Genomic DNA, 243,793 nt, shown 5'->3' on the forward strand with positions numbered 1-243,793 from the left:
ACAGATCCCTGTAAGCTGACTGACCTGTAAGAAAGCAATGACAGAAAACAATTCCTGAAGTGCAGTAATAAACACTGAGAGCACAGCCCTATAGGAACCTGCTTTAATTCTATTCTGTTTTGAGAAGTTTTTTTGCTAACATCTCTATTATAGAACAAAATTGTGGAAGGAAATATAAAGAGGTTTGATTTATTTGAGTTTTGGTAACTTTTAAATTGAACTGTATTATCTGATAGTTCTATTTTATCTGTGTCATGAGAGCCCATCTTCCTGTAGTACTTACTAAAGTAAAACTAGCAATAAAGCAAATGCTCCAGGAAGTTTTCAGTTTTTAACTTGTAGAACAAAGAGTCCACTGTGCATGCAAAGAATCTTGCTCTAGTTTATAGTAATGATTTTTATATACTTTCGTATTTCAAGACAAATGCCTTGTGATTTGCAAGTTGAGATTTCAGGTTTTTCTAGAGTCACACATCCTAAGGCAGGCAGCCCTGTGGCCAGGACATGACTAGGAAGGCGTCGGTGAATATATATACTTCGTATATATACTTCAGCTTCCATCATTCACAAGACTGCATTCTTTTTTTTTTTTATCTCTGTCTGACTGCTCCCAAGCATCCAGTCAGACAAATACCTTTGCAACATTATTGATCTGTCAAGTTCTGCAAAAGCAAAGCACATTTTCTGATCATGCTAGACCTTCTATGATAGGTATGTGATACAGATGTGGCAAGGGACAGACACATTTTGTCTCATTTCCCGGAAGGCTGCAGTGTTGCTGTCATTTAGGGCAAAAGTTAGGTTAATAAGCCATCTATCTCAAGGTTTTAATATACTTTAGCACAATTATAAACACATTCATATAAGCACAGGCTTTCCTATGACTTTTTAACATGCATATGATTCTATATATTTCTTTCCAGCATCATTCACACAAGTGGGTGGACTTGCTGCATGCACATGCATCTGTGTCAACCTTTGAAGGAAAAGGATTTCACTGTAAGTTACCTACTTTTGTAGCTATTTTAGATTTAATGCATTCTGGATTTTTTTAGTAATGACCACTCTATACTTTTTGCCAGCATAGAAATGTTTCCGTGGACTGGTCTGTCATTCTTAAATATGTTTGTGTTGGTTAAGCTCTCCTTTCTCTCTTTTGGCTACTCCATTTGGAGCCTGTAGTTATATGCAAAAAGCATACCATTAAACTAGAAGCTGTAACATTAGTGTAGCCCACCTACACTACTCCCTTGATTAATTAATTTTCACCGGTGTGGATCCAGTTCTTTATTTGAGATACTCTGAAATTGACATGAGAACAAAGGAACATGCAAAATCTTGGTGTTGATTTCAGTTACAGCCTCTCTCTTGTTTCTGTTGAGATTCTCTTTCAGGTATTGGGCTGGCATGGACAGATGTCTTTGAAATTAGGGTAGGAGGGGTGGGCTGCAGACTGATCCGTGGAACACACTGAGCTCATTGCTGGACCTAAGCTTGGGTCAGAACTAGGTCCAATTGATCTGATATGACTGGTATCTTTACAGTTATTCAGCTGGTGAGGTTGGCTTTTAAATGACAGTCAAAACAGTTGTTGTAGGCTCTGTGCTTGTTAGATTAAACTGTTTCCCTCCCACCCCTTGGGGTGAGAATGATGTGGAAGCATAAAGATCTGTTTGTGTGATAAGGAACTGTGAAAATGAGAATTGCTATTGAGCAACACAACCCATGATACTGCTAGCATTTTAATAAAAAGATAAGACAGGGCGATACTTGTAGTGTGGAACACAACAAAGCTGTAACAAGCATTATCTAGTGACTAATATTTTGTTGTAAATGACAGTGAGACTTAAAAACTAAATAATTAGAAATTAGTGTCTTTACTGTTGTCTCTGTATAATTTAAATGCTAATTTGGGCTTGATTCTCAACTGCTTGTGCATCACTCTTTTTTTCATCTCTATAGGACTAAAAACTGAATGTGGTTTTTAATCTGAGGGATTCTGTAAGCTCTGCTGAGCTGCAAGGCTGACCTCCCTGATGCTGGAGCACATCTCAGAGGGCTACAAAGCACTTGGGAGTCTGCACCATGCACAGACTCATCAGACTTTACAATTAAAGACTACTGAACTGTGTCCCTGGTACATCCTGCCTCTCCCAAGGTGCTAACCATAGACTGCTTCTGGACTGTGATGATAGTATTCTGTTTTGTAGTTTATATATAATACTGCCTACCTACTTCACAGCAAGCTTTCACTGATGGTATTTTGGTCTTTGGAAGGCTTTCACTCTAAACATTTGAAAAAGCATCTCAACATTGCACATGTCTGAAGCTAATTTAGGCGTTTTTTTAAAGGACATGTAGCACCAGGTAAGAACAACTTTTAAAATTAAGCTGCTGATTCTTTTCTTGCAGTGGTGTGTTCTCAGACTGAGACAGAAGATGCTCTCCACAACACTTTGAATACAGTAGTGTTTTTTAAAGTTAATGGGATGTTACAGCTTGAAGAAGTATCAGTTTGCTGATAAACAAAGAGACTGGGCAAACACTTCTCTGAAAGCATGATTTTAAAAAGATCATCTTGCCTTATAATAAAAATCTCATTTAGCTTGTCTTGGACACTTTTTCTGGCAGTTTCACTGGGTTCTATCACTGATGCTGGACAGTTCTCCAGAATTAAGCTTGCATTGACTGATGGTTTATTTTAGGAAAACTGCAGGCAGTGGATAAATTATCTGTTTTCTTACTCATGGAGTATGCAAGTAATGAAATAACGCCTTAAGCTGGTTTTTCTCATGGGTTATAGACTCTAGTTTAATGCATGCCTCTGATTTGCCATTTGAAATAGTTCCGAACAAAACAAATTAGGACGTCAAAGGAAGTAACTTCAGAGAATTTGAATAGCACCTAATATTTAAAAGAAAGCTAAATGTGTCAAAGAAGAATAGCAGAGACAAAGGGGTTAATTTGTTTCCTAGCCACCAGTAGAGTTATTTCTCAAATGCCAGCCAAGACCTAGTTGCAGCTGGCAAAAATCCACAGTTATCAGTGCAATGGAAAAGGGGTGAGGAAAAAAAAAGAGCAGTGTGGCCCTGCTGATAGTGAGGTGTGGGTTCCTGTGCTCTTATCCAGCATGTAGGGATGACAGAATAAATAGTTAACAAAGATAACTTTTATACAGTGATTCAGCTCAGTGGTATGTGTGATTATTTCCTAGGTCTCTGGAATCTATTTTGTGCTGTGGAGTGTATGAAGTTCATACAGGACCTGTGGAGCTCATATATGACATGGTTTCCCTGAGTATCATAGAAAGACCATTTTAATTGTAAGTGATTTTAAACAACGAGCTCTTCGGTTATTTTGGGTATGACACATTAGGAACACAGAGAGGCTGAGAGGAGTGCACAGATTAAATACTGCTAAAAAAACACAGAAATAATTAAAAATTGTGGTTATGCGGTGATCAGCCTGGAGAAAAGGAAGTTCAGGGGAGCCTTTATTGTTCTCTACAACTGTAATGTAATGAGGTTTTGGTGTCTTTTCCCGAGTAACAAGTGATAGGATGCAAGAAGAAATGGCCTCAGGTTGTACTGGGGAGGTTTAGATAAGATATTCTTCACTGAAAGGCATGTCAAACACTGGAACAGGCTGCCCAGGGAGCTGGTTAGTCACCATCCCTAGAGGTATTTAACAGATGCATAGATGTTGCACTTAGGGACATGATTTGGTGGTGGACTTGCAGTGTTAAGTTTACAGTTGGACTCGATGATCTTCAAGGTCTTTTCCAGTGTAAATATGGTTCTATAATGCTAGCAAACAGAAAATGAGTGGATCTAGCAGATCCCTAAAGTTCCCCAAACCTGTGCAACATAGAGTGAAAATAAGGGATATATCTAGTTCTGAAGTTAACACCTATAGATAAAATTAGATGTCCTAAAGCTCAGCATTTCTGTAACTCCTTATTCATTGTAGACCTCATTGTATAGGAAGTACTAATCAGATTCCTACAGACTGGAAAGAATACTGGGCTGCAGAAAAGAATCTTAAATATAGTCGAATCAGCCTTGGCTGAACACATATAGGAGAAAGTGAGCCATGGAAGATTTAAACTGGGGATGAATATTGCTTTTCAAAGAGCTAGGAGTACCAGATACGAAAAGCCATACTTCTGGCTGGTTAATCACCCCAGTTAGTTAATCTCTGTAGCTTGTACTAAGGAGTCCTGGAAAATCAGACCATTGAAATTGCAAAAAGCAAGCAGCATAAATGCATTCTGGTGCCATAACTGATGACTGTATAATACATTTGATGTCTCTCACTCACTGTGCAGTCTTTTGTGCACCACATACACATAATTACACATTAGCAAAATCAAAGTGTCTGCTTTTCAAGCAAACATGAGTTGTTTTTAGAATTGTGACTGGGTTCAACTTATACCAAACACATAAGGGCCACTGAAAAATAAGTCTGTGCCCAAAGTCTTGCATGTTTGAGTTGCCTAACTGTTGCCTGACTGATAAAGGCTGTAGAAGCACTTAATGCACCTAAGAAGCAGTAGGATCTGTGCCCCATTTAGGCTCCTAAATGCACGTATGTGTGTGTTTGTGTGTGCACACAGGCACATGTTCATCTGCTCTTTCTAATGTAAAAAAATTATTTGAACCTGCTGCTCTTTAAAGAAAAAATCCCACCAGGCTGTCAGAAACTGCATGTTACTGCTCTGAATCAGTGGTTGTAAGAAGTTAACTCTGATACTATCCAAAACTCGAGGATCTGAAATGTGAGTATGAGCTCGTGTTGGCACAGTCCTGATGCACTGAACGCTGCTAGGAAGGCGGGCGCCATCCAGGAGCGTCCTATGGAAATATCCCCATCTAGTGGGTGTAACTGGGCTGAGGACACTCCTCTGACATACAAGTACACTGCCTATCCACTGTTCTATAGCAGTTACACATCTGTTTTCCTGAAAGAAAACAGCAGAAGTAGGAACCTCCTCGTATCTGAAAAATTATCTCATGGGTATTCTAAACTCACGTACAATATTTAATATGTTCTTCCAATGAGAGACTGCTTTTCTCACTAAAGGTTATACTAAGTGGGCATAATAGCATGCCTAAATAAGCTAAAATATCTCTGATGGTTTGTCCAGAAACTTTCTGAATGAGTTTTAAATTAAATGGAAAGCACTGAAAATTTTCAGGATTAACATATCCTTCCCAGAGTTTAACATACTGCTTTTCTCAGAATATATTTTACATCAGAAGCTCATTGCGATTTGAGAGCTGGTGTGTTTGTAAGTATTCATTATTGTCTTCAAGACAAAACATGCAAGAACAATGTGAAAATACAGTATTATCTGGATGCGTGACATGGGTGCAAGATCCTCCATCTACTCTCTCCTCAACCTTTTTGAGGGAGTTGTTCTCAACTGATAAAAAAAGAAAGTTTGTTCCTAGATCCGCTAAAATTAGTAAGAGTTTTGACATTAACAGGGTTAGGGCTTAGTGAGGAATATTTTAGGAAGGAATGCAGCATAGCAAAACCTGAAGTACATTCAGTCCTAAAGCAAGTATAGTACTCATGTAATGGCCACTCAATTAATGTTTTCTTACTTGTCTTTCTCAGAAAGGATTAGTGGCTGAAATAGTGTAATAGTTATTTAAGGATGGTTGAATAATGTAATGGCATCTAACTAACCAGATGCTGGTTGCTGATGTTTGTAAGCAAGGCTTCAGATTCTCCAGCTTCCCATCCAGGCTAGAATTTCTGTCTTAAAATACAAGCTGCAGCACACTCTGGAATTTTACATAGAAGTTGAGAAGTGTTTCTGAGAAGAACTGTGCAGCATCTCAGGTGGCTGGGATTGTAAAGTCTTCATCGCTCTTGTTACACTTTTTAATCGTTACCCTATTATGAACACATAAAGAACATAATTTTACACACACACATACACATATACATATTCCTAAGAATAGATAAGATCCTTTCACCATGAATGCATTGATAGATACATATTACTTTCTTATTCAGCTGGCTTGTCCTAGGTATATATGTTTTTCCTTCTCAGCAAGATTTCCCTCAGAATAGTTTACATTACAGTCTGCAGGGTACTGTTTGAAAATGTAGGTATGAATCCTGCGGTTATGAAACCAGGAGGTTAATGTCATTAGCTCAAGACAGGCACTGTGGAGACAGGTGCTCTGCATGTTTCTCTGCTTTGCTCTGCCAGTGCATATGAATCTTGATCTGCAACATTCCTGCTGTTCAAGTCCTGGGCCCCTCTTGTGCCAAACTTTATTTGTTTATAGCTATAGCAATGTTTATGTTGAGGCAGTTCTTGTGAATAGCTTTTACTCATTTTCAACTTTTGCTTTTCACTCTGATGGTATAATCCATTTTGTCCATGGTTCCTGTTATGAAGGGAAGGGCCCAGACACGGGGCTGGCTGGCACTGAAGTAATCCATGATTCTACATGATCTGAATATCAAAAGCAAAGAACCCTGAAGTTAGTCATTGCTTACTGTGACTGACTCAGGCTCTCTAATCCTTTTCCATTCTCAGTCCTTGTCACTGTGCCACTTGACCTGCTTCCTCAGGGCTGGACTATGTACCTACACCATGTACTGCACAGGAAACCAGTCTGGAAGGGGAAAAGATTCTTGCAAAGCTTCAGGGGCCACCTCTGCTCATTCCAAAATTCATGGGGGAAAGGGATGATGTGTTTGAGCTCACTGGACATAAAATTTCTTATCTTAGGAAATTCCTAACCCTTCCATTCCTGTGCTTGCAACAGAGCAACTTTGTGTTTTAAGTAGAGAAGTGTATCCAGTTTCAGACAAAATGGACATACTTATGCAGGAGTTTTGTCTCCAGGACTGGGAGTCGAGATACAACCTCCTGCCACCACTACACCTATTCCAAATCTATAGGAGGTCATTGTTATTTCCTTTCATGCTATTCATAACCCTTGGCAAAGGGATAAGCACAGCAGAACCCTGCTGAGCAATTGATGTGTTTGTGCTGCTTTGTGTTAAGGAGTAATATTTTTGCATCACTTAGGTTATACACTTCTAGTATATTCTGTTACCCACAACTTAATCCTTTCAGGATTTTTCTGCCAGCAGGCAAAATGGAACGATACATTTTGCTCATACTTAGCTCATGTTTGTACTCCCCCTAAGTACTGATATATCCCCAGTACTTACGACAGTAACAAAGTGCAAATTTGTCATAGAATCCAACTGGACTAGGATGAGCTTTGCAAGAGAGTTCTGCGGGGTAGTATCTGGATTTCTAAAACGCTTCCCCTTACTTTCACAATGTCACTGTTGGCACCCAAGCAAAGTCTGCTTTGCCGGCAATGGTAATTGCTGAGTGATCTCTCTGTACTTACCTCAACCCAGGAGTCTTTCGTTGTATTTTCTCTCCCCTGTTCAGCTGAGGAGTAGAGTTACAGCATACAGTGCAGCTCCGGTGGGAACCCTGGTGTCCAGCCTAGGTCAACCCACCCCACTGCTATTAACATTCAGCAGGGTCATTCTCTTGTGCAGAAGGTACCAGATATTTACAACTGACATTTTATCAGCAAGACAAACCAGTGTGAAGGACCATAAGCCACAAGATCACTTTGCCTGTATTTCTAGTTTTAAGCAGTAGAAGTTTGTATCTTAGTTGCTTAGAGCATCCAGCTGGTGGTGCCAAATAGTAACTGCAAAGGACATTTTGTCTGTACTTTGAATGTTTGGAATGTTCACATAAAGGCATCTTTACAGTTGTTTCTTAGACTCTTTTACAGCACTGTCCTTCTCTCTGTCAGTGAACTTAGCAAGTCAGCTTCTGAAAGTCAACTGTTGTGTGTTTATGCCTCACACAAAAGGGATGTAACCCCCTTCCACCCTGATTTATTTGAAAACTCACTCTACATGGGGTATAGGACATATATATAGAGGTACATTGATGCAAAGCAGTGGAAGATTAAGCCCAGGAAATTTTGGCCAGGAGTAATGTGTTTACTTCATAAATCATAGTAAACATTAAGAACACATACACCTGTTCTCTTGGGTGGAGAGTATCTCTGTACCTAGCATTTATATAACTTACATGACCTGATGCCCTGTCCATGATCTTGAACATAAATATTATGGCTGCTGATGAGTCAGCTTGTGACCTCCTTTTTCTGTGAAGTCCAGTAGATAAAAATATTTAGCTTGGAAGAAGATAAATGTTTTTAAATTTAAAGGGGAGGGGGGGGGCGGGGGGGGGGGGGGGGGGGGGGAGGAGGAAGGGGGAGGCGCAAGGGAGAAATGGAAAGGAACACCGTGTTATGTTTCAGTAGCCAAACAGTGACCTATAAAATGTGCTGGTGAGAACAGAAAATGTAATGCACCAATGACTGCAGCCACAGTTTGTTTTCATTCTTTTTGATATTTGATTACAAAGGTTAAAGCAGGGGCAAGGGAGTGCTAACCTGAAGTGCTAGCTTTCCTATGGCTCCCAGACATGTAAGTTGGTGCTGATCTGAGAAGGTCAGGGTCTTTGCTGGCAGGCAGGAGGCAATGAGGAATAAACCCCAGGAAAGCCATTTTTTATAACAAGGTCACAGACAGGGCTATTTTAGGAAGTGTTTTGCCCTGTTCTAGAGCATGCCCACTGTTCCTATGGGGTTCCTGCTTCCCACTGAGAGATTGCAACAGACTGCTGCTTGCACAAGACATGGGTTTTGCTGAGATAGGCTGGGCAGATGGCAAAGTGCAAGTATGACCAGTCGGGGTGGGGAAAGTATTACAAGCGTGAGTCAGGCAGAGAGAAGCACATGGAAAACAGCACAACTAGCCATGTTTCCTTCACTTGGACTCCAGGACTTGTGGCTAATGCAAATCATCCAGGCACTGTGAGAGTTGTTCTCCAGAGTGTATTATTCATATCTTTGGTCACTAAAGGAAAGCACCTAGATGTTATAGACTGGGTGAACACTGATAAGGACCTGGCTCTAAAGGCAACTGCTTAAGATTAGCACTTTTCCACATTTCCACTTATCAGAATAATTCCTTAATTTGATTTCAGGGATGATGGCACTTCTATACGTGTGTTAATGGTAAAATCATGATATGAGAAGGAATATCAATGATATTGTCAAGAAAAAAAATGTGTTTAGTCCCTGGTGCAGTAAAATCAATCAGTGTGATCAGTTTATTCAGTACTTTTAATATTTATCAGATTCAAGTGTTAAAATTCCTCTAATATTTCAACTTCAGTGTGCAGTTGAAATATTAGAGGAACAGATCGCTCTCTTCTGAGATCTGCTGTCCAATAAGTGTGACTTTGTCCATCTTGTTTTACTCTAGTCAAGTATACCTCATGAAATCTCCTGAAGTATTCCCAGTGCGACTGTGGAGGCTAATGATTTACTGAGACTCATTAAGGAAATTAAATCCTCTTCAAAGAATTATAGCCAAAACATTCTGCAAATGTTTTGAAACATGACGGCTGCACTCTGTCCCCAGTTGCTCTTGTGAAATCCTGCTCTAGTGAATGGAGGCTATATGTGAAGAGCTGGCTGGACTATAGCCTGTTTGTGCTGGCTGAGCAGTTACAGCCTAGGTTTACAGCATTATGTCAGGGAAGTGGGGAGCACACTTAAAATCCCCATGCTATCAGTTGTTCTTGTCTCCACAGTAACTTGAATTTGTCTTACAAGAACAGCTTGAGAGGGAGCAGTTGAAGAAATACAGGACAAGTACTGCTATTTTTATATCCACATAAACAATGAACATGTTTGAACACAAGAGAGGTAAAAGAGCAACCACTGAATAAGCTTTAGTTGCTCATGCCTGGGTTGCATGGCTACAACTAAAAACAGAATGTAGCTGATTGTCCTTATGTGTGTGTACATTCATTTACCATTTGATAAAATCAAGAGAATAAATTGTACCATTGACAGAATTTCTCAAGCTCTGTAGATGCTGCCTTTTCTCCTGAGTATTTAGTTAAATGAGGTTTTCCCTTTACTTCAGGCAAGCAAATTGTTTTCTTTTTCCTTTTGATCTCTCAGGACTCTCTTTTCTAGCCTTCCAGTCTTACCTTAATTCCTTTTGATAATGGAGGCTTTTTATCATACATACTAAAATTGTTGGATAGGTCCATTTGACATGCCATGACAAAACTAAATAAGCAGCTGTTCAAATGTCATTTATCACTTCATTTTTCCACGTCTCATCACTAGATTTCACTGTATCATGAGTGTTATGATTTTTGGCGGATTTTGTTGAGCTCCAGCTTCTGGACTTTTGCCTTAAAATAAACATGAAAATAGCTTATATGTCAAGTTGTTGTGATTGCAGAAGAGCACTTAATAACCTGCTCAGTTGTATGTGAAAAGAATATTGAAGCATATTTATTGCGAAAAATCTTCTGACTGGGGGACCTGAGGCGTGATTTCAGAATGCTTGGGATTGGCCATATTTCATACACACTTGTTTGTTGTTTATTAGCAGATAAGCAACAGGAGAGGATTTCCATACTGGAAAATTTTGGGTTAGGAATCTAAGGACTATTTAGTCACACTGCCTGACTGTACTGTCTTAAGCACATGGTAGTTTTCAACATGTCTAGAAATGTGACTAATAATTTAGCCAACTACTGTAAAAATTAAATTATTTTTATGGGCTGGTAGGATGAATCCCTGAGCTACTTAATGGGTGTGTGGCCTTTAGTTCCTGGGAAACCTCAACACCGAACATTGTATTTTAAGGAATGACTAGAAAAAAATAGAATTGGTAAAATTTTTCTAAGATAAAACTGGTTATCAGATAGAGAGTTGTGAAAAAAGACCAGCTTTCAGGGTTTGGTTTGGATAGGGTTTTTTATTTCCAGGCTGTTGTGTGGCTTGAAAGCAGCAATCTATTTTTGTAACTTGCTACTTTTATTTTAAACAAGAAAATCAGCACTCAAATTTCCTGTCCTAATCTAATTAGCATAGTGTTTTTTGTAGTAAATAATGGTAGCATCTGCTTAGACTCTTCAGTCAGAAAGTATAGAAAGATACTTCAACTACTACCTTGATTTTTATTGTCTAAATTAAATTGTAGAAACTTGTTTAAAATATTGGGAAAAGACTACTGTTATAGGCCTTCAATCTGCAAGAATTTAGGTACATATGGGATCTTGATGAACTCTTAACAGGGTTATTTAGAAATAACAATTCTTTTTTATATGATGATATTTTCTGCCATCAGTGACTGCTACCGTATTTCAAGACCTAAAAAGCTTTTCAAGACCTCAAGATTTATACTTTTAATAAATTACTTTAAAACGTAGGTTTGTTCAAAACCTTGAATTTTGCAACAGGCAGCCCAGTGACAGAAGGGGACTTTAATTTGTTTATCAGGAGTGAAATCTATATATAAGCACAGGAGACATATTTAGCAGTGAATTTGCTGTGGAAGCTGCTTTCCTATAGCAGGGACATGCTGTTGTAAACCAGTTTGTGTTTCATAACCTCACTTTTACAGGCATCATATCACTGCAGCTTATAAAAAACAAGAATTGACCATTATGCAACTTTTAGAAATGAACCTAGGAAGGATAATAGAAAGTGATAATTTAATAAGAGGCTTTCATACCAAATGCTTCTAGTACCAGTGAAAGTATTTTTACATGTCATTTATAAAATACACAGATTAATTTTATAAATGAAGGTCAGATTCAGCATAAAAGTAGATTCTTGCTAAAGATTGTTCTTTTATACGTATAATACTTACACTCTTCAGTATTTGAACCCTTACACATAATTTTCAGGTAGGCAGATATTTCCGAATTTACCACTCATACTCTGGTCTTCCCCAGTTTTTCTTCCAATAGCATCTGTATCTTAACTGTACACTGATCTACTAAGCAGTAACTGCTCCTGGGTTTTTTCTGGTCTTACTTTCTTCATAATGAAAAAGTAAAAATTATGCTATAACTGGCATTTATTCAGTCTTTAAGTTGAGTAGACAAGAATCCATGTCCAAGCATTTGTTTTCTTCCTCTATTATTTTCCAAACACTTTCCATCTTTCTGAGTGTTTATTCCTAAAATATGATATGATTTTTATCTCTGCGGAAGAAGATGTGCAAGCAACAGGGCAGAGGCTTTCCAATTACAAATGCCAAGCTAAACACAGCAGAGCTGTAGCAGATCCCAGGGTATAAATGCTCATGAAAAACTAAAAGATCTTTGTTAATTATCCAGTATCAAACCTAGCAGTGACTGAGAAAATACCTCTCACCTGACACATCTATATTCTGCTTGATGGTTTTGAATATGTTTTGCTTGGATACATCTTTTACTTCACAGTTCCTTCTCCTCCCTGCAAAACCATACAAAGCTTCTTCAAGAAATGCAACTGTTTCCCCCCTCAAATTACATTTCCAGTGTTTTACACAGCAAGTAAGAGGCCAAAACCACAGCCAAAATTTTTGAGGTGGCAAGGGCAAGGTATCATCGCGCAGCTGAGGGCTATAGACACTCATTGGCTAGCTTTTAAATTAAAGAGTAGCTTCTCTGGTTTAGCTCTGTTATTTCTAATCTTATCTTGGTTGTTGTTACAGGTAAAACTTCACAGCAGTTGTGCTCTGAGGTATTCAGGTAGGTATTCTGTTCTGATGGCTTGGAGGGTGAAGGTTAAAAAAAGAAAAGAAAATAAAGAAGGCTTACAAACAGAGGGAGGGGGGAAACGCCAAAATAGATATTGGGTCACAGCGCAGTGCAGAGTATTTGTGTCAGAAGAAAGATTGCTGCAGCTCAGGTGCCTATCTCTTACAGATGCATTTAGCTTTGCATACTGACTTAAAAACCTTTGAAGCTGATAGGACCAAATAGCTGTGGGTGAATTTAAACTGATATGTAAGTCCTCAAATGCTGCATATTCCAAAGAAACAACCTCTATCAGAAACCACCCTAACTTTTTTCTTTTGTTGTGTCCTTAAAAGATATAACCAAAGCTTTGTTGAATGTTCCAGTGCTGGTTCTGGTCTTTCAACATCCCATTTAACTACTCACATGATAAAGTTATTTGTAAATGTTAAATCTTTGCAGGATTATGATCTAAAGGAGTCTTAGAGCCTGATCCAACTGCTTCAGAGGCCTGCCCTGGATTTTGGTGATCAGTGTATCAGAGCCATACTAAAAGGATTAAGATGCTGTCAGTGCTTAGTGAAGATACAGGTTTAGTACAAGCACAGTTCAATATTCTAGTACTGACACATTCAGAGCATGTGATATAATGGTGCACATTATATAGTGTATCTCACCATAGTTAGGCTAGCATAACTCTGATGGTTTACAGTGGCTCCAGTAGAGGTTGCTTTATTTATGCTTTCATAATTCAAATGCTTAGCAGTGTAAATATTTCCTCTGTGTGGCTATACACAGAGAGACATATTTACTTATATAATGTGTAAGGTCATGTAATGGAGAAACATGGAGTTTTTGCTACTGTCTGAAACAAGTGGGTTACCTGCTGCAGTGACAGAGAGGCATTAGGCAGACTGCCATGACCCTGTCCCAGTGACTCTACCATGCCTAGACTTCTCCATCAGACTATGCCTTTCTGCAGAGATGGCAGCATTGCCAAAGTAAAATTACATTTTATAGCACTTCTGCAGCTTGTATATATTAGGCTTTTGTAAAAAATAAAGGAAAAAACTGAACCCTTTTCACAGTGCTGCTACAGAAATATTCTGGGTTCTTCTTTTTTCCTTCAGCTACTTCTACCCTTTCATTTTCACTTACCCTTTCATGCCTTCCTTGTGTCAGGAGAAACTTCTTTTTATTGCACAGGTGTGGCAGACATGACTGCAGAAATAATACAGGGAGAGATGTGACTCTTATTTTTTTTTCTTTCACTAGCTGGCAGGAGGTACAGGATGACCTACAACAGGAGAGGGATGCCCTGAATGTCTGAGGAGTACTGCTGAAATGTGAACCAGGTGATTGAAGATGAGGCAAACAAAGTGTCATCTTTATGGTGAATCCCTTTTCTGAGAGTTGTAAATCTGCTAGTGAACCAGAAAGGCTGGAGGCCCAGCGAAAACAAGCAATATGCCAGACTAGAAGGCTTTATGTACATAAAAAGAAAGGTATTTCTTTTTCCCACACATGGTTTTAAATTTATTTTGGGACTACAGAAATTATGATGCCTTGTTTTGTATGGAGATAGTCCTGTTATCATATGATATATGGCCATTCTAACTAAGCAGCTTTGCACCCATCACAAACACTCATTAGTTCTACATAAGAACACTAGGAAAAAAAAGGGGAAGTATTATCATTTGTATTTTGTGATGAAGAAGGTGAGAGTCTGGGGATGCAGCTATGCCACGCGGATGTGGACATTTTTCTGCAGCTAGAGCTCAGTGTCTAGCTTAAGAATACTTCCTTTTTCATAACATGACATCATCATGCACAAACTGATACTAAATGGTGCAAAAAAATAATTTTTTTGCATGATACCTTTTATCTCAGGATTTCAAAGCACTTTACAATCATTAATCTGTACTTCCTGGCCCAGTAATCACATGAGTAAGGTCTTCTTCACAAAGAAGAAACGCTTCTAAATATACTCACATCCTGTTGCAGATGAGAGGAGAAGCCAAGTTTACTCAGACGGGAACTGGGATTAAAACTCAGTACATCTGCACTCCACAAGCATCTTTCTTCCTTTCCAATGCATCTACAGATCCAAAACTCCCAGTAAATATTGAGATATTTGTGGGTTTGATGCATATATGAAACCTGATGATGATTGGTTTAAATTTAGGATCTCCAGCTGACACAGGTCTGTTCTGTTGCTTTGTAGAGAAAAAATTCTGTCATGTCATGCATGTAATCACAGCTGTTCTGTTTGTTTAACAAGTGGCTTTCTTCACAAGCTGGATTTTGTTCAATATGCGTTACCAATTCTAGCATGTTGGTCAGCAGTGTATGGAACAAGAATACTTAAACAAATGAATAGTCATCTCCCACGTGAATAACTATAGTGAATTCTAATCCACTCAGTCATGCTGTATAGAGAAAGTAGAGAAGCAAAAATCTATCAAGAGGACAAGAACACAGCTTACCTCAAAAAAAGCTCTCAGAATATTAACTTTAAGCTACTGTATGATTTAAGTTCTTCAAAAAAGACAAAATTTTGCTGTGACTTTTAAAAGTCAAATATTATTAGTCATGCTCTGTGTTCTGATTTTGCCCTGAATTTTGTTTTAGGGTCATATTTGTTTGTCCTAGGGTGAATGGGCTTTGGGCCAGCATAAACTGGGACTGTTTGAGAGTCAAGGGTGTCCAGCCTGTGAATGAAATTGTTTCTTCTGGTTGATCTAACTCTACCATAGAAATCCACAACATCAGGTTTTGATCTCTTGCATAACTGTTACGTATGATCCAGTGCAGCCTTTTACCATCTTTTTCTGATAAGTCTTGGCTATCTTTGTGCTTGTTTCTCATGACCAAAAATCTGTCTGGTATTTATCTTTAGAAGGAGGAGGGTTGGCAACAATTCATTACCAGGAAAAAAGTTGTCACTAAGGCCTTCTAAATATAACCACTTACTGAATTTACTGATTTTCTGTTTTTCTTTATATGGAATTACTTTTCAGCTACTTTATCTGTTTGGATTCGGATTGTTGTGTTATTTTTGCATCTTCTCATTTGAGAATAGTATTTCAAGCATTTGAACATCTTACCCTTTGTAGAGGAGGCTAGGCTTTGACCCTGTCACCACCCAAGATGCTTTGAAATTTGCCCACACCTTTATTTACTGCAGACTGGATTATTGTGATTCCTGCCAAACTGCCTGTCCAGGCACTGCTATTAAAAGGTTTTGTTAGAGTCAATATACTGAGTAAGAATTTTATAAGCTTTTTAAGCTTTCAAGTCACATTACTGTATTATTGATTCTTTGCACTGTGTGATGATGTCTCAATTCATATTTTTAATTTGTTGTATATAGAAACATATGTTTACAGCTTTGCTTGTAGTCCAAGAATTCACAGGACCTATAGCTGGGATGGTTAAGGAATTGTTTGATCAAGTAGTATTTTTACCAAATTGTAGGATACAATGGACAAAAAATAGAGGGTGTACCAGTACTTAAACTTGGAAAAGATAGGGATCATGAACTTCAGAGTAGTTACCCTAAGACTGCTAGAAGCAAAATCAGATTAAATTGGAGATGGGTTGCAATAAGAAAGCAAATAATTGATGCTAATGTAGCTAATACCATTTGATGTAGCTTTGTGGGTGATAGACCTTGACTGTAGACATGCATTTGTAAGTGTGACTAGTAAACACATCTATATAGATCTAATAATCCTATGGACACTGGACATTCTGATTAAAATAAAAAAGAAATGCAGTATTAGATAGCTAGTTAATTGATAGGCTGAAAAAGTTTTTTATTTGAAGATTAGTTAGTCATAATTATTTCTGTTCCTTCCAAAAATTTATTCTTGCTCTGGTGAAATTACATGTTTTTCAGTCAATGTGGAAAGTGCTGATGACTCCAAGTCACTTATAAAACCTGACATAAATAATTTGCTAAGGCATGATCACTAGAGTGTTATGTGTTTCAGTATTAACAACCAGTGTTCAAGGAGGAAGAGGCTAATAGAGGCTAATTTACATGTTTAAACTAAGAGTTAGTGTTTATCACAGCCTACAAGGAAAGGTGACTGTCAGTTCTATAATCAAGCAGAAGAAACTAATTCCTAAATTTGGAAGCAAAAACTAGCTACATTCAAGCCACATATTTACTCTGAGGCAAGCCAGCTCTTGGTGCAATCATCTTTGGTTTGCAAAAGCTTCTTTAATACATGATACTTTTTAATAAAGACTAAATTCTAAAATTAGTACTATAATGCAGGCAGAAAGTATATGGTTGAAAAGGAACAGCCTCTCTTAAATAGAAAGTCAAGTTAAATGATAAATTTCCTCTGGTCTTAATCTACATATATATCTTCCTTTGAATCCTGTTTTCTTTCAGATTATTAACCTCTTTATCAAGGATATATTCATTATGTGTTGAAACAGTAGAAGACATGGCTCCTTTCCTGTTGTGTTCTATTTCCACATACAACAATTCACTCAGAAGTTTCTCAGAACCAGCAGAAGCAGCAGGAATGGTTTTAAAATAAGCCAATACTTTGAGTGCTTCAATGTTCAGTTGTGGTAAAAAGCATGATTAAAGATTACCCATTTACTTTGCATGACAATGGCAGTACTCTCAGATGAGGTGTGGCATCTGGGGGAGCAGTAACTCCTAGCCAACAGGACATGACTGAGTTTGAAATCACTTAACCTACGCTATCTATTGCTTTATTATATAAGCACTTCCTGAAATAGCATTGAAGAATATAGTTGTAGCTTATTGTTACAAATTCTGTTATTTTTTTATCACCCAGATGCAGATCCGATCCTGCACCACTGGAGTCAGTGGAAGTAGGATGAAGCTAAATGGCCGTTAGTCTTGAGAACTTTTTGTACATGCAGAAATGTGCTCATGCTGCATCCCTCTAGGTTAGGAGATGGAGTGCCCTCTGGGGCTCGTTAGACTTTTTTAGGGCCAAGTTAGGGAAGAAGCTTTAATCTGACTTGTCATTTTGAAAAGTCTCCTTTCCCTCCTGAGTAAATCAGCAGCTTATGGTGACAAGTTCCGAATTTATTACCTAAGTGAGAGTCTCTGAGTGTGTGGTATTGGTGCTTCTTTTGGAACTATTTCTGATACAACTGGTGGATTCTTGCTTCTTGAGCATTTCTTAACCAAAGGCCAACTGATATATAAATCCTTGGTGTTTGGTTTTATTGTTTTATCTAACAGGAGTTTTACATCAAGAAACTTGTTGTGTTTCTTTATCTGCCTTGTCTTGATGAAGTTTGCTTTTTTGACCTCCCTGGAAAGGCACACTGAATTACCTATGGATGTGACGTGCCCAAGCTGAACTCTAGCTGGTCTGCAATTTGCATCCACTTCTGAATTTACCATATCAGAGTAGAGAGGGAGGTGGAAAGGAGAAACTAAGCAAGTTTAGCCCCCCACAGGAGAGAGTGAAGGAACTGTTTAAGAACACAATACAAACAGGTATCTTGGAAATAATACTGGTGCCCAGTATTAGTTTACGTTTTGCTCTGTGCTGTATAAATCTCATTTTTCTCCATCTAATCTAAAAAATGTGCTTGCATAATGACTTTTTGTTAAATAACAGGTACCTTGTTGAACTGTTTAATTAAACTTTGGCTGACTTGTGTGTACTTTCAAATCCTTATTTCCTAATACCTTTAAAAGAGATGGAGTTTGCCAAGGTATCTGTTTAATTATTTCACCTACATTTATTTGGGTACTTTTCCTTTTAATCCAGTTTCCTCCCTCTTTTCCTCTTCTTTCCTTCTTCTTTCCCTCTTTCCTTTCTCTTGCAGGACACAGGAATTGAGAATTAGGCAGTTGTCCAAATCTATTTCAAAACAAAATGTTAAATCAAAACTTCTTGCAACTACAGGGCAAGGGTCATATGTACTTTCTCCAGGTCAGCAGCAAAACTTGCAGTGATGTTGCAGACCCGTCTCTCTTTCCTCTCCCAATAAATAAATGCATAATGTAGTGCTATAAAAATGCTATTTTACAGAACTTGAGGCTACCTTGTCCCACATAGGACCAGATGAAAGAACTCTGGCTCAGAAAAAAAGGCAGAAGGTAGGCATATCTTACCCAAGTTATTTTTCTTTTTCCTGATTAACAGCAAAGACTTAGCAAAGCATGTCTAGATTTCACAGTATTAACAAGCAGCTGTATTATTACTGTAATAATATCACTTGATATCAGAGGCAATGTGGAACCTGAAATAACATTCAGAGATGGGAGAAATCATGGCATTTTGCAGATACTAGCTATACAAAGCTTTTGTAAGTGCTCGTTCCATGTTCACACCATCCATCAGTTTTCCATACTGAAGCCACAGTAAGCCTATAGTGATATAGGAAGGTAGATACTTTGAACAAAACTTGAAGTAGCTATAGAAGTTAACACAGCCAAAGTTGCATTTGTAGCTGAAAACATTCTGGTATTTTGATTTTTCACTAATGTTTCTATGGTGGTTATCCTTGTATGGTTTTTAGGTGGTTTTGAGTCACTTTGCTGTACTGCTGGCTGTGAAAGTGAGAGAACAGCTTCTGCAGATGAAAGGCCAACAATGATAGCACTGGAATGTGACCTCGGACATTTATCAGAATGACATTGTCTGTCAGACGATATGGCATTCTTTTTTTTCCAACCACTTTTGGCATGGAATCAGGTTAGTTCAGGATGGGGGCATATATTACCATGCTATGCATATACCCATAAATGGCATATGAAGACTCTTAAGTATGAAGTTAGCTTAGTTAATATGAAATAAGTTTAATTTCAAAACCCTCTCTTGTGTGTAGGTATTTAACATGTTCCTCTATTGCTTCCAACCTGTATTAAAAGTCTACTTGAAGGAAACCAGTGGGATTAGAAAAGGACTGGCAATTATCATGGGAAAAAAAAATTAAGGATAATTTTCATGCTGTGGCTGATGGGTATTCTTCTGTGCTTAATAGACCAAGGTCTCATAAACTGTGATTATTCTGTCTTGCCTCAGTTTTGTGAAGTATCTGAAATAATAACAGAAAAAAAAGCTGTTACATAGAAGATGATAGATTTTGAGTAAATTATATTCCTTGGGTGTAATCTCCGTAGCTTCCTTCTCCTTGCCTGCCATTGAAAATAATGGTGGCAAGTACTTGTTTGATAGATTGTAAGGCTGAAACCTGGGACTATACATCAATTGCTATTTCCTTAAGCCACAACATCCACAACTATGAAACAGGATAAGGTTCAAAAGCCCTAAAAATAAAAACCTGTTCTTTGTAATGCAAATTCTATTATTGCTATGTTATTATTCCTAAGGTGTTATAGATCTGAGGTTTACTTGTAGATTGTGTCCCTTGGGAGATTCCAAAAGGTCAGGAATATTTTGGGGTTTTGTTGGTGCATACAGATAAGGACAATGCACACAGGTGGGGCTGTCTTTAAGCTAAAGGGTTGAAATGCCAAAAGTTTTGGTCTTTTTACATCTGGATAAAAGGAATTACTTCTATTGCTCTTTTACTGTGGAGTGTGGAAGAAATCCTGTGTTTGCTTCCATGATGAATCATGTAGAAGGCAGTTGTGCACATGTTCTAGGATGAAACTCCCTCCTTCATTTTTCATAATTCTTCTGCTCTTGAAAAGAGAATTGAGATTGCTTGTTCTCTGTCTTCCAGTTCCATCTCTAATTTTTTGCAAATGAATATGCTGGATGATGTTTATAAATGAATATTTAAACAGCATTAATTTTTGTGCATAGAAAATTTAACAAGTTCTCTGATATTCTAAAACTGAAAAAAAAAATAGTAGTGAGTTAGTAAATAAATTGAAAATTACAATTTTAGCCAGTTATGTCTTTATGTTTCTAAGATAGTTTCTTATGCAAGCTAAAAAGATCGAGCATTTCTTCATAACAATGCCCGCCCCATACCAGAAAAAGAGCAGCAGAAGAGTTATCCATGTTACAAATCTCAGATGTAAATCTATTTGTTTGCTATTAAAATATAATGTTATGGTAGAGTAATTACAAAAATAGAAAGCATCTAAGTGCTTCCAATGACAAGGTAAACATATTCCTGATCTAGAAAAATAGAATCAGTTTAAACAGTATTTTGAGTTCTCAGGTTTTGAGTCTGCTCAAAATTTTCTCACTAGTATTTAATCCTGTGTTAGGGAAGTGCCTGGACTGATTGGCTGAGTCATTTTCTGGAGATTAAGTGCTATGTCTGAGCAGGAAACATCCTGCAAAAGGCTTAAGGGGGTTTATAAATAGTAAAAGCTCGAGGGAAAATAGTTATTCAGAAAGCAAATTCTATTGCTACATGAGTGCATAGATTTCTATTGTATGAGACAAGTATTTTTTAATGGAAAAATTTATTTATAAAAACAAAATGAAACAAACTTTAATTACCTAGTAGTATTTCTTTACATCTTTATCTTACTCAGATGAATGTGTAGGGACAGTAATCACTGTCAAAACAAAGTGCCTCTATAGCTGTCCTTCTTTTATGTGGCCTATTCTGTTGATTCTAAGAACACATTACTTTAAACTTGTCCTTGTTAAACTGATAAAATCCTTTTATCAGTTTATTGTGCATTGCCTATGTGCTCTCTTCACATAATGTGAATAATGTCATACATTATCATCATAATGTCATACGTGCAGAAGGAGCAAGGAATGGGACACAGAAACTAGAAATTCCTGTGTTAATACTGTTTCTGCTGCTGATAAATTATTGTTAAATTAGTGAGTTACCTTAGACAAGTTTTTCTATCATTTCCCTAGGTTCCCTAGAACTGTGATTTGTCTTCACTTTGTTCTTCTGGGAAGGTAGGATGACAGCTACTCCTCCACTTCAGAATGGTATTTTATGACACGCTGATTATGAAGCATAAGAAGTTACTGCACAATTCCTTTGAAGTCAATGACTGTCCACACAGCTAGAAAGGGTGTCTTTTTTTGACCCTCTCCTCTTAGCAGCCATCTTAGGATCCATATCTCATCATATTACAGTGTAACTTACTAGCAAACTGATCATTTGAAAAGAGCAGTTCTGTCATGGTTTAAAGAGGAGCTAAGCTGTTAACACAGGAAAAAAAATATTGTGGACAAGAATGGAATTAAAATCAAACTTACCTAATTTATAGCTGGATCCAAAGCTAACCAAAGGCAGTGGGAGTCTTTCCATTGGCTTCATTAAACTTTGCATATTTGCCCAAAGAAGTGCTAGTAATACAGCCCAGCCAGGCCCTGGGAGATGTTCCAGCCCCTTGTTCTCAGCTGACCTTCTTTTGCTGGCGTACAGAGCTGCTAGGGTGATAATAGTGCTACATATAGTACCAAGAGCAGGCTAAACTAAAACCTGAAATGAAAAGAATATTGTAGGAAAACACTCACTAAAAAGGAAAAGCTAAATGTAAACAGTAAATGATAGCAGTATTATGGGTTCCTTTGCCTTTAGACAGGCACCTACACATTTATAAATAATGACAGGCAGACATTAATTTAGTTTAGGATGCTTATTGATGCTTTGTAGACTAAAGTTTTAAGCAAAACAGAAGGCAAGAGCAGGCAAGTTTCCAAAATCTGGATATATTGTAAAATAAAAAAGTACATTTAAGCTTTCTCTCCATGAGTGCACAGTGAAATATATGTGTGGCTAAAAATTCTACTACTGTACATTGAAAAAAATCCTACTCTATCACTGCCTGGAGTAAATGATGGGAGAAGTGGCAGGGCTCATGAATGAAACCAGCTGTGTAATTCAATTAAAGATGAAAGTCTACTTGAAATGTAGAACTTTTTAGTAAGGAAGTTTCATGTGTAAAGCTTCACAGTAAACCATAAACCAGTCTCTGAAACAGCCTGTTAGATAGAGACTGTACTTTATTGAAATGTAATATGAAATATCCGTGTATATTTAAACTTCTGTTTACTGCCTGACAACAGATATTTGTCTGTGTGGGTGAAAGTGAAAGGTGAGGGAGTGATCTGTAGCTCACCAGGAAGTACTGCACTACTATAAATAAACCATTTGCATCCTGTGAAGTTATTTCAAATTGACTTTTTTTTTAAATAGTGAAAATACCTTGTAGTCTTTAGCTTATACATTGTGATGACAGATGGATATCTTGAAAGAGCAGCAGTTATGCTGCTCATTAAGAAACTGCAAAGGTGCAACATAGTTAAAAGAAACATTTCATATGCAGAAAGAAGTGCCTTCAAATCAGAAAGACAATGGCAAAGGACAACTTTTGAGTTGTACTGAGTTCCACAGGTCAGCCTCGTCTATGAATTTTAAATAACCTTTGAAAGGCACTTGAAAGAAATGCCAGTTCTGTGAACACCATGGAGCAGTTGTACAACAAGCTGATGGACTAAGTTTCAGCTCAACAGGATTTTCCCTGGGAATGTGGCAGTTGTTAGATGTCTTAATTTCAGCTGTTGTGAAAACGTACTTGTGCCCAGGCTTTATTTTCTCCCCAAGTGCTGCTGTTACCATTCCAGAAAGTTCAAAGTGGTTTTGCATTCTGTGTGTTCAGGCTCCTCCTTCACCAGCTGAAATCTGATATTTCAGACTCTGAGTATATACGAGCAGGAAGGGTGAAGGGATGCCAACTGCCCTGTTGACAAATTAGCAGATGCACAGGACTTCATTTTTAATTAAAGAATACCTTTTTTTATGCTGGCACTGAGACTGGAAAGCTATTGGCAGAAGCTACAACTCAGAAGAGGTCTCTCTTTAAGTTATTATTTTCTTTTTTTAAATTGTTAACATGTTTAAATACTAAATTATGGGGTTCATAAAAATATTTTACAGGTTGTCAAGAACAGTACTGCTTGTGCTGTGATCCACTGGGATTGCATGAGCTAAGAAAACCCAACAGAAAGGGTTGAACAGCTAATGCTGTTCAACAAGCATTAGCATCACCCTCAGAGCCAATGGCAATTCATGAGGTGGCACCTCTCTGTCAAGTGCTATAGCAGAGTGGTGGTAGGAAGCAGTGGTGCTGCAGAGCCTGCCACCTCAGAGGGAGGCAGCAGTAGGGATGCAATTATCTACAACATCTTTGACATCTCCAAAGCTTATGGCAAAGAGAATGACCACGGCCTTATTCCCCATGTGGTCTCAACATGGCAAATGCTGGCTGAGAAGCTTCTTTTGCTCTGCCAGGTGGGCTATGGCACTTGCCTTCCCTCTCATAAGCAGTGTTGAAGAGGATTTTGTCCTCCTGAGGCACTGAATTTGGCAGATGGGTTTTGGCAGTGGTGATGTCTGCACATGGCCTGCATCTGTATGGCAGTGCAGAGCTCTTCTGGGAGTGGAGGCATTATGTAAGGGTGAGCTCTTCCCTATAGGTTTATGGAAAACTGACAGTGCTGGGAAGGGGGCCAATTTAACTGGGAAAACTGAAGTTGACTAAGCTTCAACAACTTAATTATCACATAAGGTAAAAGAGTTAAATGGCTTTAAGCCCCATTTAAGAAACCAGGGATGAAAGGAAACAGGAATAAACTGCTTTTTTCCTGTGATCAGATAAGAAAGAAAAATCTTTAGTGTTGATGTAGCTGGATATGAGATAAAAAATCTGAAGTTTCAGTAGGCAGTTAAAAAACAATTATACTTTCAAGAACATGTTCCTGAGTAGGAGTTTGGGAACACTTGCAGTTTTTACCCAGAAAGAAGTCCAAGCCTCTGAGGATATTTTTCCTCAGACTAAGGTAGTGCTTAGAGACTCATAACTTTATAACACCGGTTTAGGAACATTCTTTTTTTTGTGCCTGTACTGTGCGTAGCCCACCAATGCCATGAATAGCTTTAGCTTTTAGCAGTTATGTTACTGTGCTGCTATTTGGCCTCCAGTGAGGGCTGCAAAATACTTGCATTTAATAGATGTCTTGGTCCTTTTTGTTTGTTTTTGCAGCTGAGTGATGTCAGAAGAAAAGTTGGTTATTGGTTTAAATGAGCATAAGATTGACTCCAGTGAAAGGTAGGAGGCTGGATGAAATTTTCTTTCTTACTAGTAAGCACAGTAGTGAAAAATGGCACTATGCATATTTCATGAAGTGTAACCACTTACCTCCTGAACCATGACAACAACTGAGTATTTTTGAAACAAAGTTTACATATGCAAACATTTGTAACACACATAAATTGGACAGAAATGCAAATCTACAGGTAAATCAAATTTTTATATCCATCAACCTTTTCTTGCTGAACTATGTCTAACCATAATGTGCACAATTTCTGTGGAACCTGTAGGTCCTTAGTTATTCCACTCTTACCGACAGTATCATTTGGAAATCCATGTCAACATTATCTTGAAGAAAGAGTAAATATGAAAGTAAGAATGTCAGTGACATTAGTTGGCATTTCTTACAGAATCCAGAATATGGAAAGGAACTTCGTAGGGTGTGATTATACACTGGGCCAGAGCCCTGATTATGACAAGACAGTAAAATTCACATTTCTCCTTCTTTGCCCAGACCCCAGGTTTGCATTTTAGTTGCACTGTAAGAGTGTCCAAGTTCATCATGGCTACGTTTCATGTTTTTGTATAAATGTTGATAGTAAGTGGCATTAAACACACATAACTCTTGTTTCTTAGCAACCTTATTTTTTAAACAAAGGAGTTGAATACATATAATTCATTTATTTTATGCTGTCAAGACAGACAATAATGCATAACAGACAAAACTGATACCCAGCAGTTGCTGATTGTTTTCTATTATCTCCATAGAGCAAGTTAGAAACATTTGTTTTAGATAACTTTTTTTAAAGGCTACATGTTCTTCCTAGCCGTTCCTTCCTAGCAAAGCATGAGAAGCAAGGTCATCTCTTCTCTAATACAGCATAAGGCAGCACAGTAAATGGTCAGTCACTAGAATCTCCCAGAACAAACACTGGAATTGCCAAAGAAAGTACCTCCTTCTCTGGGAATAAAATAAAAAAGGAGAGATTTAGTATTAGACTTCTAACATGAGTTAGCTCATGCATATGGAGTCATGTTCACTAAAGAAACAATTATAATAGTGCAGACTTACTGTAAGTGTTTAACTTCAAAATGAAGAATGAGAATCTGTGAAACTGGAAGCATCACGATTAGAAGTGGTGTGGTTTTAACCTTGTTTTTTCATCCTGTGCTAGAAGTACATTTGAGTGTTCAGCTGTCTGAGAAACAATGATTTCCCTAAAATATCACCAGAGGCTATCTCTGCACTCAGTTATCATGATGGTTCTCACTAGTTCTGTCATTCTTCCATTAATGACACTCAGGGAAGACTTTGTTCAGCAACACCCACAAAATATAAATAACATTTAATTAAATACAGTCTCTGCTAAGGTTTAATATGCTAACATCAAAGCATCTGGGAAGTGATCTTTGTCTCTGACAGGAGGTTTCCCACAGACAAAAAATAATCTCAGGTTCTTGCCTACAACACATACAGAATGGTGCATTTGTATTAGGCATGTATTTACTTAATATAAATGTCTGTCCCCATTCACTGATAGACACATTCTACAAACTATTTTCATGCAAGTGTGTGCTAAATACTGTTTGGTTTGGGGTTTGTTTTGTTTCTCCCTCTTCCCTCAATTTCCCCAACATCTCTATTACAGATCACTATATTTTTCTCCTGATACAATCTGAAGCAGCCTAGCCAGCTATTTTGCAATGTGACATCCTTTAAGCAGCTGACAGTTACCGACTCATGCAGATGTTTTAGCACCCTAACAAAGCAGAATCTATTTACCAGCTGTACGCAGCCTGGAATCACTTGGCTTGAAAGACTGTGCATTAACTTTAATTTCTTTATCACTTTAGCTGACAATCAAGTTTCACTTTGCAATGTCTTAATCTGAAATCAAGTATGACCAAACTCGGAGTACATTTTCAGGGAAGGTGTTCACAAGGCGGCACAGGAAGGAAATCTTATCAGCTTTGTGAGCTTGGTTGGTTAGATTTACAGAGAGTCGCTTGTCAGCAGAATCCAAAGCAGCAAAGCTGCAAGTGCTAGCTAGGAAAATGAGGCCTGATAAAAAGCCTATCAGAATCTAGGCAAAACAATGTTTAATTACTTGATCTTTTTCTCTCTGAAGTCAATGAGATGCTGACATTTGTTTCAACAGGAGAAATAGTTCTATGCATTTTGTATTCTCTCATGTATTTCTTAGAACAGTGAGTTTGCAAATCAAAGCAAAATGAAAACTATCTGAGCACACAAACCCACATGTTAGAAATGAAAATATAAAATATCTGTGGAATAAAGACTTAGCGGCTGAGGACTTGGCATTAACAAAATGAAGACTTCTAGTGATATTCCTTAGGGGAAGACTATGGAAGGCTACATCTTTTAACAGTTGACAAAAAGATTTGCCACAACAAGAACAGAAAAAGAAGAAGAAAATGCAACTTTTTATAATAATGATTTATTCTACCCTTCATCATGTCCGTTATTTGATTATCTGTCAAGTCTTCTCAAAATGTAAATATGCCTTACAAAATGATGTATGCCCCAAGAGAAGTTTGGAACTTCTTATGGTTCTGGTTGTTTGGTTATTGCTTTTTAGAACCCAAAAAATGTTTCCATGATTTCTAGTTACATCACCAAAGCTGACATTATCAAGGGAAATGACACTGAGATGTGACTCTGTTGTAGGAATAAATACAAGATTATAATCCCATGCCTTACCAAAATGTTATCCCAGAGAGTGTGAAGCTCCTTTCTTTTGCCTTCAAAGAAGGAATTTTTTGGTTCATGAACTGAAGATTTTGAAGAGGCTGGTGCTGGGTAGCTGGATACCCTCTACATGAGATTGTACTTATCAAAATGCTTTAGGAAATGAGTCAGATACTGGGAGAAAGATCATCCTGTTCTCATATTTGGTGTAGCATTAGAAATTTCACATCAGTAAAATCCTGTTTAGGCTCAGGGAGATTTAGCCAGCAAAGACTCATGACCCAAAGAGGGAAGTTTCTTAGACTTGTGTCAGTAACCTGTATCAGACAAGCTCTATCTCCTTTTTGTGAAAATAACAGAGAAAATATTCACATACGGAAAAGCAAACCAAAACTCCTCAAAAGCCCCACCCCCACACACGCCCCAAACCCCAACAACAGAATGTTTGAGTTGAATAAAGGACTAATGCTCCCAACCTGGGGATGTGTTACTGGCTAGGTGTGCTGTGGGACTGTTTATTAGAGCTTGCCCCCTTACTCAGGACAATTAAAAATCCTGGCACTTCTGTACCAACATGGGAGTGCCCTACTACTGTTACTGCAGCAGAAGCACTGGGTTATTGCTAATATGAGGAAGGCAGGGTGATGAAGGACCCATCCCCAAACTTCCCTAACAAATGAACTTGTAATTGTCTGTGGGAAGAGGGCTAGAAAATTAGGGAAGTGTGTTTTGTTGGTACTTCTGTTTGGTTTTTTTAATTAAGAATCGAGGATCCTGTGGAACAGTTTAAATATTCATTATTTACCAATGAACCAAAGTGTTTTGAAGTGTTGCTCAGTAGATAGAAACTTGAACACAAATGCTGCTCAGAAGGTGTCTCACACTAGAATATTTCCATTACATGCTAAGAGTATTACCTGATACATTAAGGATTGGGTAGGAAGGGCTATTTCCTGCACATGTGGTAAGAAAATCCAGCCATTCCAGGCTCCAGGAAAATTAAATGCTCCCACATAAAGAATTCAGCTTCCTTTCCTTAGATCTATGTTGTTTTGCTCAATCTATACAGCAAAATTCCTTTAAAATAACCACTCTATGTTCATTTAGAACAAAAAGCATTATTGAAGGAAGAGAACATGAAAATCTATATTTAACTACTGATTCTCACTGGAGATTAATATGATGACAAACTTCAAACCAAGAGCAGGAATATACCTATGCTACCCATTACAGCCTTTCACATGATGCAGTAGAATGTCAAGGTTTCACCCTCATAGGCCCCTATAAGGTAAGGAAGTTTTATTGCCTTCACCCTGTAGATCACAAAATGATACACACCATGTATGTGTGAATGCTCAAAGTCATAAAGGAGATGACTGGTGGAGGAGGAGGGAGTTCAGTGTGCTGTCCTGAGACTCAGGCTGCAACATAACCAGGCTGTCTCTTGTATAGAAAAAAAAAAAAGTTCAGCTAACTGCAGAAATCCACAGTTAATCAGAAAAGATCAAACAAGTTGTTTAAATACCACAAAAAGAGCTTTCATTGTGTTGGATATGTAGATAGTGTTAAGTTCATATGAATTTGAACAGATAGGCTTGCACATGTCAGGAAAGGGAGTGCTTTACATAATCAGCCACAGTGAGGGGATGAACGTCCTGCAGTGGAGTTAGCAGGCACAGCTTTATACTAGCTGATAAGGCTGGATTATTTTTCATAAGGGCTAAGGGCTATTCTTACTCCTTTCTCCTATCCTTTCAATGGGGGAGAACAGCCTAGGACTGCACACAAAAAATGTACAAGGCAGCTGCACTGTTAAAAATAATGGGTTAGGAACTTGGGCTCACTGGAAGGGGAGGCCACACAGCACCCGAAGAGCTCACTCTTTCCCTCTGTCCCATGCTGCACATATGGGAGGGTGGGTGGGCATAACCAACAGAGGCACATATAATGCCAAACTTGTGGTTCTTGATTAGTGTTCTAAACTTTCCTGAACTGTGTTCATCTTAGCCCAGTGTGATTAGGCTGTATCTTAGATATATTTTCTTTTGGAGGCAGGTAGGTGTGACTGGGAATAAAGAATGTCTTAAGTCTGGTTAAGTAACATCTAATGAAACATAATTTTAAAAGATTGTTATGATAATAGTTAAGATGAGTGAGTGTGAACTATACTTTCATCTTCTGGCCATTTTCAAAACTCAAATATTTGTGGATGGTCAGTAAATATACTAATTATAGTTGTTAGAATAGCAATGCCCCTTTGTGCAACCCCTGACATGTCCCCTTAGGGAGCACATAAAGTATTTGGAAAGACTTTGGCAGGAGAGGGTTATCTTTTTATGCACTTATTAACTTTTTCGGAGAGGAGTGGAGGGAAGAGGACTGTTGGTACAGGTGAAGAGATACATGGGAGGCCAGTACTGTGAGCATCTTTCGTAACCCAGAAGGAACCTCTTTTTTAAAGAAGGAAGTTTTGGACTGTTTCCTAGGAGGGGTTAAATTCTTTTTGACTTTGGATTTTTTGGGTTCTATGTGGAGGAATCTTGTGTTCATGTGGCTCTCAATGCCTTGCTGAAACTAGGAAGACTTTGCACAGATCACATAGATATTATTTCTTTCTTATACACTAACTACAGATTTTGCTAACTACAGATCACTTGTGCTGGAAGTTTGCCGGGAGCATTTTCTCATTCCTTGCTCTTGCCTTCCTCAAGGCTGCTGAAGAAGATAGTCTTTCAGATAAGAGGGAAATGGTATGTGCCATTACTTCTATAGTCTTAACTTGTATCACTTTGAGGAAAAAGTACATTTAATCTCCCAAAGTTAAATAATAAACATACTGCAATTCAAAAGTTAATAATTGAGTAAAACTTGGGTTTGGCCAAGCATGATGCAAGAAGACAAATTTCAACCCATTTGAGAAGCATTTTCCACAACAAAATGCTTACCTTAAAGTCAACATTTTAGAGAGTCTGTTAAATGCTTGGCTCATTTGAGTGTCTTACACACAGCTGTGCATGGATAAATAGGGCCACATTCACACTTGTTTTTCCTTGTTAGTCAATTCAGCTTTAAATTTGGGTTATAGCAGTCAAGTGTAGAAAAAGACAGCTAGCTCATGTTGTGGCTTATTTGTTCTGCCACAGCCTTTCTTAACACCACTTCAGTTCCCTACGAAGTAGGCCTGCTGAGGTTTTTATCAAACCTTTAGGTTAGCAGGGATGAGCTTTACCTATGGAGCAAATTATCCTCCCTGTTGCAGAAGTTCAGGTGGATCCTAATTGGGTTTATTTTGTGCTTTTTCATAAAGCTTTATTTCTACCCTTAGCAAGTTGTTATTGTTGATTAAAGTCAAGGAGTTGTAGTGTAAGTGCTGCTAGTTCATTACCTATCTATCTTGAACTTTTCCAGTAGTTTTCCAAATTTGCTTGTGGACCTGAATCCTCTTCAATCTTCTGAATATATGACAATATTTAGGTTTCCTCAAATATAGAACCTAAACGGGAGAAGGAAGCCGTCTCCGAGTTCCTCATTTCATACTCTGCCGGACATCCTGACACAGACACCCAAACCCACTTCCCCCTTTATAGGCGGCATCTTCTCCAGTGCCCCCCTCAGGGAGGCTGCTCAGGGCAGGTTCCACAGGTAAGTCGCTAGTCGGGGCTGCGGGGGAGCGTGGTGATGCTCCCCCGCTGCACGTCCCGAAAACGCACAAGAAAAGTCCAAACACGCCGCGGTCGGGGCGCTGGGGCCAAGCACCTTACCGGCTGCTCAAGAGCGCCCGGCGGCGGCTTACTCAGGGCTGGGGCAGCCGACCCGCCTCTGCCCGCCCCGGCCCGCAGGCCCCGCCCCGGCCGGAGCCGTGCCGAGCCGCGCCGAGCCGTGGGCAGCATGTGGAGCGGCGCTGCCGCCGCCGCCGGTAGGTTCGCGGTGAAGGGGTCGGGCGCGTTGCCGCGAGTGCAGCAGGTGCGGCGGGACCGGCGCTTCCTGCTGGGTCCCTCCGCTGGTCAGGGCTCCCGGAGCCGGTTTCCCTCTTCGCGGGTGGCCGCGCTTGGGGCTGCGTCCTCCTTTCGCAGGGCTTCACGGGCGGGTGGTGCCCAGTGGCTGTGCGGTGGCTCGGTGTGGGTTTCTGCTGGCCACGGCACCTCGGCAGCTGAGGGCAGGACCTGCCCCGCGCGTCGGTGGCAGCGCTGGGTCTCTCCGCGAGCTCGCCCTCGTGTGTCGGAGCGCGCCGCAGAAAGGTGACAGTAATCGTTAGCTTCGTGAGTACCTTGCGATTAAGACGGCGAAATGCTTTCCGAATGGGTTACAACACTGAACCGGGCTATTACCTTGGACGCCTCTTAATGAGTGTGATAATCAGCACCCTATCCTTCTCTGCTCACCTTTTGGGCTAATGGAATATGGCATCTGCTGGGTTTTGCTTTGTGCTTTGAAGTCTATGTTAACTACGATAGTAATTGTCTTGTCATGTTCATTACATTTTTAATGTGTAAATTCAGCATGTGACTTGAATTCGGATAGTTAGCCGTGGGTTGGCTCTAAGACTGATGGGTGTAAATTTATTTGCCCCTAGGCTTATAGGGTTGAACCAGTATCAAAAAGTTTTCACTTCTCTCTCAACCTTATCAGGAAAGATCTGGAGGTCTCTTGTTGACTTTCAAAACCGTTTACAGTTGGCAACCCTGCTGGTACTTCCAGCCAAAATGCGATCTGAGCATGGAAACCAAACTGCATTCTTGTATCTAAAGATGGTCCCCGCGGGTCAAAGCTGAGGCATGTTGGCATGGCCAGGGAGCTTCACATGAGTCTGGACTACCACTTTTTTTTTCCCTTACAGGCTAAACCTTGTAGTGAGGCGCATTAGCACAGTCTGGTGCTGCCAGGCCCGGCTCGGTGTAGCTGGCCCCTCTCTGACTGCACTGTTGATTTTGAGGAAGTTCTTAATCTCTGTGTGACTCAGTGTCCTAATCTTTAGAATGGCTTAATAAGGCTTGTCAGGCTTGCCTCCCAGGGATATTCACATCTAATTGATGTTCATGAAGTGTCTTGATCTGGGAGAAAAGAGGGCATCTTGCTTCCCTCATTTCACCACTCTGAATTGGTTGCTAATTATATTACATGGGTGGGAAACAGATTATCCAAGACCAAACTTGAATTCATATGCTTTCATTTATACAAGCACTCCATGTAAGTGTAAGCTTAGTTTGAAGTATCTGGGGATTTCTTTAAGTACTGGGGGTTTTATCCTTTCTGGAGGATGCATCTGAAAAATGTACTTCTACAATAATATACTGAAGCATCAGTTAACTTTTGCTTCTGACTCTGGAGATATTACACAGCTTTACTCTGTGTATTATGAACTCAGTAAACGTTTTAAGAATTAAAATTACCTTGACTCACTTAACAGTTAACCCTCCTTGGTCTTATTCATACTCAGACTGAATCTTACGTTCAGTTTCAGTTTTTGACATGTTTCACTTCTTTAAGAACTGAAAAGTACAACAATTTTACAAATCCTCGCTAGAAAATACAAGCTGTCTTTAAAGTACAAGTACTGTATTTATCTTTGTAACCATTTTACTTGCTGCTGAAAGCAGTAATTAGCCAGTTTACTCCCCTGACTTGAATCTTGCCCCACCTCCTCCTTATCAGTGCTGCCTCCCATCTCCCCTGGGGCAGATAGCAGAGCCTGCAGTGGCAATAGCATAGGGCTAGGGTGGTGGAGTCACCAGTGATGTATGCCAGGAGACATCAGTATTCCATAGATCAGCTACTGTGAGTGGACACACCCACTTAAAGCAGGGGCATAATGGTCCTTGTCTAGGTAAAGCTTTGGGTTGGGAAATTCCCTGTCCTTTCCCTGTGCTTTGGTTTCTCCACACCACAAGGCTGGGTGCTAGGAGGCTGCTTTCTGATGGGGTAGGAAGCCAAGTACCAGCTCTTTCAACCCATGCATTTTATTCAGTTCTCCTTTTCAGGATTGTTGCTGCAAAATACATATTATCACCCATGTTAGGCCTATTAAGTTGATACCTGACAAAGAAAGGTTTTAAAATGCTGCTTGACATTAGTTAGTGCTGTTATTTTCATAGTACTAGAAAAATATATTGGAGATGCAGCTTATAATGTGTGGTGGAGGAATGAAGTTCTGATGGGAAACTGAAGGATACTGCATTCACATTTCTCTTGCCTGTGGTCTGCAGCAAGTGATGTGACTTCCTGCCGTGTCTGTAAAACTAGGTGAATTCTTAGCAAACCAGTATACCAAACTGTATAGAAAAATATACAGAAATGAGAAGTCATCTCTGTTCAGATTTCTAATTTTTTTTTGTTGCTTTAATGCTGCTGTAAAGATGTACTACAGTACAATATCCCTGGTATCAGGGTGGTTGTGCTGCTGTTTGTGAGGAGTTCAGATTTCATTCAGTTTTACCTAGAATCTAGGAGTAAGTGTCATCTGTAAAGACTTCATTTTTTCTAAGGTATTCCGAAGCAGAGTTTTCTTGTTTGGTATCCATGTCTCAGTCTTTGTGGAGATAAGACTGTCTGTTTTTTGGCTGCAGATGTTCTTTATGTGTAAGAACCCATCAAACAAGAGAGGTGATTGTTATCCCATTTCTCCATGAATATACTTTAAGCCTTTCACCTCTTTTAACACATACCTTGTATCTGCTCCAGCTGCCTCACTGCTCTGGTATTTTATAATTAGTATCTTGAAAACTCAAGGGAAAACTTTCAAAATGCCATGTATTTCCCACTGAGACTCTTCCACGTGGCTGTAACATTTGTTGTGAATCCTTGGTAACCTGTATCTGTTCCTCAGGAGTCCTCTAATTTTCCTGGTGTCAGCAGAACTGTTTTCAAGTGGAAGAGGCTTTGCTTCTTAGGGGCAGAGTATGTTTTCATTCCTTTAAAACAAAGACAAAATCAGATGAATGAAATTGAGGTCTTCTTCCCTGTACAGTCCTGTTTTCTCAGCTTGCTTGCTGTTGTATCTGGAGCCAATGAGCTACAGGGAGGCTGGGGGGTGCTTTGTGCGTATGTACGGGTAGCCCACATGCATGCATCTGTATAATGCACGTGTACCTGCATAATGCAGAATCAGTGTGTGCATTTTGCAAGTGAGCAAGTTGTTTCTTTGATGCGCCTTTTCTTTTCAAGCTCTTTTGTGTGAGAAGGCCATTAATTTGGAAAAGGCAGCCTCTGCTCTGTGCCTGTCAGCCTCCCTGCTAAAGGAAGGCACACCGCTTTGCTCATTGCTAGGACCAGTTTTAGAGGTGTTTATACTGCAAATTGTCTTCTTCAGAAGTGGTAATGGTATTCCAGCCTGGTATGTTAGGCTGTTTCCAGAAAATACAGAAGTTCTAAATTAAGGCTATTGAGTGTCCACTGATTCAGTGACCATGTAGATACATAGTTAATATTGTATTGTGACACATTCTAGAAATTGCTGGGTTTATTTTTGACACAGAGAAGATGACTAAGAATAACTCTTTCATCTATGCATAGCTACATTTACAAACAAGTAAAAACTTCCCCAAAGTGATCTTTAGTCATATTTGGACTCCTAGTTCCATGAAAGGAAAAAAATTCAGACTTGAGCTTAAATCTGAGCTGCATGTACTATCGTGCTCTCTTCCAGCTCTGAGCTCGTAATGCCCCGTTCAGTAAGGGGTTATGTCTGTGGGTTTTTGTTTAATTTTATTATCTGCTGTTATTGGGCAATTGCTCCCCTGAGACCTCACCTGGAGTACTGTGTACAGTTCTGGTGTCCCCAGCATAAGAAGGACATGGAACTGTTGGAACAAGTCCAGAGGAGGGCCACGAGGATGATCAGGGGACTGGAGCACCTCCCATATGAAGACAGGCTGAGAAAGTTGGTGCCACAGCATTCTCATAGATAAGCTAAGAAAGTGTGGGCTTGATGATCATGTAGTGAGGTGGATCAAGAACTGGTTAAAAGGAAGAAGGCAGAGAGTTGTGGTCAATGGCACAGAATCTAGCTGGAAGTCTGTGACTAGTGGAGTCCCTCAGGGGTCGGTGCTGGGACTAGTGGAGTCCCTCAGGGGTCGGTGCTGGGACCAGTGCTGTTTAATATCTTCATCAACGACGTGGATGAGGGAACTGAGTGTACCCTCAGCAAGTTCGTGGATGACCCTAAATTGGGAGGAGTGGCTGACACACCAGAAGGCTGTGTTGCCATTCAGCGAGACCTGGACAGGCTGGAGAGTTGGGCAGGGAGAAACTTGATGAAATTCAACAAGGGCAAGTGTAGAGTCTTGCATCTGGGGAAGAACAACCCCATGTACGAGTACAGGTTGGGGCTTGACCTGCTGGAAAGGAGTGAAGGGGAAAGGGACCTGGGGGTCCTGGTGGATAGGAGGATGACCATGAGCCAGCAATGTGCCCCTGTGGCCAAGAAGGCAAATGGCATCCTAGGATGCATTAGAAAGGGTGTGGTTAGTAGGGCAAGAGAGGTTCTCCCCCTCTACTCTGCCTTGGTGAGGCCGCATCTGTAATATTGCGTCCAGTTCTGGGCCCCTCAGTTCAAGAAGGACAGGGAATTGCTTGAAAGAGTCCAGCGCAGAGCCACAAAGATGATGAAGGGAGTGGAACACCTCCTTATGAGGAGAGGCTGAGGGAGCTGGGTCTCTTTAGCTTGGAGGAGAGTGAGGGGTGACCTCATCAGTGTTTACAAATATGTAAAGAGTGGGTGTCAGAATGATGGAGCTAGGCTTTTTTCAGTGATATCCAGTGGTAGGACAAGGGGCAATGGGTGTAAACTGGAACATAGGAGGTTCCATGTTAACATCAGGAAGAACTTCTTTACTGTAAGAGTGACAGAGCACTGGAACAGGTTGCCCAGGGAGGTTATGGAGTCTCCTACGTTGGAGATACTCAAGGCCCGCCTGCACAAGTTCCTGTGTGGTGTACTCTAGGTTACCCTGCTCTTGCAGGGGGTTGGACTAGATGATCTTTTGAGGTCCCTTCCAACCCTTGGGATTCTGTGATTCTGTTCAGCCTGAATAAGAGAAGCTGCATGGAGACCTCACTGCAGCCTTCCAGTGTCTGAACAGGGCCTACAAGGATGCCAATGAAAGGCTCTTCATCAGGGACTGTAGTGATAGCACAAGGGATAATGGGTTTAAACTTAAAAAGGGGAAGTTTAGACTGGATATAAGGGGGAAGTTCTTTCCTGTGAGGGTGGTGAGGCACTGGAATGGGTTGCCCAAAAAAGTGGTAAATGCTTCATTCCTGGAGGTGTTCAAGGCCAGGTGGGACAGAGCCTTTGGTGACATGGTTTAGTGTGAGATGTCTCTGCCCATGGCAGAGGGGTTGGAACTAGATGACCGTAAGGGCCTTTCCAACCCAAACCATTCTATGATTCTATGATTTACTGTGTGGGGAGGGGGGCAAGAGAAGCCCCATTCTGTGTTCAGAAATGTAGACCGTACCACAACACAAATTATAATAGATGTGACTGCCCTAGCTTATATGTAGTCCAAGTTCTGGTTATTTTTATTGTGATGTCCCACTAACACTGGTGTAACCAGGAGGAAACGGGTTTGTTTCTTCTTGCTTTTTCCCTTCAAGAGCTGAGATGGCAAGATAAGACCTGTTGAGGGGATAGTTGTGAAGACAACCTCTGGATTCAGAGATTACCTGCATGTCTGTTTCTGGACACTTTGCTACATTTTGTTAACTGGTCTCCAAAAGCTTCCTATTTGGGGCCTGACTCCTTCAGGCAAGTGGTTTAGATTGAATTGTGTAATGGGAGGGTGAGGATTAGATTTAAACTTTTGTTCTTGTCACTGGCGTCCTGTCTGTGTTGGTCTGGACAAATAGTGCCCCCAGTTTCCCCACTCCTGCATTCAGCCAAGTGGAGATTACCAATTTGCTTTTTTTAAATGTCTCTGCCTGGTATTGTGTGTTGTGGAGTTTTGGCTTCCTAAAAAGCAGGTTTGCTGGATCAGCCTAAATTTGTTAGTACATGATAAATCCTTCTCAGACCTTTTAAGCTTGCAGCTTATTGCCTGTGTAGACTGCAGTAATGCTCAAGGAGGTGTTACAGTTAATTCTTCTGTGTAACTACCATAACCAAGTATCAAAATAGAATTTCCAAAATTTTGTTTGGAATATGCAGGGATGTTTTATAATCAACATTAAATAGTCATGTGGTAATTCAGTTGCTCCTCTTAACTCTTTTGCATGTTTTATGGCAGGGTTTTTTATACAGTGTTGCTTTTTAAAGACTACTTGGTTCAGATAACTCATTTTGCCATTTTCATACCTGAATAGACAGCTCCAGTTCTCAATTGGAAGGTTTTTAAATCTTCCAGGGTATTATTTCCATGTTGTGTGCAAATCAGATGCAATGGAGTCCCGTAAAAAACTATTTAAGAGTTTTGAATGAAGCAAAGCAGAAAGCAGAGCAGGAGCAGGAGGCAGGTTTTCCTCTCTCTTTGAGAAGACTTGGGTTTGGCAGGTAGCAGAAGGGTTTTTTTTGCATGTAATCGGATAAGAGTGTATAGGAATGACTGTTACTGGCTGAGATGGGTCCCATCTGCTAGTGGTGTTAGGGATGTGCAATACCCTTGCTCTTTAAACTTGTGTAGCACAGGAGGATTTAGAGCAACAAATGCAGCCTCTAAAGGCATTTGCTAAAAGCAAGGGAGAAAGTCATGCAGTGTAATACTGCATGATGAAAAGAACCCCTCTCGTTAAGCCCTCTGGTTCTTAATGAACTTTGCAAGATGCTGGGTAGTTTTTTGTTTCTCCTTACTCATGAGGTCAGCTTACTTTTGTACAGATTGTTACCAAGCTGTTTGCTATGGATTTTCTTTATGCTGTGTCACCTTGTGCTGAGCTGGGGAATAATTTTAAGTAGCCATCTGAGCTGATTGGAAGATTCAGGGCTTGTGTTGCAGGAAATACTTGGGCTTGATGCCATCATAGTAAGTGTGTAGTAGGTACTGATATTTATTTATTAAAAAAAAATTCTTATCATCATTTTACCCCAGTTGTGGATCTGTCACAGTGTATACTTGTACACTTGAATCACCTTGGCTTTTCTCCTGTTAGGGGTTGTAAAGGAGTGAGCATCCTGAGAAGAGAACTTGCTTCCTCAGGTCTCATTTGGATCCTAGCTGGACTGAAGGAACTGCTGATGGAATGTAGTATTTGGGCTTGGATTATAGATGTGAGTGAGTCCTCTTTCAGATCCAAACTCCTACCCTTCTGCTTAGTATTCAGTTTTGCCTTTTCACTGAGTGCTGTGGGTTCCTATGTTGCCACCTGTGTACATGCCAACTGTATCTGTTGGTTCAGAAAATTGTTTAAATACTTACACAGCTGTGAGGACAGAAGAATATTGAAGTCTGGAGCCATTGTTCGTATTTCATAGTTTTGATTCCTAAGATGAATGCAGAATGTAGGTTACTCCTATTTCTATCTATGGGTTTTTAAAAGTAAGAGCTGACACTACATTATTTGTGTTCAAAACAGTAATGTTGTTGAAAGAATATCAGAGAGGTGTACATGTTTAAGCCTTGGAAGCAAGCTCCATAAGAATTAACTGTTGGTGCGTATTCAAAACTGAATTTAGTGGAAGTAACCAAATACCTCTTGCTGTAATAACTCTCTGAAACATTGCCCTTGCACCAAGTCAACATAGGTGTCCTAGCAAATGCATTAGGAAGAATAAGGTTTGCATAAAGAACTAAATGCAACCCAACAGTGAACCTGTTAAGACAAATAAAACTGTCTTTCTTTTGTTCTGATGGGGGGGGGAGGCAGGAGGAGGGTCTGAATATGAAAGGGAAAAGGATTACGGTGGTTGACTTTATTTCCTGGAAATGACTAGCATACATTTTGCAGAGCATAGAATGGATATTACTCAGTTTGTGACCTGCTTCCTTGTAAAAGTGTCTTGAAGCAGGGATTGGTTTAAATCTGTTTTCTGCATTCCTGACGTACGGTATTGTGTAATGCCATCTTATCACAAAGGCATGCAATGTGCCATGATGTATAAATAACCCTGTGTGTCAAAGGGAATTCGAGACAATGTGCCAAATATTTAATGAAGTGCAGAATCTTGTCCCGGGTACCTGGTATATTTTTGGGAGTAGGTATCTCGAGCTGACACTGTGTCAGAGAGGTGATAAGTAACGTAATACTCCCCAGCACATACTGCAGAGCTACTCTGCACAGTACAGTAAGACACAACCAGCTCTGCAGGTCAGCAGCATCTTATTTGTAACTTTGAGTCTTAGATATGCAGACAGGAAAATAGGTTAATATGCACTTAGCCAACCTGCTTTGTGCATGTTGTGGGGGAAGAAAAGTTGCTTTTAATATCCTCTGTGGAGTAATTTTAATGATTAGTTCACATATCAGTTTTCAAAATGACTATAGAATAGCATACAGAGGGGAATGGTTTTATTCCTTTGGGAGCACTGCTTCTTCCCTGGAGGTGGGCTTAGCCAGATACCAGCCTCGGACAGTGTGGCACCTTTTGTGCTTCCAACGCAGGGTTGAGGTATCCTGGAGCTGAGGGCAGCCCTGAGAGGGAGATAGCTTTGCGAGGTGCTGACAAGGGAAGGAGAAGCTGTGTCATGCTCCCAGAGCTTGGCGGAGGCCTGGGTGTGGGTGGCAGAGGTGGATGCTGGCCCCTTGCTCAGGGGAGAGGATTTCTGTCTGGATTTCCCTCTGATCTCCCACAATAGGGAGTTCCCCTCTGTGTATTTATGTGGGAAAGGAGATCCACAAAGTCTTTATCTTACACTTGCCTATGCAAAAATGCAAAGGGCAGAATTATTTTATCTCTCTCCATTTTCTTTTTTACTGAGGCAGAAGCTGTGATTGGTTTCTGAATGCATGCATGTAGAGGGCTCCAGCAATATTTCTAATGCTATTTTATGGTAAATGCTGGAATGTGATAATATCTCAAGGACTTCTTTTTAAAATATTTAAATATATATCACTGAACCTGTGTATAGCTACTTCTTCAGCTACTAACCAGCTTAATGAATGGATTGATATTATTAGTAATGTGTGTAGAAACATCTTCAAGCTCAGTTATGGAGTCAAAATTTTATCTCCCATTTATTTTTATCATACATTAATAGAGAACAGAAGGAATTATAGAGCAAGGTGAAACATTTTTGTGTGGTCACGCTTTCCTCCTACAAAGGTAAGTCCAAGGTTCAACCTGACATTCAATAAAATACACAGATGACTTCACATTGTGTTTGACAGACTTTCTTGATTCGGCTTTTTGTAACAGAGTATTTGTATGAATCCTTCAGGTGGTCGGGTAAAGCATGTAGTTATGCAAAGCAGTGCCAATATGAAGCTCTTTTGCCCTTTAAGGTAGAGCTTTGTGGGTTCTTTGACAAGTAAAATATTCAATAATTCAACAGGACATAAGTGACCCAGAACTTCATAGGATAAATGTTCATAAGGTGATCTGGCTCATTAGAAATCTTAAGCCAGTGTAACTACAAACACTGGCTTCCAGAAAACAGCTGTATAATTATTACAATGTTTCTCTTAGTTCACTTCTTTCTAAGATAAATGAATGGCATATGCAGTATAGCAGGTCTGTATTTACATACAAACATAATTCAGAAGTAAATATTGATGCAGATATATCATAGGATTTTACTCTAATAATTCTAGTACACAAAGGGAGTGTGAACCACTGTTTTTCCGTTTTATTTACTCTACTGAAGTTGCATACAGGCAAGAAAAGAAAGGCAAGACTTTCCTTGTCGTGCAGCCAATATACCAACCCACATGCAGAATTTATTGACAGTGTGTATGTGAGAGAATTACTGGTACTTCTACCAGGCAGAAAGCAAACTTGCTTCATTGCTTTGACTTTCCTGCTAGGTATCAGCAGACTGTAAGGTTGTGATCAGTGTGCTTCAGACGAGTTCAAGGAAGCCTTCGTTACCTTTATTTTTAATGACTGTTTCTCTAATGAGAAAAATACACCTTTGTCATACTGAGAAGCAGCTCATGTTTTGAATCCAAATTTTCTACTTTCCTCATGTTTTTTTTCTGTTGTCTAATATTTTTATTAGAAATTACTTCACATACAGGGTGGAAAAGAATGTGGTTTTCAATTTTGGAGGAGGAAGTGAAGCCAAGTAGTGTTTTGTTTTTTGAGGTTTTTTTTCTTTTTTTTTGTTTTTATCTTTGGCTGTTTTATTTATTTTTTAAGTGATTATTTAGTTATTCTGCTTTACTGGGGAAAAATCTCCAGAAGAGAGAGAGCTTTTTTCTACAAGGTCTGGGTAATTTAAGCTGAAAACTAATAGATTGTTCTGGACTTAATCATTAGAAACTAGTATTGATAACGTAAGTATTATCTTTCATAATTAGAACTAAAAAGGCAACATTTACTTACTTATTTACCCTACAGACGTATATTAACATGAAGTCTCTGTCAAGTGTATCTGCAGTCTCCTTTCTCGTTTTAGAGATAGGAGCCTAATTTCTAATATCCATATTTCTAATATTTCTTAATTGATACATTTAAATGTTTAAAATATTAACAGTGCAAATGGCTGTTTTGTATCTGGTGATGTGTCATTGTTTCTTGTTAAGGCCTCTTAAACTTCATTTGCAGTGTTCTGTCTTTTCCCATGTTTACAGATTGGTGAGAAAGGGGTCACAAGAAGGAATTACCTTTATTTTCAAATGGGTGGTTGAGTATTGACATACCTGAATACATGCTTAGTCATGTATTGTGCTGTGATGCTGATGAGTTTCGCTTGGCACACCCCAGCAGATGCAGTCCCTCCCCTGTTTTCAGCAGAGCCATCTTCTCTGTGGTGCAATTGTAGATGACTGGATTTGTTTTACAGCAGTGACACAGTGTAATGATAACCTTGCCAATGCTGCGAGGAGGTAGAAACAGCTGAGCTTTTTGCTTGTATAGCATGTATAAAAATTCTACTCAAGGAGCTGTGACTTGAAGGTTTTGATCAGTGTCACAAAACTGTCTTGTACTTCTGTAGGAAAGTGGCAGTGAGGTTCAGGCCAAAGGTTCTTTTTAATTCTACCAGAATTGTATTTTAATTGCTCATTCAGTTTTTTTTGCCTTTACCTGATTTTTCTCTCCTCTAAGCCTGTATTCTAGATGATGTTCCTAACACTTTTGATTAAAATTCTGGCAGTAAACTTTCAGCTTTAAAGCTGTTAGATGTGCTGATGTTCAACCTCATATGGAGGTAGGCAAGAATGTGGGTAAATCCATTTGAGAACTGCTGTCGTAATTGTGTTGGCAACTGGTTTTTCTGTCTGGGAAATACGAGCATGTTGGATTTATTGTACTACTTAAGACATTAAGTATCTGTGCCTATAAGATCATGGCAGTCTGTCAGAGCCTGGATAGACTCTTCTCTGAGGTAGCACCTGTGAACGTTGTGCACTTCCTCTGCCTGCTCAGGCATATTGTAGATCCAGGGACGTGGAGACCCATTAGCAGTGGCTGTGCTGAGCGTGTTTGGCTGACATCTTTGCCCCTGCCTACTGGGTGTATGCCTTAAGTAGATTTACTAGTCTTGACCTTTTAACCTGCTGATGACTAATAGACCTCTGCCAGAGCATTATTAGATGTGGTTACTCAGGAGCAGCCCTGCCAGTAAAGATGAGGTGAAAGGAGTGACCATGTAAGTGCAGCTGCCCCAGCTTCAAGAAGATGAGCTGTAAGGGGCCTGTACAAAGCTGTCAGTTTCTGTTTTTAGAGAGGAAGGGTGCTTTCTGCCTGATGTTGCACTGGCTGATTTCAGATATAGTCTGACCTGAAAATACCCAGGTGAACTGTTCATGCATTGCCATACAGTGTCTGCCAAGATGCCTTGGAGAAATAGGCTCTGCAAAAGTTGATTCATAATGAGTTGATACATTGAATATTAGGAATCCTGTGAGGTGCTGCCTTCTACACTTTTTTTCTAGTAATCTCCCTCAGACCCAATTTATATATTCAAAGTGGTTTCTCACAAGTGCATCTTACTGGCCACAATAGGAGAGATTATGGTGGCCACTCATGTAAGTCAACATTTGTAACTTGCATCTCTTTACATTTTTTGTTGTCTTTTTTTATGCAAACATATGATGTCTTTTGTTGCAGTGGAAAAAGAAAAAGCTAATAATTGAAGAATCCTATCACAGCAATCACAGAAAGCTAGGAATAAACTGTTCTGGATGTCACTGACTGGCTGCATTAGGTCATTTGGTAAGCAAGCACTTCATTACTAAAGCTGTTGAATTTTTCGTACTGTGCTGTTACCCCAGTGGCAGCATGCTGGCTGCCTTCACTGGCAGGACTGTTGGGCAGCAGTAGGCAGAGGTATAAGAACACCAGCAGTGTGTGGTGGGGTGAGGTGGATGTTGTATTGTGGAGCACAGATAAATCATCACATGAAATACAACAGAAGAGTTTTTCAGGAAAGGCTCCACATCATAGTGGCAGTAGGAGCTATGGGATATGTGTTTACAAGCCAAATCACTGTAATATGTGCTTGTGTGTATGTGCACGAGTGTGGTTTTAAATATGGCATTTAAAGACAGCAGATTAATCTGACTAGAAAGGAGCCTGTTTTTCCTGGTTGCAGAGAGGGGTATGTCTGATGGACCTTGTTTGAAGGAATTCCCTGAAGTCAATAGCACCAATGAAGAAGTCATGTTCAGTCTAGCTTTGGTAGACACATGAGGTCTGACAGCCCTCTCATGCTGCCTAGCTGTACCAGAAGCACCCTCAAAGAGACACTGATGTTGAAAGCTTTTGCTGTGGTAATCTACCCCACACACAGGGGAGGTTCTGGAGTATTTGAATTTAGTGTATTTCATAGTTACCTGTGCTTGGCAGGAATGAGGGCAGGGGTAAAAATGCTCATGTTGTACCTTGACGAAATGTACTGATTCTGTGACTACTGCAGTCATTTCCTGGCTCCCTCTCATAAGGATTTCCAATTTAGAAATGCATTAGGGAAATATCTTGAATAGTTTACAAGCTTTATTATTTTCATGCTGCTCTTGCTTCTTTTTTTTTTTTTTCTTCTTTAGGCTACTGGTTTGAGAGTTGTCTTTTAAGTAGTGTCTGGCTGTAATGTGACTTGATGCAAAAGGAAGCACTGTTCCCTGAAAACTTTGCTTCCAGAGCCAAATAAATATAATTTAAACTTGTCCCGTACTTCTTTCTCTCCAAATTATTTCATCTGAGGTTTAGTTTATATGTTAACTCACTCCTTTTCTTTTTTTTTTTTTTTTTTTTTTTTTCTGGCGGGGTGAGCTCATAGTATGAACGCTGTATTCACTTGGACATGGTGTGCTAACTGTCCAGAACTTGTGGTGTATGCCTTTTTTCATCTGTTCTTCTTTCCATACAGTAACTGCACAATACCTGAAACTCAATTGTGATCACAAGCCTGGGGATGCAGCATGCAGTAGAGAACCTGTTTTTAAATTCAGTTCAAAATTGAAAAGAGAAATACTGCAATTTTAGGTTCATCATAATTCAGCTTTTACTTCAGGAAATATAAATCCTTTGCTGTATGCAGTGTATCGCTTGCTCATTCTCTTTGGTAGTAGTTCTAATCAATTGTTTGAGAGGAGAAAAAATATTCATGTCACTTTAAGAAAAGAAAGAAGTCCCAGCTGGAAAGAAAGGCTGAGGAGCAAACCCCATCCAACAGTAACTTCAAAGTTCATGTTTCTTTTCTCTGCCTTCACCACAGTGCTTTACAAAGCTGAAAGGTATGACATGATCTTTAGGGGTGTTCCTGCCAATTTAGGTTTTCTTTGCTGCGGAGTAGTGAGTGGTGTTGCATGAGGGCCCTTGACTTGCTCATCCCAAACCAGCACCTACCACTATGCTGTGACAGAGGCAATGGCAGAATTTGATGTGGTCCAAATGCAGATTCACCCTCCTCTGCCTGCCACTAGCAACCTCCATGCTGGTGCCTCAGCCATATGTCAGGCTCAATACAGCAATGGCAAAGCCAGATGCCAAATGCAGTTTAGTAAGAAAGTGCAACACACGTTGCAACACAAGTACTGAGCTAGCCTTTATGAACACTCAAAGCCCTGTGCAGCAAGCCCCAAGCAAGTCCTACTTCTGAAAGATGCTGCAACAAAGCCTATGCTGTTTTGTACATGTAGCTCTTGGGGCACTGATTGCATTAGTTTTTAATCACAGTGGTAGTACAGCTACTGTATTAGGGCATTAGCTAGCTCTTGATTCTTAGTAATCTAAAGCTTGATAACTTGAGTGTAGATAAAGATCTGGTTGCATATTTCAGTGAAATGAAAGAAGTACTGTTCACCTGTATGCAGAAAAGAGGGAGAAATCTGTGCTAATGTAAAACCAGAGATAAGTCCAAATCACTGTAAGGTCTCAGGCTCAATAACAAAACTTTTTTTTATAAATCATATTTGTAAAGTGGAGAACTTAACAGTATTGTCTTTGTGAATAGCATGCGTCCAGAAATTTTTCTGTCCGTGCTTTCTCTGATGGTCAATTCTCTGTTTTTCTTCTTGGTCTCTGTAAGCTGGGGGGGTATTAAAAATGTTTGAACTATATATCCAGAGGAACTGCAATAACGGAATACATCATCATGTCTTCAGCTCGTTTGCTTTATGTAAGCATGTTGGATGAATGGAATTCAAGTTTTCTTCTGGTCAGAAGTTGAGTAAAAACTTACAATATTCTGACAGCTCCCATTCCTAAGTCCATGCTCTTTTCAGAGCAGGCTCAGTGAGTGAGGAGCACAGTGCCTGGGGGTCAAGCTGGGTGGGCTCAGCCTTGGGGATCATGCAAGGGGCCATGGGCAGCCCACAGCAGCTGGTGCAATGGCTCAGCCACCCCACACCTCCCTTGTGTAGTCCTGGGGACTGACAGTGCTGAGACACAGGCCAGCAGGCATTCAGCTGTCTGGCCGTGGCTAGGCTGTGCCAAAGCAAAACCATGTTGACCCAGAACATTTTTGTGAAGCACTACCCTTCTGAAATTGTTGTTTTCCCTAACAAAGCTGGCTCTATTCAGGACCTTGTGTACAAGGCACTCGGCAAACCCAGGACCAGTTAATCCTTTCTCTCTCTGCAAATTACAGGCTGTTTGAGAGTTGGGGCACCAAAGCAGCTTCAGCTCTGCCTTTGTGTAGCTGTAGGAAAGGGAAGATACGTGATGCCTTGAATCTACTCTGGTATTGCAAACATAATGCTCAAGTAAGCAGCATGCAGTAACCATGTGGTGTCATTTCAGGATTCCCAAACAGCTGTAACTCTTACATGTAACCTCATGGTAATATATGGGAATGAAATGGTAACTACCTTAAAACATTTTAGATACGTCTAACATACTGGTGATGTTTTTGCACAAGCTCAACTCTTTAAAAGCACATACTTTCAGATATGTATGTGTTGATACTGGCCATAGTCTCCTACAATTTTCAATCTTCTAAACATTAAAGCAAATGTTAGCAGAGTAACAAAAGTTAACCTTAGAAAAAACTAACATTGTTCTTTGCCTTGGCACCTGAGAAGTGCCTGCCTTCCCACAGTGTCTGCCTGCTTACATGCAGTGAAGTACAGCTACATTCCGAAAGAAGGAATGTCTAATGAAAAGCCAGGTAATAACATCTCCTACGTATGTAAATGTAAGTCCTTCCAATTGGTAGGTGATTGGAGGCAAATGGCCCATGTTGCATAGACTTTAATACTAGAAGGTGCCTTGCCTCTGATCTTCAACACTGTTGACAGGGCTAACACTGAGGATTTCAACCTTAGGCTTTTGGAACCATGCTCTGTGATGAACAGTTATTATTAAGAAGTGCTTTTTTGGTGTTTCACATATTCTAGTAAACTTTTCTGTCTATCTCAGCTTGCCTTGTGAAAACACTGATACATTTGTCATCTCTCCTATTACTGGCTAATGATTTTCTGCCTTCAGAGATTTTTGTTGAAGGGACTGCTTCCTAACATTTTATTCCCACTCACGGATTTCCCAAAACTAATGTTTTGGTATGTATTTTGTTGTATGACTCAGAGGATTTTCTGCAGCAGGAATGGGTGATGTTTTTGTAGCTCTCTTGGAATCTTTATTTGGGTATTTATACTTTGTTTTTCTTCATTTTTGGGGAAGTCAAGACTGAGAGAGAGTAGACATTGTCCTGCACATTTTCTTCCAAAAATACTGTTTCTACTTTCAGAAGCGATGTCTTTTCTAGTCTCTTCTGGTAACATTTGTCCAATTTACATGAACAAAAAAAGAAAACAGATAAAAGGCAATCCCAGCAGATTGCTTTCTTTGGTTTTTCTTCTTTTTTTTTTTTTGTCTTCTCATGTAAATGTTCTCTGGAGCAGAGTTTGGCATTTAGCCTAAATTTCATGGTTTTCTACCACCCTCTGCCTGACTTGACTGTGTGCAGCTTCACAATTCTTCACTGTCACTCAATGGCTATGTTTTGGTGGTGAATTGAGATTACTTTAATCAAGGAGTCTGTCATTCACAACCCAAAACCGCTTTTTTTTTTAATTGTTTTTCCTTAACTTATTGGTGGTTCCCGTGGATTTCAGTGTGACTGATAACATTAGTACCCCAATAAGCGGCAGAAAGTACTGTGTGCCAGCTTGCATTAAAAAATTGTAACAGCGGAATATGTTGATTCCTAAAAGCATGTGTGTATGCATATGAAATACTGCCCAGAATGTTTTATTTCTTTGACTGGCAATACAATAATGTCTGTGTTTTCAGTGGATTAATCCTGATTACTGATCTGGAAGTCTGATGTCTGCAGATGAGCTCTGCCAAATGAATTCTCATGGCCTGGAGCCCTTGGGGTCTTGCAGCAGTCATGCTGACTGTTTATTCCTCCTGTTCAGCTCTTGGGTAGCTGCTGCAGCCCAAATAGTGAGAGAGAAACATACTGGGGAGAAGATATATAACCAGCTAACCACATTTGGAAAGACAATCTGAAACGTACTCCAGAGAGCTTTTGGCATGTATCCTGTGAAAGCTAACATTGGTTCTCTTTCTTCCCCCAAGACATTTTGCTTCAGCACACCCATAATTTCATATTTTTGCTTAAAACGCACAAAACCAAAAAACATCAAGAAACCCACTTATTTTCTTTCTTACAGAAATCCTGAGGGGAAACAAAAGACAGTCTTATATTGGTCTCCACTGTTTTCTGATCCCTTACTGCGAGGTACTTCTGTTGTCTCCAGCTGATGTCTTTGGGCAGTTCTCAGTCGAGTAGCAGCAGTGCTGATCACCCCTCTTTGCTCTTGGGCAAGAGTAGCAGCAGTAAGGGAACAAGCTGAATATGGGGATAAGGTTGTTCCCAGCTGGAGAGAGCAGGAAGGCACCAAGACTGGTGGCCTTCTTTACCCCATGCTCACTTCTGGGGGCCACCAGCTGCCAAAAAAATGTGGTTGCATCTCCTTGGGCAGTGCTAGAGGCAGTCTCCTGTTGCTGCGTCAGTTCATAGCCTGTCTTGCTGCCCCATCTATCTGGATTATCCCTGTTCTCAAAGTATCAAAACCCAACATTATTTCCATGATTGCTGACTAAGGGTATCCTTTTTCCTCGTTTTATGCATTTGTTCTTTTTTCATGGTGTATTTACCTTCATAATTATGTCCCAGAGCATACAAAGGGAGGGCTGTACTAGAGGAACTGCTGCTGCCAGTGTGGCTCAGTTTTGTTGGTATATCTGCATCTATACCAGGGATTTTGCTGACATAGCTCTGTCAGCTACTGGGTGTGCATTTTTTGTGCCCCTCACAGACACAGATGTACCGTCTAAGATTTCCTTGTGACCTGAGATGAGGAACAGGGATGGCTGTGAGGTGGAGGGGGGTGTTGATGCACTGGCAGCTGGGCAGGAGTGGTGTCAGAGCTCCCTTTCCATCATCCTCTCATGTTGTCTGCCCAGCCTTATGTGCCTAGCCCTGCTGCCTCCCTGCTGGACATGGTTTCAGTGATTGTAAATAGGATATTTCTTCTCTGAAGTAATTCACTCTCTCAGTTAGTCCAGCCCAATGTCCTAACATCCTAATGAAAGCAGAAAATCTTGTGCTGATCGAAAAACAACCAGCCCACTGTCTGTTCTGTGATTAACTTTTGTATCTCCACTGTTCTAGTTTGTGAGCATGAAATTTTAAGTGTCAGTATAGGAAAAGGAAGGCAGGATCTTCAAAGAGCTTAAAGCTTGTTGTTTTAATTGTTTTCACTGGCAGTATCTTTGTAAGATCTTTCTAACTTAAATAACAGGTGCCGTTTCTTAAGAGGTGGCTGATATTATCCTTATGGTATACATTTTTCCCTTGCTTTTGTGATCCTAACCTACGAAAACATCAGCGTAAACTTTCTACTGTTGTTTATATTGTATTTCTAATCTACTTGACCAGAGCTGAAAAATGATCATTCTTGTAACCAGTCTAAACAAGACTCAGGTTTTAATATCTTGTTTATTCATAACATTAACCCCTAATGACTGTGGCTTAATCACCTACAATTAACTTTGAAGATGTAGACTGTATGGGAACTTGGGACCTTGTAATAAAGCTTTTAGCACCCCTGTTAAAATAATAATTTTTAAATATTCACTGTAACCTGCACAAAACAATAATTGGGGTAGAAACTTTTTTCCTCAAAACCATTGGGCTTAGAGGTTTAGAGTTACAATTTCCAGTGGTATAGGAGCAACAATGTTAATTAAAAAAAAAAAAAACAAAACAGCAAACTTGTTTATTTTACAGCTGGCTCCTCAGAAATGCATTGGTATTTCTGATCGGTGGTTTTGAGGAGTACATTAAATATATGCTGCATACAGATGCCTGGTAAATGATGCATTGTCGTTGGAAATACCCATGCCCGAGCATCCATGGGTTTTAATGATGCTCTGCAGGTGGTAGAGTGATGTGTCCCCTGTAATTGCCAGTCTTTTGTATTATCTGAAATCTGTGTTGCAAGAGTGGCTGCAAGGCAAAGGTAGTGCAGCCTGCCTTGGGCCCACCAGCAGCTGCAGCAGGGGCAGATGTTGGATCCTCCGTATCTAGGATTACACATAGACCCTTGGGCAGCATCCCATGCTTTACACATGCCAGCACTCTGCATTAGTGGAGACATATGCACTCTGCTTCCTTACGTGCTTGAGCTCATTTTACGTGTCAGTGTCTTAGTGTATTCCCACAGTAAAACTTGAAGGTTTAGACCAGTAACATCAAGAAACAAACTGGACTATTTTTAAAGCTTTCAACATTAAAATGTGTGGAATGTGACTTAGTCTGTGTAGCAGATAAAATACTACAGATAAGTCACTTTATTTTATGCTTCCTGTGAACATATTTAAAATACTTACACAAGAGTGTTAGTGTGCTTGTGCACATGCTTCCAGCTATGTTTTATTGAGGGGTGATTCCAGATGTAGCAGGTTAAATCGGCACAGCAGCACTTGTTGGAAAGCTTGTGTTTGAAATGTCTCATATAACTTTGGCAAAACAAGCTGATAGCGTGTACAGTAACCTTGTAAGTTCATAGGCACAGAATGTCTCAGTAGGAACTGTTTTGAATTCCATACTTGGCCTGCAAACTTATTTTGCAGGAGTTCTGTGGAAGTCAGCTTTTTACAAAAATAAAGAAAAGTAATCTGTCTGTTTATAGAGAGACTCTTTGCGGGGCTTTGTTCAGAAACATTGATGTTTCTGTTATGATTTGCATCTTCAGAAATGTGTTTCCTGTTTGTCACCAATAGAAAACAAGTATTTTAGACAAATTTACTTTTATTTTTTTTTAGCTAGTTTTATAAGCAAAGTAAGGGAGAGCTTCATTATTACCAGAATCACTTTTTTTTTTGTTCCCCCTTTTATGTCAGTTTGAGGAAAACATGCAAAGAAATGAAACCACCAAAAAGCTGTGTTTCCTCCAGATAGAAATATTTATATTTAAAATGGTCGCCATGAAAACAAAGTGCCTAATGTGAGTAGAAACTAAGTTGAAAAACCTAGAAGGTCCTGTAACACAGCCAGTCTCACTTGGAAATTTAACTTATTGTAATGGTATTGAAACTTGAGGCTGTTATGTCAGAGAAGAGGCAGCAAAAATACTGTATATTTTACTTGTGATAAGGAAAGGCCAAAGTAGATGATTAATACAGATGCTGCAGAAACCAGTCTTTTTTTTTTTCTCTTGATGTTTTTAACTTCAAGCAAGCAATAAATCTATTGTATCCTGCATGCCAAACTGAAGTCTTAATAAAAGAATTTATTCTTGGTAAACATGACAGAATTAGGGCTATATTGAAAATTAAATCAGGATTAGTGGTATTGAAATGCGAGGAATTTAATTCTTTTCCATTCTCCCTGAGGAACATGTTCTCAGATATTAGAAACAGCATTAGGGGACTAAGGGAGGACTTAAGTGCTGCAAGTTTGAATTAAAATTAGAGTTATATTCTCTTCTGTGGGACAGCTGAGCTGAGAAAGGTTTTTGATTTTTGAGTATCCTACCTCAAAACACTGCTGACAAGCAATTCACAGGGTACTGTTGTCAGAAATGTAAGTTATTTTCATTTAATGACTTCTATATGTCAACTTTATTGCTTGCTCTGTTATGCTGAAAGTCTTCATGTGCAGACGTAAACCAGCTCCCTACATTCATTTAGTTGGTGATGATGACAGGAATTACCCTGACAGTGGGACGTTTTTCCGCTCTTCTTGAAATCATCTGCAGTAAGAGTTTATCGACATGAAGTATCAGCCAAGACTTGAGGCATTTGTTTTCACATATTTACATATGTACATGTATCACAGCTTCAGTTTCTGCTTTCTTTCTGTCCCTTTTGCACTGCTTTCCTTTAAGTTGTAGTAAGATCTTCACTTTCTCCTTGGGTAACTACCAGGCATGAACAGCACTTCTCAGCTTTTCTTATCTGACATTCCCGTTTGCCTGGGAATGGAGGCAGAAAGAAGGTTGGGCTAACATTACAGTAGAAGGGATCATCAGAATGGGGGCCCATCTTGTTCTCAGTGTCTGCACTTTGTGTGAGGGAGCCTCCAGAGATGCTTGTAGTGCCATGGGGAAGCTGCATGGAAGGCCAGATTCTTGCATGTGCTTAATACATCATACATGGAACCTAAAGTGACAGTTCTTGTTAGCTGTGAATCTAACCCATGGATGCTTCAGTTCTGTCTTCAAAGAACTGTTTGTCCAGACCATTTCCTGCTTTCTAATTCTCTTCCTTTCTGAGACCCAAATTTTTATTGGGCTCTAGCACTTCAGTAAAGCTTCAGATAAGCTTCATTATATTTTTGGATTGTGCTTCCAGAGGAAGTTCAATGATTACTTTAAAAAGCATAGTTTGAAGTTTCAGCATCAATACTCACCTTGATGAGACTTCTGGATCTGTTTTTCATCCCTAGAGTGATCTACATGATGAAGGAAGAAAAAGAATAAATGATAATACTCTTAAGAACTCAAGTACTTCCCCAGACACTGTTTTTATTTTCCCCACTACAGGTAAGCAGTTTATGCATTGCCTCTTAAGTCTGTCTTAAGAGATAGTTAGAGAACAAGAAACTTTAATTACAGTTCAGAATTACTCTGTTCAACTTCTTGCCCTTTTTGCATTGTTTCTAGTGAGTACAATGCTGCATTGAAATATTTGTGACTCCTCAGAAAAAAAATGCATACTTTTCCAAGAGCTGCATATACTTAGGACACCATCTTCCTCTCTGTCATCTGTCAACACTGTGTTCATGTCCAAAAAAAGAGAAAAAAAGTGGTGTTTCCAGCAAGCCAGAAACCCAAGTTACCAGAGTCTCCTGCCTCATCCTGCCTTTTTGACCACAAAATGTGGCTGTTTTGGAGAATGTGACCTCTTACACAGTGAGGAGAAATGCTTTGCTGGTGAACACATGTCTCTGCTGAGATGCCACTCCACAGCTTTTCAGTGTGGACAGGATGGGAGTGGTTTGGATGTTTGTTGGAAGATTTTGTGCCCAGAAGAAATAGTCTCAGTCTTGGCTTTTTTTGGTGGAGGAGGGAATTTTAAAGTGTTCAGGCTGTCCTTCCTTCCTCCTGCTTTCACAGGCCTGCCACCTGTATTTGTGTGCAACACCAATGTCCACTGTTTTGCATCATGCTAAAAATGTTTTTCTCCCCTTCACTTTGCTTGCAGTGGCTCCTGCCAACCAGCTCTTCTGTCTCCTCTTCAGTGTTACCAGCCCTGGTACATACTACTTTTCTTCTTTGGTTGGCTCAGATATAGCTCTACTCTTTTAGCTTTTCTCTCCCTCCATTCCCCAGTTAAATTGAATGTGCTGAGGTTATAAAAATCTCCTCTCTGTGAGCAGAAAATATACTAAATTAAAGAGCTTGTGATCAGACTCACATATCAATTATGCCAGAGGTAACTTTCAAAGATATTTGTGTTGTACGAACATAACAGCCTTGTGGTGAGCTAATGAAAACAATGGAGAGGAAGTATTGTTTTATAGCTATTAAGTCAGTCAGAGTCTTTGGTGTAGCACTGAGGCAGTAGCAATGTGAGTTTATAGTGATTAATAAAACCTAATCTGGCTGCTGTTCCCTTAGCTCAGCTGTCCAAAGTGGAACTTTTCACTGACACTTTGCCACTCCCGAAGAGACAAGAAAAGTATGTTGGCTTTTCTGTTACAAAAAAAAATCTTAGGCAGGTAAGTATTTATCCTTGATTTGAGCTCTTTCTTTTTCAATGCATCTCAAATCCTGGAATTCCTATATATCAAGCTGTTTAAGCTGCATAGTGGCATCTTATGCCATGCTGTTGCTATCTTCAGGTACACTTGTGTGTAAAGCTGAAACCCATACACACACCAGCCTTTCCCAAGCTCAGTAGGGACATGGCAGTCCCTACTCTTCCCCTAGGAACTTCTGGATCTATTTGTCTGTTTTGCAGCAACCCAAAAACCCACTGTAGCTCTGAGTTCCCAAAGTCGTGTCTGGGGAGGTAATGCTGGGCCCCAGTCGTGTCTGTATAGGGATTGAGAAGGTGGCCAGGGTTCTTTCCATCACCATGCAATTGTTGGAGGTGTTTACTCATAAATCATTGGGAACTTGAACCTGGAAAGGTACTGGATGTCCTGAACTCATTTCGAGTCAATGGGAGTTCATAGCACTCAGTCTCTTGAAAAATTAGACCTTCTGGAAGTCTGGCATATTAAATACTTGTGCTTTTACCTCACAAAGCCACAAAGCTCTTCAGAATAGGGCATGGAGCATACTATAAATGAAGTATTCAGAGGGGAAAACAAAAATTTCCTGACTTTTTCTTGGCACTAAATATTTAATCATGACATTTGGTCTAAGAAAATGTACAAACTCTCAACGTTGCCAATTTGTTTTACCCACAAACCAACAACAGACAAAGTTGTGCACACAAAGGTTATTTATTTTGAGCACAGCCAGGGAATGTGAGTATTCCAAATGCTTCCTTATATCTCCCCATGGGATCTCTTTAATAAGTTGCATAATATTTTTCAGTATTACAGGATAGATAATATAAGATAATGTTAGATAGACATGGTAGGTCTGTACTTAACTACACTGGTTATGTTTTCTTTTTTTTCTTCTTTGAAGGAAGTACAAGCAGAGAATGAATAGTTTGTGAACAGTGTTAAATTAAAAAGCAAAAACTTCAAAGGCCTTTCTAACAATTTATTCTAAAACTATCAGCCAACAGATGATGTTCCAAGCAAAATAACTAATTATGTGGGAGGTTAGGCAAGCATTGATTTAGTTTTTGGGTTTTTGGAGGGGTAGATAATTCTTTAATAGCAACAGAAAGAACCCATGACTTAAATCTCTGGCCTTGCGTCCAGGTAGACCATCTTCTGAGGACAAGTTTATACATAACCTGTAACAATATTCTTGGAAAATGTGAAAGCTACTTGCATATTTTCTGTGGACCTTGGCTGACTCTAAAACGTTCCTCATTAGAGATTGAGGGCAAGGTTAAAGAAGGATAAGGGAGTGCCGCAATGAAAGTTTGTTAGTTCTTTCAAACCTACATTAATTTAGAATAGCATTGCTCTTAGAGAATGTAAGGGCATTTATTTGGAATATCAGGCAGTTTGACAGTGATCATGTTACTATGAAAAGCCAGTGGTGCTTAGTGGGCCAAGCATCACTATTTTATGTCATAGCACATGACAAGGTAAGACTCCAAACATAGAGCTTTAGCATTTAACATGGGGAGAAGTGGAGATAAAATTCCTTTCTGTGCATGAAAGCACCAAACTCTTTCTCATTTTGGCAAGAGTGTTTGAAAAATGGGAGTGCTCTTATTACTTGTTTGTTGTTTCTTCAGTTCCGGTGTAACTTGTGGTAATATTTCTGCTTAGACTGTTTTGACTGTTTTGTGCATTTGCTTGTGGCAAGTGATTGTGCAAATTCTAAGTTGCTCTAGCTAAGATGTGCTCTTGGCCCTAGCTTATGCAAGGTGTGGTGTTGACTTTTGGCTGCAGGTTTCTAAGAATTCTTAAGGCCAAAATGTTACCAGACAAGTACTTGCTGGGACATAAATTGTTCTTGGGGAAAAGTATCTGGACATTTGTTTTTTCTTCATCTATTATCTAGCAGTTATCACTGAACAAAAACTAAAGAAATCTTGAGACTCTTGGTGAAGCTGGTTGGTTTTGAAGCAGTAGACTTGTAGGGTTTCTGTATCAGCCTTTGTTAAGTATATCATGAGAGCGCAAATATATTATGTTTGTAACACTTATCTTAGATGCTACTACTAACTTTTTGTACCTGGTTGTCCACTTGCCATATGTTGTATTTTTATATTAATAGTGGATATGCAGTTTGTGGGTTTAATTTGGTTAGGCAGTACCTGCTTTAATATGACCTTTCTTCTTTTCTAGGAATAACATGCTTGAAAGTACTTGGTAGTGTTGATTACCTGTACTGCAGCACAAGAGCTCCAGCCCAATCCTTTTCAAACACTTTTCTCCGAACATGGGGGAAAACGATGATGAAAAATACAGTCAAGCTGGCCAGATATTTGAAAACTTTGTACAAGCATCAACATGCAAAGGCACCATTCAGGCCTTTAATATTCTCACTCGCCAACTTGAATTGGATCCTTTGGACAATAGAAACTTTTACACCAAACTGAAGTCAAGAGTGACCACGTGGAAGGCCAAAGCTTTGTGGAACAAGCTTGATAAAAGAGCGAGTCACAAAGAATATAAACGTGGAAAATCTTGTATGAACACTAAGGTAAGTAGAACTCAGTTTGGGATTTTGCAGCTTAGAGTCTTTCACACTTTTTTCCTGCAGAAGCAAAGTTTCTGTGATCACATGCAATGCATCTATTCATGTAAATCTCCCTTGAAGGTACTTTTTGAAATTACGGGTGATATCAACTGATTTTGACAATTTTTCAGGTATTTTTGTTCTGCAAGTTTTAGGAAAGCACACAGTTTGTAGGAGTGATCCTTAAAGCACCCTGCTTTACAATCTGCCTCAATCATGGCAAAAAACTTTTCTGCCCTCTTCGGACATCAGTGTCAATTGGACATAAGATGTGAACTAAAGAGGCAGTAGGTTTCATTCATTCCAGGATCACAAGAACTACTGGCTTTATTAAACAGTGTTTTGAAAGGTTCAGATCATAGCATATTCAGCAGGCTCCTCAGTTTCCTGCTTTGTGTAAACTGTAGGATATCAGAACTGGCCTGATGCTTTTCAGCAGCAGTTCCCAAACTGTTCTCTGGGAAGTGCAGCTTGGAGGCCTGGGTATTTGTCTTTGTCACCTAGAATTGGCTCTAGTTGCTAAACAACAGCAAAAGAAAATCCTGCACTATTTATGGATCCAAATACTTTCCTGTAACTGCTTTTTTGCAAGCAGAATGTGGATAATTGCTATGTGGTAGTTACTGAAGGATAAGGTTGGCTTGGTTGGTCGTGGAAAGTGCAGGAAATAATCTTCTCTTCAGTAGGGCATGCAATACCATATTTTGATACAGAGAGCCACAGAACATTGGTATAAATCTTGTTGACAGAGCTGTACAACATACTCTAGCTCATACCATTTATTTCATATAGTTATCACAGAATCTTTTTAATAGCTTTCTCTTGGAGCAATATACTGCCAAGTGACGGCTAAAAGTTGCCCCAAGAAGGGTAAGTTTAAAAAAAGGTACTTGACTGTATTGAGCAGAAAGGGAGGGTAACTAGATATAAAAACGCAGAGGACTTTTTAATTGAAACAGTCACTGAAGTTCCTGACAGCCTCTGGTTTTTCTCTTTTCCTTTAATTTCCTTTTTTTGACTCTTGCTTCCTTCCTCCCTTTTGTTCTTTTGAAAAGGCCTTGAGCATATGTCATTGAGCATCTTTTCCATAGTTAATTCGAGCTAATTTAATTAAATTCCAAATTTCCATAGTTAATTTGAGGAAATATTTGCAACAAAAAGAAGCAGTTTTAAGACATATGTGAAATATAAAAATGAAGTTCTCTCAAGTGTGACAGTAAAATACCAAGGCCTGGTTCTGCAAAGTTCCTGAGCAAAATGATTGATTTTTATATATGTGAGAAGGCTCATGGCAGTCAGTTGGTACATAAAATAAAGCCTGTTTAATGCTTTACAAGGCTGCCAAGCAGGAGGCTAATCAACACCTTCCACAGTGTTCAAAGTATGGTATTAGTGCTCTTTGCAAGTAAAGGTTTATTTTTAGTGGCATGGTGGAAGTATTTGCAGAAATTAATAGACGTATCTGATGCACATACGATCAAATTGCAATAGAGTTTAGAACGTCTGTATGTGAACCGTGTGTGTATAGATAATCTGTGAAATACTTGTACATGTTCATTATGAGCCTGCTCCATGCCCAGACCTGTACTTCACTGTGTCATCACTGATTTAACGAGAGAAACATGAATCTTCAGACTGCTGCAACAAAGCAGTAACCACAGTCTGTGAGCTCTGTGGGGATATCTACCAGGCATTCCTCACCAGTGAATCACAACCTGCTGTGAAAGCCTATCTATGCAACATGAATGAGAGGAGACATGCTGGGAGAAGGCTGTGGACTCCCTGATCATTGCAGTGGTGTGCTCTGACAGCACCACTTACAGATAAGGAATTCTCAGAAATGCTGGCAGTCAAACCAAAATACCAGTGTAGAGAGATTAGACTACAATATGTGTGCCATGATTTTCCTTGGGTGCAACTGGTGATTTTAAGTTCAACTGTCTTGTGTTATTCCAGCTACCATTTTTAGTAGTGAAGCAGGCAAACAGGAGTTAGCAGGCTAAATCCTGACAGCAGCTCACCTCAGTGGAGCTGCCTGGGGGCTTGTTGAAGTAGATCAGCCCAGAGTAAAAACTCTTTCTTGTTAAAGCAGGATCACAAAATGAGCTAAGTGGATTTTTGCAATTGCAGTTCTTTATACAGAGCCAAGGTTGCTAGTAAGGCATCATTCAAAAAAAACATGACTTGAAGGCTTTATATGAACTCATGGCCATGAGCTCTGTAGCTGAGTCTGCAGCTTCGGTTCTTAGATATGGCTTTGCAATCAGGCTTCTTGCAATCTCTCGTCTTTGGAGGAGATAAAGGAAATGAAACACAATTGCCATCTAAATTACTCATGGTTGTTTTTTTTTTGGTGTGTTGTTTTTTTAAAACTGACAATCTACTGCCTCACCAAAAAACTGTTCGTATTTTTTGCACTCTTATTTAAGAGGCTAATGTTGTACTTGTTGGTTTTTGCATTTATAAACTCCTTAGCCACACTTAAGTTACTCATTACAATATACACAAGTTTTGTACATACAAAACATTCCACTCCCACTAAATAACAATAATCTTGTGTTTTAACTGCTCTTGAAGAACATTGCCAAATACAGCTTTCCAGGCTTCTGCAATTACATGATTTTTAAGCTGGATAAATAAAACCAGTTGAACAATTTTCAAGAAGTTCAAACCCATTGCTATTGCAGAGTTGCCTTACTATGGACATTGTTTTCCCTTTTATTCTTTGAAGAAGAAAACAAAAAACCACCCCAAAATGAAACTGAAGTGCTGTAGAAAGACATGCACAAAATTATGGGAGAAATAAACATTTTCTGAAACTGTAGGAGTCCACCTGTATGTAGGCTAAGTCTATATGAAACATATACTTCCTTCCATCACCAACTTGTAAAATAAAAATGAATACTGTTCAGAATTGCTGTTTCTGGAGCTGGCATTTGTACAGTTCTCTACTATTAGAGAGAAACATAATCTGTCCTAAGTAGGCAAGACTCTAGAAATCTGTGATTTTTGCAAGTACGTCTAGAAAAAGGGCACAGATTTATTATCCTGGCAAAGCATCTCTCTTGTTTTCATCTTTTGCTAGCCAGTGCAGAGTAGTGTGCTCAGAATCTGTAATGATTGTTTCTTCAGGGAATGAAGCAGTTAGACAACTGAAGAAGATTAAAGGTTTAGAGTATGCTGTTCACCATGCTAGCAGTTTGAATGTCTCTAGTCTAAAGTTTGGAACATGCAAAACAAAGTACAGTGATGAACAAAATTCATCCAGCTAGTTGCAGTGTATATTCAGTAGCCTTTTTAAGACATGGGAGTATTCTTCAAATGTTTATTTGAACCTCTGTATATGGAGTAGAATCTTTACTTGCACTTGATTTACTGGCAGTTTACCTGTGCAAATTATACACATATATGCATGCTTATATAAATGAGGCTCCTGCTGATGTTTGAGATGTGTTTGTATATGTATCGGAGGACCTGGCTCATGCTGTCCACCTGAAATTCTGACTTTCCTCATGCTTGAGAAGAGGAGAGGCCACTGCACATGAAGCCGTCCCAGACTTAATCTGAAGAGAAGTGTTGATTCTCTAAAGCAAATGTGGTGTTTTCTTCCCCTTCAAACGTGTCTGCTGATTTTTCAAACACGTGCTTACATGAAGGAAACTCTAAAGTGCTACTATGTAGTTACCAGCTGCCATGGTAGGCTGGTTTCAAGGCCTAACTGGACAAAATTAACATGAAGCAAGTAAATAAAATTGAGCTAAGAAGTTTTGAGTGCTGTGTATATAAATACACACATACATCCTCATTAGTAAATATATAGAAATATATAAATTCCTGAAAAACAAGTTAAATGATCTCGAGCTCTGTCTCGTGTTGACCTCTCTAATTTTCCTTGTTCCTGGAGCTGGCCTTTCAAAGCTTGTTTCTCAGTAGATCAGGTTCCCTTCCAAAACCCCATGTTGGGAAACTTTTTCTCTGAAATTCTTTATGACCATATTTCCATGGCTTACATAAAAAAACACAGTGGCTCTGTTTGGGGGTGTCCTATGCTGTCGACTCTTACATGGACTCAGTGGCATGTGTGTCTCTGCTGTAGGGAGGGCTCTACAGACTCCTCTGGCGGGGTACTGCTTTAGCAGAGATCATGTGTCTTGAGGGGGCCAGGGAGTTGGGGGCCAGGGTGTGAGTCAGCTGAGGAATGGCACTGGAGGCTGGAGTTCTGCGCCTGACTCAGTGTTGGCTCAGAGCCTTATCTCTGATACTAACCACAGTGGTGAACCCATGAATGATAAACCAAGATGGTCTTTATCAGTCAGACCCCTTCTGCTCCTTTTCATTTGTCTTCGTTGACAAAGACTGTCAAATTAATCCTTCGGGAGTTAATAAAGCTTATTTTACCTGGTGCTCTCCTTCCACAGATTTGAGTAAGGGAGAGGTACTCCTGGGCCGTGCTGGGTGCTGCCATGTTACATAGCTGTAGGGTAATCAGCAGGATGAGGAGTGGATACAAGGTCATGCTCCTTGTTATTAGGTAGAAGTTGGCTTCCTACCAGTCCTTGGTTGTTTACAAACATTCTATTCTGCAGTCTTGGCCCTCATGGTGAGGCAGGTTAGGCTCTGGATGTCTTCCTCTCTCCTGTCTCCACCTCCCTCTTTAGCGCTAAACAAATATTTGGCTCTTAATTAAGTAAATCATCCAGCATGTATGAACCTGTTGGTATTGTGGCTTAATTTCCTCCTGAATCACTGGTAGTTGTTGATCCTTCAGAGGCGGCTTGGATTTTCAGGCAGGTTTCTCCTTTGCTGTATATATTGGTGCAGAAGCCAGTGAGTCTGTGTGTTCAAGTGTTGTGACTGATTGTGTCATAACATAGAATACACTGGTTCTTTCCTTGAGAAAGTAGTTGAAGTGTAAGATGAAAGAAGGGAATGCCAGTTGTGGCCAACTCAAAAATATCCTTCTTACAACAAAAACTTTAGCCTGTTTATTCTATAAAGAGCGAATAACCAGATGGCATGTCCCTTCTGCTGGATTTACTAATCTCTACAAAATAAAGATGGAAATGGGGAGATTTCCAAACCTGATAATGGTCTTTATAATGAAAACACCAAACATATCTTAGATCTATTAGATAGCATTGCTAACCTGCTTATTATAATAAAAATGTGTTCCTGTGAAGGTCATCAAACTTGGAAACTAGAAGCTGACTGCCATATTTATAGGAATTTTAGTGAATGAAAGGTTGTGACTTCTCACAAAAAGGCATTGAGCTCAATGTTTGTTTGCTTTTAAAATCCAAACACAGAATGCTTGGACAGCAGAATCCAGAAGCTATTGAGGTGTTGGAGACATTAAAGGCCATGTACTCTACTTACTTTTTAAGTGGTACCTAGTTGCGTTTGGTATACTTGAAAGGCAGGCTGTTTATTTTGACATCTAAGCTGATTTGCTTTTGCCTTTTAGGACAGATCACCTAAAGCCTTGCACTGGATTTTCATTGTAAATTCATTTCTAGGAATTTTAGTAAGTAACTTTTACAGAGTTATTTCAAAGTAGTAGAAAACATGGGACTAATGGGAATGAGAGGTAAGGAAGAGTTGTTTGAGATGCAGGGAGAATCAACAAGTCACCTGTGAACATGCAGTGAAACCACAGTTGTTGAATGCTGTGCATTAACTTCTCTAAGGATTTTTCAAGAGGGGATGTGGGGAGCTTGGGTGATGACAGGACACAGAGCAGACAGGGTTCTTTGAAAACAAAACAAAGTGTTTGGCTCTTTGAGCTGTGTTTTAAACTGAGATTGGGCCAAATTACGTCAGCAAAAGCAAATGTTTGGCATGTGATTTGGTAATGAAATCACTTTATTTTTACTATGCTACAGACATTTCCACAAACATAATTTTTCAGCTTTATCAGTCATGAAAAGCAATGAACCCAGGCCAAAGTAACGTAATCAAACAGCCTAAATAAGAATTCTTCAGGCATTTGGGAATTTGAATTCTTTTTTTTCCTTTCAAGATAACAGTAGCTTTACATCTGTGCTTTAACAGCACTGTGCTGTTTCTCTGTGCTTTGCTTAATGGCTTTGCAAGTAATCAACAGAAGGGAACTGTCCCACCCTGACCTGATTTCCTAGATATTTTATAGATTCCCACGGGGAGTGACACCCAGTCACTTTCACATAAAACACTACTATTGTCACCACAAGTGGCTTAACCTTTTGTTTCATTCAGACTTAATTATGACAGGGCGTGTTTCCCTAACTTTGGGTTTGTAGTGCTTTGGGGTTTAGCTGTGAAACAGCAGGGCTGTGTGTCCTTCCACCAGGCAGGGTGGTGTGTGTGGGGTGAGGGATGCTCCTGTGTGGGCTGCAGTGCACAGCCTGCGCTGATGGTCTGCTTGGGTCAGGCCCTTCTCCTGGATTCAGAGACCACATCGGTGCCAGATGTGGTTGTTAGGGGTTTGTTGTTAGCAACGTTTCCAGCTTCACTCTGGTAATGTTTGTGTACTGATAAGTGAGGAAATACATAGCTTTTGCTACCAAGAAGTGATTAAACACTTGGCTGCTGAAAACCAGGTTTCAGACAATAAGGCAATTTCCCGTCTCCTTCAGTTCAGGTTCTTCCTGAGGTTCCCATGTCTGTCCTGAGAACTGGGGTTTTGGGGATGTGGTCACTCTTTCGTTTTTCTGCTGACAGATCTAGTTCTGTGTTATTTTCTGTTTCAGGCATCTGTGCAGACACTTTGGTAGAATTTAGAATCCCACAGTTCTAAGAGATTCTGTGTAAGAAGCAAAAATACAAAGTATCTTAATAGAAGCCAATTTTCTTCAGCAAACAACATAATTTCTATTTGCATTTTCTCTCTTGAAAAGCCTTAATTTTGGAGTTTGCGGTGACAAAAAGTTTAACCAGGATCTGTTGTAAAGACAAAGTAGAAATTCCATTTTAATGCACTTGAAATTGGGTTAATTTGCTCTACTTTTTCTGCTACAGTGTTTAAAGGTGGATTATATTGTGTCAGTCCTCAAAATTCCCACATTCCCTAGTATGTCTGTACTTACACAAAAAATCCGTTTCTATCTGCAGATAGCCATGTTTCTGCAATCTAGGCACCTGTTTGCCATGTCAGGTCTCTAGGATTTTGTGTTTTGACCTGTATATCTGATGAAAGGTGCTAACTGAAAAATTATCCAAGTTTATGCCGTAATCTGACATTATTACAGTTTTCTAATTCTTAAGTCACTTAACCTTTTCCTCAGGTCAGGAATGTTTGGGTGAGTTTAAGCTGTATTTTTAAACAAACCTGGCAGGGGGAGAGAACTACTTATTACTGTGGTGAAAAAGCCTTCACAAGGAGAGTCATTGTCCTGGCACCTGATCACAATGTGCTTCATATCTTCCAGAAGTGTGAAAGTCTGACAGCTATCCAAATGGACCTTGGTCTCATTCTGGGTCCTGAGTGATGGCAGAAAGAAGAGGAAGCGTTACATCATTTCAGCTAACAGATGAGCTGTAGTTCAAGTATAGAGAAGTTTTGAGTTAAAAATGCACTAGAGCTGTGGGCCTATTGTACTGACCACCTGGGAGACGAGGGATGAAATAGGTAATGGTGACTTCTTACAGTGGCTGTGATCACTACAGCCAGGTGTAGGTGTCTTGTCCTTTACAAAGAAGTTGGCCCAGTATGTCTGAGGGAAGTAGAAGTTGCAATTCTGACCTGATCTTCATAGAGCCCTTCCTTTAACAAGCAAACTTGTGAATGTGGCTTAGGTTAAATTATGTCACACAGACAGCTGAAGAACTGTGCTTACAGTGGTACCAGTAAGTTTGCTCCAGACTAGTGAAACACATTCAGTGCGATTTTGGTGATTCCTGTTGTAGACTGGTATGTGTCATGCTCATTAGAAGTGTGGGAGCTGGATCAAGGAAGGGCAGATGTGGCCCAGCTGCAGTGACCTGCAAGTGATTTAAAATACAGGGTTCAAAGTTTTAAAAAATGTCGAAAGCTAGAGCAGTAGTCTGAGATCAAGAAGGTAAAATTTCCAGAAGCTACCGGAAAACTATGACTCTTCTAACAGAAGAGGACAAGAGGCAAGATAAACTCAAACAAGCCCAGAGTTCCAGAGAACATGGTCAGAATTTTAGAGTATATAACCTGTAGGAGAGGCTTAAATACCTTCACCTAATCTATGGCAGAGAAGACCCAAAAAGGAACACTACATTGTTGTTCTATGGAGCTTGAACACAACCAGATCTGCTATTCTTTTCACCTTCACTCTGTAGTAGTCTGGCTGACACTGCTAGATCATACTCTGATTAGTTTTTCAAAGTTTGCATTTTGCCTTGGACATTTGCTGCTCCTGTTTCAGCCCTTAAGAACAGCTTCTGCTTCCCAAGGCCATGCTTGTTTCTGCTTAAGAAACCAACCACAAGGTACTGTCTTGCTTGTCTTGCATCACTCTGGATTTGTTCATTTGACTAAGCTATGAACTTAGAAGGAACCACGTGGTTATGCCACACTTTGAATTAGACTTGTGTTGCTTACTTCCACTGCCCCTGTGAATGAGTTACAAGAGCAGCTTTGAAAGGACCTGTGCAACAGCAAATGCACCTTTCTGAGACTGGTGTCCACCTCCCCATCCTGCCTGCACACTCTGCCATTCTTGCTGAATTTACAATTCAGATAAAACAACTGCCACAGGGAAGTTTGCAGCTCAGAGTAGAAAACATTGCAAGAGATGGTAGTGAGCTTCCTGCCAAGGACTACACACCCAGATCGCTAATAACAAGTTATGCTGATCAGCAAGTACTCAGTGGAAGGCAAAGGCATTTCTGTCTAATTCCACACAACCTCCCCCCCCCTCCGCTTTTTCTCTTGTTTGTTTGTTTCTTAGCAAGGTAGGAAGCAGTTGCATGCAGTAGGAAGCCTTTCCTGATGGGTGAGGCTATTATGACTGCTGGAGCTGCTGCTGGGCTGCTCCCTGCCTGCCTGGCCACCAGGCTGTCAGGGCTTGGGTGGCTTACTCTGTCTTCTAATGGGCTGTAGGCATCTGGGGTAGGAAGTTCACTGCCTGCCAGCCCAGATAGAGCCTTGATAGTGGCAGAACAAGCACAGCCAGTGCTGTTGAGGCAAATGCCTCCATCTGAATTTCACCCTGGCTGGAATGTGAAAACAGAGTCATTAATATGGAGGTGTGTAAATAAACACTGATCTTCTATGTATGTTTATCTTCCTTCTGTTATGTTGGATGTTGGTGTAAAAGGGACTATATCACACCTTGTGAAGTGCAGTTTGCTGTCAGATTTTGCCTCCAACTCTCTGCCCCTCTCTTTGAAGCATGCTCTTTTTTCCTTTTCTTTTTTTCCCTTTTTCTATATTTACTTCTATTTTCCAAGTCTCTTACCTTCAGTAATAAGGGCTGTTTTGTCCCATCCTTTGTTTTCTGCCAAAAAGGTTTTGGAAATAAGAGCTACAGGTGCTGAAATCTGATTTTCTCTGTGTGATACGCTGCCAGCAGCCTGGTTAGTTGGTTCTGTATGAGTGTTGTTAACTTTGCCTGCTATCAGAAGCACTAAAGATACATTTTCTAATTTTAGTTATGTGAAGTGTTTGAAACTATCTTGAATGTTGATGCTATTTGATACCATGTTTTGAAGAGGTGCTTCTTGGTCAGTTCTTATAGTTTTTTAGATTGTAAATAAAAATGTACAAGCATTTTCTATCCATGGTAGACTGGTATGTGCAAGTGACCAGTCAAACTGGGAAAAACTCAGTTTATCACTCTTTGGAGCTTTTTTGCTTTACTAGTTAAGTGGCTGTGGATGCTAGCACTGGAAAATGCAGTGCCTTTGAAGACTGTATGATGAGCCAGAAGAAAATAAACCCCAGGAGCTCAGAATTGTTGATTTCTTGTCCAGTGTTGTGTTTTGAGCTCATCTATAGCTGCCATGCACTACTGTACCGTCCTTCTGCTTGACAAGATTAGAAATGATGGGGTTAAATGATTCAACTCTTTAAAAATAAATAAATTATTTTAAAATCTGGATTCTGATGGCTAGTTTTGTTTGAGTTCATTTGCCCACTACTGGCTTCTAAAAGCCAGGTCTTAATTGGGTGTTGGTTAATAATTCACCTAATATAAAAATGTATTTGCAAACATGTTTTAAAATGTTCTGTGAAATGACCTTGGAATAACTTGACTCACCACTTACTTTAAAAACCAGCTTCTGAATGGAAGCTTTACTCATTTATTAGATTGTCGTAATTGTTTTTCAGTTAGCAATTTCAGGTTCAGTTTAGCATTTCATTTTGGTACCCACACCAGGCTGTTAGCAACAGTGCTATTTTTGTGTTGTGGGTGGGATTTATTTTTTTTTTCCCAAGCATATTACCAGCTTCTTCCCGTAGGGATGCCATGGTTGTTGACCAACATACCTGCATGCTTTAGATGCCGTCAAGCATGAGAAATCCCTTTCTCTGCACTGTAGACAAGTCCTCCACTGGCTGGTGAGCCTCTGACCCTGAAACCGTGTAGAGGATTAATTATTTCTTGCAACTATGATCACACAAGTGTCACTACTTGCAAGGCTCCCAAGACTTGAGGCTTGGACACTGGCCAGTCTCTGCTGTGCTCACAAGTGAGGTGCTTGGTGCCTTTGTTTCTTCATCTCTGCTCACCAGTTTTCTGTTCCTGAAAAATCTGTTTCATGGTTTTGTCTTGGTTTTGAGGTTTGTTTTTTGGTTTGTTTTGTTGTTGTTGTTTTGCTAAGTGTTTAAGGATAGCCTTAAAGCATTATCTGAGTATGACAGGCATAAGACTACAAGTAAAAGACAAGGTACTTAAGTGCTGCCAACCTATTCATGACTGAGATAGTCAGGCAGCATTCTTTCTGCAAGGTTTATCTTGTTTTCATTTTGATTGTTTAAGCAACTGGTGTAAAAAGAAAAAAAAAGAAAGCAATCTCTTCTGGTTTTTGGGTGTGGGTTTTTTCCCTGTTTTGATTACAATGAAAGACAGACAGGAAAACAGAAAATATGCTCTTAATTGCAAATGATGTTAGAGGGTTTATTTTGTGCTTTGCACTTGCCTAATTTCTGCTGGATAATCTGTTTATTAAAAACAGTGTAACATATGCTGTCAAGTTTTCTTCAGCTAGCTCTAATTGTGGTGCAGGACAACTTAAAGTTTCTGGAGATACTTTTCTGTGTTATATCTGCTAATTGCAATTTTTATTTATTTATTTTTTTTAGTAAATTCTTATAAAAGCTCTGAGATCAAGCTGAATATATTTAAATATGTCCAATGCAACCTGAGAGAGTTCTTCAGAAAAGCTCCAAGTAAACAAGCCTTGACAGCTTTGGTGCATGAATGAAGGAACTCTTGACCTTCTAGCACACTGAATGCATACAGTTTTTCTTTGTGTTGCACAGCAGACTATAAGTTTCAGATGTCTTTCATACCATTGTTTTAATTTCAAGTAATGGAAAGATTTTTCTATGCAGTTCTAATACCAGTACATATATCTGAGAGACAGACAGGGTGGATAGACAAGTATGTCCAAATTAATCCAGGGAAAATGAAGGCACGTGTTTTTTTCCATGCAGAAGCTTATCTTCCAAAAAAGAGAAAAAAATCCCTGTAAAGATGAGCCAAATGAATGCAGTAAATGTACTAATGTTTCACTTCTGGCAATAAAACAGGAGGGCAATAAAGATAGATCCTCTGATCCCTGGACTGTGCCATGTCCAGCTGTGAGTGCAGCAACTGCAGAGCACAATGCTGGGGAAAGCTCTGTCCAAAATCAGCCTGGATTAGGTAGCCTCAAATCCACATTACAGTCTTTTAAGGAGAAAAATAACAGTGTTTCCATTTTAGCCAATTCCTGATATGGGTATTTTTGGCAGGAGATGACAAAACTGCGTATTTTGGAGGTCCTCAGCTGAGGATATGAAGGGTAAAATACCGTTGGTATTGAAAGCAGAAATAGAATTGTAGTGTTGCACCAAAACAGTTTTGTTGCTGTGGTTGGTGGCAATTAGGGGTGCATGAGCCTCACAGTTCCCAGCTGCCTTTGAACTTCCCCAGCAGTGGTATTTATATGGTGTTCAGTCTCTAAAAAAGTCCATTCAGCAAGATCCAGATAATCATCATAATATTTTAAGGTAGATTTTGGAGCTATCTGTAGTTCATTTAAATAGTATTCATTTAACCCTTTGGAGAGTTAAGACCTCTCATGAAAATACACTTAACTGAATATTATTTTTTTGTCAATGAAAAGTTTTTAACATTGATAATTTTATAAAGAGCTCATACAACACAGTATAGTAAAGTTCTTCTAAAGATTACTTAATTTTTGTAGGACAAAGTTAATTATGTCCTATATCTTCTCCTTTTGTTGGAAGAATCTGTAGTATAGATCTGTTAGCCACAGAAGTTTTGGATATATGTTTTGGTATCTGGCCTCTTTCTAAAAATGAATGAAAGAATTCCTGGTTTAGGTCAGTGCTGTTCCTTTTCTATATGTATATGTAGTCAAATTGACACCTTCTAGATCATTCTCATATTTAGCTGCAGTTATCAATGTTCTTGACAGGGTCATGTTCTGTTGCCTTGTAGTAAAAGCAGTTGTATATGTATAGCAGCATTCAGCAAGTCAGGCAACAAGCAACGAGGACAAGCATCCTATGCTGCAGGGCATGTTACTGACAAAGCAGGTCTATACTAAGGTGCCTGGTAACCAAGGTATTTTATAGCAACACATCCTTTGTTGGCAATGGCTGGGCAGGCTTGTAGTGGTATGTAGTATGTAAAGGGATGACAAGCACTTTGTGTAGGGATCTTCACCTGGAGAAGCAGTGAGTACCTGAAGAGGATTGTTAAGGGGAGCAAACATATATTGAAGTGCTTTGGTAGGCTAGGGCTGCAGCAAGATTGGGCTAGCATCATAGATTGACAAAACGTGTCATGCCTATTGTGAGCTTAAGCTTTTTTTCTTTTCCTTCTTTTATTTTTAAATGAATTTTTTTTAGTTCTTAACATTTTTGATGTTGCCTCAAGTGGCATATAGAATTGTATTTTTCCATTGCAGTTTTTCAAACTTTAAAAACTGTATTGGCTTTTCAGTGGATTCAGGGTACATTTGACTGCACTGTTATATCCAGTGGTTGTCAATGAACTTATATGATAAAATCTGTGAGTACAAATATGAGATCAACTGTGAGTCAGGAATGTCCTACTGAGCAGCCCTCTTTTTGCCAGAAGCATTTTTATGTCTAATAAGGGGGATGAAGTGAAAAGCAATGTGGTGGAGAGAGCTTCCTGGTGCAGCTTCTGATAGCTGTCTGCCTTAGTTGCTTATGCAGCTCTTTTTCTTTGGAGCCATTCCAGGGAAGCAGTCATTGCTGATCCAGAAAATGTGTTGTTTCATTGTGTTTTGTGTCTATCTCGTGTTGCATCACTTTTAGCTCTATCATGAATAAACACTTGTCCCAATACATGTAGGACATAATCCCGTATAGTCAGTCAAATTAATCCTTGGTGCACTCGTGTTGCTTTAGACGTTGCACACAGGCCAAAGTCCCATATCTGGTGAGTGTGGGAATGAACACACCTGAGTCCCAGAGCAAATGAAGAAGAGTGTTTGCCATGGAAAGGCAAAATATTGTGTCTGTCTGCATTCTGCAGGCTGTCTGGGCATGGGTAGAGCCTCCTGTCATAGTGAGGAGGCCAACAGGCACTGGGGATACCTGCAGCACCAGGCAGGGACCTTGAGGCATGTGGGGAGTTGTTGCTCATTTCTAGCAGTATGATCCATTCCTATAGGTTTTGATTTCCAATTAGTAATTTGGGCAAATATTGCATATAAGCTGAAAGAAGTTAAATAATTTAGGCAGATGGTTTTCAGTATTTTTTCAGTAGTGTACATGCTTGCATTTCCACTGAAGAGTAGAAATGGTGCTTCTGGCTAGGCATGCCTTAGGATGACAAAGGGTGTCTCTGCGTCTATTCAGTTTCTGTTGAGCTGGAGTCTAAAATTAATCTCTTTTTCACCTCTAAAGCACCTGAAAGGCAAAAATGAGAAAGTCTTGAATTCCTGGAGTGGTTGTAGCTCTTCATCCCAGAACATATAGAAAGTGGATCATCATTGAACATACTTTTATTTTCCAGGACTAATTCAATGGTGAGGGATCTTAGGCAGGAGAGAAGTGAGGGATATAGAGCTGGATAATAACAGTGTGATGCATTGAGCTATGATGGGATTTGTCTATTCTTAACTGTGCAAAGAGATGCAGTTTGGTTGCATCCCCCACCCACGTGCTGCTACCAACTGGTACATTCCTCAACTGTGAGCATGTAAATGCGGAGGATTAACAAATTCTTTTTTTTTTTTTATATTTTTCAAAGACAATGAGTAGATTCTGCCTTTCAGTTATTAAAGTGGATGAGAGATTTCTGTGATTATGTCATTGTGGAGTGTGGTGGAGTTTTTTTTAAGAGTAGTGTTAGTATTCATCTCCTCTCTCCCCTTTCACTCAGAGCCTAAATTGTTTCTGTAAGATTTACTTCAGTGTATGAAAACCAATGGAAGAGTTCTGCAAATTCTCAGCTGTTAAACTGCATATGGTTTTTCCAGAATGGGATATAGGTGTCTGGATTCACAGGCTGCTGATTTAATAGTGGGGGCCGGGGGGGGGGGGGTTGGGGGGGTTGCAAGAGGCCCCTACTTCCCATCCCTCTCTTCTTTCCTGTCCTTCTATTTTTAAGTCTCATGTTTGTACATTATATATAGGAGATTGTATCAAAAACCTGTGCCTGGCACAGAAGTCATTCTGCTTTTGGGGAGGTAACTTGCGCTGCCATTTATCTCAGCACTAAGTGCTCTTATGCAGTGTAGAAACATTTCCTGGAGATTCTCAAGGCACTGTCATTCTTAAGCATACCAGTAGAAAGTAGCATCTCATGGAGTCAGATCAACCTTTGAGTAGAATCAAGTTTATGAGACTTACCAAATGCTGTGTATGTTTATATTATTACAAGTGAAACTTTCTGATATCTTTCAATTGCACTTGGGGAAAAAATACACGGAATTTCTGCTCTATTTCAGTCTAAAGATAAATAATACAGCAAGAAGTGTGCTTAAGTGGGACAAGGTTTATACACAAACAAGTAATTATCTTTTAGGGGAAAGTACAGTGTTTTTTAACAGTACCATAAAACCATATTATTTACTCAGCAGCTTAAGTGACAACTTTTGTAAAATATGCATAGCCTTATTAGTGTTTTATTTTGAAGTACAAAAATTTCCATGCTTTACTTAATATTTATAATTGTAAGCTGAAATAGTCCTAAATTTGTCACTAGGCAACTGTTACTGGCCTGTAAACTTGCATTAGTCCCCTTCAGTGGGGATTTTGTAGCTGGTATTCAAAAAATGCCTTTGCAGAAGTTTAACTCGAATCAGCATGTCCATTTATTTATGATAATTTATATCGTAAGTGTAAAATTTTCATTGTTGCATTTACTGCAAGCAGTAATTGGCATAATTCATACCCAGGATATTTACAAGAAGAGTAGATGAACTTAGCTCACATAAAATCCTGATGAAAAGTACTTGTGGTGACTGTTGCTTGTAGGAGTTGGTGTTTATGGGCAGTTTCTTCAGTACTGCCAGTTAACCACATAGCAGAAGTTTTGTGCAGGAAATTTGATGTACATAACCTTACATGGTCCTGTAGCTGATGAGGTGATGGAGCACAGGCAGGTGTGCCCATGCTGTTCTTGGGGAGTGTATTAAATTAAATGAAGCTTCTGATTTAACAGGAAGTGTTCACATATGTTTGCAGGCAGCCTCACCCTTTATAGTATGAGGTTTTTGTTGAGAAATATGCCTTCTCTCAGTATTGCTATCTTGCACTAACATGGTGTATATATGTAGTAAAACAGGATATAGACTCAACATGATACAGAATCTTCAGGTATGTTACAGAAGTCTAGTAATGATCTTATTCTTGGACAAGCTGTCCTGTATTCTGTACAAGTCTTTCTCCCTTCATTTACAGCCTGAACAATGAAGATGCAAAAGCTGCTTGCTAGTCCTCTTGAGAAACTGTTACTTTGAATAAGTTGCAGAAGATGCTTTTGACTTACCCTTTACTTTTTTAGGTGGTAATCTGGCACAATTAAAAGACAGTTGAGCTGTGAATGGTGATGTGGATGTCAAGAAACCCTTGGCATTTGTCCATCCGTGTTTGTTACATTTCAGGATTGATTGAGACTTCCTTTCACAATGTCAGTTTTCATAATTGGTGTTAAATTGCAAGATGTTAATTTCAAAAGCAGGCCCTGATGAGCCAGGAGGCTGGGGTAACAGGAGGTGAAAATGGGAAGCCATTCAATGCTTGTTCTAGGCTGACTACAACAAGGTTTCTCCTGTGACTTTGCTAGCAGAGAGCTGGGGAGGGAGGGCAGGGACAGGCTAGTGGTATGCTCTCTTTCCTTACTTGATAAAGGTAGGAACACAAACGCGGTAAGAATTACCTTTGCAAGGGTTTTGTGTTGCGTTTGACCCCAGAAATTAAAAAACAAACAAACAAAACAAAACCAAAACAAACAAACAAACAAAAAAACCCAACAAAACAATGACAAAAAAAGATTACAAAGTGCCAAGAGTAAGCTCTACACCAGCAGGAAGTGTCCTTAATAAATCAAAGAACAGATAGCTCTCAGACAGATAAATGTGTTTATGGAAGGTAACCATGGATGATGACAAATATACTACTGTTCTTCATGGCGTCTCTAGGCAGTTATGAAGATATTTTGCCAATGGTCATAGGAGGAGGGGAGGGGGCAGAATCCTCCTCAAAATTGTAACATACTGTGTTGCAGAGCCCCAGGAGGAGCTAGCAGTGTTTTCTGCGTGGGTTTTATTCCTTGGCAGGATCCACTACGGCTAAATCTCAAAGGCCGCTTTTTTAAAGTTGTGTGTATTTGTATATAATACAGTTTGTTAGCCAAAACCCAGCCCCACATTATCAAACCATGTATGGTCTTCATTGTAAAATCTTTCTAACTGCTTGCTAAACATTACTGGAAAATTCTGTAGCTGTGAAGGCAGTCACTTACTTGTTAGAATTCACAGTTCCCATGTTAATAACAACAAGCATGTGCAGTGAAGAGCTGACCCACCAGAGATCCTCTTCAGTTGGGGTAACATCTGCACTCTATTTTCTTCCTTTATATAATTACATCTGTTGCTATTTTTTAATACTTAGCATGGAGTGAGGAGTGTTCTTCTGAAATTATGTATTAAATGTGCTCTTTTAAGAGGAAGAAAGCCAAGTGGCTAATGCAACAGCCTAACTTTAACTTATTTAATGTCTCTAGTTAAAAGAATACTTGCCTTAAGCAAAGCAAAAGCACCTCACAGGAACTTTTCTTTCAGTGGGAATTTACTCAAATTAATTATTAAATTAAAAAAAGCCCTGGCACTTCTATGATTGGGTTGGACAAAAGTCATGGACAAAAGTCAGCGTTGGGTAATTTTTGCTTAAGTTGTTAAATTGGGAAACAAATGTTGAATGAACCAAAATAAATAAATGACTCTATTTTATGAAATTGAAACGTAATGGGAACCAGACTTGTGTGCAACAAGCCTCGAGATACAGTCCATGCTTGCTTTGAAGCTTTAATCACTGTCTGGCTATGTGTGCAGGATGCACAGGAGCGTGTCTGGTGTGTGAGATAATGGGTTTGGAATCGCAATGCGGCACAGCTCAGCCTGTTCGAACCTGGTGCTTGAACTGTTGGCATAGAGTTTGTGAAGTCCATGTGTGTTTTGGGGTGTCTTGGGGGAAGTAGGGTGAGTTTTGAGGGAGATGTGGAACAGCAGTGACTAGACTTTCTAATCAGTTTTTAGTAATCAGTCAGGAAAATGTAAGCATTAAATATGTTAAGTTTTAATTAGTTTGCTTTCTGGAAATCCTTTGCTTGTTAGGCTGTGAAAACTTACAGCTGTCAACTAAAATTTGAGCAAGAATTCTCTGTAGTGATTCCTGAAACAATTCTTCTGATGACACCCAAATTTAGACTTAAGCTCCTAAAATGTAATTGTCCTGACAGTGAGGATGTTGACCAGTGGGTGAAATGGAATAGGGCAGGTCAAGTTCCTTGGCTCTGGTAGGGAGTACAAGTCTGCTGACTGTTCTTAACATGCACTACTTTATGACAGTAGGTGAAATAGGTTGTTATATTCAGGATACATCATCGCTTGAAAGAGAAACTAGTACCGTAAGACTACTGGCTTATCATAGATTTGTCTAACAAGTCTAGCAAATGTGCACCTATTTCCTCTTCAAAACAAGACCACTTATTTCCTTTCCTCTCTTTTCTATGTAGCTGTAATCCTGTTTCCTGCAAGCAGTTTTGAAACATTAAATGTGAGTTAGAAATGTACAAGCAGGTGCTCAAAACTGTTTAGCTTTTTGCTGTTTCTTCTGTTATATCTTTTTGTCAGATGTTTCTACATCTGCATGAAGTTTATCCTCTTGTATAAATTGACTGAATGCCACACAAGAGCAAAGTATGAATGTTTATTGGTTTAAATAGATGACTTGCATGCATTCTCAGTAGCATATGTCTGGTTGAATATCAAGTTGTAACAGAGGAGTGTGCGGAAGTCAATACAAAACTCTGTGTAAGACTCCTTCTTTTCTGTACTAGTGTTTAATTATCGGAGGTGGCCCATGTGGCTTGCGGACTGCCATAGAACTTGCCTTTCTGGGAGCCAAAGTTGTTGTTGTGGAGAAGCGGGACACCTTCTCAAGAAATAATGTGTTGCATCTCTGGCCATTTACAATCCATGACCTCCGGGGACTGGGAGCAAAGAAATTCTATGGAAAATTCTGTGCAGGATCTATCGATCACATCAGTAAGTATCCAAGGGCATGGGCACAGTTCAGATAACAGGTGTACTGAAGTCAGATGATTACCAGAGACTTCTTGATTTGGCAGAAAACTCATCTCCCTTAAACATGCTCAAGTGCATGCTTGCACACGCACACAGAGGAAAAGTAATGGTCTCATTTAAGCAAAATGGCAATTGCACATTTGTCAGTCTTACAGAGCAGCTTTTTTATTAGTCTGGATTTGTTAAACAATATTTTTTAATTACGAAGTATGAAGACTACTGACATTCATTCTAGTATGTTGAAGATAGACACAACCCTTAATCTAATGAAAAAATATGTGGAAGTGGGGTATTTTACAGGTAAATATGCTGTATCATTTTCTGTCCTACAATGGTCAACATTACTGGTTAGCAGATCCTTTAAATATAGTTAGAAAGGAAAGTTCTAAGTAAGTATTGCTAGAAACTCACTGAAGTAAGTTTTATTACCTACAAATTGTGCTGCTAGAGGAAAATGAGACAGAAGAGATCAACATGCTGTGGTGGTTGCTACATTTGCATTCATCACAGTATGGGAAATAACAATGTTGCATGCTTGTGTTAACAGTATCAGTTGGGTGGCATGCTTGTAGCAGCTGTAATTATTTACCTATTAAATACTTCTTTGTTACTGTCTACAGGTATTCGACAGCTTCAACTTATCCTCTTCAAAGTTGCACTTATACTAGGAGTTGAAATCCATGTGAATCTAGAATTTGTGAAAGTCCTGGAACCTCCTGAAGATCAAGAAAACCAAAGTATTATTTGTCATAATGTAGTTTCGTTCACAGTACCTTCTTTTTGTCAGGCATTATGTGCGATTGTTTAAGGTGAATTCTGCCTAAAAAAATGGGAGGTTTTTGCCCTTCTTATTCAGCAAGGTTTGCTGTACACAGTCGTAATCATGATATGTGTCATTGTGGCAGAGCACTGATAATTCTTAAAATACAGCCCAGTCTGAGAAGTTGAGGTTTTGCACTATGCCTTCTGGCATGCATTTGAGGCTCTGTTAGGGAGTCTGGTGTGGCTTTTTGGTATCTTCTTGCAAAAACAATTTTTGATTGATAATATAAATATTGAGGATGGATTAAGCTCCCTGGGCCTCATTTTGCTTTCACATTTGATGTAACTCCCACTGGTGCACAGAGTCTTATCAGGCATGTTATGTAAGGTTTTTAAACAAAATAGAGAATGATCTCTCATTTTTTTTTCCATTTTTTTAAATAAGATTAGTATGTAGGGTGTAGTTGCAATAGAGTGTTTTAAATTTTTGCTTTCATTAAAAATACTATGCTGTCTCTTTTTAAAGGATTTTATAGTGACAGTAGAATAAATATATTTTATATAAATAAAAATGTATAGAAATAGATACTTTATTTCTATAAAATATATGTCTAAAGTAGTTAAATCGTGTATTATTTTTAAATATGGGCAATACAAACATTTTTGCATAATCAGCTTTGTGTTAATGCAAAGGTTAAATTTTGGTTTGTGAGCATGCTCACATTTAATTTCTATTTAGAAGATAATAAAAAGTATTGATGATGGAATGCTATGTTACTTATTTTAATACCCAGTTCATTATTGTGATATGGGTCTGAGAAGAAGTTTAGTGCATTAGGTGATTCAGATGAAGGCTTCTGTTCTTTTTTTTTAATTGTCAGTTTACAAGCTTGTCACCTTGCTAGCACAACCTGAACATAGCTTTGACTGCAACGGAGCTTCCCTCCATCAGACCAAAGCGGAATTCAGCTCTGTTTGAATGAGAAATAGGATCATTTATCCTAATGCCCTTTCTTCAGACTCTGAAACTGCTTCTCCTTTGTATTGCTGAAGAATGAATAAGTATTATTCCTTGTGTTTTTAGAGATAGGTTGGAGGGCTGAATTTCTCCCCATGGATCACCCTTTGTCAGAGTATGAATTTGATGTTATTATTGGTGCAGATGGCCGCAGGAACACGTTAGAAGGTAGGTGAATGTGTGCTTAGGAGAACACGAAACAAGACTTTTCAGTCCACTGAAATCTGTGAAACTATTTTTCATGGAGTATCTTCTGCTTCTGTTGTTAAGTTGTAGCTCAAAATAAAGACATTTAATGTCATTACCAATTCCCAGCCCTGTGTATCTGCATTGCCTACAAAATTCATCATGATGCCATTGGGCTTGCTTCAAGATTAAGCAATTATATATTTTTTTTACTTCAAGGATGCTGGCTGACAAGACACATGCCAGAAATTGTGTAGTCTTTGCTATTGTGCCTTAAATTTGAACTGTATGTTTCAACTAATGACCAAAACATGACTGTCAGGTATTTAATGAAGGCATCAGAGATATTGCTGTCTTACAGAGATGATTTAACTTCAAAAGCAAATACTTTGAAAACGATACCAAAAGATAATAACTCTAAGCAAGGAGGGGGAAGGGGGGGGGGGGGGAATGCTTCATGAATTGGAGCCACTTTTGAGAATTCAGACCATCTGAGCTGTCTGTTTTAACAAGATGCTAGCTAAGCTGCTCCTGTATCACATGAACAAACCTGTTACTTAATTATATATTTGACTTGTAGCTTTAATTATATCCATGTTAGTTTTAGCTCACTAAGTATGCTATTTCCTTTTTATTAGCTTCATAGTTTGCTTATTCTTATATTTGCCAACCACAATATGTTTAAAGTTAATGCTCTATTAGAAATTTCCCCAGAGTATTGTCTAGTTATCCTCTCTTAACAGACTGTTTAAATAATAAGGTATCAGCAAAACAAAATCGTTCTTACCTCAGCTGCAGACTCTATTGAGAAGTTAATGTGGTTATCGTAGTACCAGGATCTAAGGGAAAAATTAGTGCACTGAAGGTTGTTTACATACAGAGGCTGGTATTGTCAATCCCAGTGAAATAATGAGACCGTATCAAGAAGCACAGAGACAAAAATTTATAGCTAATTTATTTCTTCTTAAAAACTATATGTATTCTCTACAAAATCATCTGCAATTGGCCTTAAAAATCAGGACCCTCTGTCCTACTTCGTAATTTACTTAAAGGTAAAAGGGAATATCCAGATGGAAAAACTTCAATGTGTAATTGCGAGACAGTGGCTTAGTGGCCTTTTTTTTTTTTTTCCGTGAAAAGAGGAAGCTAGGATGGAGCAAGAGAGCAAGCAGTCAGTCTCACCTTGGCAATATGACTGATAAGCCACTGAATATTTTTCATCCCCTAATATCTTTGGAAAACCTCACTAGCTTGGGTGTATGTACATCTAAACGCTGTTCTAGAGGTTTCTGTTTTTCAGATCTTTCTTTGCTGCTTTTGACTGCTGATCCCTTGCATGTTTTTTCTTAAGCTGTTTATCATCTATATAACAAAAATCTTATTTGATATTTTGCATGTTAAAAATGTTTTCCTCCATTAAATTTGATCTGTTCTATTTCCAATCTGTTGTTCTTTAGTTATCATTTGTTCTTAACTTCTTCCCATATTGCACTTCTTCCCATAATTCCCCTCCAGGCTTTTTTTTTTTGTTTTATTGAGGCTTTATCTTGCGTGCAGTGCAGCTTCAGTTTTGCAGCTGGAAGTGGGGAGAGAAGACTCTTTTCATTCAAGGGAATTTTGGAGAAATTATGGAAGCTGCTTCTGGTGTGTTGTTTGATATGTAGGGCTAGACATAGAAAAGAGGCCAAGCTGCCTTGAGCAGCTCTTTCCTGGAGGTCCAATGTGACATTTTCAGTGTCTTTAATTTTTTCTTTGCTTACCAGGTTTCAGGAGGAAGGAGTTCCGTGGAAAGCTGGCCATAGCTATCACTGCCAATTTTATAAACAGAAATACAACTGCAGAAGCCAAGGTAGAAGAAATTAGTGGTGTTGCTTTCATCTTCAATCAGAAGTTCTTCCAGGATCTTAAAGAGGAAACGGGTGGGTGCATCCTCTTCTTTTTATTTCCACAGCCAAATACAAGAGATAATAGAGGAACTCTTCATGTACAGGGCCACCCTCCGATGCACATCAATTTAAATGTAGTGTATAAACCCCCCCCCACCCCCCCCCCAGGTGATGAAATGCCCTTGATGTCAGAGCCTTGCAGATGGAGGTGTCCATTTATGGTGCAGTGGGATTTATTTATTTATATTTTTTAGCTTGGGCGTTGCCACCTCATAGCTTGTTTTAATGTTTAAATCTTTCTCAACTGTGTAAAAATGTTTGCTATCTCGAACAAATTTAGAAGAGCATTTGCAGTGCCCAGAGATTTCCCTTAAGACATAGCTTGTTTTGTTTGTAACCATTCACATACTGAACAGCTTAAACCCAGTGAAAAAGGCTCTGCCCTTCTGGGAGAAGTTTAATCTTTGGTTTTGATGTGCAGATCTGATAAACTGAAAAGAATTAGACAGGAATCTTCCATAAATACTTGTGAAATGTCTTTATGAAAAGGGGCTTCAGAGTAGTTGCACTGTCAGTACAAGCAATTCTATTCTTGATGTATGGTTAATTTCGTTTATAAAAAATTACTACAGTAGAAACCCAAACTGCTGGTTAGACCCAATGCCAGAGCCGCAGCAACCTAAAGAGCACTTTACTGGCTTATTCCCCCTTTTGATTTTGGTTGGTTTTGTGGGTTGGTTGGGTTTTTTGGTTTTTGGTTGGTTGGGTTTTTTTGGGCTTTTTGGGTTTTTGTTTGTTTGTTTGATTGTGGGTTTTTTTTGTTTTTCTGTTGGGGTTGGTTTTTTCTTAATAGTATCTTGTCCACTAATGCTTTACCCCAGCTGCTAAGGTATCCCAAGAAGGAAAGGCATCTGCGGGGATCAGTCACATGTTGTTAGTAAAAGACACAGACAGTGCACTGTACTTGATAACAAATGTATTATGTCTTTTCAGGAATTGACCTGGAGAATATTGTTTACTATAAAGATAGTACCCATTATTTTGTGATGACAGCAAAAAAACAGAGTCTTCTGGACAAAGGAGTGATTATTAATGTATGTAAAAATGCTTTCTAAAATCTGATTTTATTTACTTGGCACAGAATAAGTGTGAACATCTTCATAAATGTTGATGCATGTATAGAGGGTGTTTATGGACTTACTACATCATTTCATTAAAGCTCAGATCTCTTAGATCTTACTCTGACTTTGTTACTGTTGTTTTTCCTTCCAGTCAGCACTAAGTTTCTGTAGAGAGCTGAAAACAATATGTCCTAAATTTATCAGCTCTGAAACTGTCTGAAATGAGATCTTGACTCACCTTGGAAATATGTAGTGTGGTCATCACACTAGAAAATAAAATCCTCATTATTTAAAGGTGAACTTAACACAGCTATGTCCAGTTTTATCAGGCAAATAAGGAAGCATTAAAACGTACCCCAGGCTAAATTTCAAATTCTCTAATGTGGATAGAACATGATGGAAGTAGGCTATAAACACAATGTCCCAAGTACATTTAAAAGTTCTGGCCTTTGAGGCCTTTTTTCTTTTCTTTTTTTTTTTGGGGGGGGGGGAGGGGGTGTGAGGTTTCCTTCTTCTGTAAGATGTAGGGGTTTATTTTCTTTTTTTACTAGAGAGTGTTTTGGCATAATTTAAATTTCTCTTCCTGGAAACCCAAGAGAGGTCAATTTTTCTTAAATTAAGACAGTGCCAAAATGAGTCGAGTATCATTTCCCGAAGGAAGTACTTGTGGGGAGCTATCAGAAAGCTTATTGGCTTCCTGATGGGACCACTTAGCTTGGTGCCATGAACTGCTGCCCTTTCAGAAGATGGTCCCAGGGCAGAGCAGCTGGCCTTGACCAGCCAGGATGGGAGAGGGGAAGGGCAGCAGCCCCCAGCAGTGCGGGGTGGACAGAGCAGGACATGAGACCTGGGGTTGAGGGGCTGGTGTTTGTAGGTGAGGGCAGTCCTGGGAGGTCTGTGGGTATTTTGGAGAAGAGGAGCAGTAGCTGTGGCTGTCAGAGCTCTTCTAAGCTGCTCAGGTCTCAGTGGGAGAGAAGCCAAAACAGTGTCTCTAAAACAACTGGGCTAATAAGGGTTCTGTTGTATCAGCCCTATGATTAGGGGTCTCATCTGCGATTAAGCTGTAAATAGAAACTGCCTTATTAATAATAACTGGCTTTAAGTAGGGTGACCTGCAAAGGCAGGGGCTTTATCACACTGGCCAAAAAAAGCCCAGCCCAAAACAGCAAAACAGAAGTTTCCACAGTCCAAGTTGGAATGTATTGTTACCAAGGTGTTAAGTCAAGCCTTGAGGCTGAAACCTGCATGCTATATCATCAGTATGTTGGTATTTCTGCTCTCGTGTGGTTTCAGATGTGGGGTGCACACATGCAAAAAAGCTTTGCAGTGATGATGGTAACATCTTTTGATGGGAGGAAAGTAATGTCATGAAAATAGCATGTAACTGAAGAACAGGGTGTACAGTAGTACTGTGTTGCAAATAAAGCTACTTGTTCATTGTTGACATAAAGAGTTCCTGTTTGGAGTAGTACAATAACCTCTGTTTGTGTATTAACTTCTTGGAGGAGATCACAAACCTGACTTGGTTCTTTATGCTGTGAGATGTGTGATTGCTACTCATGCTATGACACTGCAGTGTTCCAATCCAGAGAGTATAGTTGGAGTATCTAATCTACATGCTTTTTTCCCTGCAGGACTATATTGATACTGAGTTGCTCCTCTGTGGGGAAAATGTGAACCAGAGCAATTTGCTGTCCTATGCTAGAGAAGCTGCTGACTTTGCAACCAACTACCAGCTGCCTTCCTTGGATTTTGCAATTAATCACTATGGGCAACCAGATGTGGCAATGTTTGATTTTACTTCTATGTATGCATCTGAAAATGCTGCACTAGTGAGACAGAGACACAGACATCAGCTCCTGGTGGCTCTTGTTGGTGATAGTTTGCTTGAGGTATATCTTTATTTTTTCCCCTTAACCAAGTCATTCAATCTACCCTCCAAAACAAACTGTACTCTCTTACATGTACTTTCTTTGGAATAGATTTTTTTTCCTTTTTTTTTTTCATGCCATCGTTATGTCATAACTAATGCTTGGCTTGCATTCTGTAGCTGGGATCCTATTTTGCTTTATGCAAGTTGTATTTATGTCTGAAAACTGTGAGCTGTGTGTCCTCAGCTTGGGTGCATGGCATAATTTTCCTGACTTCCATCATAAAGAAAACTTCATCCAAATTTTTATTGCAGTCTCTTTGCCTTAATATATTCTTTTTCTGAAGTGAAAAGTGTATTTCACAACTAATTTTTTTTAAACACATGCTGACAGCCTGAAGTGTTTGAAACGATCAGTTCAAAGCAAAATTAGGAGATGAGAAGAAAGGCATCTTTTTTCCTTTTTTTTTTAGACTAATTCTTGAGTATTGAGTCTTTTTTTCTTTTTTTTTTCCTTTTTTTCCTCTCAGCCTGTACCTTTTGAGGTTAAGAAATCCATTTTTAAATATAGAAGCTAAAAAAGAAAATGTTAAAGCAGTCTTTTTCGTTACCTAAGACGTGGAGGAGCAAAATGTCTAAAAATTGCAAGTTGCTGTATTTTAACTCTTTCAGGGCTACTTTTCTGATACAGTATGAAACCCTAAACTCCAAAATCACATTACAAATTACTTTTGTAATAAGGCATTAATACAAGGAATTAAAATGTAATTGCTTCTTACAGCCTTTCTGGCCAATGGGTACTGGCTGTGCCAGAGGCTTCTTAGCTGCTTTTGATACTGCATGGATGGTGCGGAGCTGGGCTCAAGGAAAACCCCCATTAGAAATTCTTGCTGAACGGTGAGTGCTGCTTTTGTCTTCTTCACCATTCCCAGTGTTTGAAAGAGTTGCAGCATTGGTAGAAGGCAGTGAAGTTCAGAATGCCACTAGGAAAAATATTCTTCACTGCAATGGCATTGGGTTGAGGTTATCTATTAGTTCAGGTTACTGAACAATTTACAATAGCAGTAGGCCATTGTGCTGTATGCTTCTGCACACATTAGAGATCCAGCAACATATATAACATTGGTTTAAAGCACTAATTCAAGTCACTAATGACTAGGAGTAAGTGAGATCCTTAAGAAAGTAAACCAAAGATGCTTTGGTTGTGTCAAAAGACTAACCTTCCAACCATAGGTACAGCAGCAATCCTGGTGTTGCCATAGTGTGGTGGTTCAAGTTGCTGACTTTGGTCCTGATGGCAACTGCCCTGCTCTTCTACAGCTGCCCAGGTGTTTCTGGGGCAGATACACTGTAGAAATAGACATGGTTATAGTAATACAAGTAGAAGCATTACTAAGAACAGTGCTTTGAGAAGTTTTAAGATAGAAGCCTGTGGGATGACTCAAACACAGCCTAGTCCCAAATGGAAAATTGAACAGCATAATAAAAAGGCTGTGGTGGATATAGGAATTGCAGAATGACAGGATTTAGTGCTGTTATGTGGTAAAGAAGTTACTCCTTGGGTGGATGTTAAAGCAAAACCAGATGACTGAATGATGTAACCCTTTTTTTTTTTTTTTCCCTCCTCTTCTTTTTCTTGTTTACTTCCTGCCTCAGGAAAATATGGGCATAAGTTCTGAGAGCCTGTCTTTTTGTTTTCCTTTTTGTGTGGCATCATTCTGCTGTTCTGCTGAGTTGGGGATAGGAAATGGGATGGATGCATTATGCAGTTAGTGCATAACACTTGTTCTAGCAGAATCAAAATAAGGTGCAGGTAGCTGCAAAAAAAATAGATACACTTTATGTAATAAATATTTACTTTAATCAATATCTCTTGCATCTTTTTTTCTCTACCAGAGAGAGCATTTATCGACTCTTGCCTCAAACTACCCCTGAAAATATTAACAAGAACTTTGACCAGTATACCATTGACCCTGGAACAAGATACCCAAATTTGAACTCAAGTTGTGTTCGACCTCACCAGGTTAGTACTTAAAAGCTTGCTTGTGAAATCAGGGCTGTAAATAGTGCATGAACAAAATCTTCAGAAGACTCCTTAATTTAGAACTAACTGTTGATAAAGTTTTCTTTCTAGGATAACTCTTGTTTTTCCTCTCTAAGCAATTCTCACATTATGCTGCTAATTGCTTTTACTTGTAGGTGAGACAATTATATGTTACCAATGAGTTACAACAATGTCCTCTTGAAAGAGTGAGCTCCATTAGAAGATCAGTGAATCTCTCAAGACATGGTATGTGACATCTCATGTTTCCTGCAGCGCTTAGTATTTAGAGCATTCTGAGCATACAAAAATTGATCGAAACATTTGCTCTCCACTGTAACTGCAGAGTCAGATATTCGACCTAACAAGCTTTTGACCTGGTGTCAGAAGCAGACAGAAGGGTACCGTAATGTTAATGTCACAGACCTGACTACCTCCTGGAAAAGTGGCCTTGCGCTGTGTGCTATTATCCATCGCTTCAGACCTGACCTCATGTAAGTGGCATCTGTAGATCTTGTTAAGTGTAGGTGTGTTAGGCATTTACCAAAGTACAAAGTAAAACCAATGAGAACAACACTGATCCTCCAGATTCTCCTTCTGTTTCTGGTCTTTGCGAGGAGATACACACCACTGCCAGGTTTGGTAGAGGGAGAGGGTGGGGTAATTTTGGCTTTGGATTTTTAGTATGTCTTTGCACACCATTTAGAATGAAGTATATATGCTTTCAAAGAGCTAGGAAGGCTTTGAACCTTATGATTTACAATTGTGTTTGTCACATGGCTATTTAAAACAAAAATTGCAGTGCTTGGAGAATGTGAGAGTCGCATTCCCAGGTCCCTGGAGACAGCTTTTTAGTGTATGTTTAAAAGCACAACGTCACTGTCATGAGTTACAGAAATACCTGGGTGAGCCTCAAATGGACCATTCTCAATATATTGTAGTGGTTACTGTGACAGTCATGTAGGGAAATGGTGGGCCATGTTGGCACACAGGAGATGGTGGTTTTGCATAACTCTTTGTCTAGAAGAACGTGGTTCCCCTGCATGTAGGCTGTGTAACAAGGGCTGGCCCTTGAAAATTAACTGCTTTAGGGATTGAATGTAAGCAGCATTCCCCTTTTGACAGTGTTTCTGGGGTACTAACCCTAAAATACATACATTCTTATGTATGAATATTTTGTAAGGTTCCTCTGTTAGATACCACGGGGTCAGCATTTAATAGGTGTCAGGAAACAGCAATTGCTGGCACTGGGTTACTGGGCCTGCCTGCTGCAGTCTGTGGTGGGATGACTCTTTTGTTGTGTCACCAGTCTCCAGAATGCAGTGGATGCATTCTCTTGTCTACCTACCCAGACTTAGGAGTCACGAATGAATTACTGTCAGCCCCTCATTACTGTGGACAAATGAAAGAAATGATTGAGCTCTTCTATGAGGTGTGATAAGTTGGAAAAAACAGGAATTATATCAAGAATACTTGTTTGTATAGCTTTGCCAGAGGAAGAGCTAGGATTTTAAGAATGAGATTTTTTGGGTTTGGTTTGTTTTTTCCCTTGTATCAATTTAAAAGAATTATGGGTGGTTTTGTGGAGAGCAGAGTGTAGAAAGCAAAGTAATCTTTTCTGCCTGTGGAAAGCATGTCTCTTAAGCCCTGCTCTCTCTAGAAAGCTGATAGATTTCCTGAGCTAACGGACCTCCTGCTGTTTAATTAACATTGTGTTCAGAAATTGTTGGCTTTTTGTACTAAATGGGACTGCTGAAGGACTTGGCCAGATGAAAGCTGGGCAGGCAGCAGAGGCAGCTGCCTGTGGGTTGTAGGAAGGGCTGGGATGGAGGGCTGCCTGCAGCCCCCCTGGCTCCAGGAATAGGGAGTTTTTGTGGGGAGAGAGAGAAGTTCTTTGGGGATTCAAAACCTCACATTCCTTACGAGGGAAAACTACCCAGCCCTGAGCTTTGTAATTTATTCACATGTTTATTTTAATCATGAATTTTGGAAGCTGTTCAAGAGATCAGAGTCTTAGAATAGGTCCCATAGAAAATGGATTAGAGAATGGATAAACACAGTTCCAGATGTGTGATATACTTATTTAGTGTGCTGCTAAATTCAGTTATGACATGGACAGAAGGTCCTCATTTGAACTATGCGTGGTACACCTTAAAAAGAAAAGTAGTACCTGTGCATGTGTGTGTGTACACATGTAACAAGTTTGTTCCATAAAACACTAGCCTAAATTTACTACTCCTGACTTTAATGATTTATAGAACTAATAAAAACTAAAAAGTCAATTGCTAACAGGTGAACTGTGTAGAAGTACAGCTGTATTTGGAGAAGATAAAATTCTCTTAGCACTTCTAAGGAGGAATTGCATTTCTTCACAAATAAGATAATCCTTTTCATGGGACTGCATCAAAATCCATTTCAGTGAAATAGCTTCTAGATTGTTTTTCCAAAGCCAGGATTTGTAATAACAGGATTTCTTACCTTTGGCATATCTGTCGCTTTGACCCAGTGAAATGCCTGTGTGCTCATTCATGGTGCTGTCCTGCACCTATCTGATGGACAAGGGAGCACTGCATGTTTCTATGGGAATCAGAGAGGAAACTGCCACTAATACAAGTGTGTTGCCCCACAGTGACTTTGATGCTCTGAATGAAGAGGATGTTGTCAAAAATAATCAGCTGGCATTCGATGTTGCTGAGCAGGAGTTTGGAATCCCCCCTGTGACCACGGGGAAGGAGGTGGGGTCGGCTGGGGAGCCAGACAAGCTCAGCATGGTCATGTACCTCTCCAAGTTCTATGAACTGTTCAGGGGCACACCTCTGCGGGCAGTAGGTAAGCCAAACGCAGGCCACTCCTAACTCTTGCAAGTTTAGGGGGTGGAAGCACTTCATCCAGGCTGCTTATGAGCATTATTGCTCTTGAGCCAAGAGTCTTTTCCCAGCTGAGCTGTTCTGGCATGCAAGAGTGCCTACTTCTGTCTGCAATAGTTACCTTGTGCTTTAAAAAGGAAAGGGGGAAAAACCTGATTGAAGACCAAGGTTTTGTGGGTCCTTGGTGGTTTCAGAGAACAGAAGCAGCTGAATAACTGCTGCTTGACATCACAAAATTCATGTATCAGGCCATTAGAGTGATTCTCTGGTAAGGATGACTGCCTATGACATGTCCATTCCTGGGTGCTTCTTTTCCTTTTTTAAAAAGTCACCCTATATTGTATGCATTTATTTTATTGGCTTGGGTTTCTTATGTATAATTGCTACCAGCACTCAAGTGGAAAATTCTGTCTTGGACAAAGCATTTAAAAAAGAAATTTGAGTAAATATCCTATGTGGCTGTTTTTTGAACAGATGCTGGTGAGAAGCAAAATGGAGAACATAACGATCTTTGTTCAGCAAAATCATCCAACTTTATCTTTAATAATTACATCAATTTAACTTCTCCAAGAAAACGAGTACCAAAGGTAAGAATGACGCTATAAACCTTTTTCTGTTGAGAAGATGAAAATAAACTGTCAGGTTTAGAAATAAAGGTTTTATATGTATCCTACTATTAAAAGACCTGTAGAAGGAGATTTTTTGAGCATACTAAAGAAGAAAAATAGGATTTCACAGTAGAGAAAGCTAACACACACATGCACACTCAATTCTTACCATGTTTGTAAGGATAATACTGAAACATTTGTCAGTGTCAAACTGCTGAAGCATTAATAATAGTCTGAGTTAAGCATTCTCTGTACCTGCAGAATTTCAAATCACAGTGAGAATTTAGGTGTACTTGGGGAGAATTCATATATATTGTCCATTAATATCTTCTTCAGTTAAGGTAAAAATAAGAGGAGAATGTTGTTTTATTTGTTGTGTTTATAAATTAACATTTTCAACTTGAAATATTTGAAATCTTGGCTCTGTTATGTGTATTGTCTTTCAAGTTTTATTTTTGGAAAAATGGTTTTCAAAGTAATTCTTAGGAGATTTTGTGCAATGCTAAATACTAAGCATTTTTTTTTTATTTTGGGGGCCTTTGGGCTTGAGTTTTGGTTTGTTTTTTTTTTTTGAGACAGGAAAGTCTGGAATTTTTCTGGGTTATTCCTACCTTTAAGAAAAAATAGCACTGTAGTTCTGTATTCCTAGAGTTAAATATGCAGCCATATTATTATATTTCAGTTCAAATAATCACTGGTATGCAGGAAGGCTTATTGATTGGGAGTGAGTGCTATTTTTTCACAAAGCAGTGTTTTGAACAGATGTGGATGCTGCCATTGTTCTGGAGGGAAGCTTTCGAGCACTCAGAGATGTATAAAGCCTGCAATGGTAGCAAACAGTGGGTAGGCTGACTATCATGACTCTGAGATGATGCTCTCTTACTCATATCCATATATTCTTTTCTTGGTCACTTATTAGTGAAGACATATTGAAATGCCCTTTTTATGTCCCTTTATAAAACATATCCCATGCCCATACACATTGTGATTCAACACTCTGGGGCTTTGAAAGGTTATGAAGACCCGAGTTAATACTCTGTGGCATAGGACTGTGTGCAGTAAGAGTATTGTGTTTCTGAATGGATTAAAACTTCAGAAGTTTTCTATGATTTAATGTGTAGCTTACTCTAATGAAATTATTCAGTAATAAACTGTTTCACCTTCTGCCTATTCATTAGCCTGGTCCTCTTCTGAAAGGAGACCTTGAGGAGGGACTGTGCTTCCACAGCCAAACCTACCTTCATTCTAATTTCAATTTACATGGAGAGTGTCTGCAAAGCCTGTCTCAGAGCATGTACTCCACCAAAACGAATTTAACTTCTGTATTTTCTGAAACAAAGCTTAATGCAAAATTGTTCCAGGCTTTGAGTTTCCTGGGCTGGCCAGAAACTGTATGTTTATTGCTAAAGTTCTCAAGCCCTTGCTTTGTTGGGTTTTGTTGTTTTTTTTTTTACTTTTATTTCTTCCTTTTTTTTTTTTTTTTACTTTTTAACAGACCTCCTTCATGCTTAACTGTATTGCTTCATTTACACCTATGCAGAGACTCTTAGGTTTTGCCTTCAAAAGTACGCATTTCCAGATTCTTTTGGAATTCAGTGTCCTTCATAAAAGTTCAGGTGTGCATGTATGTACTGCATTTCTCTGTAATGTATTGCTTTTAAAATTTGTTGCCAACTTCTCAGTTTTCATGGAAATGGGGGTTTGTTTGTTTGTTTGTTTGTTTTTTACCTGAAGAATTGCTGCAGAATTTCCAGTGATTTCATAGATTATGTCTGAAATATTTTCTATCCAGAAACACATTTTTGCAACGTGTGGACAACACAGTAACCTCATATATCCTTGTTAAGAAATAACTTTTTTTGCCACCCGCATATACACAAAACCAAGTGACATGTTTCCCAGCTAACCAACCAGTGGGAAATCAAATAGGCAAAATAAACATTGCTTTTTCTTGTGGGTGACTTCTTCAGAAGAAAATCCTTCTTCATGACCACAGTGTTGTTGTTTTTCCCTGAGTTATTTGCAGAACTAAATAGACTTTTTAGTAGTGGGGAGAGCTTTCCATTACTAAGCTGTGCAGCCCTCTGACTAACCTCCCGTCATGAAATAAGCCTTCTGTCATAACAGGAGGTATAGTTCTTGGCACTACATGAAAGTATGAGGTTATTTGCTTGATGGGCCCCTTTGGTTTCACACTGCAGGGGTTTGTTTGAAATGAGAAGCAAAGGCCGTATTTTCCAAATCAGCTTGGGGAGTGGGATTGTGTAGACCCTATTTTGTATAGGGCTTTGCAGCCCTGTCATGGCTGGGGTGTGAAACTAAGCAAGGAATGTGGTACTCGGGTTAGAACAGAGACTTGTGACTGCCAGAACCAGCTGAAACTATCTGGGAAATGAAACTCCTTGGAAAGCAGCTGCTTGAGTTAGGAGTTTGGCTTCAGATTTGTCTCTTTCCCCTGCAAAAAGTGCTGCTGAGCATTATCCAGGTATTACTGTAAGAGAACACTCACATATCATAGACTCAAAAACCAGCAAGGGTAACAGTTGCTTACAAAACTTTCCATGCCATCTAGTTTGTCCTTTTACTTGGCTGGAAGAGGGATCCTTATCTGGGCTCAGGTTGTGAGAGACCAGGAAGTGGGACCCTGGAGCTGGTGTGGCCGTGGCTGCTCTGGCAGGGTGTGTTGGGCTGGATAATGTTTTCCATTCTCCAGCAGAGTGTCGGTAGGGCTGGAGAGGAACTGAGATTTCCTGTGCTCCAGACTAATAAATGAATGGACGTGTTTACACAATAAAGGACACAGTCCTTTTTGTTGCAGTTTTGCTAGGCAATTAAATTGCTTTGTCTTTCATTTCTTTGTAAAACATGTTAATTAAAGTCCTTTGTGTAAGATTTTCGAAGGCATCATCTTGTTTGCTCCATTCACTTAGGCAAATTCTGCTTTTATGTGGTACAGATTATTACGCAGAATACATTGTGCTGTTATGTTGTTCAGTTTTCCTTGGTAGACTAACAACTATAGGTAGTGTTAAAGCTAGGTTACTGAGAGCTGGGGCTTGAAAGACAATGTACCAAAGCATACAAAGTAATCAAAATACTGTCATCTGACTCTTTTGGTGTTTGCCCAGAAGTTGTTTGGGATTACTTCTATTCACTTCATAATGATTTATTACAGTGTATATATAAAAAGGAAGCCTGTATTCTTTGATCTCTCCTCATTCTTTTTTTCTTTTTTTTTTAATTGGCTGAGCAACCACTAAGATGCAGTGTGGGCAGACGCAAATAAGCGGAGTCTATTGTTCATAAAGTGTAACCCAACATGACATCTATCAGGCAAAAAAAATTTCCATTGTACCAAATCTTCAAGACTGAATTTAATAAGAACTGTTACAAATTCTTAAGCATTGACTGTTTCGCAAGTTCAACCAGACTGAGTATGAAGTATTATTTATTGTGTAATCCCTAATTCAGTAAAGTAATTAAACATGTGCGTAGCTTGAGCATAAAATAGGCAGTTTGGTTGCTTAAGTATTGTAATGTAAAGCCATAGTTAGGGAGATGAACCTTACAAGGGAGACAGACTTTAAGGTAGACAATAATTGCTTCCCTAAAAGAAGAGGTATGTCTGTGCTATAAACACATGATCTGCATGCAGATATCTAATTAAAAGATGTGAAAGAGTGAGGGGTGTCTGGATTTTGTTACTTACCTGCAAACCAGTGTAGTCTAGACTAAAATTCACAGAATAAGTGATGCTGTAATGCCTTTTCCTTCAAAGATGTGTCAGTAATTTATGAATCTTAAAATCTTCAGCACTGAAAGAGGACAAGATAAACACCAACAATGTAGGGCCTGTGTTCAACAGAGTGTACAAGCATGTATTTTCACCCATCAAAGTCCAGTGAGACCTCCCAGTAAGGAGTTACAGGGCAGCTTTGGCATATATGATAACTCCCACGAGGGCCACCAGCCTCCTTGTGTGAGGGTCTGATGAGGCACACCAGTGCCATGAGGACCCCTGCATGCTGGCACTGCTCACCTGGGTTTGCCTTATTTCACACAGGCCAGACCACACTGCCTGGTCATGAAAGTTACTATCCAGGGAGGAACTGTGTGGGTAAATCTAGCAACTGCTGCAGTAATCTGTAAACTTGTTTTGGCTTTACCATTCCAGGTTGAAGGGAAAACAGAAGAAAATGAGTCTAACAAAAGACGTCGAAAAGGTCTTTTTGGTGTCTTCGAGGAGGTTGGTGTTCAGTGGTGTTCAGCCAATTCCTTGATGAGCACCAGTGCTGAGGAAGCAGTGGGAGTTGGGGGTCTGGGGCTTGGCCTCTTTTGTGCTTGGCAGGAAAGAAAAAGATAGCCTCTCTCCTTAGAACATTGAATTTACCATAATGTGTGCTAAAGGAGAATTGAATTTATTTAAATCATTTGTCAGGGAGGAGAGCATCACTTAAATTGCACTAGTTTTCTTTGAGACCCAAGAATACTTAAGGTGTTGGAGACTGTTTTATCACTAGCACCAATTAATATTCCCTTTCTGCTGTACTCTGGGACCAAAGAGAGTACTTGTTGGTGACTTTGGCGTGCTAAACAGCATCATCTTTAAAATATTATATAGATGTATTTATTATTGTCGTTTACTGATAAGGATGTTACATCTCTCTTTTTCCTCTCTCCCTGAGTGTTGTGGGTAAACTCAGGAAAACCATAGCTTGTTGTTTCTTTGCAGACTTCAGGCTTTCCAAGCCAAGCGACAAATGGGAAAGAACAGAGTGATTGCAGAGAAGGAACAAACCAGAATAAAGTTAAATCAATGGCAACTCAACTGTTGGCAAAGTTTGAAGAGAATGCTCCAAATACAATTTTTCGGAGGCAGGTATGTCTTAGGTGAATGTAAAAGTAATCTCTGAAATTAAACTGTAGTCACTCCTTGTGAACATGATGCTGTATGCTTTATGCAAATTAAAGGTATTCTTTTCAATAGTTAATGAACAAATCTGACTAATATAGATTGACTAATGCTTATTAATATAATGTATTAATATATATTTTAATAATAAAATGTAGTGGAATTGCAATGTCTAGAAATCTCTTGTAAGCCAGTCTGCAGAATTTTTGCTTTGTGTGGAAGTCACAGCTGACCGCATACAGTATTGCAGAAGACCTTTTTTTTTTTTCTCTATATTCTAAGACTAAAGGACTCTATACATCCAGTGGAATCTTTCTTTGTGGAAAATTTAGAAAGCATAGAAAGTAATCTAACCTTTTGTAAGATGTGTCTGGATGCATTTCCATTTGTAAAGTAGGCATAATGGGAATATATTTGTACATTCAGTGGCATTTTCATGGTTTAAAGATAATCCAGTGCTGTCAAGGTAGGGATCATAAACTCTAAATCACACTTTAGCTAGGGAGATTGTTTGAGATCTATCACATAAAAGATTTGAAGGAAGGATGAACAAGGTGTTGAGGTTCCACAGAAGGAAGTGGTTTTCTTAATTCTTTGTGCTTATATCCATTTTTTTCTTTTACATATTGAAGTCCTACAGAAGTGTAGGCTTTATAGATGTCAAGTGACTTCCGCAGTGTTTAAACTGCTGTTGTTTGCACTCCACCTTGCTACTTGTCAATGCCCTGAGCTGTCTGATGTAATATGTGTGCAGAGGTTTGCTTGGCCATGTTAAAGCAGTCTTGATGCTTTTTTTTTTACCTTTTGATTGTAACCTTTCTAAAGGAATGCTGCATGTGCTGAATTTTAAGTATCTCTTTGATGGTAGAAGGGGTTAATAAAATTGGTCAGTGAAAAAAGTCTACAAAGCATGTTGTTAAGCTCCATAGTAACGTGTCTTTAAAACCAGCTTTTATTTCCTTCTGCCTCAAAAGACCTTTGAATCCTATTTACTGTCTTCCTTTTTTTTTTCCTCCCCTCCACTCTGTCTTTGTAATTTTAAAAATGCTTTACAAGGAGCTAATAGATAAACCAGCCCTGCTCTCTTCTGACCCTCCTGTTAATCCTCGCTTTGCTAAGCTTAAGGATGCAAGTCTTCTTCCTCCTCAACCAAAAAGGCAGGTAGGAGCTCATATTAGTAACACACCAGACAATCACACTTTTTCTCTCATTGCTGGGAACTCAGTCTTATTGTGTAACTATAGAATATATAAAACAACATGTGGATGTAATCTGCAAAGTTAACAGATATATTTAGCTTAGAATTGTGAAAACCACATTAAAGTTTAAGGCTATTTTATACCTGCTTGACCAGATGAGAAAACTATTTAATTAATAACTGTGGGGGGAAATCAAACCAAACCCAAAACAAACTTAAAAACATGGGTGTTGATTTCTGCGTTATCACATCTAGAGTCCAAACTGTATAAATATAATTGCATACATTGCTACATTTAACAAGTGAGAAAACTACAACAGTATCCAAAAATTTGTGCATATATTTGATGTTTTGGGCTATTGTAAAGGTAATGCAAAGGGAGTTTTCCATCCCAAGAAACTTGGCAAAAATATCTGAGAATAAAAGCTTGAGCATTGAAAAGCTGATATTGATGCCCAGAGGTTTTATTTCTTTTTGTAGAACTTGTGATAAGAATTTCTGCTGAAAACTATTTTGCTGCATCATATACATCGGGCAAAATTTTTGAATACATTGTCTAAATTTTTCTCTTAATACTTCCAATGAAAGCAGTCTTATATCAAATAGTATTGACATTCACTTTACAATAGAATTTTAAATTGAAGTAAATACCATGTAGGGGCATTGCAAGAGTAGTCTTCAGTGAAATGGGATCTGCATTGCATATGGAAATCTGCAAATCAGCTTGATGAAAAATGCAGATTCATAAACCAGTTGAGAATTGCTGTTTCAAAGGCAAGTCTGCTATTCTGAAACATCAGAAGCACACTGCAAGTTGATTGGCATTAGGTTTTTAAATTTTAATTCTGAGAAATTTGGAAAGTTTATGTATTTAATTGAGCTGGACAGATAGGATGAAGTAGAAAACTCTCATGAAAAGACCCAACTGGAAGGTAAGACTGAGTTTGATAAAGCTGAACTGATTAAAATGTTTTATTTACTTCAAAAGCTGTTCTATATAAAGACTAAAATTCAGAGACCTATTCTGAAATCGTCAATGAACTACTCAAAATTATTTAAATCTTAAATACATTATAGCTTGACTTGGGTTAGACTAGATCTAGAATTACGCTGAGAACTACTGTTGATATCCTTACAAGTTGATTGTAAGTTTAGTTTCAGGCAGATGTAATACTAAAACAAACAAGCAAACAAAATCCTTGCTAAAAACCCTGGAAGGAGATGCAGTGTCGTGTTCTTTTGCATTGATGCTAACTGGGGTTATTCATAAAAAAACTGGCACAAACCTAGAGAAGGATGTCAAGACCTGCATAAGTTATACAGGACTGATTTATTTCAGTGCATGGATGCAAGCATCAGAGATGCAGTAGATAGTTTGCAAAGAGTGATGTTAGAACATTTTGTTTCTAGTTATGTGCATGACTGTGCTGTACTTTCAGAAGCATCCTTAAAAGCTGCATATACTGCATGATAGTGCAGAAAGCAGATTTTTTTTCACTTCAAGTGTTTCCCAGTTTCAGGTGGTAGCTAGGAGTGAACACGAGGTCAGGGAACCCAAACAGTCTTTAGATGGTTCTGATCATATGGCCAGGAGAGCAAAGACTGTACAAAAAACAGATACCCAACCCAGTCTGTCAGAAACCTCTGAAAGTCTCGCATCTGCCTGTTCTGCTGCATTTGTACTTTCTGGAGTGCTTGAGCGTCTTCAGCACCTGGAGGAAAAAATGAAACAGGTGACAACCAATTTCTTTTCCTTTCTGTCTCTTAACTGCATATGTTAATCTGTATACTGTATTGTCCCTAGATGTGCTGGCTTTTTCTCTGTTGACTATAGGCTATATTAAGACAATAAAAAGTCTTTCTACAAACTTGATATAACCTCATGATGTATGTGACATTAACAGAACTTTCTCTCTCCCTCTCTCTTTTCTTGGCCTTCCTTCCCTGGCTCTTACTGCAGAAAAGAGCTCAGACCATAGCAAATAGGGAATTCCATAAAAAGAATATTAAAGAGAAAGCAGCACATCTTGCCTCAATGTTTGGATACATGGAGCTTCCAAAGGTGAACATTAGGTTTTGTACCTGAAAAAGTGCTAAGTTGGAAGACATATGAGAAATCAGGGGGGAGGGGGGGGGAATTTCAGTAGTTTTGTTTCTAACTTTCCTTTCACCTTGGGTGGATCTGAAAAGCAATGTGGATTCCACTGTAACTGGCAAAAGGCTATGTATTATTCATAATTTGAGGCAAAACACAATCTAAATCATAGAGCTGATCAGAGTACTTTAGCATGAGAGAAATGTTAGAATAAACCATGTCTTGTGCTTAAGTATATACTGGTAGCTCACAGTTTCTAATGAATTTGTAGTTCTTGGTGGAATCTGGAGTTTCTTGTGGTTTCTCCCAGCACTATCTTATGTTACTGCTTACTGTAAATATTTTTAAAAGAAAACTGAGTACAATAGTATAATTTGTGGTGAAGGCTTTACCTTGATAAGTTCTGTGGCTCCTCCCCGTGCAGAAATAGAGGAAAAAGAACAGAACTGTAGTTATTATCCTATTTTTTTCATGCATGACTTTGAATTACTCTCTTAACCTCTGCTAATGTCACTGTCTCTTGGATAACTCTCCTATTTCTGCTTTACACAGAATAAACTGTCTACTAAAGGGTTATCCTGTTCTCAGCCCCCAACTCCTTCTTGCTCTCTACCTCATGACTCAGCTGCTGCCTCTTCTCCATCATCTGTTGATTCAGCTTCCCCTGTTGTTCCTTCTAGACAGGTACTCTATTAACAGCTTTTTCCTGTTAAATCCAAACGTGTTGCTAAAGCTGCTTAAGAAACTGCTTGGATGAAAGGTGCTGCCAGCAGATCTGTTGTATAGGTTGCATTTCACATTGGAATAAAATTTTATTTTATTCACTGTTGTTAATTCTGCATGTTTGTAGGAAGAAAATCATTGTTAAAAACTGTTCAGGTATTAAGCTGAAGAACAAAGCAAATAGCTAATAAAATTTTTACTTCAGTTCTGAAAATTTTGCATTGCTGCTTATCTTAAATGTTCTGTTGTTGGACAGTACTACAAACATGGCTAGCAGAGAAAGAGCTTCACATTTTATAGCTAACTGGATGTTATGGGATCAGTTAGATGTTCTTGGATGGCATTTGTGTTTGGTTGTTTTTTCTTTTCATATCTGTCTGGACTGCAGGGGGGAACCTGCACAGTAATGTTGGTTTTAACTAGAAATTGTATGAGCACTTGTAGATACAGACCAATTTCATTGTTTTGTTTACTTATTTGTATTTGAAACTTGCTCCTGCACATAGTTTGCTAGAATACAGGTTTTTTTTGTAACAGCAAACTTGTACAGAGAGGAAACATGCATACTCTGAATGAAAGCAGTTATGTAACGAATTAGATATTTGGCTCTTACTACTTGTACTGCTGTTAGAAGGGACTGTGCTTTTATCTGTGGAAGTTAGGATGATACTGGCTTCTAACTGCCTTTGTTTTAGAAGGATTTTAATTGAAGAAAGTTTCTTTTTCAGCTTTTCAGGGCAGGTACAGACATGGGTTTCCAGTATTGAATAAAGTGGGTGAGGAAATTAAGGTGGAAACATCATTTTTTTCTAGGAGTATTGAAGGTAATTGCTGTGACTCAGTGCACGTGCTACTGAAGCTGGTGGCACTGCTGCCTGACACATGTAAGAAGTGCTATTCAGCAAAATCAGGTACTGTCTGTATTTCCTGGGAGGAGAAGCAAAGCATTCTGCTTTTGTTGTATTCAAATAACAGTAGTTTTGTGAATTACTCATGAGTGTTGCCCAACTTCAGGCAAGCCATGGGTGAAGGTAATTTCCCATCTGGTGGGCAGGATCATTTAGTGGAATGGTCTATGTATTTTAAGGTTATTTTGCACCATGTTGTTAGTGCTGGTTGGAAATTGGGCTCACAGTCCCGGCTGTAACCTAGAAGCCAGGTACTGAGCTGATTTGCAGTTTGCAAAGCCATGTCCCTCAGTTGAGATGGATCTGTGTTGAAAAGACTCCCCCTCATTCTCCAGGAAAATGTAGGATAGGCTAGAGAGTCCTTCAAGGACACTGCAAGCCCAGCAGGTGCCTTACTGCAGTAATCCCCTAATTCTCTTCAGCTTCAAAGTAAATCCTTTGCCTGGATTTACCTCTTACTTTCTATGACCTAGGAGGTATAGCATGTGATGGGTTTTAAGCTAAGTAATGGTTTCCAAAATATAGGTGCCTGTTGCTCATTTTATTTGGAGAACCATTGTGACACTGCAATGAGAATAAAGAAAAAACCCAAACTATATGAACAACCATTTAACATAGGAGAACTAAGTTCTTAATCATATGGAAACTCTGTACAGAGCCATAATTTTAATGGGTTTTAAAGTTTTTTTTCATAGCGAGTGTTTGGCCTGAGCAGTCATTTTTGGATGTTTTAATCCAACTGCATTTTATTTGCACTACACTCACAGCCTTTTGTTAGCTTGCCATTGTATTTGAATGATGCAGCAATATTTTGTTATGACTTGATTTCAGTCAGGCTGAATGTATGTCAATTGAAAAATGCTCTCCATTCTGCCATTACTCCAGAGGTGACGGCAGAATGCAGCACAGCTGCTAAGGCAAGAAAATCTTGTTCTGTCATCAGTACAGAAAATACACATTCATCTCATTTGTTAAATATTTGGCTGGTTAGGTAGGACTACATGTATTCTTTGGCAGATCTATACGTATGAACATCTTGATGCCTAGTATACTGCTCCATAGGGTTGCATAGGCTCAGGCCTTCTTGTACACTGTATGCATTACATATGTCTAAATATGGTGCATTTGGCACAGCATATTTGGGAATTTTTAAATAGTAGGTCTGATAATGAACAGGCAAGATTTAACTTTCCTCCCCTTTAAGGCAGATGCTACAGGGGTAACTTAGAGGGAGCGGAGGGGTTAGACAGGGTCAGTCAGCCATGGTGTCTGCACAAAGCTGTTGCGGAGAAGGGGAGGGTACCTGTCCTCCATGCTCAGTTTTGGCACAGTAAGGGGTGAAGGATGGTCACTATGGAAGCAGAGATTCAGGTGAGACTTGGGGATGGGGATAGGAGACCCCTGAATAGTAAGTAGCAGGGTGCTGGGGGAGGTGTGCAGTCTGCAGCAGGTTATATTTGGAGCAGGTTATGCCAGTGTGCACTTTACACAAGTGGACATGTCCTGAGGAGAGGAGATGAACTAAATGGTTCTGTGGACCTTTCTCTAGGACCCTTACTTGCATTGGTGATGTGCTGGTGAGATGTTAATGGATGTGCAAGATTTTTGTTCTCCATACTATTTACTCATGTGCTGTGAGATTGATTCAGTCCTGTGATACCCATTGCTTTAGTTTTACCTCTCCTTGGCAGCTTAATTTCTCTTTCTCTTTAAGTTACACAGGTCAGGTTTTGGCTTATCTTTTGTTATTTCTCAAGCAAATTTTTTCCAGAAGCAGGTTTCTTTCTGCTGTTTTACTGTGAGAGTGTCAATTTTTCAGGGAACACCTGCTGAGCCTTGGTTTCATAACAAGCAATCTGTCTGTGCCCTTTCATGGTTAACTTCTTGTCCCTGGGTTTTGTCTTAAGATTGCACACTTTTTGGAACATGAAAATTTTATCCTACTCTAAAACCCTGACTAAATGTGCAGCACTATAAAATAAAATTGGATCATATTTCCTGTGCGCAGTGCACATTTTCAAGTGCTATGCATGATAATTTAACAGTATGTTTGGACTTATCTGCTCTGAGTATGCACTGGTAATTAATTGCCTGTGTTTGTGTTATTTTGCGGTTGGGGTTATAGGACTCAGAATTTGTATTTCTGGTCCCTGTTCTGAGAGATACCATGAGGTAAGTCCAGACTTCAGTGAGAAAAAGGGCTTCAGGATTGGTAAGCCAGCAGAACAAGCTTCTACATGTCGCTCTCAGTGTTTCTGCATTTTCCCAGCAAAAAAGATAATGGAAGTCTCCTGAGTTTTGTATGATTTCATGAGAGATGACCTATAAATATCAGTACCCTCACATTCTTTAAGTAGTTAGAACTGTCACTTTAATTTCAAGTGAGTACTGAGATTGTTATGGGACATGATGATCCTTTACAACTGTTGAATTTTCACTAGAGCAGTATTAGTTATGGTGCCATATTTATTGAAAATGGTGGCTAAGAAATCATACTGTGTTATTACAGACATCTGTTGTTAAGCCTCAGTCCTGAAAGGAGCACTTGAAAAGAAGGCTATGGAAGCATACTGTTTCTTCTAAAGGCATACAGTCATTACAATTTATTAAGAATTTGCTTCTACATGAAAGTATATGCAAGTTGCCAGTAATAATCAAAGCTACCTTCTAGGTTTAATCAGCTGTCAAAATTCACATAGGTAGAATTATGAAGGAACAAATATTATATTACAGGCTGGGCTTTGATTATTCTTGTTTTCTGTTTAAAGTTGGATTTGACCTTCAGAAAACTGTGTTCCATCTGAGCTTTGCATGTGTGAATACACACCATATGTCATAAGAACTATGATGTTGCAATCAGTAGGCTTTGCTGCCTGTGGTGTTTGGACCAACTGCTTCCCTTCAGTGAGGTGACTAATTACTAGCAGGGCTTGGGTGTTTTCTACACACAGTAACTTATTACTCAAATGTTGTTTATCTCAGAAGTAAAACATATGTAGCAGGTGGTACCAAAAGTAAATAAATACCTCTCAAAGCTAAATAAGACCAGGAAAATCATTAAGGATATGAAACAACAAAGGGGAAGCATTGTATGCTTTTGGAGCCAGAGAGCATGTTTCCTTTGTTTTATGAAAATACTACCAGGCATAGTTGTTCATTGGCTGTGGTGTTACAAACAATAACACAGGGAAACACAGAAGGCAGCTTTTGCTTCCACATTAATAACCACTCTGATCAACCTGCTGAAAAGCTTTGGTAACCTGTCATTGACAGGTCAGCAGTGTTTGCAAATCACACACACGTGGTAGATTTTTAAGTGTTTTCTGCAGATTTTTTCTGAAATTTACCATGTAAGGTAACTCTTAAGATTCCTTTCCAACAAAGGGTTTAAAGCTAATGGTATAAACCTGCTTAAATTGTGAGCAGTAACCTGCTATTTATTGATAGTGGCCCCAGCACTACGGAATTGCAGGATTGTGTGGCACTTCATGTACACCAGTAGCCTCAAGGGTAGTAAGAGCATGAGCGAAATATAAAACTTATTATGTGTATAGTGAGTTTCTAGAGTACATGAGTAGCACCAGGCTGGCAGAGATCTGTGTGCTGTCAACCAAAGTTAAGCCATGTAAGAGATGACAGGTTCTCTGCAGGAATGTGTGTAGATTTTGGGGCCAGACCCTCTCTCCTGCAACTGGAATTTATTACACTTACATGATTACATGGGTGAGGATGTTACTAAGTCCTTGTCCATAACCAGGGTGAATTTTAGAGAAGACAAAGTTGCTCAGTGGTTGTGCTGTTGTCATAATAGGGCAGAAGTCACTAGCCTTGTGGGACTAGCCCCATCCCTCCCATTGTCTACAGGCTTCTGCAAGCACTCATGAGGTGGCCTGGTGGCTTCTTATCTTTCCTTGATGTGTCTGGTTTGTAATTGAATTGCTTTTGAATAGAACACAATAGAATATTTTGGTTGTAAGGGCTGTACCATGATCATCTAGTCCAACTGCCTAACCAGTTCAGGGCCGACCAAAAGCTAAAGCATGATACTAGGGACATTGTCCAAATGCCTCTGAAACACTGACAGGCGTGGGACATCAACCAGCTCTCTGGGAAGCCTGTTCCAGTGTTTGATCACTATTTTGGCAAAGAAGTGCTTCCTAATGTCCAGTCTGAACCTCCCCTGATGTAGCTTTGAACCGTTCCCAATCATCCTGTTACTGGATAAAAGAAGAAGAGATCAGCACCTCCTCTCCAGTTCCCCTCCTCAGGAAGCTGTAGAAAGCAATGAGGTTACCCCTTAGCCTCCTTCTCTCCAAACTAGACAATCCCACAGTCCTTAGCTGCTCCTCACAAGACTTGCCTTCCAATGCTCCCACCACCTTTGTTGCCCTCCTCCAGACACATTTAAGGAACTTCACATTCTTTTCCAGTTGTGGGGCCCAGAGCTGCACACAGTACTCAGTGTGAGGCTGCATCAATGCTGAATACAGTGGGATAGTCCCCTCTTTTGAACTGGTTGCTGGTGCTGTGTTTGATGCACTCCATTATGGGGTTTACACTCTTGGCTGCCAGGGAACACTGCTGGCTCGTACTGAGCCTGCCGCCAACCAGCAATCCCTGATCCTGTTCTGCAGGGCTGCTCTCCAGTCACCCCTCTCCTGATTTATACTTGTGCCTGGCATTACTCCATCCTGAGTGCAGAACCCAGTGTTTGGACTTGGTAAATTTTATCTCCTTAATCATTGCCCAGTGCTCTAATCTATCTAGGCCCCTCTGCACATCACCTGGAAGGTGTGGTGCCAAGGCTGTAGCAAATCAGTCTCCTCTTGTCTACCCACATACCTGATTCAGTAAGGAGAACCAGTGGAGATCTTTCCCCAGTAATGTGGCCTTATTAAACAATTTGTATAAAGTGAGGTCTAATCTGTCCTCAAGTCCCCTTGCCTCCTGCCCTTCCGGCTGGTGAGTAGCAACAATGTTTGTGTTGGTGGTAGTTGTAGGAGACAGGAGTAGTCAGCAATCTTTTGGTTACTAGATTAAATTGAAATCCCACTTGCTTTTACATGGAATGTGAGTTCACTTTCATTAGAATAACATTTCCTTTTAATAGCATTTTTTAAGTATGTACAAACGTGCAATTTTCTTGTTTTGACTGCTTAAATGTTGAGGTAGATTGCTCCAATGGGTGGAGAACAGAAATCAACCAACCTGATGAATTTGAAGGTGTAGTTCATGCTTAAGGATACTTTTCCTGGAATTCAGCTACTTGCACTCTAGGCACAGCCTTATTGTTCAAGTGACTGCTCCAGCATTTGACTAGATCAAGGTAAACTTTTTGCTTCAGCTAACTTCAGAAGCTTTCTTTTACCTAGGATCTCATGGGTAATAAGTTGTATGTGGCCTAAAAGTCACTCAGCATATTCTGAGGGGCAGAATTTGGGGGAGGAAAATTTTGTCTTCTATGATCTCAAACAATACAAAGGAGCATAGTTTTCCTGTAGTAGCAAGTAGCACTTCTGTTGGCTAATAATCTAGTGTACCACTTGGGACAGCACTATGGTATGTAATTAACAGTTTACTTTGCCGTTGTTACCCTGCAAGTTCTGCAAATATTGAACAACATTTTAAAGTCTTTTTATAATAAACAAAACCAAACAGGACAGAAATTTATTCCTTGAATGGTCTTTATTATCTTAACATTCATATTTTGTACCTACCTGGATATTAAGTTAATTATAGAATAACTCTCAAAAGATAAGGGAAGCTGTAAGGAGCTGGACATACTCCTCTGGATTATTATTTTTTATTAGGAAGAATATTTTTATCTGTTACAATTTTTGAAAACACACCCACAATGCACCATAGTTGTTTTAAACTTGATAGAAAATGTTTCAAAATTATTTTAAAGTACCATTGCCTTTATATTTTTCTTCTTTCTCCATGATAGCTTTCTGATATTTTAAAACCTTTCCATTAGCAAGACTTCGTGTAGTGGCAGTAAAAAAGTTATAACTCTGACAAGTGTGAGACTTTAAAATCTGGACTCTTTGGGAGGCAAATGGAACACAATATATGAGACAGTGGATCCTCTAGGAAATAAAACAAATGTTCTGACCTCAGAAGCAGAATACCAGATCCCTGACCTTACCAGGATTGTTCTTGCTACCTCTCTTGCTACCAGAGAGGTTGTGGGATCTTATGTTGACTATAAAACTAAGATCAAAGTCACTACAGCAAATTTGGTTTAGGGTGGAAAATATTTCTATAGCTCTATGAAGTCTTCACATCTTTCTTCCCAGGAGCAGGGAACTAGAATGCCTGCCTGCCTGCCTGTCACACACACACACCCCCTTTCTGCTGTTCCACTCCCCAGGCATGTGTTTTGGCAAGGAAGCCTGGACCACGCAGTCAGTGATCTGGTGGTAGTGCATTTGGAGCCACAGCCTAAAGAAGTGCAGTCTCCTTGCAGGCCTATTTGATAAATTTGGTTAGAAATAGCCTAACATCCGTGGCTGCTATAGTGTGATGAAGCAGATTAAAGGACATGGTTTCCTTTTATAAACATGGCTTCTCCAGTTTTTCCTGGCATTGAGTCAATGGGGAAGAGGGAGAATGGTTGCTTTGTGAGAATCAACGAAATGTTTGTATGTGGGATTTCTACTACATATTCATAGAATGTTACTGTTACCATAGAAATGCTATAGTCTATAGTCTGGTAATGTAAAGTTTAGTCCCCAGTCCTGTTAAATGCAACAACAAAGTTCCAAGAAGTCAAAGTGAACAGGATTTGTTTTTTTCTGTCTATCAGAACAGTCCAACCCTGATAGCCAGGCAGTAGCTCCCAGCTCAGCCTTTCACAGGCATGGCAGGAGGACTGTGCTGTGGGAGTGTTTGCTCCCAGCAGTTGTTTCTCCATAGTTTCACAGAGAGGTGTGTGAGCTGTACGGAAGCCTTCTGTGGCCACCAGCTGGACCATACTGATAACAAATGAGCATGCTTGTGCTCTGCTAGACTTTGTCTCTGCTCTTCTAGCCTCTCTTTATCATTGTTTGCATGTTTTCAAATATTCTTGTCCTTTTCTCATTAAATTTTTTTTCAAGAAAAGCTAAAGCTTTTCCTTCTATTCTTCATCTTCTCTTTTCTGGTTAGATGACTGTAGGAAAGGTATCATGTGCAATTGGAGCTGTGGCTGAAGTTCTTGTCAATCTGTATGTGAATGATCACAGACCCAAGCCACAGCTTAACCCCCTTGAACTGGTAAGACCAAACACAAAAAGAAGCAATAACTCAATTTTAAAGAGTGGTGTTTCCAGAACTAACATCCTAACTTAAGACTGTGGCTGTGGAGCACTTCAAGCGTTATGAAAGGTCTTAGTCTAACATTTATTAAGGAATCAAGTGCATACTGGCAAAATATGCTGATGTGTGGATGTGCTGGAAATGTTGTTCATAGTGTCTTCTTCTATTCATATTTTTATTATTTGCATGAATTAAAACTTCAGGAGGCTTTTCTTAAACGTAATTACTGGTACAGTTAGTAAGAGAAGGCAGTTATTAAACAGGGTAGCTTCTAAAGAAAGTTTTGTTATAGTATATGTTTATGCAGTTATTTTTAACACACAAATGCTGAATCACTGTGGCTCATTTTGGAGCTCTGACACTGTTCTGTGTTGAATTCAGAAGCAGTCTCTGGACAGAGCTACAGGTTCTTGCCCCATTCCTCACTCTCCATCTTCTGCCTCTACTGCTCAGAGCTGTCAGGTATTGGGAAGTGAAGTAAGATGTGTTGTGGTGATGACACTTATCTATTAGCCAGCACAAACTCAGTTGCTTGCACTTCACTATAACTATCTGTTCTATTAACACTGTATTTTCAAAAACATATATATATGGGTATATTTTCCCATTTGCATGGTTATTCATTTGGGAAGTTTCATGCTCTGAAATGAACCATCACTGCAAAATGGATTATTGATGGGAGATTTGGAATAAGGTCTTTAACTTTTAAGCACAAGTCAATGTGACAATAAAAATTGTGACTTGAACTTAACATTATGAAGTTGTTCTAAGGCTGCCTTTTGTCAGCAAACTAAAGATGAGCTGTGTGGACAATGTGCTGATGTCTGAATGTGCCTGGACTCTGCCAAGCCTATGCCTCCTCTGCCCCATGCATAGGAACTTCTCCTGTGGCAGTGGGGATGGTGGAAAGGAAGGGAGATGGTGATGGCTGTGGCAGACAGGTTGCTTGTTTGTACTGACTTATAACTAATGCAAAGTAACATCTTCATACCTACCTCTAATAAGAAAAGGGAAGTTCAGTGGCATGTAATTAATTTCTAATTTATTTTTCTGTACCTTTTGCATGTATATCCAGAGAGGGGTAAGATGTATGGCAATTAAAGAATAATGATTGAGAGCCCAAATTCAACAAAAACTTTTACAATACATTCCAGTTGTAAATATGGATCATATTTTAAAGTCCAGTGAGTTAAAAATATTCTGCATATCTGTGGAAGGAGTGAAACTGATTTTTTTTTTAAACAAACCAAGCCCCAGCTTGGGCTGTAGTCTTGGGAGGAACATGTCTGAGAGGGAAAGCATGTCTGCAGCGAGGAAAATAGTTCAGACACCAGCATTAGAGACTGTCAGGTTTTCTTCCTGGACCTTAAAATGCAAGCCTACACTTTCCTCCAGAGTGTGTATGGGCGAGTGTGTAATGAAAGCTTCAGGATGTCCGTTTTCTTAGCTCTGCATGCCTGTTATTTGAGGCTGGCAAGGTCTGCCTTTGCCCTCTTCTGAGAAACAGCAATGCCCTCAGACCATGAGATGCAAGTGCCTGAGCCAGCACGGTGCAGGGTGATGAAAGAGCATCTGGGGCTGATGCTGTTCTTGTACCTGAGTAAACACAAAATGTCAGTGAACTCCCAGAGGGAAGCTGGATACAAGTCCAGCTGAAAATCACCCCTTAAAGTCCTTGTGATGTCCGATTTATGAATTGCAGCATAAACCTACGGAATTGTAGCAAATGGGTAATAAAACAGCTGACGGCTTATTTTAATTGTGTGTGGCGGGTGCTTTGTAAAAATTCAAGCAGATAAAGAAGCTGCCCAGTTAAGAATTTATATCTGGGTGTAATGCAACAGCTTTATGTGCATTTCTATTTTTATTATTTAACAGGCATCTCTGCGAAAAGAATTCCCGCAGTCTGTCGGGGGGAGTGACATTTGTTACTTCTGCAAAAAACGGGTATATGTTATGGAGCGGCTGAGTGCAGAAGGCCACTTCTTTCATAGGGAGTGCTTCAAGTGTGAAATATGTTCTACAACACTCCGCTTAGGAATTTATGCCTTTGATGTTGAAGAAGGTAATAGAAGAACTATTTAAGAATATTAAAATACTGATTTTTAAAGTATTGATGTTTTTAAGGGAACCAGGGAAAAAGACTTGGCAAGTAATTCAGTAAAGAGGAGGTCTGCCAATTATGTTGCTTGTGTCCATACTGATCTCCAAGTCCTTGTACTTGCAGTTCTAGTCTTTAAAAACAATCCAGTTATGACAGACCTGAGCTTTAAATGAAGAATTCCTCAGTGGAGAATAAGTTGAGTGATCAAAATGCAATTTGTCCAAGCACAGGACAAAGGGAGGAAGGGGGAGGGGAAAGATGATTTTTTTTTTCTCCAACAGTACAGAATTATTCTCATCTCTTATTTATAGCTGGCCATTAAATAACATGATCTACAAGGGTAAGGCATGATAGTGGCAGATTTACATGGATGAAGGGAATATAGGTTATCTCTTTCAAGATGTTACGGCTCAGGAATTGAAAGCAGTAGTACTGGCCAAGCAGTGGTGTAATTTATTCTACTTTACTGTAGAACAGGAAATTCAGATCTTGGGCACTCTATCCCACCTACACCTCCATTTTTGTTTGTTTTGTGGATTTTTGTTGTTTGTTTTTTGTTTATAGGGAAATTATTAAACTGAATTGAAATTCCCTTGCCACTTCCAAATGATTTGAGTTGATCGGAATATTAACCTGATCTCTTTCTGCAAAAGGATTAAAGACTCAAGACCAAAAGTGGCTCTTTTGAAGTCCAGAGAATCTTTTGCAAAGTCTATTTTTTACTGATTATTTGAGGTTTTGCTGCTTGATGTCTTGTTTTGGTTTGTGACATTGTATTTATTGAATCTTGGGTTTCTGCTATTAATTAATCTTAAACCTGTGTGGTAGATAAATGACCTTGCCTTGTTTAACAAACATGCAAATCTGTGTACTGTAAAGGAAACCCATTCAGAGCTATGAGCTATTCAGTTGGTGACAAGTTTCCCATTCCTTTTGCTGCCCAACATTAATTATCCTGGTTGTACCTTTTTATGGATGCAACAGTGGGGTTTCAGTCCATATATATATAGATATAGATGAAATATCTTTTTTTTTCCCACTTTAGGTAAATTTTACTGTAAACCTCATTTTACACACTGTAAAATCAGTACTAAGCAGAGAAAGAGAAGAGCAACCTTACAGATCCAAGGAAAGGTATGTATTGGTTATATTAGTATTGCAGGGAATGTTGAGGCAGCTTTATCTGGAGCAGGGTGCAATACTTGCAATTGTATGTGTGTGTGAGAGATGTTTTCTAGCTAATATCCAGAAGCAATAAAACCAATACTAAAATATAACCTCCTAGGTTTGTTTGACATACTTATAGTCTGGTTCTGAGTGGAATTCAGTTTTTTCTACACAAAATAAATGTGAACATAGGAGAAAATTGAAGTGAATAGATACATATAAAGGCTTGAAAACAGTAACAGAAATTGAATGTGCCATATTTTAGAATTGTATATATAACATTTTTTAACGCTTTATATAAGGAGACAGCAGAAGCATGGAAGAAAGAGGAACCCAAACCCACAGAGACCACCACAGAAAGCACTTTGTCTACTGCTAGCAGTCCAGAGGACAGGTCCCCAGGTATCCTGACTTCCTTCTTTAGGGGCACACTAAGCTGGCCCCTTCGGGTGACAAGGGATCTGCTTGACATTCCCAGACGCCTGTCTAACTGGATGCATGGTTTTCTGCACGCTACCAATCTTCATTTCAGGGACAATGCATATAACTATACCTACTTGTATGAACTCTTGAGCCTTGGTGTGCCATTCCTCTGTGCTCTTCTAGAGGTACTTACTCATATGTACCGGGAAGCAGAGCTATCACTTGAAAATGTGCTTGAATGGGTGAAAAAAATTCTGTAGGGTTTAAATTCTTCTGTGTCTTGCTCAATTTTGCCTTTCAGATTTTCAAAATTAACAGTCTCACTATTTTCTTGAGGGGTTTTTTGTTTGTTTCTTTGGGGGTTTGTTGTTTTTTTTGTTTGCTTTTATACTTTTCATACAACTTAATGTGTGACTTGAATGGTGGATTCCTTCTGATATAAATGAGGTGTGCAATCAAAAATTTCAATATGAAATGTACTGTATTCTAGAGCATGAAGGGCAATGTCCAGACACATTTCCAAAACATGGCAATGGATGAAGGATGTTCGTAGATTTATTTTTTTTCCCTTGTTTTATCCTGTGATCAGACCATTGGGCATATTGTATATTCAAAAAACATGCTCCCTCCCCCGTCCTCCTCCTTTTTCTTTATTTCATTAGACCAAGAAAGAATGTGTATTCTTTCAGATGTTTGGGGAATATTTGTGATAAATGACTGGGTTTTGAAACCTGAACATGGCGCATACTTATTTTTTTTTTCTTGCTTTCATCTTTGCTCTGCATTATGAGGTTTATAATTTACATGAATATGTTAAAAAGAAAAAAAGAATTAATCATGTACTTAATTGCCATTGCTCCTAGTCATGCCTTTTTTCATTTCTTATATGTGATAGATACCCTTTGATAATAGTGGGTATAATCTGTACTACTAATTTATTTAAAGTTTTGAAATAAATTTGAAGAGCAAATCTTAGTTGAGTGAAGGCTTGATTGCAACTAAGTCAAAGGAACTGATAATGTAATTAGACCTGACTTATTTCTCAAATCAAGGCTTCCTCATTAGGTGGCTGATTTGAGGAATATCAGTTTATGGAGCACTCATCTGTAAGTGAAATCACTGCTGTGTTTCCTCTGGGTAGGCACTGCTCCTATTGTCTTTTGGATTTTTTTATTTTTTTTTTAATACAAGTTTTGAGCAAACAAAAACCTAAAAACATATTTCAAGGAGATTAATTCTTAGTTGGATATTTCATTCATTCCAATATGTAATAGCAGAAAGGTGAAATTCTATCGGGAGCAGCTGTTAAGTAACTTTCTTTTAGGCATCTCTCAACAAGGTCTACCTTAAACAGAAGGTGTTGGGACAGGCTAAGTAAGCTATTTAGTGGCAAGGAGACGCCAGCCTCCCAAATCCTGATTACTTTCAGCCTAGTTAGCCAGCAAAGTAAGCATGCTCCCTGCCTCTCAAATGCTTGAGTGTTTAAATTCAGAAGTTAACCAGGAAATAAGTAGATACATAAACATGGTAATATGTATAGCCTAAAATTAAAAGCATCTGTAGCATTTATTTCTAGCCAAAAGAGTATGGCTTAAATAATAGGAAATAATGTTGCATTCGGTTAAAACCGAAGATGAGGATCCAGTGGTCTTAAATGACTGTGCTGCTTATGGGCTGGCAGTTTTTTCATAGGTATGAAGAGGAAATTATCTTCTGTTTAAAGGAAATGGCAAACTGGATTTTTTGTCTAGATAGTTTGACTTCCTTTAAACTATAAGGATAAAGCTTTTCACAGTTTAGAATAATTATGTATTTTGGGTGAAAAAAGTTGTTAGTATATGCACAGAACTTGAAAAAGTGATTGAAGAAGATTGTTTAGCATTCATCTGAAATAAATTGCCATTAATGCTCAAACATGTATTCAGCAAAACTTTGCTAGAATATTGACTGGACACAGCAACAATTATAGTAACATGGTGGGCATCTGCATATGGGTAACAAATCATATCTGTATATTTTTTTATAGCATTGAAAAAATTTGGAACATTGTATACTTTTAAATTATTTACTAATTATAGTTTCACTTTAAAAAGGAAAAAATCTGTGCTGTGATTTAGCATGTTACTCCTGCAACACAGCAAACTGCTAAGTGGTAAAGTTTTAAGATTTGGCTTGCAATCAGTTCTCTGTCAGTTTGTCAACAGCACAGTCCTTAGGAACACTGTTTCCTGAAATCTTCTCCTACTGTTTACTATAGGGAATTTTCTGCTTTTCAGCAGAATGAGCATAATGGTAAACATACCATTGATATGGAAAATGTTGATATAGTAAGAAATCTGTAAATCTCTGATGTCCAATGAATGTAAAGGAGATGAATCTTACTAGGAGAAAGTTTAAAATTCAGTTTAAAAAATTAAAAAGATGGCATTGACTCTTATAGATTTATATAACAAGGAATAAAATCCCTACATTCCCACAACAGAAATCAGGAATCTGCATAATGAAAACATTTGCCTGAGGGATCTTAATCATGCTGCATATCCCACTGGGATTTTGCAGGTGAATCTGTTGGCAAGGTTTTTTTTTTTATTGATATCAATCTAATTGGAAGATTTTTTATTTATGTTTTTTTAATCTTAATATTCTGTTAGTAAGATTCATACTTATTTGTCCTCATTCGTGATTTAATGAAGAAAGACAGTTTCATTTTGGCCTGTTCTTCTCTGTGCCTACATAATCTTTCTGATGTTTTTCTGTATAACCGAGTTAAGGTCTATGTTTTGTTTTTTTTTCCCCTGGCTGTCTTCTCTGTCAATCTCCCTCATTGCTTTTAGTCCATTTCATCATTCCAGTGCTGCACCCACTCACTGGCTGAAGCCTTTCTGCTCTCAGGTGATTTTTTTTCTGCTTGCCAGTTCCAAAATTGTGTGACTAACACTTGTTTGACAACATTTCAATGTACAGTTTTTTTCAAGACTTTTGGAGCAAACTGTGTGTGTCTGGTATATTAATGGATGCAAGCTTTGGCATGATCATTTAACCTGTTGCTGAGTTCACAGTTCTAGAAAAAGTAAAGTCTGTGCTCTCTGTAGAGAATGTTTTTCTCTCTGTGTCTGTGCATGTATGCTTCCTTGTGCCTTCAAGGTAAGTTAGGTAAGTAAATTGCTTCTTGAAAGAACTAATTAAAGCCATATTTATTTCAAAGTATTGAAGGAAAGATCTAAAATAAGGGTCAGGACAAGATTAGCTAGCTGATTCTCCTGGTTAGCGATGTTCAATCTATTTCCATTGAGCTCAAATAAGCAATGAGCAAGCAATGTTTGAGCACTGTGATGTTTCCTAAGCACTTCCTTGCTTTCATACTGGGAGAGTACAATATAAAAGGATTCTGTTAAAAAATTAGCCAAGTAGGTGAAAATTCTAGTCTTTCACCCCAAGAAACATGGTAGGCTGGCCTAACAGTAATATATAAGCATGCTATTTTTTGTCTGTAATATCAGAATGCCAAGTTTATATAACCAGAATGTTTTGGTTTGAATTGTTTTGTTAACTAATTAACTAGGCCCAATTTGCCACTGTGATGAATGGATTTGTCTTGCTGCATGAGACCTTGCCATGCTCTCCATGATGAAGTTGTGCTGTTATTTTGTATCTTTTACATAAGTTCCAGTATGTGTAATCAATCACACGTTGATAATCTAGAAGGGGAAATGAATCCAAACAAGAACCAAGGGCTCAGGCTGACAAGCATGTGCACTAAAGCTTTGTTTGACATGGTCATGACCCAGCCTTCCTCCTGAGGTTCTCTTCTAAAGGGAAGGCTCTTCGGGAATTGATCTAAGTGGCATTTTTCAGGAGAGGCCACACATCCTCTGCCACTTGCCCCATTTCACACACCTCAGCCAGGAATGCTGAAGTGCTGCAGGGTCAGAGCTGTACACTCCTTATCTTGCTGACCTGTATGTTTGTGTAGCTTAAGCAATAGTATTTATTTGTGTGGGTATGCCAAAATGCCTTGATGGCTTTGAGAGTCCCCAGTCTGTGCCCACACAGAAACCTTCTCTGTATTTTAAGTGTCACTTCCTGCACAAATGGTTAGGACGTGACTTCCTAAGTATTTCAGGGCTATAGTGTTTTGTTACAGAGCTCAGCATGCTTTCAGATGAAGGTCATGACGTAAAGGTCTGCCATTTCAAACCACTCCACTGCTGTGTTTTTTACCCTCTGTTGCAGAGTCCTCCTATCTTCCTGGCCAGTGAGGATTCTGTCCTTCTCCTCAATCTTCTGTCTTCATTTTACTTTATAATCTTAACTGAATATTTTTATTAAATAGTTTTTAATGCTGTATTTAAATTTTCACATGGAAATTCTGTATTTTGCACACAGTGAAAATTGTTTTAGCTTTATTTATGATATCTGCTGTAAACAAAAATAAATGTAGTTCTTTGTAAGTCTTCTTGTTTCATCTCTTCCTTTTAAAAATATTTCCTAAGGACAGAGACTTAATAGTGACTTCACAGTGGTTTTACACATTCCTCTTTTGGTGGATGCTGTTGTGTTATCTTTGTGGCCTGACCCAAAGGCCAGAGAGTTTCACTGTGGTGGCATAACTGTATGTGTCCCTTTTGAAAGGGATATATGTCAGGATCCTTGGCAAGTTATCCCACCCAGTGCTGGTCAGGAGGTGGCTGGTGTTGGGATTTGTCCTTCCTGGGAATGATAAATTGGTGTTGGTGAGCATGGGAGCTGCTTGTATTGCATACAAAAATGACATTTGTCTGCTTCCCTCTCTCTTCTCTTACCTTTCTTTATGATTTAATTTTGCATATTTACAAAAGTCATAAAGGTCATGCTGAGTTAATGTGTTTGGGACTTTATACTGTGTACAGGAAAAGCAGGTAACAACTGTGGGTAAAGCTTTACTTTTGCTACTAGCTCTTGAGTGCTGTTTGCAAGCTCCCTGTATCTTCTGGATGCTGGGAAGCTGCAACTAGTGGAGACCTATTATATGTTAACAGTGGCCTTGTTTATTTATTTATCCATCCATTTCTTTAGCCTTCCTTTGCTCTGTCATGGCTGTTTATTTTTTCCCTTTAATTCTAATTTGTTATTAAAGGTGGTGTTTGTGGTTCTTTTTAAGCAGTGGGATCTCCAAAAAAGCTTTCCTAAGTCTTCCTCCCCTTCATCTTCTTTTCCTTTTTTTGCTTACACTGCAATTCTGAAACTGTAATCTCTTCCTTTGTATTTAAAGAAAAAAAAAAAACAAAAACAAATCCCAGAAAGAAAATTCCCAGTAATTTAATGAAAAGATTGTGTGGTGTATTTTTAAAGTTAGTTCAAACTGAGCCTCAGAAGGGTTGTTTGAGTGACAGAAAAGAATTTTTTTACAGTGTTGCTAAAGCAACATTGCTAAAGAACAACAAATATTATTCCCAATGAACAATTCCATCTTTCCTGCCAAAGAAAAAGCCACCATGTGTACAGTAGAAAGTTTATTGTCTGAGGGGGAGATGATTTGCATAATGAAAACATAGGGCAACAAATACTATTTAAGACAATACTTGGCACTTTCTTAATTGTAATGGACAAAACAATCTGGGTAAGACTCCATTTACTCTTTGTGCAGCTAACAAATTCAGAGCAGCCTTATTTCTGCCATCTTGATCATTTTAGGCAGAGGCAGTGACATGGAAACATTAGAAGAGGTTTTTGTGTCTGCAGAAGGTGATGATTTGTTTGGCACTGAAGCTTTGAGAGGCATCAGATGTTCATGCTGTTCTCATAAGTTTTCACTTACAATAACTTGGAATTGGGGTAATGTTAGATTTGTGATAGTTTCGTTTCTTGTGGTGGCACAGAGGTCCAAAACGTCAAATCACTAGTAAATCATGTCACTGGAGGGATATACCTAACAGTGCACAGTCCATGTCCTTGAATGCTAGTGGACAAAACAAAACACCATGTTTGGAAAGGAAATAAAGATGACAAAATGAGCAGCATGAGGGGAACAAGTTTGTGCTAGTTCCCTTACTTTGAATCAAAACCATTACAAAATAAAACTGAATATTCCTTGTTTTGCTTCTAGTATTGCTGATGAAGGAACAGACTAGCGAGTTCTCTGCGAATTTAATGAGCCTGATTTGGCCACATGTGCAGAGCTCCCTGTGGGTAGAAGACCTGAATCCTCCTACTGCTCTTGTGCTGGGCTCTCTCCAAAAGCTCTAGTGCTCTCAGTCTCTGGCAGCACGTGCTGTTAAAAATGCACCCGGAAGCAGTGATACTTTATCCTTTCACACAGCTGGAATTAGCAGTGGTTCTTGTTTGAAAGGCAACCAGGCTGCTCATCTGGTCTCAAGCTACCACTGGACTGGTTGCCTTCTAAAAACCATGGTTTCAGAGCAGTAGACACTAATGGCTCTTGATATAGCTAATGCTTTCTAAGACTTGAAAGTTGCTTGATGCTATAGATGCCATTGAAGCAGTAAAAGTGCAGAGGTGACATTTGCTTTGTGTGGCAGGCTCAGGAGATGCTTTGTCTTTCCTCCTCTTTATACTAGTTCAAATGAGTTCTGAACTTGTCTGTTGCCACAAGGGTTGTTTGGATTGGAAATAAGCACACAGGTGTGCTTTTTTGAAGAGCCAGGCCCATCTTAAAGCAAGGCAGCGTTACCTGCCTACATGTCTGGTAATGAAAATCAAATGTACTGAGATTCTGTAAAGGTAACCTGCCTTTCTTATGATAATGCTAATGCTTGATAATGAAAAAGAACTTTGGAAAAAAGAACACAGACAAAACTTCTTAAAATTGCTTAAATTCAAATATCAGCCTTTCATTAGCTCTACAAGAAGAGTAGTTTCTATTCCTCTCGCTTTCGTCTAGATTGCTACAGCTATAAAATGCCATTGAAAGTGGCTTCTGTATGTATTCTAACCTCAAGCAAGGGCTATGATCTGGGTTTTCCCACAATATTATGGCAATTAGTTACTATAATTGTCTTTAATTCACTTCTGGCTCACTCATTCCTCACATTCCAATCAAAACAATGAGTGCTGAAATGCACTGAATTCTGCGTAAATTCTTCAAATTTATGTTTTTGAAGGCCTGACGTGGTTGCAGATGACGTGATTTTTTTTTGCATTAGAGATCATATCACTGAAGCAGAAGACAGTGTGTATTAATGCTCTATCCAAGTGTGCATATTAGTCATGTAAATGTTTCCCAAGTCTCTCCTTTTCTTCCTGAACTGTGTTAACATAAAAAGAAGGGAGGCTTTGATCTCATCTCCTCAGGTGGTGGACTCCAAACCTGTTTGAAATGGATGGAATTTCTGATATCTTTTATGAAATGTGAAATTACAAAGGAATTTGTATGTTGCTAAAATCTTGGAATTTGCTCTTTCAGCATTTATTCTGCAGGCATTCATTCACGTCTTTGTTTTAAGGTGTTTGATGCTTTGAGTCTGTCCTAAGATACTATTTTCACAGATGCTGATCACTCTGGAGACTGAAACAGTTGTCACCGCACTCCGAATTCACCATTACTACATGCATTAATATACCAGACTAACACAGGTTGCTCTGATAAAATATATATTTACTCTAAAATTACAGACACTGTGTGTTACCATAGCAGGTTTTGTTTGAGAAGTGATTTTCCATAAAGATGCACCTTCACTTTGTCTGGTAGGCTTTCACTAAAGTGCGTTTTCCTTTATTATTTTTTGCTCAGTTTGTATTAGAATGTTAATGTACACAATCCTGGGTGCATTCAAAAGTTGTGTGCTTTGGGCTCTGTCTTGCTTTGCCAGCTTCACATTCCCTGGTCATGTTTTGTGCATGAATTCAGAGGTGTCTGTTTATCAAGTAAATAATGGGTACTTTGAAAAAGTCTTTTGCTGCTGAAGAACTTGTGTAGGTGCTGGCATGAGCCCATGGGGATATGGGAGGAGGTGAGTTCCTGGCGTGGGGACAGGAGGAGGGGCTCTTCAGGAGCCCATCTCAGGGCCATGGGTGGAGAAGGGGCAGCAGGAAAGCATTTGTTGGGTGCTGGTGGCTGGAAGCCAGGCAGGTAATCAGGCCTCACTGCCACAGGGAGCAGTGTGCCACCCTATGGCTAACAGGAGAGCTGGTTGCCTTTATTCTTTGCCATCTGTTAGCCACCATAACATGGAAACTACTCCTGTAGGAGCATGAAGCAAGTATGAGGAAAAAGGAGGAGAAACATGGCAAGAGTTGGCATCTGTGGAATGTATCTTCTACAGGTGTCCTTTTTGAAGGACAAGAACCACCTGGCGGTTTTTCAGGTGTGATGAAAAGTCAAATTTTGGGTAGGACATCAGTTTGAGAATGCTGCTAGAACTCCTACAGCCTCCTCAGATAGTGATCTGTTAAGTACCTGAGTGGGATGACTTGAGTTTCAAACTCTGACACAGGCAATGTTCCTATGCAGCCTTGTGTTTTGACATTCCTTTTACAGTGCACAGCTGAAGCTATAACATGTTTGAGCTCAGTTTTCACTCCAGTGTGGGCTGGTAACCAGTGCATTGCATCAACACCAAGGTCTAAACAAGCTAAAGGTGTCGAAGTTACCCTATCCCCTCTCACAGTCCCATGTAGGCTGCGCTTCCCTGGAGAGTGCTTTCTGTTCTGTAGCTCATCCCTGAGCTCACTGGGTTCATTTCAGCTGTGCTTCCGCAGCACGGGTATGAGGACGCCTTCCCTCTGCCCCACAGCTTTCTTAAAGCACTGCTGTGTTATAAACAGGGCTCATGAATATTTTTTTTATTACACAGTAAGAAGTCAGAGAGCAGCTAAGTGTGCTGGGTGTGCTGCAAATCAGTCTGTGGCCTGCTGACTGAATGTCTTAATGTCGTGTTTCGATGCCAAATGGTGTTCGTTTTCACCATCAGAGCTGCCTACATGGATGAGTAACTCTGCTTTAAAACTGTTCACTCCTGTTGTTGCCTTAGTCAGTAGCTCCATACAAGGCCAGGCAGAGTCCACTTGTCCTGTGAATGAGTTATAGGGTGACATAGTTTAAAGGCAGGCCAAGATCCTCAGGATTGCCAGCTGGGAAAGCAGGACACAAGCTAGGTTGGGGTCTTTATGGGGGTTGTGCTGGGCCATCTGCACAGCAGGGGAAGTGAGCCCTGTGCCACCCCTGGGTGCCTGGGCACCCACCTCCTCCTGGTGAGAACAGCACTTGGGATCACAGTGGTGCTTTTTGCCTGAGGACCTGAAAGCCCTCTGCCAGTCTCACATGGCCAGGGCAGCTTTGGGTAAGTACTGCTGCTTCCCAGCCAGCAGGGGATCACAAGCACATGAGGTGTCAGAGATGCCAAAACGTCACATCCCAAGTGCACATTGTGACACCGAGTTTCTGTAGGTTTCCTTTTTCCTCCCCGAACATGGCCTGCACTCAAGTGTGCAATGTTAGGCAGGGCTGTAAGAACTTGGTCACTTCTCTGTCTGCTTTTTCTGAGCCACAGAGAGGGTGTGAGCTGCCTGCTCCTGAGGCAGGGCATTCATGGCACCTTTTCCCTGCCAACAGCAGGTATGAACAATTTCTTATCCCCTCTAAGAGGCCAGCCAGGGGTTCTCCATCTGATCAGCCACCAGACCTTTTGTTTTCTGGGGGGCCCCCGAGCTGGGTGAATTGGGGTGCTCTAAGGGAAGATTTCTGGACCAGCCTCCCTGCAGAATCTTTATTCCTGACCACCAGTACACTGGGTGTGTTGTGTCCCAAGGCAGAAAAATCAATACCACTTTAAAATTTGTTGTTTCCTGGCTCTGTTTCTGGTTTTCATCTGCCTTCAGGGATGTTCTCTGGGTTTCTATTAGCTTAAGTTTTCCTACTTTGGTTAGCTCAGCAAGGTTCACTCCCCCTTTTTGCTTGTGTGGGGCTCCCACTTGGTCTGATTTGCAGTAGTCAAGAAATATTGCAGGAGCTCTCACTGTACCTTGCTTAACAATGAGTCCCACTCTTGTGACTTAAAACCAGCTAAAGGAGAAGAGAAAGGACGAACATGAACACCTGTGGCTGCTTATGGCATGGTAGTGCTGACTTGACGGGGAGGCCGCTGCAGCTGGCTTGGGTGGAGATTTTTCATTGGAGCATCTTTGACCATTTTTGTCCAAGACGGGCAGTGGCAGGCAGAGAACAGCCACTCCTGAGCAGAGCTGATAAATCACAGCTGCCTGAGCCAGCTGGTGTTTGAGGCATTTGGCCCTGCGCTCCCCGTGGGGAGAGGGAAGCTGTTGGCAGAGCTCAGGCTTTGTGACTTTGTGGGCAGTGCAGGGAAACCACTGACCCAGTCTGGCTGCCCCAGTGGGGGCCTGGCTCTGCCCAAACTTGATTGCGTTCCGAGCCCTCGTCATCTCCTTGCCAGGTCACAGTAGTGTGATTTGCCTGACGCTAGTTTGGCAGTGACTCGGGAGCAGCAGCAGCTCATACAGAAAGTCAGGCTGCCTTGTCAACTGGGACCTGCCAGCGTGAATAGTATCTCCTGCTTACATCTGTTCATTGGCACTGGTGTTACTGGTGGGGGCACTCAGATACTGGAGCCTTATTAATCAGCGCTTTATTAATGGTAATCACAGAAGATGCCGAGAGCCATCTGCAAAGCCCCAGGTGGGTGGACAATAAACCCCTTTGGAAAGGGCCTCTCCTTTGCCACATGTACAGTGGCACACTGCTCCTAGGCAGGTTTCTGAAGGAGACCCCTGCCAGGGACTCTCACTGGACCCTGGTGTTTTCATCAGCTAAGCAAACCCATTGCAGTTGCACTGCCAAGCATGGCATAACATGGAAATAGGTTTCAGTGCTTCTCTGTGCAACGGTGAAATGGCACAGTGTGTGTGAGACACCAGCGTGTAACTCAGCGCCTTTCTCATTAAATCAGGCTGGTGTGTTGGCAAAGCCTCTCGGACCAGGAAGGGGGATGTGATGATGCATTTATCTGTTGTGTGGTAGAAGAGGGAGCTTGCCTGCTGGTAGGCTGCATTTTGCAGTTTGTTACTCATGGAGGGGCAGTAAACAGCTCTGAGGACTGAACTTTCCAGAACCTGAGCTTCAGCTTTTTGGCAGAGCAATGTAGTGGAACTGGCATTGGCCCAGCCACACTGGGCAGAGCAAAGCATCGGTCCTGGTTTTGGGTCTGCACTCCTCAGAGCTCCATGTACACCCACCCTCATCCCTTGGGATGTGATGCAGGGAGGGGTTTGATCTCTCCCAAGCAATGCCGATGGGCACGTGCAGCCATGCTGTTCCTGTTTAGCTTGAGCAAAACTAGCACAGGTGCCTGATAGCTGTTGGGGGGGACCTGCCCTGTATTTCCATGGGTATAAATTGCAGGAGAAAATGACTAACAAAACTAATTGCAAGTTTTCAGGGCTTTAAGAATGTTCACGTAGCTCATGTCTGTAATATGCAGTATGTTACAGACAGGAAAGACCTCTCCACTGCTATTCCTGGCTGTCGGCTTTGCCCTTAAACCCGAGGGAGGAAGGTGAACCAAGGTATTCACAAAAGCACTTGAGATCCCAGAGTCCATGATCCCACATGCTGAGAGATCTCTCCATCTTTGTTTCTGGGCTTCAGGATGATTTGCTGCCATTCTCCCTCCTTGGCCATTCCTTCTGGGCATAGAACCTTTGAAGGAGAGCAGTGCTGCTTGAAGGCCTTGTTAGATGCTAAAATGCATCCAGACCACTGAGGATGCTGGTACAAATGTTATTTCAAGAGGGCAGAGGGGGGCAAGAATCCCTTTTAGGTTGTGGAGGATCATCATCAGGTGTTATTCTGCAAGTGTGTGAATTTTACAAGTCTGCCATTGAGGAAATCACAGTTGCAATGATCTTCTAGTGAGCAGAACCACCATACAGAATTTGCATGCTTTTTGCTTGTAGGAAGCTGCCTTCAGCCTGTGTGCTTTCTGCAGGGCTCAGCCAGTCTCCAGAGAGACTGAAGGGAAAAGTCTCTTAAAAACTCTTGTGGGGAGGCTGCTGCTGGACTTGTATATACAGGGACCTCCAAATGCCATCATTATATTCCTACTTAGAGGCTGCTACTTGGCAGAGCCATAAACAAAGTTTGTTTCTCAGATTTGATAATCAGCTTGAAACAGGTCCCTGCCAAGGTACCAGCCCTGCCTGGCTCCCGCTCAGTGGCTGTGCTGAGATGGGAGCATCTTTGTGCAGCCTGTCCACCCCTGAAGTGGGGTGGAGGATTCCAGAGGTGTTGAGGCTCTGGGTGCAGCCTGGCAGTCCAGCGCATGACCTTGCTGTGTTGTCCCAAAGGCCTGGGTCACTCTGTTGCCTTCTCTCCTCCTTGGTACAAGCTTCACTGAGTGGTCCAGTCCACTCAGCTGCAGCCTCTGCTGAGTCTGATAGGTGAATTCCTGCAAGTCTAGCCAGAAGTCACAAACTGGCTCAAGACAGTCCCAGATGTTCTTGCTAATTTACCTTTAGTGACTAAAGCCCTGTATATACAAGTTGTGGTATTTGGATTATTGGTGCTGGGAAAAAAATGAGGATTTATGCTCCTTGACCATATCTGAGCATCTGCAATAAGGCCCATCTCCAATTTTTGTAAACCATCCTGGCATTGCAGAGTTCTTTGAACGGCTTTGTCTCTCACTGGCTGCATCTCTGACTAATTTGAGATTTGGCCCAAAAATTGCAATCTCAAATGCAAGGCTGAGCTGGCATAATATTGACTTGAGAAAACTCAGCATGACACTTAATGGAGAATAAGTGTGTTTTACTGGAAAGAGGTTTGCATCTACCTGTGGGGTCTTGCAGGGGCTGTTTGGCCAAGCCTGTACATTGGAGTGTGTTTTGACCAGCCCTATCTCCGGGTGAGTGCTGATCCGCACGCGAGCCCTGCAGATGAAGCTTTAGGAATACATCTCAGTTACCGTGTGGTTAGCTAAACCCTTACCCTGTAAGGAAAAAAGTTGTTTCTCTCCATGTGTGAGGAGGATGAGGTGGGTTTGGAAATACAGACAAAGCAGAAATTGTTTATCCAAATTGTTCATGGTGTTCAAGTGGGAGGCCCAGATGAATACAGGATTGTTCTGTTGAAATCGCTGGCTGTACTGCTGCTGTTTGAGTGACTGAAGGCAGCTAAGCCCCATCGCTTGCATAACAAAAAAAACCCAAACAAAACCCACTCTTTGTTCTCAGTGCCAGTCAGTCAGGGACTCTGATCAGGAGAGCTCTGACAGAGGAGAGACACTTGCACTGAAGAGATGGGCAGTAGAGCTTGTGTGTGGAAATGCTGCTGCCAGTCAGGAACTGGAGTGCACTAACTCACTCCAGGCCTCAGCTGGGCAGGCAGTGTGTTCTCCAAAGGCCCTGCATCCATGTGTTCAGTGCCCTTGGGCTGGTGAGGGTGAGAACAGCCTCACCTCCCTCTGCCCACACTGTGCCTGGCAGCAAAGTGCAGCCCCTGGCCTGTGTGCTCCAGAGCAGCCTGACTCCTCTCTCGATTTGGGGCCAGTGTTTTTGTTGTGTGGCTTAGGCTGGAAGTGAGAGGCTGGTTTTGTGGTACTGCAGAGCTGTTCCCATTGCTTTGATGAGCAGAGCCCCTCCAAGCCCTCACTTTGGGCCAAGTCCACCTGCTGTGGAGCCAGCAATGTGTCCCTGACCCCAGAAACTGCCCAGAGCCAGCCTGTAGCTGGGTGAGGGCTGCTGAGGTCTGGAGCTGAGGGAGAAGGGAAAGGAGCACCCAGAGCCACAGTAGTAGGGACATCATCCTGGGAAGGGTTGCTGGGGAAAGGCAGCCAGGAGGTAGGGAGTCAGTTAGGGAAGGCACAGGGTGCTTGGCAGGGGGGAGGATAATCAGGAGGTCAATGAAAAAAGTAATGGTGTGGCCAAAACAAAGCACTGGGGCAGCACAGTGCATGAGGAAGGATCATCATATGCTCGCTCATACTGACTAGCTGAGGAAAGGTCAGCACCGAAAGAAACCCCACAAGTCAGTTGTTAGGAGGTTTCACTTTAACTGGCTGGCAGTGTGCTGCACCATACTCGTGGCGTGTGCTGCCTGTCCCCGCAGCAGTACTCGCGTGACAGATTGCTGGCTGTGACTGAAGATTAATACCTTCCCATGCATGCCTTGTCTGTGCCACCCCATGTAAAGGATGCAGACATTTTGGCAATGGAGTAGTAGGGACTCTGGCCCAAACTGTGCTACAGAGCAGGCATACTCGCTGCTGGAGGTCCTTGGCATTCTGAGACAGAGAGTAGGAAATGTGAGGTGACCACGATGGAAATCAAAGAAGATCTTACGCAAATGCTATTTTGAGTGACTGTTTCCTGAGGACTGGGCTCTCCTCTGTTAATGTCTGGTGCTGCCATACGGAGGTCAGTGGCACACCACCGGTTTGCATCGGCAGGAAATGGGGCTCTGCCCTTTTCTGTCCTACAGACTGAATGTCTCTCCAGCTTTTCCATTATGTGTGTTTATCTTACAAAATTCAATTCCTCTGACTCAGTCTCTTAGCTTGTAGTAGAAAATCTCTGGTTCTGGGGAGGAACCCTGATACGGAATGAGAGTGCTGGCTGGCCACATTGCTGTCTGCAGCACCACAGGCTGCCTCAGGGATCCAGCCTCCAGGGTCCACCCTTGTGCCACTTCCCCTTCAGGAATAGCAGTAAGGCCATTTTTGTGTCTTCTGATGAGGAAATGGATAATGTGGTAAGTACAGCCAGCTACAGACTTATGAAAGGCTTAAGAAGGAACTTACATGAGAATTGCCACCTTGGATTTAGGAGCTGAACAGCTACCTCAGTCCCTCTGCCAGAGCTTGAGTTTCTCCAGAGAGCATTTGGCTGCTGTATGTGCCCAGGAGTGCCAAGGAACTTGGGCTTACCCCCCCAGCAGAGCTCAGCCTCCAGCCAGGGTCCATCTGCACCTCCACAGGGCCTGGTTTATCAGCAGCTCAGTGCGTGATCAATTAGTTGCAATGGTCACTAGAGGTACCAGTCTAAGGTGTTTAACTCTCAGTCTGCAGTGTGATGGCAATCAAGGCCCTGAGGTTTAGAGCCTGGTTTCTACCTTGGAGTCAGATTGCCAAAAATGGATATCCTCCCACTCAGCCTCACTTCACTGATGTCTCACTGAGGACCTGACTGCTGGTGCTGTGAGGCTGTCCAGGATTCAGTGGGAGCTGCAAAGCTCCCAGCTGAAATGTGAAGGTAAAAGGCCTGCTGCTTATTTAGCCTAGCCATCTGTTCAGGAGCATAAATGTATGCCTCACCTTTGTGTAAGTACTCAGCCTTTGGGCTGATTCAGAAGTTAGTTCAGACAGCCCTTCTTATCTTGTGCAAAATAAGAGCTTTAAAGAACTCCCCGATTTCTCTCATGTTTCCTTTTCTAAATCGTGTTTCTCCTTTTGAAACTCTGTTAAAACTGATGGCAGCGATGGCCAGCGGTGGAGTTGCATCTGATGGCTGATTGGATTTATTTGCACTGCTATGGAGAGGCTGGTAATAATTCCCAGGCACACTCCAGGCCTGTGGAGCCTCCACACTTTTGTTTGAATTGACCATGCTCTTCTTCCACAGTGTTTACACAAAGCCAGCAGCAGCTTGTCCCTGCTCTCTCTACTCAGTCTGTACCCCTCTTGTTCTTGGGGCTTGAAATCTCTGTCTTGCAGGAGCCCAGAGTACTCTGCCAAGCTGTGTTTCACCATGCAGTGCCTGCCTGTGGGGCTAGGGTTCAGTCTGGTGCTGCAGGAAGGGCTGCTTTCAGGAGGGACCAGTCAAGTTGTGTGACATCATCAGAGCCTACAAAACCCCCTGACACCTGGGTGTCTGGGACACCTTTGCTCTTTGTTTGAGCCTGTTACCCAAGGTGCAGCCCTGCAATGAGAAGCAGCAGCACTAAATTTAATCTTTCTGAATGTCCTGTGGAGTGTGTAACCCAGTGTATGAGTGCACATCCCACACACTGAAACACCCAGGCAGCCCAGCCTCTGCTTCTATGGAGTTGAGTGCAACATAGTTTATTCAACTTCATATGTCACAGCACAAATATTGATTAAATATGTTAGTGAGGAGTGGGTTTGCTTTCTAATCCTAGAGTGGCTTGGGCTAGAAAGGGACCTTTAAAGATCTGTTCCAACCCACCTGCTGTGGGCAGGGATCTGCTGGATTGAAGTGGATACTGATGCAGGTTGCTGATCTTAAACCTGATTGGTATCACTGTTAATGCAAGCTTCTCTTGCTCAGGGAGGACTCAGCTAACAGATTCCTGAGGGGGGCAGCTTCTAGGTGCTGAATTCAATTGATACCAGAATATAGAAAAATGAAAGAAAAAGGGGGAAAGAGGGAGCACAGTAGTGTAAATATGTAATATTTAAATATTTACATATTTAAATATGTAACTAAATATGTAACTCTTCAGAGAAGTGATGGTGCTATCCATCGCCTCATCTAGTGTCCTGGAAGACATCCTCATGGCCCTTCATGGGCTCTAACTATCACATCTATCATGATTGAAAACTGCATGTGAAAACTGGCTGCTGCAGAGGGACCTGTTGGCTGGAAATCTGTTCGCATTCAGGAACCATGCTGGGAATTGTTTTAGGTAGTCTGTCTGTCTGTGGTTTCGATGCTCCCCAGCTGTGTGTCTGTTAGTCATAAACATGTTTTCTCCTCTTTCCTGCTAGCATGATGAGGAAGGAGTACGTACTGAGTGTGCAGGCAAATAGCAGAACTGACTTTAACAGCCACTTGCAGCAACCTTGGGTGGTGCCAGCATGGGTACAAAGTTTATAGACAGAGCTGGCAAACTTTTGTTTGGCTTTGCCTGCTCTGATTTTCATATAAAATGCAGCTTTTTCTAAGAAGAAAGACGAGTTGAAGGACTTGGGGGTTACAAGTTGGCTCAAGATACCGCTTTCTGCTTTGCTTCTGGAGAGTAAAAATGGCACATTGTGGTCCAGCCCAGCTGTGGGGGAAGAAAGGGGCTGTTTCCAGTAGGGTTTCTCATGCTGCCAGGCTTGCTGTGCACTGCTGTGAGCAGCTTTGGGGGGGTGGTCTGGCTGGGACAAAGTACGTCAAACACAAGTCAGAGAGGGATGAATTTCCTCCATCTCCCAAAGGAAATGAAATCTCTGTGGTCAAGAAACACGTGGCTGTTGTGGTGCTAGTGAGCTGGATGTAGAGAGCCTGAGCACGTTTTCCCATGGGAGCATCCTGCTCTGGGGAAGCAGCAAGCCACTCCTCCATCCTCCTTGGCTTCTTGCACATGGAAGTATTTAAGAAAACACAATAAAACCACACAAAACTCTTGTGAGCAGTGTAGCTGTGAGGAGTTTTCCAGCCAAGAAAATACACTGACTTCTCTGAAGGGTGAAAAACCAGAGGTCCTCACTGCCCTTCAGAAAGTGTGATGGTCTGTGTTGCTTGGGAAAGACCAAATCGGTAAAACTCTAAAAAAAAGGACTCAAAGCCATGTTAGTCAGCCTGTGAGCATAAACAAGAGAGCTTCACCCAGCCGGCATAGGAGTTGTACCTGTAGAGCAGTCATCCCTGCCACCAGCAGCTGGGCTTTCCTCTGTGATGCTTGTTTTCAGACACAGAGAGGGGATGAGCATGGACAATAACTGGGAGTGGTGCAGAACCTCAGGACACCAGTTTTCTTTTTCTGGGGGAGGCCAGGAGCTACATGAATCACGCAAAATAAAGGCACAGCTCTGCTGCTACAACCTTGTTTCAGAGCTCCATATGAATGGTACGAGAGAGGGAACAGTGACGGACCAAGTCATCTGAGTTGGGGTTAGAGCTCGGTGTGGTGTGGGTTGTGCAGCTGCAGTATCTGCAGGTGGGGAATTGCTGCTCTGTAGGATCCCATGGGCTAACACTTTGGCTTCTGTGGTGTATATAATCCTCCTGATGGTCTGGGATTTGCCTGTAGCATTGCTGTTCCCTGTGGGTTTGTTTTCTGCATTCAACCCATGCATATATTTGATGTTTGAGTTAAAAGCCTTTGCAAGGTGAAGGATGGGGGAGGTGGGGAGGGGGAGGGAAATACACTCCTGCAATAAATGGAGGAGTTCCAAGTTAAAGAGAAGATTAATTGATGTTTACTAGATAGGTTGCTCTAACAAATGAGAAAGTAAACCTTGTCCCAGGTCCAGGGTGGGTTTTCTTCCCCTTATACAGTTGTAAATTAGAAGCAGCAGTGTTGAATTAAATCTGGCAAAAGCACCACATGTGGGAGGTAAACTGAGCAAAGCCACTCTCTGGGAGCTTGTCATCTGTCCCTTCTGCATTGAGCCCCAGGGGAACTATGTTTGTATTTGCCTGTGCAGGAAGTTGTCGATAGGTGAGGTTGCTCCAAAACTAAGGTTTCACAGGGAGGGATGATCTGTTTGTGGCTCTGTTTGCATTACCTGAGGTGAGCAAAGGAAATTTGGCTTTGTTCTTTATTCCTCCTGTCTGAATGCGAAGTTCGGGGATGATGCTGTTTAACTGCTGTGATGATGCTTCTCCCAAATCAGTGTCTGATTGTGCTGTACACACTCAAAAATAAGAGCCTGTGTTTACTTTCTTGCTCCTGCTGTTCTAAATTGACCTAAACTTCTAATGAAAGGCTGAAGGCTTAGCCCCCCAGGCAAGATTGGTCCATATACTTCCTGCCACACATAAATGTAAATCAGGAGCCTGAAAAGGGACCATAAATCCCTATTTGTGCAACTGGCATATGTTGTACTGCTGCCACCAGGCATCCAGCCTGGTGGCTGTCCCATGGAGCAGAGCTAGCATCTGCAGCTGCAAAAGCTGAGACTGCCCCTGAAGTTTGCTTCTCTCTGCATCTGAGCTGATGAACCCCAGCAGGGCTGTACTGGGTTTAAGAGATGTTCTTACTGTGCTGGGCTGTTGGTGCACACACCTTCCCTGTGCCTGTGGGAACAGACAGGGCCTCACACAGAAACCACCAGTAATGGCCAAGGACCACTTGAACATGGGGGTGAGGTTCCTTCCATGGACTCTGTCCTCTCCTAATACTCTGTTATCACCTTTGTGCTTTCCCAGACCACTGCCTGCCCACAGCTGATGAGCCCACGTCCCCAAAGAAGGCAAAGAGCATCTCTGAGTGCCATGACTTGGAGAGCTGGTTCTCACCTCCTTCCCCTGAGTGGGCCACCGTGAGGGTCATCCCCGAGGAGGAGATGACGGAGCACAACCTTCTTGCTATCCGAGTCATGGTCACCAGTGACACAAGCAGGTACTTTAAAATACAAGTAAGCCTATAAAATAACCTGTAAGAGCTGCTTGGTTTTCTCTGGAATACTAAGGAAAACTATAGCAAAATACAGTACAGAATGTACATATAGCTCGGGGGGAGGGGAGGAGAGTGGAAGGGAGGAAGGAAAAGACAAAACACTCAGAATAACAACTGTTCTTTGCCGCAGCCATAAATCCCCCCAGACACATGAGTCACTCTGCAACAAATCTTCAAACATTCGCATCCCACACAGGGGCCTGAATCAGAGGGAAAAACATTGCCCTGATCAGCAAAGGTTCAGCTCTTTGTGCACAGAAATATGTCGGATCAGGGATTAGGGCAGTGGGTGTGCCTGTGACAAAAGGTGCATCCTGTGGTGTGGCTGCCTCCCACCTCAGGCATCATCCTGCAGCTCCACACCCTGGGCCTCTCCCAGCTCCTGCCCACCCCTAAGAAATCTGAAATCTGATGACTCCTGGGGAGCTGTCAGAGGAAGCCCCATTTCTGTGTGCAAATTAGAATGTATTGGCTTTCTGGGCAGGATTCTGTAGGAGTTCATTCTGTCTAAGGATTAGATGGGTATCTCGGGACTAAAGCAGCTCTCCTTACTGAGAACTAAAATAGAAGAGGGAGAACAGGGTAGGGGAAAGGCAAACAAATCAGGGCAAACCCAAAGCCAACTGTTGCAAACACTAAGGATGCTCATTCAAATTCTTGATGTCCTTTAAACACCTATCCCTGATGCTGTGTGTGGTTTGTGGGGAGTCACACTTTCAGAAATGCAACTTTCTACTCCATGTAGTGGTACTAAATGGCTTTTGTACTCTGCTGCATGGGTCTGGAGAAAGAGGAACCTCTCCAAAATTCCTCTCCCACAGGGCACAGAGAGCTCAGGGAAGGTTTTCCTACCTGCTTGACAGACCCTCTGCAGAGCTTGTGCTTGTATCCCTAGCCAATACCCTCTGGCTTGCAGTGCTCCTGGGCGCTCAGGCAGCAATGAGAGTCAGCTAATCCCTCTGATCTGAGGGATCAGCTCCCTTCCCTTCCACAGCCCTCGTGGCCAGCCAGAGAGCTCCCTGGTTCCCTGCCAGGGGTGATGCTGCAGCTATCACCCCTGAGGTCAGCCCCCGCTGCTGCAGTGCTCTCCAGAGGCCAGCACCTGCTGAAAAATGGGGCACGAGAGAAATAGTAAGTGACAAATGGCACTGCTGAGCTGGCTGTGGGGCACTTAGTGGGACAGGGAAAACCACCAGCTCAGTGACGCAGTTCCGCAGCTCAGGCTTAAGATACTTGTGGATAATGACCACCTAGCAAGCAGAGATTGGAGGAGAAGCTGTAGCTCGCACCATAGCACTTATCTCCTTGCCAGCCAAGGAAAACAAACATTTTTGCTCTTTAAAACAGAAATATATCAATCAATGTTAATGACAGGTCTTTTTCTTTTGTGTGGCGCTCTGCCCAGTCTCAGTGTGGTATCTCTCCATCCACAAAGGATCTCAACTATCAAAGACTTCATGTATTTGTGTTTTCAAATATATCTCTCTCTATGTCTGACACAGCTTGAAAGACACCTAAAAAGTGCGTGTTAGTCTGAAACTTAAGGCCATGCTGATTCAGCCTATTGAGAGAGCAACGCACCTGGAGTTGTGCTCCCATCCTTGCCTCCCAGCACTGCTGGTTTGAACTGGGGAAAGTTCAAAGCTGGGATGGCGGGCGCTAAGCCATTTACCCTGGCTTTATACAGACTGCAGCCTTTTCTTTAACTCTTCTTCCTCCTGTCTCCTGGGCTGTGCCTCTGGCTGTTACAGTCAATCTTTACTTTCTACAAGGCAGTGCTATATAAACACCAAACAGCTTTCTTCTGCCACACCAGCAGGACTACTCATGGCATAAGCTGTTCTTTTTTAAGGTAGAGCTATTAGTCATCATGATAAATCTATAAATTAGGTTAGGAGTATTGTTTGCATTAGGAGCATGCCAAGTGGGATGGTGGGATGTGACTGAGAATATGGTCACATCAGAAGGCCTTAAAGTGCCTGTTGCCACGGTGAGCAGCTCCAGCGAGGCCACTGTGAGCACGGGGGCATGGGGCAAACAGCTCCCAGGAGCCTGTTCCTGCTGGAGCAGCACCACGAGGCAGCTGCAGAGGTACTGGCACCATAACTGTTTACCAGGTGATGTGTGCTCAGCTGCACCAGAGTGGGGAGCTGGTTCCACACCCCAAATGGACAATGAGGCCAGGTTCAGCAATAACTGTATTTAATTTGAGGGTGAAGCCCACTTCGCAGTCAGAGCAAGCTGCCCTGACAGATGAGGGCTTGGCCTCCTGCGAGTTCTTTCTGTAAGGTACACCTCTGATTTCCAAAAATCCAAGGGGGAAAAGGTAAAAACATAGTGTTTTGACTCTCATGCCTTGTTTCTAGGCCAATTACGGTATTGCAAATGCTGTTTACCTCTCTTCATCTTGGTGTACAGCCTTGCAGGCAGAAGGATCCATCCCTGCTAACCAAGAAGTGGTATTTCACCCCACGTTTGTCTCGGCAGCAGTTTGATTCCAGGTGCTGAAAGTAGAGGTTGTGCATATGAATCCAGGCAACAGAAGTCTGATGGGAATAGGTGTAGCTCAGCTGTATTGCACCTAGAGCAAATTACAGGCCTGTAATAATAGCAGTGAAAAAGAGCAAAATGAGGGTGCTGACTCTGGCTGCAAAAACACGTATTTCTCTGGGGCCCACATTGCTGTCAATGCTAGATGCACTGAAGGGGAACAAATACCTCCATGCCATGCATCTTCTGAAATGTTCTGCTTTCTTTCCATCTTATCCTTTTACCCTATAGCTCCGAGCTGGAGTCTGATTTTAACAGTGACTCATCAAATGCAGAAGTGAATGGACAGACCTCGTTGCTGGACCTCTCCACCTGCCTGAGCCCTGTCCAGAGGTGGGCATCGCTCACCAGGAGCCGTGTGGCACTGGAGGAAAGCCCCAAAACATCCAAAGTTGCTGATGGTAAGCAATGGCCCAACCTGAGGCTGCTCCAGCAGCCTCTTCTGAGGGGTGAAGTCAGGGATAGGGGGAGCGGAGGCTGCTGCCTGCAGCATGGCTAGGTTGTACCTGTTAAAGATCATTTCATTTGGGGGTTTCTGCCTTTTGGGTGCCCTAACTGAAACAGCATTTCCAAGATACAGTGTACTCCAGAGTACTTGTGCCTCACCCTTAGATTGCAGGGGTGGGAAGAACGTTTTCCCACTGGTAAAAATTTGGGATGTTATTGGCAGTATCTGCAGTGTTGCCTAGGGAAGGGTGATGTTGGGAAGCACTAGAGAACTCTGCTTGGCTCAGTTAGTATTTCTATCAGTAGCTGCTTAAAATTTTTGTATCAGGTGAAAGCACAAAGGATGTAGCTAGCAGAGAGGTGGGGAGACATTTGGGAACAGTCTGCTTCCAAATAGAAACTAATTTCTGGAGCTAGGGAAGGTCAGAACTAAAAGATGTACTCAAACCAGCTGAAGAAATTGTTTTGCAGAAAATAAAAGGCCATCGACATTCATTTCTTCCCATGTCCCACCACCCCCACATCCATATATGCATTTTTAATCCAAACAGAAAACAGGGGATTTCATACAGCTATTTAAATTAACTCTTGAATAATGGAGCACTTGTTTAGGGCACGAAAAATAAAGGACAGCAGCAAACCCTAAAGCGTGCCCAGCAGTGTGTGGTGCCATGCAGCCACTAAGGATTTTATCCTTTTTCCTCCCCAGTTCCATGTTCTTCCCCACCCCCAGCTGCTGACACCTTCCTCCCTGCAGTCACCTTTCTTCCCACCATACCAGCCGGGTTATCTAGGTCTTCATGAGCAGCCTGGCCCTCAGCTCTGCATCCTCACCCGCTGCACCACTGCAGTTTGTCCGTGTCTGCTGCAGGGAGGCAAGGGTCCTTGCTGGTCTGGGGACAAGCGAGAAGGATTTACGAGAGCTCCTTCCCTCCGAGCCTATCCCTGCCTCCCGCAGCGGGGCCGGAGGCGCGTGCTCACTGCCCCCTCCCGGCCGCCGCGGCTGGGAGAGTGCTCGGGAAACCACGGCTCGGTTTGGGGCTTTTGTTGTTTCCCCCGCTTTTTCCCACATCTATTTTTGCTGTCTGGCTTTTGCTGCGTTATCTGACCAGGTGTCTTCCCTGTCTCTGTTCAGCACTGCAGAGAGCCAACAGTTTTCACTCCTCCGCGTTAAATAAGTATCAGAATTGGAGGAGAAAACTCCAAACAAGTGAGTAAAGCCCATCTTCTATTTGCACTGTCTCCTGTTTTCCTGCTGCTTGAATTTGTTTCTCCTCCTTTTCTTTAGAAGTTTTGTAATTTTGTGTCACTACACGAGAAAACAGAGATCTAAAACACACCAAGTACTTCTTTTCCTTTTTGTTATTCTCAAAAAAATCAAACTCCTTTTCTGTGTGGCTGTTCCTTATATTATTGCATGCATCAGTAAGTGGTGTCTGCTCTAATTCTCCAAGAAAATGCACCCGTACCCCAGAGCCATGTATTCTGTCTTTAGCCCTGCCTGCACCGATTGCTTTTGCTCAGGTGCAACATTGGCTCTAACATCATGAGTACTCCTTAGGGATGCTCCTGGAGGTGCCTATTTACACCCAGGTACAGGTGCTCTATTTTTTTTTTTTTTGGAAAAAAACCCAGGTGATGTTTTTAGGATACAAAAAGGGAGAGATTACTAACAGCCATCCCAAGAGGTGACTTGGTGAACATAAGTGTTACTAGTTCTTGTCCTCTAGCAGTTTGACTTCGTTAGGGCTGACCCATCTCTGCCCATGCACAGGAATGCAGTGATTTCAACAACAATTTGGTCCATATTCAATTCACTTCCAAAACACAGTGCAGTCACCCCTAGCAGCCGAGTCTCCATCTAGGTAAACTTTTTCCTGGACTGCAGTCCCAAAACAAGCTATTCACCCTTGGTCACACCTCTGCTGCTCATAACAGGGTTGCCTGTCTGTGACACAGCCCCTCTGCGAGCACACCCAGTGCCTGCCCAGTCCCTGCTAAGGACTTGCAGGTACCTGCCAGGATTGATTATACCGGTATGGAAGCTGGGTGAACTTACCAGCATCCCACATCCTCCCAAAACCTTTCCTGTCCTTGCTAAGCACTCACAGATACCTGCCAGGAATGATCATACCAGTATGAAAGCTGGGTGAGCTTACCAGCATCCCAAATCCTCCCCAGACTTCATTAGAAATGCAGTCATAGCTGTTAGACTGGGGTGTTGACAGCCTTAAGTATGAAACACGAATGTACAGCAGTGGAAGGAAGGGATATGTGGACATGACCGAGTGCCACAGTTTCTGGGCATGGAGACAGAGGGTTTTGGGGAATGGTGGTGACAGCTGCTCTTTAACCCTGCCCTCTGCAATGAGGGGGTTTGCTGCTGCTGCTCAGAGTACAGTTGCCTTTAGAGAAGTTAAGACTCTACACCCAAAACAAGTAGGAACCCTGTGTGTATTACAGGACCCAGCATTCAAGCAGAGGCATTTGGGCTTGCTTGATATGAATGTACACCAGGCTTTAAGGTTATTTGAAAGTACCCACTGTGGGATGAACTCATATCTCAAAAGAGGAGACAAGCTGCATCTCTCCTTCCTGGCAAAGGATCACTTCAGAGTTGGATGCCTGCAGGTACATGTGAGCACTGTCACCACCCAGTCTTGGAGGCTCCCAATGCCAAACATCTCAAATTACTCTGCAAATCTCAGTAGGGAATGCACAGGGCTATTTCACATTCCTGAGAGGGTGCTCCCACCAAGCTTACCTTCAGCAGACCATCCCCTGTGATGGGCTGTCCCCAAAGAGGCAGCAGTTGCAGACAGATAAATGGGCCTTGATAGGGCTGTGTTCCCTAGGATTCACAGCACCTTTGAGTCCTGGGGACTTGTTGTGTTCTGAGAGGCCTCTCTGGAAGAGCAAGCGGAATCACAGAATCATAGAAGAGTTACGGTTGGAAAGGACATTAAGATCATCTAGTTCCAACCCCCCTGCCATGGGCAGGGACACCTCACACTAAACCATATCACCCAAGGCTCTGTCCAGCCTAGCCGTGACCATCATCAGGGGTGGAGCATTCACAGCTTCCCTGGGCAACCAATTCCAGTGCCTCCCCACCCTTACAGTAAAGAACTTTCTTCTTATAACCAATCTAAACTTCCCCTGTTTAAGTTTTAACCCATTACCCCTTGTCCTATCACTACAGTCCCTAATGAAGAGTCCCTCCCCAGCATCCCTGTAGGCCCCCTTCAGACACTGGAAGGCTGCTGAGGTCTCCACACAGCCTTCTCTCCTCCAGGCTGAACAGCCCCAACTTTCTCAGCCTGTCTTCATACAGGAGGTGCTCCAGTTCCTGATCATCCTCGTGGCCCTCCTCTGGACTTGTTCCAGCATTTCCATGTCCTTTTTATGCTGAGGACACCAGAACTGCACACAATACTCCAAGTGAGGTCACACGAGAGCAGAGTATAGGGGCAGGATCACCTCCTTTGACCTGCTGGTCACGCTCCTCTTGATGCAGCCCAGTATACAGTTGGCTTTCTGGGCTGTGAGCACACACTGAAGCTGGCTCATGTTCATTTTCTCATTGACCAACACCTCCAAGGCCTTCTCCTCAGGGCTGCTCTGAATCTCTTCTCTGCCCAACCTGTAGCTGTGCCTGGGATTGCTCCGACCCAGGTGTAGGACCTTGCACTTGTCATGGTTAAACTTCATGAGGTTGGCATCAGATCACCTCACAAGTGTGTCAAGGTCCCTCTGGATGGCATTCCTCCCCTCTAGCGTATCAACCAAACCACACAGCTTGGTGTCATCAGCAGACTTGCTGAGGGCGCACTCAATCCCATTGTCCATGTCACTGACAAAGATGTTGTACAAGACCAGTCCCTGAGGGACACCACTCGTTACTGGTCTCCAGCTGGACATTGAACCGTTGACCACAACTCTTTGAGTGTGACCATCCAGCCAGTTCTTTATCCACCGAGTGCTCTACCTATCAAATTGATGACACTCCAATTTAGAGACAAGGATGTTGTGTGGGACAGTGTCGAATGCTTTGTACAGGTCTAGGTAGATGACATCAAATGCTCTACCCTTGTCCATCAGTTCCGTAGCCCCATCATAGAAGGCCACCGAAGTGGTCAGGCAGGATTTCCTCCTGGTGAAGCCATGCTGGCTGTCACCAAGCACTTTGTTGTTTTTCATGTGCCTTAGCATGCCTTCCAGGAGAACCTGCTCCCAGATTTTGCCAGGCACAGAGGTGAGACTGACTGCTCTGTAGCCCTGGGTCATCCATTTTCCCCTTCTTGAAAATGGGGGTTATATTCCCAGTCTTCAGGAGCTTCACCTGACTGCCATGATTTTTCAAATATGATGGCCAGTGGCTTTGCAACTTCATTCACCAGCTCCTTCAGGACCTGCAGATGGATTTCATCAGGTCCCATGGACTTATGTACATTCAGGTTCTTAAGATGGTCTGTCATGGTTTAGACCCAAATTGCACAGCTCGTTGACTCACTCCCCTCTCCCCCTTGCTCCCCCAACTCCCGGATAGTTGGGGAGGAGAATCCAAAGAATGTAGCTCCCACGGGTTGAGATAAGAACAGTTTAATAACTAAGGTATAACATAAATCACTACTGCTACTACTAATAATAATAATGATAAAGCAAATAACAAGTGAAGAGAATACAACACCTCACCAGCCACCGACCCATAACTCACGCCACCCTGCCTGACCAAGCACTGACTGATACCTCCTCCAACCTCCAGAGCCCCAGTCCTTCTGGGTAACTCTCGGTTACATCCTGGGTATGACGTGCTATGGTATGGAATACCTCTTTGGCTAGCCTGGGTCAGGTGTCCTGTCTCTCCTTCCTCCCAGCCTCCCCTCCTCCCTGACAGAGCATGAGCTCAGAAAAGGCCTTGGAAAAACCAAACATTTGAGCAGTAACTCAAAACATACTTGCTATCAGCAACTGTTCCCAGCCCAGAAGTCAAAACACAGCACTGCACCAGCTACCAAGAAGGAGAAAAAATGACTGCTACTGCTCAAACCAGGACATGGTCTCACACCAGATCCTCTCCTACAGTGGGAAGGCTGATCCATGCCCAGAATGGGGAGGGAGAAAAGTCTTGTGGCATCTGTGTCAGCCTCAGAGCTGTCTCCAAGCACTGCAGAGCACTTAGAGATTGGCTTTTACATCAGAGGTTGGCTTCACCAAAGGCTTGGATTTAAAACCTTGCCTTAATTGAGCTCAGTTTTCAAAAGATCAAGCAAAAATGATGCTTATTACAGGTTTGATGGGGGAAAAAAAGAAATACTGTGAGGAAAGAAGAGAAGATCGTGGGTCACTCTTCATTTTGACTCATTTCCAGCTTGTTCTCAGAAGGACATTACTTAATCGTTTCCCAATTCATTTTCCCATCATTTTATTAAAATCTTCCATGTGCCTCAAAGACCCTAGAGGGAGCTACAAGCCTTTGAGAGGGAAGCAACACACTGCATGAATTTGAACTTCAAGTATGCTGTTAAAGCACATTCAGTGTATACTGGGAACAGAAAAAAGGCTTTTTTTTTACTCTCTGGAGGAACACTAAGTCTTAGTTTCTATATTTAATCCACTTAATGTGTGGTTATAAGAAATCATATGATCATCAGTCTCATGAAAGAAAAAAATCCGTCTTCTTTTCGGGCTTATTTCCTAAAACACGTACGATTCATAAACAGCACAAGGTACATGGCCAAGGGAAGGAAATCAGTGTCATGGTTATATTGGCTGAAAGGCTCAGAGCAACATATTACCTTTCAAAATCTTTAATCCCAATCCCATGGCCACAGGGAACACCGTGCTCCTAATTTATCTAGGTGACTTGGAGTAGCCTTTGGGCCAAACAGATCATGATGGTGCCCTAGGGAGCTGCTTTTTTCTTTTTTAGATCCTGTTTTGAATGTGAAGCTGCAAATTCAGCATCTTGGTGGGAATAAATCCAGCACTGGAATAGGTTGCCCAGAGAAGTGATGGAGTCTCCTTCCCTGGAGATACTTGAGGCTATCTGGACACAATCCTGAGCAGTGTAGGTGACCCTGCTTGAGCAGGGAGGTTGGACTAGATGACCCTCAGTAATCCCTTCCAGCCTCAACCATCCTGTAAGTCTATGAAAGACAGCAAGCTGTGGCTTTGCATGAAGCCGTGCTCCTGCATGTGCAGGTCCTGTCTGTGTAAGCACATGCGCACCTACAGGAACTGTTGTAGGGAACAGTTGTTCCCACATGCATGTGCCGCATCCCTGCAGACCCCTGGCTGTGGGGTTTATGCCCTCATTGGTGTTATGGCTGTTGCTGCTGCAGCGGTTGTATTTCCCTTGGTGTGCTGAGCTATGACATTTGCCTGTTTCAGGAGGCTCAGGGTTTTAGTGGATCAGGCTAAACCTGTTTGGCTCATTAATGCAGGTGAAGGTGAGATTTTTTTGTCCTAATTCTTGATTCTCCTGTTTTCCCATGGCTCAATTCACTTTACAGAATGTAAAGGTCAGCCCCTGGTTGCTAGTCCCTGCAGGAGCTCCTTAACGAACTCCAGTTCATCCTTTCCCTCTGCTCTTGACCAAACATGACAAATTTAATCAAGACTGGGAACAAATAGGTGAGACACTGAGAGGAAAGGAAAGTTGGGCCTCTCTCCCTGGCTTGTCTCTTCCAAAGTCTGCTATCTGCTTTCTCCGGTGTGTTGCTTGTGTCCTTACACATATTTAAATTCCTATGTGGAAGATTCAAAGTTTGTTTTTGGAACCTTGTGGGTTTCAGAACTAATAATTGGGAGTTAATAATTCACCTATAAATATACTTGTCATAGCTTGTTACAGCTTGACATGGTAAAATCTTGGCTCACAGATACTTTTATTCTGTCCAAAGATTATTTATTATGTAAAGTTCCCACCAGCACGAACATTAAAGAGCCCACCTGACTCCCTACTTTTTCTTCCAGCAGGTCTGTCAATGCTAGTTTTGGTTCAAAGCCTCTAGCAATTAGTTCCCTTGCCCAATCCTAGGAGAGCCCCCAGCATGCTGTCCTGTTTGCCTGGCTTGGGAGACCGCAGGATTAGTTCTGTCCTTACTGCCTGCAGGTGGTTGCATGTCCCATTCTTTCCCATTCTGACAGACAGCCTTCTCAGAAGTCATCCATTTTCTTCATTTCTCGGAACTGCCCAAAGCTTCCAGAGTTTCTGGTTGTTTTTACTATCTCTGCTTTTAAGGCTGGTTTTCCAGAAAATTTCCCAGAACTCTAAAGCTGCTTCTCTAGGTTCAGCCAAAAAGTGGATGCAGTTCAGGACCACTGCTAAAAATACCAACATCTGCTTGGCACAGGATGCACACACATGTGAGTGAGGCCATAAACTTCATTACTGGAAGGTCAGCTCTTCAGGTACAACTGTGTCCAGATGACTGTTTAACTTTCTATCCTTATTCTTTAATTGCAAACTTTACTTAAGACAAAACCAATATTGGTGTGATGGAAAAATGTATGTCTTTGGCAGGCTTCCCTCTACTGTCCAGCAAGAAACCTGGGCTACACGGGAAGGACAGCTCAGCCAGCTGTCAAAGTGGTCCTGGAGAAAATCCCTCCCAAACACAGGTACAAAGGAGAATTGCATAGAGCAAAACATGTGTAGCTACTTTTGGGTATCTCTGCTCTCAGCAGGCTGTCTGAGCATCCTCTGCTCATTCAAATGGTTTTGATCCTCACAGTAGCCACTGGAGTTATGTCTGTGCTGTACAGAGGGAAGAGACTTTGATGCTCTGATGGATTACCCATTCCCAAATCATGCACTGAAGTCACATTTGCTGTGGGACTCAGACCTTGATCACACTGGGAGTTAGGCACTAATCTGTTGCATCAGTCAACATGTAGGCACCACCAACCTGCCCTGCCCTCACAGCATGGGGCTTAGCTGCCACTGGGATTTCCTTTGTGCCACATTTTCTGCCCAAAGGAAAGGAGATCTCCCAAACCTCTGCTCCCTGGTGCTCTCAAGCTGCCTGTTGGTCTGTGTGCTCATAGGGTTGGATGGAAATGTGGCATGCTGACAACATGGTGGGGTGCAAGGGTATCACTTGATTACTGTACATCACTGGGCAAAACACAAGTGCCAGCACCAGCCTTGGAGAGGAAATACAGGAGTCAAGGTAATGGCTTGCATAATGACAACTGTAGGAAACCTGGTATAGGAGTCTGGGGTATTTCAGGCTGTTACAGCCCTTAGATGTAGGTGTTCCTGTGTCTGATGTTTATTCTTTGTGTCTGGTGGGCAGCAGCCTTTCTTAATTTGCAGCATACCCTTGGCTCCACACCTCCCACAGCTTAGGAGCATCCTCAGCTTCCTTCAGGACCTAGGGTTTCCATTGCATTTTCTGAGGTTTTAAATTTATGGGGGGTTTTAGGTTCGAGGAAGGATGGGCCTGCTGTATGTGCAGTGCTGCAGCAGGAGTTGTGACCTGCTGCACCCCAGGCAAAGGGCAGCACGTCCCCTGGACTTGGAGCTGGGTGGAGTGATAACCAGCTCATGTCCTCCTCATCCTAGCCAGTTGTCCTCACCCTTGAGTTAAACATGATTAAAATTGCTTGACCTCAGGGTCTGCATTAGAAAATAATAAATTCTCCCACGTCCATGGTGGTATTTGAAATCCGGTCCAGGACAATAGGGCCAGGAAGGGAATGTCCCATGGGAACAGAGCTGCACAATGCTGCCTCACCACACTGTGCATAAGGAGAGGTGACTCCTTGCAGCTCCCACTCCATAAACAGTGCTTAGTGGACTTACTTCTGTTCTAAAGAGAGAGAGGATTAAAAGGGTGCTCATTTGTTTATTAGTGCTTCTCATGTTTTTCTGTCTGAAATCCTGGCCAATATTGACTTTAGTCAACAAATACAACTGTGAAATGAGGTAATCATTACTTCCTTACTTCTGATGTTTCTGGGAAACAAGAAGTCAGACAGGTTAGCGACTTCACCTATGTAGATTTGGGAATCTGGCACATAAAAATAAACAGGAATTGAATCTTTGCAACATCCATTATCACATGGCATTTTGCTTAAAACACCTTCCTTTTAAGAAGGACAAAAAAACCTAACCCTCTAGTTTTAGTCTGCTGGCTAGATAATGCGGTCATTTCTCCTTGTTACTATCTCCAGCAGAAGATTTTAATGGCTAGGGTAATGAATAAAACTTTAATTAAAGGAAAGATAGTCATAAGAGGGAACTAATTGAATTGATTAAAATTATTGTCTTGTATTTAATGATCTTTTCTGGGTCAGGGTCACTTTGTACCTATGCTATGTAAGCATGCAATATTATAAAAGCAGTTGGAAAGGATGGATGATGGTCTTCTGGGCTTGCTGTAAACACTAAGGTGATGCAACTGGAATGTACACAGGAGGAAAAAGCAGATCTGTTCTAATTTGTTTTCCTGTAGATAGGCCTGTTTCTTTCTAAGGAAAACACTGAAGGCACTTCATAAAGATATGACAGGTTCTTAGTGTGAATAACATTATTTTTAGACTATTAATACTTCCAATAATATTAGATTTCCACTCCTAGGGAAATATTAGCCATTTAGGGAGAAAAGCTTTTCTTATTGTATTGTCATCTAAATACAAATATACATTATACGTATATATATTAGATATATATACACGTATATATATGAGTATATACATTAAATAGTATCATGTTAAGATTAAAAATTATTGAAATATTACATGGAATAAAAGATAAACTAAACTATCTTTTTCATGCACTTCACAGTTGGCTCATAAGAAACCACCAGAAATAACAAGAGGACATTTCAAACCCCACAGCCCAGTATTTCAAAGAAAAGAAAAAGCCAGAGAGATGCATGAAAACATCCATGTCTATGTGCCCCATTGTTATCCTTTTCAGAGCAGCACCAGAGGTTCTCCATGGACCCCTCCTGGGAATGGAACACTGGCTGATTTTTCTGAGCCTGAAGACACAGATAGTGACAATGGGACATACACAGCCCAGGGCTGGAAGGAAAAAACCCAGAAATACACTTCTGAACCAGAAGATATTATTGGGAAGACAAAAGTGCTGTCATCTCTGGATTTGCAGGAGAAAGATGGCAAAAATACAAGGCATCCAGAAGAAAAGCTTGAGCAAGAATTAAAGGAGGCAAAAAAGAGGCCGGTGCTTTGTGCTCAACAGCTGCCCTTGTCATATGATTCTAACAGGGCAGACTTAGGGAGAACATATTCAGGGTGTCAAAACAAAGGAGTGCTGTGGACTTCACAGGAGAACGATGCTGACTGGAAAAAAGTTGTGTTCAAGCGATCTGGTTGTCCTGTGCCTCTCTTATTTGCAGATGATGCTCCACCAGCTTTGCCAGTTGACACAAAAGATGCTCTGAGGAGTGCAGATGTAGATGCCAGGGAGCACTCAGCTGGCCCGCCAAAGTCACCACTGAAGCTCTTAGCCAATGCTATCAAAAGGTCTGTTTTTGAGCCTCTGACCTCGTCTTCAGAGGGACCAAAGCAGGACTCAAACAGCAAAGTCAAAGCCTCCTCAGAACAAGCTTTCTTCAGCTTCCCCAGTACTCTTGGCTATTCCCTAAGCCAAAGGAAGAGTAACAACACTCGGCCACCAGAGCTTAAAGCAGGGGAGTGGGCAGGAGAATATTTAGGAAATGGGAGCCATTTCTCAAATTCATCTAATTTTTCTTTTGACTCTGAAGAGAGATCTCCAAGGAGTTACAGCAAGGAGGCATCCTTCCCAGTTTACAGTTCTCACACCAGGCCTTCCCAGACAACCAATATACTTCAGAAACCGTCTTGCACTGGGATGGAGGATGTTCCAGGACTCCTAGAAAAGTTTACTTTCAAAGAGACTCTTCCAGGGGCTTCCATGGATGACATGTTTATCTGTAATGAAAAGTACCTCCTCCTTTCATCTCCAGAGCCCAAGGAAAATCTGGATGACTCTGCACAGAAGAGTAGTCTTGGGTCCCTCTTTGATAGACTGAGAAGTAAAGTTCGTTACAGAGAAAGGAATTCCTTTGTGTCATCTTTGCCTTTCATGAGGGACCATTCTCCAGAAAACAGGCTCTGTTATCCTTCCACAGGTGAGGACCCAAGTAGAATTATTATTAGTTATTGTTATGATGATGATTTAATAGCACCTAACCTTTAAAATATCTGTGTGTGCTCATGCGAACACCTATCTGTTGTATGCTATGTTTAATTTGTAGTTCCTTTCTACATATGAAGACTTAATAAATCTATTTTTTGGTTAAGGTTTAGGAGCTGCTTCTGGTTTAAAGGAGTAGAATGGATTTGCAAGCAGCACACAGCTTGCTGGACCCAAGTTTTTTCTGCTGCTTGCTGCTGTTCAAATGTGTTTGAGTCAGACAAATGTACTGGCCAACGTGGAAGGAGTGGTTTGGAAGAGTGGGGTAGCTGCTGCTGTGACCCTGGATGTGTGGTAGAAGGGGGCTGCAGCAGACAAGCAGTAGGACAAGCACTGAAAACTCAAGTGTGGTGCAGAGTACATTTGCTACTCTTTCCATGAGGAGTTCAGAGGCTGAAGCAGTATGTTTGCAACATCAAGAAGCCATGCTTTGTGTATGTGCTTTCTCAGCACGTGTCTCTTCAGGTCTGTTTACCGTTGTAATGACCAAAATGTAGACATGCTTTAGGGAGCTTTGTGGTGTCATTAATATGCCCTTGTTCTTTTATGTGAGAGGAGATAGCACCTTACTGACCTACTCTGGCCTACTTGTGAGTCTGGGTAGCGATTAAAAGGCATCAATTTTCATGTTTGCTTGGAAGAACAAGGTTAGTACTAAAATTGCAGACCAGTCTCAGAAATATTGATGTCAGAGACAAAGAGGAGTCCAAGTAATCTGAGCATAGGCTCAGAAAGAATTAAGTGCAGCACAGTTTCAGATCTGAAATATAAGGTATGAGAGCCTTACTGCTGTGATCCATCTTTCCACTACCGCACTGGAGAAAGTCAGTTATTTAACTATAACCTATTGAATTTTTACTTATCTGTTTGTTTCTTACTTTATTAAATTACAACCCAAGCTGTAACCTCAAAATTGCTACTGTATTGCAGCATCAAAATAACAATCTGTGTATAAAATGTGAAGTCGCTGAAGTTACCAGTAAGCGACCAGAGCCTTTTTGCATCTTTTTTGCTTCAGAACTACTGCATACTGAAAGAGACTTGATCATTAAAATTGATTAAATATCATCAAAATTGACACAATAACTCCTGTTCTTATTCTTCAATGTTTGGATTGAATCCTTGGGAACATCCTTTATCTAACAACTCACAAAACCAGGCATCCCCATTGTGCCAGAGGATGCTAAGGACTGCACTGAACCCACAGTGTTCGCACTAGTGCTGGTGTTCACACTAGTCATACTGTGGTCTTAAATGGGGAACTTTTTCTGAGTCTATGAGTAGTCATTATCTATCAACTAGGTCAAGCTGACTCGCTTTTAACAAAATGTATTACAGTAATTGGTATGTGGTGTTCCTATGAAAATGGGAAAAGCTCTTGTTAGGTTTGAATATTGCTTTGCTTTATTTATGTTTTAAATATTTTGGAAAACATGCTGGTTTAATATGTGTTGCTTTCCTCCACTGTGCAAGCCAGAACAGGAATGATTAAATTATTATAATTATTGAATATAAGCATTGCAAAGTCTGTTCAGAGGAAAAAATGCAGCTTTGATCTAGCCATTTGTCCAGGAATCTGTCATCCTCAGTGTTTCAACATTGAAGCTCCCTGAATTTTTTCAAACATTAGTATTTGAGTAAATTAAACTCATAAAAGAGCTTGACTCTCTCAAATGGCATTTCTGTCTCCCATTGGCACTTGTCCGAGGCTCAGGCTTGGCAAACTTCGTTCATGAACGGATGGTGAGCTTTAGCCCACATTACGTCATTATTTTTCTCTCTTGAAATTTACCATGAATCTCAGAAAGTTGCTTTTCTTTGAAGAGAAAAAAATACTCCCAGCACCTGGCAGAAACCACTTTAATGAGGCTCTTTCTCATACTCCTCCTGGCTCTTTCCAGTAGGGCTTTTCTATCCTGTTTGAGGCCAGACTCATTCTGTGCAAGTATGGTGGGTCTCACATTACACTGGTGTTTTCTCCCTCAATGGGCTGTTGGCTTATGGAGTCAAAGAATGAGCTGGGTGATTAAAGTGCAGGGCTTGAGATGAGACTGCATGAGCTCACTGGGGAGTAACCAAATGCTTAGAAACCACTTCCAATTTAGAAAGCTCCTGAACTGAAAAATGCTTGGAGGCTGGGTGAGTGTTACAGGAGGAATCATGTATGATTCCCTGGTATCTATAGTGTTCCTTTAGACATCCACTGCCGGGCAGCCTGGAAGGACCGTCAGTCTCGCTCTACACATCTACTTCTGCTATGTTGCTCATCTTTTCCTACATCTTATCTGTCATGGGTTCAGCCGTGGCAGTCATTTTTCTCCTTGTAGCTGGTGCAGTGCTGTGTTTTGACTTCTGTGCTGGGAATAGTTGCTTGATAGTGAGCATGTTTTGAGGGTGTTTTTGTTCAAGGCCTTTGTTTTTGTTCAAGTGCCTTTTGGTCAAGGCACATGTTCTGCCGGGGAGGAGGGGAGGCCGGGAGGAAGGAGAGACAGGACACCTGACCCAGGCTAGCCAATGAGGTATTCCGTACCATAGCACGTGATGCCCAGGATGCAACTGGGGGAGAGAGAGCAGGAGGGGTGGAGCTCTGGAGGAAAATGGAGGAGGGAGCACTTGGTGCTCGGCCGGGCAGGGTGGAGTGAGTTATGGGTCTGTGGCTGGGGAGGTGTTGTATTCTTTTCGCTTGTTATTGGCTGTATCATTATTATTTGTAGTGGTAATGGCAGTAGTGATTTTGTGTTATGCATTAGCTATTAAACCGTTCTTCTCTCAATCCGTGAGGGCTACATTCTTTCGATTTTCCTTCCTAACTCTCCGGGAGTTGGGGGACTTGGTTTAAACCACGACATTATCTTAGTTACATTACCTGCAAATACACATCACAATGTCTATCCTATGCTTATGACTTCTGCATTGCAGACCCAGGTGTCTGTCCAAACTACAACTATATTCTGTCCTTCTGTCACTTCCTGCCAAGTGTGTCCAGCCACCAGCTGAATGTCAGCATGAGAAAGCAGAGATCTTAACTGCTCAGAAGCAGACTACCTGTAGCTCAAACTTATGCCTGCATTATACCTTCCATATGGGTCTTTCCAGCTTCTGACATCTAAACCTGGTCTAAAAGCTTTCAGACTAACACTTCGTAAGAGCCATTCATCAGAGCCAGTTGGCAATTTTGGACTGTGTAGAGATCTGGATGCACAGACTACCTGTGCGGGAGATAGACAAATCTTACTGAAGTAATGGGGCTTCATGTGCTGTTTTCAGGGAAAGAATGAATTTTTTAAAAATTTGCCCAAGTTTGCCAGTAGAACATACGGATGTCTCCAAATGACCACACTGGAGTTTCCAGGTGCAATGCCAGGCTTTGGGTTTACTGCACAAACATCTTTGAGGGTTTTGTGCATTGATTCATCCTTTGTGTTCCAACCTGCAGTTGAAAAAACCCAGACTTGATTGATTAAATTGATCAATCAGGTGGTTAACTGTTTTCTCATACTTTTGCCTGACACTTTCAGAGGACCAGCCCAGGAAGGGGGTTGGTTACTGGTAGATGTTTGTGACTCCAAGGTTGCTTCTTTGTAGCAATGGAGATGGGAGGAACATTTCTGTCCCTGACTGAGTGGGGAATCATGTGGAGACAGACATACATTCCAAGAGCTGTCCCTTAGATGAGAGTTCTTATAACTCAGTTTGTGACTGTGTTGTTTACATGGCTCACTTCATTAAGTAGGACAACCAGTTCTGCTGATCAGAAAATTAGATGTGTTATGAACTCGCTTTGCTGGTTTTGTGCACTTTCAGATTGAAAAGGGATTTCCTGCAAATATTTCAGGTTCACACATGGTTCCCATTACTGCATCTTTGTACCACTGAAAGTCTGTGTGTTGGTAATGTTATTGGAAGTTAGGACACTCTCAGTGATTTCATGTTTTAGAAGAGGACAGAGGCAATAGGATTAAATTTCAGGCTTAAGACCATATGAGAAATCTATGGAGAAGCAGAGATGTGAACCCCACTCTTGATTTCTACAGGCCTTTTCATCTCCTGCCTCATGCCAACTCCTGTCTGGTTTGGGACACCAGTGCCAAAGAAATGTGTGTAGCTTTGCCTCTCTTGTAAAACACTGAAGTACTGAAAGTGGTCATGGTTAACACCAATGACTTTACAAAAACAGGGAATCTTGGACACTTACAGAGGAAGCCAACAGATTAGAATAGCATGATGTTATCAAAACAGTTCCTGCTTTCTGTGTATTTAGACTACAGTTACTACTCTGACACAGAAACACCCCAGGAAAGGGAGGTGAGCTGTGACATGCAGAATGACAGCAGTGGTGGTTTTCCCTATTAATTTCCAGGGCATTCAGCAGTGCTCTCCCATCTAATAGAAGGTATCACCTTCTTAACATCTTCACATGACAGCTCCCTCTTTGTTCAAAGGACCTTAAGTATGTTAAGAAAACCAGTACCTTAGACTTATATGGTAAAAGGGGAAGGATTCTCAAAAGCACTAGACTTAGGTCCAATAGATCACTCTGAATGCAGCAATGGTTTTGCTGCTGGTGGCATTCAATGGCAGTGCACTTTAAGCAGAAGCAAAGTGTCTTTGAGGCTCACCCTTGGATTACCAAGCTCTAACGAACTGGCATAACACCAGATTTTAATTTTACGGATGTAATTTTTCTTATCTCTTGTGATATACGCAAGTGAAGATACCAAGTCCCAATATCAATAATTGGAGGTTTCCTCCAACTTTGTAGTGTATTCTGTGACACTGTCAGATTGAATAACAATTAATAATAATATTAAATAATCTGGAGTTTCATGTGATTTAACAGTTGTAAATCAGATATGCTGGAAAAGTGTCTTGACCAAACTCCTAGTAGCTACTGTGAGGTAGAAATCAAGAACAGAAATATTTATTCCTTTCCCCCTTACGATTAAGAACTAAAACTATGGCTGACTATTCCTAGAGATCCAAAGTCATGTTAGCTGGGGAGGAAAAGCTCCCCAGTTAATTTAGAAGCTAGGGAGATGCTAGAGTACTTAAGAAATAAAGTAATTAAGAAGTAAATAACTCCCTATAAAGAATAAGATGGCTAGAAAGGGAAAGCCCAAGTCTAGAAGAGTTCAATTAAGATTCGGAAAAAAAACATATTTTTTTTTGTAGCTTTCAAGCTTTAAGGCTTGATATATTTGGAGTGGACAAATTATTATTATCTAACTTTACTATTACAATTCTAGATTTCAAATCTAAATGAAGTAAAGTAAAAGTCCATAAATTGAGCATCTTTATATGTGAACTCCTTGTCCATATCCTCACAGCTGGCAGCTAAATTCTGCTTATTCCAGCCCTTAGGAGATGGGAAAGTTTAATGCACAGTCATCTAGAGTAGATCATATAGATACTGTGATAAAGAAGAGTGGTTTGGGTTTTTTGGTTGGATTTTATTGTTGTTGTTAGTTTGTTTGGAAATAGCCAAAGAAAAATAGTTAAGCAGAGCAGTCGGTGGGTGCCTTTTAATGTTGAAAGAAATGCACTGTCTCTCTGTTTCTGTATCCCTACAATATGGCAAGACCACACATCTGAGAGCTAAACCCCTGTATTCTCATCCCAATTCTGTCATTCTTTGTGTGTTTCCAGTCACCTTCTTTTTCCTGTGACTTCAGTTATCCACATTAATTTAGTAGAGAACATCAGTGCCATGAAATATATATGCAATAAATGTGACAGAGACTGTAACTATCAATGTGTGCAGGTAGGTCCAGCAGATGCCTCATCACTGAGCAGTTTCATGTGGTCCTTCATCCATGCTGTAGGATCCTCAGGTGGAGACAATGAAGGACATTGCTGATCTCAGTTAGGTGGCTATTGTCTAACAGGTCTTTGGGTGTCACTTGAAAGGCTGAGCTCTTTCAGAGCAATCTAAATGGCTTTTCTCTGCAAAGCAAGGTGCAAATACCTGGCTCTCCATAGTAGACTGACACAGGGAGGACTGTGGGTATTATTAATGTATTCTGTGTGCAGACATAGGCTTCCTGTGCTCATGAGATTGTCCTTGGAAGTCCATGGGGAAGTCATTGAGTCTGTCTCAAAAAGGTGAGGAGCTCCCAAGTCCCAGCCCTGAGGAGGCGGCAGGTGCCCTTGTGTTATGGCATGCTGGTTTTCCTGGAGACCTTCTAATGCTTTTTGAATTATTGATACCGCTCGAAAGGGAGGATATAGGCAAGCAGTCACTTATTCCCACAGCTGAGAGAAGAAAGGAAGTGTGTAATTGCTTGTGTTTCCTGCCATGCTGGGCTGTAAAGTTTGCCCTTTGCATGTTAGGGAATTTGATTTCCCCATGGGCATGACTGAAGGGTAGTTACTGCAATCTTTTAGTTGCACGGGGAAAAGCAAGATACATGACTTTACTACCCAGAAGTAGTGGCTGAAATTCTCCATGTCTTCCTCCATCTCATGCATTGGGAAGGGCTTTATGGCTGACTGTCATTGCTGGGGGCAGAGATGGGATGAGGTTGGATTTGCATTCTGGTCTGCAGAGCATGGGGCAGTGCATGGCACTGGTGTGACCTCTGCAATCATGAGCCATCGGAGAGTCCCTGGCAGGTCAGCAAGCAGGACAGCGTCCCTGCCTCCAAGTGGCAGCCTTGGACAATCCTGGAGCAAGGGAATTGCCTGGGAATTGGAGACCCATCTGGGAGAGCTATTGCACCTCCCTGCTTTCACTTGCAGGTGTCTCCTGCCCAAGGACTTGTCCTGCAAAAAGGATGGCAGAACCCAAACCTGCTCTACCAGACCCTTTGAGGTTGCAGCTTCATTTGGCAAAAGGACTGGGTTCTTCGAAGTTTGAGATTATCCAGAAAAATCAGAATCTCTGCCTCAAATTACTTGGATTTGCTTTTGTTGCTTTACTGTCTGGGATGAATCTTTTTCATGGATTCTGATTTTAAATTAGGGCTTGAGACGGAATTCCTACTTCAAGACTGGGATCCAGGACAAAGCAGAGAAGAAACATTTACACTAGGAGAATGGGAAGTGATTTTAATCTGAATACAACTTGCACGCAGGCAGCCAATTGTTACCTGGAAGATACAAAGGAAAACGGCACTGTTAGCTTTAAATAACATACATTTCCAAGATGTTGCCCAGCTGTTAATCATTAACCCTGTAGCAGGTTGAAGTGTAGGGACAGATGTTCCAAAAATCGTTTTATTTTCTGAAATAAAGAGAATGAAGCTATGAATTAGACAAATTAAGAAGAAATTCAAATATTTACACCCAGTTGAAACAAGATGCTGGAAATACAGGCATGGTAAAATTGCTGCAATTAAATGTAATTTAATTTATAAATCTGAAAGCATGAGTCTGCCAATGGCAGCCTTGGAGATTTCCTTATGGAGTGCATTGTTGTGATGTATGGATTTTCCTGACTTATTATGGCATTTTAATCAACAGTTCAATGATGTGATAATATTCCTAAAGCAGAAAAATAAGTGACATTTGTTTAGACATAATTAATGAAATATTTATGTTGCATGCGGCTGTGTGATAAAGCCTTGTTCTCTTAGTCCATTTGCTTCTGATTACATTTGCGATTTTTTTATATGACCAGACATTCTGACGCCAACTATTTTACACTGAGCAGATGTCATGTAGTAAAAATGGGTGCCAGATGCTACAAGCCACATAAGGGTAATTTGTTTAAGAGCTGGTTCAGACTTTTTGCATTCAATTACACTGTATAGTGAGCCTTATACAATCATTTGGATAATATGGCTAACTTCAAATATACATTTTAATGAATGCTGAGTGCATTCAGAGCAGTGTGCTGCACACAGGAATTAATTTATTTGTACATAATACCTGAAAAATCAAATATACCCAGGCAGAGTTTTTGACAGGCATCAAGAATCTAATTAATGCCATCAGCTGAATTTCCACATTGCTCTAGGTGCTGCTGATTAGAACTCAGGGCAGGTGCAAAGTGTCTGTATAAGTTAAAGAACAGTATTTTTTGCTTCACTGACTATTTTGTTCCTGCATTTTAGGATGTGAACACCTAACTGTCAGAAAACAAGCTACTGAGTATTCCACTTCTTCCTCCGATGATGAATTTGAATGCAAGATTTTATTAACACACCAGGTAATCTTGACTTGGAAACAGAAAGATATTTCCTCAATTGGACTGTATTTAAGATTCGTCATATGATTTTGATCTAAAACACACAGCAATTAGTGGAGGTTATGTGCCATGGAGAAAAAAACACATTAAAACTCTCTAAGGAAGATGAGCATCAAAATTTCTTTTTCCTTTTTGAATCTTTAATTCCCCCAAGTTCCACCAGTATTGATAGAGGAGGCCTTAATTTGACAGACAGACATGTTTCACTGAATCCACTTTGAAGCTGCACTCTTAAATGGCCTTAATGTGTAGCCCAACAAGCAAGCTTTTGAAAAAATTAAAGCAAACAGATGCAGATTTCCTATGGGGAAATACAACTTCATTTGAGAAGCACTACAGGCAGGTTGTTTGGAAACCTCTGTGTTTATCCTAATCAGTGGCACTGCATGAGCCACCAAGTTGCACCCAGAGCCTAAACGCTGAAAGGGCCAGCTGCACAGCGGGGTCTCTGAGCCCTAATCTGTTTCCTGTGGCTAGCGATGAGGTTAAAGCACCAATGAACTCTTGATGCCTAGCTCTAATGTGAAGAAACAGAGCTTTTATTGCCTGAATAGCTCATCAGAAATGTGTTTACCTCTTTCCTGTGGAGAATATCAGTAAGTGGAGTTAATAGTACAAAGTGGCCTTTTGATTTGTTGCTTTTGAGGTAGGGTGGAAACAAGGAAAGCAAAGCAAAAGGCTGCCCAGTATGCTGGAAAAACAGCCAAGCTGAAACTGAAGTGGGGCTATAAATGGAAACCCAGTCACACCACTCCAGAAGAGCAGAAGTGCCAGGAGGCAGAAGTGCAGCAGTGTGTGGCGGCACATCCCATCAGTGGCTCTATTTCAGGATGTGCTGAGATGTCAGAATTCATAATTCATCTTTCCCATTACAGGAAAGGCAGTCTATAGTAAAATGATATGATGGTGAATTAAATAAAGTCTAAACAAAATAGAGAAAAGAAGGGAGGTATAGGAGAAAACTGGATAGGAGCAACTCCCAGTAGTTCAGTCAGGCACAGGAACAGGCAGGGCCAGGCAGTGGGGAAGGCAGCACTGCCAGGCACTGCCAGAGCCAGTGTGAATGAGCAGCTGTCACACACGGGCATTAGTAGTGATTCAGTTTTGATGCACATTCTCCACTCAGCTTGTTTCTCTCAGCTACTACCTAGCACTTTTTTGCATGCCAGTTCTGCCTGATATTTTGCCACTGTGTCTCTGGAAAAACTCAGTGGGAAAATTTTAGCAAGCAGCTTCCTCACTTGATAGTTTTTTGTCTAGTCTATGGTGCTCATATATTCTGTCTCCTCCAAAATAGGAAAACCACAGCTTTAAAGTACTTCCAGATCACTTGGGTCAAGGGCAGTATGGAGCAAGCACAGGTGATTCCCTCAGGCAGCCCTGTAGCTGCCCTGCTTTCCCAGCAGCAGCAGCAAGTACCCCAGGGAAAGGGAAAAAAAATACTCTGTAATGCCGTACAGAACTGGCACTGGGGAATATTTAATAGGGCTGCAGACAGTGTTCTATGATGGCTGTTTCTAATAAAAGGATGTATCCCTTTTACTGTGTTGCAAGGGATCCATAGTGAATTTTACTACTTAGCAGCTACAGCAGTAGAAACAGATTGCGTTTCCTTAAATCGGTGCTCCCTGTGCCTGGCTTTTTCTCTGGTCATGGTGATGTCTGCAGAAACAACTTTGCAATTCAGACTTTTTATTGATAGACACAGCTCACACTCACTGAGGGTTGCAATAAGAGCTTGTAATGATTTACAGTCAATGTAGGCAAATGCATGAAATTATTCCTACATGCATATTTTCATTTCAGTTAGGTTGCCCCAAGCACCCTGCAGCAGTGCACCTTATTTTGAGCAGGGGATTCAAGTCAGATGAGATCCAGAGGTCTCTCCCACACCCTTAATGTTCTGGGATTCTGGGGTAGGTTTGAGGAAACCTGTAATGGCATACTTATGCTCTGATTGCCTTTCTTTATTCCTCTCTCTCTTTTGTAGGCAAAAAGGTCTATCAGAAGGAGAAGGAAGCTGGAGAGGGAGACAAAGCAATTGATTAAACAAGAGGAGCTGAAGAGGCTTCACAAAGCACAGGTGAAAATGTAACTCACAGGTGTCACTCTAGGGAGACAAATGGGACTAGTGAGGATAGGGGTACCCAGTGTGGGCTTTGCACTTCCTTTCACTTCTCATTGTGGCCTTCTGTGTTGAAGTCCTGCCAAACTATCAGTCAGGAGCAAGAAGGTGTATGAGGCAGGGCCTTGCAGCTCTGTTTGTGACAAATCCACATGTGCCTCAGGAGATCATCATAATTTTGTAACTGTGTATGAAGAACAAGAGGGAATTAGTGACTGGCAATAAGAGAAGAATACACTGAAGAGGGAAGGAGACAGAAAGGGAAAGTAACATCAGTCCCTGAGAATGTAAGAACTCCACTATTCCCCCTATGTACTACAAGAGGGTATGAAAATACAGTGATGAGTTTTGTCCTCTCTCTGCCATAACAATGAAAGTGAATAGTTTTCTTTCTTAATGATGCAAGATCAATTCACTATATACAGGCCCTGCATTTTGGAAGATGCTGGAAAAGCTTTGGACTCCACTAATGTTTATTATTATCAATTACAGTTCAAAGATTTTGTGATGCACTTTTGCACAGCTTGATCTCAGACTATGTTCTGTCAGGTGTCAAAAATTTTGTGTTTATCTATTTCACTTACCATACATGCATATTCATATGCATATATGTGTGTGTGTGTTTATCTCTACACACAAAAAAAACCCCAACCCTTAATGGCTTATGTGGCCATTAGCAATTTTTGTGTGTGTACGTACAGCAGCACAGGGCAGAGAAACCTGAACTAGATTTAATCTCATTAATTCAGGCTGTAATGGTAATGGAGCTACGGTAGTGGAAAGAGCAGAAGTTGTCATTATCTTGTGTTGTATTACTTCAGCAGGTGGGGAGTTTTGGGTGGAGCTTCCACTGACTACATCTTCACCAATATTAAATTAAAAAAGGGAACTACTAAGTCGTTTTTCAGATGTAAATCTGAAATCTCTGGTTTTGCAGACATCACTGCCTTTGTAAAATGTACTACTGAAAAGGAGAGAAATTTTGTGTTTGAACCAGTGGATTTTAGAAAATGCTTATATCTAGCTGTTGCTATAAATTCTGTGACAGAATAAAACCCATGAGGAAGAAAACCCAGTGTCTTATTTAATCTGAAATAAGAGCAACTATATTATTTTTTCAGCTAAGAATAGCAAATTATCTCAAGCTAAAAAAAAATAGATACATAATCACCTTGTCTTATTTTATCCCTTTGTGGAAATAATGAAGTCCAAACTTGTTGAACTATCTTTCATATTCATTAGGCTGTTGCTGAGGGCTTGGCTTAGTATGCCCTAACACAGCCTGAAATGAGAGCTGCTGAGCAGCTACCTTTGATATGTTTCATGCCTATAATCCAGATGGCACCTCTGAAAATCTTGTTTAAAAGGAGATGGACCAGTGAATGTAGAAGTTCTTCCTGAAATGCCACTTCTTAGGTATTAGACCCTTTCCTTCATGTGTCAAAAGCCTGGGAATATGAAAGCAAAAGAAACAAACAACAAAATCCCATAGACAACAAAATAGCTAGCAAAATTTTCTGGCTGTAAACCTTCAATACTATATGACCATTATTCAGGTAGCATCTCAGAATATATGCCTCTGGATGTGTAAGGTATTGACTTTGACACCTTGAAAGGCAGAATTGTTATGATCTCTGTTTTACAACAGAAGAGATAGAGTTCAGAAAAAAACTAGGTTTTTCTAGTGCCTACAATACCTACCCACACAAACCATGGCCATACCTGCTGGATTTAGATACCTAGTGGAATTATTAAATTGCTTAGGCACCTAATGCAGTCAATGAGTTTGCAAATCCCATAACTCCTCAGAGACCCTTTCAAGCTGTTTCTCTAATCACTGAGACTAACTTTTGTCTCTGAATTTTTAAGCTATGTCTGTAGCTTTTATATCATTACAATTTTGCAGGCAGTCCAGCGCCAGCTAGAAGAGTTGGAGGAAAAACAAAGAACTCTGGAGGTTTTTGGAGTCAAACTGGAGAGAGAACTAAGAGGAGAATCAGGTAAATGAAGCAGTGTGTGTTTGGGGGTGGGTTTTGTTTGGTTGGGTTTTTTTTTCTTTAAAATCACATTTTTTTGAAGTAGAGAGATTTTAGTGACTGTCATAGAAATACAAAATCTAAAATGGAACTGTAACTAGAAGGACAAAAAAAAATCACTGTTTGCCTTTTTTCCAAACTCTGTTAGCTCAAGCATCTTTAGGTTGAATGCTAGAAATTTACTGTTGGTTGTCACAGATTTGGAATTATTTGCCTATTGAACCTGGATCTACATCCTCCCCAGCCCCTTCTCCCCTTCCCCCTTTTTTTCAAAAACCTATCCTGAGCTGAATTTCATCCTCTGGAGGGAACCCATGAGGTTTCCAAGAGCTGTATCTGTATCTGTTACCAAGCTAGCAGCAGCCCGTGCCTAGTAACAGAGTCCTTAATGACTTCTCTGGAGTGTGAGATGCCATTAATACAATTAGAGCCAGTGGCCATGCTATAGCAACGGCAGTACCAGGCACACAGACCCAAACCACACAGTTTTTTCCCCAATACGTAGAAGATAGCAGGGACATTGTCCTGGTCCCTCCAGGTTGGAGGCAAGATTTTCCCTCACCTGAACTGACAGTCCCAAACACCCAGGACTGTGTCACCCTCCCGCCGAGCCAGCCTTGCCACTGCTCCCCAGCACACATGGAGTGAAGCTGGGGAGACCTCCCACAGAGGGTCGGGACATCTGGGAGCTCCTGCCAGGCTCAAAATGGGGATGGGACTGTGAAGCATGTGTGTAAAGGACTTCAGAGGGGGCTGTGGTTCTGTGCTGAAAGGACTCTGTGGAGCCTGATTGCAAATGTGTGTTTATTTACCTCTGTTTTAGAAAGCTGAATATGGTGTTTTCATGACAGGCAGTTGTACAACACTGAAAACCTAGATATGTTTTGGCACCTAATCTTTTTGTTGTCTTAGGTGGGCAACCTAGCACAATATCTACATGCTGGCTTTTTTTAATACCATGTTTCTTAGCAGTTGTTGCCCCTATTCTAACACTGAAGTAATCAATTCAGCAAGACAGCATTTGCCCAACCTTTTATATTTATTAACTGATTTTCTATATTTGATAGTTCCAACCTATTTCAACTGTTATTTAAAGGCTAGCATCTTTTTCCTTAAACGAAAGAATAGCCTTTTATGAAATGGTACCCACTTTACCACCTCTGACAAAGTCTGCAAAAAAGACTTTGAGGATTTGTTTTGATTAGTTTTTACTTTACTGCTGAGCTGTGTCAGGGTGGTTGGTTTTTTGGAAACCTCAAAAAACAGACAAGGACAAGAGGCTTCTATCTCTTGGAATAGATGCCAAATACCAAGAAGAATGGCCTACAGCCACCTCTTGTTTTTGCTGTTTTGACAATCGCATTTCCTAAAGAAGGCTGTCTGCCAAGAGATTGATGCTTCTCATTCTCTTCCCATCTTTAGTAATTGGATTGCCCTCATTAAGGTGAAAGTACTATTTTTTCTCCCTGTTGATTGTGCGTAGGTGGCCAGTTACAAATAGGGCAGATACTGAGGAGTAGGATGTTACTGTGTCTCAACTGTTCTGGTGCGAAAGCATGAAGCCGCAAGTTTCCCAAACAAAATGTGAATGCTTTGTTGCTTGTAATAACACACATGTAATGATGCAGGAATTGGTGAGTTTAATATTCTGTTCAACCTTCCTTAAAATAATGTGCATTATTGTTTAATGAATGACCAGTATTTATTAGGTTAAGTTGTATTTAAGCAGGTCTGCGCTTACACAATTCAAGTGATTTAATAGGTATTATTAAGGTAATTAGAAAACGATCACAGTTCAGCAATAATATTGAGCTGCAAAGGTTGTGAATAACCAAATTTAGAGACAGGCCTGCAAACACTCGTCTTCAGTGACATTTACGCAACTCTCCTCTAATAATTCTGTAAGCCTGGGATGAATGGCCCCTTTGTTAGGAGGAGTTATTCATTAGCTCCTCAACTGAATTAGAAGAGAACATGCGTGGGTGCAAAACAACTGCCATGAAGACTGATGAGCAAAACAAGGCTTTGATGATCTTCTAATTGTAGTGACAAATCATGCATTTAAAAAAAAAAATAAAAAGGACTTCTATCAGTCCTATGAATAATTTTTGAAGCCCGTTATTTGCTTTATTCTGGTTCAAAATACCAAATAATAAATTACTGATGTACTGTTGCTTTGTTTTCCACTGACATTTGTGGAGGCTTATGGAGATCTTCTGCCTACCAGAAAATACAGAAATAAAAATCTCAAAACACATTTTCCACTGAAATTAGCATAACCAATCAGTGACTGAACGAATCATGAAAGACAATCTGTGTTTAGAGAATATAAAGAAATCTCTCAATTTTTTGGAAGGTGAACAAATATCTGCACATGCCGTTATTTTTTTACTTCATAAGGAGCATATTCAAGGTTTCTCAGAACTTTCAACAGAGTCAAAAGAAATCAGTTTAAACCTGTAGGAATGAAGAATATGAAGTTTGGCTGTTCCTGAAAGGGTATAAACTGGCCAAGGCCCCTTTACTGTGTGACTGCTCTATAGAGGGATGGCGTAGCATCACTCTGGAGAGCAGAAGGTTGATGTTTTGAGAACTGCATTTAGTAAATACTCCTATGCAGCCTGTCATTCCCTAGAAGTATTGAAAATAGAAATAGCTACAATGTGATTGGAAGAGTATCTCACTTTCAAACAGTACGTAAGTTAAAGGAGACTTGGGTAAACCAGGAGGCAAGTTTTCGCTTTAGCAGTGCTGTAAGAGAAAGCCAGTGTGGCTCACAAAACAAACTCACAAATTGTTTTCCCTCTAACATTTAAAAAGATCTGTCCTACTGCATAATGCAAAATACTTCATTGGCTTGTTCCGCCCTCAGAAGGCTTAAAACACTCTATCAGACTTAAATAACTATTAACATTATAAGTAAAAACGTTTGAAAAGCTCAGGTTAAAAATGTCCCTGGGGACACCTGGGGGCATTCTATGGGATGGAGATTGAGGTAAAGCAAGGGCTATTTTTATTCTGGTTTGTACTGAGGATTTTACTAAAATGAGTGACATTTTTACCAAGTGCATTACTCTTTGCTTACCTCAGTCAACATACATATGCAGTCTTTTATTAGAGGTACACAGATTTTGAAGTGTAAAAAGGAAGACAGGTTGCCCAGGGGGGTTGTGGAGTCTCCTACGTTGGAGATATTCAAGGCCCGCATGGATAAATTCCTGTGTGATGTACTCTAGGTTACCCTGCTCTTGCAGGGGGGTTGGACTAGATGATCTTTTGAGGTCCCTTCCAACCCTTGGGATTCTGTGATTCTGTGAAACATAAAAAAAAAAAATCAAGAAAACAGGAAAAAGGGAGCAGTAATTCTCTCTGTGTGTACAGGGCATACACATACCTACAACTGTGATGGTTTTACTGTCGGTAAGTTAGATCAAATTTTGATGATAACTTCTGATGGTGGCATATAAAGTCCCTGGGTACTAATGCTGCATCCCTGCACTGGGTCTGGGAGAAGCCACCTCTGGCATGTCACAGTGAGAACTGCTCCAGCAGTCACTCTAAAAACACATTTTTTATCACCGCTCACTGACCTGGAAGATCCCATGGAAGAACATCAATTACTGACAAGTTTTAATAGACTCAGGCAGAAATCAGACCAAGATTGTTTTGCCCTCTCCTGCTGTTTAGCTTCCCATTTCACAGTAAATTCAGATTGAGTTCAAATCCTGGTAAGAAATTGCAGAACTGCACTCAAACCAGCATGACTCTTGTCCTCAGCATGAGGGCCCATGTAATTCCTCCAACACTGGCAGGAGGATGACTGTGCCTGATGAAACCACAGAAATGGGCTGGTGGACATAATATTTCCCTTCTGCTTGGGAGGATTGCTAAAGGGCTGCATTGAGCAAGATCATTGCTTGCCCAAAGGAGATGGACTCTAAACTGCTGTTCTTGAGTGGAGTCAGCTCCTGGTTTTCATGTTAAAGTGACGGACCGCTGAAGCAGTAGAGGCAAAACATGACAACAGAAAGGCATCTGAAATACTGTTGAGCTGTCCAGGACTCTGGCTCTCTTTCCACCTGGTGACCTACTTTTGTAGTTGTCATCTCTGGAGCTTGAACCTGAGACCTTTGGGCTTATATCTCAGCACCCTCAGTAATCTGAAATAAAGGTGCAGTCCATCCACAGAAGTCTCTATCCACAGAAAACAGCCAAGATTATTTATGGGTGGGTTATACTTGGTTATCTAGCAGCATGATAAAAGGTTGGAGGAGCAGAGGGCTGTGTTCCCCTGACTGCTGGCACTGGCTCCTTTTGCTTTGTCCCAGGTCCAGCTGGCCCTGCCTCCAACACACAGTGGTGGAGTGTGCAACTACCATGTGCTGAGGCAGGAGCACAGGCTGCCTGTTGATTTCATGCTTCTGAAGGGGTCAGCGTGTCACCTGAATTGTTGCCTCAACCTGGAGCAGTGTAAGATATTCGCTTCCTACAAGTGATCACTATTTCATGGCAACAGATGGCAGAGGGGCAGAGCAGGCATTGTGGGAGGTGTGTTTGCAGTGCTATCACTGCTGTAATTCTGCATCAAGGGGTGTTGGGGTGGGTTTGTTTTGTGAAGAAAATTAATGGAAAATGTGAAGTGATGAGCATGCTAAAAAGGGCAGCAAGGAAAATAAACACATATGTGCTCTGATTTGCCACTTGAAAGTACATGGGGTTCTTCATTGCCAAAGATTTTTGTACAGACAGCATTTTAGGAGCTTTAAAGGCCCTCACCTGATGAAAGAAACCCATCCTCCTCTTCAGCAAAGCAGAGTCAAGCTGTGAGATCTTTGGGAGACATGTCCTGGGTTCAGCAGTAACAGTCATTTTTCTCCTTCTTAGTAGCTGGTGCAGTGCTGTGTTTCTGACTTTCAGCCTGGGAATAGCACTAATAACACCGATGTTTTTAGCTGTTGCTCAGTAATGTTTAGTCTGACCAAGCACTTTCTGAGTCTCATGCACTGCCAGGGAGAAGGGGGAGTTGGGAGGAAGCAGAGACAGGACACCTGACCCAAACTAACCAAAGGGGTATTCCATACCACAGCATGTCATGCCCAGTATATAAACTGTGGGGAGATACCTGGAAGCTCCACATTGCTGTTGGGGTTGGGCTGAGTATCAGTCGGCGCATGGTTGTATTCTCTTCCCGTGTTATTTCCCTTATCATTATTATTATTGGTGGTAGCAGCAGTGATTTGTGTTATACCTTAGTTACTGGACTGCTCTTATCTCAATCTGTGGGAGTTACATTCCTTCAATTCTCCTCCACATCCTTCTGGGAACAGGGGGAAGAAGAAGGTGGAGAGTGAGCAAGCAGCTGCATGATTCTGAGTTACTGGCTGGGCTTAAACCATGACAGTTCTTTGTGGCACCCAATGTGGGGAACTAAGGGTTGAGATAACAAGAGATCTGACCAGAGTGTGTCTAATGGTATTTGTGATAAGCTTTTATTGTTTTGGATTAACAGTCACTCATCACAATGCTGATTTATTGGCTCTCAAAGTTGTTGTTCTTGATCTCACAGTTTCAGGATGTCATACCTTACTTACATCCATTATTTGCTGTGTTAGTGTTTATTGGCTGGGGCGTCTGGGCTAAGGTTCTTGTTTCACTGCACTTTATGGTAATGACTTGTAATACAATAGACTCATTGATCATGAAACTGGTCTGGCTTGCGTTCCCAGTGTGGTCATCACCTCTATACTTTGGGAGGTATATAATGGAAGTGTTTAGCAATCACACATCTTTTTTTCCCTCCTTGGGTGGTCAACCTATGAAGGAGATATTTCCTTACACGCCCAGCTCCCCCACCAGACTATTTACAGCATAATTTGAGAGTTCTGACAGTTTTGAATGGCTTTTGAGTATCCTTGAGACCTGCTTGCTGATTATGATGGGGATCACCATGTTGGCACACATACAGAGTGTGTTTTACCCACAATCGTTTCATCTGATCTCAAAAGTTAAGCAGCGTCAGGTTTGGGTCTCGTCTAGGGTTAGAAGAAGATATAGGAGGACCAAGAGATTTTCCCCAAGGCTGGACAGTCATGAGTGGCAGTGTGTGTGGGACAGTATGGGCAAGTATTTAGGCCAGTGGGCTCCTTCAGTGCTTTGGAAGTTCACCACTAAACAAGTGCAAAATCCGGAAAAACTGGTAAAACACTTAAATGAGGTGTGTTTTCATTCTGGACATATCAGAGAGGCACATATCATGGGAACATGCTGGAGCTTGGCCTATGCCTACAGAGCCCTGTTCAACACTATCCAGCATTTTCAAAGGGAAAAAGATGTCTCTGGATCTGATGGCAAAGCAACAGACAACACAGCTACGGCAACTCCAAGTACAACAGCTACACCAGCCCCAGCAACAAGTACAGCAGCTACTCAGACTCTGACTACAACAGACAACACAGCTACTCCAAGTATAGCAACTACACCAACCCCAGCAACAAGTACAGCAGTTACTCAAACTTTGACTACAACAGGCAACTCCAACTCCGAGGACAACAGCTACACCAGCCCCAGCAACAAGTACAGCAGATGCTCAAACCCTGACAACACAGCTGCTGGTGCTACTCAACCCTCAAGCACAGCAGCGCACTGACCCCAAGCACAGATACTGCAGCCACTCCAACCCTAGTGGCAGGCACTGTAGCCACTCCAACCACAGTGATAGTCACTGCAGCTAAACCAAAGGACCAATTCATGCCAATATCAGGTGCTCCTGTATGCAAGGGGAAACAGAAACAAGAGGCACAAAGAGCAACCCATACATGAAGAAAGGTGAAGAACGAATGCACCTGCTGCATGTGACAGCATCTGAACAAGAGTTATTATTGTGTGAATCAGAGGAAGAGGAAAAAGAAGAGATGACTTCTCGACACCAGACCTCAACTGAGCTATGGAATAGGCAAAAAGATTTCACCCATCATTCAGGGGAGCACATCATCACCTGGTTGCTTTGGTGCTGGGACAATGGGGCCAATGGTCACAAACTAGAAGCTGGGGAAGCCAAGCATCTGGGATCACTTTTGAGGGAAGGGGGAATTGACAACAGCAATTGCAAAAGAGAAACAGTCCCTCAGCCTCTGGATGCGGCTCTTGGCAGCTGTGAAGGACAGGTTTCCCTACAAGGATGATGTTATGAGTCATTCAGCCAACTGGACCACTACAGAGAAAGGTATCCAATCTCTGATGGAATCAGCCATTCTAGAGATGATCTATCATAGGCTGGATGCCAGGAATGCATCCATAGATCCAGATGAAGTCGAATGTACAAGACCCATGCGGCAGAAATTTACACGGAGTGCATCACCATCGTATGCACACTCATTGGCATTAATAACCTGGTATGACGTAGCACCACCAACAGTGGATGAGCTGGTTCATCAACTCCGAGAGTTCAAAGACAATCTCACCCCTTCTATAATTTCAGCTGTGGAAAAACTGTCCCAGGACTTAAAACAATTGGGAGATGATCTATCCTATCTGTCCAGATCCCACGTGTACCCGTCCATGTCTCAGCTATTAACAAAAGGCACCCTACTGCTCAAGAGAGAAGATACAGGAGATACAGGCCACCCTATGGTTTTACCTGTGGGATCACGGAGAAGACATGAGGAAGTGGGATGGAAAACTTACCTCAGCTGTGGAAGAACAGGTGCATGAATTGAAGAAGAAACATCCTTGAACAAAGGTTAAGGATGATCATCGTATGAAAGCTGCAGCTTCAGTCTCTGGTGAGCAGGTTCCCAGATGGAGTAGAAGAGCTCCTGTGATAAAGAATACTAATCCCTGTCTACAAGATGTAAGTGACCAATATTGTGATTACTATTAAAGGGGCCCTGTCTCCAGCCAGGTGTAGGTAAGAGACAGTCAGATTTACTGGACTGTGCAGATCACATGGCCTGGCTCATCAGTCCCACAGAAGTATAAGGCTCTAGTAGATACTGATGCACAGTGTACCCTGATGCCATCAAGCTGTCAAGGGGTGGAACCCATCTATATTTCTGGAGTGACAGGAGGATCCCAAGAGTTGACTGTACTGGAGGCTGAAATCAGCCTGACTGGGAGGAAATGGCAAAAGCACCCCATTGTGACTGGTCCAGAGGCTCCATGCATCCTTGGCATAGACTACCTCAGGAGAGAGTACTTCAAAGACCCAAAAGGGTACCGATGGGCTTTTGGTATTGCTGCTTTGGAGACAGAGGAAATTGAGCAGCTGTCCACCTTGTCTGGTCTCTCAGGGGATCCTTCTGTTGTCGGGTTGCTGAAGGTCAAAGAACAACAAGTGCCAATCATGAACACAAGAGTGCACCAGCAGCAATATCACACCAACCAAGACTCCCTGATTCCCATCCGTAAGCTGACCCATAGACTGGAGAGCCAAGGAGTTATCAGCAGGATCCACTCACCCTTCAGTAGCCCCATATGGCCAGTGCAAAAGTCTAACGGAGAGTGGAGACTAACAGTAGACTATCGTGACCTGAATGAAGTCACACCCCCCTTGAGTGCTGCTGTAGCAGACATGCTAGAACTTCAGTATGAACTGGAGTCAAAGGCAGCCAAGTGGTATGCCATGATTGACACTGCCAATGCATTTTTCTCAATTCTTTTGGCAGCAGAGTGCAGGCCACAGTTTGTTTTTACTTGGAGAGGCGTCCAGTACACTTGGAATTGACTGTCCCAGGGGTGGAAACAAAGCCCTACCATCTGCCATGGACTGATCCAGACTGCACTGGAACAGAGGCAAGAACACCTGCAATATATTGATGACATTATCCTGTGGGGCAATAAAGCTTAAGAAGTCTTTGAGAAAGGGAGGGAAAAAATCCAAACCCTGCTGAAAGCCAGTTTTGCTATAAAAGAGAGTAAAGTCAAGGGACCTGCACAGGAGATTCAATTTTGGGGAATGAAATGGCAAGATAGACGTTGCCAGATCCCCACAGATGTGATCAACAAGATAATAGCAATGTCTCCATCAACTAATAAGAAAGAAACACAAACTTTCTTGGGTGCAGTGGGGTTTTGGAGAATGCACATCCTAAATTACAGTTTGATTGTAAGCCCTCTCTATCACATGACCCCAAAGAAGAATGATTTTAAATGGGGCCCTGAACAACAACAAGCCTTTGAACAAATTAAATGCGAGATAGTTCATGCAGTGGCCCTTGGACCAGTCTGGACTGGGCCAGATGTAAGAAATGTATTCTACACTGCAGCTGGGGAGAATGGTCCTACCTGGCACCTCTGGCAGAAAGCTCCAGGGGAGACTCGAGGTCGACCCCTCGGCTTTTGGAGTCAGGGATACAAAGGATCTGAGGCCAGCTATACCCCAACGGAGAAAGAGATACTGGCAGCTTATGAAGGGTTTTGAGTTGCTTCAGAAGTGATTGGCACTGAAGTACAGCTCCTCCTGGCACCCCAGCTGCCCATGCTGGGCTGGATGTTCAAAGGCAGGATCTCCTCTACGCATCATGCAACCGATGCGACATGGAGCAAGTGGGCTACACTAATTACACAATGAGCTCAAATAGGAAATCCCAGTTGTCCAGGCATTCTAGAAGTCATCGTGGACTGACCAGAGGGCAAAGATTTTGGAATGTCACCAGAAGAGGAGGTCATGCGAGCCGAAGAGGCCCCGCCATATAATAAACTGTCAGAAAGTGAAAAACAGTATGCCTTGTTTACTGATGGGTCTTGCCATATTGTGGGAAAGCATTGGAGATGGAATGCAGCTGTATGGAGTCCCATATGACAAGTTACAGAAACTGCTGAAGGAGAGGGTGTATCTGTGCCCAAACTAGCCAAAGAGGTATTCCATACCACAGCATGTCATGCCCAGTATATAAACTGGGGGCAGTTACCTGGAAGCCCTATATCGCTGCTCAGGTCAGGCTGGGTATCGGTCGGCAGGTGGTGAGCCTTGTTATTTCCTTATCATTATTATTGGTGGCAGCAGTAGTGGATTGTGTCATACCTTAGTTACTGGACTGTTCTAATCTCAACCCATGGGAGTTACATTCTTCCGATTCTTCTCCCCATCCCTCTGGGAGTGGGGAAGGTAGAAGGAGGGCAGTGAGCGAGCGGCTGCATGGTTCTGAGTTACCAGCTGGGCTTAAACCATGACACCATCTCAAGTTTCATGTCTGTATAGTGCCTAACAGTGATGCCCTGGCCCAAAGTGTTACAAAGCCACCCGGTAATAGAAGAGTTATCCTGTCCCACAGCCTTTCCTGTCATTCAAAGCAGATGCAGATTTAGAGGCCAGTTGGAAAATGACCAGAAACTTGTGGATTTGATTGTGTGTCTGATGCCCACCCACTGGAAACAGGGGCTAAGTTGATACTTGCCAGGATGTACATCCTGAAGTCCGATTGCATTAATGGGATTATTTGTTTATACATATAGTTCAGCTGCTGGAGTCCAGTATCAGCAGAGGAACTATGTTATCAAAGGCAGAACTAAGAGAAAGAAAGAGTGCCCATTAAGAAAAGAAAGTCTATATGATTATTTGAAAGGTAGATTTTAACTGCCTGAGCAAAAGTGGTTTTAACTCTAATGCATCTTTAACTACAACATATGCAATAAACTACAGCATTTAAGCAAATGTAGACAAGAATGTTATACCTGTTATACCTAGACTTTACTGATGTTAAGTTACAGCAAAAAAATCTACATTTGAACTCATGTAGACTTACAAATGAGGACTATTTTATGTGAACTTAAGCGGTGTGTTGGAAAGAAAGCTGGTAATGCACACTTAAGCCTTTTATTTTAAACAGATTTGGGCACAAAGGATGAAACTCAGATGCTACATGAATGGTTTGAGCTGGTCCTGGAGAAGAATAAATTAATGCGTTATGAGTCTGAGCTCCTGATTATGTAAGTAAGGACAAGCATTAGTACTAAAGATGGGGAGGGGAGAGAGGAAGAATGTACTGAAAATACTGCTGTGTGCTGCAGTTTGAGACTGTTGTGGAATAAATGTACCCAGAGTAGCTACAACCTGTTTCGAGCACAGATTTTCAGTTGAGCCATCCTTGTCCTTCCCTCTCACAGGGGTTCATTTATTTCAATCCTATAGCATAGTCTAAAACAATATAGCATGTAGACGCTCCACATTTACATAATGTGCGTCTAATGAACTTTCTTCTGTGAAAGAAAAGCAGTCTGACAAATTTATCTCGGGTTTCATTGGACATAGGGGAAAAGATCTAGGAATTCACTACAGCAATGAAGTAAGCAGATGCACCAAGCAAATAAAAGCTGCCTCGGATGCCACTGTAGTTGATAGAAGCAATATAGGCTGTAGCTCTGTTGCCTCACCTCGCCTCCTTGGAAATGTGCTCAACAGATAGGCAGAGGTGACTCTCAGCTATTTTCTCCAGGATTTCTGGATCATGTGGGAGGGCAATGAGAGTTATTACTCACCCATGGATTTCACACCAGTGCGGGGTGCTTGTTGCCATTTATCATTCCCATATCACTCAGCACCCGGTCCTGTGGGCAGTGATGCAGACCAACCATTAGTTCCAGCTGCACCCCAGTTTCTCCCTAGCTGATGCTATCAGGGGCCAAACCTTCTTTCCAGTTCAATTGTCATTGTGTGTTGCAGTAGTAATGCTTCCTGCTCACACTGTCTGCAAAAGCAGTTAAAAAAGCAAAAGCAGGCTGCTTTTGTCACTGCAGGACATAAAATGTTGTCTGGATGCATTTACATGTGTTTATTCCTTTCACTCAGGACTCATTCCTGCGCAGAGAGCCCGCCAGGGCAATTCATGTGTGTGTGAGCATTCAGTCCTATCCAGAATTATATTGTGGGTGCTGCCAACAAAGCACAGCTGGCTAAAGCGTGAAATGTTGCAGTGTATGAGAGAGCTTAATCTGACACGTAACACAAAAGGTGGTAGTGGTATATCTGGTGTTGCTGTGGCAATGTAGGCATGGGCAAACTTTTTAGCCTTGACTGCCCAACAGGAGAAAACACTGGATAAACAGAACACAGAATCTCTTGGTTGAAATAATATTAATGTTTAGGTCTTTATTGGAAAAAAAAAAAGCTCCTTTAACCTACTTTCTATTGTACCTAGAGCCCAAGAGCTAGAATTGGAAGACCACCAGAGCAGGTTGGAACAAAAACTGAGAGAGAAGATGGCCATTGATGGTAAGTCAAAGGAAAGTGTATGCTCCAGCCCACAGTGATAGGCCATGCCCGTACATATCCCTGTTTGCTTCAAGAGGACCAGAGTTGCTAAGGCTCTTCCTCCTGTTCTCTTCTGCAAGGGCAGCTCAGCCAACAAAATGCAACATGAGAGGTCTTCTCATCTGACTTCTAGTGAAGACAGCTAAGCTAACCTGCCCAGTTTTACACTGAACTGGATCAGAAGCACTAGCACATGTAACTGCACTAATTGTGTGCGCAGGCAGCAACATCCAGCTAACATGCAATGGTGGGAAGCAATGGAAAGTAATTGTTTCAACCACTTAAACACGAAAGAGGCTATCTGGTTTTGTGCCAGCTGTAGCATTACTGATTACCACAGTATTTTGGAATTGCTTTCAGATACTTTGAGTTACAGTTTAGGCTTGCCCTTTCATTTGATATTAGAAAAGAGAACATGGGGAGGAGGAATGAAGGAAGAAGGGGAGTTAAATAGCACTGAATACCCAAAAATAGCCTGTCATGTTCAAAGCATGTGCTTTATAAGCCATGGCAGTTTTCAATGCATTTTCTGAAAAACATTTTTCATTTCCTTATAGGTATTACATTTCATGGTTGGGCTTTTTATCTTATAAATTAAATTTAAACTCCAGTTTTTGTAAACAAGTTGTGCTCTTCCTATGCATTCCAGTCAAAGTTTTTCTAAAAGACCTACTTTAGCCTTTAAGGAGCCTTAATGATCAACCTTAAATAGTCCAAATGCTGGACTGTAACATAAAAAAAAAAACATTAACTGCTATTGACTTCATTTCTCATTGACCATAATATTAATTCAAGCTGCACACCAACAGTTAAAATGTAAAGTGTAACAAGCGTGTTATCTGGATTTTGACCTCTTGGTTTGTGATCTTTCAGACAGCCTTAAAGATGAAATGGATCTGAATGAGGAGGTTGAAATATTTACTGAGATGATGAAAGTGGTTGAAGAAAGAGACAAACTTGTGTCTACCTTAGAGGAGCAGAGAGTGAAAGAAAAAGCAGAAGACCAGCACTTTGAAAGCATTATATTATCTAGAGGCTACCAGCGGAGCAGGATTTAAACAGCCACATGCAAATAAACATAATTTCAGCAATATTGGTAATCATGGAGATACAGTCTTATGAAAAATGGAGAAATTAAAATTGAAAATCAATTTATTTGGGAAGCTTTGTTATCAAAAGTGCTTAAGCAGCTCTTTTGCTCGTACCAGAGTGAGTCATTTCACTATCAGCTTAAAGGATCACTGGAATACAGAATAGGACTGAATTTACCTCTCTGACAGGCATCAGTCTGTGAAAGGGAAATCAGAGCTCTTTTGTTTTCTTGGAATATTATTTTGATGCTGAGAATAGAGTTTCTGAGAAGCATGTTGACATCATTTATTATTTTTGAGACATTAGTTTCCATCTGTTTATCTGAATCTGTATGTGGTTTTGTTAATATTTTGGCACAGCCAAGCCATAGTGAACTATTTAAAGGTCAGAAAGCAAGCATCACATATAAAAACAAGGTTAGTTTGTATTTCTGGTGGAGGAAGTGTCATTTGATTAATAACTACATATAAGCACTCATTAAAACTACTGTAAATGCAGTATCAGAAATTAATTTTCTAGGTATTTGCAAGTTTCAGTGCACTGTGTATTTTTGAACAAGAAGTTAAAGCAATATTAAATCCCTACATTTTGTAGAATGGTAAGGGATTATCAAAGGGGTCACTACCCTTAAAACTGTCAAATGCTCAAAAAAGCTTTTGTATGTCACAGATTAAGGTCTTTAAAATATGCTAAATGATAATTTAAAACTAATAATCCAAACCCAATTAGTATTTGTAGGGTAGGCTTTACAATGGCTTGATAAAATACGTGGCACATAGTATCATAGGGTGTGATGAGTTAAAGATCTTCCTGAGAATAATTCCTCAAAAGGATTGCAAAAAAAAGTGTTGATTTTTTAATGTCAGCATCTGATAGAAAATATTGCGTGTATATTTACACTACATTTACCTTGCTGCTTAAGAACATATGCATATCTTTGGCTTAAAGGAAATATCTCCTGTCTTCTCTGTATATGTATTTGTAGATATTGGCAAAGCGTATGTGCAGGTTCTCTTTAGTATTCGGTGTAATTCAAGTACTTTGTTAAATCTGAGATAATTCTGCAATTTAAGATTGGTAGTACGTCCAACTGTATGTATGATGCATTAGATTTTCAAAGTGAAAAAAACAAGGAGAAACTTAGACTTTCTTTTTGAATATCACTTTACCTCATGCACTGAGAAGATTTGATATTCTCGTTCTTTTATGAATGGTGCTTATTTGCAGCCCATGGTACAGCCAAAGCTAGAAACATTCCTGTTACAAAAGCTTTAAGCTAAAAAATCTCTTGGTAAGTATCTGTAGGGTAACAGACACACTGGATCCTGTCACAACAAGGTATGAATTATCTTAAGTTTTTGCTGTATCATAAGAAATTTAAAATACCCTTTCTAACGATACAAGCAAGATTTTACTATTGACCACAGAAAAAAAATATACCTCTATCAGTGCGAGGAATATATGACTATTCCTCAATATTTATGTATTTATATTTATTTATTAGACTGTTTAAAGAGGATAAGAGTGTCTGGTTACATTTTACAGTTTGGATGTTGTCTCTGATTTTGATACATAGATGTGTATTTCTAACAGCTATGTATAGGTAATGGTGTGCATTGTAGAGTAGATAGCTTTATCCATTTGGTAAATAGTAAAAAAATATGAATTAAGATTTTAAAAAGATGTTCTCAGTTACCATAAATTGAAGGGATACCCTTAAAGCATAGCATGTAGGGCTTTAATAGTAAAATTTGTCTTTCAGCACAGTGGAAAGACAAAGCAGACTCCTTAAATGTGTTCCAAAATTACCATCAGAACTTTTTTTTTCCCTCTGTCATTCATAAGCTAAGCATACCTGATCTTCAGTTTACATTTTTATTGAGATGGATTGCAGCAATTGATTTTTAAATTGACTCTGTTACTTAAGATTGACACAAAGTCGGAGCAGGCAGAGCAGTAATAACTATTTTAATTTTCTCTGTTGAGCTCTGCTTGTATTTCCAGTTTTGTGGAGAAAATTTCTGGATTTTATCACTGTTCCCAGAAGCCTCATGTAATCATGTAGAACAAGAGTGTCTGGAACATTGTCAGTTTGCTGTGGAAGATGGAGAGCCACAATGCTTTCAAGGTATTTAGAAAAAAAAAAAAAAGAAAAGCAAGCAAACTTCTTGATACTTTGCACAGAAGGGGAATTCAGCAGAGAACTCCAGCTAAACCTCCAGCTATATCAGTCAAAGACTGGTTTTCTTCATCTCGCTTTTACAAACTAAAAATTCCATTCAGCTTAGTGTTGCTGCCATAAAAAGAGGAAGAGGAAGGGAATAATTAGAGAAACATGATTGCTCTCCTCTACCAAAGTCCAGCCTGCTCACTCCAAGAAGGTGCACATGCTGCAATCAGTCAGGTTCAGGTTGCTCTGCAATATATTTAAGCCCTGAGATTTCAGTTTACAGCAGATACTTGTTTGGCTATAAAACCAAATACAAAAAAAAGTGCTTTCCTTTTAGGTCCAAAGATTTAAGTTCTTGGGATTATTAGAGTCAACAGAAGCTGAATGCCATCAGCATTTTGTGGACCTCAAGTATATTCTTTGCTAAAAAGATTCTATTCTGGATGCAATGTGGTCATAACACATGTCACTCAAAACTGTGTGTCCGCTCTTTGGTGGAATAAACCTGTCAGGCAACTGTTACCCTGCCTGATAGGAAGTACTTCACAAGATTAGATCCAGAAATAAACTGTTCAAGTGATTTAGAAAAACAATAAGCTCTTAAGTTCTTTAAAGCAGGTCTTCATATACTGTGAGAGTAGAGAAGCAGGTTAAAAAAGAGAAGCTATGTGCACTGTTCACAGGTCAATTTAATATGGTTGGCTTGTATTAGAAATGTATTTAAACACTGGTTTGGTTTATGAATCTTCTTGCTGCTCAATCTTTTCTGTAAAATGACTTGTTAACCTGTAATAGATTTGTTCATTTTTAAGTCCTTAGCACTGTTATTTTTTGGTATAATGTGATCTGCTGGGATGTATTGAGTATGTGTAAATGGACTAGATGTGAACAATTTTCTATTTGAAAAAATAAAATTATCTCACTCTCTGAAGTCCCTGAATCATTTCCATAGCAATTTTTCTCTACCAACATCTATAATGTAATAGTATGTGTCTAGGAAAGATCCATAGGTAAGAAATAATATCAGATTCTTAATTCCTATACTGGTAAGTAGGTCATACCATCTTGCAATTCACAGATTCATGTTATAGTTTAGGAATAATGACACCCTGAAGGTAGACAGCATTCAACTCTACCTTTAGCACAAGAGGTTACAAACTCCATAAGGTCAAAAACTTCCTCACATTCTTACACAGGGATTCACAACTTAGTTTCCTTAGGCATAACATACAAATTAAAACAGCTCCTTGAAGACCTGAAGGAAGTGTCACTGTGTGGATCACTAAGAGTTGGTGATCAAAACCTTAATCACCAGTTTATATCTTCCGCTGACTTTACCTCTGTCAGGTTACCTCATTTGCTTGTTTTCTACCAGCCTTACAGACCAAAACAATGTGCTGCTTGAGATAAGGAAAGTGAATAAGCAAGAACTGGGGCTTATGTTAGCACCTGTACTATTGTCCCCTGCTCAGTGGCTCTGAACTTACCCTCATTCTCATACTCAGAGGACAGATGGACGGTTGCTTCTCTTCAGAGTTCAAAGTAACTTTTGGCATATTTAAACTGAGGTTTCTCTTCTACTGTCTCATCCTTTTGCTTCCATCTTGTGTGTCCCAGAAGCAGATGTGGTGGTGACTCATCTGATAATACCACACATAAGTTTTAGGACTGCACTGGAATTACCTGACTTCTGGGTTTATTAGAAGTAATATGTAGAACTTTAATCCATGTTCAAAACCTTGCAGCTGTGTTGATTTCTCAACCAGCTGATCAATAGCTGGAGAACTTGAATGGCCCTGGAGTAGGATGGGGGTAGAAATGCCACCACAGGAATTTACTAAGGCTCCCTTCCTATTCAGAGCAGCATCCCCCCCCCCCCCCGTCCCTTCTTTGAAAGATCAAAGGTCTAGAAATCAATTGGACAAGAAGTTCAGGAAAAAGGTTTTGTAAGCCATTATTTTGACTCAAGATCACTCCATCTGCTCCCAAGGTAAATCCTCAGTGATTTTTAGGTTATTTGGTCAAGTTTCTTTGGGCACAGGCAACAGACTTTGAGATCTTGTGCTTTTAAACTACTTCTTTTTAGCCAAATGCATATCTGATTTCAACTAAGAAGCTTGCTTTAGTTTAGCAGTCTATTTCCAGTAACAGGGTGTGGCTTGGCAGATTGGAGATTCTGTATGTCTTTTAGCTTTTCCTACTGTTAAGGTCTAAAGCTGTCCCTGCTGGGTTTTGCATGGACTGTACAGTTTTTACATAGCTGAGCATGATGGGTTTGCCATGTTAGCCTGCAAATACTATGCCTGCAGTTTTCACGGCTGCCACATCTCATGGAGTTAGATCTTGACAAATACTTAGTGATAAGTAAGGTATTTGCTGGATTTCACCTAAATGTCTTTGCCTAATATTTAGGACCAAATTATGGTTTCCTCTGTTGGTTCTAAAGAACTACAAAAAGAGACCTGATGGCCCTGTGTGCCAGCAGAGTGCTTACTAATATATATGTTCTTGTAACAAATGATGTATGAACTTACAGGCACAAGTGAAAAACCCACTTTCTTCCCTTTGAAACTTCCCAAATAACATATTGCATATAGTCACAGAGATTCAGTATCTTTTGTCTTTCAGACACGTGAAAAGGAGTGTGCCTTCCTGGTGAAATTCAAAATCACTGTCCTTCAGGACAGGACTGGAGGTAGCTCACACTTGCCAGCCTCCTGGGGTGCCAGCACTGGCCACAGCCTTGCCTCACTTGAGGGAGCAGATGCCTGGCATGTCTTGCTCATGGACAGTTGCAGGAGCACTAGGTCCTGCCAGAGCTCTTATCTCCAGGTATTTTGGGGCACTTTCAGGAGAATCCCAAGTAAGAAACATCCTCAAAGAAACCTGTATAGAAATGCTTTCTTCTCTAAGCAGGCTCCTTTAATGTCCTGTTAACTATTACTCAAGGTGGCTGGGGCAAGCACATTCAGCAGTTAATCACACAGAACTGGCAGGTCAATAGAAGGCTGACTGCAAATACTTAGAAAAATAAAAAGGATATACTTCAGTCTAGTTCTCTTCTTCCTGAACCCCATGAAGGGTGTTGCTGTATCGACCACAGCAACAGCAGTGGGTCCATAGAGCATTTTTGAAAATACCACTGCCATTCTTTAAATGTCCAAGTGGTCAAAAGCTACAGCAGAGGTACACCTAGGAAAAATGTTAGGAGAAAACTCTAAGGAAAATGGATAATTTATTGTTCAGCCTTAATCATCATGGCTTCTGCACTGCACTTTCTTACTAGCCTAGCCTACGGTTAGTATACGTACCCTGCTTCTGCTGTCTAATTTGAACAGCTTGTGATCATTCTGAGTCCTGTATTACAAGAAATAAAAACCAGGTGTGCATGGAGAGATATGCAGGTGAATAAGATGTGGATATAGCCTTCTTTTTATAACCTGGCAAAAGTGATCAGGATACAATTTGAGCTACTGCTTGACTCATCTGTAAGAACAAGGCACTGACAGTGAGCACAGTGAGAGCTCTCACAGTCTGCTCCACACTTCTATATGGCAGATGCAGTGAGGCCAGCCTGAACAGCAGCCTGCTGACTACTGCATTCTGTGTGTGGAATCACAGAGCATCATCAGGAAAGTGTTCAATTATAAAATATAAAGCAGAGCATAAAATATTCCTGTATGTGCCATAAGACAGAAATTGTGCATATCTATGAGCCCTTTTGTACTGAATGCAATACTAATTTAAAGGTCATATATCTATATATGCTCCCAGATCAAAAGAAAAAGGTGTAGCACATGTAGTTCTAAATTTAAGAGATGGGAGGAAAAAAATGTTGTAACTATCCTTGAAAAGAACATCCTAAGTGAAAAATGCTGCATTAATTTTATACCCAAAGAACTGAAAAAAATTCTGAAAAAATCCGAACATAAAATACCCCATCGGTAAATTTAAGTGTCTGTTACCTCAGCATTATTACGTAAAACACACAGTATTTGCATTTCCAGATCTGACAAAGTTGATTTTAAACACTTTAATTTAAAAATTACTTTCTCCTTGTGATGTGAAACACTGTAACTCATGAGGCTATTAAATAAGTTATATTGCATTTGTTATTTATTTACACATGCTGAGTTTGGTGAAATAGGAAAGAAAGATGCTAGGTCTTTTTGGCTGTTTTGTATGAGTATAGGTAAATGCATGTTGAATCCTGACTTTCCTGTACTGTACAACCCAGCACATGTTACTGTTTGTGAGGTACATGGCTTGTTCTTTCTGTCTTAAACACAACTATAGTGGTACAAAGGCAAGCATACTTGTACTTGCCAAAATGCTGTCTCTTTTGCTGCACCCACAAAATCCTATATTGACATCTGTGTATTGTCATTTGGATCCAAATGGAGATTTAGTGGGGTCATTGCTCTGTTTGTAAATGCCACAGATTCACACACATGCAAAAAGGGCTTGATGTGTTTATTCCTCCTTCTTTTGAAATAATATTTTATTATGTTCTTAAAAATGTTCCAAAACAGTTCATCTCCTAATTCATACGCTGTGTGAGTAGCACTTCTGTAAAAAGAGAATAATGTGTGAAATTTGGACTGTTCTGTAGACAAACAGCTCTGAGACACAATTGGCGCTAGGAGCCAGAGAGCAAATCTAAGTAAAGGAGAGATTGTGCTAAAGGCTTGGGCTCATTCCTGCTTTTAACTGATGGCAGTATGGATGAATAACATTTTTCTCCAGGGCATATTCTAACTGCATGCAAGAAACACACATTGAATTCTACCCCTCATCAGCTAACCAATGGTACCGGCTTGTATAAACACAACAATTATTAGCCGATTTAGAAATATCCTCATGGTAATTTCATTTCACTTATTATGCCGAATGGATAGCTAGATATTTGCATGAAGTGTGTGTGGCTTTTTGCCTGAATTGTTAATCAAGTGATTAAATGGTAAGTGAAAGTAGTGTATCTAGATGGCATTAATGCTGTTCCAGTTCTGCATGCCTCCCGAACCAGTCCCAGCAAATTATCTATCTTAAACATACTTCTGTCCTAAGCTTCTCATCTGCAAATCAAAGCAGCATTGGTATAGGCAATCTATCATGCTAGGGCACCTTTCTTTACCACTGGCTTTTATACTGGTCTGACTACAACAGCTGGTTTCTTTTGTAGAAGTGGATACGACGATGCCCACCACCTATGACCACAGATACAGCCGACACCTTCAGGCAGAAGAGCTTCTTTGGCTCAAGACTGAAATGTGTGTAGTAAGCTTCAACTTTTAACTTGCACACAACTATTTAGTGACACTTTATTACTTCATTAGTTTTCTGTTGGTGCTGACCCCAGGGTGTAGGAATACCTGCCAGCAGCTGCGACCTTTCATCCTTCCAGAGCCTTCACTGGCTTCACACAGCCAGTGGATAATCTGAGACGCCTGAGGCCCGGTCCGGCCCGTCTATACCCGTGTTTAACTTTTGGCATCCCTGTTAACTAGCATTGTCATGTGTGTGGTCACATACATTGGTGCATTTGACTAAACAGCCCGAGCTGGTGTCTAGTTCCAGGGCAAGCCGGGATAAGGGTGGACGGACCACGGGATGAGGCATTGCCTTGAGGCTCAGTGTACTCTACAGCAGGCCCACAGAAAGCTGCGGGTCCCTCAGCTGGGAGGGGAGTGTGGCCTTCATAGCTCCCTGAGGTTGCGGCCCCCGCGGGCAAGGGAAGCGAGGTTCTCTGCTCATGGCTGAGCCGCTTGAGGGGGGCAGGTAGGGGCAGCCACTGGGCTGAAGGGGGGGGCAGTTGGGCTGAGGGGAGCCGGGGGATTTGGTCTGGCGGCGGGCTGAGGAGAGGGCCGGCGGAGGGAGCCGTGTTGAGGGGAGCGGGCCCTCCCCAGCGGGCGCCGGGAAGGCGGGGGGGAGGGAGGGAGGGAAGGAGCGGGAGAGCCGGGAGAGCGGAGCAGGAGCTGCCTCAAATGCTTGAAATAATTCCGCTTCCGTTCAGAGCCGGGAGCAGCCTCCCACGGCACTGGGGCCTCGGACTCGTCTCCTCCATCCCCAAGCGCCGGCTGGGCCATCATGGCAACCTCCCCGCAGAAGTCCCCTTCTTCCCCCAAGTCCCCCACCCCTAAATCTCCCCAGTCCAGAAAGAAAGATGACTCCTTTCTCGGCAAGCTCGGAGGCACGCTGGCGAGGAGGAAAAAAGCCAAAGAAGGTAAAAATTACAGGTTTGCACGTTTCCTGGGAGTTACCTTAAAATGGGGGGGGGGGGGGGGGGAGGAGACAGGGGGAGAGGAAAAGGCTCTGGGGAGCGGGAGGAAGGGGCTGACTGGGGAAGGATGCGTGGAGTGGAGTGGGGTGGGCAGGCAGGCGAGCGGCGAGGGAGGAGCGCGCCGTGTTCCTGCGGCTTCACCGGCTGCGGGCGGGGGCCGCAGCGCCGCTCCCCGGTGCTGCTCCCCGGTGCCAGCACGTCACGGCCGGGAAACGCGGGAGACGCCTCGCTCGACCACCCTCGCTACAGCTTCCTCCGCTGCTGAGCCCTCGGTCCGGGGCGGGCTGTGCGCTGCGGCCGAGGCGGGACCGCCGCACTGCGGGCCGGAAAGCGGAGGGGCGGGTGAGCGGTGCCCCCCGTGTGGAGTCAGTGCTGAATTCCTACCGTCCGACGGGTTGTAACTGGACGGGCTGGCGTGCCCGGGCTGGAGAAGGGTGGTGTTTCCCTGCCGAGGCTGAAGCTCTTCGTCGGCCGGCGGTCTCGTCAGGCCTGCGGGCCCCAGTACCTGGCAGGGCCGCGGAGCTGGGGAAGGCCCGCGGCTTGTCCTCGGCCGCGCCTAGCAGCCGGTCAAGAGCACTTGTCTTCTAAATTGTGGTGCAAAACCCACAAAACTTGATGCTCAGATCTTCTTTGACTCATAATGTGTTGCTTTGTGTTGGCCTACAGTATGGTCAATACAGACTGCTCTGAGAAACTAGTGTGATGCACAAGACTGATGTAATGTTTGTAACAGGAATCAATCCTTAGAGTCCTAAAGCATAGTTATTCTTGTACTAAGCAAAAAACTTGTCCCATGTCAATGGGCCTTTGGAGAACACTAGGCATGTACAGCAGTGTGTTTCTTTGTCCATGCATGTGAATTAATACCCACTCTCTACGGAATTTGCCTATGTAGAATCCCATGAGGCAGAGAATTGGAATTTAACCTCACTCACCCATAATTTCCCAGCTAATGTTAATTTAAATATGATGCAAACAGAGCCAAAGTAATAGTCACTTCAAAATGTTCATTGCTTGCGAGTGCGAAGAAGGGGTTTACACTCGGCAGACTTTTGCTTTTCATATATTTATACATGGGTAATGAAACGAAGCACAGTATTTCAGAGTAGCACCAGTGCTGTGGACAAGGATGATCTGACTTTGGCGAGTACAGCCCTCATTCTGTAACTGTCACATCATCTTTCTGAGATGCATGGTCTTGCTTTTCAATTAAAATGCATGTTACAGCATTGGGCCCATATTATTTGGCTTTTCCTGGTCATTGCAGATGGGCCAGAAGTTGATGAAATAATAAATAATGACAAACTAAACTGGTTTCTCACTTTGTTATATTATTCTGTTAGGGTACTGATGAATATTAGCAGCATTGAACTGGCAACAGTTGTCTGTGGTGACTCTATTATAGGTATATTCAGGAATATTTAATTTTGCCTATTTATAGATTTAGTATGCCCAATGTAATTTTTAAACCATGCTGTTTTCCTCAGTGACAGATGTTAAGTCACAATCTCCAGGAAACTGTTAGAGTAAAAGTAACTGTTATCCAACATTTTTTAATATTTCAAAAAGCTGTATTCTGTGAAATAGTATTTCTTCTTGTTACCTCCATATTTGTATTTATTGACTACCACCTGTACCTGCCATTTCATTGTCTCATCATGTTGATATTTACCCTTTTGAAATTTTGGAACAATGTTAGTGTTGTCCTGGTCCTTTGTGTTTCCCAGTTTTCTAAAGTCTCTTTAGAAATGACAGTGGTTTAGTTTGGAGATTTTATTTTTTTTTTAACTTTGTAACAAGTTTGTTATATGCTGATGGAAGAAAAGGTATTTTATTTAATTCCCCTTAACATCCTTCTGCATATGTTTGTCATATTTTTTTTTAGTGGAAGCACATACAGAGGTTAGGGTTAGGGTTTCTCTAGTGAGAAAATGATGAAATAATCCTAGAATATTTGATGACTTGTGTACAACTGAACTGTTGCATGCCAAAATTAGTTGTAGTTTAAAGTAAGATTCCATCCCTTCCATTCCTGAAAAGCATTCAAAGACTGGGCCACCCCATTTATTCTGCTGGAAGATTGCAGCCCTGATCTAGCAGGAGTTAATGTGCACGCTGACCTCATTGTATTAGCAAAACCCAACCATAAATTAAATTGTAAGCTCCATAGAGTAGTCTGCATTGTGTCTTAAACTTATCTTTATACAAGTGCAAGGAGAGAACAGAATGACATCTTTTTTTAGATGTAGGGGGGTGTGTTGTGTTATCTGATGAATTTTTCATGGTGGGTTCGCTAAGGTCATGCGTGATTATCCTCCTTGAATTTTCCTGGCCTGGCAATTATAGACACAGAAATGTCACTCCTCCTAATAGCTTACCTTAGTGGGGAATCTTAAGAATTGGCCTCTGACATACTAATAAATCTGACACATGTGAGAACGGAGAGCAAAGTTCAGAACTACTTAAATTGCATAGGAGCAGATGGGAAGCAGCTTGGACCCATGAATTTGGTAGAGAACAATTGCACAGGCTCAATCAGTTTTCCAGTTGATATGACATCAATTTCAGTAATTTGACTGCACTTGTGCCTGGTTTATGTGGTGTTGATGGGCAGGAGGAGGAATGAATTTTCTTTTAGCTTCCACTTAGGATATTTCTTCTTTTCCTTTTGTTTGTCTTGTTTTGATTTAATTTTGGTATGTGAGGTCACAGTAGGCTGTATTCTCTGTATGCCTAAGGAAGGGTATGTTAACAGTGTAAAATATTATATTATTATTATTACTTTTTGATAATGACTTTACAGTTCTCCATCTTTGCTTTGTTGCCATCTTGCATTTCACAGAATGAGATGAAATTACTGCAAATGAAAAATACAAATTAAGAATAAGTGTAGGATTATGAGAGCTTTTCAGGTGTTTTAAGTAAAATTCTTGTCTTTCTGGAATCGATGACTAAAAGCTTTGCTGTGTGACTCACCAACTGAGACATCATTCCTTGGTCTGGCTAGGGGCATTCTACTCTGAAAGAAATGTATTTCTTGGTATACAAGAAGTGTTCTGCTGAATTTTAATTGACATACTTGAATAGTTTTCTTTGGACCTGGTTCTGTAATTTATTTTTGAGTAGTGCACTGCTGGTGCAAAGGGCTATTTTTTCATGCCAGTAGACTTTCTTGCTTGTCTGTTTCTCTCATGAGAGGTTCTAGACTAGCTTAAATGCATTGCAGGCTTTTTCTTTTCTACTGCTCTACCTGATGCTGTATTTAAAATGCAAACGAAGCTGAAAGCAGAACTGATACATGTCTTACCATTGTATTTGCTAATACATAGTGCAAACAATGAAAATGGGCCACTGAACACTAATTTCATACTTGTGCTTTGAACAGATTATATAGTGTGTTCTGTGGAAAGGAAGGGCACAGGGAGGGCTTCGTAGTCACTGTTACATCAGTACTTCAGAGTTTCTCCCTTTTCCTGCAGTGTATCTAGGCATTCTTGTGCCATCAGAATCACTGAACAACTGGGTTTGATGTCTGACAAGATGCTTTACCTCCAGCCTCAGAGCATAATGACTGAAATGTGCTTGCAATCTTTCCTCTGTATCCTGTGTTGCTTATTACTGTGTCCTGCCACAGGCGCATCATAGGCAGCTGCGTAAGCTGTCACTGAACAAAACCTGTTAATACCACCACTGAAGTAATTATTGCCTTGGAGCAAATTCCATTCAGTAGATAAAATACTTCTGTTAAGTGGAAAGTGAAAAGGGGAAGGCTCACAGGCTTTGTTTGTTGTCATTTCATTGCTGCAAGCCTTCTGAGCGTATCTACAATGTATTAAAGGAAAATAAACTACCCAAGCCATGCTGCGCTGGATTTGTGCAGGTGGAAAAGTAGCTACTGTAGCCTTTGATAACTTTTGGATCTTTCTCCCTACCTCTGTCTTCTCTTTTGACAAGTGTTGCTCTCTGCAATAATCACAAACTGATAAGCTCTGTTAGCTGTTATCTCTAAGACACTGTTAAGGATGTATTGTTTATATGTAGCTAAACAGAGGGTCAGTGCTAGGCACTGTACTTCACAAACAGTGTGAAGAGTCCCTGTGTGCAATAACTGACCTAGACCTCTTTATCTGTACATCTTGCATACCTTTCTGGCTTCTTTCCTCCTCTAATCTGCGTTTAAACATTATTTCCACCATTTCAGTTTTGGTAGGACTCATGATCTCATTTGGAATTTTAGCTAGTGCATTTTCTCTAGGGTTTTCGTTTAAAGAGGCTTTCTCTTCTTTTTTTCTTCTCAGGTTATTGAGTCTATATCCAGAGGTATCCTGTCGTGGTAGAGCTGAGCGTGCCAGTTCCTGTTTTATGCAAATGTCTCCTAGGATGTGCAAAACATACGTGGAGGAGTTAGCTCGTATAGGATTGTAAAACACAGGATACGTAAAATGCACTGGCAGTGTTGAAATGAACACAAAATACAGCACTGCCAAACTTCTCTGCCAAAGAGAAGGCAAAGGCACCTGTGGTGGTGTCTCACTGGAGGCAGGAGGACCCATGCATGCTGTAGGGGATGTGTGTGTGAAGGGGACATAGAGCAAGGTCCTCCTGCCTGTTCCCGCATGAACACTTCAGTTATTAAATACATCTGATTGCTTTTGAACTGACCAAAGTGACAAAGAATTATTATTTTCCCTCTGTGCATTTTAAGTTTTGAAACCTATTGCGATACAATGTTTTGGATGCCAGAAATATTTTTTTTTAATTGGGGATGGGGCTAAAAGTGGGTCTGGGTGAATTCTAGATGAAAAACAAAGTGGCCGCAGCAGCCCACATGTGAATGAATCATGCAGGCCATCAGAGACATTTCAGATTCGGAAATCATGAAATACCCATCATGAAGTCCATGGCTATTAGGAAGCTTATACCAAGGGAAAAAAATCCATTGTTTTGCGTTTCCCTGTTTGTATTAAGTATGCATTTCTGCCAGGGCCCAGGACTCTGGGCTTTGAGCTGTGGCTCTGACCCAATATAGCCATTAATTCTGTTGTTCTCTTGACTACCTGCATGTGGGTATAGAGCCAGTGAATGCTGTTTTTGCATTTGACTTCCTAAAGCAGCTTTAAACTGTGTGGTCAGTTCAGCTCCTACAGAAGAATGCCTTTTATTTCCTGTGTTTTTCCCATTTGAGTAGTTTTTTCACTGTTTGAGCCTATAGGTTTCATACAGGATCAAACTGAACATGCACAAAATGGGTTAAAGAAAGGGGGGTGGTGAAGAGGAGCAGAGCAAGGGTCTGGCTGCAGAAAGTGGTTGCTCTCTGAGGTGCTGCTGGGCTAGAAGGAGGAACTAGGCTGGAGGGCAGGGGTAGGGAGGATGGTCGCCCTCAAGGCAGTGTCCATCTTTTCCTCTCTTCAGCAGCAGTTGCTCCCCTCTCCTTGTGTTGCATTGGTCGTAGCGGTCACTGCTGAGCTCTTTAGGGTCCTGTGATCTGACATGGATGAAGGTGCTTGGTGGTTTGGCAGTGCTTGTTGCTACAACAGCTGTTCCCCATCTGTGAGAAAGGGGTGGCGGTCACAAGCTGCCAGTTGGCTTGTGCTGTCACAAAGACTTGACAAGGTTGAGTTACAGTTACTGAATAGGTAGGTTTGGAAGGAACCTCTGGAGATCATCTAATGATTCAGTTGTCTTACGGTTCAGGATCTCAACTGAGGCAAGTGGACTGGTCTGGCCAATAAAGCTCATACCTCTGGGCAGGCATGATGGAAGGAACTAAAAAACAGCTAGAGACTAGAGACCAGCTTAGTTTAAAGATGTGCCTTTATTTCAGTTTTCATTTTTTTTTTTTTTTTACATCTCCAGGTTTAAAATACTCTGTCCCTGATACTAGACTCATAAAAGCATGCATCCAGTGTTCAGTGTGAAGGCGGGTATAACAAAATGAAGCTGTAGAAGAGAGTAAATACGAAGTTCTCATTTTCATCCTTAGTAAAGTGAGCATGCTGTCAAGAAAGAGGGTCTGTGATTTTAGAACTCTTAACATTTCCATTAGCATTTAAGTAATCTACTCTGAAGGTAGGAGAAGACCAAAAGTCCAAGACTCTGACCAAGAGAGTTCTCACTGGCTTTGATTACCTCTTGTAGGGTTCTACATCTTCTGAAACCCTACAGGTTAAAAGCAGCTTCCCATAAGTACAGGTCTGTGCTTTTGTGCATCTCTCTTGGACAGGATCTCTGGATATATCCTACTTTTTGCTTTCTCTCTTTAATGCCTTCTGCAACTACTAAACCATGACCTCCCTATAGACCAAATAGTTTAACTTGGGCTCTTTGCCTTTCTGCTGAGATTAAGATAAGTAATTTTTTTTGTTACTTCATTGTATCAGAGATAAAATGCTTCCTTTTAATTTAGTGCACAGAGTTCTGCAGTCTTTTTCAGCAGAATGCTGATGTTGCTGAAGGTGAAATCAGCAGTTGTAGGGCACAGTTCTGTGTGAAGTAAACAGAAAAGCAGTGATTGAGGTATACCTAAAATATTGTTGCTTTTCTATCTGCTGCTTTTGTCCTCTTCCTTTTTCTCCCCACACCAGTTCCTATAAAAATGTGCTTGTATGTCTTAGCTAAACTGCAGCCAAAACCAAGAAGAGATGACTCCTGAAAGGACAGTTAACACTGTATTAGGTGGTCAGTGTGTTGTTCTGGAAGTAGTGTGACGCTATTTTGCATGAGAGGGTGAGCTGGAAGGCAGGACATTTTCACTTACAGCTTTTCCAAATGCAGGGCCAGGGTGGGGCTGAAGGCTTAGCTTGCTCTCTGTGTGTTCCTTATGCCTTCTGCAGTTGTAGCTGTACTCTTTTGAGTGTGTAGTTATATTCCGAGCCTTGCTCTTTATATGTGTCATGCGTTTTCTGTTTGGTGTGCCAGTACTTGTTAATAGATAACATTACTTGGTTTGGATACCCTCGTACCTCTTGGGATTGGGTGTATATGTGTGTGTTGCATGTACCAGTGAGTTAATTCACATTGGTGACCAGACTAAAACACAAACAAAAGATGTTCTGGACCAAAAGCAAAATCAGATCAACAGCCTTATGTGATTCCTTTGCCTACCATGCAAGTACTCCTTGACAACCTGTGATAGGCCAGAGAAATCCAAGGGCCTGAAAAAAAAGAAAACCTGGGATGTGACTGGTCAGGAGTGAGTTGTGTTGGCAGAGCTGTATTAGGAAGATTAGCCACCATCTGTTCACCCAAATCCTGCACCTGGCTCTAGAATGTGCCACTGTTCAACCAAGTGATGACCTTACTCAAAATATAAAGAATTGCAGGATTAAGTAGCAAGGCTCTACAGTTTCCCAACTGTTCTGCTTTCCTTTTGGTTTTGTAGTAGTCCCTGTGAAATAATTGCAAGTGGTGCTATAAAACATTGTTGTCATATATCTAGATTCAATGCAGAATTAAAGGGAGCATACTGGTCATGAGTTAGCAATACTGCTCTTCTCTTAGTCATAGAATCATAGAATAGTTAGGGTTGGAAAGGACCTTAAGGTCATCTAGTTCCAACCCCCCTGCCATGGGCAGGGACACCTCACACTAAACCATATCACCCAAGGCTTCATCCAAACTGGCCTTGAACACTGCCAGGGATGGAGCTTTCACAACCTCCCTGGGCAACCCATTCCAGTACCTCACCACCCTAACAGTAAAGAATTTCTTCCTTATATCCAGTCTAAACCTCTGCTGTTTAAGTTTGAACCCGTTAACCCCTTGTCCTATCACTACAGTCCCTAATGAAGAGTCACTCCCCAGCATCCCTGTAGGCCTCTTTCAGATACTGGAAGGCTGCTATGAGGTCTCCACGCAGCCTTCTCCAGGCTGAACAGCCCCAACTTTCTCAGCCTGTCTTGATATGGGAGGTGCTGCAGTCCCCTGATCATCCTCGTGGCCCTCCTCTGGACTTGTTCTAACAGTACCATGTCCTTTTTATGCTGAGGACACCAGAACTGCACACAATACTCCAAGTGAGGTCTCACAAGAGCAGAGTAGAGGGTCAGGATCACCTCCTTCGATCTGCTGGTCATGCTCCTTTTGATGCAACCCAGAATATGGTCGACTTTTTGGGCTGTAAGCGCACACTGAAGCTGGCTCATGTTCATTTTCTCATTGACCAACACCCCCAAGTCCTTCTCCACAGGGCTGTTCTGAATCTCTTTTCTGCCCAACCTGTAGCTGTGCCTGGGATTGCTCCTACCCAGGTGTAGGACCTTGCACTTATCACTTCTCTCCCTGACTTCTTGATGTTTGTGTTACGCACCACATAGTATACCCTGGTTGACAATATTTTACTCGTCTTGCATTTCTTAGATAATTATTTTTGCAGACAAAGCCACCTGGAATATTTATTTCTGTGAGTCATTCTTGATAGCTGTAGTCATCATTAAGTCCTTTCGGCTTCTCTGAATCCTGCTTAGCATAGAGCTGATTCTGTTAATTTCCTTTCCTGTGGAGTGATTGAGCAGTCTATGGCACTGATCTATTGGTGGGTGAGATTAACCTGTATTCGTAGTGAAACCTATGAAATTCCACTTGGAAAAAGGGACTTTATTCAGAGTGATAGGAGAGAGGGTGCAACAGTTGTCAGTGACCACTGCTCCCCTTCAAAACCTTTGACCAGAGACTGCAGGGCATGGTAGATAGAGTGTGGAGACAGTGTTCTCACAGGAAAATGAATATTTGGTACATGAGCTCTGAATAACTCTGAGGGATACAGCAAGGCCATGGGAGGCCCAAGGAAGCCTAAGCAAGCAAGATAAGAAGAAGCTGTAATTCACTGAGTTATGAGAACTGTGGACTGTTGGCAAGCGTTCGAGGTCAAGTTCTCACACCTGTGCTTAACCAATTATATGTTAGTCACTAAGGGTCTTCAAGACAAGTATCCAATCATGATATGCCAAATTGCTGTAGGTGTGTGTAAGCAATAGTATATAAGGAGTTAATGCTTTGCAATAAATGGCTTCTTGTCTGATCATATTGGTCTCTGACTGAGTCCTTTCTGTGGCAATAGAGCAGCAGCTGTTCATCTCCAGACTGGTTGAGATTTCCCAGACATAAAAATACAATCTTACACTTCAAAAGCTTTGAAAGCATCAAAAATCCTAAATGCAGACTACGCATTTCAATTTCCTGACTGTTTCTTCAATATAGGATTCATATTTTTTTAATGGAATGTGTGGTCACAAGAAGAAAATTCTGCACCCTGGATTTGGTATTTGTACTTTAGTCTTCAATCTCTTTTTGCCTGCCTTTGCATCCAAAAGTGTTCTGATTAGAGCTGGCTTCTTGTGCACTGCTGCAGCCACCAAAGCCAATCAATCAATTCAGATGAAGGTGACTAGAAACAGACTGGAGAAAGTGAGTGGCAAAATAATATTTTTCATGCTTTATTTCGGTATTATCCTTTGGAGATAACCAGCTCTTCTACTATCCATGTTTCTTTGGTCATTTTCATGTAGTGCTTTTCTTTTTTCATGTTTACTAAAGCTAGACAAAGCAACATGTTGCAGATGCCATTCCATAGGTGGACTTCCAACATTGCTCTTTTCAGATAGTGTGCAGGTAATGACTCCTGGTTTCCCTTATGTTAGTTCTTAATACTCCACCTTCTCATGTACTGCAGGGGAAAAATACAAGTTGCTTCTCCTGACCCGGCTGTGGGCTTTCTGGCCCTAGCTTCACAGTGCTGATGGGCCAGTTGTACCTGCCTTTCTTTAGCTCATGATTGATTGTTTCACTGGAATTACAGACTGTCAAAGACTTGGGTGTTAGACAGTTACAGGGCTAATGTGGTGGTCACCTTTGTGGTTCAGCAAACAAGCAGGCGTCATGCTTTGCAAACAGGTAGGCAGGGGTACAGGCAGCCTGGAGAGCACGTGTGCAGCAAGGGTGGATGTTAAGGTCAGAATTTCCCAGACAAGAATGTCTAAATTGCTGTGCCCTACTTGTCCAACTGTGAGCTGGATTAATGAAAGGGAGGGTTTTGACAGAGAAGTACTTTGGGTACATTTAGTGGGTGAAGAGATGTTTTCTTTTGTATCTGTACAGGTGGTCCTTTTGTAGCAAGCCAAAATAACCTTCCTCACCTGGGTAACAGCCTGAATAGGCTGGCAGGGTGTGAATCCGTTTTCAACATGTCCAAAGAAAAGCTGTACAGTCTTTCATTTATTTTTCTGAAGTTTCTTCTTTAACCATCGAGTTAGGCTGAGGCCTAATAATTTTTCCTTTAACCGTAGGCAGTTCTAAAGCAGAAAACTATTAATAGTGAAATATTGGCTTAGAAGAACACTAATGCACAGGGGATTCTAGAGCAAATGAGGCAATGCTGTCAATGGTTCAGATTGTTCTTAATTGCAATAATGGCATTATAGGAGCTGCAGTTGCTGTCGGGCACAAAAGAAGGTAATGATAATGTCAGAGTGCTCAGAGTAAATGCAGTATAATGTATTGCAGTACTGGATTCAAAAGATGATATGCCTAACTTGTCGTCAAAGTGGATGAAGAAGAAGAATGGTAAAAGGCCAGAACAGGTTTTGTTGTAACTAAGTCCTTTATGGGTTTGGGTTTTGTGGGTTATTTTTTGTGGCCTATGCTTTCAGGCTTTAGAAGAAATGTCAGGTCTCATGTGTTTAAATGAATGTGTATTAATTTTACTGGAGGGTGTGATCACATCTGTCCTCCCCACTTGGAACAGAGAAAATCACCCTTGCTTTGAGAAGGAAAGGAAATATGTATTGTACTCTCATACCTGCAACCTATTAGATATTTATCTTGTTAGAATAAAAGAATATGAATATGGTAGATTTGACCTAGTAGCCTCTGGAAATACATCCAGATCTATTTGATGCATGTGATCCCTATTTTATAACAAGACACACACAAAAAAAATCAGCTCTGAGTTTTGGGAATGCTTCAAAGCTGGATTTAAATTTTATGGCTAGAGGCCAAATCTGAACTGTAGTACTTGTAAACACTTTTAAGGCTGTATGCTGTACTCTCAAATTCATTACTGCAGAGGAAGAGATTTTACTGGTTTACTACAAAATAAAACATGCAGTGAAGCAGCTCATGGTTTCCGATTCTTGTCACTGCTTTGTTATAATTCTCAATTACAGGTAAGAACAGAAAATAAACTGGAAAATGGTGGTGGTGTTCCTTATTAAACCACCAGTGTTCAAAGTGACTTAGTGCCTTTCATACTTCCTAAAAACTCATTGCAGTGGTGCATTAGATTGGAAAAAAAATAATCAGCATCGAGTTGATTTGCATCTTTATTATTTTGTTCATGTTTAACTGACTCGAAACAGTTGCTCACAAATGAAGCAATTTATATAGAATCCAAATGAATACGTTTTAGGAGTTTTCACATGCACAGAATGCCAGTATGTAAATACAAATTTTCCTGAACAGACAGAAGGGTGCAGGTACTCTACAGGGCACAAGGTGGCTCCAGTTGACGAGGAAAGTTGGCGTGGTCCGAGTAAGTGCCACGAAATGGTTCGCAGGAATCAGCTAGAAGTGTGTCAGGATGGAGCTCAGGCTTTTGCTGTACTGCAGGTCTGGTATTTTGAATATCAGCCGAATCTTAGTGGGTCTTTGGAAGAAGGCTGTGTCTAATCTTAGAGTTGGAATAGTAAATTTAGATTGCATTTTGTGTCTCATATTTCATTCTTGAAGGAATTATCCCAGTGTATTTTATTATATGTTCTGAGCTAAGTTGCTTGTGTCCAAGTAAAAGGTTCAGAACAGCATTCCCAGGGTGAGCTGTGAAGAAAACAGAGTCGGTGTGTACACTAGGAGCAGAAATGTAAAGTAAGCCAGGCGGAGGATAAAATGGCGATTCAGAGGTTCATGAGAAAATTTTAATTACTTGCTTGATAAAAACCTTAATGAGTAGAGAACAAACTAAGTTGATGAGAAAATCCCATATTATGACTAAACTTAATAAAAAATAATTTGTCTGTTGTTGGTCCTGGACTCCGTAACAACATCATTTTTGTTTTCAGAGTCTTAGAAGTGAATTACTTGTCCATTTCTATTTCCAGCATAATAATAGTTGCTAATAGTCAGCCATTGCATAGAACACCTTCATGTGAGCATTTCTAAACACCTGAGAATTTTGAGTGAGGACAGAAATGGAGAAATGTTTGTTCTGTCCATAGCATCTGCCTGGGCAACTGAGGCTGAGAAAGGGAAATTGAGCTGATTGACTCATGTGATCTTCTGCAGGGTAAGAAGTGGAAATTAGCAGTGGTTTCCTACTTTCAGCATTTAGTCTTGCTCCATTAGACAGCAGTTTGTGCCAGTCACAGTTTTTATTGTTTGGGTTTGTTTTTTTTTAAATTCTCTGTTGCATGTCTTGCTATGGTTTGGATTTTCACATGAAACTGAACTTTAAACTTTTTTGGTTCTGTTTGAGTTTTTTTAAAACATCTTCCTTTTTTGTGTGTGAAATAGGAAGAAGTTTTGTGGGGTTCACGTTTTTTAATTTGCTTTGCATACTGTTGCAGCAGGCATTATATTAGATTAACATGTGAAGCAATAGCATTTCTTGATGTTATCTTTGCCTCTGAGGAGGATTTGGTTAGAAGGTTTTAAGCTGTTCTATTAAATAAGAATTTTTCTCAAAGTAATGTCAGGTGTTAAAACAAATCCATAAATCTAACTTTGCCACATTATTTATTTTAAGTCTTTAAACCGAAAGTTTTCCTCTCTAACACTTAATGTTAAATACAGCAAAACGGATTAGGTACAAGTCCTATGTAGAGTTAATATTAACTCTATATTAGACTAATTATTAAAGTTAATATTAGAATAGTATAAAGTACCATTTTGACGTAGTTTCTCTGTATTTTTTCAGTTTTACAAAGAGATTTTATCAAAAGTTAACTGTGGGCATGCTTACAATTAGTAACTCCCAATGTTACATCTAATCCCTTTGTTCTTTATTCAGACAGGATGCCCATTAAGGTCAAAGAAAGTTTTGACTGAATAAGGAATACAACAACTGGCGCTAGTTTTAGTACATATAGGGCCAAATTGTGGGTCACAGCCAGCTTAGAAGTGTACAGCTCCAGTGATTCCAGATCTTGTGCATAATAGGCAGATTCTTCACACTGTTATGATGGTACTTTATTAACACGTCAGATACAGAAGAGAAAAACCCAACAATTTTATGGCAGTTCAGATTCTTATTAGCGTGTCTTAATATTTTGTGTTTCTGAGCTGAAATTATGCAAATATGTCTTCAAAAACATTTCTCTGTTTTCATGAGAGAGTGAAGATAATAGAAGTAATCAAAAATTGGAATTAAATACTCAAATAATTTGTCCAATTAATAAATCTGCAGTCGCAGAATAGAAGGTCTGTGGGCTGGAGCTGGCTCTTAACTTAATGTTAACTTACATTTAATTAGCCAGACCAGATGGAAGCTGGCTAAGCTTCGCATGAGGGCTTGTGGGAAAAAGGCATAATCTTCCATTTTGTCAAAGGAACTAATACCACAGATTAAAGGTCAGTGTTCTTTTCAGAATTTAAAGAGTGGATGCATAGTGGCTGACAGCAAGAAACAGCAAGGGCACTAACAAATTAGCTTAACCCCTGGATGACTAGTAAACCAGCTCTGCTTCATTTGATTCCCCAGTTAAACCATCAGTCTTCAGTTTCAGTAATAAATCCCATAGAGATAAAAATGCCTGTAAATTTTATTCTTTTGTCAGGCAAGTAAAGTTATATGTAGGCAGTTATTATGGATAGAGAGATGAAGCTCTGGGAAAGGTTTTTTTACTCAATTGAGTAAAAATTCATGCCGTTCAGATGCTAAGCACTTGGGATCAGTCTGACAAACCGCTTAATTCCATGCTTAACAATAAGCATGCAAGTAGACAAGTCAAGTAGACAAGTCAAGAAACCATTCATGTGCTCAAAGAGGTGCATACATGGATCAAGTCAGAGTTCACAGAGCTTAAGGACTAAATCAGGCACATACTATGTTCAGGCTTGAAAATGCAGTAGAAAAAGTGAGAACTGGATCTGCCAGACTGAACCTTATGCCTGACTGCAAGAACTTGGGAGTTTTAAAAAAGGGAAAATTAGAGAACTACTTTTTTTTTTTTTTTAAATACAAACAACAAAGCATTAGGTTTATGGTAATTGTTAGAGCATTTAAGCATTCTTTGGGGATACTTCCAAATGGATTCAGCAAGGTAGCAGAGAGGTTTTTCTGAAGTGGAAAATAATAACTTCCATACCAAGAAAATAAGGCAAACATATTGCCATGAAATGTCAAATGCCACACTGCTTGTGCTGAAAGTAAGGTAACTGTGCAGTAGGTAATAATTATTACAACTTTGTTCTGACATCTTTGCATATTTTATTTACAGTGGAAATACTTTGTGCAGAGTAGCTTGGGAAAGAAAGCTGGGAAATAAGCACCCGGTTTTGAATCAGGTTCATGTCTGTGTTCATATTCGGCAACAGAGAATTAGTTATCTGGTGAACTTTACCAGCTGAGATGCAGGCCTCTGTAGAGCTGGTAGGTGTCTTTTGAACACCCAAATACATGCTTAATCTCGGTGCCTAAATAGCTACTTAAGTTCCCACAATATCTACTTTGCTGTTTCAATGTATTTTTAAGCATTTGAAAACAAACCTTTCAAAAGGTTCTGGGGATTGCTTCTATTTATTTGTAAAACTTTTTTGCTACTATTTTGTTGCATCTAAACTTTCCTGTGGTGGCCAAAAATCCACTACTATTTGACGATTGTATCACTTAAGTAAAATTATTTGAAAGAGATTGGGTCAGTTCTGGCAAAGAGTTGAGTATCTTGCAAATCTCAGTTAATAATCTGTGCTTGCTGACAGTCCCAGGAGAGAGGGCTTGGGAACTGAATGAACATGAAAAGTGCAACCTGTTTATGCCTGTGTGGATGGAGAGTCAATATGCTGAGGTGAGGAAATCTGTGCTGCTGTTTGGCATTTTTAGTATGGTTAAACACTTCAGCCCCACACCTTGCAAGGTGCACAAAGAAATTAATTTTAGGGGGAAACTTTCCTACTGTATTAGCTGATTTGGAGCACGTACGTATTTGGAATCCTACCAAATACTTTGAAAGTTTTATTCACATGTATGTATGTATGTCGATGCTTCTGTTTCTTTTCTCATTTTTTAAGAAATTATATACTGGGGATAGAAGAATAATATTTTTAGTAGTCACCATTTGCTAGACCACTTTTATCTACAGTTACCAAATGGTGGCATTGGAGATACCACAGTTATTTCCCTTTTTGAGTTACTGACATATTTCAGATACCACTTGGTGACAAAATATTCGAAGGGAACAGCAAATTTAAAAACAATTGTAGTTGCAAGTGATTGCATTAGCATTTACTTATCCCATGGCTCACTTCAGTCATTGTAAACCCAGAGAAGTATAGGAGTAGGTAATGCACTTTGGGGAGAAGTGTAAGTAGTATTTTTACTTTCCTTGTCAGACAAAACTTAACACTCTGCATCTAAACCAGCTTCTGTTTTCTAATAAATACCCACTGCTTCATATAGAGAGTATAGTACAGCCCAGTGGAATTTGTTCCAAAAAGTACATTTGAAGAGAACATTTAGGAACAAAGTCATTTACCTTTGGTAAGTGTGTCAGACATTTTTAGGTGGGGATCACATTCAGTGTTTTAGGGGCATGATTACAAATTCTACTTGTGTTAAACTCTGTTACAGAAAACACTGTTAAAATTGGAAGAGTTTGAGAGCTGCCCTTTTTATGGAAGTATTGTGCAGTATGGAACTTGCCAAAAACTAATGGATTGCAGGAAATTAGGAGTTAAAGGCCATGAGTCAGTCTACTTCAAGGATGAACAGTTTCCACTGAATTTAAGTAATGAATGCCAAGACCTAGAGACAGTACAATCAGCTGCAGCAGTTTTCTTCAGTTGTTTCATGCAGGCACTGTAAAGGATTCTGTGTTCAGCAGAGTTCTCCTTATCTTTTAGTTCATCAGGCTTTAAAAGAGTTAGCATATATTGTTGTTACTGTCATTAAAATCTTTGCAGAAGAAGCAGCAGAGCAAGGTCTTTTATTTTTGCTTCAAAGCAATATATAGAGTATGGGCTAGAATGTGCAGTTTCAGGGATTTCATCTGCAGAAAACAACCATCCACTTTTGTAATGTCAGTCTCCAGAAAAAGAGACCATCATTGCTTTATTCACAAGTGATGTATGTTAGTTTCACACTTTCTTCTCAAAGATACAAAAAAAACCTGGCGTGTACAAGGATTTTGATACATATGCCTAACAGATAAAAGACAAAGTAATTCTTAATAGTTTTGACTTGTACCATATCCTATACACAGAACATGTTTGTGCAACACTGCATTTTACCAGGGTGCTAAGAGAATGTAACTCTGTAGGAAAATTCAAGAAAAGAATGAGGTGGTCCTGTATATGCACATGGCTTAGACTTCCTTAATGCGACTTACTTGCTTGATGTTTGTGTGTGTAAAGAGTGGTTGAGGGCATGCATGGCTTCATAGAGTCTTTACTCAATTCTTTGAGCAGCAAGAGTCCTGCTCCCCAGTTTGTACCACTAGTTGAACCTTCTGAGCATTTCTGAGTTGGAGAGAATCACTGTGTGTACCAGAGCCTTGTGACTATGGGTTCTTACAGGCAATGTGTTGGAGGAGATAATGTGTCTCCATCCATTCATAGTTGCTCGTGACAGTCTCACTGCTGAGCTACAAAGATAGCTATGTGCCTGGAGTTATAGAACTCCAGAACGGCTGAGGCTGGAAGGAACCTCTGAAGGTCATCTGGTCCAGCACTCCTGCCCAAGCAGGGCCAACTAGAGCCAAGTTGACCACATGGCTTTTAAATATGTCCAAGGACTGGGACTCTACAGCCTGTCTGGGCAATCTGTGCTAGTGATTGGTCACTCTCATGGTAAAAATGTTTTTCCTGATGGAGATGGAATCTTATGTGTTTTAGTTTGTGCCTATTTTCTCTGGTGTTATCACTGGGCACTACTGAAAAGAGTCTTGCTCTGCCTTTTTTACAGCCTCCCTTGAGATACTTGTGCACATTGATGAGATCCCCAAGCCTTCTCTTCTCTAGGTTAAGCGTTCCCAGCTCTCTCAGCCTTTCCTCATGCTTCAGGCTGTTAATTATCTCTGTGGCCCTTCACTGGACCCCATATATCTCTTGTACAGGAGCACCCAGAACTGTGCACAGTACTGCAGGTGTATGAAAGTGCATATGCAAAGCTCTCCCCAGTGTCCCCACTGCTTTTCTACCATGCACAACATCCATGCAGTTCTTCAGGTCTAGCTTGGCGTGGAGTACAGACATGAGGTTTTAAGAAAATTTGAGTATATTGCCATATGAGATTCATATGAAGTTGGCCAAATGTTTCTGGGTGAGATTTAGTCTGAGTAAGCTTAATGTTAATTGGAAGGACCAATTAACCACTTGCTCAAATAGAGAATAGTCCTGGATCAGGAGGAAAGAATTTATATTTTTTCTTCTGTCTTTTTCCCCTTCTTCTTTCTTTTTTCTTCAGTTAGATGGAAACATGACTGATGTTTTCAAAGCCAACTAGAGCATTTGCTTACTCAGTCTAACATTCTGTTGCCAAGTCTACTGTTTGGCTCTGAACATCCCACCCTGAATGTGCCCACCTACAGCACTCATCCTAAATAATGACTACAGAATCGGCTGTATTAATTTACATACATGGACCCCAGTGCAGTATCTGTTCCCTTTACACCAAAAGGTAAGTATTTCCTCTGTGTGTGTCATTGGAGAAGACCATCTGAAGGCTCCAGAGAAACCTTACAGTTTTAGATATTGAAAGAAAAGCCGAGTTACACTGTTTGGTATAATTATCTGTCTCTTTTCTAATGTTTATAATCTAAATATTAATGTTAGATTTCAATTTCTTTTTTAAATTTAGTATTTCACTTATTAAGCATTTTTTATAAATAACAACTCTCTCATATCTGCTATTTGATATGAAAAAAGGCAAATGAAGGCCCGATCTGCCTAGCACTTACTGGCCATAGATACACAGATGTAGACCAGTATGGAACAGATGTGATGGCTTTTCATAATGCTCTGCCAGCCTCCAACAATTTGTCATTGGCTACTCTTTCTATGTACTTTCACTAAACCTCTCTCCTAGTATTTTCTTGAGTGAGTTTTCCCATTTGGCCTCTGACCATGTGATGTTTTTGGTACCTTTTGGCACAGGTTCCTGCATTAGGTTTGGATATTTAATTATTGTGTGCCTCAATTTCCAGGTATGTGAAATGGAGCAGTGACAGGGATTGAATTTGAGGACTGTTTGAGCTTTCTAGATGAAAAATGTTAAGGGTTATTATGTGTGAATGTGGTGAAAGGCTTAGCAGACAGGTGTGGCTTAAAGAAATGATTTGAAATCCAGTAATTTAGTTCTAGGTTTAATTGAAAGTTGTAATCCCAGCAATTGCTGACAATGTCTTCTAGGATTTAAATCTAACGCACTGAAGTGTGTAATTTAAGGCTTTACAGGACAGTGTTAGTGCATATACACTTATCACTTAGCACGTGTTAGTATTATTCCTGTGGAATGCTCTTAATTAAAATCCAGTAGTTGCATACAGTGCATTTGATGCTTACTATCATGAGTGCTCAGTATGCAGAAAAGTAAATTTAAAATAGCAATCATTTTTCTCAGACATACAATGTAATTGGCAGACGCTTTTGAAAATGATGTAACCATTACCATACAGGGATGTTTGACAAGAGATTCCTTGTTGATCAAATGATTTCTGTTTTCCTTTTTCAAATCCTAATACTAACCTTAGTACGAGAAAAGGGGCTTTAAGTTGATATGCAAGAAAACAGCATGCTTTTGCAGCAGAAGAGCCACTAGGGCATGTCTAGTTTACACATTGTACTCTGACATCTCATAGTTGAAAGCTCCGTGTATTTTGAAGGAGTTAACACCCAGAAAAATCTCTTGATAAGGTGGAGATCCCCTCCCCCTCCCTTTTTTTTTTTTCTCAAGGAGGGGCACACACACTGAAATAAGTGTTTTGTGATATAACACTGTGTCTTTCTAAAACTGTATGTTGGCATTGGTTCTCTTGGCTGGTGTAGTTGGTGCTCAGTAGGTAGGGTTAATTGTTTCAGTGTGAGCAACCGACATTTTAAATACGAATTCTAACTTTTTGACCACATTAATCACAAAGCTGCCTGACCTATCTTGCTTACTGTAACACTGCTTCTTCTTTTTAATTGATGAGTCATGAGCACATATTAAATACAGTTTCTTCAAAAAATAAAAAAAGCCCTGCTTGCATTTTAAAAAGTTTTTGTAAGCTAAGAATTTAGCATACGTATGCAGTGGACCTATGATATAATAGCTTCAATGAAAATTGGATCAAAATTAGAGAAGACTTTGAAAAAGGGTGGTAGGCACATGTTTCTGGGAGTGGCTGGGAGAACTTACTGTAGGGGAAGGTTCAGTCATGTGTGCGCTCTACCTAGAGACCAGGCAGGGTGATGTTTCTTGTTAAAGCAAGATGCAGAATTTAAAGCCAGTGAATATGAAAATTAATTTCTGTGTTTACCCGAAAAGAAAACATCCAACTATGCTCTAATTAATTTGCTTTGCTTTGCCTTCCAAAAATATTTTTAGAAATTAAATAAAAAGCATTAAAGTATTTCAACAAACCAGTTGTTTGGTTTGTTTTTTTTTTTTAATGCAACTAAAACTTTTTTAGAGAAAAACCCCACTTCTTGAGGACCAAAGCCCTGCCCTCTGTTACAGCCATGGGACTGCAGAGCTGTTTATCCAACTGTGCACAATAATCACAGAGTTAGAGCTGAGAGAAGTCTGAACAAAGACCACTGACAAGATTTAATTCTGTCTGTTGTTCAGTTCAAAACCAAGTGTGTTTTGAAATACATAGCCTTTTAAATAAGAGTATTTAAGTCCTGGATGTTGATGGAGCTGTTTTGCTTCACAGCATGGTATGTGCTGCTGCCTTGATTTCAGAGCACTTCACAGGACTGCAGTGAATCCTGACAGTGCCATCCATGGATTGCAATTCCTCTGTGGTGGTGGGGGAAACTGAGGCACAGAGCTATGGTCCGACTCATGGTGCATGGGGTACAGCCAGCTCCAATGCTTCCTCTGCTCTTTGGACTTTCCGGATCACTCTTTTCTCTCTACCGACTTGCCCTCTTGCCAATTATTTTTTTTGTTCCTGTGTTGCTGTAGCACAGACCAGTCACTTGTTAATTTATCTAACAGATAAGAAATTGTCGGTACAAATAACTAAGGCCTTCTTTGGTTGCATTCACCCTTACCCCTCCCCGCTCCATTTTCTTCTAATTCGTGGTGACCCTTCTTTGACTTTTATTACCTTTTAAGAAGTGGCAGGACCAGGCTGTTAAGTTGAAGTGAATTATGAAATACTTAACCCTCTTGTCTCCCCTTTGAAACGCCAGCCCCACGCAGCCATTACACACAGAGGCTTCTTGTGGAAAATTTGAGAGGGCGTTTTTATGTAGAAAAATGTGACATGCAAGTTTTTGTCTCCAGCCTGGATTGTGGCATGTGTAAGATACAAGAGGGATAGAACCAGAAAATTAATCTCCTTGTGCTCTGAATCCCTTGTGTTTCCAGGAGCTCTTAGTTTTGCCATTTTAAAAATGCATTTTGGATAAAAAGTTACACTGTAGGGCTCCATACTTTATTCAAGGAGTTAAAAGTCTGGAGCTGTGCTTGATGAGCCAGATGGTCTTTAACAGTAACATTGTTCATATTGTTTAGATTATCCTGTTGCAAGTACAGTGCCTCGTTTACCTTTTATGGAAGAAAGTGTGGAAAATTGACCACAGATGTAAGTAACCAAGAATGATGGCTGAGGCAATTCTTACCAGGCCTCCCTCTCTAACACGCCTGATCCTGCAGATAAAAATAAATAGAGAAATGTGAGGCAGCATGAGAAATATCTAGTGTTACCTATTTAAGTGTTTAATTTGAGCTCTGTGAGCTACTAAAATCTTTATTTTCTTAGACTGAGATTTCTTCATATTGAACTGGTTTCAGTCTCTCAGTGTAGGCAGCCTGAATGTAGATTTTTATCCAGGTACTAAATAGCACATCGTTATATATTTTTTTTCCATCCTGGTTGAAAAAATAGGGGTGGTAGGAAGCCAACTACACTGACCTCAAACACAGTTTATGATCCAAAAAATCTTCATGAGAAGATTGATACTCATTTTGTGCTGTAATGAGAAAGCACAAACTCCCCATTAATACTTATTTGATTGGTATCAGAAGGAAAGACTGTACCAAATTAATTAGAGGTAGCTCATTGTTACTCCTAATGATGGGCTGCAGAGATTCTGAAGCATCATGTAAGACAGTTCCAGATGGAAATAAACTTTTTTAGACAGGTATCTCTTTTGTGGAGTATCTGGAACTGGAAGGCTTGGTGCTTAAACAGAACAGAGAGAAAATGCTGCAAATGAAAGCAGTAAAGCCCTGTTTTATAAAGTCCTTTTTGTCTCCTATCACTTTTCTTTCTCTCCCTCATTTCCTTCCTCTTATTAGGAGCTGCTGTCAAACTGCATTTACTTGTGGCAAGTGGTTCCCTTCCGAGCCCCTAAGCTGATACCACCGCATTTGCATGCAGGTGCTGCTGTGGTGGAGCACCAGCCTCTCGCCTGCCCTTTTCCCCCTGCCCTGGCAAAACAAAGAGAGCTGTAATTATAAATCAACAGGTTTACTGTGTGACAGCCCAGAAACTGGAAATCTCCTGTTCATCAACATGGGGTTGGCTTGTTGGTACTTTTTAGCAAGGTGGTAGATTACTTTGACTGTTGAAAGCAACATCTTTCCTTTATTGCACTAAGCCTTGAGTGATCCAGCGTATAATTTTCTTTTGCCTGTGCAGTGCTTTTAAACTTAATTCTGACAGCACTGTTTTCTAGAAACATAGGCTAGCAGATTCTCGTTCTAATATGTTGTAAAGACTTTTTTAAAGATTGTCAGGAAAAAGTGTTCTACAAAAATGGCAGGAGGCTGGGGATTATGCTGAGAACTATTCATTCTAGGATAGAATGTGAAATCAGCAGTTAACATGGGAAACAGGCTACTAAGGCGAAGTTCAGATAGTCAATTTAAGGTGACACTAAGTGGGACAAGAGAGAGTTAATAGTCCTTCTCCCATTTTTAATACCTGCATTCAAAGTGTGATAAATTGGACTGGCAGCTTTGGGCACTGTTTTTCATCATTTAACTTCTAGTTCTGCTCCCTGCAGGATCTGGAAAACAAGATCTATTGGACTTACCAGCTCTGACCCGGTGCCTGCAGTTGTAGGGTGGAGAAGGGGGAAGCCAAGAAAGCACAGGTGGGGAGGAAGTGGCAGCAGCAGCACCAGAGTGGAATAGTGAAGAGGTGACAACAAAAAAGGGCCTCGGAGGGGATGGACAGGGTCACGGAGTATTCAGGAGGTGACCAACTTGAATCAGGATGAAGTATGTGAGAGTGATGCTCTGGCGAGTGGGTGAAGCTTAGACAAGGTGAGGGGCTGATACTGAAATGGGCTAAGCTTGTGTCTGGGAACCAGCAGCCCTTGAGTACTAATCCTGGTTCTGATCTGAGACTGCATGCAAATTCTGTTTTTCTGGCTGTTCTCTTATCCCTAAAATAGTAGTAATGACAATCATTATCTCCATCAAAGTGGTGTCATGAGGCCTAAAGTGCCACTGTAATTCTTGAACAGGAGAAATGTGTTGACCTTCAGTTGTGCCCCCAGTTAGTAAGTGCTTACCTCAGTGACAAATTAAAGTTTTGCTTTCTTTTCCTGTTAACACTGCAGGGCAACCACAGCTATGGAAAAGGTTTTGAACACCATCCTGGCTACTACAATAGATTTCTTAACTGCAATTGGGTTGCACACACAGCAAAGGGCAGGATTTGCCTTATGTGCCCTGTTGTACTAGTGAAAATGGAAACATTTGAAGAAAACCAGAAGCTTTCAGATCCTTGATTGTATCTGGAGGCCTAGGATTAACTTGTTCACAGATGTAACATTTTGCAGCAGAGTTCTAAAACTGATCCAGATCTGCAAGAGATCAGGTTTTATGCCCAAGTTAATCACTCAGCAGGGGAGCCTCACCTGCTTTTTAACTCGTTCAGACTAGAAATAAATACTAAGATCAATTAAAGTCTGATTGTTTCAGAAAATATATTTAAAGCAAGGATTTCCAACGATGAACATAGATTTCCACCTAGATTGAGCTGCCAACATATGGTTCACGGGACCCCAAAGATTGCCCATGAGGTAAAGCAGAATGATCGATCACTGTTAGTACAATATAGAGAAATAAGGTGGAGACATTCTTAATTATCTGGACAGGACCAGTTGAAGAGAGCACACAGGAAGAGCAACAGTGCCACACAATACAGTGTGAGATGCTTTGCTTCTACTGTTGTGGAATATCCTGAAGAAGCATGTGCTGAAGATACAGAACCCTATAGCATTTAACTGTGGAGACAGATTTGTACACTTTTACTCAATGAAACAATAATTATTTGTTAAATTTTACAGGAAGAAGAAAAAGAGTGCTTAATTAGTTGCACCTAACCAATACGGTAATTTATAACTTGATCCCTGGAGGGTAAAGTCAATTTACCTATATCTAGATCTGTATTGTGGTTTTCACAGGCTTACATCACAAAGGAAACAAATGATTTTTTTCAAGTCAGTGAGATGTTCCTTGTAATCTTTCAGGTGTTGTAGTACAGGTCAAATATACTATAGAAAATACAGGTTAGTGGACCCCAAAACCCAGTTAGTGAAACTGAGAAGTAACCTCTTCTGCTACTTCAAAGCAGACCATGAATTCAAGTAGAGACCTGTAAGACATACAGGGAAGTGTTTGTTAGGTCACCTAGATACTGACCATCAGATCACTTCTTGAATGGACCATGTGCTTTGAACCCTGGCATTACCTTTTCTAGGATTAAAATCCAGATTCCAAAGATGAAGAAATGTATATCAGGTGTATACAGTGGGTTGTAGAGTCATCTTTTATCTCACCATTCCAGACTGTGCCCACATAATAGAAGTGCTGTAAACTCTTGGAAATAGGCTGTCCAGTTCACTGGAGCTGTCGTGCAATTATGTATCAGCCTACAGAGGTCCAGAAATGATTCTGTTTGGAGTTGCCTTAGCACTGGTTCTGATCAGCAGGATGGCAGCAAAACAATAATGTGTATACTAATGATTTTATCTGAAAAAATAATTGGAAGTTAGGTTACTGAATGTGGAATCAGAAATAGTCTGTGTGCATGAAGAGTGAGAAAGAGGATCTCCTTTTTTTCCTGGTGTCTGTGTGATATTTTGACTTGCTGCTCTTCATCTGTTTATAAATGTAGGACTCCAGGAGTAAAGCCATGCTGCAGAGGGGTAGGGAGAGTGCTTTCTCAGTGGGATGTAAAGCCCTTGGCTCTAACGAGCATTACTTGATTTGTAGAACAGTAAAAGTTTTTCTGATGAACGGCACTGCATAAATATTAGATACTTTTATTAAAGTGGTGTACCCTCCTACTTGTTTCTGACAGATATGCTGGGAATTTCCTTTTTCGCAAACAACGTGTGTCTTGGTAGAAGCCTGTTTCCATGACTAAAACTAGTCATGATGAGAGCATCGACCTAGTATGGTTCCAGGAATAACCTACACATCAGCAATACTCTGCCAAGAACACAGAGACTGTTTATTGAGATGAACGGTTTTGGTTAATATGCACCACAAAGTAGAAAAAGAGATGCCTATATGTTTTAGTTCATAGATAATTATCAAGAAATTGTGTATGGAGAAAAATAATGTATGGTTGGGGAATAGAAATATAAGCCTTGAACTTCCTGTCCTGAAAATATAAATCACTGCAAGTTTTAAAACAGTTGCATGACTCATATGCAGAGGTCATAGACCAAATTTGCTGATGGAGGCAGGATGAAACAAATTCGGCTGCATTTTTATGATATTTTTCCTGCTGCTCTTAGCTTTTTATTTATCCAAAGTAATACAATTTTCCAGAGAAGTGTAACAGCTCCAACATACGGAATTGCTATCCAGTTCACTGCTTAGGCGCAAAACTGCATGGGAACAGTGGTGTGTCAATAAATAGCATACAGCATGTCAGGGAAAGTAGTCTCTCAGGAGCCATATTGCCAGCTTGGCAGTATTCTAGAAAGGGAGATTTCAAGATGGAATTGGTATATTAGTGCAGTTTAGTGAATAGGGCCCAGACCTAAAGGAAATCCAACTCCAGTAAGTGGAAGGCAGAGAGAAACAAGAAAGAGAGGCTTGTTAATGCACAGGTCTATAAATCAAGGGTTTTTTCCCAGTACTCTAGCACAAACTTTGGGCCAATTTTGAACATCCTTGTAAATGCGTATGCTGTAGCTTTTCACCTGAGAAACTATCACAATACTCAGTAAGCTATTTGGTAACCAATTGTGCTGTCTTTACTCTTGCTGAGTAGTATTTTTGTGTCACAAGAGAAGTAATCAGGAATTATCATTTTGGTATGATCTGCATGCTAGTTTTATGCTGCTGAGAGTGCTGACTGAGGTTGTTTCTGTATTTTCAGTAGCATTGCTGAAGTTTAGATTTTGATCCAGCAGAATTTAGAAAATGCAAGGAGAGAAATTCCTGCAATCAGTTTAAAATGTCAGCATATAACAAGTCAACAAGCCTGGGTCCAGATGAAAGTTTTAGACCTGAGTGTGACTTTTAATGGCAGGGAATAAGGCCTGTTAGGAGAGAGACTCCGTACTATTGAGTGTTCCAAATTATTTGATTTTGTGTGCATGTACGGTTGTATTAAATATTTTGTTTATGATATAAGGCATCTAAAAGTGTGTGTATTTGTGGGTATGACAGCATGCTCTTTCTCCTGTGTGTAACACTTGGACTTTGCAAGGTGCACTGCATATAATCATAATGGACTGGGGGAGGTGTTATCCCTCAGGATCTTGTCAACATATTTGTAGCCACTTGCCAGGTATATTATAGGTGAACTAAGTCATGTCAATGGTATTTTATTTTTTGCCAACAGCCTAATTTTTTGCATTTGCCACAAAGGTCTAGTTGGAATTGCCCTTTTGAATGACATTTGTCAGCATTCACCTGTGTTATTTGGGAAGGCCACAGTTTGATAATTTGCACATCTGAAAATATAACTGGTATTTACCTCCTCCCTTTGCATTATACAAGCTGTTTGGAATTTATTTCTGAATGGAAAGGGGAGGTTAAGGGTCACTCATACCCCCAAAGCCACCCCTGAAATTGCAGATGCCAGCCTCATGTCATCCTTCTGAGAACTGGGGAAGGCACGAAGGCAGTTTGGAGACACCATTTTCTGAAGTGTTGTTAGACACCTAATATTTCTTGAAACTGAGCATTTTATGTGGCTTTCACTTTGTGTTACTCTTATTTCTGCTTATGTGTAACATACAAGCTCTATCTTCTCATCTTTCATTTATGTGATTCCTGGCATTTTAAATTCAGGTAGATTAGATTTAGATTTTTTGTAATGAATCTGCATCATTTTGTGTTCTGCATACTCCTGAAATAGCCCGAGGGAACCTGATAAACCCAATTTGTATGTATCATTTAGAGACATAAGAAAGCATATGACTGGTTTCGTCTTTCTGTTGTTAGTTCTTTCCTGTAATTCTAATCACCATTGTATTGTAGCATTACACTACTGAGGAAAGCATGATTTCTCAAAGCAGGATGCTTGCCATTTTTAGAAATGGTGGTACTTAAAACGGCTTGGAGGTCTGTTTTTACAGCAGATCTTCTCCTGCTGATTCTAGTGGTAGTTCAGATCACAGTTTGCAAGGTAGAAACATGTCTGATTATTTCACCACCAGTGAGTTTAATCTATTTCTGGTGTTATTTCCTGACTTTAGCAGAGTATAATATAGGTAGGGTGCTTCTGTGCAGCACTGAGCTGCTGAAGAGCAGTTTGTGCAAAAGCATAAATAGATGCTGATGCTGCAGTGCATTGCATATGGCAAAGGATAAGGACTGATGAGATTTGGCAATGTTTTATTACTGTGCTGGTGAGATGCTTGGAGTCTTCTACATGGCTCCCATATCACTGTCACCTTTGCACAGAGCAGAGTTAAGGGGACAGAAGCATTAAGGACCTGGCCCTGTAATTTTCCAATTAAAATCGATCAGTGTAAACACTAAGGCAAATTCTCTTCTGATATTAGTCACTGTGCTTCTGTTGGCTCTAGTGAGGTTGTGCCTATTTGCAGTAGCTGAGAATTAGGCTATTGCACCCCTCTCAACCTTTCTGCTGACTTAACACAGTTTTTTAAACATAAAAGTCTTGTTTCAGGTCTGGGTTGTTGGCTTATAAGTTTAAATTGGAGGCATGTCAGTTCTTACGTAATCAACACTTTGAAGAAGATCCATGAATGAGGTTAGGTAAAAATGCATTTTTTCCTGCTACTCTCTGGGTTTTCTCAGAACCTAGGTAATTTTATCCCATTTTCATCAAACATGCAGGTAACTTTAGAATCCTGCATCTGTATTTTTTCTAGGGAAGCAAAATAAAATTACAAATGACAGTAATTGACATTACATGCTTTAATTAAATTTCCTACTCCGTGAACCAAAACCTTTTAACCAAGTATTGCAGTGCTATTTCTGTATTTATTTGTTACATGGGTTAATGTGCTATGTGGCAGATACGGTATTTATCCATTTTCACAAATTAAGCTATCAGTGTCATGTTGCCTTTGAATTGTTTCCTGTATTGATGGCCAGAATGGCTTGAAAAAGACTTTAGTCTTCCCTGGCTATAATTCTGTTTTCATAAAGCTGAAAATTGTGGGGTTGAAAGTGAGCCTTTAGGAGCAGTTGGGAAAATCTGGATCCAAAGCATCTTACCAGTGTGTTGTTTTTTTTCCCGCAGTGATCTCTGCTAAGGGAAAGGGGAAGTGCACAGGCTTTTTGAATGATGGCTTTGTTGTTGTTAGATTACAGGAATTAGAAATTAAGTCCCACTTGAATTTGTGTTTGCGGCAAGTGGAAATGGGTTACAGAGAGTACAAATAGAAATTCCTGTACTTGGTCCCCAAGCTATACCCTTCACACCTGTTGTCAACTTCTTGCCATGTTACACCCTCTGAGAAAGCAGTTCTGCTTTAGCTAATTTGTAGCTTTCTTACTCTACTGTAACTACACCTATTAGAAATGTACCTGGACATGATCTTTTGGCTGTAGGTACAAAAAATTACCATAAAAAACCACCAACTTTCTTTTCTTTCACTACTTTTTAATAAAATAGCTATTTTCTCTGTGCAGAAAAGTGCCACTTTATAAATAGTCACTCATAAAATAGGTTGATTTGAAGATGAAGGTTCCTCTGTCTTCAGACTCTGAATTTTCTTAATTATCTTAAGTGCATCCTCCTTGATGTTTCAAGTGGAGCATGGTTTTCCTTTAGCTGTACTTACCTCCTAGACAGGATTGCCGTAATAACTATCTGTGATGTTTGTGATTCTGTTCAGAAATTAAGAAAAGGAAAGCTTGGTACAGAATGGCCAGCTTAGTATTGTCCTGTAACTGAATGCTGTTATTCAGCAGTTTGGTGATCCAGTTTCTCAGTTCCAAAAAGCAGTGAGACTCCAGGAGTCAGAATAGGGAGCCCCATTAGTACGTGCGAGTACAGCATGAAAGAGGACTGTTGGCGGGGGAGCACTGCTCTTAGGAGTAACCAGGTAGCTGCAGACTAACGTGTATTTGAGATCCCTTAGAATTGGAGAAGAATGTGGTTTCAGGACAGTTATGAGAACTCTGTGTATTTTTCTGCAAGGAATCACATCTGATATGAAACCTGTGGAAGGAATGTTCTGTAGCACAGCTGAATAACCCTAAACAGTAAATACCTCTCAGTTCTCCATACTTGCCTTTTGGCACTGGTATTTTAAATGAAGTTCAATTGGAAACTAGGAAGGTAACCACTTTCCACGACTTAGAAATGAGCCAGGGATGTGTCATTTCCCTCATCCTGCTCCAAGCTGAAATAGACACTTAAACATTTTATAGCTTCTGAAAAGTTGTAGTCTGTAGAAAACTTCATAGCTATTTGATTTTTAGCCGAGTAAGTGATTGCTTTAGATTATCTTTTCATTACTGTCCCTCTTTGGCAGGACCCAGGGCACATAAAAGTAGTTAATTTCTTAGCAGTAGTTTATTATTCTTTTGATGGCTCATACCTCTGCTTTCTTCTGCTTTTTAGCTTTTTACATGCTTTTGCCTGTTTAGGCTTAATACTCATTCCATGTGAGTTTTGCTAATTACTGCAGTAGGGAAGTATTTCTAGAGAAAGCATACTGCGGTCAGGAGCTGAATTTGGTAGTATCACACGTGCATCTCAATTCTGGCAACAGGATTCAAGGATTCTGTAGCTCTTGTTGACCAGCCTTTTGTTTTACACCAAAAAAAGGGGTAAATTTAACTTCCAATATTGCCATGTCTGTGCCTTACACCTTTTGTACACTGTGAGGGGAAATGGTAACTTTAAGTTGTGTGAGGAAAAGGTACGAGTTACCTACAACAGGAACAGACTGATACTGGTAAAAACGTGTGCCTTACGCTTGCTGTTTGAGTGTTTTATATGACTGATAACAAAAGCACACAGTCAAAATTACATTCCAGCATTCAGAATGCAACTTACCAAGCTGCAAAAAGCAGATTTAGTTTCTTTTGCAGATGGTCTATGAGTCTCATGTGGCATCATATTAAATTATATAGGCAGTCAGTCACTTGTTCTGAAGCGATGCTCTGAGCCGAGAGTTGTGATGTGCATGGACCATTCTGTTGGAAAACAGACTCTAAAGCTAATACAGCTTCTCTGCAGAGCAGCAGCAAAGCGGCCTGCAGAGCAACAAGGGGCTTCAGACACCTTATAGACTGCAGTTCTCCCTGATATGCACTATGAGGGTGGCCCAACGACCATACGATGGGCTGTGGAGCATTTTGCCCTAAAGGTAGGAGACTAGACTGACTCAGTTATTTTTCATTGTCATTTCTGTGATACTTTAGGAGTATTGTTTTCTGACCTTGTATTTTTGGAATGGTAGTTATTTTTATTCTGTGATAATTTGAAGATAAGAATGGGAGGTTGTTTTCTTCTTCCCTTTGTCAGACTTGTTTTTCCTGGGTGAAAGAGGAAGAATATACAATAGTTTGTTAATTTTGGAAACTATTCCATGAAAATATTTCTGCAATATGAGGTAGAATTAGATATTTCATCCTAGTGCTATTTCATAAGAGTATGTGTTTTCTATTAACTTCAGTTTGAGACAAATTCAGTCCTTTAGTAGTACTTGATCTAGTGTGAAAATAGTGATTTTTATGATTTGAATTTCCACTCAGGGAAAATTGTCACTTGTAGTCAAAAGCATACTTGAGATAGCAATTTTCTAATGGCTATGTGTGATGCAGTAGGTAAGTTTTAATATTCATATGTATTAAAATGAAAATTTTTTAGTACTAAATGCTCCTAATAGGAATATTAACATAAACTCATTTATGACATCAACAGCTGAAGGCTTCAGATTATTTCTAGGAAACTTTGAATGTGTTAGTACTATGGATTAAAACCCATTTAAGGTTATTTACTTGCATGATTCAATTGCAATTTTTGGTGTGTTCACCTGCAAGGCAGCAAATACAGCCATAGCTACTATTGGTATGAATGTTTTGCATGCTGGAATTGATATATTGGTAATGACAGCAGCTTGTGAAATGGATTTAACAGATAGGAGTTTACACAGTGGTGTTTCCCATGTCTGACAGCGTTTGACAGGGGGTAGCAACTGCTGCGCTGAGCTTACAGCTAGTTTGAAATCGCTTGGAAAAGAGTTGCAATGCATGTGCAGTTTAGGGCTGTGGATTTATGCTTACATTGATGGTGCTTACAGTGCTTGCAGCTTATTTCCTGATAAGAAATATGTGAACACTGTAATCAGATGAACAGTTCAGTAAGCTAATTTTTTTTGAGGCAGGGCATTTATAAGTTGAAGCAGCTGTCTGAGGGTTTTAAGGAAACGAGCAAAGTCAGGAATGCGCAGGAGGGTACCAGGCAGTGCCTGTGAAGAGCAAGGCACAGGGCTGCATGAAAAATCATTACTACTAGTTATATCAAAACAAGTGTGTTCTCTTAGCTGTGATAATGGGTTTGTAAATAAAAGGTACAAGAATTTCTGTGCATTCTAGATCAGACTAAGTGTGACATTATAGACTGTGCCTAGCTTCTATTTTACAAGAGCAATTTGTGTCTTCAGAAAGGAAACATACAAATGTATCCTTTAATCTTGAAGTGCATCACTTTCTGTGCTGCAGAATGGGGATAGTGCTATTTTCTTCTGTTGGTGGGATCTTAAATGAATTAATTCTGATTAATGTATTTGAGAACATAGACTGGAAAGTGTTGATTTATTTCCTGTGTAAAATGAGAACTAACTCTGCTTTCCTAAGCTGAGCATAGTTTCCAGTTTGTGCTACCAAAATCCTGTCTTGCATCATAATCTTGCACTTCTGTGCAAATGTGTTTTAGGAGAATACTACAGCCATACTATTGATTATAGCACACTGATTTATGCCACCTGATCAAAGTCCTCCCTCTATTAGGGATTGCCACAGCCCTAATATATTCCTCTCAGTCTCTGAAATGACCCTACATGCTGTATGGCTGGCAAGAACAGGAGGGCTTACACTTGTCAGATGTGCGTCTTGGTAAGTGATGCACACTCATATGAAATAAGGATGGTGAAACAAGTTTACCTTTTCTGTAGTCCTTTCTGTAACAGTCCAAGCCTGAAGTTTTTCTGCAGTCAAATGCACATTAGCCACTACATTAGCCAAGAGAACCCCCCAAAGGGTAGTATACTCTTCAATATGATAAATTGTGTATTTCTGCCACTTTAATGTTTCATCTTGCTGCCCTCACCAAATCCAGCCCATTTGCTTTAAGAATGTAGGTGAGTTTCTGTTGATCCAGCCAAAGTCACAGCCTCGTTTTTCCATGTTGAAGGTCTGTCTATATCCCAGTTCCCAAATTAGATTCCGATTCTGTCCTTGACAAGAAATTTAAATTCCCTAGGACATGCTGCAGAGACTTTTAGAAACCATCTGTTAGACACAAACACTAAAGTATCAAGAAGTCGGGAATCTTTAAAATGGAGGGGAAAAAAGAATTAGGTACAGCAGGTCCATTCTCATTTGTTGTACTGAATCTGAAAACCATGGTTAGATGCTCAGCATTGATGCAGAAGGTAGCAAAGCATGGACTGCAAACTGTTGTGCAAGTAGATAATACATTCGCATATTTGTATCCATTATTTTAATTTCTGAGGGTCACTTTTTTTATTTGCTACTTGTCCAGCACCTTGGTGTCACCCTCGAACTTTATCTTGAATGGCTTTAATACCAAAGAAAGATCTTCAAGCATGAGCAGCTCTCAGAAGATACTGAAGTGATTTTTGTTTCTGTTTTTTGCCTTCTGGGGCCCTTTACTACAAATATTTTGATCCTTTGTTACAAAGTCATTCCCTGAAGATGACCAGATGCTTACATTAAAACACAAATAGCTCCAAGAAGTACAGTTTGAAAATAGTGGCCATGTGTGATACATAAACCAATTTCCAGTCCCTGAAAAAGAACTGTAACTTTCCAGTAAATGTAGTAATTTTTCTAATTCTTCCAAGAAGTAGTAGTCGTCCAGATTATTGAGATGCAGTGGATCTGACACTTGTTTTTTTCTCCTTCAAAACCAGGGTTTATATACACAAGAAAAGAGCAAGAAATTCAGGAAATCCTCAGCTTGCTACTAGTATGCCCTCACATTCCTAAGAACTATTTTTGGATTTTCTCTTAGGAATAGCTAGAACTTGTCGAGCTGGGAAAGACTTCTTGGAACAAATCTTTGGTTTTGTCTTTTCTGCATGAGCGCCCCTTGTTGATGTTGGAATAGCTACTATTAGCTGGCTGGTGGTGATTCAGAGAACGAGGCAAGTCAGTCATAAAATAAAATCAGCTTCTCCACTCCACAATATTTGGAAAAAACTATTGCAGCAAGCTGATGAGTGTATAGAATGAACTTCCCTCTACTTGCTTTGTGTTAGGACTGCACCAGGCGGTCTGTCTGACTCTCTACTGGATTTTGCTACCTCTGGGTTTATTATAATTTGTGAAGTATCAGTGAGGAGGATACAAACATTCTCTCTTCTGTCTCCATGTATTCCCAGAGTACTCCATGTAGTTCTGAGAATCTCAATAAATCTTTCCAAATATCTCAGTAAATTGGAAATCTTAGCTTTCAAAGGATTTGTTTCAGTAAGATATTTTGCATTTAGGGATACCATGTGCAGACCATTTAATAATCTCTACGTGTCTGTTGCACAGAGACCCTACCAACATATCTGAGGCTGTTTGAGGAGTTTTTAGGCTGGAATCAGATTCAGTGCAACACATTTTGATAAGGACTTGGGATGGTCACAGCATTTCTTGTATGCATAGTTTGTTCTTCAATTGGGGAAAAAAAAGTTTTGTTTGAATGCTTGTCTGTGTTTGTTCCCAGTGCTGGTTTTGGGGGATTTTAGTGGTATTTGAAACACTCCTGTAGGGTGGCAGGCTTTTCAAAACATCTGCAGATACTGCTTATGTATTTTGAAAGATGTGTTGAGAGAATGTGGTGAAGGAATGACTGGAATGACTGGCATCTGTGTTAGCTTGACAGTGCAACACTTGCTACCTCTCAGAAACTACAGGAAAATCCTGAGAAAGAAGCTTCATCCCATAATGAAATGTGAAGGCATGTATGGCTTAATGAAGCTACTTGTGACATGGCAAAAAAAATCACATGCACTCTCCAGAAGGATTGCATTTGGTCCCTGTTTTGTTTTTGTTGTTTTGTACCTACTCAGACCAGACATTTGTCAGTCTGTGGAGGGTTTTTTTTCCCTGCTAATTGTAAAAAGGAAAGGAACAGCAGGCTAGTCACTGAAATACTTTGGAGTAGTTTTGGACTTTAAATAAAGCTCAAGGCAATAAGCATTTAATTTCTATTGCATACATGAAAATAAAGTTATGGCATTTCTGCCATTCTTTTTTGTGAGCAGCATTTCACCCGTTCTTTTTGTGTGTATGCCATGTTTTGTTTAATGGAGAAATGAGAAAAGAAAATAGATTCTTTTTTGGAGAATGGGTACTAATGCAGTAACATTAAAGGCAGGCATATTGTTGTCAGCCAGTTTGCATATTTATTTACTTTTACAAATGGTTGGCTTGGAGTCAGCAGTTAATGGAATGAGAATGATGTTCCTGTACAGATCATTTCCTGAGAAACATTTTCAATTGCAAACATATCTCTGCTTTTCTTTCCCTATTTGTTATGTTTTGGAGAATAAATGAGGAGTAGCATTTACAACTTCAGGTTTATGTTCTGAAGACAACTTTAACAGTTATTTCCAGATAAAAAGGCTCCTTTGTAGTTGTAGACATATGTTTATGATGTTTTGTGCTGTGAATATCAAATTTCTGGTGGACACTGTGTCACACTCTGCAAACTTGTAAACATCTATAAATCCATTGGATCATTTTAGTACCATGTGTAATGCAGATTTATTGCCTTTTGTGTGGATTTCTTTTGTTTTGGAGTTAAAGCTGAGCTGCCAGAATCCATATTGGATGAATTATGTATTCAAGAAAATTAGACCATTTTAGATTAATATTTTCTTTTCCCTTTGTGGACTTATAAGATGCACACACACAAGCATTAAAAAATAACAATTGGATGGATAGCCCAGAAAGCAATTGCATAAGTTTTGAATAGTATAATTCTGTAAAAACTTAAACTGGGACTTTTTGAAAATGCTTTTGCTGATTGTATTTTTTCCTCTCATTCTCTGGCCATCTCAAGCGATTTGAATCTTTTCATATTTGGCAGTACAAATTTAGAATTACTCCACTGAAATTATGTCGGGGTGTCTAACTGGAGTATATGAGGGAGAATAGAATTGAAAGTGAGTTGGTATAAACTGGCATAAATTCACTGAAATCTGTGTGGATACAGTTATTAACACGCAAGTCTGCATAGCAGACTATCAGGTCAGTGGGAGTAGTAAAGCTGCTCCGGCACACAAGTGGTTACAGAGGCAAGCCAGCCAGGTCATAAGCATTTATGGGAAATTTGCACCCAGTGAAGAGAATATGAAACCAAAACCAATTCATCTGCATTTGACTCAACTCTGAGCGAACATCTCTGTCTGCCACAAGAGCAGTAAAGACATTTCTTATTGAAAATCAGCATTTTTCTAAACTGGCTGTTTAGAAAATTCCTGACTACGGACATCAATGTATGTAGCATAAGCACATGTTTGAATGTGGGTGTACATACAAATATCCAGTGTTACTCTGGCAATATAATGTCTGCAGCTAGCCTCCCAAGCTGTGCTTGTTAGAGGGAAGAGTAGCTTAAAGTATGGTACATAAAGCTACTGTCTACCATAGAGGTTTACAGTATCAGGTGATTTGTCCTTTGGCTTTTTATAAGAAGCTGAAACTCCTGGAGTGCTGTGAATGGCAACAAATCTCAGCTTCCACCAAAAAAAACCCAAATCAAACCAGACCACCATGAAAACACAACCTTTCCCCTCTTCTTCAACCCCCCTGAAGCCAAAACAAAGTATCTGCAACCTTAAAAGTGGCACAGATGACCTTGAATGGAAAACCTTTATGTTAAGAATAAAATACAGTTAAAGAATTGCAGAAGCGTGTATGTATATATTTATGCAGGTGTACATGCATATATTTAAATCTTCTGGTTTTGAAACATTGAGGTTAGAAGCATTGTGTCATTGTGGTACTCCAGTACTAGGGTTTGGTTTTAGTTAATCACAGACTTTCAGAATCGATCTGTTAGTGTTGTAGCGCTTGAGTAATTTTAGTTTTGTAAGTAAGGAATCAATTATATGGAAAGACATGGCTGTAGCACTCAGAAGAGACCATTTAACACTGCATCTTGCTGTATTTATTTTATGAATCTTCGAATAGATATGCCAAAATACGTCTAAACCACAGAGAATGTGTTGGGTGATACGGCATTTCTGAGCTCAGTTAAATAATTAGATGTGTTTTATTCAAATCAGAATAACATTAAGCCCTGAATACTAAGCAGGGCAGCAAAAAGCCTTCAGCACAGAAAATAAACAAGTAAAAAACCCAAATGAAACTGTCTGCTAAATACAATGTGGAGCAACAGGCTGCATGTTCTAGAGGAATTAAGCCAATTTAAACCGTATGGGCAGTACTCCACTTTCAGATGTGCTTGGCATCCAGTGGTTTCAATGGCAGTTGAATGCACACATCAAAGGGCAAAGTCTGGCTTAGAACATTCGTGTGGAGTTGATAGCATAGGTTTATGACTTTGTAATCCTATAGCATCTAAAGCAGTAAGAACTCTATCCAGCTTAAAATAGCTGCTGTAGTTGCTGTTGATACAAGCTTGTGGACTCCCCAGCTCTGGGGCCAAATCTGGTGATGGCATGATAGGAGGAAGTCTGTTGACAGCTGATAGCAGTAGAGTTGCACTTGATTACATCGTAACAAGTTTGGCATGTGGACCTGAATCAGAAGTCTAAGCAGAAGTGACCATTCCTTATCCAGAGTTAAAACTGGGACTTTCACATTGCAAATCCATGAAGATTTGTCTGGTCCATGTGTAGCTCAGTTGCTTTTAAGGGTCTTGCTTCAAACATATGTTCAACCCCCACTTCCACTCAGCATGGTGACTATAAAAAACCCACAAAGGACTGGGTTTTCCTCTTGCATCCAAAGGATGAAGTCCCTAATCTGGCCAATATAAGCACAGCGAGAACAAGCCCCATGGTAGCTGACTCACAGGGCTGTATCTGGGCTGCAGCAGAGGGTGGGAACAGAAAGGTGCTCTTAACTCTTAATTGCTGGGGTCGTGCACTGGCCAAGCATGCTTGATATCAAGCAGACAACTCTGTGGATACTGTCTTTCAGAGGAGCTGCTGCAGGGCCCTGTGCACTGATCTGCCTTCTGGCAACTGCTGTATGAATGAGCTGTAGCTGTGTCCCCTTCTGCCTTCCTGGATCTTTATACTTTAAGATTCAAAGTGGAGGTCTTACTGATAGTCCAAGTCCTCCCTCAGAGTATTTCAAGAAATTGTTTTGGCTGCTGCAAAAACTGTCACAAACATGTGCCTTGTTTTTATTAAAATGCTAAATTGCTGAAGTGATTTTTATGAAAATTAATTAAAACAAATTAATGAAAAGCAGCTGAAAAATTGATTCCTCTGCTGAAACTGTGGTATGCAAACTCTTAACCTCAATCACATTTTTGTGATTCCTCTATAAACACCTAAGTGTATAATAGTAGTTTGTCATGGAACGTTTTTGATGGAAATTCTTAGAAAGTGAGGCTATGCTACATAATACATTTTCTCTCCATTTACATACAACTTGTTATAATGCATATGTTCTTACCTGCTCCTTTTAGTAATATTACTAATCTGTAGCTAAATGTTTTCTCTTCATTATCAGGAAAGAAAGGAAAAGATGCTATCAGGCTCTGGGTTTCTCCATCATGTTTTCTGCTTGTAGGGGACAGGAGAGCCAGGAGTCTTTATTACAGAACTAATACCAACCTTGGGCATGGTTGCGCACTGCAGAATGCAGTGGCTGTGGAGGAGCTGTCCTCTCTGGCAAACTGGATCCATCTGGGATCTTTGGATCATCTGGAGATGGGTTGGGTAGGTTCTGCATATGGCTCAGGCAGGTGTGATAGACGTATGAGTTGGGTGACCTGCCTGGGGGGAATAAGACCACACTTGTGCATACCTGAGTACAACAAAGCAGCAGTTAGCCCCTGCTGTACAATCAACCTATCACTTGCAATGCATTCTAGAAGAGATCAATGTATTAGTTTATTGTGCATATTTATTATTATTTTATTTGTATTTTATGTACCGTTTCCTTGCAAGATATGGCAAGTTTTAGTTTGTTTTATTATCAGAAACTCTGATAGTATGTTGAAGGTCATGTTATTAATAGTAATAGTTGTACAGACTAGAGAACAAATCTGGGGAGGTTTAGTGGGCCTAGTAAAGAATGCCTTAAAGAACATTCAGCCTTGAAAGGTCCACTCAGTCTCCCTGGAGAAGCGTCAGTGAGTTGTTCCAGTGGGTCACACCTTGGGGAGGGAAGCCAAAACCTTTCACCACTGTCCTTTACTAGGAAAATGAGCTGACTGCTTCCCCTACTGTGACTTGCCCAAGCAAAGCATCCAGCCCTTTGGGATAGGACTGCTCAGTGAAGCCAGTTGGCTTGAACAGATTTCTTATTATGCTCCTTCTTGGGATTGCTGTGGAAAAAGAGCCCAAATAGCATTTTCTGCCCAGGAATCTTTGTGTGGAAGTCCTCCATGAACTAAACATTTCAGAACAGAAAGACCTGCACGTGAAAGCTTTCTATCCACTGATGTTTTTATGCTTATAACCATGGTTAATAAAAGCACCAGTGATTTTCTCTAACGAGTGCTATCAGTTAAAAAAATGCCATTAAAAGGGTAAACAGTTCCTGAGATTGTGCATGTTAGACCAAATTCATCCTTGCTATAACTCCTCAGAACTCAATGGATTTACATAAGGGATTAATTTGGTCCATTGCTCTTAGCCATCAGTTTTAGAGGATATACAACAATCAAGGGAACTATTATTGTCAGCGTTATTTTATGACTCTTTAGAGCTGCTCAATATTTGTATTTTACAGATACAAAAGCAAGGGTAAGTGTATGAAGTGAAGTTAGTGTTTCCGTACTGAAAGTAGTGGATTTCTTAAGGTTACTTTTGTACAATTAAAATAAGCATTCTAACAGCCATTATTGCTATGAATCGTGCATAGAACCCTTTCATAGAGGCTGCTCCTGAAAAGTGCACAGGCATTTCACCTGGCAGAGCACAAAATATTTCATGAAGCATAGACAGTATTTGGAAAGGTTTAAGTACTGTTATCACACCAACTGACTAACTATTGCAGAGTTCATGTGAAACTCAGCTGTACTTGCACACAGGGAGTTAAAGCAGAGAGGTAAAACTCTTTTTCAAAAGCTAACTTACGAGGCAGTTAAGGGGCCAGGAACAAAACACAAGATCTCTACTGTCACTTTCTACTTTGCTGTTTTCTCCAAACCTGAATTGCATCTGTAATTTTCAGAATAAACTGAGCAAAGATTCAGCTAGTAAGTCTGAAATGTTAGATGTTGAATCTGCATCTGCACATAAATCACATATTTCAGTTCATGTCAGAAGGTGCATACAGCTGCCTGAAACTTTAGGACACATGTAGAATAGTTGAATTAAGTTATTTAAGTTTGAACTGAAACAGTTTTAATAACGAGTTCTATTAAAGGTCTGTACACTGGAAAATGAGTGGTCAGAGCAGCATTACTTACTTATCACACATAGAATCGTAGAATCAGCAAAGTTGGAAAAGACCTTCAAGATCATCAGGTCCAACCATTCCCAAGCACTGCCAAGTCCACCACTGCATCATGTCACTAAGGGCCTTGTGTACAGGATTTGTGAATGCTTCAGGGATGGGGATTCCACCACTGCCCTGGACAGCCTGTTCCAAAGCCTAAGAAAATTGCTAAAGAAAAAAGTAAAACCATGTCTTGAGTTGTCTTCTAAAAGGCTTTCCACATAAGATGGCAAAACTCTTCCCTGGTTTGGTAGGTCAGATTTTTACTGATTTCTTGGTCACAGAACAGGGTACTACTGGCTTGTCTGATCACCAAAGCAGCAACCCTCCCTGCACAGTACTCTGTGTTCTTCCATAGTGGTAGGATTAGTGTATTGGCTTGTTTGTATTTATGCTCATCTCTTATACAGAGGCATGTTTGGCTGGTGAAGCAAGGAGTTTGTCTTTGCAATCTATGAGGTGAGCAGAGGGATAACTGTAAAAGTGTAGAACCTGTACAGTACAGAACTAGTGGCAGATTGTTTCAACACTTCTCTGGATCAATCTGTTCCTCTGTTCTCAGAGCATGTATTACAAGAATATTACTTTTTGCACCATTAGAGGACTTTGGCTGAGTAGGAAATACGAGTCCATATTTCCTGACAACTGTGGGCTTCTCCAGACTGTTGGATCTTGGATTATTTCGCATTCCCATGTCCAAGTTCTATCTCAGCCTATGTCTGGACTCCACACTAAGGCAGTACTTTTGAGGGTTCATCATTTTACACCTATGTCTTGCTGCTGTTGTATCTGCTAAAGAAAGGCCAAGAACACAGGCCAGAAGCATCCTGCAGTCTGCTCCAACTGGTCTCTGACCTGAGCAATGGAGATAGCCATGTGCTGCAAATAGTTCTATCAGTCTGGCAGCTCCTGTGTGGATATATAACCAGACCCAGCTCCTCTCAAGTAGCTAAACTTGAAGTATCTCCAGAGCAAGGGTGACACAGCTGAAAGCAATAATCATTTTCCTCAGCTAAGATGATTAATTAGTGTTAAAATGTCAAGACTATTAAAATGCAAGTGATCCTTTCAAAATTTGAGGACAATGTGCCTTATCCTGGAAAAGACTTGAGGAAATTGTGTTGATTCGAGTACCATTATCCATGGAAAATATACCAGTAAAGGTTTGTTGGGTGGGCCTCCTTTTTTTGTTAGCTATATTTTATTACTTTAATTATACCTAATGGCTTATCTAATAGAGTCATGTTCTTATAAAGAAATTAAGACAATTAATGCTACTTCTAGCAAGAGTGAAATAGTAAGGAAAATTGAATTGAAATTTGACCAAGCTCTTCTCTTTTATTTCCTAGTATCTGAATTACAGGAAGAAGGAATAAATGCCATTAACTTACCTCTCAGTCCAATTCCATTTGAACTAGACCCTGAGGACACTATGCTAGGTAATTCAGAACAATTTTAAATCTCAACATAAAAGCTTGATGTAAAATAAAGTTTCATGCCTGTAATAGTTTATAATATCTTTCTTTAAAACCCTCCAGAGGAAAATGAAGTCCGAACAATGGTTGATCCAAATTCAAGAAATGACCCAAAATTACAAGAACTAATGAAGGTAACGAAAAGCATGTAAACATTTTCAAGAAAGTTAAGGTATTTTTAATGCTATCCCTGACTCTTTCATTTGAACACTTCAAAGTATTTTTTAGATATTAATTAAATGAAACCAGGTCGTGCATGCACCCCTGTGAAATGGGAAGGTCATTTGCTGAAGTATCTTTCTCTAGATATGGCACATGGATACTTAAGGATTTGAATTAAAATCCTGAGTTTTTAGTCCCATCCTACCCCCAATCCTATGGTCACCCTGACTTCCCTTGTAGTCTTTGTGATTCTTGGGTCAGAACTTTAGCAGGAAGCTTCATTACAACTGACTTCAACACCTTTGGATTCACAATCAAATGTTAAAATACTAGTGAAAGCAAAGGACAGATTTCACTCCAGAAGGCACTGCATCAAGCTGGTGTTTGTCTAGATACTGTGGTGCATTATAAAGTGCTTCCTAACCACTTGGAAGAGTCCTTCCTAAGTCCTTCCTATTTTCTTCTGATGGTATTTCAGACTTGATTGTATTTTGAGCCATTGCAGCTTTGGTATTCTTTCTGCTAAATATTTTCATCATTGTAAAAAATGACATGTGTTTTAAATTGCAAATGAATAGTGTGTAATACTGCCAAATTTGTGTTTCCCATATAGGTATTAATTGACTGGATTAATGATGTGTTGGTAGGAGAGAGGATTATTGTGAAAGACTTGGCTGAAGACCTGTATGATGGACAAGTATTGCAGAAATTATTTGGTAAGAAAAGAATCTATGTGCACGCTGTTGGGGCATTCTGTCAGTAAGTGGATCACTTGTTCCTACATAGGAGCCTTGGTTTCGTCTTACATTTATGCCACTAAGTGGTGTAAAAATAGCATTATATTATGAGACCCTTGAGCAATAGGCTGTATGCACAGTCCTTATAGCTACAGTGCAATGTGTGGTGCTCTGTAGTTGATGAGAAGAGCATAAAGCCTACCTGGGGTACTAGCGAGGGAGGGTTCTTGTCTTGGCAACAGTATTCACTCCAATTAAATTTATTATCTGCATATGTGCTGTGCAAACTTAACCATGTTACAAGTGGAAAGTAAGTTTCAAGGCAAGGGTATTTCCAGTACAACACTGGATGTTTTTAATCTCTGCTGGTTCCATATTGTAGTTTATTCACATTGCGAAGTTCCTTTGGAAAGTTGGAATTTCTTTCTAATTTGATGTCTGGCTTTTAACATTGCTGAGGTAATGGTACCCAGTGGACTGCAAACTGAGCTTCAGCTGAGAAACAGATAGAGAAGAGAAACTGCTAATACAGAGCTGGCATGTGCTTTTTGAACTGTTGGCTTAGAAGCCATTTTCTTAGTTATTACAGCTCATAAAGTCTCCAGTAAATTTCTTCTCAGTATCTCAAATGAATCTTGAAACATCATGTGAACATTTCTAATAAAGAGTACACAGACTTCTATGAATGGTTAAGCTATTGAATATATTGTGATGGACTGGATGTGCCCCAGACTGAGCAATCTGACTCTCATGGGCAGACCTCCAGTGACTTCAAACCCAAAAAGACACGTATCAGATGCAGCCTGACTCTAAATATGCGTATACTGATCCAGCACTCACTGATTTCAGTGGAATCTTTTCCATTACCATTAATTCCTTATGGATCAGGTCTATACTAACTGAAGACTTTGGTTTTGTGAGACTATGCACAGATTCATTTTTGTGGAGGCACAAGAAACCCATGGAGATAGGATCTCAGGCAGGATTCACAAGCTGGTAGCTCAGGCTCTCTGGGAAGATACTTGGCTTCGCTGAGAATAAGATTGGCTCTTACTGAATAAGATATTTGTTAATAAGATATTCTTTCATAGAAGTAAATTGATAGGTGGCCAAACATTTTGTTTCTGTTGTTGTGATCAGGGAGCATTTACTGCTAAATTATCTTTGCTTGTTATTTAATGGTAAACACTAAGCTGTGTATGTATATACCTAGCAATTTGTGCTAATTAGTTACAAACTGATTCATGAAGTATTTTTGATCTTCTGCAAATTTTGAGTGTAGAAAAGAGCTGTGGTTTTCTAGAAAGAAACTGTCAGAGGTTTTAGTTGTTTTCATACCTCCAGAAATACTTGTCCACATTTCTTGCGTGCATCCTCCACATCTCTGAATGTGGTGTCTCTTCACTGTTATTACAAACAGGCTGAGTACAATTTTTAAATCTCCTGAGTCTGAGGGAGAAGCTAGAAGAGTGAGACCAGTGAAACAAATCTTCTTGAAGTTGGTGTATCTTCTGTAGGTTTGATGGTCTGCTGTACAAGCTGTTTGTATGCAGAATGTCCTTTATCCAGTAGCAATAGAAATAATGGGGCTATCCAGTAGCAATAGAAGTAATGGGCCTTACTTCAGACTCTGGTGTTCCCAAAAGGGAGTTGCAGAAAATACTTGTTAGTTGGTAGTGTGGTTTTAATTAATACTCGGCCTTCCCTTTAGCAAGGGGTAGATAAAGGGAAAATGTGAACTGTATCTTTAGGATAGGAGCTTAGGAGTGGGAAGGTAGGGAAGTGGCTATGGAAGGAAAACCAGATAATTTTAAAACTAGGAAGTCCAGTATCTCATGAATATACATCTGGATGCATGGTATGCCTTTGTGTTCTTCAGGGTTTTTCTTCTGTTTTTATTATCTATTACCACTTCAGAAAAACTTGAAAGTGAGAAGCTGAACGTTGCTGAAGTTACTCAGTCTGAAATTGCTCAGAAACAGAAGCTACAGACAGTACTTGAAAAGATCAACGAAACCCTTAAACTGCCTCCAAGAAGCATTAAATGGAATGTTGACTGTAAGTTGCATGTTTTCTATGCTGTTCTTGTTTGTTGACAGCTGAGTGTTTATAGCTGCTATCTGGAATTATGAAATATCCAATGATAAGGGAAGGCTGAAACCTGGTATTTATTGTAGGAGCTGCCCTGCAGGGCACTTTGAACTGCGTTACCCTCTATTCTCTTTACTGCTCGTCAACCCCCAATTTAAATAGTGTCTTTTCAGAGTCTGTCAAAGTATGGTATTTCTGCTCTTAAGTCCATATGCATACCAGCTTAAGTTTTCTGTTACTTACTTACTGTTGAAATAGGCAAGTGCCCGCATAAATAATATAGATAATATAGGAGAATATAGATAATATATATAATATAGAAGGAGAGTTAGGTCCTAGGGCTTATTTGTGTAACATTTGCAACATAGATACGAATAATATTTCTGATTATTTAAGGCTAAATCTGAACCACCAGTTTTTATTGCAAAGCTCTCATTAAGATTAGGACCGTATCCTTCCTGTTTTGTTGTATTAAAAATGAATACAGTTATATCTAATAGAAATGCCCTCTGTGGCCCAACACAGGACATTTTTACTGCATTTGTGTTGCAGAAAGCAGGTTATCATCAATTCTATAAAATTAGACCTCTTAATCAGTTTTAAATTTGGTATCCAGAATCATTTCACACCAGTGAATACCTTCACCAGTATGTAGCATTTTCCCTGTCTCCTATACCTGTCTACCACAGATGGGCTGTGTTGTATCCTGTTCAATTTCCAACAGATTAGTGAGAGGGAGAGAAATAGCTCAAGGGAGGAAGACTGAACGTTAGTCATCTCTGACTTTACCCTTCATGTGGTCCCACTGAATTTTCTTTACCCATCTCTCTTCAACTTACCCCCAGGTTTTTTCCATTCTCTGTCATGCAGCGGGAGGCAGGGTGTTTGGAGTGGCTTGACAACTTAACTTCTAGTTTTAATTTAATATTTTACATGTGTTTTAGTGCTAAAGTAGAGATAGGCAGCAGCAGCTGAAGCCAGCTGTAGCACACACCAGTTTTATGCAGACAGACCTCTTTCTGGTGTTCCACTAAAGCACCTCATCCTTGACCACTGGCATGCCAGCAAAATTTGACAGTGATACCACATTTTAGATGAATGGGCATGTCCATGTGGCATAGTTGGGACTTGCACTGGAGGATAATGAAGAAGAATGTTTCAGTTAATCTGGTCCTGCTTTACAGTGTAGTAAGGTAGTAGTTGTTGGTTAGCTCAAGTACACGAAACAGAAGTGCACTGTACTGTAGCTGAATACTACTCTGGGAAAAGACTATAAATGCAAAAACAAATCAAAAAAAGAAGAAAGGCAATTATAAAAATTAGGAGTGATTCACTTACAGATACTTATGGATTTCCTGCATATGGCTTTTGATATCTTGTAAGTTGTGTTAGTGTTAACTACGCATATGAAACCTGCTGTGAAAAAGCTTCAATAACAAGAACTGTAACAACTTCATGCGGAATGTTTGAGTCATTGAGTTTAGTAAGTTATTGCTTAAGGCTTCTGCCAAAATAGGCTCATTTATCATCCTGCAGACATTGTGACACTTAAAAATGAGTAAGTGCATGTTATGAGTACAAAAATATCTTTCTGATAGTCCATAAATCCTTATTGAAATAAAGTGAATAAAAGAAAGGCAAGGATAATGCAGAGACAGCACTTAAAATGCTGTACATGAAATCTGGGTTTTGGATTAGCTTTAGATTTCCATCTACATGAGCCTGTGGTGTCCAGACATATTGCAAAAAAGTAACGCTTTGGTGCTGACACTTATTATTGACTGGGCTGCATTCACATGACCTGTTGAGCAGGAGGGGACCAGTAAAGGTGAAGTGCATTAAAAGTTCCCCAAGGCTCCAGATGGCAGGAGGAGAAGAGTCCCATAATGCCTACATCCTAAATGGTAAAAATATGTGCCCTAGTTACTTTGCAGTTTGTAACTTGTGCTTTTAATATCTATTTCAGCTGTTCATGCTAAAAGCCTCGTAGCAATACTTCATCTTCTGGTTGCATTATCACAGTATTTTCGAGCACCAATCCGACTCCCAGATCATGTGTCCATTCAGGTGGTTGTTGTGCAGGTAAGAGAGGTGTTGAACAGCTGTTGGTAGTGTTGTGAAATTGACAGGGGTTTCTTGAAAAATACAGATGGAGTTTCTGTTTGGGCAGGCATGTGTGTGTCTGTTTGGCTGACAAGAGAGCATCTTCCCTGCTGGAAAATGCTTCAACCAGAAAAAGGCAGAAGTGCTTTCCCAGATTGAGCTGTGGCTCAGAATATCTTATTTAGATTGTGGAGTGGCCAGACTCTGACGTTAAAAGTATATGAAGCATTGTTATTGTCGGAATGTGTTTATCACTCAATGTGATCTCTAGAATTATTATTTTTCCCATTTTTGATGGTCTTCTCACTTGTGTAGAGATTCAAATCAATCTTGGCACTGAATGATGAATTGTCACTGTTTATTACATTCAGATTCATGTTAGGTGACTAAATACTCTTTTTCAGCCTTGTGCATGCTAATTTAGTCTGATTACAATGTTGGCTTTCTCATAAGCATGCAAAACCTCCCATCAATTAAATCTTTTGTGTCAGTCAAACTCCTCATCCATCCAAACTCTTCATATTCTGTTATATTTTTTCCTTCCCTTGGACTCGTACTTGCTCTATCTTATTTGGCCTCTTCCCATTTAATTTGCTTTTCTTTCTGTCCTAGTAGCTATGCCTTTATTTTGCACACTGCAACTGTCTTTATGTGTTTTAACTGATGTTACCCTGAAGTATCTGATGCAAAGAGCTATTGTTCAAGTTGTGTGTGACTGAAAATCTGTGGGACATATCTGAGAAAGTAACCTTTTTCCAGCATTTAAATCAGACAGTTCTGTAATTTGAGGAGAAATCTGAAGGAGAGTCTCTGGTAGATGTGTCACTGATGCCTGATAATGACTCATTGACTCTCAAATTCTGCTTCATGGGTTTCTCTACAGACAATGAAAGAGAACCCTAGCAGATTGGCACTTATTTAAGACTTCAGAGGAACATAATTTTCAAGCACTTTTCTTTGGCTATTATAAATATATTAATTACACTGGGTTATTTCAGTGTTCTACCAAAACCAGCTTAAGAAATCTGGAGTACAGTGGCAGGGCATCTTTGGGTTAAACCCCCCACCAAAAAAAAATAGAAAAAGAAAACCATTCTAAAATAAAGAACCAGTCTTGCATTTTGCTGTCACTCTATATGTCCAGACAAAATTCCCACTGAAATCAATGGACGTAATTGTCCTTTTGTTTAATAGGCTAAGGTACTTCAACAGCAAATCCACTGAAGTCACTACAGATAAACTGATTTAAAAACAGTAAGTAGTGGGAGATTCTGGCTCTCTGCTTTGCGTCTGAGCTATGCAGCTGTAGCTCAGGTGCTGGTGAGCGAGAGAAAGGAGTTGTACCAGGATAAAATCTTGCAGAAGATTTCATCCCACAGCCCCTGTCCTTGGTGAAAACTGGTCAGTGGAACTCCAAGGCTATGCTGATTCCTATAAACAGGGAAGGGTGAGAGGAAGGTCAGTATTCTTACTGTAATTGTGTTTGAGGCAATTTTCATTTTTATTTTATAGTGGATGGTTTTTTGTTTTAAATGTCTTTCATGTCCTGTGAGATGGGTTCTGTGTAATTCATCATGTGCCCTCTGAACTCAGTGAAAGTTTTAATCAACAAGCAGCCTAATTTAGATCCTAAAGCCTACTTTAGTGTTCAGACTTGCACACCTTATGTTCTAAACCCTCATATATTCTGTGAAGTCAGATCATGCCTGGGGAAGCTTAACAGATTATATTGGTGGCTGGTTTTAATTTCTACTCTATATAGTTTGATAAAGGGAATAGTATAAAGAGAGGAATAAAAACCCCAAGTACTTCTATGAACTCTCTGAGGAAGACTACCTTGATTCATTTCATTATTTTCTTAGGTTGAGAAACACATAAAATGTGTGGGTTGCCTGTTGACTGGGTGTAGTTAAATGCAGTAGAAACAAAGATATCTCTGAAACTAAAATGTGCTCATACCCAACAGGTAATCAGCACAGGTCTTAGGAAAGCTTGTTTCATTTGGGTGTTTTGTACAAAAGCTGTTAGGAATGAGATAATATGAAATCTGGTTATAAACTGTTTGGGGAAAAAAAGAAAGATAGATGGATCTTTTATAGTTATTTTATTATATGATTTTCTTTTCCTTTCATAGTAGTAGAGTGAATAACTTTGACCAAAGCCTGGGCTTTGTTTGTTTACTGAAACAAGTGAGAGCTTTTGTGCAGAGCCATCATTTCCACTCCTTAAAAAAATTATTTATTTATGCCATCCACGGCTTGTTAAATGACAGGTTGTTTGTGTGCAAGGAATGTAAGTCAGAGAGTATAAGAATGCATTGGCAGAGCAGCCAGAATGGCTTCAGTGTATTCTGAACACTGGTATTGCAATTCTTGGGTGCATAAACTACTGATAAGCAAACACAGAAAATTAATGAGATTAGAAGAAAGTATATATATCACAGGCGTAATCTGAGATCCTTGGTCCCACTGCCTGAGAAGGTGTGAAATGCTTCCAAGCAGCACTGCCTCCAGCTTCCCAAGAAGTCTTTTTTTTGAACCTGTGACAAATGTATTTGTTCTTTAAGCTCCAGAACAGTTCTGCATTTCATTTTGGTGGGGCAGTTATGAAACATGACCCTCCAGATGAAATGGATAGCAACAGTAGATAGACAAAACCCATTCAGAGGGGTTGAAACTAGGTGATCATAAGGTCCCTTCCAGGGTCCCCTTCCAACCCTTACTATTCTATGATTCAGGTAGTTGGAAGGTTTTTAGAGTGGCACTCGTGTGTTTAAGTAACCAGTTGGCCCTCAGTTACATAAAACTGCTGACATCTAGCTGATGCAAACAGAGATGAAGAAGAAACTTTTTCCATTTCCAGACCTATTACCCAAATTTCAGATGTGTTTTTTTAGGGTTAGTCACCAATTTAGAATGGTAAGTGATTAGGAAGATCTTTCACAGCCATTAGTGGAGTCTTTCAGCTGGGAGGGAAGAAATGCCAAGCCTGTCCCTGAGGTCACTGGAATGTGTGTACAGCTTTTCTTTTTAATGGGGAATCTTAATTCATGCTTTATTTCTTTGAAATAGTAATGTTCATTTTTATCATTTGTTATTTCAGTTATAGCCACTTGTCTTTAAGGAACATTGTTGGAGAGTCTTTCCATCCTCAGTGTCACTTCTTTGTATTTTTAGGAATATTGTGTCATTCTCTGTCTTGATACAAGTCAAACTTCACAACAGGTGACATCAGTGTTAGAGTAAACTTTGAGGCAGAGAGTTTTTAAATTGCAGAAGATGAATGGGAAGCAGCCTTCACAGAGATGGTCCTTAGACTAGTGTTTCTAAGGTCCATTCTTATTGTTGCCCTTGGGATTTTTTCACCAGTCTTTTTACAGATCGGAAGCCTAAGAAAGTCCGTCTTGACATGTGGTGGTGAAGTAAGTGTCCAGCAGAGTCATGTTATATTTGGGTAGTGTGGAAATTCCATTACTGTTAGTGATCAGATGCCAGACACAAAAATAGGGCTTGATGTCTTGGGATCTTTTGGTTGTGTGGGTTTTTTGTTGTTGTTGTTTTGTTTTGGATTCTTGGTTTGGTTTGGGTTTTCTTTTTGTTTTGGTTTATTTTTTATTTGTCAACAACAGGATTAAGATGTAGAATTCCTATTATATTAATTGCTGTTTATCAAAAAGGGAAATGTTTTATATCTGTATTAGAATATATTTTAGGCGATTTTTGCATGTTTGCAGAGGGAAGGTGAAGTAAAAGAAGCCTTTCTCTTCTCCCATGTAAGTGGACTGGACACTGAGATATACAGTTGCCATTGCTACAGTGCTCAACTCCTCTAGGAGACAAGTGATAGGGCTTTTGCTTCAGAATGGATGCTGCTTCAGAATGCATGTAGGAGTCATCATCAGGAGGAAATAAAAGTTTCCTTTCACCCTGCAGCAAAGTGAAAAATAAAAATCCTAGAATGGAATTTTAACTTGAGCTCCATGAACTAGATGGTAACTAGTGCAAGTAGGTGCAAGTAGGTAACTAGGTGCAAGTACTTACTGCTGTCTGCACAAGTTATAAATGAAGATAGCCCTAAATGATGTAGTTTTTCTTTAGACTTTCAAGATATGTGACAGAAGATGTCTCAGCAGCTGTTCTGTGCCCCCTCTTTCAGTATATAACACACTGGACTTCACTCTCTCTTTTTAATGTTCAAATGTCCTCCCTGAATACATTTTTAACTATATGCAAGATAATAATAGGGTTTTACAAAATAGGACAGAAAAACCCTGAAAATATCATCTAGCTAAAACGACAATTTGGCCTGTTCGAGTACCAGTCTGGGGTGACCCAGAGAGTGCCATATATGGCTTTGTTGCAGAAACTTAAGTTTGATCCTCATATATTTTAGTAATGCAGCATAGAAATACTAAACTCAAGCCTGACCAAATCCTCAGCACCATCATACATGCCTCAGGTAGGGTGTGCTGTCTTTTCCAAGGCAGGGAAGAGCAGCAGCTCCAGTTCACATGCCATGAAGGACTTTTGGAAAAGGTTAGTCTCCCTTTTCTCTTTTCCATGTGTAAGGCAAGTCTGGGACCAGCATAAATTTATTTTTCTCTTTTCCTTGTATGACAAGGAGTGAAGAATCATGAATAATTGCTTAATGTCTAGACTTTATATGAAGTCGTCAGCATTTGCCCAGCTCTTCTTTCTGTATTGCAAAATCTTACTAATTCCAGTGAATAGAATTAACAGAGAGAACACAAAGAGAGGCAAAACATATGTGCAGTATTTACACTGACAACAGATGACTATGATCAGCACACTGGAAACAATGTCAAATTTTTTAAACTCATTCATTTTCCAACTGACTCAAATAGCAACCATTTGACTTGGCTTCTGCCATTTTGTGTACAGCTTTTAGACACAAGCCACTCACCACCATGTATGAAGGGCTTCTTGAATCTGAGGGACATTGGAGTCAATGCATGTATTAACACCAAGAAGGACTAGGATCTGGAGCACACTATGAATAGATTATCCTCCATTTTGGTTTTCCATCACAAGCAAAAAAAGCTCTTTCTGTGGAGAGAAGTCAGAAAAGGAAACCACTGAGGCAAGAGAGAAAATGTATGAACAGAACGAACTGATAGGCTGGGAGCAAGAATTTTGTGAAAGGGAAGCATGGGCACCATCTGCCAAGCTGTTCATTGAAATACAAGGTTTAATTCAACTCACCTAGACGTGCCTCTACTAAAATACTTACATATGTTTTTAGGTGTTTCAAAATGTCTTGCTGAATTGGGGCCTTTAGAATAAAAGTGAATTAAGAACAATGGAGAAAGGAAAAGAAATACTTCCTTCCACAGGTGGAGTTTTCACGTTTCTTGTTAATTTACAAAAGATTTTTCCGAAGTACTTGCAAAGTGAAATAATCTGTTGCTGTAGGTTTGTTTTAAAAAGTTCTTATTTTGCAGGTTTCTCATCTAATTATGTTTGTGGATCACAAATAATTTTTTTACTGTACCCTAAGCATTAAACTTTACAGTGAAAAATGTTACTTTTTTATTTTTTCCAGAAACGAGAAGGAATCCTCCAGTCTCGACAAATCCAAGAGGAAATAACTGGTAACACTGAGTATGTCAACACCACTTTTGCCAACAGTTCAGTAATTGAACACAGATGTGTCTCAGAAATTCGAACATTTGCTGATATTTAGATTTTGGTATTGGGGTTCCAGGGAAGATGATGTATCAGCCAGTGGCTCTATTTTAGCCTTTTCAAGAGCTGCAAACATGCATCTAAAAATACAAAAGGGTGAGGAAATGTCCCTGCCCGTGGCAGGGTGGTTAGAACTAGATGATCTTAAGGTCCTTTCCAACCCTAACTATTCTATGATTCTGTGATTCTATGAAATACAAAGCTAGGGAACTAAAAGCAGGAAACCATGGTAAAGAGGAGACAGAGGGACGATACACAAAAGCTCTACTTTATATTTATCTTCTATTAATTTATTTCTGTATTTATTCTGTTCCTTATTATTCAAAAGTCCTTCAAACAAGCAAGGAAGATATGCTTCATTCTTTTATGTTGGTATTTATTTGATAGGGAACTAGATTATTTCAAAAAGGCATGTTGTATGACTATATCTAGGTGTTTTGGAGATTTAAATTGATGGTATTAAGACCTGTAGATGGCATCTGACCAAACAATTTGTAACACAAAAGCTATTCCAAATCAACAGAAAGCAATAATAGAATATCCTAGTTTTTAATGGAATGAAGAGAAACCAGACTATTGACTTATTATTAATCTTTATGGATTTCCTTATGTGTACTAGTTATATAAGGAATCAACTGCAGGAAAATCCTGCAGTTTTAAGAACCAAGTTCAAGCATTGTTTTGGCTGAAATTGTAGTTGGTTTGGTAAATGCATCTTAAAAACAAATGGAAATGTTTTCAAAAAATCAGTATGAAGAAGCCACCTTCACTCAACCCTAACTATTCTATGATTCTATGTGTTGATTTAGTTCAATAGTAGGATATCTGGGGTCTGGTTTCCCATGAGACTTTAGTGAAGCCAGGAGATATTAAACTGATGGACTGTGGACTAATCCAGAATCTCAGTTGGAGTGACTTGATAAAGGTTCTCTTAATTCTGTTAATCTTCTCCAGCATTCAACAAGCTGAAGATTTGGCCATGTATGATGCTGTCTTTTGCAGCACAATGTCTGCAAGTGTATTACATATAACTGTGTTTTGTTCTTTTTGTTTTTCATAGGGCATTATCAGGAAGGCATGGTAAGTACATTTGGTTATTTTCTTTTTCTAAAGGCTGCCAAGGTAAACATTAGTTCTGCAATGGGTGGCCACTTTGCTCAAACTGCAAGGAAGCAAAGGATTTCAAGTTGCTCTGGCAAATATATAAATATATGCACCACAGGCTATTGTGGCAGTTAACAAAAGGAAACAAAGCATAAAAATCAGTCTGACCATCTTTAAAACACATTTCATTGCTTTTCAGCACGTGTTAATTTGCAGGTGCTTTGTGGTTTAACCTCTGTAACATTACTGTAATAGTATTAATGGTCATATGTTCACAGCATAATATGAAATGATGTCTTATCATAAACCAGCTGGTGAACCTGTTGGCATTCTTGCATGCATTACTTGCTTACACTTTAATGACTTTGAGTCATTATTCAGCAGGCCTAAACACCACACAAGTTCCTGCTTCTAGTATGTCTTACTGCAAGTAGTGAGACTAGCCAGAGACCTGGCTAACAGAAAACATGTATCTGAGAAGCTTAGGTGGAGTCCCACCAAAATTTAGCATTTGCTTTTTGTAGTATTTCAGTAGCTGCCTTAGAGCTGATCTAAAAGGCTGCATGCATAACCTTCTTTTCCCAGTGATATCCCAGAGCACTCTCCGTATAAAGTGTACCTTCTACAAAAGCTTTTGGATCCAGCTTTCATACTATTGAGGAGTATGAATGTAGCTTTTCATAGAGTCAGTCATTATCATTCAGGTGATAGTCAAAATGGAAATTGCTCAGAAAAAGCTCTGGTGCCTTTTTATATTTATTATTTTTTCTGTTTTCTTCAGAAGGTGGCTATGGTAGCACTCCAGTCATGCTACCCTAGGTTGCCTGTCCTGCTGATTATGTCCTAAATTGCATATCAGAATGGCCCCAAAACATCTATACAAAGGATTGTATTGCAGCTGTGTAATTAAGAGGCTTGCTTGAGGTGGTTTATAATACAGCACATCACAATGCAGTCAGTGGCCCATTGTGAAAATCTTCCTATGTAAATGTACTAACTTTAGATGTGAATTCAAGTCCTTCTGCAAAAAAAAAAGATTTGGTTATTTAGCTCCTTGTTTCTGTCTGATTAAGGTTTTATGCATTATGATACCATTATTTGTTAATCTCTAAGAAACAGTGTTATTGGGTAATCCAAATCATAATTGAAAATGATGCTTTTTTGTAAATAATAGAGAGTAAGTTCCTAGCAGCTTATAGCAAAAAAGCAGTATGCAAAATACATGGTACTTGGAATACGAAGAGGCTATAAATAAACCTCTTCCTGACTGTGTTGTCTCAAACAATATGTGCCTTAATAAGCGTTTATTCTGCATTTGGATGGACAACTGCTGCTCAGGATATTAATATCTCTGAATGTTTTTCAGAAAGAGACGCATTTGACACTTTATTTGACCATGCTCCGGACAAGCTCAATGTAGTGAAAAAGGTTGGAAAGTTTTAATTTTCAAAATACATGATGTGTGCATGTTTGTGTGGATCTGTTTCTACATATGTAGTGAGTGTGTATGTATATAATACATAATTGACATAGTTTGCATACATTAAATACAATTAAGCTTTATGCTTAAACAAATATACAAATTCGTTATTATAATATTACTTTTTAGTAATATTTAGCAGCATAAACTTAACTTTGGAACACAGAACAGCATGTAGTTATCAATGGTTCCATCAAAAAGATATTCTCATAAAGTGTATGTTAAGTAGAACCTGCCTGGTAGATTGAGTATACTGATGCTAAAGAGGTGTCCCATTTACAACTGCCAGGGATCTGACCTAGAGTGTTTTGGCTGCTGTCAGATTTGAGTGGAGTCCAATTACCCACTTCCCTATAGTCCGCTGCAGGGTTTTTGTTTTTTTTTTAAGAATTATTATGTTTTAACAGTGTTTTTATTATATACATCACAATCATTTTATTTCTGTTCTTCAATCTCAGAAGAAAAAAAAAAGTTTTTTTTAATGTTCTATTTAAATTTTAAAACTTGAAAATTGTGTTGCAGTCTCTTTGCTCATGCAGATTCTCTTTTGAGTGGAGTTCATACTGCATGTGTTGAGCTGCTGCTCTACTGAATAGGCTTTCAGTACATTGTTTTCATATTTCAGACTCTCATCACCTTCGTGAACAAGCATCTGAATAAATTGAACTTGGAGGTCACTGAACTGGAGACTCAGGTAGGATTTTACAGCCTCTCATAAAAGGGAGGGATAGTTGCACTGTTGTGCACTATGCCCTGTATCTTATCCAGAAATCTCATTGAGTTAGTATTGATTGAGCTCTAAGATGTTATTTCAGCAGGAAACCCTTCATTTCTAAATATGTTTGTGTGATGAAGACCATCACCAATTGGGCAGCTTAATTTTTCTGAAACTGTTTTGCGCTTCCATTAGCATAAAAATTAATTAACATAAGCTACCTCTTGGGTGCTGCCAAGTGCTGTAAGCAAAACCTGTGCTTGTTTCAGTCAGGAAAGAACTCTGTCCGCTTGATTTGATCCAGCATCAAGCTGAACAGTTGTTTCCTGCCTACCTTCACATAAGCACGCAATCGTATGGGATTACAATGACTCTATTCAGTAAGACACGTTCTTGAGAGTAAAGCTACTCAAGTGTATAGGCAGCTGTAGAGTTGGACTGCAGGCTTGATTGCACCACAGAAATAATGTGGTACATGGTCTTCTGTCTTGTTCTCAGCTGCTAAACTGGCTGAAAAGAAGCTAAAAGAAAAGCTTAATCCTGCTGTATTAATACCACCCCATGTGAACAACTGCAGCAGTTTTCATAAGCAAATTACAAGGTCAGACAGGAAGGATGGTATCAAAAAAACCCAGGTGACTTCAGGACAGGCTTTATTTTATGTCTTGATTCATGTTATTAAGAATTTCTGGTTTATTTAAATAGCTATCAGTCTCGTAGAGATTTTTCAAAGGTATGCCTCAGATGGAAATAATATGTAAGGGCTTTCAGAAATGTGTTCCTTTTGCCTGCTTGTTGCAGTATTTGCTTTGGAAAAAAATATTTATTCAAATGTGGCTAGAAACCCCTTAATCATTTATCTGAAACAGTATTCCCTGAGATGAGAGATTGTATTCCTTTCAGTTGAAAGAAAATTGCCTACCTACGGGAAGGTGATGGGTTGCTTCAGATAACCCAGTTTGATTATGAGGAACCCTCAGTACCCTGATAGACCTAATGCCACAGGGGTAAGAATGAGAGGCCTTTATCAAAATCTTTTTGCTATTTTTTTAGATAGAAATTAGCATATAGCAATTACATATCTTCCATCTGTAATTACACTTAAAATTAGGTTGACACAGACTTACATAACATGGATGAAGGTGTTCCTTTATTTCCTCCAATGTACTGGATTTAAGTGCAGCCATGAGGTTGCACCTCCATTCTACTTCTCTGTGCTCAGGGAATGCATGCTGTTTGAGAGCTTGAAAGGTGGCTGTTCTGATTCCCTGCAACTAGTTGAATAGAAAGAAAAAGCATACCTCAAAGCTACTGACAATCTTTCTTTCCAGGAACTTTATTCTGCATGTGTATTTTAGCATTAGGTCAATTTTGGAGAAGACATAACAGAATGTACTAACTGAATAAGAGGAATCAAAGAAGTGAGATGAAATCTTTTTGTAGCAATTTAAAATATTTGTATTAGTATTTTGTTGACAGTTTTGCATTAGACAATATATATCTTGTTCATTAAGCAAAGCAATGAGTTACTCTTCAGTAAATGTCCTGAGAAATGTCTGTTTTACAGTTTGCAGATGGTGTGTACTTAGTCCTGCTAATGGGTCTCCTAGAAGGCTATTTTGTTCCTCTGCATAGCTTTTTCTTGACTCCTGATAGCTTTGAACAAAAGGTAATTAGATTTCATTTTTCTGCTGAAAACGTACATATATAAGCATGTCAAATAGACACAGACTTTTCTGCATAAGTTTGCATTTCTAAGATCTCAGTATTAATGCTTATCACAAATAAAAGGGAAAATTATGTTAATAATGGGGAGGTTGGCAAGTAAGAACTGATTCTGGCAACCATTTTGTGATGCACTGAACCACACTTAGTCTTCATTAAGTGTAGAAAAAAATTATACACATGAATTGATGACTGAACTGGGTTTTTGTGTTGAGACTCCAAGAATTTAATATTTGAAAGTTTTAATGTTTTTTGGAAGCATGAGAGCATATATGTACAATCTATCATTTTAAGACCAACTATTACCCGAATGTCTGTTGCTATCCAGGCAATTCAGCTGTCTATTCAAGACAAGAGTGCTTCATGGGCCATCATGTTCCAATTTTCAGACTTTCAGGAGGTGGGCTGTTCTTGCTTGTAGCTAACTTTTGTATGGGTAATATTAGTCCACATGTTATTTTTCAATTACTTTTATGTTTCTGAAACCACCATCACCACCCAGAAAACAATAAAGCAATGGATTCTCTGGATTCCACAGACCAGATCTGCCATTGATATACAGAGTCCTGACTATTTTTATTTTCTTAGCATCTGGGTCTGCAGCTTTAAATAAATTTTGTTTTGACCATTTATCCTATATTGTATATAGTTCACAATAATGAATACCTTTATTGCATTACTAGGTCCTCAATGTATCCTTTGCATTTGAGCTAATGCAGGATGGTGGATTGGAAAAACCAAAGCCAAGACCAGAAGGTATCTATTCTACTTTTTTTATACCTTTTTAAAAATTTGCAGTGGATCTCATAGGATTATGGTGTAGCTAAACAGTGGTTAAAACATTAAACAAAGAGTGAAAGTCAATATATATTTTGAAGTACTTAGGTAACTGTATTTCAAATGGCTGTTAGATACACTTTCAAGTGTTGCAAGGCTTCCTTTCTTGAATGGCCAGGATAATATTTGCATGACCAAACATATGCAGTAATACTCAGATATTCACTTAAAGAAAAAGAATACAGCTGTGAATGGTGTAACTAGCAGATACGAATTGCTCCAGTTGCTCCCTTTTCCCCCACCCTGCATCTTCATAGCAAACCTCAGGTATTCCAGTGTAATTTACAAATTTTTCACAATGGATTGAAACGGGCTGAAACTTAAACAGCAGAGGTTTATATTGGATATAAGGGAAAAATCCTTTACTGTTAGGGTGGTGAGGTACTGGAATGAGTTGTCCAGGGAGGTTGTGAATGCTCCATCCCTGGCAGTGCTCAAGGCCAGGTTGGATGAAGCCTTGGGTGATATGGTTTAGTGTGAGGTGTCCCTGTCCATGGCAGGGGGGTTGGAACTAGATGATCTTAAGGTCCTTTCCAACCCTAACTATTCTATGATTCTATGATTCTAAAATAAGTAGGTACTGTGGATAAGGAATTGCAAATGTTCCCGTAAGAGCCTTTGAATGCAGGACCTAATGATAGATATTTAAATTATATTTGGAGCTGGAAACTGAAAGTAAAGTGCCTTGGGGGAAGATGAAGGGTTTGAGCTGACTTTAGCAGGACCAGGGCTGCACTCCTCTTTGCCCATATAAATTAGGGTTTAAATCCAGTCTTTTAGGCTAGATATAGAGCTCTTGATTCACCATGCTATAGGGTACTCTTGTGGTTCCTCCCCTAAGCACTTGCCACTTCTTATCATGGAGGAGCTGGACATGTAGCTTCTGCTTCACACTTCCCAACAGGGGTGGTAACTAGGCTTCTGCTGTTTACCTGCCACAACAGTAAAAATAAATGTGCTTTCAAGACCCATTACAGATTCACATTCTGTGATGCACAGTCTTTCCCTCCCATAATATCGGGTTGTCATTCTCTGAGGAGCTGATAGAAGTGAATGCTCAGTTTTACTTCTAATAGCAATGGCCCTCTGGAGATTCAGGCACACATCACTGAATCAAGTTCTGCTCTATTCTGCTTATTTTCCATTCCTCCCAGCTTCCACATCATAACAGCAGTAGATGTACACACATACAAAATAAATATGTCTCAGGATTGAACCTATTCTGCTGGGCATTTAATCCGCACCTACACAGCCTGTCTTTTCCCTTCTTGTGATTGCTTGAGTTCTTGTCCACAGTCATACTTAACTAAACCAGTGGTGACTATCACAAACTTTTATGTTTGAAATAGAGAAGAGGGAAATAGTGAAATCTAGGGATCCAAGTAAAACAGAGAGTATCTGTGATCCCTTACTCCCCATGGAGGTTTAAAATTCCTATGGCATTTAATTTTTCAGGTATTTATTGCTCTAGGGGACAGCTAATTTTTCCAGTATAAATCAAGCCATAAGGATATTTCAGCATATATAAGACATTTCTTGTGCAATTATTGAAATGCTTAATATGAAACTTCCTGCCCAATGTGAATGGAAAAACACATCTGTTTTATGTGTTGTTACACTGGGCACAATGCCCGTACTTAAAATTTCCAGTGAGCAAAAGCATATTGAAAAGGATCTTACCCTAAATGTGTGTACTAAATACTCTTTAAATTCCTACACTGTTTCTTTGAGGTTCTTGAGGAAAAAATATGCTGAAAAGTGCTTTAGAATATGAAAAACATATCTAGTGGAAAAAAGAATGTGGTTAAATAAATGAGTATGAAAACCAATGATTTTTATGGGGTCAACAGTTTATTTGGGTTATTTGCAGTATAATTGAAAAGGTATTAAAAAGCGTTCTGTGACCTTTTACTTTAAAAAGGGCCAGAATATTAATCTACTGAGTCTATAATGAATACACTTCCAGTTTCAGCTTTTTTCAGATTACTTCTTGAAATGTGTACATCAAAGTCAGGTTTCTCTTTTTGAAAACTGCAATCAGTAAAATGTTATATATGTAGGTCAAACACCTGTAGCAATGAAAATAACTCATCTTTCTCTGAGAGCATGCTGCTTTTTAGTTTGGAGCTTTCTGCAGAATTCTGTTGTGGCAGTGAAGTCCTCTGGTAACTTTGCAAAGACCTATCAAAGTTATCTCTTTATTCATTTGACATTCTGTATTAGGAAAGGAAGGTGTTCTGCGGCTTGCTGCTGGCCTGAAAAGGAAACTTCTGGAGTTACAGGCAAACAGTATTGCAGAGTATAACTTGATGCTGTGGGAGCAGTATGCCCTTCCTCTAGCTTTTGGCATTTTCTTTTATACCAAGCAGTTTTGATTTGATTTAATTAAGAGCCACAAAACCATGTGGCCATGGTTTCATGACCGTACACAAACTCAGCATAAAATCTAGGTTTGAGTGCTTTAACCCTTTGTCTGTGGATGTCAGTTTGACATGTAGTTGATATCTTTAGCCCTTCAATGCTTTGGGACAGCATGCACAGATTTGATTGGATTCATTCTTCAATATATAGCCCCTTCACACTCTATGAGAAATATCAGTGCTGTGAAATATAATGGTAGAACCATCTGATGACTATATACACAATTTACTAGGCCTGCTTGGAGGTTTTGAAGATAATGAGACACCATCTGCTTTACACTTTCATGACCAATTCCAAGAACCAAAATTAGGAGATTGAATTCCTGTAGAGTCAAAAGTCATAGGACAATTCTAATTCAAATTCTGTTTGCTCTATTCTGTTCTTTCTGAGGGCAATTCTAAGTTCGTGTTTGAGACTAAGTATTCCTTGAAGCACTGGCATAAACTGCTGCAATAGTACTTGTCAGTTTGTTTTATAGATTTCTTGTGAAATAGCATTGACTTTCTCAAGAACTCTTTGAAACAGAAAGTATTCATCAGCTTTTTGTTTCATGTAACTCCTTTACTTTAGACATGGAGTTTCTAAGGCCATGTACATCAGCTAACCTAAAGCATTTTCAGAAGGGAGACTTGTGTATCTAGCTTCTTTAGATCCATCAGAAAATTTAAACTTGCCTCTAGCTGTCTTGCTGAAATTAGTCCTACTAAAGGATGTTGCAACCCAGAATGCAAATTCTGCAACTCTTAATGTAAGAGTTCCATTGGTTCATGTCTCATTATTTGTTCAGAACACTTACTTTCCAGCTGCAATTAACTGAAGGTTCAGTAATGTAAATATGTGTAAACCTAGACACAATTTGTCTCATGGGTATCTAAACCTTGGTTGCATTTCTGTATCAGCACCATTAGCTATTTGTATACCTAACAAAAAGTGGTTGAAATAATGATTTTTGAGTTACCAGTTTAAAAGCTTTACTTTGTTTATATCCCTACTCTTTCTTACTATACTTGTGATTCTAATGTTCATGGATATGGATCTGAGCAAGGAAAGGAAATAGAGGATAGGCACTTTTTCTGAAAAATGTTTTGAGCTAATGAAGTTCCTAATTATTTTTCCCTTTTTATTTTCTAGATATTGTAAATTGTGACTTGAAGTCTACACTGAGAGTGCTGTACAATTTGTTTACCAAATACAGGAACGTGGAGTGAAGAATTGATTTGGGTCATGAAGGAGTGTTAACAAAGAAAACATCATAACTAGCATATCTTCATCAGTATTCCTCTGCATCTTTATCTGAAAAGGAACTGAACCATTTATCTGAAGCATTTTTAATTGCTTATTCATGCACTACTATTTTTATAGTAGATTTAAAACTAATAATGAAGAAAAAAGGTTGGGAGAAAGGTATTTGGGTATATTCTGGGAGAATTAATGTCTTAGTAATAACTGTCTTCACACTGTTTTGTAGTAGGTGGAGAAACAATGGAAAAAAGATATAGTAACTTTAGTTCAAATCATCATTTGAAGCAAATCATGGAAAGATTCTGTACTGAGTAGCTATTTTAATATTTTTTACGTATGTATTTTCAAGTCTAGGGGAACAATATTTTCTATCCTTGATAAGACAGTTGCATTCTAGTGAGAAATATGCACGGGGAAAGCCAGTTAAATACTCTTGTTCACATCACAGCTAAAAAGATACTTTTTCAAGCACTTAACCTGATTGATTTATATTTCCAGTGCTATTAGGCTTGAATTTTAGTGGTATAAACTGAAGTGGCTACTCATTCCTTCAGACTTACTATAATGTGATGCTCTGCTTTAACTATGTGTTATTGAGCATTCCACATAAGCACGCTTTGCAGCTTGGCACTTGGTTTTGTTCAAGAGGTCTTTTTTACAAAGTACACGTTTCAGGAAAACACATTATATAATATAGTTTCTCTATAATATTTGTATTACTGTGTAGCATTAGAAAATAAAAGAATGGTTTGATTTTTATTTAGTAGTTTAAACACAGGATTAACAGGTTGTAAGTTTAGATTTATTGCTAAGTAGGATTTGAATTTGTCCCTTTGTTTGAATTTATGATGAATGTATTTTGCTGCGTAATGTCCAACACAAAAAAAGGCAGATTCATTTTCTTGAAACATTCTTGTAGCCTTTCAGTTACAAAAGCACTGCTTTTTGGTCAAAACTACTCCCATCTGCAAAGATTCCATTACAATGTAAGTTTTTGGGGTCATTTTTACACAACTATAAAGAATACTTTTGTCTAATCATGACCAAGTATAAGCTATTATCTGTTTAGTTTTAGCTTAAACAAAGACAGGAAAGAGAAATGGGAGTTGATTCTTGCCATAGACAGATATCAAGCACCAATTATGTTTCCATAAAGAAGATGATGGAGACTGCCTTTATAATCAGAAACTGTGCTGGCATAAGTTGAAGAGTAAAATAGTCGTCTGCTGGAAGTCTTGATGTTAGATACTCTAAGAAGTAAGCCAATGCAACCACAGATTCTTGGGATCCTGGGTTACACAATAAGGAAGAACATCCTTAGACAGGAATTACTGGATGGCTGTTCAGAAATCCTTGGACTGTTCAAGGCAGGAAGAAGACTTGTTAATAGTCATCCAGTTACGACAACTGATATAGGTAAAACGGAAAGCAGTCTGTCAGCCCTTGGGTCTGTTCATCTGTAGAAATGCAGTGCTGGCAAGAGCAGCCAGTAACAGCTATATGTTACTTACTGTATAAAGCATTACATATTTTTCAATTTTCCAGGGCTTTTTTAATGTAGAGCTTTCCAGTCCAACATTAGCAAAAAAGGAGGACAAGCCGTTACGTTCTGTCTTTAATCACAGAATCATAGAGTGGTTTGAGTTGGAAGAGACCTTAAAGCTCATCTGGTTCCAACCTCCTGCCATGGGCAGGAACACCTTCCACTAGACCAGGTTGCTCAAAGCTGCATCCATAATGAATACTCATAATGAACACTAACAAATACTACAGAAATTATTCTTCTGAGAAGTATATATCAACTTTAGCAAAGGAAAGTCAATATATAGTTCAGAGGACAATATCTGAATGTTCTCTGAACTCAGAAATTGTTATCTGATTGTTACAAACTTTTTAAATATCTTTATTAAAATATTTTGTTACCTCTGTATTTCTGAAATTAGAGGCACAGAAAATTAACAATTATTTGCCTTTTACAGAGGGAAATAACTGGACACTTTGACCTCCATAAAAATGAACGTGTTTTGATTAGATCTTTAATACCTGAGAAACAAAGCAAAACAGTAGGAATCAAACAACCATATTTTTTGAGCAAACTGAGACCAGCAGCAGTTTCAGCTTATTTAATGTACGATTTTAATTTCTGCACCTAGACTGTAGTAATTGTAATAGTTAATTAAAAACATGTATGATATTTTTCTGCAGATCATGTTCAACTGAACACTCTTTTACATCTCAACAATGCTAAAACATTTTGATTGCCCTTGTTTTCAGGAATGCACTTGCTTTAAAAAGAAGATTTATATATGTAAAGGAAAAAAGTTAGGAGCAATGAAACTATTTTTTGTCTGGACTTGAAAGTAAGTGTTCCTGTGCTATATTGGTATAACGTTTTAGAGATTTTGAAGTCTATCAGGCTCTGTTTTCTATCCTTAAAAAACATAAAAATGAGACAAAATGATAGAATTCTCATGCTGAAATGTAATTATGCAGAATCGTAGAAACAAATAATATCCAAGCTTTACACAGTTATCTATCCTATGGTAAGAATTTATGTAAATTAAAATCTACTGTATAAATGAGAGTGTCTTATGTAAATATAGGCCCATGTGATAGTTTTAACACATTCACACAAATAGTATATGCTGCCATGTAGGAGTGGGTCATTGCTTATATTTTTGACAGTGTAGATTTAAATAGCTATCAGATAAATATGAAATCTAATATACAGATTATATCTAATATTTATTGCTTTGATACAGAATATTATAGAACTATACAATACTACTGCAGACAGTTTGCCCTTCAGCAATCAGTGTAAGCCAGCACCTTCCTTCAGGGAAGTGAAATGTTAAATTAGCTGGGCCAAATTCTGCTGGTGCCTGTGATACTTTTATTCTTGATACAGAGCAGATGTACTGATGTACAGCTGAATGCAGAATTTTCCTCACTCTTTATATGAAGATAGAAGTTGGTTTAGGTCAATCCTAATTTTATTTATATTTGCTTTAAATGATTAAATAGATCCAGATCAACAGACATAGCCCATGTAAGATATAAACAGTCACCTGGAGAGGACAGTTTCTCTCCTGGTCCCAGCAGGAGCCTCTAATCTTGAGGCTGCTATCTCACTGCTTTGGCTAGGTCTGTAAAACCAAGTAGTATGAATCCAAGCCACTGCCTTAAGATCTAATGGTGGTATTTGGATCTCATCCACCAGACCAGTATGCTTCTCTGTTGTGCTCTGTCACATGAAGGCCCACAAGTAGTGGAGTCCACACAGAATATTAACCTGCCTTGAATAACAAACAGTAAACATTTCTGCTGCTGGGGCATTATGAAACTGCCAAAAGAACAGAGGTTTCGATGCTTCTCTGATTTCTAATCCATCCACAGCATCCAGCAATGTGGTATCCAGATTTGTTTTGTGATTGGAGATGGGCATTCTTTTCCTAATGATGGAGCCTGGCATGCTCTGTCAGCCACACAAAACTTACTTTTTTTTCAAAGCGCAGCTACAGATTCTTAACAGTATGTCAGAAAGATGTAGTTAAAATAATTATCTAAAATCCTAATATCATGAAGTCATCTTCTTTCAGATTTCTTTCCCAGCTGACTGGTATTTAGTTGCTGTAAAGAAACCAGCCCTAGAAAAAAAAAGTATTGAAGGAATCTGCATAATTTTACCTGAGATACACACATAAAGTCCAAAACTTGATTGCTCTGCATTTCTGGTGGAGTACAGATGCACCAAGTTTCTTATTAAATGAGCTGACTAAAGAATATTTAGTTCTTTCCGTTTCTTAGTCAGTATATATCTTCCCGTTGTAGGGGGGCAGCAGCCTTATAGCTGCATAGTTCAGGCATTTAAGTGGACCAGCAAGTGCTGGATAAGGTCCAAATCTAGTCCAACTAACTGTGGACCAAGTTGCCAATCAGCATATCTCCATATGAACCAGTGGCATTAAGTCAACAGAGCATTTGGTCCTTTCTGTTTTACAGAGGGTTACAGTATTTCAGAATGGTTTACATTCAGGCAGACTGTATTGATTGAGGTAAATGCTACTTGGTTGACTTTTGTTCTTACTTAATTCCTTAAAGTATGTTTTTAAATTCATGTTTCAGATTAATTTAGCAGACACCTTAGCGCAAGCTATAGTGTTGTAAAGCAAAATGGCTTTTAAAAGTAATGGGATTTATTTCATTAGAGAAAGATATATATATATATGCTATTTAATACACTAAATACTTTAGGTCTAGTTTTTGTTATTCCTGTCTTCCTGTCAGAACAGCTTTCATGAATGGCCTGTGTGTGTGCAAAGCATGCAAAAACGAACAGTGCCTTGAATAACTTGCAAGATTTTCTGCACTGTTATCTAATAGACTTTTGTCATTTTACTATAAGAATTAGTGTGGTTTTGTTTTTTTTTACAGTTAAAAGTACAATTAAAAGCTGAAGAAATCCTTTGTAGAAAGTTAAAATTAGCTTAAATTAAGATCTTTTGTTTTGATGTCTCACATGAAAAAAGGAGATAGCAGCACCAAAATTCCCAAATTACGCATACCTCAGCATCCACAATTTTTCCAAAGATGTTTTGAGTAATTTAATATTTACTAGGGCTGATTTTATGTATTTTGACAATATCTTCTGTATGATTGTTTCTTTTCCAATAATGAGATTTTCTTTTCTAACAGTTTAATACTGCGCACTCTGCAACAATGTATGTTTCACTGTAATATATTTGGTTTTCAATTTCAATATCGAACTAATGAAAAAACAGCATATTTGCAAAATCTGCTTCTTAACGTGTATCTGAAAATAATGGTTAGTTTAAATTAAGCTGTGTTGCCTTCAAGTGCAGAGTTAGTAGCTTTCACAGAATATATTTAATGTACCCTGTAAGTAAGAGACACCGTTGCTGAATTTTTCCTGCGCTTTTTCTGAAACCTTTGTTTTGATTCACAATAAAATAAAATACGCATCTGAAAAATCAACCCTGTATGTTGGGTCAAAGTATAAAATGTATGACAAATAATTAGGAATGCTGTATGGTTTATTTTCTCTTAGCTTCTAGACCCATTTTCAGTTGCCTCTATGTGGGTGCACTAGGTGTTTGTTATTATTTAGTGTGGGGGCTGGTGACAGCTGAAAGTGGGTTGGCAAAAACAGCCGCGTAAGCATATGCTTGAAATGATTAACAGCAGGATGCTGGGAAAATGCTGTATTTGACTCAAAATAGCAAAGTATACCTTTAATTAAAATTACTGTGCTGAACATTTTAGTGGTGGTATTGCAGCTGGGTATAATGCGATTTACTGCAGCGTAATTTTGTTAATTTGAGATTTAACAAAATCTTAGTAAAATGTTAAAATGATCAAAATTAAACTATCCGTTTCAGAAAATAACTGCATTTAGGAAGATTTTGAGATCTGTTTTTTTATGAACTTGTTTTTATTGTGACTCTTTAATGCAGGCGCTTCAGTGCAGAACTTGGAACTAGTCAAAAATACAGGCATCTAAAGTGCTACAGATCAACATTTTTAGCTACTGAATTACTGGAATGAATCTAGAAGCAGGTGTTTGCTCTTTAGATCTGCTTGTAGAGTTGAAACCACCAAGCAGAGCTGCCTAATCAACAGGGGACAGTAAGGGTGAGTTTTAATGCCATTCTTCAATCCCAGCCTATTAGAAGTAAAAGGGCTGGAAAGAAGTATCTCTGCTTAGAATCCACAGTGTTAAGCCCCACCATATGTACTTGCAGCTTTTGTCCTGAATTTTACAGATTTTGTCCTAAAGAGCAAGTAAACTTGCTCGTCTTCCAATATTGCAGTACAACAAAAAGCTTGTCGGCTGGCTGCCTCAATTTCTTCATGTCTCTTCACCCAGAACGACCTGGGTTTAATGTCTTTCTGCACCTGTGGAAGTTATT

At 40.2% G+C, this 243,793-nt stretch overlaps 3 protein-coding genes across 5 annotated transcripts; all 3 read left to right on the forward strand.

The window, feature by feature from the left end:
* The first annotated feature begins 43,478 nt into the window (after positions 1–43,478).
* Positions 43,479–109,332, forward strand: MICAL2 (microtubule associated monooxygenase, calponin and LIM domain containing 2). Of its 3 annotated transcripts, XM_031050258.2 has the most exons (25): positions 43,479–43,567; positions 56,238–56,595; positions 75,354–75,561; positions 76,221–76,337; positions 77,447–77,548; positions 79,330–79,485; positions 80,446–80,546; positions 82,208–82,465; positions 83,225–83,340; positions 84,340–84,466; positions 84,643–84,733; positions 84,831–84,978; positions 87,114–87,313; positions 87,826–87,938; positions 92,134–92,205; positions 92,692–92,838; positions 93,928–94,032; positions 95,584–95,802; positions 96,030–96,131; positions 96,717–96,848; positions 104,945–105,052; positions 105,476–105,556; positions 106,973–107,159; positions 108,244–108,332; positions 108,668–109,332. In XM_031050258.2, exons 2-25 carry the CDS (start codon positions 56,332–56,334, stop codon positions 109,046–109,048), a joined length of 3,624 nt encoding a protein of 1,207 aa, XP_030906118.1. In that variant the 5' UTR covers positions 43,479–43,567; positions 56,238–56,331; the 3' UTR covers positions 109,049–109,332. The 3 variants fall into 3 exon arrangements, with proteins under 3 accessions (XP_030906118.1, XP_030906116.1, XP_030906117.1); XM_031050256.2 differs by lacking the exons at positions 93,928–94,032; positions 95,584–95,802; positions 96,717–96,848; positions 104,945–105,052; positions 105,476–105,556; XM_031050257.2 differs by lacking the exons at positions 93,928–94,032; positions 95,584–95,802; positions 96,030–96,131; ... (1 more) ...; positions 104,945–105,052; positions 105,476–105,556.
* Positions 109,333–127,939: 18,607 nt separating this feature from the next.
* LOC101877341 (MICAL C-terminal-like protein) lies at positions 127,940–170,119 on the forward strand. The gene is made up of 11 exons (XM_031050259.2): positions 127,940–128,028; positions 130,867–131,036; positions 132,218–132,292; positions 138,611–138,708; positions 140,879–142,211; positions 150,331–150,425; positions 152,455–152,547; positions 154,496–154,589; positions 165,452–165,551; positions 166,760–166,833; positions 167,746–170,119. The coding sequence occupies exons 1-11, from the start codon at positions 127,973–127,975 to the stop codon at positions 167,928–167,930; spliced, it is 2,373 nt and encodes a 790-aa protein (XP_030906119.2). The 5' UTR covers positions 127,940–127,972; the 3' UTR covers positions 167,931–170,119.
* Positions 170,120–176,117: 5,998 nt separating this feature from the next.
* On the forward strand, positions 176,118–242,858 carry PARVA (parvin alpha). The gene is made up of 13 exons (XM_005150642.3): positions 176,118–176,357; positions 217,416–217,505; positions 217,605–217,675; positions 218,317–218,419; positions 220,358–220,498; positions 222,498–222,613; positions 228,197–228,255; positions 229,400–229,419; positions 230,810–230,871; positions 231,549–231,617; positions 233,206–233,307; positions 234,047–234,119; positions 237,753–242,858. The coding sequence occupies exons 1-13, from the start codon at positions 176,222–176,224 to the stop codon at positions 237,827–237,829; spliced, it is 1,119 nt and encodes a 372-aa protein (XP_005150699.1). The 5' UTR covers positions 176,118–176,221; the 3' UTR covers positions 237,830–242,858.
* The last annotated feature ends 935 nt before the right edge of the window (positions 242,859–243,793 follow it).

This window comes from Melopsittacus undulatus, chromosome 8 (assembly GCF_012275295.1).
Source record: "Melopsittacus undulatus isolate bMelUnd1 chromosome 8, bMelUnd1.mat.Z, whole genome shotgun sequence".
NCBI classification, from domain to species: domain Eukaryota; kingdom Metazoa; phylum Chordata; class Aves; order Psittaciformes; family Psittaculidae; genus Melopsittacus; species Melopsittacus undulatus.

Coding starts and splice junctions, on each gene's coding strand:
- MICAL2 (XM_031050258.2), top strand. CDS start 56,332: ATGGGGGAAAACGATGATGAAAAATACAGTCAAGCTGGCCAGATATTT. Junction 94,033..95,583: donor CTCCTCAACCAAAAAGGCAG/GTAGGAGCTCAT, acceptor AGTGTTTCCCAG/TTTCAGGTGGTAGCTAGGAG. Junction 105,557..106,972: donor CTACTGCTCAGAGCTGTCAG/GTATTGGGAAGT, acceptor ATTATTTAACAG/GCATCTCTGCGAAAAGAATT.
- LOC101877341 (XM_031050259.2), top strand. CDS start 127,973: ATGACGGAGCACAACCTTCTTGCTATCCGAGTCATGGTCACCAGTGAC. Junction 138,709..140,878: donor AAAATCCCTCCCAAACACAG/GTACAAAGGAGA, acceptor TGCACTTCACAG/TTGGCTCATAAGAAACCACC. Junction 165,552..166,759: donor GAGTCTGAGCTCCTGATTAT/GTAAGTAAGGAC, acceptor TATTGTACCTAG/AGCCCAAGAGCTAGAATTGG.
- PARVA (XM_005150642.3), top strand. CDS start 176,222: ATGGCAACCTCCCCGCAGAAGTCCCCTTCTTCCCCCAAGTCCCCCACC. Junction 230,872..231,548: donor AGCTCAATGTAGTGAAAAAG/GTTGGAAAGTTT, acceptor TTCATATTTCAG/ACTCTCATCACCTTCGTGAA. Junction 233,308..234,046: donor CTGATAGCTTTGAACAAAAG/GTAATTAGATTT, acceptor TTGCATTACTAG/GTCCTCAATGTATCCTTTGC.